Source organism: Rhinolophus ferrumequinum, chromosome 2, assembly GCF_004115265.2.
Source record: "Rhinolophus ferrumequinum isolate MPI-CBG mRhiFer1 chromosome 2, mRhiFer1_v1.p, whole genome shotgun sequence".
NCBI lineage: Eukaryota > Metazoa > Chordata > Mammalia > Chiroptera > Rhinolophidae > Rhinolophus > Rhinolophus ferrumequinum.
In genome coordinates, this window is record NC_046285.1 from 36,136,593 (window position 1) to 36,385,358 (window position 248,766).

Sequence of the window (248,766 nt, forward strand, 5' to 3'; positions counted from 1 at the left end):
TGGAAAAGATCACATTCGTCCAAATCTAGCTGCCCTTGACAGGAAATAAATAAACACCGGTCATGTGAGAAGGGACTTCAGCGGGGGTGGCTGGGGACTGAAACATTTCCCAGGATTAGGACTGTTGGTCCTCAAACCAATGAAGTCCCAGGCAGTCTGGGACAAGTTGGTCACCTTGCTTTTAGTCTAGAGCATTGAGTTATTTTAAGAATAAAGTTTCTAGTTTGAAAATTAGCTATTTTTATGCTGATTATATTTTGTGGTTCTCTCTCTGCCAGGTATGTTGTAAACAGCTTTTTGAAAATGTCCGTTTATTTTCTTATTAGACATATATTTATTGCCTATCTATAATTACCCACATTAGGCTCAAGGGGTAGAACGATAGGCAGGTTAAAGACACTCTTTGCCCTTTTAGAGTAATAGACTTGCACCGGGTTGGGTGTGGTGGGAGAGGGAATTCTTTCTATCTTGAAATATGACTATATTTTAGGGAAATTTGTAGAGAAAAATCTTTGCACCTTGGGGAGGGGTGGTGTTGGTCATGTAGCAGATATCCGATTGATGGTCCCAGGGGGAACTAAGGAAGCCAGGGACTAGGTGAGCTTGTGCAGCTCATCATTCAGCTAAAACCTTAGACAGGGTTATGTTCTTCTTGACACAGAAGCCTTTTCCTCCCAGTTCTTTCACAGGCTCCTTCATTCCCCTATCATCCTCCGCTTGCCACTTCAGTGGAAGGGCTCCCATCTTTGACTCTTGATCACCCCTAACATAGAACCCTTGGAGTCTTCTCCAATTTCTCCTTCTCTCTCATGCCCACGTTCAATTGATCACCAAGTTCTACTGATTCTATAATTATCAGGCCCTTATCCACTTTTAGCAGACACAGTTTGGAGTGCCCACTAAGCCCACACACTTCTCTGAGAAGTACCTGGCATCATCCACAGGCATGAATCAGGAGTTGTCATGTCTGTAAGGTGCCACTGGTGTCCTGGCCCAGCTGATTACGCCAGGTGTGAGGACATGATCCAATCAGGGACAATCAGGGTATCTTTCCCTGGAATACAGATTTGGGACTTAGGTGGCATTCTCAGTCTGGGCTTTTTGTTTTTTATGGAATGACATGAACTTAGGGATTGAGGTTGGCATTGTGCTGTGGCCACATGGTGTCTATGCATGGTGATTACTAGAAGCTCAATAAAGAGGGAGTCACAAGAATGAGGAGAAGCAGCAAGGAGGGAAAGAGAGAAAGAGAGTTTGCTTGCTTGTATTTCAAAAAGCTTTCCTGGTTATAGTACCTCTTGAGACCTAGATTCAACTCCTGCTTTTGGTTTCCATAAGATCTTTCAGTAAACCTCCAATCAATCCCCATTTTCCTCTCAACTTTAAATTATCTTAAGTGAGGTTCCGTTTTTGCCATCAAAATATCCTTAACTAAGACATTATGTCCCAATCTTTGTGCTAATACCAGTTCTTATTTTCTCTGCTAGGATGATGTGAAGACTGTATGTAAATAAAAGTCAGCACAGTGTCTGGTGCACAGCAAAATTTCAACCAATATTAACTACTCATTGCTATTCAACAAGCATTTGTTCAGTCTTTGAACACTGTGCTAAATATGCAGTAGGGTAGCTTTGCTTTCTAAATGAATCTGAGAAGTGCAAAACCGTGATAGAGGGCAGTACCTTTGGGAAGTAGGGAGGGAAATTTGCAAATTGATAACTGTAATTGGGTAACTGGAGGTTAGATGACAGTGTCGTTTACTTAGGCGGTTCTATCCTGCGAGGTCACATTGACTCGTCTTCTCACTGCTAGTCACAGTGAGTGCACCATTAGGCAATCTTATCTCTTTCTCTCAGGACCAGAAAATAAATTTCTAGATGGAGGGGACTGCCTCCTTTGAAATCCATACCACCTTGGCATTTTAGTGCTTTAACTGTAAGCAGAAACTCAACCAAGGCCTGTTAAGTAAATTGTCAAAAGAGTTAAATGATTTTCATCTTAGCAACCCGAACTGTTTTTCAAGTTGGTTTTATCATAATTGATTAGATTCACTTGAGTTCTTCATCAAGTTGGGTTATTATGCGTGTTTACTTTCAAATGCTTCCACTGCTGGGAAACCACGATGCAAATAATAAAAGGAAATATTAATATTCCTCTGAGTAAACAAACATTAAGAATCTCTTGACAGAGCCTCTTCCATTATTAAAATTGGAGACAAAGAATGCCTGAAAATGAGAATGGATTTATCCAGATGTCAACAGTGGAAGGGGAGAATTATCAAGCACTTAAATGATTCCCAACATGCTACAACATGTATCGCAAGGCAGTAAGTGAAATACATCTAGTTACAAGGCCCAGTGAACACCACTGATCTGGGGAAATACTACAAGATACTCTTAATTAGGGGCGCCACTGGGTAGACAAATGATGGTGATGGCTCCTAATATTTACGCTGCGGGGATAATCTGCTACATGCCTCAACTCAGCAAGGTTTAATCAGAAGAAAATTGCTAATAGCTTAGTCTTTATGCATAAATCTACCACCTCTTAACCAGCTGCAATATCTGCATTTTATTTATTTATATGCTCTTCAGCTTTCTATAGGAGCAAGGCCTTTAAGCAGGTTTATCTCCTTACAAGAGAAATGTTCAAATGTCGAATTGAATTGAACAGCAAATCAAGAGTGTTGCACAAATTATTGATTATTTGAAGCACTCACTTCAAAGGGTGATTTGGTGATGACTACAGTTCTTAAGGCAATCCAGTTCACACTCCTGGAATCTGCTCCCTCCTCCACGTCTCTCCCTAGGCCACTTTGATATGGCTTTTCCTTCCATCACTCCACAGAAACTGTTCCTCTAATGATTTCCTAAAGACAAACCCTAATGGTACTTCTCAGTCTCTAATGGAACAGGACTTTATTGGGGAACAGTGTATACTTCCAGGACCTTTTTCCAAGTCAAGTTGTTGTCCTTTCAATTTTAGTTGTGGAGGGCACAGCTCAGCTCCAGGTCTAGTTGCCGTTGTTAGTTGCAGGGGCGCAGCCCACCATCCCTTGCGGGACTGCAGCCTTCGGAGTTAGGAGCATGGAGCTCTAACCGCCTGAGCCACCGGGCCGGCCCCTGGGATACCATCTTGTTTTTCCTCTTTCTCTTCACGTTCATGAACTTATCAAAGGTCCACCCATCAATCAACATAGTGGGTATCAGTGACACTTCTCTTCAACGACCTCCTTCCACTGGTTCCTCTCTCCTAGTTTCCACTGGCCTTTCTAGCCTGTCCAGGACTATCTTTCCTATTCCTTCCCCTCTTCCAGTCTCTGATCAAAACTCCAGTTCTCTGCACTCAGCTACTTGCTATTTACCCAGAGGAAAACTTCTAAATAAATTCTGTCATGATTCACTTTTGAGTATGCCCTTTTAGGCTCTGTGGGTTAAAAAAGTAATAAGACTTCAAGAAGTTCCCGCTCTAATGGGGTGTGGGTTATAGGGATGTGTTTCAACTCTTATAATTGATATGGGAAATGCTGGGATAGAGCCATGTATAGGATGACACAGGCCATGGAGGCATGACCTGCTCACCTATAATTGCATTTTTTAAAAATAACCATTTGCAACTCAAAGGAAGGAATCCCAAATGCCCCTGAGATGACACCTGTAGAGTCAGTACCAACACTATTTTATAAGCGCAAATAGTTGCCATTTCTGAGGGTTTATTGTATACCAGGCACTGGGTTAAGTCTTTTACATATAATAACTCTTTTAAACTCCCAGTAGCTCTATGAGGGACATATATAGTAACCCACATTGTATAAACACTCTGAGACTTGGAGAAGTAGCAACTGATGACTCTGGTTTGGAAACCAGATACAAGAAAGTCATCCTTGATTCCTATTTCTCCCTTCACCTTCATAGCCAATCATGTGCCAAGCTCTGCTGACTCTATCGAAATATCTCTCAGAACTATCCACATCTTTCCATTCTACTGTCAGAACCCTGTTCAAAGATATTACCATGTCTCTCCTGGCTTATTGCTTTACTCTCTTAATTGGTCTCTTGACAGCAGCCAACCCAGAGTGAGGCTGCATATATAGGAACACAGTCATATTACCATTTTATTTAAAACCTTTCCACATTTTACTTAAGTTCAACATGTTACCAGAGCCTACAGAGCTCTTCACCCTACGGCCTATCTGATGTCCCCACCGTCTCCCTTATTCTCTCATTCCCAGACATGACCTGGCTGGTACACTACTAGTAGGTGCAAAGGGCACTCTGCTCTCTGGGTGTTCACACATAATGTGACCTCAGCCTGGAACATTCAGCCCTGTGCCTCCCCCTGGCTAATTCCTAATCATCCTTTGGGTCGCCATTCAGCAATATTTCTGTAATAAGGTGTTCTCTAGGTGCTGTGTCTCTTACATGCATTCTTAGATCCCTTTATTACTTGTATCATGGTAGTCTTCATTCTATATTATTATTATTTAATTGTCACTCTTCCTAACTAAACATAAGCAATCTTAGGGTAGGGACTAGGTCTGCTACATTCAGAGCGGACTCCAGTCCTTTGCATGGAGTAGGGAATGAACCGACAAATTAGCTCCACCTTTCTGCCTCCTGAGTCCGTGCTCCCAAACATGATGCTAGACTGCCTCCTGGCTCAGCACCAGGTTAGAAGGGATCATGTTGTTCGTTAGAAAATCTTCTAACCAAGATGCAACATGTCCTTACAGATAACATGTCCTTGGTTAAGAAAGCATCACCACCTCATTCTCCAAACTGGATGAGAAATGAAAGTTAAGGTCTATGGTTCAAAAGGAGTATGATGACAAAAATCAACTTGTTGATTATATTAAGAAAACTGAACTAGCAGGGAAATTTTTAAATAAGTAGTTTGTTTTTTAATAGAAGTAGTTGTCAAGAAATCTGAATTGCATTATCCCATGATTTTTGATTCCATGGGATTGAAGAACTAAAAGTTCTTTAACTCAGCTATCTTAGTGCTCCATAATTTAGAGGTGAGCATAAAAAGGACCAGGAAAATAAATGACTGGCCCAAGTTCACCAGCCAATGACAGTGGAGCCAGGATGAAAGTATGGACAGTTTCTAGCAGAATATAGAAAAAAATACTCATGATAGATCTATGAAGAGAACTGAAGATAACTAAGAGTTGGATCTTTATGCTTCAGAGTTGAAGGCAAATCAGTTCTCCCTAACATACAAGTTAACAGCACAGAGAATAAATATTAGATGGACTGGAACATTGTCATAAAATATGCCTTGGGGTCAGTGACCCATGATATGCATAAGACTTGTCAACAAATCGTTTTCAGTAAAAATGCAATAATGGACATACATTCTCCAAGAGATTATAAAATAAAATAAATTGTTAAAATTCTTACCTCAGAATGATTCCATTGTACAAATACATTGGGTTTTAAAAAATATTTCATTTCATATAATGGAAAACCCCCAAGGAAAAAAATTAGTAAAAATAGCAAATTGTCTTTTGTACCTATCATTTAACAAATTGGTGTAAAAGGGAGAGATTAAAAAACGTACCTTGGAGGGTGACTGAATGGCTCAGTTGGTTAGAGCACGAGCTCTCAACAACAAGGTTGCCAGTTCAATTCCCACATGGGATGGTGGACTGCGCCCCTTGCAACTAAAGATCAAAAATGGCAACTGGACTTGGAGCTGAGCTCCGCCCTCCACAAACAACTTGGAGCTGATGGGCCCTGGAGAAACACAAATGTTCCCCAATATTCCCCAATAAAAAAAAATTAAAAAACAAAACCTACTTTGGAAAGAGCAAAAGAAATGAGTAGAGCGGTGCTGAATCAAGTTTTTATACACTTTTGTCAAGGTCAATGGTGACAACCTCAGTCAATTTTGCCATTGTTTCTAAATGTATCTGCTGGTTTTTGAGAAACTGAACCCATGGATCTGGATTTGGCACCCAAAATGTCTCTGAGGCAAGGGTGTGAGATGCCAGAAAATTATTCCATTTCTATAACCCAAATCCACAGACTAATTTAACTAATTCTCTAAATATTTGCTGCACAATAGGATTAGACAATATTAATAAGAGAAGCAGCAACACCACCTCTGGTGGCATCAATTTTGGAGTCTTGGGCCCTAGAGCTATCTCTCCCAGTGATTTTGAACAATTATTGTCAAGAAAATACATAATAATTATTATCTACTATTTATTTAGGCCATTCTGAGACTACTAAGAAAGAACACAAATTAAGGGTTTACTATGTTCTAAGCAGTGTTCTAAGCATTTTGTATATGTGAGTTCATTTAAGTCTCATAACAACCTTATAAGCCAGGACTTTTATTATTCCCATTTTATAAATGAGGAAACAAAGGCAGAGATGATAAGCCAGGAATTTTTGGAGACAAGATTTGAGCTTAGAATGTTCGGTCTCGAAACCTATTCTTCTGTGTTTCCCCGAAAATAAGACCTGGCCGGACAATCAACTCTAATGCATCTTTTGGAGCAAAAATTAATATAAGACCCAGTCTTATTTTACTTATTTTACTATAAGACTGGGTCTTATATTAATTTTTGTAGTAAAAATCTTACAGTAAAATAAGACGGGGTCTTATATAAGACCGGGTCTTATATTAACTTTTGCTCCAAAAGATGCATTAGAGCTGATTGTCCGGCCAGATCTTATTTTCAGGGAAACACGATTGTTAACCATTATGCTGTACAATTATTAGCTCATAATTCTGATAACATTCTTTAATTTCTTCCCTCAAAAGTGTAACTTTAAAAAGTGTTCTTCCTATCCAAGGAGATTCATTGCTATTTGTTTCTTCCACCAGCCAGGAAATTTTCTTTCATTGCAGTCTAGGTGAAGCAAACAGCTAACCAATTACTAGGAAAGGGGAAATATACAGTCAAAGGCCTTGGCTTTGAATCACTTTTCCAGGACTTGAAAGCCTTTTGCAAAACCTGAAAATGTCTCCCTGAAGAAAAAGACTCTCTGAACTATTTTTAAAGTAACTTGGGAAGTGATATAAAAAGTCGAACTCTTTTGGGTGGTAGGAAACATCTCATGCAATCAGTTTTCAGGACTGATGGGCCAGTTCTGCATAACTCTTCCCTCAAACCAATTAATTCACCACTTCCCATTGGGGAGAAAGAGAAGAGAGTAGAGAGACACCTATACTGAAGCCTGTTACAGAAGTGTTGTGGGCAGAAATGGGCTAGTAATGAATGCTGAAGCAAAGTGCCGCATAATTATAACTAATCAGTTATGTTAAAATGAGCCAATATGGCAGCCTAATTGAGATGAACCTTGTTGCTTCTTACAGGAATGCACTTTAATTAGAATGGGTAAACTGACAGTCAGCAGTAACCTCACAGAATCCTAAGCAACAGGAGATGAAGCAAGAGAAATATCACCCTGGCTGGCTTTCAGTTTGTTGGAAACAGATATTAAAGCTGTCCATTTGGCCTTTGGGAGACTGGAGGCCGTTTTTCATGTGTGCTTAGGGCTTGGGTAAAAGAATGTATTTTTGTGTTTGGACTTTTAAAAAAGAATCAATCCAGATAAAGCAGACACAATTGTTTAATTTGCATTTCAAGGAGCTCTGAGGATTCAAATGTCCAGATGCAGAGGAAACTAATCAGATTGGGTTTTTAGAGAGGTCTAATTTGGAATAATAAGAGACTGCTGTGAAAAGTAATAAACTTTCCATTTTGAATGGTCAGGAGGAGAGGTATGTGTGTACCGGTAGACTCTAAAGGCAGGTGGAGGAAGCATGAGGTGGGGAGGGGTGCATGTTGTGGCTCTATTAACGAAACAAAACAAAACAACAAAACACAAGACACAGCAGGATCAGGGAATTAGGGAATTGCTGATGTGGCTTAGTTGACAAAGCTACAGGGTAGATAGGTATATCAGCCCTGGAGATTCAAATTTGGCCTATGATATCTTATTATAAAGCTAATATAGTGATTCCTCACTTAACATCATGTGAATTTTAGCAAAACCAATTTTACCATAGGCTAACTGATACAGAGTTAACTTCCTACGGTACCTCATCAACATTATGGCAAAATGACTGTTTAACGAAAGGACGTTCTTCAAGGACCTGCTGTACTGTGAAGCAGGGTTACCTGTTCTCTGGGTTGAATAGAGAATGGGGATCAAAATCCGGACTTTAATGTAAAGTAAGTTGTTTCTTAAGAAAAATAAAGCAGTTAAGAGCTAAACTCTGTCAACAGCTGCTATATTCGAATGATTAAATCCCTTAGATAATTGACTAGACAATAAAATTAAACATTCCCAACATAGAAACTCTTTTGAAGATGTGCTGTATATGATGATCATAAATTGTTCTACCTAAAATATAGTTCATCAAGTACTCTAACACACAGAACCAAAAGTTAAATCTTAAGTTTCACAATAATTACTGAAGATGAAATGTTTTACAGCAATGACTACACAGTTGTTGTAAACCATTTGAGAGCCAAACAATTCGCATGATGTTGCTTTGAAACACAATTTATAACAAGTTATTCTTTTCTGTTCCAACCTAGATAAAAGGGTCGAGATCATCAAAGATGTTAAGATATGTTAGAGGATGGAGGGAAGGAAAGAGAGTCTTCCGCATGGGTTTGCTGCAGATGTACAAAAAAGGAAGAAACTTTCAAATCCTCTCAGTTCCAGGGTGCCCATCTTCTTCCTTTCCCAATTCTAACTTTGTGATTTGAGGATGAGACCATGTGTGAAAGAACTTGATGTGTGGATATAAAGTGATTGTTTCATGTTTGTTAGAAAATAAGATTATACACTTATGATGAAAATAATTAATTATTAAAGAAGTTATTGTGGTATTTAAATGAGAGTGAATTATAAAACAATATCTCGATATATTTTAAAATATATGCGGTTTAAAAATAGTCCCAAAGTGGATATCTCTGGGTAGTGGGATTATGGATTCTTTAAAAATTATTTTGCATCTCTATATTTTCTAATCTTCCTATAATAAACACACATTTTTGAGTAATAAAAAATAAAATAAGATGTATTTCTGGGTGTAAATTAGGATCAGAATTGGGTGTATGACATGTATTATAAAACTATACATATATACATACACATATAATTAATTTAACCTATAAATAAGTCAAACATAAAACTTTTTTGGGGGGGTTTCCTTTGTCCTTTTGTGTAACCCATATCAGATCTTGCATTTTCTTATCCTTCTACTCACATCATCCCTCTTACTTTCACCCACCCCATACATGATGAGGTTAACAATTTAGAATTAATCTTTTGTATGACTTATGGATGATGTGATACAGAATTGCACACCTGAAATCTATGTAATTATACTAACAATTGTCACCCCAATAAATTAAAAATAAATTAAAAATAAATAAATAAAAAAAATAAAAAAAAAAAAACAAAAAAAAAGAATTAATCTTTTGATATTTTCCTCTATACTTATGTGCTCATGTAAACACGCAAATACATCACACATTGGTTATTTAACAAAATGGGATCAATATATATAGGTCTCCATCTCTTGCTTTTCTCACTTAATAATACATCATTGAACACCTGCCAAAACAACTGCTAGCACTCTAATTTATCATTTTAATGACTGTATGATATTCCATAGTGTAGACATACCATAATTTATTCAGCAATCCCTCTATTAAAGTTTCAATTTATGTTTTTATCATTATGAAAAATGTAATTGGCATCCTTGTACGTGTGTCATTACTCAGTTTTATTTCTTCGGGAAAGTGTCCCAGGAGCAGTAATATTAAGTCAGAGAAAATGCATTTAAAATTTTCATAGATATTCCTAGATTGCTTTCCAAAAAGGCAGTAATACTTAACAATTTTACCAGCCATGTATAAAAGTATTCTTTTGTATGTATTACTGAAAGTAATTGACATTCTCATCCTTTTTAATTTTTAACAATCAAATAGGTATAAAGTAATATTTCATTGTCACTTTGTTTTCCCTACTAAAAAAATTTGAGCATCTTTTCAAATGTTTATCAGTCATTTGAACTAATTCTTGCTGAGTTGTTTATTTTGCTTGTTTAGTTGCTTGTTTAGTTGCTTGTTTATTTTGCCTGTTTTGGGGGGGGGTATTTGCATTTACTTTTCAGCTTGCAATTTGAATTTTTTTAAAGCTAACATGAGGATTTTATTTTTTTAGAAAAGCAACATCCAAAGAATACCACAGACAGCCTTAGTATGTCTGAAGTACAATATATAAAAATGATAATTGCTCATAATGACAACACTGAAGCACTGAAAGATACTAAGGTACAGTCTGAATCCAAAAAATCAAATTATACTCAGTATAACTTTAATGTTCTTATATATCTCAAAGTTCTAATACACTGACATTCACTAAACCAGATAACCAGATAATCATATAACTTCTGGTGATATAGTGATATGTAACTTGGCAATGTCCACGTCTTTTGGCAATATATAAACTTAGTCATACACAGATGGTGTATCTTCACGCAAATATTTTCAAATTCCAGTTTCTTGGTCAAGAGATATATTGCTTGAATTCATGAAATATAGTTAGACTTCTCTATTACACAAAATTAAATGTACAACTAAATTAGTAAAAACAATTTGAACTAGGATGTGTAAACTAATCCTTTGTCTGTCATCCGTATTATTAATTAAAATTCACTGTATCATTTTTTCCCTAAATTTGTTTATAGTAACATTTGTCTCATATTTTAATATAGTTAAATATATCTATGCTTTAGTTTTATAACTACTAATTTACTGTCTAGCTTTTGGGGATTATAAATGGTTATATTTAGTCAGTATTTCTTGGTAGTCCCAGTATTAGCTACCAAGGGGAACAACAACAAAACTATCCTTTGCAAATGAACAAGTTAGGAACAGAAAACTCCAAAACAACAATGACTTATGTAAGATAGGAGTTTATTTCTGTCATGAAGTCTGGAAGGAGTCCATCCAGGGCTTGTGTGTATGCCCCAGTGTAAGGGAGCAGGATTGCTGTTTCTTGATGATTCACTGTGCAAGGCTTTCATTCCCCAGGTCAACGCATGATTCAAAATTCTATTAAAGATCCAGCTATTTGTCCATTTCCAATTGAGAAGAGGAAGGAAAAAAGATGAGCCATGTCCTTTAAGGATTTTTCTCCGGAAATTGTCCACCATTTCCATTTATATCGCATTAACATCACATTAACAAGAACTTAATTATACTTAGTTGCAGAGGATGCTTAGATTTCGCTGGTGACTAGCGACAAAAGACTACGAAATGCTCTTTAATTCAGGTGGCCTTGTGCTCAGCTAAAAATTGGGGGTTCCGATACATAAGAAGATGGGGAAAAGCTCACAAGAGTTTCAAAAGAAGAATGATATATTATAGGATTGTACACTTGAAGCCTACATAATATTATTAACCAATGCCACCCCAACAAATTTAATAATAAATAAAATAACTTAAAAGAATTACCTGAGATACTTTGAGACTAATGATTTTGGAAAAATATATACCTTTTATGAAGACTTTATATTATTCTAAGTAAATAGACAAATAAACAATGAATGAATAAATGAATTCGTGAACTCATTTCTAATAATTTTCCAGAGCTTATTTACTATCCCTGACCTTGCTCTTCCAACATGGCCACTCTCTGATCATCCTTTACTTCTGTAGCCAGGTGGGCACAGATGTTTTGGCAGATGATGCCTACTTATTTGGAAAATTACTATCAACCAGAAGTGACCAAGCACCACTGCATAAAGAAGAGACTTCATTTTCCTATCCATTGATCGGGTTCATCAATTGCTCATCCTCTATGCCCGATGCTCTTAACAATCTGGAAACTTCCTTTGTGAGTTTGGTAAAAGGATCAAAGAAAGAATCCCCCGGGGGAAAAAACATTTTTCAGTTAGTGAGTTAATGCTGCTGGGTGTTTTTTAATGAGTGGCTAGATTCAAAGGAGTAACTTCTGTTTAGATGCTGTCGTTCTAGCCTATTTTTAATAAGAATGCACGTTGCAGGAGAATGTAATGAATTTTATCTTTAAGAAGGAAAGATAGGTGCAAAGCAGACGCTATGATTCACAATGTGGGTTTGTTATCTGGCTGCCTTTTGAACTTAAGAGATAAATCTCAAAACACATTTCATCAGTGCTTGCTATATATTAAAAATAATGCGAACTTCCTGAGAAAATCAGATGTCTAGTTTTGAAATAAAATGTCTGTCTTATTAAAGAAATGATCAGAAATTAGAATTAGGGATACATGAAAGGCAGATATGTGTCTTTTGATTTTATTCTTTGATCGTGTCCAATAGTAATAAAAAGGAAGAGGAGGAAGAAAAGGAGAAGGAGGAGGAAAGGAAGAAGAAAGAAATCTGAGCTGAGCTGCTCATTTACAATTCCACTATTTCTGAAAACTCAGGGGCCTGTCATTCAGCAGGATGACTTCTTTCCTCATGATTGACACTGAACTCAAATGCATAAAATGGGCCAATAAAGCTAGACTCTTACGCAGTGATGCTTTGATAAACAAACTCTCCAGGCAGCACCTTATTAATCAATTCATGCCACCAACCAGCACGTTAAAATGATAAATCATGCAAATCAGGGCAACATGATTCTGCAGCTGTGAGGCACAGACTTCCATGTGGAACTCCTATTCGTCCTCACTAAACTGAAGATGTTAAAATTGTCAGGTCTGAAATGTATTTTCCCTGTTCTGCTTGCTTTCCCTATCTCTGTTCTCGCACTTGTGAGGTTAATGCTCTCTGATCTTTTCCAGTCAGCTCAGCTCATGATCTGTTTATTGGGCAGCTGGGCATCCGGCTCTGTGCCAGGCACGGGGTGAACGCCAATGAATGAGGCAGGTGTCTGCCCTCCAGGAGCTCATGCTCTAGAGCAGAACTTCTCCGCCCTGTGTTGAAACCCACTACTAATTATTAGAAACAGAACGACAATCACTGGAATGATTGTTTCCCAGTGATTTTTTTTCCATTTTTTTTTTTTTTTAATTTATTGGGGTGACAATTGTTAGTAAAATTACATAGATTTCAGGTGTGCAATTCTGTATCACATCATCCATAAATCACACTGTGTGTTCACCACCCAGAGTCAGCTCCCCTTCCATCACCATACATTTGATCCCCCTCACCCTCATCCCCCACCCCCCAACCCCTTTACCCTCTGGTAACCACCAAATTACGTTCCCCAGATTAATTTTCAAACCCGTGATTTTTATTTAAGACTCTCTTTCCCTCCCTCTATCCTCTCACATCTTCTAACATCTATTTAGAATTAGAACAGATTTTTAAATATCCACACATTAACACATATTATTTGCACTCACATACGTTTGCACTAGTAAAAGGGTCTAGCTGACACCTGGTCATAAACTGCAGCCCACCTAATTCATGCCACAAGCCCTAAACCTTGATTTTATGAACATTAGTGATGTATGTAACCGAGGAAAGAGGTGAGGACTGGACTTATCTGGTGCACTTAGTCAAAAGGAATTTGAAAACAGATCACATGCAGTGGGTCAAAATTCATTTACATTTACCTGTCACAAATTCATCTTCAAGAGCTCTCAACTATGTTCTCACATTTTAATACTCTTATTTCTAATAGTGGAATTCAAAAAGTGTCCTGCTAGCGGTGGCTCTTAAAATTTAGTGTCTATCAGAATGATCTAGAGGGTTTATTAATACACGGACCGCTGTGTGCCACCACCAGAGTGTCTCATTCAGTGGGTCTGGGATGGGGCCTGAGAATTTGCATGTCTAACAAGCTCCCAGTGGCTATTGACGCTGCTGGTCTGGGGACCTCACTTTGAGAACCACTGTGTTAGACTGAAGGAATTCCCTATACTCAGTAACCAAAGTGGGAGGTTCTGTTAAGCCACTAGGGGCTACTGTATTCCCCTTAGACCTGTCGACCTCCTGAAGAGGAGCCTCAATTACCCTTTCTCTGGTGACTCAGACACTGGTACACGATAGTACTTCTCAACACTCCAGGGGAGGCAAAGCTTCGTCCCTAAGTGTGCCTGCCCCAGTACAGGTCTACCTGGAAACATCCTTCACCACCTCTCACTACAAAGGACTTTCAGTTGTAGGGTCTATGTTTTATGAGACAATTTATGTTATTCTAGATAGCTTTTAATTATTATTTTTTAAAAATCATCACCCATCCCATCCTCAGGTAATATCTGGAATGCATGTCCATAGCGCCTATTTTGTGTTGACCATGTCGCAGAACTTCTCAATATCTACACTAGTCAGACCAATTTGGGGTCAGACAAATATGTCACCATAGATGAAATCTTATCTTGGCTTATCAGAAGGGCACTGAGGGTAAGTGGTGAGCTCTGAAGTCAGGCTGCCTGAATGTGAACTCTGACTCTGTTCTTACCTAACCAGGAGACACTGAGCTAGTTCTTAATTTTTTCTACATTTTCGTTTTCTCATCCATGTTATGCCTACAGCATAAGGTTTTAATTTCAAATAAAATAATACCTGTATACAGTACCTGGAAAAGAGAAGGTATTCAATGGATGGCAATGCTTTTTATTATGATGAAAGAACTATAATTATTTTAGGGCATATATGAGTAGAATTCAGTTTCTCACTAATTAAGAATGGCCATATCTTGGCAAGACTAATAGGCAAGCATAAAGAATAATGAATTTCATTGGATCTTAAACTTCTTACGATACTTCTTGCTGAAACAGGTTGAGTGCATGGACATATGAAAACCAGGGACAATGGCTGTATCTTTGTCTTTCTGCACATAGTCACTGACATTGGTTTCGAACAATACGGTAAGGAATTTTGTCCCCAAAAAACAATGACCCAATTTACGAGTATGAGCTATACCTCAATTCAGTTCACAAGCATCAGTCTTCTACTGAGTGTGGCAAGAAGATCTAAGCTCCTCCAGGGCTCTGCACTGGATACTGTCACCGTCTCTCATTTATAGGTGAGGAGTTAAAGTTTGGGGAGGAGAAATGACTGCACAAGGTCACAGCGCTAATACATTGCAGAGCAAGTACTCAAAGTCAGGCAGTTTGACACCCGAGGCCACGCTCTTAGCCATTCTGGCTCTTCTTTCTGGGTTGTTCCCACAGACAACTACTCTCAGGAAATAATTAGGCTTCATGCAGGTTTGGTGTCAGTGAAAACAGAGAAGGACATACTCTGTCCCAGATACAGAGAAGAAACCTCATATTGGAGACAATTTTAGCACCCTGACCCATGCTGTCTGAGAAAAGAAAGGGCAATGAGAGGTTGGTGTTGTTAGATCGGACACAGAGCACATGGAATAAATCGCACGGAACATTTTATCATCTGTCTAGACTTTTTAAAGGTAGGCTGATGACATTTATAATGCCCTATTATGATTACTCAGAAATTACATCATAGCCTGTTTTTATTCCGTCATATAGTAATTTGTGTGTTGCTGATTAAGACTAGCAAGAATAAAACTCTAGGCTCCTACTGTCAGGCTATTCAGCATTCCATTAGACAAATTACAAACGTATGTCCAGTGCCCACTAACTGCCCAGTCTTTGTGCTAAGATTTTGGGGAAAAAAAAAAATCAGACATTGTTACCATCCTAAAAAAGCCTATGATCTTGTTGGTAAGACGAAGTAAACACAATTTAAATGATTACATGAAGTAGGAATGACCAAAAATAGAGGATCAGACAAGAGGACAGTAGCCAGGAAGACATTGTTATGTTGACAGCATGGGAAACCTGTAAACAAAGAGGGGGAAACACGCAAACTTTTTGTAGTCATTCTACTTGCAGCAGGGCAATAAATTTGAAATTTATACTGAGGGCATATTGTGGAAGGCTTTGGGTGTCTAACTCAGGAATCAGATGTTTAAAATATTCTTTAGGACAGCAAATACATTTTTCAAACAAACTGCAATGTCAGTCTCTTGACTGAAATTCTGCTTTCCCCATGATGGAGAAACAGGGAGTAGATTTACCCCCTCACCTAAAACCTAACAACAAAAAATTCACAGATTATGTGATATAATAGTTTTCTAGTCATCAGTCAATAAGCAATGAAGGGCAATAATCCTTTAGAGTGGAAACAAACGGTGAGTCTCATGATGGCCCCAGCCTGCTGCTTGGAGGATCTCCAGCCTGGGGCACAGGGAGTTTACAGACCGTGCTTCGCAACCTCCTAGAGTTGAAGAGAAGGAGTTGGGAATCCCAGGTAGAGCAGAGTACTGGAAAGGAGAGAGCTGCTCAGAAGGAGAGCTCTGGAGGTTTACAGAGATTTCTCCCTCAAATCTTCACCTGAGTAGTAACTGGTGAATGTGTGTGAGGAAAGTACCATCCAGAAGGACTGCAGGAAAAATCCTCAGAGTTCATCAGAAATAGTTCCTGTTTCCCTAAGCCAGAGTGGAAAACCTCAAACATAGTTGATGGGAAATCAGGAAGAATACTCACAAGGATTTTACCCCAATAATGGAGAAAATTAGCCCTAGACTAAACACTGAACTGGTTCTTCCTAACAAAGCTTAAAAATCGGAATCAAAAGAATGAGTTTGCAAGTTACTTAATTGCATTCCAGAACAAAGCTCAAAATTATTTATAGGAATACAAGTAGGTCCAGCACCCCACAAGCCAAAATTCACAATGTCTGCATCGACTTAAAAAATGGCCAGAAATTCAAAGAAGCAAGAAAATATAGCTTAAAATGAGAAGAAAATCAATCAATCAAAACTGATCTAAAAATGACATGGATGATAGAATTAGTAGATAAGAATATTATGACAATTATTATAACCGTATTCCATATGTTCAAGAAACCAGAAAAAAAGATTGAACATAATAAGGAGAGCATGGAATTGCTGCTCTGGTTCAAGAAATGTTAACCTGAAGATGAGCAAAATCATGTGGTTCAGTGAAGCACAGTTTGAGAATTATTACTCTAGGCTATTTGGAGCTACTGAAGACTCTTCAGCAAAATGTGGTATGAAAATACTAGAATTTTAGGAAGACTGAGTGGGGTGTGGGATTCAGGATGGAATTGATGGGAAGGTCAAGAGCAAAGATTTCAGGCAGCAGGTAACTCATAACAGAACAGGGAAAAGAGAGTTTGGCCCAAAAGAATGGTAGTGGAAAGAGGGAAGGCATTTTTTTTTCTTTTTAATTTACATTTTGTTACCAAGAGCACCTAGTGGACCTGGCAGTGTGTCCATTTGACCGGAAGGATTAGTGGGGCTGTGTCTTAGGCTGATAACTTTATAAGTCTGCAGGATAACATTCAAGTCTATTTTAATAAACACTTACAGCTATACTGGGTGTCCTAAAACAACGTAAAAGAAGGCATTATCTTTGAAATTTCATGAAGAGTAGGGCTTCTTTTTAGAGATAAGACACAGAATAATTCATATTTTGTGTGAAAGTATTGTAATGGTGCTCAGTTTTAAGTATAAGTTGATTAATTGAATGGGGTCAGACTTTGTGAAAAACGAAGTTATGAATGAAGAGACTTGGATTTAAGTACCAGAAATTATATGACCAAAGACACCAAGAAGGAAACAAGCAACGGAGAAATGGAAGATGGTGAACCAACATCTAAGAACAGTGTTGTCCAACAGAAATAGAATGCAAGCCACAAATGTAGTTTTAAATTTTCTAGTAGCCACGTTAAAAAAGGAAAAGAGAAACAGGTAAACTTAATTTGCTTAATTAAATAAACAGGTAATATATTTTATTTAAACCAATGTATCTGAAATATCTAATCAATCTAAAAGTTATTGAGAAATTAAAATTTTTTTAATACAAAGACACACACATCTGGTGTGTATTTTACCCTTACAACCCATCTCAGTTTGGACTAGTCACATTTCAAGTGCTCAGTAGCCACACGTGGCTAGTGGCTATTGTATTCAGCAGAGGCGCCAATGAGCACTAGGCAACCAGGTTTTCTCTCTTCTCTGACTTTTTTCCCCATCTCTAATCCTTTTGAACATCTATGAAGTGCAAGGTACTTCCCCTACCCAAAGCACCACGCACAGTTAGACACACTGAATAGGAGAACAGAGCTCTCTTCCCTCCATCACAAGCATTTTTGTGGAAGGGGTCTGTAGCTATTCCTGGTCAAAATAAAGGAGGAAATGGGTGGAGCCAGGCTCCAGCTGACTGTAATCCAGGGTCAAGATTATAATAAACGTGTATAGAGGAAAAGAGCAAGAAAAAGAATGCAGGCAATTTGGTTCCAGTTTCTACTCTAATTTTGTAGCCTTGGGATAATTACTTAAGTTCTTTAAATATCAAATTTCTAAGTGTAACGTAACATGCAAAAACACTTGTAAATGTAAAATGCAAAAAGAAAGTAATAATATTAATACTCTCAATTGCAGGGCATTTTATTTACAAAAAGTTAAGTATGTTTCATTCGGAAGGAATGTGAGGGAAACAGCTATTATCTCCCCTTTATTGAAAAGAAGGTGCGATGTTTGAATCTGCTTCAGGGGAATCCCAGCATGCTATCCAGCTGCCTGTACCCTTGGCCGTTCCCACCTGCCCAGAGATGTTAGGTAATTTCCCTAACTTAACAAGCTGGAGCCAGAATTTGTACTTAATACTCTGTTTCCTAGTGTCCACCCCTCTTCTTGCGAGTCTTCCACACTCCTTCCCCAAGGATGTGAACTTCAGATATGGCCAAGGAAACAAGGACTGCGTCACAGAGAAGGAATTCAGGATACCATAGAGGCAAAGCGATGAAAACTGAAAAATAACTGAGATTTGATAGGGGAGTTCCTCCCTCACCATAGAATAAATAATTATAGGGAAGCGGTAAAAAAGAACACAATCTTATTTTTGAGATAAATTTATGTTTTGGGTGAATTGTTCTTCCTAGTGTCAAATTATGTATCCTTTGTGACTGCAATTCAATTCAGATATAGTGAGACTGTTGTGCAAGGGACCCTGCTCGCTGCACCATGTGTCATGCAGGGGATGCTGCCGACTTTGCCATGTGTCATGCAAGGGGTCACGCGGGGTCTCTGCTCCCGCTCCCCACACAAGAACGCAGGACATGGCGAGGCCATAAAGGAACACCCACGGGGGCCATAGGTAGGGGAGTCACACCATTATATTCTCACTGGGTTGGAGCAGCTGGGTTGGAGACACAGGAACCAGGAGCAACACAATTCTCAACCCTCACTGTGCCGCTTGCAGACTCAGCCACCATCTTCTTGCTAGCTCCCCCCTTTCCTGCTAGCATAGCCACGGCAGTTATATTAGTGGCCAATGGCTCACTGGTTACAGGTGACGGCCAGCTAGCCACAGCTGATGGCCATCCAAACACAGTTGATGGCCATTTACTAGCTGAGTCAGCACCTTTCTTTGTGAGGCCGAGAGCCTGGAAACTGCTCTCTGGGGCTCTGTCCCCACATCCACTTACTAGGACCTGGTTTTAAGTTAGGATTGAATTAAAAGGTAAATGCCTAGTGTAATGCAGGGACTCAGCTCCCGCTCCCCACATAAGAACGCAGGACATGGTGAGGCCAAAAAGGAACAACAACGGAGCCATAGATAGGGGAGTCATAGCACTATATTCTCGATGGCGGTTGGTCGAGACACAAAAGCAAATATCTGCCAGTACCCCAACGAGGGGTCTTCCTGCACTCCAGTCTTGCTGGCGGCTGGGCGAGACACAGGAAGTAGCATCAACATGATCCGCAATCCACAATCCACTTGCTAACCACACTTGCTAGCCGCAATCCGCCGACCGCTTCTCTGCCAACCAACCAACCAACCCCCATAGCATAGCCACGGCAGCTGTATTCGTGGCTGATGGCTAACTGGTAACAGCTGATGGCCGTCCAGCCACAGTGGATGGCCATCTGATCACAGCTGATGACCATCTACTACCCGAGCCAGCACTTTTCCACGTGAGGTCGAGACCCTGGAAATTGCTCCCTGGGACTCCGTCCCTACACCTAAGTAGTGGAATCGGAACATCTGATTAGATCTGTAGGGGTTTTTTAACGATGCCTGATCAAAAGTAGGGCTGAACTCTGATTGTTGGGAGAGGCTGAATGTGCAGATAGAGACCATGCTTTCCTAGATTTGGTGGTAAAGAACCATACCAGATAGAGAGCCATGTAGATCTTTACTATGAGCATTAAAAAAAGAAAAGAAACGAAAGAAAAAGAAAACTTACTCCAAAAAACTAGGCTTGTCAATGTGAAGAGCTTTTTGAAAGATTCCTGCTTTTTATTCAACAAACTACCAGAGCATTTGTTGTCATTAATCCAAGGAGTCCTGTGAAATATATGATCCTTCTCCAGTTGCTGCACAAATGATCCCGTTGCTCAGTAACAGAATACTAATGAGATGCCTAGCCCTTTAAGGAAGCTGAAAGATAGTAATCATCAAAGCGCACATCAGAAAATCCAATTGCATATGATGACAAAACATCTCAGCCATATTCATTTAACTTGCAAACAGAAGATTAGACCAGTCTATTTGATAATACCTTATTTTCCAATAGGTTCATCCTTGGAAGGATGCCTGATAAAAGCTCTATCAAACCAATGACATCCCAAACCAAATTGAAATGACTTGGTCTCCCAGCAATTAAAAAAAAAAAAAAAAAGTGAAGTGTTCAATTAATATTAAATTGTAAACTGGGTAAATTTTCTCTCTTAATTTTTATCAAAAAGTCCTGTGGTAAGAAATACCGATTATTAATTATTCTCGTTACAAAGTGCTCCCAAAGATTAAAGAGATTGATACAAGAAGTCATTAAATCAAGGTGAGAAGAAAAGTTCACCATTTTCTTTTTGAGAAGGCAAACTCTGATGATGTGCTTCTGGCATTTGAGTTTCAGGCATTCCTACATTATGAAAATTTAACATAATATGGCTCCTCACCTTCACATCAACTGGGGTCTATTTTCTCAAGTGGAAGAAAACAATATAGTATTGATATTGTCAATCTGAACGTTTCAAAGCCTGGTCCCCAAATGAGTGCTATTAGCATCCCCTGGGAACATGTTAGAAATGCAAATTCTTAGACCCATCACAGACCTATTGAAGCTGAAACTGGGGATGGGTCCCCTAGGTTCCAGCAATCTGTGTTTTAACAAGCCCTCCAGGTGATTTTTGATGCACTCAAATTTGAAAACCACTCTGGAATGTACTAACAATGTGAGAGCCTAGTAAAAAGGTGCTGAATGTTGTTTTTTTGTAACTAAGGTAAGCATGTTGAGGAAAAATATTAATGATTCAGAATTGTTAGACACTTTTATAGTTAGTAAGTCAGGCAGAAAGCATCCAAACGTGACATAAGTATCCGCTAGCCAAGACCCTCCCCCTCCTGATTCAAAATAGTTGGTAAGCGTTTTTTATATGCATGATGACATTCCCTTTGTTGTTTTTGTTGCCTCAACAAATTGCATTAGAGACAGTGTATGTGAAAGGCAGGAGAGGGAAGGAAAGTGTTGGTGACACTTGTCTATCCCTTTTTATTAGAAAAATGGAAGCTTTTCAAGAACAACACTGCACTTAGCAGATTTCTATGATTCACTGGCCGGAATCATGGCTCAGAATAACCTTGAGCGTCAAGGAGTGACAAGAAAGCAAGTATAAAATTTTGTTTTCCCACAATGTAGAATGTATAGTTCTTTAAGAAAGAACTCATACAGGCAAGGAGGGGTTGACATGGGTGACAGGTCAGTCAGTCTCTAGAATTATAAACAGGAGATGTCAGTTTAGGTAGCCATAACTAAAAGTAAGTATTTACAAGAAAGATCTTTCAGTCTCAGTGACAGAAGGTGTCATGCGGGGTCTCTGGTCCCACTCCCTGCATTGGAACGCAGGATATGGTGATACCAGAAAGGAACACCAACAGAGCCATAGGTAGGGGAGTCATACCACTATATTCTCGCTGGCGCCTGGGTTGGAGACACAGGAAGCAGGAGCCGCAATCTGCCGTCTGCTTCTCTGCCTGCCAACCAACCGACCCCCTAACGCAGCCACAGGAGTAATATTAGCGGCTAATGGCTAACCGGTAACAGCTGATGGCCACCCAGCCACAGCAGATGGCCATGTAATAACCAAGCCAGCACCTTTCCACGTGAGGCCGAGAGCCTGGAAACTGCTCTCTGGGACCCTGTCCCCACAGAAGGGCAAATGAAGTGTGTTAAGGTGGCACCCTGAGTCCTATGCCCCAAGTTTCCAATGAGGGGCCTCCCCCGACACCCAAAGAAGGGACCACAAGAATGTGCCCTTCTGGTACCTTAGTGATTGTCCCTTGTCCCTCCTGGGAGTAGCTTACCTGCCTGGTGGAATTTGGGAGAGCCTGACACTCATGACTACATCATCCTGAAGGCAGGTTACTGTTTAAAAACATGGACAGCACAGGTCCGTCTCTCTTTCTCTTGGACCCGTCTGTCCTACCTGAAGCATATTCGCCTCCTCAGTTACTTCTTCCTTGTGATAAGTACATTGGACAGCCCTCCTCAGACTGGAGATTGACAGCTTTCTCTCTGATGATTGAAAGGGAAAATTTAAACTGGAATAGGAGGGAGGCTGGCCTGTCATTTCTGAAGTTCAGTTTTTCCAGTACTAAGCTAAATCTGTATTTTGACTCCTGCTTGGTGTTTTCTTTTGTTCTTAATTGAATATAACCCAGAGAAAAGGGAGGGCACATAACACTTCTAAACCTCTAACAAAAAGAGTAAAACCACCGAGAGACCTTTCTCTGCAACCTGTAATCTATTGGGAATATATGAATAATACCTAATAAAATAAAACAAAAGTGTTGGAGAAACCAGAAAAAATAATTTTGGAGGTAGAAAGGAGTATGAGCGGAATAGTGGAGGTTCCCTCAGGAAAGCAGAGCCACTGTGAGTATCAGGGAAGGAGGGATTGATTGTAGGAATAAGCGGAACAATTGTGGAAGATGGGGAAACTGAAGGACCAGAGACAACCTCCTAGCGAATCTCCTGAAGCCCTGAAGCAAGTTGGGAGATTGAAAGAGAAAATGGGCAGCCGCCCGAGGGAGAGCGAAGGAAAGCTGGGGATGACTATAAGAAGCTGCTGCCTCCAGGTGAGCCTGGATTGCAGTGGGTCAGCAGAACCGGCAGGTGGGAAGAAGAGCTGCACCCAGAGCAGGAGAGAGTGAAGATAACCTGGAATCCCCTCGTCTCTTTGCATCTTTGTCTCACCACACCTAACCACAGAAACCTTCAGAAAGTGATGACAGATGCTTTGCCTCTGAGAAATCTTATGCAGTTTCTCCTTTGACTAGCTTTAATCCTAAGCCTTAAAAAGGGGTCCTGGGAAATATAGTTTCAGCTATACTCAACTTCTAAATAAATAGACGAGAGCAAAATTATGCTTGCACTTAAAATGATTTATCTATTTCTGTTCAACCAACATACACTCACCCTCTTCCCACACAGGACGAACAGTTCCATATGTCACCTCAGTCACAGGTGATGTCCATTCCTCTTTGGGCTGAATCACACAAGCCCTTTGATACCCTGTAACCTAACTATCAGACTATAAGTTTAATCACTATTATCACATCTTATGTTAGATGACAAAGGAATGGAAGATGGGAGAAAAACAAAGAAAAAGAACTGAAAGTGAAAGAAAAAAGAATACACGCAATTCATTTCAAATTTTAGATGAAATACTCATCACTATTACAGTCTCTGCTTTTGTAACTGGATATGTGGTCATTGCTGAGTTTTCATTTTTTTATTTTTTAGTTTCAAGTGTACAAAGCAACATAATAGACATTTACACCCCTCACACAGTGAAAGCTCCCCTCCCTCAAACTACTACCCCTCTGATATCTTATATAACTGTTACAATACCATTGACTATCTTCCTTATGCTATACTCCACATCCTGTGACTATATATATATATATATATATATATTTTTTTTTTCTACTTCAGCTTCAGTTGTACAGCACATTGGTCATGCATCTGCACAGTCTATGAAGTGATCCCCTTGATAAGTCCAGTGCCCATCTGGCACCTTCCATAATCTTTACAACATTGATTATATTCCCCATTCTGCCTTCACATTGCTGGTATTTCTATCTTCCTTCTGGCACTATCCATTTTGGTAAACACTTCAGTTGATCGCAGTTTGTTGCCTACTAGGGTGACGCAGGTTGTCCTTCCTGAAAGATCTGGGTTGTTAGCAGTTAATGTAGTCTTCTATTAACTTTTATCACAGGCATAGAAGTACTAAGAGGCATCCAAGAGGCTCTCCTGTATTCTAGACATTCTCCTCCCTGCCTCCATTGTGTATTGTGCAGGACCACTCATCTCAGCCAGTATAGCCACCTCTCTTTTCCTGATGATTCATGACGCATTCAAAGCTCAAAGCAGCTAGATGCCATCTCAACTTCCATTTTAATAGAACATTTGTTATATCCCTTGGTGAAAGAATCTTACTCTGGGAACCAGAAACTCAAATCCAGCAGAGCCTAGGATTGCAGGAACGGGAAGCTCAAGTTCTCCTGGATCCATGGAAATAGAAGAACTAATGCTACTTATATCCTTGAAGAGAAAACACTTCATAAAAAAATTTAAATACTTCTAAACTAAAAACAGAAACTTATTTTAATCTCATTAAGCATTTCTAAAAAAAAAACACATGCATCGCTCATACTCATGAGGTGGACTTTCAGCTTGGCTATTTGTTCACTAGTATTTTGCTTTACTACATATTATGGAATAACGTGCACTTTTCTACATGTATACATGTATACATGTATACATCTCACAATAAAAATTTTGTTTTAAATAAAGTGAGAAATTATATGTAAATAAACAGAAAAATGAAAAAGTAATAAACGCCTCCAAGAGCTGATTCTTTAAAATACATTAATAAACTTCTGGTTGATCTAAAGCAGAATAAAAAATGAAAAGATCAAATACATAAAATCAGAAAAGATAACTGGGTGATGATTACAGATGTAGAGGAAATTAAAAGCATATCAGGACACTTCTTGTTCAAATATATGCAAAACAATGAAAGACCTGGAATTAAAGTAAATGATACTTTTAAGGAAAATATAAATTACTATAAAAAACTCAGCATAGAGAGAAAAAAATCTGAACAAACCAATTAACATAGAAAAAATACAGAAAATCATTATGCTATTAACGCTTTCCCCTCCAAAAAAGCGCACCACACCTGGAGGGTTTCACAAGTCAATTCTATTAAAACTTTGAGGAACATTAAACTCTTATTCTGCTTAAATTATATGAGCATAAAAAAATAGGTAAAACATTCTTAATTCTTTTATTCAGCTAGAATAATGATACCAAACCCTGACAAAGAATGCATGTATGAGCACACATGAACTAACACAAATCACACTTATAATTGTTGTTGCAAAAATTCTAAATAAAATATTACCAGACAGAAACCATTGATACATTTAAAAATTTCATGCCTAACTACTTTTTAGTTGAGAAATTTAAGGATTATTAAAATTAAGGAATATAGTAATCTATTAATATATTTTATCATACATTGACCAAACATTTTCAGTTCTTTTCCAGGGCACATGGTAGGATTTCTCTTTCCCATCTCCTCGGAGTTCCATATGGTCATGTGATTTGCATTGGTCAATAAAGTGAGAGCCAAGAGATGTGTGTCACTTCAGGTAGGAGGTTTAAAAGTCAGTGGCTGCCTTGTCATGCTCCCTGTCCCTCCACAGTAGCAACTTTCAATGTTCCAGACGATGGCTCTCGATGAGCCTGAGTCTGTGAAGACATGCAGCATGAGCAAGAAATAACCCATGTTGTTTTAAGCTACTGAGAATTTCAGGTTATTGATTACTGCAGAATAAACTAGCGTATACTGACTGAGATATAGTAATAAATAAAAAGTCATATTATCTTTCATAGATGCCAAACATATAAAATTTTACATCCATTTTGATACCATCCATTTCCAGTTTTAATAAAATTCTTAGTAGAAATGCTTAACTAATATATTAAAACATATATATCTCAATTCATGCATGACAGGAAAACACTAGAAGTATTTCCATTAAAGCCAGAAATGAACAAGCAATTCCTTTATTATATTTTTAAAAATTGACCTGAATAAGAGAAAGAAACACATGATTTAAAACTTGGAAATGAAGACATAGAATGTTTCTTGTTTAAAGATGATACAAATGATTTATTATTATTTATAATAGTTTTTAGGTGCTTTTCTTGGATTCTTTCAGGTAAATTCAGTAATAATTTGGGTATAAAATATAAAACTGTTTATAGAAATAAATAGCTTTTCTCTCTCTATATAAATATATATACATATACACATATATGTATATATATATATATATGTCATTTTTAAGTCAGAAAATATAACAAGATAATAAAAAGTTAAAATTTAACAATATACAAAAACCATATGTGAATAAAAAATCATCAAAGGTCATAAAAGACGAACCTATAAAAAGGCGTATTATGTTTTAGAAAAGATGATTTAACATTATAGAGATGTCAATTATCTCTAAAATAATCTAAACTCTAACATCCAAGCAAAAGTGTCAAACACTTTTCTTTTAAACTAGGTAAGATAATTTTAAAACTCTACAGAAAAAATAAATAAGTATATTCAGGAAAATTCTCAAAAAAATGAGATCAGTTGTATAAAATATTAAACCATTAACAAGCTGCAATAGCAAAAATTAGGAAAAATAAATTTAAAATGAAAAAAACTCTGCATAGAAAAAGATAACAACGTCAAAATTCAGTCAACTAAATGGGAAAAATATTTGCAACTGTTATCATAGGTAATTGGGAAATTTACTTACTAAAGACAGCCTATGTCCCAATAACATGAATAACCCAAGACATATTGGAAAGGGATTAAACAGTTCACAGAAAAGAGAAATATGTAATTTTTACATGTGTGGCAGCCATGAAACTTTTAAAACCATAGTGGTGGGTTAAGTCTGATTATAACAAAATGCTGAGGATGTGGGGAAACCAACATTGCTGGTGGGATACTTTAAAATGCACATACATTTGGATCAAGTAATTTTACTTCAAATGACATCTGCATAAGGATATTATTTTCAGTTTTCATTATAGCAAAAGAAGAAAAAGAATGTGTTCAGTAACATGAGTTGAAGAAATGATGGCATATCTATACCAGTGAAATATTATGAAACTATCAAAAATATCAAGACGCTCTGTGTATACTGATACCCTGGAATATTTTCTTAGATATTGTGTGGTAATAAAGGGAAGGAATAGAACCATATGTATAGAGTCCTTTCATTTCCGTAACCCACCATAAACGGATGTACGATGATTTGACAATTAAGTTCGCAAACTCATCCTAGCTACCTAACTCAACTGTGTACCTCATTGCTGAATATCATTACACTCACCTTCGAAGTCCTCCCCTTGGGATGCTATGCACAGACGCCAGTGCCTACTCTACCCTTCAAAGCAATTTTGGAACTCTTTTTCTGGAACAGACATCAGAGCTGTCGTCATATTACACTTCATGTCCTGAATGTCATCAAAATGTCTTCCTTTCAATATTTCCTTTATCTTTGGGTAAAGAAAGAAGTTATTGGAGGCCAGATCAAGTGAGTAGGGAGGGTGTTCCAATACAATTATTTGTTTACTGGCTAAAAACTCCCTCACAGACAGTGCCGTGTGAGCTGGTACATTGTTATGATGCAAGAGCCATGAATTATTGGCCAAAAGTTCAGGTCATCTAACTTTTTCACGCAGCCTTTTCAGCGCTTCCAAATAGTAAACCAAATAAATAATAGATTTATTTTTTAAAGCATAGTTTTATATTTAGAGCATAATGAAGCAGTTTCATATACCCACCCCAACCCCCGGCACCTCTGTCCTTTACATATTGCATTTGTGTGGTATATTTATTACAGTTAATGCATCAATATTGATATGTTAACCGTAGCCCACAATTTACACTAAGGTTTATTCTTTATGTTGCATAGTTCCATGGATTTTAACAAATGAATGTTATGTGCCCACCATTACAGTGTTATACAAAATAGTTTCACTGCCCTAAAAATCCCGTGCTCCATCTATTTATCTGTCCTCCCTACTATCCCCTCCCTACCATCCAGCAAACAGTTTTTACTGTTGCTATAGTTTTGACTTTTCCAGAATATCATGTAATTGGAATCATACAGTATGTAGGCTTTTCAGACTGGCTTCTTTCACTTAGCAATATGCACTTACATTTCCCAATGTCTTTTGATGGCTTGATAGCTCATTTCTTTTTATTGCTGAACAATATTCCATTGTCTGTAAGTAACAGTTTATCTATTAAATCACACTTGGTTGTAGTTTATAATTTTTATACATTGTTGGATTTAATTTGCTAATTTTTGTTGAGGATTTTCATATCTATGTTCATGAGATAATTGTCTGTAGCTTTCCTTTCTTGTAATGACTGTCTGGTTTTGGTATTAAGGGAATGGTGGCCTCATAGAATGAGTGATAAACCGCTTCCATTTACTGGAAGAGATTGTGGAGAATTTACATAATTTCTCTTAAATATTTGATAAAATTCACCAATGAAACCATTTTGGCCTGATGCTTTGTTTTGGAAAGTTAGTGGTTATTGATTTACTTTCTTTGATATAGTCCTCTTCAGATTACCCATTTTTCCTTATGTGAATTTTAGTAGCTTGTGTCTTTCAAGAAATTGGTCCATTTCATCTAAATTATCAAATTCATGGGCATAGAGATGTTTATATTCCTTTATTATCCTTTTCTATTCATGGGATCAGTAGTGATAACCACTCTTATTTAATGGGCTGGTGATCTGTTTGTTTTTCCCTTTCTTAGGTGAGACGTGAATGCTAGAAGGCTAAAAGGGATTGGAGTTAGGAAATTTCCCTTCTAAGTCTGATAAGGCTCCAGAGTTTTTCCCTCGTTGGTAGGCCTTTGTTATGGAGAATGTTCTGGACTTATTTCAAAAGGGTGACTTTCCTTCCCCCCTCACAAATGTGAACGGTTTTTTCCTGATCTTCACTAGGGGATCCCAGGAGTAAAATTCAAAGTGTGAAAGTATGAGGGCTCTCAGGAGTTCATAACTCTCAAGCCAGTTCACAGAGTTAATAGCCTTTAGCAATTTGTCAACATGTCTATTTTAAGTGTCCCTACCATGCTTGTGCTTCAGGTTAAGTTCATCTATATTCTTTTCTTTCTTTTTTCTTTTCTCTGAAGAAATCTTTACTTTTTATTAACTTAAGGGGGAAAATATGACATTAGGAAAGTTTTGAGGGAATACCTACTAGATTTTAATACAATTGAAACATATATTAACCTTTATACATTTTATAATAAACTTAGAATAGTTTTTATAAAATTCACTATACTGTTTCAACGTTAATATCAATCTTAAAAGCTTCTGTTAGTGGTAAATTGAATAAGGTATTGAAATATTACAGGTGCATAAACTTAGTATTATGTGGTTATACGCTTATGGTTATATACCTATGAATACCTATGATTATTAAAGATTTATGAAAATATTCATGTGTATGGTTACATAGCCATATTTATGTACACATATTCTATAACTTCCAGATAAAGTATATGAAAAATGAAATTTTAAGTGTATTTCATACTCATATAATTGCTTGCTCAAGTATTTACTAACAAAACTAAGTTTTGGATGATAAAATATCATGCAGTCTTTTTCATAATAATATTGGACCTAGTAGAGATTATTTTAATGATGGCTTCTGTTGTTAAGACCTGGCCATGGTTAATGTTAGAAGAAAGTTTTGAGCAATAAAATGACAAGGATAAAGAATTTCGATAGGGATGAGATGAATGGTTCTTCTTTTCTTATAATAGTTGAAATTCCAGAAAATTTTAAACTTTACTTGTACTGTTTCATTTGATTTTAAAAGTAACACAAACTCATGATTTTGTTTTGTTCACTGCTATATCCCTGGCACCTAGAAAATTACTTGGCACACGGTAGGTACTTAGTAAATATTGGTTGAATGCATGAACTATAAATATTCAAACAATATGGAGAACTCCTTATTTAATCCCATAATCACTGTTGACAATTTGCTGTATATTCCTTTTAATTTTTAACACATGACATTTACTTAAATACTGATTTTTTAAAGAGTAAACTTCATCTACTTTGTGCAGCTTTATCTTCCACTTAACAATATATTCGTGCCAGTAAATAGGCACACACCTTATTCTTTTTAATGGATATACAGTATTTAATTACATGAATAAGTCCATTATTCACTTAGTATTCTACTGGGACCTTTGGTTTGTTACCAATGGCTTTTGTTTGCAAATATAGAATATGGTATAACAAACATTTGTGTATATGTATATATATGTATACAAACATCTGTGTGGGTGTGCGCGCACATATGTATGCAGCTTTTCAACTAAAGGATATATTCACGGAATTGCTGAGTCAAAAGGAAAGACCACTAAAATGACCAATATTGCTAAGCTTCCCTCCATAATTAGTTAACAATATTGGAATTCCTTCCCCCCAACACTTTTGCCAAAATGAGTAGAAATTTAACTGAAATAAAAATAAATAATTATTACTTAATCTGATGAATGACATCTCCATTGTGATTAGTCCATGTTAAGAAAAAAAATTCTGATGGCAAGATGCTTGGTCTCCTTTATAAGAGTTTATGAAATTATTGATAGTCTCATAGTGGACTAACTCTTAAATTTATATTGTAATTAAAGTTCCACCTTATCAAATAGTTTTTGGTTGTTCAAGGTTTAACTAATGGAAGTTTGAAAGCTCCAAAATATAAACTAATAATTCACAGAGCTCACATTGTTTCAAAGAATAAAGTAATTAATTTTGTAAATCAATTTTGCAAACTCAAACCTCTCAGCATTATTATTTTGCAAATTACATTTACTTAATCCTTAAACAGACTGTAATTTCTTAGAGGAAAAATTTGCATTTTGTAAAAAGATTAATTTTTGAGAAGACATCAGTCCTACTTTGCAATCTTACTAAAAATCAGTAATAACATTAGCAACATCTGTACTTATTATTCCTATTGCCTGTTTTCTAAAACATTGGACAAATGATACTCAACTGTAAGAAAGTACAGACAAAACAAGACATTTTGGGTGCGTTTATTTTTTTGGTCTTCCAGTTTGGTGAGAAAGGCGACTGGAACATTTACATCTTGTATTGCATAATGAGACCAATGCAAAATGATTGCAGCTCATATCAAAGACAGGGTGGCATGTTCTGTTTTAATGGGGACACTCAGAAAAGTTCCAATTCTTCTTGACATTTCTTACAGCCAAATAAACGTGGTCTAGTTTGGAGTGTAGAGGATCTCAACTTAGCTTCACAGTGGAATCCCTTGGGCTCCCGCAGAGGAATGGTGAATTGAGAGGCACCAGAGACATCCAGGAGTTCAGGGAAAGACTGAGTTGTGTGGCTTCAGAGCGAAGGCTAGACAGACAGCTGCCATTATCCCTGTGTGGAGCCCGCCTCAGGCGTAATCTATAGGAAGGCACAAACTTTCTATATTCTCCTTATTCATTTGTCTCTGAAATTTTTGAGGTGGTGGTTAGTTAGCCCTGTGACCTTAGTTCTTTGATGGAGCTAAGAAAAGTCACTGATTTTGTTCAACTTTTCTCGTTGTGAGGGTGGGAGACAATTCCATGCTTTTATCATGTCAGAGTGGAGACTGGAAGTCCAGTATTTTCTTTAGTTTTGAATCTTGCACCATGTGCTTACATAACCTATCCCTTACTACCACCCCTTCCCCAAATAGACTCTCACTCATAGTTGTTAAAATTAAGGTGATGCTATTGCTCACGGAATGGGACAGATCCAAGAAACATAAATACATTTGATTAGTATATAATCATCACTGAACTAACCTTACAAAGAAACACAGCCCCCAGAAAAATTAGCAGAATGACCAAAAGTTAAATTCTCATCCAAGCATTATGGCAAATGAGACATTTTATTACTTGGATCAATCCACAACATCAGTAACTTGAGTCTCTTATTCAGATTAGTAGCTCAAAGATAGCAGCAAATTGAGTCATGGCTTCAATTAGTCTAATCTCAAGGGTATTTGCACGAAATGCCACTCTGCCTAAATGGTTCCGGGTGACCTTGCTTGTTCTCCTAAAGTGTTTTTACACAGCCAGCCTCTAACAGCTATTACCTTGTTCTCTCTCCGCTTGATTCTATATAAATTTCCAATACTTTGTAATCCTTCCTTGATATTACAACTAAAAGCTTTTATTTTCATATCTCTGTAAACACAATGCTTAAATCTTTACCATGGGATACATGGTCCTACACATTTTTGAACTTTTAAAAAGAGGTTAATATGAAAATGACATTTCTAATTAGAAATATAAACATAGGTTAGGAAAACTCTAATTTATATTAAAATCAGTATGGATAATGGAAAATCAGTAAGGCTATTACAAATATGTGGCTTTAGTAGCCAAGTATCTTTTTAAAGCTGTTTGTTCTTAGTGTCCATAAATCTATCAAAAGAGCTAGGAATATAACAGGATTAATTTGTTATTAAAATTTGGCAAACTTTTCTCAACAATGCCTGTTCCTCAGGAAATTAAGGAAATAACAATGTACAACTTCATAATGAATTTTGTAGGTATATTCATCAGCTGGAAAAGGCTACAACAATCAAGAGAAGGATGATTTAAAGTATGAAAAATGTTTCTTTCAAAGAGAAAAAATTTTTACTTAACACTGCTTAGAAGAGCTACTTAATAGAAGTAAATTAAGTAGAGCATCCTAGACTAGCTTTGTTCAATAAAATTGTTACCCTAGGTGTAGACACAAATACTGTCAAGATTTAACTCTTAGTACCAACCCCAGCACCATACACTACTCTTGAAAATGCAGAAACTTACTGTTAATTTTACTTTTTACAATTGGCCACGGGTTTGATGAGTAGAAATAAGAAACCTAGGACAAAAGAATAAAGATTTCTATTCCATTCCCCACTTCCAAAAGAGATAAACACTTACTGAGAAACTACTAAAAGCCGTGAGCTTTATTTTATCTTAAAAAATATATTAACTACGATGAAGTATGTATTAAGCTCATTTTACAGGTGACACTTTCCTTAGATAGAACCAGAATTTAGATGTTGTTATAAAACTCACATTTTAAAACATGGTTTTAAAAAGTTAAAGTAACATTTACTTTAAAATTTTAGAATGCAAACAAACAACAAAATCAAACATACCATGTTTTCCTGAAAAATAAGACCTAACCAGAAAATAAGCCCTAGCATGATTTCTCAGGATGACATCCCCTGAACATACGCCCTAATGTGTCTTTTGGAGCAAAAATTAATATAAGACCTGGTCTTATTTTCGGGGAAACATGGTAACTTCATTACTCAGAGGCAACTACTTGTGGACTAAAAAAAGGGTTCCAAATTGACCTAATCATAAATTCCTAACTGGGGGGTCCTGGTGGGTAGTCATGCCTTAAGCAAGCCCTGTAAAAGGTTTGTCTTTGTCTTAAGCAAGCCCTGTCCATTGTTTTTGTGCATCTAGGTTAATACTTCTTTTAAATGTCTCTTTTACAAACCCCTCAGAAGCCTAACCACTCTCAAGACAGCACTCTTAACTATCCTGTGATCCAATCCCTACCTTGCTTCCTCTCACCTTCATGTAATCTTTATGTTCCCTCCTTAATTTCAAATGTATAAAAGAAATTGCAGAACTGTCATTCTCCAGAGTATTTGAGATCTAGCTTCCTGGCAATTGCATTTGGGCTCAAAAAATTTCTCTACAGCTTTGGACGTTTCTTACATTGACATACAGATTATTATATATGTATGCATACGTATTTATACAAACCTATGTATCTTAAAATATACAGATATATGAATCACTGATTACAAATAGGTTGGTTTCCTACTATTTCCACTTAACATCGGGAATCTCTCCATGTAATTACACATTTCACTGTCTTTTTTAGAAAAGCTGCATGCTATTCTGTTAAATGACTATACTTGACACCGATTACGCAATCTTCTCTTACTGTACACATTGTGTCCAATTTTGTGCCACAGTAAACAGAGATGTAGTGAATATCACTACACCTAAATCTTAGTGCAGGTCCTTATTTCCTAAAGATAAACTCCTAGAAGTGATATTGCCTATATCACATTTATTTTTAAATTACCTACCAGTTTGTATTTGAATCATGGGGCCTCTTTTCTGAAAATGCAGTATAAAGTTTAAATATCTTTTCGAAACAAAGGGCCTGAGTCGCTGTTTGTTAAAGACTACTTTCAGCTCTAACATGCTCTGATTAACTGTGGGTTTTATACAAATATAGTAGTTAATGCTAGTCTATTTTGTGGGTACATGAAAACCCTGCCTAATTGAGCATGAACAGTGTTGTCTTTTCCTAGGGCTAATCATAAGCCTTTTTATTTGAAGTTTGAGAAAAGCATAGGTTACTGTAATACATTGTATCTTTTGGCTCTCTGAGATAAATGAGATGAAATATAACTTAGAATAACAGTGTAGATGATGTAGCAGAGAGACAGAGTCATGTTCACTACTAAATCCCTGCCAAATGCTCAGCTACTTAGTGGAAAATTGTTTTTTAATAACATAATGAAACTGTAACCCAACCTACTTCATTGACTTTGAAAATGTCATTCTCTTAGGCAGCACTCTGGACCTTACATAAAAAGCCCTTTGCTATGCATCCTAGGATTATACACCTTTTTCTGAGATACCCGGAGCATATAAATACTGGGTCCTTAGGGACTTGGATAACTAAAAAAGTGCATTTACTTGGCAGGAAAGATTACTTCTCACATTTAATGACCTTTATGAAGGTCTATATTGTAGCTCAATTGTGCAAAACAAAACAAAAAACCTAAAAACAAAATAAAAACAACTGGGTTCTGAAAATTATGGCACCTCTTCTTTATAGTGATAATTAAGTTTTCTCTAGGGTATTTTTGAAACGTTTAGATGAACATAAGCATAAACAAAACAGACCTTACAGAGTCTTTGGATGACAGGAATAAAGTCAATTAGCTACAAAATACTGAATAGAGTATGTACGATTGTGTAAGATTTCAAGGTAATTTGCAGATTCAAAGGAACCCATGATTTTGTTTCCTCTCAATTTATGGATTATAGAAGCATACAATTTCAAATACTTATCAGGCTCATTATGCACATTATAAAAGTTAAATAAATCATCTACTTTAAAAAGGTATAGGTCATATTTTTATTTTGTTTTTATTTTTTAAACTAATTATCTTGAAACTGTAAGTTCAGTGAATGCTGAAAATATACAATTAGTTTCTTAATTCAAAAGACTTATTTATCATTATGGATAATATGCATTTAATATTTATTGATGATCACTGAGAGACCAAGGCAAGTGACTGAAACAAACAGAATCTCATGATCTAAATGAGCAATTCTCAAATTAGGTGGTCTGGAAAGGAAAATAATATCCAAAGGGCCCTGCGGCTTGAAAAAAAATATTCACTATGGTTAACATACCTATTACTTTTCTTACCTACTACAGAAAGCAAATCTCAAATTCTTGGCTTATGAAAATATACACATAAAAAAGTACATATTCTATTAATTATAAAACTATAAGTACTATATTTTAATTTGGTCAATGATGTAATAAATGCTACAATTTAGAATGCTATTCACAGGGTATCATAATATTACCAAAATGTTTAATTTTCTCCCATTAAGAAGAAAACAACCATTTGGCAACCATGAGAGTAATAACTGATTCAAGCAAGAATTAGCAATGAATGCTAAAACTAGTGGGTGAGAGTTAAAACAGGTTATTTGCAGTATCTCCCCACAAGTTACTTATTTCCAAAGGGGAAAATAGTAATGTTACATTGAATTTGTATTGTTGGTGTGTATTGTTTCCTGCAAATAGGTAAATATATTATGATGTTGTGAACCAGGGTATTTGCATATAATTATTTAAGCAAAAATTATAACATTGTCTTGGAGGTTAGCAATGTATATAGATACATGTGGCAACTATAGCATAAAGGATAAGGATAGATAAATGGACAGACATAATTGCAAGGTTTCCACATTTTATATTAAGTAGTACATTATTAACTCCAAATGGACTGTGAAAGTTAAGGACTTGCCAAAATAGATACAAAAAACAAGACCCAACTATATATTTTCTACAAATTCATGCAATTTATATATAAAAACACAAGTTAAAAGTAAATTGACAGAAAAAGATATACCAGGCCAACAGAAAACATAAAGGCTGGAGTGGCTATAATAATATCAAGACAAAGATTATCAAAGATAGAGACATACTTCTTAATGATAAAAGGGTCAATTAGACAGAAAGAGATAAAGTCCAATAGCAAAGTTCCAACTATTTTTATAAATAAAGCTTGTATTGGAAAGGCTATGATACTGGACAGCCATGCCCATTTATGTACGAACTGTCTATGGCTGCTTACATGCTACAATGGCAGAGCTGAGTAACTTTGTAAAAAACTGAACATCTCACAAAGCCTAAAATATTTATTACCCAGACCTTTACAGAAAATGCTTATGACTCTCGCAAAGGAATTAAGTTACAAACATGACATGTGTTTGGTTCAATAGTAGGTAAGTCAAAAATAAAAGTTTTACACATAATGCATAGCTATTTAAAAAGAGAAAAATAATCAAATTAAAATACGGTTATGAATTTTAGGGAATATACCTTGATTAGAGGTACCTGTAACATATGTGAATGAGCTTTAAGTAGAAGTTGAAATTCAAACATATTTTCATTTAATTAACAGTCCCAACTCAAGACAGAATCTCATTGTATCCTTAACATAACATACCCTTTTCAACATATAATAAAAGGGCACTAATCTCACAATTTCCCTCAAAAACGGCATTAAGTTTTAATGATTTTTTTTTAAATGGGCAGTTTAGAATAATTTCCAATTAGCCACATTTTAAGAGAAGTCTATATTTTATATTTATATTTATTAAAAGGAATTGTGTTGATTAATGTACACTTTACTATGAATTTTTCACAGCAAAATTTTTAGAGAATTTAAACAATTCTAATATAATGATGCATTTATTTCATTTTGTTTTACCCTTGGGAGGCATACACACACACACACAGAAATCATTTTTAAACTCCTGACTATGGTGGTGCCTCAAGTTTGCTTAAAATAATTTTTTTTTTTTTTAAAGGATACACGCTTTGTTTTTTTTAAATCTGGGGTTCACAGAACCAAAATGCAAAAAAAAAAAAAAAAGTACCCAACACACTAAGGTTAAGAAAAACAGTAGGAATAAAATGAAAGATACTATTAAAAAAAAAACAAAACAGCAATAGTGAAGGATGATGATTGGTACTTACCTTTAAAACTGAAGTACAGCTTTCCTCATTAGAACAGATAAGGAACAACAGGTTAAAACTGTTGTATCAATAAAAAGCTGTGAAAAAAATATATGCAGTCTCTGCCCATATAGGTTTTTAAGAATAGGCAAATCGAGTGATTTAAATAAATGCACATTTGTAAGAATGGTCTAGATCTGCACTGTCCAGTGGGATGGCAATTAAAATTAATTAAAAATTCAATTCTTCGGTTGCAGTAGCCACATTTTATGTGCTCAGTAGCCACATGCGGCTAAAGGCTATGATATTAAACAATGTAAAGAACATTTCCATCATCACAAAAAGCTCTGTTAGGCAGCCTTGGCCTAGGCTCAGTATCTTGAGAGTGTCTAAATTTATAAAGGTATTTTGATTTTCTCTAGAGCTTTTGGTGAATTTATTTATTTGTTTTACAGAACTTTTTAAATTTACAGAGCCTTTTGTTCTTCAGTGTTATATAACCATTTAAAGTTTTTTCATATTAAATCGAAAAATGCTTGCAGTTTTACAAAATAAATAGAATGTACTCCTTGTAGAACAAATAGCAATTTAAAATGTGCTACTTTGCACAATGCTCTTTTTAAAAATCTACATAACTGAACAAAATGCATATATATATAACTATTATAGTTGGTATTACTTAATGTAATCAGTGAATTACAAAAATACATTTATGTTTAATTTCTAAACATAAATTCAGATATACTATAGTTGAGAGATAGAAGAAAATCCTTAGTTCAACTAAGTCAAATGGAAATATAAATACCAAAGAAAACACCAAGTAAAATTAATGTGTAATAGTATAGCAATAAATCAACCAAAATATTGATATAAAAACTCTTCTTAAACACTACTTAGAAGATTTGATTCAAATGAAGAGTACTGAAAAATTCCCTTGTAATAAAGAGATACATGAAGAATATTTCACCTATACTTTAAAATTAAATGGCCCAATTAAAAATTATTTAAATGAAAGACAATACATTAAATGAAATTCACATCAGAATTAACAACAGATAATGTCTGAATATGTAGCAAGGGTAGAACCCAAGTTATCCTTATGGAAATAAGAAATTCTCAATTGACGGAAATGATATGGGCAGGCCAATGTGTACCATTTTAAAAACAGTAAAACTGAAGCTAGTTTTTTATGTGACAAATAATAGTCATTTAACACATTAGCTATATTCTAATTTTTATACATTATTTCTTTTATATTCATTGAATTTTTATCAAATTTAGAACTTACACCATATATCTTACTGCATTATAAATTCAGTAATAAAATTATTTTAAATTCACTGATATTTTCTTTTGTGGTCCTGTAGAGAAAAACTTCTCTGGCAATATCATGACTTGCCTCTCTTTACTAATTGCATTTTCAATTTATTAATCTTTAGGATTGATTGTTACCAAAAAGAGTTTGATTTTTAAAATCTAAAAGACAATAAACAATCAGAAGAGAGTGGAAAGCAACTAAGGAAAAGCAAAAACTTTAGAAAAAACAAAAATGGAGGTTAAAAATATTCTAATATAAGAAAAAAAAATCTTTAAGCAATAAAAGCCAGAAACAGGAAGTAAAACTTTACGACCAAATACAAACATGTATCAAATCAGGTTCTTTACTAAATTAATAATTAGATAATAATTTGCTATTCTTTTGGAGTAACAAATTACCTTCCCTACACCACCTCCCCCAAAAGATAAATACATAATGTCTATATACTGAGATTCACAGTTTCTGGATTTATTTTTCCACCACTTAAACTGTGGATCATTGCTATCATATGAGAGTGTTTGTTCAACTCCTCTTGCTGAAGTTTCACCAGGGACTCTTTCTCTTCCAATCGACCTTCTAATTGAGCCTTCTGAACCTCTAGGGAGGAAGCCTAAGAAATTTGGGGGTGGGGGGGGAGAAGAAGAAAACAAACAACTCAGCATGTTTTTTCTTCACAGATATTTTAAGATGTCCTTAGATTTTATTTGTAAGAACCATTTCAAAAGACATTACAAATACGTATTATATTTTAGTTAGCTAAATTATACGGTAAGTTTAAGATAAGTAATCATTAAACAATACAATATAAATTGGGAAGACATGTTCGATTTGTCTTTTTAAGTCAATGCTAGCAAGCTGAAGTTTTGCAGAAAATACAAGTACTACATATTGCCATTTAGAATTACTATTAAGATAACCACATTAAAGCAGAAACCAGGAAACCTGTAAATGTGGCAAGAAATTTGATGCCTCTACCATCACGTATGCTCTATAGTTGTTCACAGTCTTTTAATCTTGGTCTGTTCTCATCTTCCTGGTAGTATATGGGCCAGAAAGCACTATTCACAGCTACCACACTCAAGCAACCACGATAATGTAAAAAGAGCAATGGACTTAGATTCAGTATATGCTAAATCTACTGTTCCACTTAGCTATGTGACTGTCCTTGATCAAGCAACACAACCCAGTTTCATTTGTAGGTTGAAAATAATACTTATATATTAATATATTTGTTAAAGTGAGAAGAATTAAGAAAAATCTTTTGAAGAGCCTTTTGCAAATTATAAAGTTCTAAATAAATGTGAATTACTACTACTACTACCAACCCTGTAAGTAGAGAGAGGCAGCTATATACCTAGTACATACAGCTACTTGTATGTGACATCAAGAACTGGAAACCTTTTCTGTATCTTTCACTCACTTAAAAGCAGTAAGTGCGGGCACACAGTATATATATTAATTAAATGTTTCTTGATTTTAGTAAATACAGATTTTCACATTGTGAGAGACTCCTCATAACAAACAATCGTCAAACCACTTTGAGATCCCAGTATCTTCTGAACAAAATTACTAAACAAACAGAACACTAATTTACCCAAATTCACCTTCTTCACAAAATAAGACTTTTTCATTTAACTGCAAATGAGAACTCAACAGAATCTTACCTTAATACTCAGTTCTTTTCTTATCTGTTCTGTTCTGGTTAATTCTTTTCTAAGGATATCAATGGTTTCTTCCTTATCTTCCCTTTCTTTCTGTAAGACTTTTATCTTTTCTTCTTGTACTTTTGTTTTCTGCTGCAAGTCTTAAAACAAACAAACCAGTAGTCAGCTGTATGCTTAGAGATCCTGAAAAGCATTAGTAGCTCTTTATGTCAGAAGAGCAAAAGAAAGGCAACAAGGAATACAAACAAATATCTTGCTGAAAATAAAAGTTTTACAGTATTTGATGAGTAAAAAACACCATGAAACTCTTCCCCGATACTAGTATTCTATAGAAACAGCCAAATCTCCATGTCTTTCCCTCTTCCTCTGTTCCAAATATAATATATAGTAATGAGGTGAAGGACAAGCCTCAGAGTTTAAGGGTTAGAAGAAAAGGAGAGAAAAAGCGATTAACAATGACATAGGTAGATGATGTCTGTGCTCTAAGGCAAGTTGAGTTAGAACAACAATGTTTTTGTGGATCATTTCGGAGCTACTATCATAAAGAAGTTAGTAACTAAAAGTTACCTAGCACTGCCACCTGCTGTTATGTTCCTTGAAAATGTTTCATTTGCAAAAGGGCAATACATAGATAAATAAAAAGGCAATCATTTCCTGTAACTCCCAGTGTTTAAGATCAGTCTAACTACACTGCAATGTGAAATGCTACGGCAAGAAAAGGAGAGCTGTTTACGATGTGATTTAAGGTTTTAAACTAATGAAAAAACAAAATAAAAACCACTCATGCTTTGATTTTCTTACAACATAAGGTATGTTAAAATATAAATAACTTAATAAATAAGAAGCTACTTACTTGCTAGTTTACATTCTCTGTCTACTAGTTGGTTGTGTATTTCTTTTCTCTGTTCTTCTCGCTCTATTAATTGGGCAACAGTTCTGCAGTTAAAAAAAATAGAAAGAAACATCAGTGAATCATATCATTTCTTTTTCTCTTTAGCAAGTTTAAGAGAAAATTCCTAAGACCAGTAATTACTCTTAAATTCTGCCAAAATGTTTTATGTCTAAAATACGTAAAAATTCTATTAATTTTATCTGTAAAAATACAATGTTCTTATAAAGGGAATTGCTTTGTTTTAGAAAATGCCAAAATAATTAGAACAAAGAACTAGAGATTTTACTTTTCATTTTGTTGCTTGAGTGACTCATTCAACTTTTTCACTGTCTCAATTTGTTTATTCAAAGAATCACATGTGATCTGTAAATCTTTATTCTTCTTTTCAGCAGTTTCATTCCTGAAAAGACAAGGAGATGAGTTGATATATTTATGGAGGAAAACAAATGAGGGAGAAAAGAAACACAGTTTCTTTACTCTGTCTTCTAATCAAATTGCATCCCCTGCAGGTAAGAGAAGGAATGTTATGAACAAGCAGAACATAAATATATTAACTCTAAAAGACAGTAAGCACATGTTTTGGCTGACTGGGGTGATAACAACTGCTACAAAATGGAAATCTGTGGGGCACTAACCTCCTATTAACAGATATAGAGCTTTATTTTACAGATTACACTGCATTACATACATAATTTGCTATAAAATACATACAGCTATCTTTATAGTTAGGTCTAGAAACTGAAACAACTTCTGTAAAAGTCTGTCATTATTAGCCTCTTGGGCATAATACATGTCTAATTAAAAATATCAAATTAATGAATAAAGTAGTTGAGGATTCTAAATTTCTCTTGCCTCTTTAAAGCGCTGCATCTAATAGTCATACTTATTTTACCTGCAAAGAGAACAAAGAAAGAATCCTTTCTAAAGCGATCCTTTGACATCCAACTATCTTAAGTGTGAAAAGTTTTTTTTAAATAGAGCTAGGACAGCCATTCCAGAGGAACTGCCTTGCATTTCTTACTCCTCAAACCTCTGGAATGCGTGAATTGGGCAAAATAACATTTGGACTGGAAACAGCAACACTGTGTTTCAAACAACTGTTTGCAAAGCTAACAAGAAAGTCGGCAGCCTGACTACTAAACTGAAAATTAAAGACATTCTTTAGAATGTGCACCACCATGTATATAGCTAAACAATAACGTAGCTTATTTGCATCTATAGAAATTCCTTCCTTCTATTCATGTAATTATTTCCCTTCCCCTTCTCATAAATACCCTTTGCCTTACTCCCTAATTGGAACACCATTTGGGTTTCTGCCTGCATCAGTGCTTCCCAAAGAGCTAATCTTTGTGATCTCAAAGCTTGTTGCCTTTCAATTCTTTCTGTTGTTGTGCTTGCCTTTCACTTTGGCATTGTATTTTCAGGTCAAGGTAAGCATAATGTGTCCTTTTCACTTCACTAACTTCTAAGATAAACAAACTAGCAGCTCTAGCCAAATGTGGCCAGAAGTGTTTTCTCTGTTCCATACAGAGATTTTGAAATATAAAACTTGAACTCCTTCAGACAGTCCCCAACATTACTGATGAGCTTTCCCAGTCAGCTTCATTTACTAGTTACCCACCTGGTCCCTCAAGGCAGGAGTTTTACTTCTTGGCTCCTCAATGACTACCTGGAACATCAGTAGGTCTTAGAAACTACAGATTTCTCTTCTAGTTAATTACTTTCTCTTACACCTTCACTTAACACTAATAGTTCATTTTACCAGGGCTGCCTCAAACAATCAGACTTTGGAAAAGGTTGTTGGTGGACAGGAGAAAATATCCAGTTTAGAAATCACCTTGATTAACACATTTTCTAGATGTTATTATCCATTTTCCACCATTCATTTTTGTTAATGGGCAAATAAGCACATGGACCTCACAAAGTTAAGATTTTCTATATCTCTATATTAACAGCATAGAACAGCAGAAATTTTTTCAAATCTTAACTAATCTTAAAATACAAATTAAAACAAGGAACTATTTCACCAGAGTGCTTTTGTTGTTTGGTAGAAAACACATAATTGTTCCTGATCTTTATAATTCACAGGTTTTAAGACTGGCCTAAAAGATAAAAAAAGTTTGACAAGGGAGGAAAAACAATCAATCTCATATTAGGTATAAATTGCCTTTTTGGAGGGAAACTGGGCAATCTACCAAAAATTTAAAAGCACATGCCTTTTAACCCAGCAATTCACCTATAAGAATTTATCCTACAGATACAGTCACACATATAAGTAAACTATATTCAGTGACACTAAGGAGAACTACTGATTACAAATTTAGAGATAAGTTAAATACTAATACCCAAATTTCCATGTTATTAGGCTGACTGATACGAAATTGTGACTATTCAACCATGTTTGAGCTGCAGAAATTGCCAATTCATATGGTTAAACTTCAAACAAATTGTGACAACTAAGGTCATTCAACAATTATTTACAGAGTGCCTATATGTACTAAGCACTGCTCCAGGCCCTAGGAATCTGTCAGTGAACAAAGCAGACGAAACTTGCCCCTGTGGCGCTACCATCCCAGATGACTGTTGACTACATGATAAATGAAAGCAGCAGAGTCAACTGGAAGGAGATAGAGACTTGTATTCTGTTTCCAACGTTGATACTGAGTTTTAGTAAGTAACACTTCATTTCACTATGACTTAAGTTTCTTGCTAACTACTTATCTTATGGCATTATCAGAATTTACGGAGGTGCCAAAAACGTAACACATTTTAAGAAATGAAAACTGTATTAAAATTGTAATACTCAATATATACCGATAAAAAAAGATGAATACAAGTCACGTTTGACTTCTGCAATTACAAGAGGTGCTCAAAGTGGTTACCATCAGGGTCCAGACACTTCTGATTACGGCAAACTACTGCTTGAGCAACGTTGACCAAAGTGTCCACTTGTATACATTTTTTTGGTGCCCTCAGTATGTATACATACAAAAGGATTTTAGGGTCACAGAAAAGCAGTGCTGTATGTTCACTCTAGATTCTAACCTTACAGAGAAACTTTTATGTTATTAATTTACCTTTGAAGAAGTTCCATGTAGGATTTTGTTAGTATTTCATGTTCTTCAGCCACAGACTCTAACTTCCTATTATGTTGAAAGAGATGCTCAATATCACTCTGGGCTCTTTCTGATTCAGTCTGCTGTGACTTTAGTAACACACTAAGCTCTTCATTTTTTCTCTCAACTTCTCTCAACATACCAGCAAGTGTCCGTGCCTAAAAGAAAATGGAATAGAGAACTTTTCCACTATCATTTATACAATAAGCTCTGTTTCTAGAATTTAAAAGATTTACCAAGTATCTAATAGGCTAGTATGTATTCGGTTATATAAAGATTTATTAGTCATAATATACTTATTACGTAACTACTCCTAATAAATCTGACAATATATTTTTATTGATTGTTCTGAAGAAACAATCTTGGTCAGACCAGATTCATGGAAATGAACACAATTATAATAACATGAAGATGGCTCTACATATAATAAATTAAAAAGATATGATCCTTGGGGCTAGCCATCGATACTAAACCACAAAATTTGCACGTATCAGTTTTCCCATTTCAGGTAAGAATTAAGAGTAAGATCTTAACTATATCACAGATGCTTAAGTAACACTTAAAATTAAGTTAGCACAATCAGTAAACCTAGATTCAATATGAAAGTATCTCCGACATGAAATATTACAGAAGGAAGAAAGTAACTAGGATAAAAAGTGGACTTCCCTGACTTCTTTTGTCCCCCAAAATACTACTTATTTCGAAATGTCAGATGAAATCTAAGCCCTTCTCTGTTTTTATGACAGAGTCTGTAAAGCAGTAATATCCAATTATTTATAAAAAGTCTTTTCAATAATATGGATAAAACTAAATTCTCCAATAAAATGTAAGACATACCCAATTGACATAGACTATAAGAATGTGCTATGAGAAGGGAGAGAAAAATGATTTTAATATCACTAATTTTGTTTATTGGAATTTATGATAAATTTAATATACCATCAGTTAAGACAAATGAATTCATGTTAAAATATGAAAAAAAGGAAAAAAATATGGTTATATTTGTATCTTTTTAGAATACCTTTACTCTGAAGATTGAAAAGGTATTTTACTTGTCACTGATTTTAAAGCCTCTTTCAAAAGTCAAACTTTATTATAATTCATTACAAAGTTCTCACTCATGTGTACATTATGTACATATACATACATAGCACAGCACCACACTTTCTGAGCACCTACCATGTGAAAAGTCAAATACTGTGCTGGGGTGTGGAGATTCAGAAACAGACTCTGACTTCAAGGGTGGGGCTGGGGTCATACAAATTTTACACAGTGTGAAAAGTGCTATGTGGATGAAAAAGGGGTTGTGCAATAAATCTGACAAGTTCAGTGACAGAAAGTTACCTCACAGGGTGACCTGATTATAAATTCTTAACTGGGCAAGTCCTGGTGGGTGGTTGGTTATACCCCAAGCATATAACTTCTTTAGTAAAAGGTTTATCTTTGCCTTAAGCAAGCTCTGTCCATTGTTCCTGTGCATGGAGGTTAACACATCTTTGAAATGCCAGATTAATGTTCTTTTTCAGACCTGTCTAGGCATAACCACCCAGTAACATAATGTTACTGACTATCCTGTACTTTGTTTTCTACCATCTTCATATAATCTCCCTTATGTTAAAGTTATAAAAGAAACTGCAAACCTGTCATTCTCCAGAGCATTTGAGATCTTGCTTCCTTGGCATTGTTGCCAGTTTGGCTCAGATAAACTCTTCTAAAAATTACCTCCAGATTAGGTGTTTCTTATGTCGACAGTTATAAAGAGGTAAGCACAGGGAAGATACACAGAGGAAGAATCAACAAACAAACGTGTGGGAAGAAGAAGGCCAGAGAACGCTTACTGGGAAATGAAAGTATTTAAATTAAAATCTGAAGGATTATTAAGAGTTACAGAGGAAAAGGTGTTCCGGACATGGAAGAACAAGTGCAAGGACAGGGAAACATAAGAGTATGTCAAGTTTCAGAAACTGCAAAGTAATCTAATATGGTTGACTTTAGAGAATGTACAGAAATGCAGAGATGTGGCATGAAAAGTAGTTAGAATCCTCGTGTGCCAAGGAATTTAAATTATCTTCTGAGACACTGAAGAATGCTCTGCACAGGAGTGATAGGATCAGATTTCGGCCTCAGGGATCACTGTGGGAGTGGAAGGGAAGGTATCACTAAATACAAAAGAAAGATGACTTTGGCAGTATATAGTTGATGGCTGAGAAGAGAGCACCAGACTGAAGGTAGGAAGACTAATAAGAGGCTCTGCTGTGATTCATACAGAAAATGGAAAGGATCTGACCTGTAGCAAATAGTGGCAAGAACAGAGACAAGGCAGAAAAAAAGTAACGTTTAGGTAAAATCAATTGGACTTGGTGAATGACTAATTGTAACCGTGTGATTTCCATGTTTGGAAAACTCTAAGAACAGTAGAGGAAATATACAACAAAGAATAAATTTTTAAAAAGGGAGGGAGATGAGTTCAGCATTGGTTGAGTTTGAAGTATTTGCCATATATATTTAAATGAAGCTATACAGGAAGCATTTAATGCTTAGAAAAAACGACATGGGCTCAACATATAAAACTGAGGGCATTAACATTCTGGTAATGATGGCAACCATGGACCACCTAAAAAACAGAAAAGGATAACTACCCAGAAGTGGAATTGCTGGATCATAAGGTAGTTCTATTTTCAGTTTTTTGAGGAACCTCCATACTGTTTTCCATAGTGTCTGCACCAATTTACATTCCCACCAACAGTGAATAACAGTTCCCTTTTCTCCACATCCTTGCCAACACTTATTATTTGTTAACTTTCTGATAATAGCCATGCTGACAGGTGAGTTGGTATCTCATTGTGGTTTTGATTTGCATAACTTTGCAAGGTGACAGATGGTTACCAGACTTAGTGCAATTATATCGATTATATCGTAAGGTATATAAATGTTGATTCACTATATTGTATACCTGAAACTAATACTGTATGCCAACTATACTTAAGTGAAAAAAAAAGGGGTGGGGGAATTTCGAACATAATGCTGGGAAAACCCAACACTTAAAAGTTGAATGGAGACAAAAGAAGCCCATAAAGGATATAGGAAAAAAATCAAAACAAAATAAACAAACGAAACAACAAAAAAAACACAAACTCATAGATACAGAAACTAATGGTTGCTAGATGGGAGCGGGGTTAGAGGGATAGGTGAAAAGATGAAAGCGATTAAGAAGTACAAATTGCCAGTGACAGAAAAAGGTCACAGGGATGTAAAGTACAACACAGGGAATATAGTCAATAATATTGTAATAACTATTTATGGTATCAGATGGGAATTAGACTTAGCAGGGCGATCACTTCGTAGGCATATAAATATCTTATCATTATGCTGTATACTTGAAACTATAATACAGCATGTCAATGGTAATTGAAAAATAAATTTATAAAAATCTATCAGGGTAGAAAGAAAACCAGAAGATTATGGTGTAACCAAAATTAAAGGCAAGAGGCTTTCAAGACGGAAGGAGTCGTATTAAGTGCTGAGGATAATTTACTTCAATCAGAGCAAGAAAGATATAACTAATATTTTGTACATGTTTTACTTCATTTATTTTTTTACTAATCAGATGTAGTCTATATTGTACACACCTCGGTCTCAGCTTGAGTTCTTTGACAGCGATATTGAGCAATCAGTCTATCGGCCTGCGCAAGGGCTAGAGCTTTTGCTTCCAAGAGATCTTGTAGCCTGCTTTCTTTGGACTAGTGAAAAAAAAAAAATACCATTAAGCTTCTTCACTTACCTGAAAACATCTATGAAAGCTTAATTGTTACATACAGTTAAAAAAGCCTGTACTCACAGCTAATGTAGACAGTTTCAGCTCATATACATCCATTATGTCAGATATTCTCACATCATTAATCTGATCCTTTACCTAGGTTTTAATACAACAAAGTCAAAAATCAAAAAATTTTAACACATGACAAAATTAAAAAAAAATGCCTATTATAAAACTAAATGGTCAAAACTTGATGAGTAGCCAAGTAAAAATAACTGAACGCCATAGCAGGCTGTTCACAAACATTTCACTAACCTGGCTACTGCAGAAGAATATCTGGGTAAAATTTGGAATACTTGTGGGAATTTAAAATATATTTCTTAAGCTGAAGGTGTGGGGGAGGGTGGCCTGGCTGGAAGACTAGGGAAAGAATGATAGCTGTGTTAAAATATAGGAATTTTACGGCTGATGTTTTCTTACTTTATTTCCAACCTTTCCAGAATAGTGTTACTTTTTATATTAAAAGGCTTCAACGATCAAATTTGCATCTAAAGTTGTTGAAATAAATGTGATAATCAGGGCTGATATTATATTTATTAGTATGTACTGAGCAGAATCCCATTTATAATGGCTCTTTATCACTCACCACCACTCCAGACTGAAGTTTCTCTATTAATTCCTCAATATTCAATCCAGGAACTCTATCTTTCAAAAGTGGAGGAGTTAAACATTTTACTGATGTTGGAAAACTGTGACTTAATGATTGCAAAGGCATTCTTCTGGGCATATGTTCTGTTTCCTGCTGTCTATAGGCATTGTTGGCTGCTATACTTTCTCCAAGTCTAGATGAGAATCAGAAAGAAATAAGTACATAAAAATAGAACAAAAGGCACAGTTAGTACAGAATTAGGGAATCTTTTAGAATGGGTCTTTTGGGAAAAAGCCTTCAAATATTTTTGAAATAATCTTGGACTCTATGAAGTAGGATTTTGGGAAATACCCTCAATTTGCTAGAGAAAACTCTTTCCCACTGACAACCCTTTATAAAGACAACTCCACTTCTGGTTTGGAGGTACTAGAACTAATTTGTGAGTGTGGATTATTTGCAAAAATTAAGGAAAATGTTACTGGTAGCAATAAGAACATCCTTCTTACCATGTGCAACATCAGCTGGCCTTTACCTATGACCCTCACCCATTCCCTCTCTCACTCAGTATGTTTTCACCAACCGGACTTCCATTCTGCTCCTTACATTTATCCTGTCTTATTCTTGTCTCAGGGCTTGTGTACAAGCTGTTCCTGAAGGCTATTCCCACTAATCTGCATAGTGTTGGCTCTTTTTCATCACCAGGTCTCAGTTCAAACTCATTTCCTCAGAGAGGTCCCTCCACCCATAATAACGTACGTATTATAACACGTATTTCTTTGAACTTGTCTCTCAACTAGAATGTAAACCTTATGACAGAAGGCACCCTGTCTAATTAACTGCAATATCCAAAATGCCTAGATGACAGCCTAGCACATAGGTAGGTGGCCCTCACCAGATGTTTGTTAAATGTTTAAATGAAACAAACACAAAATCTACTTAAGCATCCATCCACCCATCCATCCATCCAGTATATTTCACCTTATTAAATTGTCTTAAGATAATGTAAATGAAGGCATACATAGGTACAAATGGACACCTGAGATAGTGCCCAAAGAGAAAATTATACAACACAAGACAGGGACCACCAAGACACAGTGAAATGATGGGAAGGCCTCACATACAATGGCAGAGGTAAGATTTCCACTTTCAGTGAAGCTGAAGCTTTCCACTCTGAAGTGTGGAGGTTTTGCTTCATGTCAGATTACCACAGCAGAAGCAAACAGGCCATTACAAAATGAAGCAGCTTTACAGACCATTTCTATCTTGTGAGTTGAGACACTCCCTATTTGTCCATTTATTTCTTTAAAAATATGTATTATAAACTGAAGGGAATTTTGATTATGTGGTCTCTAGGTCTTGTTTTCAATAGTTCTTCATCTCTTAATTTATGACTACTTAAAATATTAATTCTGGAAAATGTGTTTCCTAAGTCAGTTAAATAGAAATGGCAGAGGTTACCAAACTTTCTTAAAGGACAAAGCAGTAAGTATTTTAGGCTTGAGCGTTATGTAGTCTCTGTTACAACTTCTTAACCCTGATGTCATAGCCTGAATGTAGACACAGACAATACAGACAATATGAGGATGAATGGATGTGGCCTTAGCCTAATAAAACTTGATTTTTATCAAAACAGGCTCCTTTCTGCTGGCTATAGTTTGCTGACCCCTGGAATGTAGAAAAGTCTGATCTATTTACCACTGCTTCAGTTTACTCAAACTACTTTTGCAAACACATTTATGTAAACCACTTAAAGTAAAAAATTAAAGTAGAACCCTACTAGGCATTTTGTCAACCATTTAGTTTACAGACAACTATGAATATCTGTTTTTTCAAACATAACTATAAATATCCTCTTAATGTTTAAAACTAATGAGTATAGTGGATAGGTCTGCTTGGCCATTATCTATTTCACTTCCTAATAAAAACACAGAGTTTTTCTTTAGGAACCCTCCCACCCCCCACCCACCTGCCCCCACCTCCCCACTCCCAAACTCCAGCCCATGTAGTTCTCACAGCTAAATCCCTGGCATTTGCTAAGGCCCACTCCTTGACAAATGACCCAGATCTGGTCAATGCCAGTGATGCTTAGACTTACCACTTAGACAACTGGGAAGGAAAAGCTCTTTCTAAGGAGAAACTAAATTGGTAGGCCATACACTTAGCCCAGAAGTTACTACATGGAAAAGAGGCGGTGAGAGACAGAGGGACGCAGTACCTGGATAACATATCTAACCATCTGGATCTAGCATTTCTTTTCAGCTGGAATCAATTTTATTTTTAATCACTTGAAAAATTACTACCGTGTTTCCCCGAAAATAAGACCTAGCCAGACAATCAGCTCTAACACGTCTTTTGGAGCAAAAATTAACATAAAACCCGGTCTTATTTTACTATAATATAAGACGGGTCTTACATAATATAACACCTGGTCTTATTTTAATTTTTGCTCCAAAAGACGCATTAGAGCTGATTGTCCAGCTAAGTCTTATTTTTGGGGAAACGGTATTACGATGAAGTCTTCGATTCAGTAATTTTCTAATCTATCCATAACTGAGGCCTACGAAAGCAGGATATTCCAGCACTAGAAGAGATACACTCACTGCAAATGATTATAACTCACACTAAAGCAGGAAAATCTGGCAGTGGAGCAGCTTCCAGTAATATTCCCAATCCAGACTGTACTTGCTCTCTGTTATCTGATGTTAAAGCAAAAGCCAAGGGAGTAATCAGGCGTGGATCCTAAGTAAATCAGAAACCAGAAAACAAGAGGCAGCTCTTTCAGAATAAGGTGAATAAAGACAGCTAAATCATAAAATAATTCTAGTCAAATTCTAAAGTGTTTCTATCTGATGTTTGAACGTATTTATTAGTCTTTACCTTGTTATAACTGTCTTAGCAATCAGTATGGGCACCAGCTTTAAAAATCTGGCTAAGTTTTTGAATGCTTTTGACTGTACTTATGAAAATCCTGTCTTAAGTATTTTGATGAATTTAAAATATCATCCACAACTGATGTTTTTAATTATTGTTTTATTTTGCTAGCTACCATTTAAAAGAAAAACTGGCTAAAAGAAAAACTGGCTAATCATTTCCAAATTAAAGTAAAATATAGAAGTAAAATTCAAATTAATGCAATAAAAATTTTAATTTAGTGACTGAAACAATTATACTTAAAGTATCATAAGCCCTTTACGTCAGTAAATATTTTACATTAGTACTATACGCCCAAATCACGTATTTTGAAAAACACCTCCTAAGAATTGACATAAAATCAATTTGACTCAATTTTTAAGTTGAGTAAGTTAACAGAGAAAAACATTAAAACATGAATCCTTTATAACTATCCACATTTTACAATGGTGAGTGTCTTGGGTACTCAAATATAATCTAATGCCACAGGACCGTGATAAGAGCTGGCCTTCTTCATCACCTCCATGGTAACCCTCCATCACTCCTCCCATGGAGGGAGATCCTTATTTCCACTTCGTAGTCAGGAACCTGGAGCTCAGAGAGGTAAAAACAACTTGCTCAAGTCTGCACTGACTAGTAAGTGGTGGAGTCGACATCAGAACCCCGTCTCTTAAGCATTATGCTCTCAAAGCGTACAAGTGGCCCCCGCCCAAGGTTTCAGTTTTGGCTTCTACCCTGTCTATAGAGGAATCAGTCATCTTTGTTATTACAGTAACTTAATTCACATGTTTGTTAAATATCTACTATAAATCAGGTTTTGTGGATATCGAGATAAACATCTAGAGCTATTATTCAGCTACTATCATCAAAATTTTTGAGTTATTTTCTACACACACTCCTTAATCTGAAGTAGGACACACACACAAAAATGCTGAGGAGGCGCCGCTATCATGAACATTCTGTCCATTAGCACCAGGAACACTTAGGTTCAGATCCTGCAAAACTATGTAAAATAACTGTAGTGAGAATACTGTAGCTACATAAGACAGTTGACAACTTTAAACGTTCTCCTGAATGCCAAGTCTAAGAAAATCATCTTCTAAAAATTAGGACTATTAAAACAGAAACATATTGGGGAGCATTTACATATGAATAAACTAAATATTTGAAGAGTTTAAACTCACCTGAAGGATTTTGTAGAAGCTTACTTCCATACCAGGAACAAATTGTTTAACTTTATTCATCAAATCAAGAGTTTTCAAAATTACATCAGCAGCAAGTTTGCTTTAAAAAGAAATCACATTTAAATTAATGTCAAAAATTGCTTAGAGCTTTTGAATGTCCATAATGCTAAAGAAAATGAAAAAATAACACTATTGTTTTTAAACCAAGAAGATAAAGTATTGTTTCTTTTGAGAAGTAAAAATATCATAGTAGAGACCAACCTTTTAACCCAACACCCAATGAGAACTGGCAAAACAAAGTTTAGACAGTGTTTCCTTCTCTGCTCTCAAATACCACCATGCTTCTAGTTTCTGCTTCAAATTACTAGCAGCATTGACAACATGACCTATTTAATTCTTAGCTTTGTCACTGAAATATCAACAACAGAGGGCAACCTCAGGCAATAAAAAATACCTAATATTTACTGAATTAATTATATGAAGCCATGTTGTCAGCCATATACCTGAAAGGGAGTACAAAAGAGTAAACAGAGCTAATCCTTGTTATTAAGGAGCACAATCACTGATAATTATGATATTTATGAGAAATGGAACAAATGGTAGTGTCTAGCATTTAGCAAGTTCTCAATAAAGGATTCTTAGATGGACTTAATTCATGTAGGAGGAAGAGGATAAAATAATGCTACTATCAGTGAAAATCCACCTTTAACCATAAGTCTTGACATACTAAGGTAGAAGAGTTGTCTGTTATTAGGAAACCTTCTGCAGTGACTAATTTCTTTGTAATAAAAATTATCCCTGTTTTTTCATGCTTTTTTGCTTAAAAATATAAAATTAAATGAACATAAAAGTAATTACTGAGTCAATGAAATGTTTAGGAGTATAAAAGATCCTTACACAATCGCAATAAATAAAAACAAAACAACCCAAACAATGAAAAACAAATCACATGTTAATATTTGTTCAGAAACGTGATCTATGAATTGAATAATTTTTCTAAAAATCATTATGAAAATATTTTTAATTCTCTGCTACACTTTGAGTTAATAGAACATACCCAAAGATGAGCCTCCAAAAAGGATCAGAATAACTACATCTTTTGATTTTTGTTAAGTTTGGTCCTACCATTTTGCAATTTGGATTTCATATACTTACCACAGTTCTGAATCTGCTACCTTTGTTCCAAACCCCAGATCAATCTTGCCATATTTAAACTGTTGTTCTATTAGAGTGGCACATTTGATAGTAGTCAGAATTTTTGCAATGTGTATTTTCAGAGTATCATCTCCACACAGAGGTAAGTTTTGTTAAGGGACACAAACAAAAGATTCTCAAAAACCTTTATATTTGCATAGCACTTTACAGCATTTAGGATGAGTTCATACAAATTATCTCATCACTGCAATTCAGTGTAACTTTTGTTACATTAGCTCAATGACATGAAGAAGTTAGAGTTCGGAGCATTTATATGACTGGTAAGTGGCAAGAAATGGACTGACACCAAAAGTACAACAGAGAGAATCTTTTAGCAGGTATCACAACGGTACAATAAATATTTGTTGAACTAAAGGAAGTTATTTTTTCATACTTTGTATATTGTAAGTTATTTTGAATATCTGTCATTAAAAAAAGTCAAATCTGGTACCATTCAATAAGAGAACACCCAGATATCTTATAGATATTTCTAAGGTCAAGCAAAGTAATCATGGTCTCCACAGCAATGGTGTTCAACTTTGGCTGGATGTTAGAATCACTGGGAACTCCTCCCTGTTAGGGTTTCATATTACTTCAATTGTTCAGGTGTATTTTTTAAAATGTTCTCCAGGTGATTTTAATTCATATCCAGGGTTAAGAATCACCGCTCTAAAAAAGAGGAAAATTAAGAAGCACCAACTTAGGAGATTAAACAGATACGGAGTTTGCTCTAAGGCAGGACAAAGTTGAGCAAATTCTTGTGCTCTGAAACACAAAGAAACCTGGCCAGGTAAATATGAGAGATCTGGCTGAAATATAGTGGCTCCTTACTGATAATAAAAAAAAGCATTAATGAAATATAAAATTGGGATCTGGACTTCCTAGCAACTTATAATCAGCTAATCTAAAAAAAAAAAAAGGTAACACAAGGAAAGACCTGAGAAAATCATACGGAAGTTAAGCAGTGACACTGCTTGTACTCAATGTATTCCTTTTTGAAATGAATTAATTTTTCTTGATAATATTTGTCCTTTTTATAACCAAGTGTAAATTCATCTTTATTAAAACATTTATGGAGACTTTAATTTTTAAAACACAAGCTAAAAGACTGAGCTAAAATAATGATACCTCTACTAGTATTTCTTTATTCTCTGATACACTCAACCAAAGATGGCACCACAAATCATTCAGGGGCAGCAATTAGCAGCAGAAGAGAGTAACAGGGCAGTTATTGCAGAACACATCTCCTAATCTCAAATTGTGATAAAAATATCCAAGTCAAGTTTAAAAAGCATTTCTGAAAATGTTCCTTAGGTTAAAAGTTCTGCACAGAAAAACAAGGAAAAAAAGTCTGAATAACTTTTATAGAACTCTTCAATGAGAATCGGCTCTATAGTTTAATAATTAGATCTTCAGTTCAATAATTCTGAATAGATACCAGCATGAGAAATGACAAAATTACAAATAAAGACAAAAATGCAGTAAATACGTTAGGAAAAAAAAGAGTGGTTATTTAGTTTCCATGTTTATACAGTAAAGGATATTTAACAAAACTTCAATGGCCTTGACCATCCTTTCACATTTTTTTCTTATTAAGGCCTCATCTAAATTTTGCTCTGTGAACTGAAGCTGATCAAGGACGGTAGGCAGCAGAAGGGTCACAAAATGGTCAGCGGAGGAACTGCTAGTCGTATCTATGACATCCTGGAGTATTAACCACCACCAGTGATCAAAAACAAAAATAAAGATGAAATACAGAATGCAGAAATAGTCATCACTGAGCTGCACTGTTCTTTCAGTTTTTTATAATTACCTTAATCATTTATTGATCTGTGTGTCCTATTTAAAATCTACCCTTTTATGCAGTTTTGAGGGCTATGATGACTTTTCTTTTTCTCAAATGGAACAATAAGGTTTTCGGTTAATCAACTACAAACAATGCTTTTTAAAATGGACTACATTTGTGATTTAAAAATTACCAACATAAAACAGAAAAAATACCTTCTGCATAATACTTAACAAATAGTATATTTAATCAGCCATACACATTTTTGTTTGTGCATTGGATCCATTCAGGAGAAGGGTAACATTCTAGGAAGATACTGGAGTAGGCAGAATGGGTACAAAAAAAAAGAGGGAATAGTAGAGAAGCCTAAATGACCCTGATAATAAAATCAACTAGAATGTAATGACCTCAATGGGAAGAAGTTTTGTCTGTATCCTAAGTGCCTAGAAGTGTCTGGCATGCTCCACTCCCTTTTACTGATTGAACCCAAGGTTCCTGTATTAATCCACTTAACAGGCTGATAAAGCCAGCAGTATCTACTGAGGTGGAGAAACATGTGATTATTTCAAGAAATACAGTCATATAACAACAAAACGTACAAATCATAAACCTTTACTTATTACACTGAAAGGAGCATATATTAGCTAGTCAGTGAAAAAAAAAGGAAAAAACTAACATTTGTGACTTTGTCAGAAAAAAGAAATTCAGTAGCTGAATGGTAGGGAGTCTAGTAATGGAGTTTTCCTAAAATGTATGAATGACTGGAAGTTTATTATGAACATTTTTGAAAACAAACTCTTCATTGAGAATCATAAAAATAAAAAAGTCAAATTGTCAAATATTACCTCAAATATTTCCTTGAACAACTCCAATGCTAAAATGGAACAGTTGTCTGATGCATCCAAAGGTTGGTTTGCCCAACGAAGTAGAGCCACAGTAGGTTCTAAACGTTTAGAACGGCTTTCCAGCGTGGTGTTGCCAGATGGAGACTGTTCAAATAGCATCTTAGTGAGCACGTGGCGCAGCTGAGTCACTGAACAGAGGGCAAGAAGCAATTCTAAAACCTGTGCAATACAAAGTCTTCGTTAAATGTCAATTTAACGCCCAAAGCAATCGAATAATGAAGCAGAAAATGACACACATTTTTAAAGAAAATACTCTAAAACAAAAATAAATGCAGCTTCCAATTTTTCTTTTGGGATTATTTTTCAAAATGTGTGAACAGGTTCCAGAAAGTTTCAAAGAAATTTGTTAATGATGGTTACCCCTGATAAACAGAACTGTGAGAGCCAAAAAAGGAAGGGCAATTTCAACTAATATTATATGCCTTCTACAGTACTTAATTTTTTTTAAAGCACTAATGTGTTTGTTTTCAAAATTAATAAAATCAGTAATTAACACTTGCTGTCATGCTAAGATGCAAGAATTGCTATAAAGCACATTTTAGGGTAATAGTTACAAGTGGCATCCCAAAGCGTTAAAACCTTAAGAATGGCTACTTCTACATGATGTTTGCAGTCAGCATTATGGCCCTTAGCTCCACTAGCCTATCTCATTTCTTCTTTACTTTGAAAACTGGGCCTTATACCAATATGTAACATAACATCATATTATCAACCTGTTTATTAGCTGTTAATTTAAATTCTACCTTATTTCATATACTGCCAACCTATCATAAAATATTTTTTTGTCATCTCTTAGCCTACTCATTTATTTTCAACCTTTATCTGTTTCTTGTGACATATATAATTGGGATTTGTGTTTTAATCGACTTCATAGCATCTGATTTTAATAAATTCAGTCTGTTAACATTTATCATGTAAAAACTGATAAACAATATTTGATTTATTCTCTTTTAAATATATTGTAGTACTTGTTTTTAAATAGGTAGTACATTCACTTGATTCCAAATTCAAAGGTACCGGTCTGACCTCTAGCTACACTCCCTGGTGGCAAGCAATGCAAGTAGTTCCTTCTTTGTCTTACCAGTGATACCTTATGCACATACAAGAAAATACTTTCTCAAGTACACTTTATAAGTATAACATACAGAGAAGTAAACAAATCAAGCACTAGTGCAAAGCTAGATGGTTTGCCCAAAGTGAACACACCTGTGCAACTAGGAACCAGATCAAGAGAATTCTACCAAACTCCAGAACCCACTTGCATCCCTTCCTAGATAATGCCCCAAACACTCCTCCATGTACCGGCCAGATATCTGACACCACAGATTAATTTTATCTGAGCTATTTTTGGATCTTTGCATTTCCACATAAATTCTTCAATCAGCTTACCAGTTTATATTAAACAATCACATAGAACTTTATATACTCTTATAAACAGAATCTTGTAGTGTATACTTTTCTGTCTGGCTTCTTTAGCTTAGCCTTGTATTAGTGAGATTCATCCATACTGTTGCATGCAGCTGCATTTCACTCATTTTCAGTGCTGTACAGTCATGCTCCACATAACGACATTTTAGTTAACAACAGACTGCCTATACAATGGGGATTCTGTAAGATTATAATGGAGCTAAAAGATTCCTATCACTAAGTGTCGTCTTAATGTCAGAGTGCAATGTACTCCTCATGTGTTTGTGGTGATGCTGGTGTAAACAAACCTACTGTGCTGCCAGTTGTATAAAAGCATAGCACACACAATTATGTACAGTGCAAAGTTGATAACGATAATAAAGGACTGTTACTGCTTTATGTATTTACTATACTATACTTTTAAATCATTATTTTGGAGTGTACTCTTTCTATTTAGGAATAAAAGTTTGCTGTCAAAGAGCTTGCTGTTACACCAGCAGCAGATTCACGCTTCATGCTTAGAGCATCTCTTGATTGCATCATTTTCTCTTGTGGTTGATATAGACTCGTGTTGTTTTATATTTTAGTGCAGCCTAAGTGTAGTATTTATAAAGTCTACAGTAGTGCACAGCAAGTCCTTGACCTGCACATTCACTCACCACTCACTCAATGACTCGCCAAAAGCAATTCCAGTCCGCAAGTTCCTTTCATGGTAAGTGCCCTCTACAGGTGTACCATTTTTTATCTTTTATACCACATATTTACTGTACCTTTTCTGTTTAGATATTTTGAGATGCAGAAATACCACTGTATTACAATTACCTACAGTATTCAGTACAGTAACATGCTGTATGGGTTTGCAGCCTACATCCAACAAGCTATACCATATAGCCTACGAGTGTAGGGTATACCATTTAGGTTTGTGTAAGTACTTATGATGTTCGTACAATGATGCACTTCTCAGAAAATGCTCTCATCAACAAGCGGTGCATGACTGCATTCCAATGGATAAATATACCACAGTTTATTTGCCCATTCCATTGCTGATGGCATTTGGGTTGTTTCTAATACTTGGCTATTAGGAACAGTACTGCTGTTTTGCATGTCTTCTGGTGAACATATGTATTTCAGTTCTTTGGGGAAAATACTTAAGAGTGGAATTGTTGGGTCCTGGTTTATGCATGTGTCCCATGTTAGTAGATAATACCAGTTTTCATTAAGTTATCTGTACCAATTTTCCAGCCCATGCGTATGGGGACACATACATTTTTTACATTCTCATCTATGCTTAAAATTATTCCTATTTTTCAATTTGAATTATCTGGTGGTTTTGTAGTGGTATTGCATTACCATTTAAATTTTCATTTCCCTGAATATTAATAAAGTTAAGCAACCATTTCATATTTATTGAACAATTCAAGTTTTCTCTGTTTAGGTTAGCTACTGAGTTCAGTGTTTCTTTCAGATTTCTATGTACAAGTTTTTAAATAATATATTTTAGATAAGAGTACTTTGTTGGATATATGTATTCTAGATAACTTTACCACTCTGTGAATTGCCTTTTTAATCTCTTATTGGTGGTCTTTTCATGAACAGAAACTCTTAATTTTAATGTAGTCTTATCAACTTCTTTCCTTTATAGTTGGTGCTGTTTCCTGTTTAAGAAAATCTTCGTCTATCCCAAAGCTGAAAAGATATTCTGCTACATGTTTCTTCTAAAAGTTCAGTTTTACCTTTCACATTTAGATCTACCATCTTTCTGGAATTGATTTTCGCATTTGGTTTGAGATATGGGTCAAAATTCAGCTTTTGCCAATACGGCTATTAAATTGACCTAGTGTCATTTATGATCACACTTTTAAAACTGCACTGTTATCAATCAGAAGACCATAAACTATGGGTTTGATTTTGGACTGCACTCTGTTCCATGGGGCTAACTGTCTATTCTTATGAAAATACAGCACTGTTTTATTGCTGTAGCTTTATATTAAGTCTTGATATCTGGTAGTATCATAAGTCCTCCAATTCTGTTCATTTTTTTCAGAACAGCCATGGTTATTTTTGGACCTTTGCGTAACCATACGGATTTTATAATCAGCTTCCCAATTTCCACATACACCAAAATAAAACAAATACGGAAACAAAAACCAATAAAACCTGCTGTGATTTTGACTGACCTAATACTATAAATTCTTGCAATCTATGAACTTGGTATATCTGTATTTATTGAGGTCTTTTATTTTCCTCAATATTTTGTAATTTCAGAGTAGAGGCCTTATACATGTTTTGTTGGATTTATCCCCTAAGCATTTGACATTTTTAAAACTCAGTAAATGGTTATCATTTAAAAAATTTCATTTTCTATTTGTTTAACATTTTCTACATGTCTTTTGGTGAGTTCATGGACATGTCTGTCTTGGCTATGTACCTAGAAGTGGAAATGCTGTGTCATATAGTATACATATATTTAGCAGACACCGTAAAACAGTTTTCCAAAGGGACTGTACCAGTGTACAAAGAGTCAAGATTCGAAGAGGGTTTTAGAATATTGGCAATGTTCTGTTTCCTGATCTAGACACTGGTTATATGGCTGTGTTCAGTTTGTAAAAATTCATAGATTTCTGTGCACTTAAGATTTTTCTTCACATGATAGTTTTTAAAAAGTGTAAAACAAAAAGTCATGTTTTATATACCTTTGAAGAAGAATCAGCATCCTTTCCATTAAAAAGACCTAATACTTGATTAAGACATGAAGAAAAGTGCTCATACCTAGGTTTGAAATAAAAATATATATCAAATGAGAAGGAATTGAAATATCAAAACAGATTTATGTACAAAATTAACATAAAATTTAAGTGTTTTGTCTATTTTGAGCTTCTAATACAAATCTTTACAGTTAAAATTTGAAACATATTCTATTATTATGATATTCTTTATGATATTGGCTCTGTCATTTACTAAACAGTGAAAAAACAATGACTTACGGCAATAAATAAAATCACTGAAACTTTCTGTACCTCAATTCCCTTCTTTTAAAGGTTGTAAAAATTGAAAGAACATGAATATTCTAATAAATTAAAAAAGCTACTTATTTATAAAGCATCTACAATTGGCAGACATTAAATTTGGCTCTGCAGATATAGAAATATGGAGTAGGGCCCTGTGCTACACAACTCTAAGAGATACTAGAGGTACCACTCACATTATATTCTATGTGATTGGTACATCCTGGATTTGGAAGAATAAGCCCTGAAGGAGAACTCACAGTCTAAGGATGGAGGCAGAAAGACATAAAATAATAAACTAATGTAATGTAAAATACAATGCTATAATGAATAAATAGAATGCTATAAACAGGATGGGTATCAAAACCAGACTCAGTGGGACAGGCCTGATCAGGTGAGGCTTCCCAGACTTGAGTCTTAAAGAATAAACAGGAGTCAGACATATGAAGAAGAAAGTATTCCAGCCTACCAGAGGAAGCTCTTCAGAAAAAACAGTACATGTATACATGAAATGGCACTTGTACCAAGTTGGTGGTTCTATATATTGTCTGAAATGATTATACAAAAGTACGTAAGAAAGAAAATGTGAAGTAGTAAGGCTGAGGTTGCCAGGTACCAGATTTTGGATTGCTATACTGAGAATATGGATATTCACCTTGAATGCAATAGCAGATCACAAATTTTAAAAGGGACATATTGTTGGAAAAGTTGAAAGTTGAGCTTACATATAAGCCAAAGGACTCAACTGAATGGAAGGAGATAGAAGAAACTGATGAAGACAGGACAGAATGAGACAATGCATAGAATATTAGGATATGTTTATGAGTGAAACAGGAGGGCACTAAGTAAGAATTGGTATAAACACAGGTAACTGTTCAGGAGACCAGATTTGAAGGAACTCCAATTAGATGGGATTCCGTTTTGTGTGTTTTTTCTGTGAAACCAAGATAAGATCATCTCCTGATTGAAAAGTGGCAAGAGGAAAGTAGTAAATATTTGAAAGAGCCACTGTTGAAAATGTGAAAGAAAGCTTACCGGGAATAAATATAAGAGGTGTTGCCCAGATAAAGTTAGAAATCATGAGTATGTAGTATACAAATTCATAATGTGCGATTTTTCTCAAGCTTTGAGTAGGTACCCAGGCATTAAGGTAGACTTTAGAACAGATTCAGTAATGTTTTGCTAAATGATAGAGCAGATAAATAAGAGGAAAACACAAACATAATTTTCTTTCCAGAGGTGACTGGGGATCTAGGCTAGAGAGAAAACAGATGATGGAACAGAGATATAAGTGATTAAGCGACCTCCTACTAATAATGTTAAATCAGATTATCTTTCTGTCCTCTTGGAGAGGAATATCCAGAATAATTTTTCTGTTTACTCCAAAGCTGTTAAATAAGCACTATTTGGTGGCCAGAATGAGTATTAGATGAGAACACATTTGGAGGATTCTTGGAACAGATAAAGAGAGGGCAGGTAAAGGGAGGGCATTCTGGAAGACAGTTCTCTTATCGATTGATGCTTAAAAGAAAAAATGATATGCCAATGTGAGTGCTTCCTGGTTTTGCAAAGTATCAGTTAACCATGAGTAGTGGATAACCTTGCCCTAGTGCTTAGCTTTTGTGTTTTTAATTTCCAGATTCTATGTTCCTTAAAGATTAGGGACTATGTCTTTCATATCCCTGCCTCTCCTAACACCCCTTCTCATCCCCCAATATATGTTTTCCTTTTTCTGAATGATTCATTAACTCTTTGAAGCAATTACAACAATTTTCCAGCTTAGGACCACAAAGCAGCTTTAGGCACTGGGAAAATTTACCTTGAGATGCAGTAAGGCCATGAGGTCTTTGGAAAACAGTTACTAACCAATCTCAAAACATAAATGATCACATGAAATGCCACTGAGATAGAATAGACACATAAACACATGTTCTCATTTTTACCTTATAACACAACAGTCACCCAAAGAAGAAAACATCTATTTTTCATACACAAAAGAAAAAAACACACAAACACATACTGATATGAATGTTCTTATAATAAAAATATTCTTTCAAAAAATCATAATGTTCAAGATTTAACTGGTTTTGAAACAGATTCATCAAGATGTGTACATTTTGGAGAACGACACAGCTTTATTCATCTAAAAAGAGACTGACACACACACACACCCTTGTTATACTTTTACATTTCAGGCCAGGAAAGAAAAAAGAATAGGAATAAAGCATATCAAAATATTTTGATTTAGTGTATCATAAATCAGCATTCAAGTTTACTAAAAATAAAAAGGCAGTTTTATTTATCACAAACACATTTTGGTTAAAAAAAAAGAGGGAAGGTCTTAAAATTTGTCAAAGAGAATCATACCTGGTAAGATAATCAGCAATTTTAGGATTCTTAAGGAGATCCATCAGTAGATCAACTGAATATTTTCTGGTTAGTGTGCCATCACCGTTTATGAGAATATTAAATATTAGCTGAAAAGTCTGATGAATGTTTCGAGCATGGAATAGCTTGAAAACAAATTAGGGAAGTATATTATACAAAAAAAGTTTAAGTTGACACCATCCTAAAACTTAATAAAGATCCTCAATGACATTTAAAATATCAGAGAATATAAATTCCAGAATTTTATTAATAACAAAAAGTCATATTTACCTTTTCCCCAACCTCTTCATTTAATGTCAAACTGGATAATATTGAAAGTGCAAACACAACCACAGTTAAACTACTATGGGCCAAGAAGCTTATAAGAGTTCGATAAAAAGATTTCACATTATTCTGAGGAAGAAAAAAATTTTAAAATAAATTAGAATGAAAAATTATAAGTTTTTTATATTTTGGTTCAGAAAGTATATCTTGCACAGAGTAGGTAAACTTTTATTAAATATCATTATCAACTCAAGAGATCGTTGAAGGAGTAAGATGGTACTTTCACATATTGCTTACAGCAGTATATGAGTAGATATATACAATTTTAGTGAAGAGCAGTATTTAGATATGGGGTTACGAGTGAATGTTTACCTTTCTCAAACACTTCCATGGCTCAAAATAACCTCTACCTCCAAAGTAAGACCAGGTCAGAAAAATCCAGCACATGAACAAATGAGATATTGTTTAATTTACAATTAAACAGGTAATACTGAAAATTGCATAGCAGGGGTACTGTTTTCAAAGTACCTTAAACAATCAATAAACTTTCTTGATTTACTGTATTTCCGATGTTGGGTCAGTTAACTTAGTGTGCCTTCACTTATCACAAGTACTGGTAGTTGATGCTAGGCATTTACTCACGGATCTTTCTAATGGAGTTGCCATTGATTTTGCAGAAATACAGACTGAGGTAAATAGGATTGCTAATGATCTGTCCCCCTTCTATCAGCACAAAATAAATGACCTTTTCTTATATTATTCAATACAACAAATAATGGATGCTATGGAGAAGGAAAACTTTTAGTATTCAACATTTGTATTAACCCTTAACTTATCTTCTAAAATATAATATAGTATTTGAAGGCTGGAATACTTCAAGTTATTTATATGTCAATCTGTTTTTTTGTTAACTTTGATGGGTCAGCTAGAGGAGACATAAGAATTCTTGTTAAAATTATTTAAAAGAAAAAGAATATTTTCTTTAAGCACAGAACCCATCACTAAACAAGAAACATTTTATAAACAAACTTCTTACCAAAGTCTTTATGTATGTTTGAACAGAAAGATTGTGTCGACAAAGATTTGCCAATAATCCTAGACAAGGCATTGTTAACTCATCTTCAGAAGATTGACTGTTGTTTTAAGAAAAATAAAAAAAGACAAAAGCATTAAATTCATTCTAAATTACTCAAAATTATATAGTAATTCACACATTTAAATTCCTTTTTGAATGCAAAATGAAAAATCTGATTAACATGTGAAGATAAAGCTTTGAATAGTATTGCCCATTTAGTTTATGTTTTGACACTAAATGATCCTATTCAACTGCAGCATAGAAAGAAACATGGAAATAATTGTCAGTGACCATGTGCTATCTCATCAGTATATTCTCCTATCAGGATCAAATATAAACATACAACTTTCAGTGTCAATTTTTTCTGTTCAAGTGAATTTGATAAAGTTTTGCATGAAAATTAAAGCTGTTTTACACCATTTGATCCTTAAAATTATCTAAATGTAAATAAGAATCAGACACTCAGTTTAAAAAGTTGGAAAAAACTAAAAAAATTGAACTATTACATGGTTTTATTTTAAAAATAAACCAATAGATTATTTGGTTACATGTTTGGTTGCATACTCACATACGATCTATCAGGAATGTGATTAGTTCATCTATATTGGCACCAGAATGAAAAATTTTCACATTATATGTTAACCTCTGCAGAAGTTGAATGCACTGAGAATAAGAAAACAATAATGAATACAAACACATAAAAACGTTGCAGGCTCACAAAAATGGACTCCTGTGCATATTCTGAGCATGCTACAATTTTATGAGGCAGAGTTTAGAGCAAGAACTTTTCCATTTCTTAAAATGGTTCTCTTTCTCTCTTTTTTTTTAACACAAAGTAATGAGACTACTAAAAACACACATTCCTATACATTCTGTCTTAAACAGAGCATCTTGTCATCAACCTGGTTCACTCAATCGTCTTAAACATATATGCAAGTTGAAATTTATATATACATGTGTGCATATATATATATATATATGTATATATACACACACATACATATATATTCCATCAATTCTAAAACATATATATTTTTTCACATTTTACAGCTTTTAAGATTGCATGTCAGTTTAATTGGCAATACTTTTCTATCTTACAATTGCATATTAGGCTCAATAAAATATTATGAGTATAAGAGCTTTGAGTCTATGCTAAATAAGACCAAATCGATAGCTTCAATTTTTTGTAGAATGTTTCCTCAACAGATTGAGACAAGGTGTCAACTCCAATTGTAATTTAATGTGAAAGCTTATATCTCAAAATGCTGACATCTGTGTTTGTAAGTCTGTCAAAGCAGTTATAACGTAGATTTGTTTTTTTTACAGTAATAGTGCTCAATGTGGATAAGCTTCCCTTCTCTAGAACTTTGAAACAGTAGTACATGTGTGATCAACCAGTTCTTAAATTTATCAACAGCAAGAACTGTACCTAATCATGCAGTATTATGCCAGCATATACACTGTAAGTTAGAAGTTTGTGATAGATACTATCAGTTTTGATCTGAAAATAAGGAAGGGAGAACAAGTATTAAGTGAAAAGTACTGTGTGGGTGTATATACCTGCAAAAACACTGAATCATTATAGCAACTGTTGCTCCGACAAATCACGCCTGCCAGCACATTATTCAGGTTATATGTACTCTGAAGACAGTCTTTGGTTTCATTGTCTAAAGCTGTAAATTAAAATAAAATGGCACAAAATATATCATTTTTATATATGGTCTTCATGGATGAATGACAAATAATTTAAAATTTATTTCCATATTAAATTTGCCGTTGTATAAAAATATCAAACATAACATGGCTATTTTATTTACAAATACCTTTCAATCAGAAGTTTAAGCACAGAAATTATGAGCTGCTAAAGGGAAGGGAGTATGAGCTTTTCCTTTTTTGCCAATAAACAAATGATTTCTCTATGTGGACTAAATTAATCTCAAGGAAAAAAACCTTGCTTTACGTATTTGTAGAAATTTTGCTGTCAAAAGATTATCATTTCAATTTTTTTGTAGTCTAAAAACTGCTCCAAAAATAAAATCTATTAATTAAAAAATAAAAATTTAAAAAGCAAATATAAAGACCATCACTTAAAAAACTTCTAATATATTTAAATGTTGAAAGTTTTCATACAAATAGTTGGTGGATGTTAGAATTAGCATGGCCTTTTTGGAAAGCAATTAAGCAATGATTATCAAATTGAACAATGATCTGAAAATTCTACTGGAAATTTATTCAACAGAAATACACAAATATTTGAGCAAAAATACATAAAAATGTTCACTGCACTATTGATTCTAATAGCAAAAACTCAATAAAGAACATACATGAGTACCCATCGTTAGTAAAGTGACTGAATAAATTATAACACTCTACAATGTGGTATAAGGCGACGATGAAAAAGATACCAATATGGAAAGATACCTGAGAAACACCAAGTGAAAAAAGAAAAATGGTGCTCTGCAATACCATTTTGTTAAAAATAACCAAAATTGTTAATTTATTTGATCTAAAATTATTTGTTATAACATAGAAAAAGATCTGGAAACACACGTATCAAACCACTAAGAAATATTCCCAATATCACCGCAAAAGTGAAAATGATGAGGGTTCGTGACGATGAGTAAAGAGTCACTGTAAAGTAATTAAATGAAATTTTAAAAACTAAAGACAAAGTAGGAAAGAAATAAAAAAGCAACACCTGCATTTTAACCCTTAGCTCTAAGTTCAGTGTAGTCTATCAAAAAAGGACGATTTTTTTTTTGATCACTAGTAATCAGTTTTCTGAGTAGTGTTTTTAATATTGGAATTATGTACATGTTCTCTTTTTAAAATTCAAAAGTAGGTCAGCATTTCCCAAGGAGCACACATTCTTTTGTGTAGACCACAATGAAGCTTTGATACGCTTCAGATTCTTTGTTCCAATAATTTTAAGAAAGAATGCATACAAGATTCCCTTTTCAAGAGATCCACAAAGAAAAATAGTTCTGAAAGGACCTGCAAAGAAGAAATCTTCTGAATGTGAATCATTCGCTGAAAGATTCTATGCCTAAATTTTGCCTCTTAAAAATATTAAATTCATACATTTTCTAAAAACTGAAAAAGAGAAACTAAATACATTACCTAGTTGAGACAACAAACTGATAATACTTAAGATCAATGGTGCACTTATGTTTGGGTCTTCAAGTAGCTCTACAAGGCAACTCAGGCATTCACTTGGTAATATCTGATTTGATGTAAATAATCGTGTGAGCTTCTGTCCAGAAATTACCTACAAAATAGTAATTAAAATGCGTTAGTTAAAAATTGGCAGTTTTCTTCCCTTTACCATTTCTAATAAAAACTTAGTTCTTCCAAAGTGCCACGGCCATTCTTTCCTAATTTAGAAAATTCATACATTCTGTTTCCTCTGCCTGAATATTACCAATCCCTTTCTCACTAATTAATGTAATCACTCAGGTTTCAGTTTTAATTTGTTTCCTCCAAGAAGCTTCCTCTAACCCTCTTCTACCAGCTAGGTTAGATTTGCCTATTACATTATCCTATAGTACGTTTCATAAACTGGCAAACTTTTGGCGACCTAATAGTATTTATCCTCCCTACTATACTGAACACTCCATAAAGGCATAGACTACAAATCAACACTCTACTATTAATATATTTATTGAATAAATGAATTCCAGTACATTCATTCCACCTACTTTGAGGGAGGCAATAGAAAGTAAAAAGTAGCTAAATCCAAAGGCTTAGCTATGGGATTAAATTCCAGATTACTTCTGCTCCCTCCCAAAGATAGTAGCTGAGTCCAGAAGCTAGAAATTACAAAAAAGGCAGTAAAAAAAAATTTTTTTAAGTGGCCAAGTCAGGCACAAACTTTACCTTTGGTTATTCCACTTTTTACTCCTCTCTTACAACCGTACAAACCACTCTCCCCCTTACCCCTTGAAAAGGTAAAGCTGGGATTGAAGGACAAAAACAGTTGTCAGACACCTATTTTCAAAATGCTTTTTGAATGTTATTTATTATTAAGCACGTCTTTTCTATAAAAATGGAAGAACAATTAGTTACTTCAGAATTATATTAAATCTGTTCTAAATGTTTTCATTTTTAAAAGATCAAGTCTAAGCAGGCTATTTTAGATTCCCTCTAATCTTTCCTTTCTATGTCCTTTCATTCCCTCACCTAGATGAGTTTTTCTTCTAAAGCTTTGCTGATAAGAGAACTTCAGAGTATCTTTTTCCCAAGGACTATGTGTTTTAACATTAAAGACAAAGTCTGTGAGACTGAAAAATAGGTCCAAAAGTTAAATTAGATACTGATAGTAGATATTTTGCGGTAAGGAATCTTCTGAACATTGCTCTTTTGCCTACTTATAAAGCTAGTCCTCTAGAAGATTAAGACATTTTCTGCTTTAAATACAATTTCCCTCAGAACTGGATTTGTAATTCAATAACATAAGTACTCTAACATGTAATAATTATTACAAGGTACATTTTAAAACTGCTTTACAAATTTTCTTCTTTACTCATTCATACCCATTGAATGCTTTAGGCAAATATAATTTATTTCAGTAATAACTAATACTTTAGCACTTACTTTGGCCTAGGCATTGTTTTAGGTACATTATGTTAATTCTTTTCATCTTCATAACCTGCAAGATAGGGGCTAGTTATAGTGCAGATGAGTAAACACAATGAGATAGTAGCAAAATTGGGATTCATTGTTCCTGAATCCATGCTCATAAACATTATGTAAGATTAGTGCTATGAAAAATCATCAAGATTGAGACCAGTTCAGCTCTGCCTTCACAAAACAATTCAAAGCTGGGATTCTGCATGGGACTATAAAGAAAAAATATAGCAGAAGACATGCAGCAAAATAGCAGAATGAATAATCTTCTTTCACAGGATAACTGTCTCTCTTTGTATCCTCATGTTGCTCTCATGAGGTCTGCGCAAAGATATTCACCATTAATATCATCACCAAAATGGTGGAAATTTAAAAATCTGAAAACACCAAAGATCGGTGTGGATGAATGACAGCAAATTTCATATATTGGTTGTGGGAAGGTAAATGGTATTTACTTGTGAAAAATTCATTGGCAATTTCAACTAAAACTGAACATAAACTGTTTAAGACTTATAATTTCACTCCTATATAAAAGAAATTAGTGCACATATAGCCGCAAAAAGAGTATGAAAATATTTATAAGAGATTTATTCAAATTCTACCCCAAACTGGAAACAACCCAAATTCCCATCAACCAGAGAATATAAACTGTGGTGCATTTATACAATGGAATTCTACACAGCAATAAAAAAAGAACAAAGTATAGCCGATGTGCAACACAAATGAATTTCAGATTATACTGACTGAAAGAAGCCAGGCACAAAAGTACATATTGTATAAGTCCACTTCTCTGAACTTTATGAGAAGGGACATTGAAGAAAACCTCATAGGGGGCTGGAAATGTTCTATATATGATATGGGTGGTAGCTACTTGGGTGTATAGATATGTTAAAAAACAAAACAAAAACAACCTATCAAGATCTTTACTGAAGATTAATGCACGTTATGCATTGTATGTATGTTCTCTCTAAATGGTAGATTATTTTTCAGTTTGGAACCCCCTGAAAGTTTGGAACACTATCAAGAAGCCACTCTCTAAGCCTCAAATTTCTTTGAAGTCTCCTTCAATTCACAATAACATAGTAGTTAGATTCACAACATATCTGTTTATTCTCAGAGAGGTAATGTTTCAAATTAATATCGGAAATACTTAACTTCTGTATCTTACAACAAAACTGACAGCCCAGCTTACTCTGTGGCTTCTGGATCCACTAGTACAGTGTTTTATCTTAATTAAGAAGCAAAGCATTAGCATTTAACAGCTAACACCTTCATCTTTATTAGGTTTGCAGAAATTTGTTGAGGTAATGAATGAAAAAGAAAATGTACTTAGGAGATGGGCACCTGAAGTAGAAAGAACACCAAGTGAAGCTCGAGAGAACAAAGACACATTTAAAGCACTCCACTTTCACCGAAGACTGATTCACAATGGCCTTCTCTTTGTAGAATTTTGCTAATCTTTGGTAATTTAATCTTTTATTTAGGGTTCATGTAACAAATAGAATATACTTTATGTAAATAGAAGCTGCCACAGAGAATTAAAATAAGCCTTGATTGAGCTTAATTATTTATTATTCAACTGAGAGCATTGTTAGGCGGAATTCCATCAATGCTTAACAAATGACAGCATATGAAGAGCAAAAAAAGTTATAACACTGAATAACTACTCTAGACACAAATCAGTGGGAACTAATAAAAAAATGAAAGCAATTCAGTATTTTAGGACTGAAAAGCTGTGAGCAATGTATTTTGGTAAAGAAAAATTATTATGATTACTAGTGAGATTGCCTTTTAATCCAGAGAAAGTTTAAATAGTATTGTTCAAGTTCGAGGTCAACATGAATTTAAAATAAAAGCAGGAAGGAACAGGTTCAGACTGTAAACAGCCTAAGGGACCAGGAATAAAACAAATTTTAATCATCATTCCCATCACCTTCACCCCTGAGAATCGCTGTGTCTTCTGTCAGGGCTCTGTGACGACGGAAAAGAAAAAAAAAAAAAAGAAGCAAAAGAAAAGATATGGCTTTGAGCTTTCTCCTCTACCACCCCCAAACACAGCCTAAATTCCCCAATCTTGTGTCCCAACCTTCCTCTTCCTAGGACTTTCAGCAGTCACTCGACCCTCCCGCAGCAGCCAGCTGAACAAGGAGGGACTAGGGGCGGGGAGAAGAGGGTGGGAACGCAAGGGTGATACTCACTCGCCTTCTTTACCAAGACAAAAAGACAGCTGAGGAAGACAGCTGTCCTTTCTATTCTAGCCTGGGGCCGCTACACTCCGGCAGAACGGTAAACTAAATATTACTACAGCGAAGCCCCTCACCTCCAAGTGCCGCAAAAGCTGGCTAGCGTTCGCCTCCGACTTAACGGCTTTATACTGACTGATGGTCAGGAGCAAGGACTTCAAGCAATGGGTGGAGTCCATTGAGACCCGCCACCGCCACGCCAAACGTCTACCACCTGGACCCAGCCAGGTCGAGTTTCCAGCTTTCGCCGCGCTTTTTTTGATTTGAGACCCCACCCCCTCGCTCCCAGAAGCTTCCGGTTCCGGTCACGCTCCGGAAACCCCAGGGCACCCTGGGGTACTGACTACTGTCAATGACGGAAGGGGAGTGGGGGAGTCGAGGAGATGGAGGGAAGGGGAGTACGGGCAGAGAGATCGAGGAGCTTGATGATTCCGTGAAGTGGGTTGGGAGCTGTCCTTTCAGATCTGAAAAGCCGCGAGGTTTCAGCTTTGAGATCCCGGGAAGACGAGAATCTCGCGAGAAATGCGATTGCTGCTCAAGCTGTGAAGGGGCAGTTAGACGCAAGGGGTCCTTGTTCATCAGTGCGCTCTGTTTTCGTTTGATTCCTCGGCCTTCACGCTGGATAGCCAGTTTTTCCTTTGCGCATCATCCTCTACCTGAGAAATGGTCGCTTCCCCCTAGTCTAGACACGGTGAGGAGCTCTGAGGAGGAGAATCTTGGGCTCTAGGTTTTGAGGCGGCCTGGGAGGGGTCCCTTTTTAACAGCTCATGTGTCCACCCCTTGTACGCAGAAATGCTTGTTTCTCAGAGTAAACCTATGGCCATTGGGATTCTGTGGCAAGTTAGTCATACCCTTAACGTAGTCGTTGTCAAACTTATTTGAGAAAGCTACCTGCGGGTGACTCCTGGGCCGGGTATTGCTCCGAGGGTGATTTCATTAGCGTCAGTTTTTGTAAGTGAAGGTGTCTGTTTTTATTTGGCGTGATTGATTGTTTTATAAATCTCGGTGTCCATGGAAATGGCGCTGTCATTTACGGCTTTTGATCACAGATAATTAATATGCATGTGTATGTCATTAAATGAGTCGAGTAGCTGGTTCTGGAGCTTTTTGCTTAATGTATGCTACTGTTGAATAAAGCTTTAAAAAGCAGTTTGGAGAAAATTGTAAGAATACGGTATATATCCTTTTATTAAACCATTTGTCAGAAATCATGTTTTGTCAATTCAAAGGAAGTATTCCTTACATCACTATTTTTAAAGGCAGGGTGTATTTTTATATTAAAAATCAATTTTAAAATTAAATCTGAAAGCTTAAAATAATCTAACCAATTAGACATACCTGTAAAAATCATTGGGTAATGTATATATGCATTCATTCATTCTGTAAACAATTACTGAGTGTGTAAAGTGGGCTAGACGTCTAGACATCGCCAGTAAGGGAACAAAGATAATGAAGTATCTCCTGCTGGGAAGGAACTGTCTACTAAGGGAAATATGCTAAACAGTACCTATGGAATTCACCACATAAATTAGGGGCACCATGCAGTTATGGTAAAGTTATGGTAAAGGCTGTCTGCTTACAATTCCTACCTCTACCTTTTCCTGTGTGATCTAAGGCAGATTCTCACTGCTTCAATCTCTTCGTAAGGTAAAATCTGGCTAACAGTAATACCTGTTGCATAAGATTGTTCAGTCAGTAAATAATTAATTAGAGCCTACAATGTGCTAGGCACTGGTCTAGGTAATAGATTCAGTGAATAAAATAAAAATCATACTGTCAATAAAACAAAACGTTACCATTACATTCTCTTAGGAAAAAAAACGCTAAATAATAAACACAGTCAGTTAAGGAAAGTGAGATGGAGAAAAAAAATAACAGCAGAATTATTTCTCTAATGTAATGGTGGCTGAGAAGAAGAGAAATGGGAGGTCAGGAAGGAGAAAGCAACATTTGAGGAAATACTGCAAGGAATACTCTCTAGGGGAAAAGATTTCTATATAGAATGGCAAGGGCAGAGGCCCTGAAACGCAAGCCTGACAATGTGTCAGGAACAGTAAGGATACCACTGCCACTGGAGTTGAGAGAATAGTAGAGGTGAGGTCATGTCAGGTCGTGCAGACAGTGACCTGGCATAATTATGTTCTCAGCATGTGTTAGTTACATCTTAATTCCTTGGCAAATGAAGTGATAACAGTTTGGTAATGTGAGACTTTCATTAGTAATGACAAATGTGTCATCATCGTCCCCATTTTGAGCCCAGGGAAAGGGTCAAAGCTTCTTGTAAGTGCCATCTTTCTTTGAGCTTGCATTTTAACTTAAGCAGTCACACATTTTTTTGTATATCTTCCATAAAATATCCATTTTAATACAAAATAATGTTTCTGAAAAATCACCAAAAATTGATATTGTAACTTTAGTAGGGTATACCCTACCATGATGATAGCTGTGAGAAGCATCTTTTTAGTCAGAGATGCTTGCATATCTTAATATGGGAAACACAGAGCCATATTTTAAGCCTCAAAAAGGAGGAAGAGGAGGAGATGAAGCTGGGTCCAGATGACTAAAAGCCTTATTAGTTTTGAGCTTGGACTCTATTCAGAATTCAGTGGTGACCTTTTTTATTTTGAACTGGGGCCTGATCTAGTTAGGTTTGTGTTTTAAATTGATTCCTGTGGCAGCTGGATGGGCTGTGATTTTGAGAAACATAAAACTAGAAGTATGGAGTATATCACATTTGCTGGAGTTTTTCCAAAGGATAACTAGGATAACTGAAGTGGAGGTAGCAAAGAGGTGACAAATTTCAGAAATGTATATGAGGTGAAATAGGCAAGATTTAGTGACTAATTTCAGATATAAAGAGTGAGAGGGATGAAACGAAGGGTTTCCAAATTTTTAGTTTGAGTGGTTGAGAAGATAACAGATACTGCTAACTAGTTAATAAAAAGTATTCCGGTTGTATTTTATATCCAGTGAAATTTTAGAAAGTTTTTCCTACAGTCTTGTACCATTCTCATTAAGTTTATTCCTGGGTGTTACATAATTTTTGTTACTGTGAGTGGGCTCTCTTTTTCTCCTATACATTTTTAATTTGTTGCTGCTTCTGGAAAAAAGATCCTGATTTTTGATATATCTTTTATATAACCTACTAAAATCTCTTACTCTAATAGAATTTTACTTACCTCCCTAGACTTTCTAGCTATATTATCATCTGCAAATAATAATTTCATCTCTCCTAGTGTAGTCTCCAAAACATGGAATAATCATGGTGATACTGAACATCTTTATCTTAATACTTAATTGAATGGAAATGACCAGTATTTTAACACTTAGTATAACTTGTACTATTGGTGTGTGATAAATGTTTTTTAAAGTGTTTAGGAGATTGCCCTTTATACCTGTTTTACTTGAAGATTTGCCAAAATGTCTGCAAAAAAATTGTCAAATGTTTACATTTATATATATTACTTTCTCTTTAAAATGGTAATGCAATGGATTATGTTGTTTTTGTTCTTGGGATAATAATAGCTAACATTTACTGAGCACTTGCCATATGCCAAGCACTTTTCTAAGAACTTTATACTTACTGCTTAATCTTCCTTACACATCATGCTTTTAAGTATTGTTATGTTCTCCATTTTACAGATGAAAAAAATAAGAGAGAAGTGTAATAATTTGTCATCACACCGGTAGTAGTAACAAACTATTTGCTATGCTGCAAATGTTTTATTCAGGATTTTATATCTATGTTCATGAAGATTTAAAATAATTTTTTCTTTATTCTCTCTTTTGGAATTTTGGTTATATATTACTTTTGAAAAATAAATGGGAAGTTTTTCATCTTTCTTCTGTGCTATAGAATAATTAGATCACCTAGGAATCATCTGATCTCCTGGGTTGTATACAATGCCTACAAAATTAAGCTTGATAGTTTATTTAGTGGTTAGAGCGTTAGAAAATATTTATATTTGTAATAGGGTTATAGATCTGATAATTTTTTTCTATCTTTTCTCGAGTTGATTTTGGAAATACTAGAAATACTTTGTCATTTCTCTAGATTTAAGAACCAACTATTTCTCTAGATTTAAGAAATTGATAGAGAATTGCATTAGTATTCCAATAATTCTCTTAATCTTTTACTTGTTTGTAATTTTAGATTTGCTTTTTCATTCTAACGTTATCTTTTTTCTTAGTTGGGCTTTCCAGCTGTTAGTCTATTTTATTCATCTTTTCAATAACCAACATTGGTTTTCTTCTTTTTTTTTTTTCAAAATCACTAATTTTACTTTTATCTTTATCATTTCCATCCGTATACAAACATTTTTCCTTTATTTGTTCTTTTTATAGTTTTTTAAAAGTTGAAGTCTTAGTATATTTACATACTATTTTTTTTAATGAAGAACTTTTATTTTATGCTCCCACCCCCCAAAAAATTGAAAAGACAGTAGCTAAAATGAGCGTCTGCATTTTGCCAGTTAGGTAGTATATAGTTTTTAAATACTAATATCCATTCATCAAATATTTGCTGAGTACTAGTCCTTTTTTAAAGAGCTTAAAGTCTGTGGGGGGAAATAGAGAAACCAGAATAAGTGCTATTAAAAAAAATAGTATATGCTATATAGGAACACATGGTATGTTTTAGAGCAAAATACTAAGTATCCAATTCCTTCATTCTTCAAGGATTGGCATAAAATTCCTATTCTCTGTACATTTTTATTGCTGTCCGTTATTTATATGTGGCATAGGTATTTTATTTATAGTTGGGGAAACACATTTAAGGGAGTTAAACAAAAGATGTTCAATATCTTACAACTTAAGTTTAGGGCTATCTACCTCCTTTAGTTCTTCTGGGAAAACGTTAAAAAAAACACACCATATCTTAAATACTGAATAGTAAATTGGAGATTTTTAATGTCTCATGACCAGGTTTAAGACATATTAGATGAATCAGACTGAATGAAGATATGAATTATATTTTTGAGAGAATTGCAAAGTTTGTAAAATACTGAATGTTGTAATATAGGAATTACACCAGAGTTGTGAACAGAGGGCTACTTGTTCATTTGTTCATCCACTATTTGTTTAATGAATGCTTGAGTGGTAGGTACATTGTTAGGTTCTGGGGATATAGCAGTGACTCAGACAAAAAAATTTCTATCCAAGTAGAGCTTTTATTTTAATCGGGGATATAGTCAGTAAACAAGACCTATAAATAAAATGTATGAATGTTAATAATAAGTGTTATGGAGGAAAAGAAGGGAGATGGAGGATGGGAAGTATCAGAGTTATTGTGGGTTGTTACAATTTTAGATAGTTGGGGAAACACATTTAGGGTAGAGTATTGATTAGTATTTGCTGTATAACAAATCACCTCAAAACTCGGTGGTTAAAACCATGAGCATTTATTCCTTGCTCACAGGTTTGAGGGGTAACTGCAATTAGTCTGATCTTGGCCTGACTTGGCTGCGTGGCTTTGCTCAGCTGTGTTTTGTGGGGAAGGGGAGATATCTAGAGCTTGGTTTCAGTTATGTTGAGATGTCTACTAGATATCCAGGAGATGATGAATGGGCTGTTGAATATATTATTTGTAGTTAAGGGAGAGATCAAGGCTGGAGATAAAAATTTAAAGCCTCGAGACTAAATGATTTAGGGTGAGTATGGATAGAAAAGACTATAGCCCAAAGTAGTTAAGTATTTAAAGTTTGCAGAAATGGGGAGGACCAACAAAGCACACTTTGTTGAGAAGTAGTTGCCAGAGGAAAGGGCACTATTATCCCATGGTTGTCTACAGGGATCAGTCTTACTTGTAGCATCTCGGCTACTCTTCTAAAGAAGGACTTCAGGTTGGCAGAGAAGGCAGTCTTAATCTATTAATACATACAGGCTCACTCTTCACTTCTGCCTTCAGAGGCCTTAAGGTGTGCAGAAGGATGGATAGCTTCATTCTTTAAATCAATATTGGCTAGTTAAAATGTGTCAGGTGCTGTTCTAGGCACTGGGGATGTAACAGAAGGATAAAAAAAAAAAAATTTTTTTCCGAACTTTGTGGGGCTTGCATTTGAGTGGGGACATAGGCAAAATCCAAAACTAGATCATTTGATAGGCATAAATATCAGGAAGAACAAAAGTTCCATTGGCCCAGATTCCAAAGATTCAGGGCAAAGAAATCCAGTGGTAGAACTGGCAGAGGTCTATTTGGATACCATGTCCCGACTATGGCTAAAACAATTCAAATACTACTAATATTAAATAGATTTTACTTTTTATGCAGGACCAGAAAACAAAATCTGTACAATTAATGTAACCTCTCACTTTTCAGAAATGTTACCTTCATCACAAAGCCAAAAAACCTATATAAACCAAAATTATTCTCCCTTTACAATTATTCTTCTCCTGTTTCTTTTCCCAACTATCAGGTATTAAAATTCAGCTAATCTCTAAATGATTTGCCAAACCATAAAGTTAAGTTTCACACTTTTCAAACAATTCCTGATTTTCTTTTCTATACATTTCATAGAAGTCAACTCTAGGTTAAGAGTACAAGGTTTGTCTATTTTCGGTTAAATGTTTTCCCCCACATTTTCACATATAATTTCATATCCCAGAATCAAAAGGTTGCCTTTTTTTTTAACACAAGTACTATCCACTGTTTCTGAATCCATTTTTGTATATAGTAAATATGAAAGTGATACACTTTTATTTTAAGTGAAGATACAGTAATCATTTTTAATTATAACTAATTTATTGAAGGTCTACTTTGTGCAGGGCAATGTCTCATTTTTAAATTTCTGGTCTTTCAGAAAGTAAATATTATCAAGTTCATGAAATGGGTAGATACAGGTTTCCTGAATTAAGATGTGAAGCTCTTTTCTAAGACAGTGGAGTATGCACAGCTTACCATATGTGAAACTGTCTATCGGGGTATGGAAACAAATGATAGAACTTTTTATTTTAATCTCATTCTTTTAAATATTATAGTAGTACCTGCATATAATTCATAAATGAATTACTATTCATATATTTTCAGTATATTCTCAGGTTTACTTCTTTAGAGATACGTGATCAAAAAAATTGGAAAATTCCCCAAAATCTTTAACCTTGAGAGAATAATTAGACAATATTATAATTATTTTTCATTTCAATACCACATACAATATTTAGCATTGTCCTGAATTGTTTTGTTGAACAAATGAATTTTCTTAGGAAAAACTAATGTGAATGGTATACTTGTATAAAATATTAAGACGACATGATTAATTGTCTTTACAGTATCATTTACTGAGCAGTGCAATCATGTAGATAGTGTTATTTCTGAGTGTCTGTGTGCATATTATCTACTTCAGTTCTTATGTACACTAAACTTACATAAAGTATCGCACTTAATGGGACATAGTGGAACAAGTATTGAATTCACAGTTGGTGAAACTTGGGCATGAATTCCTGCACTTATCGATTTATTAGCTATGTGTACTTTCTCAGCCTCAGTTTCTTAATTTTTAAAATGGGACACAGTAATGTTTCAGAGTTGTGTGATGATCAGTATTCAGTGTACATAGGTACATAGCCCGGAGCCTGGCACATAAGAATTGATGAAAATTAATCTTACTTTCAGTGAAACCAAAGTTGATATACCCAGTTAATTTTATATGAATGGAAACTCTTCATAACTAAAAGCTTGATCTACCTTTTCACCTAAATCCTTCTTACAAACATATGCCTTTCTGAGATGACGGGCAGCCACTTTTTCACATGGGTGGATCAACTTGGATTCAGGCTTTGTTATTGGTGGTGCCAGAGTCAAGTACATATTATGTCCTCCATTCCCTGCTTGATTATCATCTCTGCATGCATCATGTCTCAGCATCCTGTCTTATTTCCCTTTTTCATTGTTGTCTAACAACTGTGTAATGACAACATAATATTTTTAACTTGCTGAAAAGATTTCGCTTTTGGAGAATTTGCTTAGGGATAACATATGCTCCATCCAACAGTCCCTAGCTACATTTCTGACCAGAGTGGTTTTGGCAGTGCTGCCTATAAATAACTGGAAACTGATGGGTAGTTTAATATCTGAATGATTTTTTATTTTTCAGGTAAATCCTAACCTGTCCATATTCATTGCAGGTACACTCCAAATATTCAAAACACATTAACATATATTCTGTAGGTTTGCCTGTGTGAGTTCAGAAATAACTGACTGGATGGATTTGAAGAGAATTAAAAACCTGCTTCTGACCAGATGCTAATTTTGATAAGGATGTTTCGTATTTTGGCAAGTTTATAAGGAAGTGGGTATACATTGAGAGGTGCTTGCTTCCTGGTATGAGCTGCCAAATAGTGCTGACAATGACCTTTGCTAAATGGCAAGAGCTGAGATGGATAGTGAATACCCTGATCTTTTGAGGTAGAAAATATCTTCAGTTTCTGACAATTTTTGCAAAGATTTTCCAATCATTATCCACCTGTCCTGGAGTTTCCTTAAGCAAACTATGTATTTTTTTATTTTGGGGAAAATAATGTTTTGCCACCTGTGTCAGGCATATTAATTTTGTGGCCATGTCAAGATGTTAAACAAATACAGAAATGGAAGAAACGAATGGAAAATTAGAAAACCAAATAATCACTATATTTTATTCATTCTTAACACAGTTAATATCAAACTATAATGGTACAACCTGTTATTCTTTGAGTCTAACCTGATGGCCTTAGCCATTCTTGTTTACCTGGAGCTATCTAACATCCGAGAAAGAAAGACTTTCAGACTGCTTTACGACTTTAAAAACCACCTAGAATGGCTGTTGCTGCTTGTCCACCAGACATAATCTGATCAATAATAGTTATAATTTTGGTTCTAAGGAACTCCCATCACGAATATCTTGACTTATTCCTAGAAAGTGTCCTCTGCATATGTTTTAAAGTAGTTTCTGTACTTCTAATATGTGGCCAAAACATCTCACATCAACTTTAAGGAGGATTTTGGAATTCTTTGGGTAAAATCTAGCAGAAGTGATAACTGTCACTATTAGAGTTTGTGTTATTAGCAGACCCACGAACTTCTTGAGTACATTTAATGCTGAGGTAGTAAATCCAGCTCTTTAAAACAGCTATAAAATTGTATCAAGTTGCAGGTTCCGAGGTTGTTAATTGCAGCGTTGTTTGTAATATCTAAACAAAAAACGATAAAACTGGAGACAGTTGAAGTATTTATCAACAGTAGTCAGGAAAAGATGATAACATTTATACAGTGGCATATTGTGCAGTTTAAAGAATATGGCTGATGTATATGCGTTGATGTGAAAATGCAAGGTACCAAATGTGGTAGCTAAGCTGCCATTTGTGCCATATGGTATGTATATTTGAAAAATGATGATTTTGTGTCCCTGTTCTTAAGTGACATTATTACCATTCCTTTCTGTACAATAGCATTTCTCCATCAAGGTAGAGAATTAGAAGAAAAGCGAACTTATTTTGCTGCAAACTGAAACAAAATATAATGATGGTGATGATAGGAACATTTATATAGTAGTACTAACTATGTGCCAGTTACTATTCTATTGCATGTTTTAAACACTTATCTTCATGACAACCCTATGAAGCAAGTACCATCCTTATCCCCATTTTTCAGATGAGGAAACAGGCACAGAGACGTTAATTAATTTACAACAAGTTGCACAGCTAATGTATGTCAAAGCAGGCCTAAAAACCCTTCCAGACTGATTCCAATGTTTCTGTGCTCTTAATTACCAATGCTATGCAACCTCTTAACTTACTTTTGACATTGATGGAAATCTAAATGTCATTTCTCTTTCTTGTAGATCAGCTATTTGTGTTTGTACATGCTACATACTATGATGTTTCCCTGAAAATAAGCTGGCATTGTTATTAAATGCATAAAATACTCAAAATATCAACTTTTTGTTATTTGTGGATTTCTGACACATTTTGAAAAACAAACTTGAACTCAATTAACACAGTGAAAAAATTAAGATGAGTATCTAAGTGGATTTAAAAACAGTGTGCCTATATGTAATATAGGGAGGTGATGGGAGTGCTGCAAGGTAAATGTTTAAATGAATGATTAAAAAATGAAACAAGAACTGTGCCTGCTTTGATGTGAATAAACACAGCTTTTTAAAATGGGGGGAAAACCTGTACAATTAAAAACATGTTTGTCATAATTTCAATAGATAAGAGGGAAAGTGGGAGCTGAGAACTCTGAGGAAGCAGTAAGAAAAGCGTTTTACTATTATCAAGACTCGGGTGGTAATGCCTTATTTTTCAAACAGCTTGCAAATAAAATCATTTTGGTTGGTGAATAAAGGTATGCTGTAAATGACACTGAACTTCAGCTTGCCCTCTGACTGGTCCACCAGCCCGAATAGGTTCCAGGGGAAGAGCAGTTCCTCAGTTCCAGGAAGGAAGTCAGTTTTCAGTTTCCTGCTGATAGGGGAAGTCTATTGAAATGAATACACCAGGGGCAACCAGATTCACCCTTTCTCCCATGTTAAGCCTGATTTTAAAGGTTTCCTTCAGCATCTAGAATAGTAAGAACCTTTGCATTAGTTTAGAAGCACAGAGGTACTACTTCCTGTTGCTAGGCACTTACGCCTTCCTTCCCAACGGAGGCTGTAAAGTGCTACTGCTGCCGCTGGTTGGGTTTGCCACACATCTGCTCAGCTCCAGGGAAATGATGAGATTGATGATCCTCTCTCCTGGAAAACCTTTTCATCACAGCGATTCATCTCAGGTTGTATTTTTAAGGAGGCTGAAAAAGAAAGCCATTAGCTTTTAAAAAAACTCTGAATTCACTATCTAACTATCTTCTGATTGATTGATTTTATACCCTTTTCTTTTTCAAGCTGAAGACTAAATAGCTTACCAGAGGCCTTCCATCCACTCTACCTTGTTGCCAGAGGATTTGTCTTCCTTCTTTTTAGCCTCGCTGTTATTTGTACAAACAGCTACTGACTGAAGGGAAGCTTATCAGAATGGGGGAGGTATCCATGTCTGAGCTTTTAAATTCCGGAGACTAGGGGATTGTTTTGTCTAGAAAAGGCTTAAATTCGTGTGTTCTGGCTATGAAGTAATGCCTGTTGCTTTTTATTGAAATAACCAGGGAGGTTATAGAAACCATAAAAGACAGTTTGATCACAATCCTAAAATTGTCAAAAATCATCTCCTTTTCTATACAGCTTTATTAAAGAGATGAAGCAGACCTGATTTATTGTGAAAGAATAACAACGTTTATCCAACCTCTCTCTGCTTCATTATTAGCTTTAGGTGATATCTTTCATTGGTAATTTAACAATGCAATTTTAAGCAAGCATATGACTTTGCTTACTGAGTTTTAAAAATAAGAATAAAGCTAAAATAAAATAATTTACCTAGGAAAACTAGATTCTGCATAGGTAAGTTATACTGACAGCAAGAAGTGTTTTGTTAGGGATGGGCAAGAAACTAAGAAGTGTTGGTTAGAAAGCTATGTCTTATAATTTAGATGGATGTCAACCTGTGTGTAAACCTTTGCATTTGTGTTTTAATTAAGAAGTATTAGCTAGCGTTGAATTGTTGGAAATTACCTTTGTCTCTCAAGATTTTCTCTGTAACTTAGAGCTGGTGTGAGTCAAATACAGAATATAGGTAGTATAATTAGGAATAATTGTTTTGCAGATAGGTGATCTTTCAGGACTTGGACTTCTTTTAGCCTTTAGACCAGGAACTGACTTGTCCCCTCCTGGGTAAGCTAATCAAAGACAGTATACTCAGACCTAAAGGCTTAGGAGGGTTCAGGTCCTGCAGTTCCTTCTTTCTATTTGTTGTCTTTTTTCCTTTTTCTTTTTTTTTCTTTTTTTTTTTTTTTTGCTTTTGGGGAAACTTGGCATCATATAAAACGATGTTTCTTTGAATAAATACAATCTGAATTCTTAATAGGCGATTTACAAATGACCATGTGTAACATGTTTTCTTGATTTGGGAATAACCCATGCTGAATTGCGTTTTTTTGTAATGGGCCTCCAAAAGCTCTACCGATCTAATCTATGGGTGTATATCAAATATACTATGAGAGAAACTGGCTACCCAGTTACTGAGTTAAATAAGCAGTCCAGAGGCAACAAATGAGACGCTACCAGTCTTAGGCTTGGCACAAGCCCAAGGAACTCTAGGTCTGTTTTATTTATGTTATTGCTAATTCATTCTTTTCTTTTTCCTTATTTCTTTCTTTGCCCCAAAGCACTGAGCAGTAGTTTTACATATGTTTGCTCTAACAATTTCTGGGCTTATATACCGGGGGATCAGATAGGGAAGTAAGCCTAGCAGAGGGCATTGGAGTCTGGAGGCTTGAACTCTCAGTAAAAGAGAAAGCATATAGGACTGAATTGAAAAGAGTTGGTCTTGGGATAGTTAGAGAGCTATACTATAAATAAATAGATATACTAATGATAGTCTAGTTCCCTTTTTGTTTTCATTTGTGTTGCCTCAGTATTTTTTTTTCTTTCTGGAAACATCCATACCATGTATTAGTATTTGAACCAGAGAACATGCGATAGTTCTTTACACCCCACCACCTCCTATTTTATGGAGCAATATGATCATACGACTTTGGAAAAAAGTGGCTAAATGTTATTTTTAGACTAAAAGAAAATAAAACAATGCTATCAAGATTGTGTTAAACAGGACTCATACTTCTACGGGAAATAAATTAGTACAAACCTTTTGGGAAGCTGTTTGGCAATATACACCAAAGGGCTTAAAATATTTGTGTCTTTTAATCTAGGAATTCTCCTTCTGAGAATTTATAAGGAAATAATCATAAATATAGAGAAAGGCTTATAGACAATGGAGTTTATTAAAATACCAATTTTTTTTTATAATAAAACAATGAGAATCTAAATGTCTAATTATAAGGAAATGGTCAAGGAAATCCCAATCAACCAATTGTTGTGCAGCCATTGAGAGTGATTCCTAGAAGTATAAAATAACATGAAAGATGCTTTTGATATAGTGTCCAGTTGCAAAAAAGGTAGAGTATTGTCTATTCAATGTGATTACAAATTGGTAAAATACACCTATGCTTGTTAAAATTAAGTATATTAAAAGGTAATTAGTGATTTGTGTTTGGGTGATGAAACTATCTGATTTTCATTTTCTTTTGTAGCAGTTTCAAAATTTTCTTTAATTATCAAGTACTATTTATATGGCAGGGAGAAAGAATGTAATCCTCCTATATTCCCACTAAAAATATCACTTTCCTTACAGCTTTAAACAGCAGTAGTAAAAGTCAGTCTGCAAGTATTGGAATACGACTTTTGCAAAAGAGCACTGTGCATCATGGATTCTCTATCAGAAGAATTTTTTGTGAGGTAAGGGATGGATTGACAAAAGCCAATTGCATTTATTGCATTCTGAAGACACATTTGTCTCTCTTATATAACTTTGGGGAGCTAGTATGAATGAGATACCCTATATTTCAAGACAATTTACCAACTTTGGTTAGTGGGGGATGTAGCCTGTGTGAACTCTAATTTTAGAAAATTTCTTTATGGACTGCACCCTGACTAAAGAGCTAGGAATTGAAAAATGTACTACAGCTTGCCATACGTGGGACATTCTCAACAAAATGATGTTTTGTTTATCATTTAACAAGCACTTACATAGACTTACTGTTTGTGAGGCATTGTTTTAAATGCTTTTACAAGTTTTTATTTATATAAACCTCATAACAACTCTATGAGGTAGATGCTATCATTAGTCTCATTTTACCAAAGGTAACCTAAGCATAACACAGAAGACTCTACTAAGTGGTTCAACTGGGCCCAGGCCAAATGTTAATCTCTCCCCTCTAATCAGGGCAAGTTCAGCCTGTCTGTACCCCTCTCATATAATACTAAACAATAGGTTAGTACTGGAGATCTCCCTCCCACCTTCAGCTATCTCACATTGTAATAAGCAATGTGATCTATTAGTTTATTTTACAAGCAGGTACTGACCTCCTTGGTACTTAGGGAATAAAGATTAAGACAAAATTTGTGTACTTAGAATTGTCATGTAGTAGGAAGATATATAAAAAGTTGCATTTAGGCAAAATGCATACATACGTGTTATATTAGAGATGCTGTGACTATATTAAAAAAGCAATAACTATTGACTGGGGTTGAGTGCGTTTCTACAAGGTGATGTTTAAACTGAACTTTAACTAATAAAAAGCATTTTGATGGGTGTAGAAGCAGAGCGGATGGGAAGTCATTTGGCTGAGGGAACGGCACAAGAAAGTACTTAAGACAAATTCTTGGGGACGATTTTGACTGTCCTGCTAAGGAATATAGCTTTATTTTGTTCAGAGCCATTGACATTTTAAGAAAACGAAAATTTTCACTGTATTTTGGAAAAACTACCTCTATTGATAGTGAGAATAGATGGGATGACAAGATATGATACTTGTAATAGCTTAAAAAGAAGCTGATGAAGGCTTCTACCGGTAGGAATAGAAAATAATAAGAAAGGGGGGATTTATAAAACAAGAATCAACAGAATTCTATGACTGCTGAAATATGAGGAAAGGGGCAAAAAAGAAGTAGAAATGGCTCAAAGGTTTCTAATGACCAGAAGGAAATATGTACCATTAGCTCATATGGGGATCTCAAAAGGAGACAGGTTTAATGTGTGTGGGAGAAAGAAAGAGAGGATAGATAATGAGTTCAGTTTTGCACACGAGGAGATTGAGGTGCTGCCGAGATATCATTGTGGTGGTTGTCGAGCAGGTGGTTGGAAATGTATATCTGTAGCATCAAAGAGCTGTTAAGGCTGGAGATACAGATTTGGGGATCTTTAGAATGGGGTGCTATTTGAGTTCATGGAAGTTTGCTCACGTATTTATTCGTTTTTATATTTATTGATTACTCAATAAATATTTGAGTGCCTACTTTATGTCAGATGTTGGACTAGATTCTTGAAGATGAGGTAATGAATAAGTAGGACCTGATCCTTACCAGAGAGTGTTTATACATGAGCATAAATGAGATTGCTTTAAGTAGAAAATATAGTGAGAAAAATAAGAGGGCTAAAAGTAGAACATTACTAGTATACTATGTATATCTCAGGATATATTGTTATAGCAAAACTTCAGCTTCTTCAAGCAGCAGAACAAAGTATACAGGTGATAAAAGTAGTAGACTAGCAAAAGAAAACTACTAGTCTGGTATTTAATTTTAACTTTACTACTTTTTAGGTATTAACTTAAAACAAGTTATGTAGTCTCTGGATGTCGATGTACCCATCTATAGAATAAAATGTCTGCCATATATGACTGCTGATATATCTTCCTGTTCTTATGTATCAGGAACATGGTTTGATAGTGTTAATGTATACAGTTCTACATTAAATGTTATTAAAATAATAAATGAATAAAATGAATGAGAGGGAGAAGGATAGCCAGTGGTACAAAATGAGAAGTAGACAGCTGGGAAGGCTAGGAGAAGAACCAGCAGCCGCAAAATGGAGAGGTTTCCAAGGAGGGTTGGAGGGTATGATGGACAATGTTAAATGATACAGAAAGGCCAGGTAGAATAAGATCTAAGACAAAGCTGTTGGAATAGCAAATTAGGATTTCATTAGTAACCTTTCGTAACCAACATTAATAGAGCAATTTTAATGTTGGGGGGAGAGTGAGGATTATGCATCAAAATTTGTCATGGAACCTATGGAAAATATAGCAGCTCACATCCCACATGTTTGATTAAGAAACTCTGAAGTGGGGTTTGTGCATCTGCATGTTTCAAAAGCTTCAGAGGTGATTTTAATACATATCCGAGGCTGAGAACTATTGGATTAAGAAGTGAATGATCATGAAATAGAGTAAGCAAGTAAAATATACATTTGAGACCATTTTGTGCTCTGTTTCTTCAGAATACTGCTACAATATTTTTCTTTGATTGAGAACATCCTTGTGTTCCCCTTTGGAGTGGGGCTTAGAAGTAGAGGGAAAGGTACTAAACGGGTTTTTCTTTTCCACGATATTTTAAAGAGCACTGAGAATTGTATTGTGAAATATCGTTTATGTGTATAAATCATCTTTTGTTGACACTTTCACTGTGTGGATAATACTATATACTGTTTATCTGGCCCAGTTTCCCCTCAACTGGCACATAGTAGATGATGAGTGTATTGTCTGACAAATGAGTACATAAATGTGAAGTAAAATGGGATCATATTTATAAAATATAATTCTAAGTAAATCAATCGGTATAAGTTTCTCACCTCAGTTTTGCCTCCGCAAGTATATAAAATTAAGATCATGAAATCATATATGATCCTATGTTATGGTTCTTATATTTTGAGTCCTGTGTCATGGTTCTGTATGTAGGCAAAAGCACTTTTATAAATAAAAATTTCAGTTTTGTATATAACACTGCATATGTTCACATTTCAAGCCAATGTCAAAAACAAAACGTTAAATTATTCCTTTTTATAAAAATAGTTGATAATTCCTACTATCATATTCTGCCTCAATTGAAAAAAATTATTTTGGAAAACTGGTCAATAGTGAGGTCAGGAACCTGAAACAAAAAATAAAATACATAAGATAGATCCTTTCCAAACCTTTGTCTTCATAAACGCACACCCTACACACACAAAACAAAGCATTAACCTTTTCAAGAACCTTTTTTCTTTACATTGAAATAGTGCTAGAAAGATAATTTTTCCTCATTGTTTTGGTCTATTTGTGAATGTTTAAAGATGAAGTTTTTTACATCAGCTTTCTGTTCTCTCTACCACCATACAATAAGGGCATGGAATAATTTCTTTGTACCCGTAAAGAGATATGTCACCTGTCTCTGATACACAGTGTTTGTAGTTCTGAAACTTTCAGACAAAAATTCACTTGTTAGATTCTTTACTACTACAATTGAATTATGTTCTTTGTAAGGAGATGCTCTGAATACACCTTTCTTTTTCATTTAAAATAGTGATCCTCCTGTAGAGGAGCAGACTAAGGAGGAAGTCAAGAATAAGGTAGAAAAATCAACTGATCAACTGGTAAGAGAAGATTTAATTGTTATTAAATGTCAGTTAATAATGACTAACTATGTAGAGAATATAGTGCTAAATCTAATCAGTTTAATTATTTGTTAAAAATTTGGGGGTGAGTTCACTTTCAATCTTAATAAATAAAATTGTGGTCATAATTAAATCTTTTTAAAAAGATTTTTATTAAAATATAACTAACATACCATATTATATTTGTTTCAGGTGTCCATCATAGTTATTCAACATTTATATACCAAAGAAGTAAACACAGCAGTTACCTACTGAACCATCTTGACCAGAATATAATTAAATCTTTCTTTGACAATTGGTACCTGTGTCTCAAAGTTATCATTCTATGTACCAATCCTCACTATAAGTTAATAGATACTATAACTTAATAGATACTTGAATTGACTTTCCCAGAAACACCCAACAGTTGGTTTTAAGAAATTTCTTATTTGTCTTTTAAAAGGAAAATGAAAACAATATACATACAAAGAAAATACACAGAATTTTATTTAGTAAGAAATTCCACTGAGTTGCTTCTGATGTCAATTCTCTTCCCTTTGTTTATCATCTTTACTGTTAGAACTTCCAGTTTTCAATGTATGAAAATAACTAAATTATACATGAATATAAGTTTTATTACCAATGATAATATACTTTATTGTAGATTTAAGGTGTTTATATTTAATGAAGGCTGGTTGAACAGGTATTTGTTTGGTCCTTGTTCATGCAATTTTTTTTACCTTCTACGTAGTTTTATATAATGATTGATGTCCACTTGTTAACAAAGCTTATAAAGGTTATCCAGTAACTTAGGAAGACAAAACATATAAACATACATTAGCCATAATATTCAGTTGCATGTGATTATTACCATAAAAAATGTTGCAGAGGTAACACAATCTGTGTAAATGTACATAGGGGTGTACAGGTGAACCAGGGGTATTAGATTCAGAAAAGATGTTTCTATATAAAGATTTGGGAATACAAAACGCAAGGGAGATGGAAACTTTGACCTGAATTTGATTTAGATGCTAAATAAATTTTGCAAAAATGGATTGAGCATCAAGTATTTTGATAACCTAACTTTACAAAATTAAAATTCTATTTATAATAAGATATATTTAACAAGCATGAGAGTTATAGTATTTCTTGTTGGAATAAAATTCATAAATGCCATAATCTTGCCTGTGTTCAATTTGGTAATTAGTGTTAGATGATTCTGCGGTAAATTTTGACTGCAGAAGTGACCTTTAGTTTGAAATATAAGGGCTTGTCTAGTTACTTTATGGAATTTTTTTTTAACTTTTTGAGAAATTTCAAACCTACAGAAAAGTTTCAAGTATAGTACAACGAAAACTTACATACTCTTCCCTGAGATTTAGCAAATTTTTAACATTTTCCTGTATTTTTGGATGTAATTTTCACATAATGAAGTACTATGCAGTTTAAAGTTTATTTGTATAAACTTCAAATAAACTGTTGGGGCTGGAGGAATTTTAGTTTAAGACTCAAATCCAGAAGGGGATAGTAGGCAGATAGTTCTGCAATGGACTTTATTGGTTCCTAGTAGGCAGATAGTTCTGCAATGGACTTTATTGGTTCCTAGTTATAGTCCAAATCACCCCACACCAGGGTATTTTTCAGTGACTCAAGTTCTACGTGGCCTCTGCTGTAAGCTGTTCTGATATTCAGAGGTCCGCAGCAACATACTCATATTCCCAAAGTTTCAACAGGGTATAGGAACTATAGTATCTTGCTAAACTTTGAAGGAAGGCCATCATCCATTTGTTCCAGAACTTTTATCCATTTTTACTGCCACCCATTCCTCACAACTAATGTAAAAACACTCTTCAAAATAGTTTTCATATTACTATGTAGAATAGTCTATGCACTATTTTAAACTTAACATATTTTATGCCTTAAATGGACCACCAATTTAATACATGCTGTGTATTTTCTAAGAGCAATCGTTTTTTTAAGGTCTAACTCACATTAAAGCCTAAAATTGTTCATGTTTCCCATCCCAGCATCCTACAAAAAAAAAAAAAAAGGTATTATTCCCATCTTTGAATCTCTACTTTGTAATTTTCAAATGAATTTATAATGGCATTCCCCATATTACAGCTTCTTGAGTTTTGGTCTTAAACTTCCTGCTTCTATTGTAAGTTCCTTGACAGCAGAGAGAATGTCTTATTTTCATTTGGGTTTTCTGTAGTCTCTCACAGTGATCTACGTAGTATGTAAAGGCACTTTGGTTTTTCTTTTTTTAAGTAAATAATATTTTATTCAAGTATAAAATGGCTAGTTTTAATATTATCCAAATATAACCGTGTTTAAGTTTTCAATAACGTCTTCTAGGACGAAGAGGAAAGGAACGCACCTACTGATCTTGTTCCTGTCAACCTACTATTAGAGGTGAAGAAGTTATTGAATGCAATTAATACTCTACCAAAAGGTGTGGTCCCTCATGTTAAGAAGTTCTTACAAGAAGATTTTTCCTTCCAAACTATGCAGGTAAGATCATAGTTTGTTTTTCGGGAGCATATGTGTAACTCTCTGTATGTAACTATCTAGGAAAGCACATTATATTCCTTTATTCTCACCCCACTACATTCTCGCAACACTGCTGACACTAGATGGGTGGGTTTATTCCTACGCTGATCAGCACTCTGAGACTAGCTGGGTGTCCAACAAGTCAATTCAATTCTAACACCATCTACCTGGAGTTAGCATCATAGCCTACAAGTTAAGGGCACGGTGCCACAAGACTACCACCACTTGAGATGTCAATCACCAATCTTCGGTTGTCCCTAGTATTCTGACCAAATGGCTATAAATTGGGGTTCCCACGACCTCCTCTTGGGTGCAGTGATTTGCAAGAACAGCTCAAGGAACTCACAGAAACACCTATGTTTACCATTTTATTACATAATAAAGTATATGTATAAAGAATGTAAATTAGTCTAATATCTTGATACTAAACATAGTTATTGCAATATTATTGACTATATTCCCTATACTGTACTTTACATCCCCATAACTGATTTGTAACTACCGGTTTGATCCCTTCACCTTTTTCACTGAGCCATGTCAAGGTTTGGAAGGGTCCTGAGTGCAGGAGCTTCTGTGCCAGTGGAGTTGGGGTATACCACCCTCCTGGAACACGGATGTGTTCACTAAACTGGAAGTTTTCTGAACTCTTTACTTTTAGGAATTTTATGGAGGCTTCATTAGGTAGGCATGATCAATTATGTATTCAATTTCTAGCCCTCTCTCCTCTCCGGGAATGCGGGAGGCTGAACGTTCTAAGCTTCTAATCATGGCTTGATCTTGATTAGCCCCCATCCAAGAGCCATCAAGAGTCACCTGATTAGAACAAAGGACATTCCTATTACAGGAAATTCCAAGGGTTTTAGGAGCTCGGTGTCAGGCACCAGAGTCAAAGACCAAATATTAGCAGGAACTAGGGGCAGAGATCAATACATATGTCTCATTGTTTCACAATAACTCTTTCTTTTTTATCTTTTTCCACCACAACAATGCAACTAAGGTCTTAAAATTTCCATCTTATTTCTTGTGAAGGGGTTGCTGTCAGCCTTGACTATCGATTTTTATTAATTAAATAAATAGAGTTAGTTCATGCTAAACTATCACGAATAATGGTAGGAATGTGGGTTAGTTTGTAAGCTGTTGACTACAAGGTCCAGTATTAATTCTAATTATACTGATAACCCATAATAAGCCACTCTGGGACTGGGAACTGCTTTCAGTTTTCCTAATTTGTAAAATGTTTACAGATTATTCAAAAATGTAAGATAAAGAAAAATAGTGTCCAAAACTTTTGGATTTACACGTGAAATAAATATTCTAGAGAATATATTATAGCTTTCCATCTTGGAAATAGTTTTTCTAGATAATTTGTGAAATGCTCAGCACAAGATGCATATCAGTTTCCAAATTAATAGAATTTTCCATACTTAAAGAAAATGATCTACTCTTTTCTTTGTGGCAATTGGGGGGCAGGGGGGCAAAACACTGTAGCTGTCTTGATACGGCTACATTTGACTTTTCTGTGAAAGAATATATCATTAATTATCTCTGTGAAACAGATTAATACTATTAGATTAAAAATTCAGAAGAACTCTGAAAATATCCAAAGACTTTATACATAATTATAACCTTAACTGAGATGATTTATTACAGTATGACTTCTGGTTTGAAATTGATGATATAATGCCACTGTTTCCCTCTTATCTTTTTCAATTACAGTTGACATTCAATATTATTTTATATTAGTTTCAGGTGTACAGCATAGTGATTAAGACATTTATATAATTTATGAAGTGATTCCCCTGATTAGTCTAGTACCCACCTCGCACTACACAGTTATTACAATATTATTGACTATAATTTCTATACTGTACTTTACATTCCCATAACTTTTTTTTAACTACCAATTTGTACTTCTTAATTCCTTCCCCTTTTTCACCCACCTTTTCTAAGCCCCCTTCCATCTGGCAACTATCAGTTTGTTCTCTGTATCTATGAGTCTGTTTCTGTTTTATAGTTCATTTATTTTGTTCTTGAGATTCCACATATAAGTGAGATCATATGGTATTTATCTCTCTCTGTCTGATTTACTTCACTTAACATAATACCCTCTAGATCCATCCATGTTGTCTCAAGTGGTAAGATTGTTTCTTTTTTATGGCTGAGTAACATTGCATTGTATATATGTACACCTCTTTATCCAGTTGTCTATTGATGGGTACTTAGGTTGCTTCCATAGCTTGGCTATTGTAAATAGTGCTGCAGTGAACATACAGTGCATATATCTTTTTGAATTAGTGTTTTGGATTTCTTTGGATGAATACCCAGAAGTGTACTTCCTGAGTCATATGGAATTCTATTTTTAATTTTTGAGGGACCTCCAAATCATTTTCCACAGTGACTGTACCAATTTGCAATCCTACCAACAGTGCAAGGGGGTTCCCCTTTCTCCATCCACATCCTCATCAGTACTTGTTTGTTGATTTACTGATGATAGCCATTCGATCAGGTGTAAGGTGATATCTCATTATGGTTTTAATTTGCATTTCTCTGATAATTAGTGACATTGAGCATCTTTTCATGTCTATCGGCCATCTATATGTCTTCTTTGGAGAAATGTCTATTCAAGTCCTCTACCCATTTTTAAATTGGAGTGTTTGATTTTACTGAGGTTGATTATATGAGTTCTTTATAAATTTTGGATATTCACTCTTTATCAGATGTGTCATTGGTGAATATCAACTCCTATTTAGTAGATTGTCTTTTCATTTTGTTGGTTTCCTTTCCTGTGTAAAAACTTTGCAGTTTCACGTAGTCCCATTTATTTATTTTTTTTCTTTTGTTTTCCGTCCCTGAGGAGATATATAAGAAAAAACACTACTAAGAGCAATGTTAGAAAGTTTACTGCCTATGTTTTCTTCTAGGAGTTTTATGGTCTTGGGTCTTACATTTAAATCTTTAATCAATTTTGAGTTTATTCTTGTATATGGTGTAAGAAGGTGGTCCAGTTTCATTTTTTTTTTTTTTTTTTTTTTTGCAAATAGCTGTCGCGTTTTTCCAAACAATTATTGAGTAGACTTTTTTTTACCCTATTGTATAATCTTGCCTCCTTTGTCTAGATTAAATGATCATATCATACAGGAGTAGGTTTATTTCTGGGTTCTCTATTCTGTTCCATTGATCTGTGTGTCTGTGCTTATGTGAGTACAATGCTGTTTTGATTAATATACCCTTATAGTATAGTTTGATATCAGGTAGCATTTTTTACCTACAACTTTGCTCTTTCTTTTCAAGATTATTGTGACTATTCGGTGACTTTGGTGGTTTCATATACATTTTAGGATTATTTGTTTTAATTCTGTGAAAAATGCCATTGATATTTTGATAGGGATTGCATTGAATCTATATATTGCTTTGGGTAGTATGGACATTTTAACGATGTTAATTGTTCCTGTCCTGGAGCATCGTTTAGTCTTTCATTTATTTGTATCTTCTTGAATTTCTTTCTTCAATGTCTTAAAATTTTCCTAAACAGGTATTTAACTTCCTTGCTTAAAATATTCCTAGCTATTTTTTGTTTTTTGATGCAGTTGTAAATGGGATTGTTTTCTTAATTTTTCTCTTACTGATAGTTCATTATTGGTGTATAAAAATGCAACCTATTTCTGAATATTGATTTTTTTTATCCTACTACTTTACTAAATTCATTTATCAGTTCTAATAGATTTTTGGTGGAATCTTTAGTGTTCTCTCTATATAATATCACATCAACTGCAAATAATGACAGTTTTAGTTTTTGCTTTCTAATCGGGATGCCTATTATTTATTTTTTCTTGTCTCAGTGGTGTACCTAAGACTGCCAATATTGTGTTGAATAAAAATGGTGAAAGTAGACATCCTTGTCTTGTTCCTGATATTAAGGAAAACGCTTTTTTAGCTTTTCATTGATGAATATGATGTTAGCTGTGGGTTTGAAATATATGGACTTTATTATGTTGAGATATGATCCCTCTATTCCTAATTTCCTGAAAGTTTTTATCATAAATGGATGATGCATTTTATCAAACACTTTTTCTGCACCTATTAATATCATATGATTTTTAGTTTTCATTTTGTTTACGTGGTGTATCACATTAATAATGATTTGCAGATATTGAATCAATCTTGTATCCAGGAATAAATCCCACTTGATCATGATGTATGATCTTTTTAATACATTGCTGAATTCAGTTTGCTAATATTTTGTTGAGGATTTTTATATCTACGTTCATCAAGGATATTGGCCTATGGTTTTCTTTTTTTGTAATATCTGTGTCTGGTTTTGGAATCAGGGTAATGATGGCCTCGTAGAATGAGCTTGGTAGCCTTCCCTCCTCTTGGGTTTTTAGAATAGTTTGAGAAAAATAGGTGTTAATTTTTCTTTGAATGGTAAAATTCATCTGTGAAGCCATCGGATCCAGGATTTTTGTTTGTTGGGTGTTTTTTGATTACTAATTCAATTTCGTTTTTAATAATTGGTCTGTTTAGATTTTCTGTTTCCTTGATTCAGTCTTGGATGATTGTATGTTTCTAGGAATATCCATTTCTTCCAGATTGTCCAATTTGTTGATCTATATGAAGTCTGACAATTAAGTTCACAAACTCATCCTAGAAAAAGTGCTACATATCTCATTGCTGAATATCACTATGGTCACTTTCAAAGTACTCTCCTTAGGAAGCTATGCACCAAATGCCAGTGCCTAGTCCACCCTTCAAAGCAAGTTTGGAATTTTTTCTGGAATGGTCATCAAAGCTGTCGTCGTATTACCCTTGATGTCCTGAATGTCATCAAAATGTCTTCCTTTTAATATTTCCTTTATCTTTGGGTAAAGAAAGAAGTCACTGGGGACCAGATCAGGTGAATAGGGAGGGCTTTCCAATACAGTTATTTATTTACTGGCTGAAAACTCCCTCACAGACAGTGCCATATGAGCTGGTGCATTGTCGTGATGTAAGAACCATGAAGTGTTGGCAAAAAGTTCAGGTCATCTGACTTTTTCACACAGCTTTTTCAGCACTTCCAAATAGTAAACTTGGTTAACTATTTGTCCAGTTGGTATAAATTCATAATGAATAATCCCTCTGATATCAGAAAAAGTTAGCAACATTGTTGCAACAAGTTCGTGAACTTAATTGCCTGACCTTCTTAATTGTAGTATTATAACCCTTTGTATTTCTATGGTGGCAGTTGCTACTTCTCATTCATCTCTGATTGTATTTATTTGGGTTCTTTTTTTCTTGATGACTCTAGTTAAAAGTTTATTGATTGTATTTATTTTTTCAAAGAAACCCTTGTTTCATTTATTTTATTTTTTTAGACTTTATTTTGTTTATTACCACTTTTATATTTATTATTTCTTTCCGTCTACTCACTTTGGGCTTCTACTCACTTCGCTGTTCTTTTTTCTAGTTCATTTGTATGTAATATTAGGTTGTTTGTTTTAGATTTTTCTTGCTTTTTGAGGCAGGCCTATATTGCTATGAATTTCCCTCTTAGAACTGCTTTCACTGTGTCTCATAGATTTGGGGTCATTGTATTTTCATTAGTCTTATGGCATCGTTTGATTTCTTTCTTCATCTCATTGTTAACATATTCATTGTTTAGTAGCATATTATTTAGCCTCTATGTGTTTGTGTGTTTTTCAGGTTTTTTTTTTTTAATGGAATTCTAATTCCATTGTGGTCAGAGAAGACACTTCATATGATTTCAATCTTTTTAAATCTATTGAGACTTGATCTGTGACTTAACATGTGTTCTGTCTTGGAAAATGTCCCAAATGCGCTTTCTGAAAGGAATTGCTTTGGGGTGAAATGCTCTAAAAGTATCAATTAAATCTATCTGATCTAGTGTCTCACTTAATGTTGCTGCTTCCTTGTTAATTTTCTGTCCGGAAGATGTATCCATTAGCATTAAGGAAGTGTTAAATTTCTCTACTATGATTGTGTTATTGTCAATCTTTCTCTTTATATAGGTCAATATTTGCTTAATATTTTTATGTGCTTCTGTGTTGGATGCATAAATGTTTACAAGGGTTATATCCTCTTCTTGGATGGATCCCTTTATTAATATGCATTGTCCTTCTTTGTTATTATAGCCATTCTTTAACATCTGTTTTGTCTGATACAAGTATTGCTACCCCAGCATTTTAAAATTTTCATTTGCATGTAATATCTTTTTCTATCTCTTTACTTTCAGTCTGTCTGTGCCTTTCAATCTAAAGTGGGTCTCTTGTATACAGCATATGTTTAGGTCTTGTTTTCTTATTCATTCTGCTACCCTGTGTCTTTTGATTGAAGCGTTTAATCCCTTTACAGATTTGGCTGTGTGGGGAGGAGGGCGCAACACTGGGAAAATGGTGGCTGTTCCTCCAGCCCTCACCGAGGCTCTTGCCATAGCCCAGTTTGAGTACCTGCAAGTGAGTGTGTCTATGCACAGGCCCTTTAAGAGGGTGCCTGGGCTTCTAGTCTCATCCCGGTGAATGGGCTTCTAGTCTCATCCCGGTCTCATCCCGGTGAATCTAGTCTGAGCCCTTTGTCTCATCCCGGTGAATGGAATCCCTGCTGATTTTCACAGCCAGATGTTGTGCAGCCTCCTCTTCCTGGCTCTTGTGATCATGAGCCTGGTGTGGGACTGGAACCCCTTACTCCTCAGAGGTGATCTCCTCAGCCAACTGATGCCTCCTCAGTTTTCAGCCATCACACCTGAGTTTGGGGCCAGCCCGTTTGTCAAAACCAGCCCAGTTTTGACATGGCTTATTTATATTTTTAGTTATAGCACTTATGTTTAGCTAATCTTCAGATGGTTCTCCATGTGTATTGTTCTGTAATTTAGTTATAATTTTAATGTCATGGGAGGAGACCAGCACAGTGTTTTCTACTTCACAATCTTTTCTACTCTTATCTTTTGACAGTCACCCAGAAGCAATAAGAAATTGAAACCACTAGGCTTTATATATGTCATCGGTAGCCAATTAGAAGGTAAAAACGAAAGAAAAGTACTTATAATAGAAACAAAAAGATAAAATACTCAGGAAAATACCTAAGAAATATATAAGACATAAAGTAGTATTTCTCAAACTTTTTCCTAAGCCACCTACATTAGACTATCGAATCTCATACTAGTCCTAAGGAATAAAAATCTCTGAGGGAATGTGCCTTTTATAGCAAGTACCCCCACACACTGATTTTCTTCACATTAAGTTTAGTAATCAATATTCGATATTAAAACAATAAGTAAAAATCTCAAAAACTCTGTTAAAGGTAAGAAAAGAAGACCTGAATTAAAAGCAATATATGTAGGAAGATAAAATGTGATAAAGCTGTCAATTTTCCCAAAATTAAAATGTATGAATATCACATAATTCAATAAAAATTACAAAAGGATTTTTTGTTGTTACTAAAATCTAATTCTAAAGTTCAAGTGGGAAATAAAAAGAACAAATAACCAAGAAAATTATGAAAGAGAAGTGTATGGGAAAAAGTCTTTGAATTTTCTCACTTAGATATTAAAACTTTCTATGGAGCTCTAATAACTAAAAGATTGTGTCACTTGCTCTTGAATCTACAGGAAAGTTTAGAAAATAGAAGAGAAATTCCGAAAGTAGATCTAAATACATACAGGACTTTTATATATGATGACAAAAATTGATAATACTAAAGGGGAAATGGATAAATCAGCAATGCCAGTGGGAGAATTTAATACAACTCTCCGAATGACTGAGAGAATATGGACACAAAATTAGTAGCTCTGTAGCAAACTCGATCTAATTGACATATATAAGAAAAACACCGCACCAATGGTGGCACATTCTTTTTAAGTACACACAGAACATTTACAAAATTGACCATATGCTAGGTCAAAGCAAGTCTCATCAAATTTCAAAGAATGAAAACATATAGCATATATTCTCTAACTTGTACAATTAATTTAGAAATCAGTAATAGACAGATAAACTAGAAAGTCATTGTTCCTAAGTTAAAATATATACTACTAATCTAGGTAACCAATGGGTGAAAGGTGAAATCACAATGGAAATTAGATGAATTTGTGAACTGAAGAAAAAATGTACTGTATTTTGCCATGTGTAATGTGCTCCTGAGTATAATGTGCACCCACGTTTTTGGCCCAAACTTTCAGGGTAAAAAATCTTTCGTTTTAATTTTTTAATTCAAATTTTTTATTTGTTCATATTTCAATACTTGTTTTGTATATTATAAAAGAATTTTAACATTTATTTATTTATCACACTTTTAACTCATAAGCATAAATAAAATAATTTAAAACATTTATATAGATATGGAATTAGTACTGCCCATGTATAATACACATCCTTATTTTTCCCTCACAAATTTGGGCAAAAATGTGCACATTATACCTGGCAAAATACAGTATATCAAAACTTCTGTTAGTAGGTAGAAGCTGTGCTTCAAGGAATTTATAGCTTACAATGTGTATATTCAGCAAGGCTGAATACCAATCATCTAAACATAAAGTTTAAGAGGTTAATGGAAGAGCAGCAAATTAAAAACAAAGTCTAAAGAAAGAAGTAATAAACATAGCTAAAATGAATGAAATAGAGTAAAATATAAAATAGAAGTCAGTAAAGCCCACACTTGATTTTTTGAAAAACAGATAAACAAAAAATAATAAAATGATAAATGTCTGGTAAGAATGTTTAAAGAAAAAGAAAGAAGGCAAAAATAACCAAATCATGAACATGAAAATATTAATACAAATTTCAGAGTAATCTAAAGTGTAATAGAGAATTCTGTGACAAGCAGTCACTGCCTGGATTGGTTTAGAACATCCTTCTTTGAGAAGAACTAGAAAAACTGGTCAAAATTTTTCTTGGTAATGCTTATTGGTGCTTTTCTGAGAGATCATTTAATTCAACTATGGATTGTGCTGATTTCAAGCTTTACTTCTATTCTGTGAAGAAGGTTCTATTTAGGTTTACCCTTTGTAGCATTTAAATGTGATCAAACAACATGGTGAATGTTTAAATAAAAAAAATTAATGTAATAAAAGACATATTACCATTAATTCCCCTCAAAATACTCTCCTTCACTTCAAACACACTTATCCCATTGTTCTTGCCACTTTCTGAAGCAGTTCTAGAAGTCCTCTTTTATGAGTGTCTTTAGTTCTGCTGTCATGGCTGCCTCCATGTCCTGAATCGATTCAAAACGTTTACCTTTCATGGTCATTTTGATTTTGGGGAAGAGCCAGATGTCGCACGGTGCCAGATTTGGTGAAGAATGTGGATGAGGACACACCATAATGCTTTTATTTGATAGAAATTGCTGTATACCAGAAGCGATATGTGACACAGAGTTGTCTTGATGGAGGATGATTTATGACACACTTTAAAACACACCTTCTCTCAACTGTAGCTCACATCCTACTGACTGCACCGAACAAGTTGAAACTTGTCACACACTGTTGTTAAGATTCGAGGTGCTGCTTCCCGTTTTGAAGATCCCTGCCTTTCTGTTGGATGGCACTCGGCAGCAGCATTCACTGTATTTTTTTTAATCACAATGGAAAGGCTCTGTGTCACACTTCGTTTTTGGTATACGGCAATTTCTGTCAAATAAAAACATTACGGTGTGTCCTCATCCACCTTATTCACCGGATATGTTACCGTGTGACTTCTGGATTCTTCGCCGAAGTCAAAATGACCATGAAAGGTAAACGTTTTGAATCGATTCAGGACATCCAGGCAGCCATGATAGCGCAACTAAAGACACTCACAAAAGAAGACTTCCAGAACTGCTTCAGAAAGTGGCAAGAAAGATGAGATAAGTGTGTTCGAAGTGAGAGGGAATATTTTGTGGGGGAGTAATAGTAATGTGTCTTTTACTGTAATAATTTTTTTTTAATTTAAACATTTACTATATATTTTGATTACACTTCATATACTGTCAGTGCCCTGCTCATACCCTTTGGCCTCTATTGTTTCAGTATTAATTTCCACTTTTCAATATCTGTATCTCTATGCCTCAGGCCTTTTTTTTTTTCTGGCATTGCTAAAGGCTGTACTTGTTATGGAAGTTCAGAAGTCCCAAGGAATTAATACTCAGTCCTCACCCCAGAAAACACTCAATATGAGTCTGGGATTCAGGTGATAGTTATGAGCTGGAAATGTGAACTTGGAAATTGTCAGTGTGTAGGCACTGCTTAAAAACATGACAGTTATCTAAGGAATGTGTGTTGATGGTGTTGATGGAGAAGAGGTTCATTAAATTGAAGTGGTAGGGAGTGCTGAAATAAAGCTTCTAGTTAGCTGGGAGAAAAACAGTGAAGTATTGTATACTAGAAACTAAGCCAAGAAGGTGTAGATTAAACTTTCCATACAGATAATGCATCATTAAACAGATAATGTAATTTGTGCCAAACACTTGTGCGCACAAGGCATTGAGGAATGGACAGAAATATAAGACATAGTCCTTCCTTTCCTTTCATCTATGTAAATAACACACTATGGTACATAGTAAATCATATATGAGCTTGGTTCCCCTGGTGTTGGTGTCAAAGCCAGCATTCTTGCTAACCACAGATTGATAGCTGGAAGGAAGACTTTAGTTTTGTTAGAGAATAGAAGGTATGAGAATGCAGTGGGATTACCACTTTCCTCTGAAGAGGACATCTTCTGAGTGGACACTGCCAAACCCATGTCAGGCATAGGAATACTTTTTAGTGTTTTGAGGAATGAGTTACAAAGATTTGTCAGACTACTTAAAAACAAATATGAGAATGGTTGTATCTGGGTCGTGTGGATTTTTTTAAAAAACATCTTTATCTCTATTCTCCAAATTTTCAACACTGAACATGTATAATAAAAATATGTAGATATTTGTTCTAATTTAAGGACATTTTCAACTGAATAATTTTCTGCAGAGAGAAGTTGCAGCAAACAGCCAGAATGGGGAGGAAATTGTTCCTGTTTTGACTTTACGTTTCTTGATAACACAACTGGAAGCAGCACTTAGAAACATTCAAGCTACTAATTATACTGTAAGTATTTTCTTTTTGAAAGTTTGAAATAATGGATTTGAACAACAATTTTTCAGTGAGAGAACAGCTAATCATGCATGCTTACTTTAATGTGTAGGCCAATTTGTATTTTCCTTTTACTTCTAGAGAAAGGTACACATAAATTGATTTCCTTCATTTGTCTTGGACTATCTTATGATTCTGCATCTCTTTAATGAGCCTATTCTAGTCCCCCTTTCCTACCATAAAATTATTCGTCTTAAATAAAAAGAAACTTGAACTAATAAAAATGGGCTTTCCCAATTAGAAATGGAGAGTCATGAACTTCAAAAACTACTTCCTTCCCCCTAATTATTAATCAGCTCCTCTTTCTCTTGATATTTCTATATTTGTAAAAATTGGTACTGCTTTATCTGTTATTGAGTAATCATGCAAGATAAAATTCACAAGATATAATTACATGTTCAAGGTCAAATGATACTTTAGAAATAAATAGGAAAATCTGAGAAAAAAAATAAAGCTTGCATCAAAAATTAGAACCAAAAATACAAAAGAGTGAAAGGAAAAATCAGCTCTTCGAATAATTTGGATCAGTAAACTAAGTTTTGCACCCACGTAGATGATTGATTAAGAAAGGACTACCTAGTCACCAAACAAGGTAGCATAAGACAGTAAATCCCACATTATAATGATGTACAAGCAGGTGGAAAAATCATCCTTATTTTGGACTCTTAGGGCTAGTGTTCTAAGATGTGATATACCCTACCCTGAAGGAGTTCTAGATGGAGTTAAAAGAGGGGCAACAAAATGCAGCAACATCTGTATGTGTATGATGGTTCTGCCTAGGGAAGCCTATAAGAGACTCAGTGCCCAAGGCTGTTATTGTGGATAGGTCATGTGGGCACCCTCTGCCTAGCATGTGTCAAAATTCCATATGTCCAGAAGAAAATCCCAAGTGTTCAGCATAAATCACATGGTTTACACAAACAATTTAGGAATAGTGAACCACTCTTGTCAGTCAAAGAACAGTGGGGACACTCCTGAAATCCAGGTTCACAGACACCAGTAGATGGTCAGCCTTGCAAGCAGGTCTTGCTAATGGTAACCGTCTCAGGCCAGCTATGCTAACTTTTTATGCACAGGTCTGTATAGTTCTATGGGATTTTATCACAAGTGTTTGTGTAACCACTACTGCAATCAAGATAAAAGAACTATCCCATTACCATAAAAATCTCTCTTATGATACCGCTTTGTAGACAAGCACCCCTTGTGCTCCTCACTGTCCCTAGTCCCTAGTCATTGCTCCATCTCTGTAATTTGGCATAGTACAGTTTTAAGTTAAGGAAATATCCATGTGTTTTAATTTTTCATTGAAGAAGTGATAAGCTTTATGTTGATACTGTTATAACAAAACCCACACATAAAACAATAAAACACTTTGATTTAAGAAATCATTGTATTTTTTTAAGCTGGATGGTAGATACTTGGTTGTTCATTATATTATTACCTGAAGTGTTTTAATACCTGAAATATTATAAAATGAGAGACAGAATTTTTTGAAAGGTTTAACATAATAAGTCTTGATTACATTTGCTTTTATTTTTTTTACTCAAACTCTAATGTTTTATTTCAGGATTATTGCCTATCTTCTTTGGGGTCATATTATGAAATACATCTAAACGCATTCTCTATAGTTATTATTCGATGATTGATAATATGATAATTTTTACTATTTTTAATAATTATTAAATAAGCCTAAGATATTTAAGCTTGCTAAGCTGAAAAGTATAATAGCTTAGTCTAAATAACCAATTAAAATATATTTTATCTTTTTAGGCACATCAGATTAATATTGGTTATTATTTGACATTACTGTTTTTGTATGGTGTAGCACTCACTGAAAGAGGAAAGAAAGAGGTATGTAGCATATGTTATTTGCCCATTATAAATCTTTTCACATATACTGACCTCATTTTAACAAATTAAAATGTTGATTTTTTAAATTCTCTAAAAATTGAAACTATTTAGTGACTTTTCTGTCCCATATTACAATATAGAGTAATTTGTAATACAGAGTATATAATGTAGAGTATTTTGCCAGCAACTAGATTGTGAAACTAAAATTACTGATAGGGGAAATATAATTTTAGCTTATAACTTTAGTTATTTTGTTTATCTTTTAAATGCTTGCCATTTTTGTAAAACAGAAAATTGTTTAGCGTATACAATACATTTTAACCTACTTTCAAGTGTAGCTTAATCTCTCTGGGTTAATCTTAACCCTTTTGTAAAATATGCGTTTTACCTTAAATTCTTTTTGAATAAAGTGAAGTGCAGAAAGTAAAAATCTGTGAGTTAACTAGGTGGTTTCTAAGAGTCCTTTTGAAGTTAACATTCTCTTTTTTAATGAGAATTTTCATTTTGTTTTTTTGCAACCTTGATATTTCTTTTATTTTTTTATCTTCCCAAATCTATACTGTTTACTTGATTTTGTAAATTAAATATATAAATATGACTTGTTTATTAGGTGAAGTAGAATTTGTAAGCACCAAACTGAAAACATTTTCATTTTAAATAATTTCATGTAATGCTAATTATTTTTTAGTGTGATGTAGTAGAGAATATTTTTAAACAAGGCCATGCAACATTCCTGCCCCCCCCCCCCAGGGTGACCAAGCTATTATGCCTGTTTTACTAATGATAACTAAAGAATTTATTAGAAGTGATCTTTACTTCCAGATCTATGTTGCTTATAGTCAGATGATGCTTCCATAAAAGAGATTATAAGTGCAGTCAAGAAATCACTTATTACCTATTTGAAAAATTAGGAAGATTTGTGCTCTAATTAGAAAGAAAAATTAGGAAGAATTATAAAGACATGCTCCCTTAGTCATCAGAAAAGCCCTTATTTTGGCTAATACTTTGTCAGTTTTAGAAAAATAAAATTGTTGTTGTTTTAATGTTTACTTTGAAACATGGGGCAAAGAATATCTTAATATTTTAAGCACTGAGTACATTATTTATGTATTTACATACAGAGCTGCTAGGATTAGAGATGTGAATAAATGACTGGATCAGTATCAAAGTGGCCCCAAGTTCTGTAGTTTGGAAAATAATTGTAAAAGAAAAAAAAATGTCTTGTACATCAGCCAAACCTAGTTTTATGTTACTACAGGATTATACAGAAGCTGAGAATAAATTTCTGGTGATGAAAATGGTAATCCAAGAAAATGAAATTTGTGAAAACTTTATGTCTTTAGTTTATTTTGGACGTGGTTTGCTTCGATGTGCTCAGAAGAGGTAAGGATTTTAATTAATGTCCACTTTCCACATTGTGAAATGGAAATAAAGTTTGTAAAGTATACCAGGGATAATGACACTTGTGGTGGACTGAATTTTTCCTTCTTCACCTATTTTTAGAGACAATAATTTCTTTACTGTACTTGAGAACATTAAGTATCAGACTTGACAGGCCATGACAGTCAGAAGCAGTAGAGCATAGACATAGGAACAGAGGCTTTGGCATCTGATTTCCTTGGTTGAAATACATTTTCTACCCCGGAACTAATCTATGAACGAAGGAAACTTAATGTTGCTAAGCTTAATCTCATTTTTTTTGTTATTTATAAAATGGAACTGATAGTGCCCACCTTGTAAGGATGTTGCAGGTGATTAACGCAGTGCCCAGGACACAAAACTGCTATTCTTAGTAAATAAATGATGGTTGTAGTTATTAATATTATAACCACCACTTGGAATAGGTGTTTAAAGTATAAATGAACTTATAAAGCATCAAAAGAGTCCAAATGCTGAGTTTTGGAAGTGTTGGGTATTATATAGTTAGTGAAATTGTACGGGGAACCTATATGGACTAGCTATCCTGTTCACTCCCTAAATGGAGATGATTAGTCATTTGTAACATTCATTCATTTTATTTGCTAAGCATTTATCATATTCTAGAGACTCTGCTAGATTTGGGGACACAATTGTTTACAAAATAGACAGCTCCTGTTCTCATGTAATGGACAGTATTATAGACCTTAATCAAATAATTAGTTATACAAAATAATCAATTATGAAATGTGATAAAGAGTTACGAAGGAAAATACAATGAATAATAAAAGTCTTTACTGGAGCCCCAGCCTGGTTTGGGAATCAGAAATCTTTCTAAGGAAATAATGTTTGGCTGAGGTCTGAAGGATGAATTAGGCAAAGATTACTTGTGGAAATTTTTATGAAGCTTACTGCATTTTTATGAGGAAATTTTTGTGAGGCCCTACTGTTGGATCCCTAAAAGCATCATTGTATGATAATTCCCTGATTCTTTGGTTTATCTCCTTTGTCATGCTTGTTCTTTACTAGGGTACCAGAAGACTTCTCACTACTTCTTCAGTAGCATGATGTCATCAATATAATGGGTCAGTGTGATGTCTTACAGAATGTCAGGGTGATCAACATCCCTTTAGTCTATATTGTGGAGAGAATTTACATAGCTCTGAGACAAAATAAAGAGTGTGCACTGCTTCCATATCTTCCCTCAGATATGTGAACTACTTTTTTTTGTCTTATGGGCATTGTAGAGAAACCATTTTCCAGATCGTTGTCAATAGAAAGCTCAGTCGTAAGGCATTTTACTTTCGTCCCTCACCTAAAGAGAACAACCACCACTGAGCTGATCAGGCTCCAATGCCCTTTTCACTCTGTATTTCTTACTGCATTAATGGGTGGGTCTTTCCAGGGAACATTGTCTAGCGATGGGTTCTGTGGTCTTATGTACTAAGTCCCTTCTAACATCCTTACCTCCCTGAGCTTTCTTTTAATACTCTGCCAAGAAATTTCCACTTCACTTACTATAGGCCATTGTTGTGTCCCAGTAGCCTTCTTAGTAGCATGTTAGCACTGGCTTCACGTGTCCTTTGTAGGAAATTAAATCTTGAGTTATGGAAGAGTTGTCCCCTGTCAGTATACATTTCTCTACCCAGCTGTATATTTGTCCACTGGTTCAGCAGTCTTAAGATCCACTCCCATACATACTAGGGTTGCTTGTTGCCTTATTTGTAAACTATCTAGTTACAGAGTCACATTCCTGCCAGTACATACTAGTCAAGTTCTGTAATTCTTATGGTGAATAAGCTTTTTCATCCTGGGCAGGGGCTCTGTGTTCCCATTTGGGTTTTGCTTTTAGCTAATCCTAGATTTATTGGTCTGTAGGCAATGAGTGGAGAGGGGACGATCTTGAGAAGGAAGGGCATCATCTTTTGACACAGACACCTCAGGTGATATTTTTGCATGATCCTTAAGTAAAGGGGGGGTCTGCCCTCCTCTAGCGAGGAAGAGGTTTTTGCCAGCCAGAGGGTTCAGGGAAATTTGGGGATTTATTGTTTCTAAGCATATTCACCTAAATGTCCCCATGCCAGATCTCAGAGTCTACTTGTTTCTTACAGAGCCCTGATTTTTGCATAATGGTCCTGTTGAGACTGTGCTTTTGGTCTTTGCTGCTGTTCTACTCTTATGATTAAGTACTGGGCCTCATTTTCAGCAGTTTGTCCTTATGTTTAGAGTTGGTGAGGATTCTTTATATGTTACCATAGAGGCCTTTTAGCTTTTGTGGAATATCCTGAGCTGACAGTAGTGATTCTGTCCGGGCTGTGCATTCGATCTCTTTTATGGTTTGTTGTACCTTGTGATTAAATCTGGGCCTGATTTTTTTAACACAGATTATCTTTATGGCTACAGAAGATGATGGTCTCTATAAATGCTGCCATACAGGCCTCTGTCTTTCACAGTGTGTCCTGAGTCAATAGTTGGTTAACCTGTGCCTGTCATTCTCTTCAAGGCTTCCAAGACAGTAAAAAAAAGCCAACCAACTCTACAGTCCCTTTAATTACCATGGCCCCCATATTGTTCAAGCTTGAGCTACTACATAATCTAGTGTCTCCCCTTCCACCTGTATTCCATCCCAACCTACCACAGGTGAGAGTCCTAGTATTTGTATTTCTATAGCATGCCAGAGGTTATCACCACTCCACCTGTCACAAAAAAATGGGTTACTTGTTGCCTTATTTGTAAACCACCTAGTTACAGAGTCACGTTCAAACTAACCTTATTTAATTAAAATGCCTTACAGATATAATGGAGGACTACTAGAATTTCATAAAAGCATACAAGAAATAGGAGACACAAATGACCATTGGTTTGACATAGATCCTACAGAAGATGAAGATTTACCTACAACTTTTAAAGTAAGGAATTATTTAAGAATAACGTTTCATCTGTGACTAATCAGAATCATCTCTGATAAAGTGCAATTTATGTTAACGATGTCGTATTTTATAGCAAGCACATTCTTTAATTGGAAATTAGTGTTTTAGATAAGAAACAACCTTGATTCCATTACCTAGTGCAGAATAGCAGTATGACTCAACAAGTAGAGAGGTGTGAGGTGGCTGTGTTGGCATTTCCAAATAACAAGATTACTAGTCCAGTACTTCACATGGATAAAACTAAATGTAATAGTTAACTTCTTTTTTTCCAATTATATTTACCATTATTTTGTTGTTGATATAAATTTTAGAAGTACTAAATGCTTACTTCATAAAACTTGAAAATATAAAAATTCCCAAAGATAAAATTAAAATTTGTCCATACCATTGTTAGTATTTTAATTTATGCCTGTCCAGACACACACCCTGCTGTTGACATTTAATTTACCTTAAACATTCCAATTTTTCACTATTATGTAAAATGATCTCTGTGTATTTCTTACATCATTCCCTTAGGATAAATTTCTAAAGGTAGAATTGTAAAGCAAGTATTCACACACTTGTAAAGTTGTTGCTATATATCTCCATATTTCCTCTCAGAAAGTTTGTACCGGTTTAGATTCTTAAGAAAGAGTATGAGCATTTCCATTTTTTCACACCCTCTGGATACTCTTTACATTTCGGATAATTTTTACCTATTTGATAAGTCATTTTGGTCACTTTAAAGTTTTTTTAATATGAAAATTAGCTACACTAGGTTTTTATTGGTTAGTGATTGGTTTTATTGGTTAGCTTTTACTTTAAACCTTTCTAGATCCTTATATTTTAGCTGACTTTAAGGCCAAATACATTCCTCAAAATAAAGATACATAAAAATACAAAATTCAATTTTCTAGGAAGCTATAGCAACTCAAAATTTGTATATACCTAATAATATAGGCTCCAAATCGATGGTACAAACATGATAGAACTAAAAGGAGAAATAGAAAACTCCCAATCACAGTGGATTATTTTAATATGCCTATCTCAGCAATCAATAAAATAAGCAGACAATTTTTGGCATTTGTCAGGATAACCATATGACTTTAACTTTGACTTAATAAAATAATAATTTTATACTTTTTTTTAAAAAAAATACTGAATTTCTGTGCTTATTTAAAGCAGTCCTTCCTCGGTCTTGGTTGTTTTTCTCTTTTTCCTCCTCCTTTCAAATTATTTTTCTTCATTATCCAAACTTTTTCAGTGAATTTATATTTCATGCAAAGTAATACATGTATGCAGTTTGTCAAATAATATTAAAAAGCTTAAAAATTAACAATCTGTATTCCATCATCTCTAATTGTAGTTCCTAAATAGAGGCAACTTCTCCCTATTCTGTAGGCATTTTTCTTTGATATTTACCTATATTTTTTGAGAAAATGGACTGCTATTTTTAAAATCTCACCATTTTGGATATTATCTTTTGACTTCCCGTTGTGGAAATGAGGGTTTAGTAGCTGCCTTATATATCCCCTTCACACACACATTTCCCTTCCCCTGTCTTACTAATTAATAGCTGTAAGCTTTTATGGATCTTAGGGTTTCCCGTTATTCCTGGAAATATCTTTCCTCTGTAGAATTCTCTGTTTCTTGGATCTCAGGCTTTCCTCTTTCTGCCTTACTTCCTTGTTTTGATGGTGAAACCCCTCCAGCAGCTTCCTAGAGAAGGGTGCTTGCTTGGGAGGTAAATTTTTTGAGATGTTGCAAATCTCAAAATAATTTATCCTTTGTGTATTTATATCTTACCTGGGTGTAGAATTGTAAGTTAAAAATCATTTCCCTTCATTTTAAAAACTGTTTCCGCTGTCTTCTAGCTATCAGTTATACTTCTGAGAAGTCTGATGTCATTCTGATTCTCAGTCATTTGCTGGTAACCTGTTTTATCTTTTTTCTTTCTGGGAGTTTTTAGGATATTTTGTGTATCCCTGGTATTCTGGACTTATTTATTTATTTATTTATTTATTTATTTATTTATTTATTTATTTATTTTGGGTTCTGGAACATTTTCTTGATTTATTTATTTGATGATTTCATTTTCTGTTTTCTTTCTCAAATGTTTATTATTAGGATGCTTGACATCATGGATGGAATCTCTGATTTTCTTTTTTTCCCTATTTTTTAAATTTTTGTCTTTGTGTTCTACTTTGTAGGAGATTTTCTCCGCTTTATCTTTCTGCATAGGGCTGATGTTCAGCCAGTACACACTAGTGCTATTATAATGTTAAAATATTTCTATTTTGTTTCTAACATAGTTGCTTCCACGAGCGGTTTCTTGAGTATGCAGCCAGCATTTCAGCTGCCCTGGACTGTCTGCCAGCCCTCTTTACCCCATATGTCCCTAAAGTCCAATAAATCCCTGATGTCCGATAGAGCACACTTCTTCTATGATCCTACTTTGGCTCTAGGCCAGTATGTTCTCAGTCTGTTACAATTGGTGCCTGTGCCTGTCAGCCTTCCAAAAGTCTTACTTCCCAGACATTGCGATTACTGTTTTTTAGGGAACCTAAAGGGCTATCCTGTACCCCTTTATCCGACACTGAGGAATTCCAGGTGAATATCACCAGCAGCTTGCTCTGCCCAAAATACTTCTATCCTCATGTGTCTCCTTAAATGAACTACCTTGATCGGGGAAAATAGTACCCCTAGAGATGCTGGCACACTGGTAGAACAATGTCCTTTCATATAGTTGTTATTTTTAACATTATCCTTGTTCCTATCTTTCTTTTGAATTTTGAATTTTAATGATTATTTTAGCTATTATCTACCAATAGTTTTTTGTTGTTGTTGTTATGAATGTTTCTTTATTTTTTAAGAAAACATCCTGTTCTTTTTTCAAGGATGGATAGTATTTAGAGGTAAATGTTAGCCAGATCATGGAAGGCCTTATAAGCCACATAAAGGACTCAGGTTCATTCTTGAGGTTAATGTGTAATCCCTGAAGATTTTTAAACAATGGGATGATATAATCAAACTATAATAAAACATGCATTATAGAATTTAGGACTTCGAATAGTTTTTGTATTTAGGGTAAGGAAGGAGTTAAGAAAATTAGAAAACTAATAAAATAGTTACCAGTTGGAGTTAGCGTTCTAAAGAAAAACAAGGGGCTAGGATAGAGAAAATAGAGAACCACACAGATACACTCATAAACCTACATATATCCATATTTCTCTATTTGTATATATGCCTAAATGTGTATGTGTCTGTGTGTGTAGTGGTTAGGAAAATCCTCTCTGGGACTTGATATTTAAGTTGGAATCAGAAAGTTGAGAATAGAACTAGCTCTGTAAAGAATAGGAGGAAGAGCATTCTAGGTAAATGGAATAGAGTGTGAAAAGGCCCTTTTATGTCTTGAAGAGCAAGTCTGAAGAACTGGAAAAATGAAACAATGTGAATTTTATAGTGAGTGAGGCTAGAGATGAATTTGAAGAGATGGATCAGAAATAGCTAGATATACTAGTGGATTCAGACTCTGCAGGGTCTGCAGACCTTGCAGTCCGTCCTTAGTAAGGGTTCTGGATTTTGTATTAGGTACAGTGGAAGCCTTTGAAAGGTTTTAAGCAAGGACATGATAATTGCTTCTGTGTAGTGCTTTGGAGCAGAGTAGTCAAGGAACAGAGCGGACCAATTAGGTCGCTGTGAAAGTCAGTAAACTAGGGAAGGCCTAGGGTAGCAATGGAGATAGAAATGGAAAATTTTGCAATGTATGTTGGAAGAACACTCAGTAGTTGCTGTTTTATTATATGTGAAGAGTTACAGAATCCATTATGCAATGGATGACTTCAAGATTTTTGGCTTAAAGCTGAATAGATAGTGGCAGATGAGATTGATGTAACTCCCATGAGGGCTAAGTATTAGCCTGTGAAGTTCGCTGCCATAGCCTTAATATCCCTTAACATTTATAAAACCCTGGCCCACAGTCACTCAGTAAATATTTGTTGAATGAATGAATGCTAAAGATTGGGAACAGGAGATAAGGAATAAGGAACAAGGAACAGGTTTGGTAGGAGACTCAATAGATCAGTAGTGAACTACTAAGTCTGAGATCTGTGAAACTGCGGTAGCAAAATACACACTACGAGTCCTACTCTTTTGGCTGTTGACTATCCTGACAGGATATACTACCTTCATACTGATAGGTCCTTGAATGCTTCTCCTTTCTTTATCATCTTGATATTGAATCAATTTAAAATTCTGAGTGCCATTGAAAGAATGTTATGGTGACTAGATTCATGAAATATTCTATAGAAGTTTATCTATCATGTATACCATCAGTATATTAGAAGTAATACTATTAATATTTGAAATCTTATAAACTACCTCTCTGAGGGATAAGTATTAAGAACCTGGTCTGAGGACCTATTTGACTTAATTAAACTCGCTAATGTGTTTCACCTGTTTAATCAGCATTTTAAAATTCAGGAAATTGCATTCCAAATTGTAACTCTAAGCATTGGAAGCCTACTTCTGTACCCTACTTCTTCTCATTGTGACAGTGAGTGGCATATCACCCCAGTGCAGTAGTTCCACTGCCAACATGGGGTCTTGGGAGCCGTTTCTAGCAAAGACTCTCCTGGGCTCCTAGTGATTTCTTATCTCTTTATATATAGGTATCAATGCCAGTAATTCTTGATAGGAATGTGCCAGGTGCTCTGCATTAAGTTAGGATTGGGAAGTGAGGTATAGCTTCAAATATAAGGCTTTTTCCCTTTCTCCATGTTTATATTCAATAAGAAATCCAGTATTTCTGTTTTAGGGCCTTCCTATATATTGTTTACTTTGAACGACAGAAATACAGTCTTTTACTATTTAAAAAAACACACACATACAATGCCTTCAAAAAGTAGTATGATATACGAGTATTGATGTACGAGTATTGATGTACAACTATTACTTAAAATTACATGAGATAAAATATTGGAAGTGTTGGAGTCTTATTACTAATTTATGAGATTTATTTTTATTTTTAAAATCTAGGATCTTCTTAATAATTTTATCAAGACAACTGAAAGTAATATAATGAAGCAGAGCATTTGCAGTTATCTGGATTGTGAGCGATCTTGTGAAGCTGACATTTTAAAGAACACCAATTATAAGGTACTAGAATTATCAATTAACTGAGTATTTTTTAAAACTTACTTATAAAATTAAACTTAGATAAAAATCATGTTGTCATGTATTAACATAGTGTTTAAAAAGAATTCTTAGTTTAATTATAGTGGTAATGCTGTTGAGAAATTGAGTATCTCTGAGAACTTAGAATTATAGTGAGCTGAAATTATTTATATCCTGTGAGTCAATAAAAGATTGAATTTGTTTTGCTAAGGTTTTTGTAATATTCACAGGTCTCTGAAGTTATACTTCATATCCCTGCCATCATACAGTGCAAATTATCTAAAATATTCTTTATAGTTAGAAATGTTATTTTATATTTGTTTATTTAAAATGCACTTTACTAAGGGGAAAAGTTGTCACTCCTCAAGAATTATGTTACTAAGTAAGTGATCATTGTCTCTTCTACGGGCCTTGGGGAGGAAAAATATAACTAGCCTTGATTTGAGGAAATTCAACAGAGTACTTCAAATCTGGTTTTCACTGGGTCTATCAGAGTAAGACTGTGGGAAATCACACGATGGGATGAGATGTGTCTATTAGTGCAAATCTGACACCACCTCTTGAAGATAATGGAAATCTCAATTGAAAGGAATGGACATCCTGGAACAAAGCATGTAGCTATATGGGGGAGAGGGCTGCCTGAAAACCATCCACCTGTGGGAATGACAGTGAGGAAGGTTTTTATGTGACTTTTTGTTTTTGTAAAAAGGAAAACTCGGAAAGACTGAAAGAATACATTGTATATCTGGATTACAAATAAAAATGGCTGTTATAATGGGAAAATAAAAAAAGAAAGGCATGATGTGTACAGAAAATGGGGTAGGTAGGGAGGAGAAGAAAGCCAACATATATTCATTAGGGTAAATCAGGATTTGGGAAGTGCGTCTGGTGAAGTACAGTGCTTAGGGTGGGGCAAGTTCAGTCTCGGTTTAGGTGACATGGTGATAATGGTTATGGTTTCCCAGGGAGGCATCAGGGTTCGAATCGCACACACAGTATGTGGCAGCACAAAGTCCTGGCCACAAAATATCGATTTTTGCCATCTAAGCAGTCTACGTATTTAAAGGAGTCAAAGCTGTAGTTTCCAGGGAGGGCACACTGGGAAGGACAAGAAACGTGAAAAGTTATAAGTGACTTAAGGTGGTGTTCTCTCTATTGACAGGAATTCCTATTTCCATGTCAACAGCTTACTTTCACTCTTTTCCAGGGATTTTTTCAGTTAATGTGCAGTAAAAGCTGCTGTGTTTATTTCCATAAAATTTGTTGGAAAAAGTTCAAGAATTTAAAATACCCAGGTGAAAATGATCAGGTATTTTATTTGTTTTTCCTTCAAAACTTTACTACAGCATTTCTTCCTCTATCCTTTTCTCTCTTTTCCTCTTTCCCCTTCATTTCTTCTGCCCACATCCTTCCTCTTCTGTTTTTCTCCTTCCATTTTTCTTTCCCTATTCTCTTTGATGCTTTCCCCCTCAGTATGCTTGTTCATCATCACCAGTTATTAAACAAATCTGTGTAGGGGATACTCTACTAGTTACCTTGCTTAGTGATTTCTGTCAACTTGTTCCTTTCCTTACAGAAGTTTATACTCTTAAAAATAGAAACAGTGGCCTTCATTTCAAATGCATAAAAGAAGCTGCAAAACTGTTATTCTCTGGGAGCATTTGAAAACTTGCTTCCTGGTATATGTTGTCAGTTTGTCTCTAAAAAACTCTTATAAAAATTAAAAAAAAAAAGAATAGAATTATTGTTGCATATATTCACACCAAGATTAGAATTGCTAAATAAACTAATGGAAATGACAATTATCAGTTTCTATTTTTAGGGTAGAGAACAAGGACAAATTTCATAGTCTTCAAAAATCTATCTGTAATTATTTATATTTTCCTAATGTCATACTGCTAAATTGAATTCTTTGCCACTAAAATTAAATTAAAAATCCAAAACCCAATTCTATATTAATTACTCTTTGGTGAGCTAATGACCATAAGTTGGGTCTAGAGTGTTTGGCTCTTGAGTGTTTACATTGCACAAACCGAAAACCCTAATAAAGCAATTGTGGTGTATCCGAGCATTGTATATGGAATTGAGAAATCTGGGTTCAGGTCCACATTAAGCCACTTAGTAGTTTTTTTTACATTAGGCTGGTAATTTAACTGCTCTGAGGCTTATTTTTTTAAGTGAGGATAGTAATATCTACTTCATAAGGTTGTTATGAGGATTAACAGATAAAACAGATGAACTTGCATTGTTTTACACTGTGAAAATTATTGTATAAAGATTATTATTCACTTGTTTAAGCAGTGTGTACTTTTTACTTTCTTTGATTGTAATCAATATTGCTCAACTTTAGAAAGAGAAGTAAAAGAAAACTAAGGAATTTAACAAGAGGAAATAAGGTCAGAACCAGAGAAAGGACTTAACATTTTTATTCTTTCCTTTTCCCTGGAATCCTCATATATCTGACAGAAATTCAGTATTCCTTTTTATGCTTACTTAAGTAGAACATTTTACTTGAAGCGTCTTTCCCTGTGGACAACGACCACATGTTAGTTTGTAATATAACTACGTGGAGATTTTGAAATAGAAATGAGAGAGAAAAGTGCGATCATGCATTTTAAATAGGAAATTCATTGATGCATCAGATGGACTGTCTTTGAACAGCTAACTCTCTAGTGTTTATTTACATCTTTTATTTTGCCATCTAGTAATGTCTGCCTCTAACGTTATTTAAATATAATCAGATTTACACATCAGTAATTTTTTTCTATTTTTGGTTTGTATTATTTTTTCTTATGATTTTTGTTGTTTTTTTATTGATAACTTTAGAGTTTCAGTGGGAAAAAATGTTTGAAGGAAGGATGTACAGGTGACATGGTAAGGATGCTACAGTGTGATGTACCTGGGATTGTTAAAATCTTGGTGAGTATCTTTTTCTTATTTTTCTTGCTTTCTTTCACTGGAATGGTATTTTCAACTTCAAACACATTTAGGAATCATAATAGTATTCTAGCCTAATTCTCCTTGATGGTGACTAAACTCTCTCACCTTTCTATTGCTTTGATTTCTCCAAAATAGTATTTAAGTAGTCCTTAAAAATAGGAAAATTAAAAAAAAAATAAAGACACTTTAGCGAGTGCTTGCAGGTACGTGTGCGCATACGCACACGCACATGCAGAGAGAGAGAGAGAGAGAGAGACACAAAGCAGTCCATAGCTCTACCAAGGAGAAAAATCTGTCATGAACCAAGGATGATAATCTAATTCTATGCCAGTGAAGGTTAAAAATACTTTTGGAATTTCTGAACCTTTTTTAGTCTGTAAGTATTTTCCTATGAAAGTATCTGTGGAAATCACATGTAGTGCTTGTTACATAAAATGCACTCAAATGGTATCCATTTTTTCAATTAATGAATAGCTTGTTGAATTTCCATTTTATAAGGAAATAGACCAAAATTATAAATAGAAATATATATTATTTCTTTCTTTATCTTTAGTTACACTCTTTGTATTTCAAACTTGGCATTTAAATCCTACAGTGATATAAAGTAGAACTGCTTTTTAAGATCAATTCTAGTTTGTTGCTTGATTAGGATTGTTTATGGCTCTCCTTGTTACTTCTGTTTTATTCATTTTATATTCGATATAGCTTCATTCTCATTGTGTTTTTACAAACATTAAGGCTAAGAAGTAACATTAAAGAATTTTGAAAATTGAACTGCTTTAGGGCTATTTTTTTCCATCACTTGCAGTTTGAAGTTGTGAGAAAGGATGAATATATAACCATTGAAAATTTAGGAGCAAGGTAAGCTTGAAATAAAATATTCTCCTTTTTTACTGAGCATGTATATATTTTTCAGTTGCTTCTTCTGTGTTTTGTCATTTGTTGGAGCACCATTAAATTTAAAGGTAGTATTTTGTGAAAAAAAATTGTATTTAATCGACATTTATCTCTCTTTCCATTTTATAACATTTAAATTCTAAAGCGGGAAAGGAGAAATTTTGTTAATACTTTTCCTCTAAGTGTGAAAATAATCTTTTCCTGAAAACCAAACATATTTTTGTTAAAGTTATTCAAATTAAGTTACGATATAAAAACTTTTTCCTAACTTTTAAAACTCATTCAGGCCTCTAAGCTTATCTGAATCATCCTGTTGCTTAGATGACAAAACTTTATTGCAAAGGAATATATAGTATAAGCTGGGAATTCATAGAGGTGTAGAGTGTTGCTATTGAAATTAGAAATTTCATTATAAAAATTTCTCCTAACCCATCAATTCTCTTTTCTTCTGTTTAAAGTATGAATGTCTTACCATTTTTCAATCTACCAGGGACATTGCACCGATATCTAAGGCATTAGGTTTCCCTTAGGAGTTAATGAAAGGCAAATCTTTAACTCTAGCATCGATCTCACTACTAAAATCTACATGTATCTACCTGCATGCTGAATATCTCCACTTTTATTTTTCAAAAAGATCTATAGTTCAGCATGTCTGCAACTGGATTTACAATCTTTCTTCCCAGCACTGCTCTGTAACATTTTTTAAGCCCACTCAATTCGACTTTTTAAATACACTGTAAATGCCTCTTTACTTTTGCCTCTGCACCTCCACTAAAGTAAATGACGTTATTATTTCTCACTTGGAATTCTGAAACAGCTCAAAAACTGGTCTTTCTGTCCCTAGCCTTACCTTTCTCCAGTCTGTTGTTTACATAGCGATCAAGAGCACTTTTCTAAAATGAAAATTGAAATCTATCACTTTCTGCTTGAAAATCTTTCAGAGGCTTCTTATTACTCTTAAGTTCAGACTCCTAACTTGGCTCTGAAGTCATTTCTGGCCCTGCTAACTTCACTAGTGTCATCTCTTGTCACTCTTTTCTTACTATATATGTACCAACTATGTTAGGCTTCTTTTAGTTCTTAATTGTGCTGTCCATTTTACCTCCAGGTCATTTTACCCCCTAGACTATTCTACTCCTTTGGCTTTGCCTGGTTAAAGCTTCGCAAAGCCTTCCTTACATTAGATTAGGTGTTTCTATCATGTATTCCCTCTACTTCTTCTCTTTAAAACATTTACTTTACTAACAATTGTCACCCCAATAAACTTTAATTAAAAAAACAAAAACAAAAATATTTACTAAGTTTTATTATATTTTTTGGCTATCATCATTTAACTATAACCACTCTGAGAGCAAGAACTTTATTTTGTTTCCTACTATAATACCAGTACATAGCATAATACCTGGTATATAGTAGGTACTGAATAAATACAGGACAGATGTAGAGGTTATGAATTCCATTGTTTGCAATGGGTATGTTACTTTTGTTTTGATAGGCAGTTAACTTGGTTAGATATGAACTGTGAGCTCTTTTTTTGGGTGGTGGTTCCTGTCTCAATTCAGATCTTTTGCCTTAGCTGGGCTGCTTTGAGTCTATTCTACATATGTGTGGCAGCCAGAGATTGGGCTAGAAAGAATTTGGGCATCTCTTCTGACTCTTTCCCTTCTGGAATTCCGCACCTCTCTTCAGCAACCATGGTTACCTGGCATCAATTTTCTAGTTCCTTCAGCCACAGAGACCTTTGTTTTCTACCAGGCTATATTTAGCCCCAGGCTAAAAGCTCTAATATTGATGAATTTGCAACCTTATTTTATATAGTGCTTTCCTCTGAGTGCATAACCACCCCCATCAGAGTGGATTTGTTCCTTCCACACTCCAGTCCCTTCAGGGAATTGCTTTTTCTAAGTTTCCTAAGTTGTATAATTGTTTTCTGTGGGAGATTCCTCTGGTAACTGGATATTATTACCAAAAGTGGAAGAGCTACTTCGTGGGGTTTTATGAATGAATGACAAAATGTTTGGTTATCTTTTTATATTTTAAAATGCTTTATTATTTTAAAAACATACATAAACAAAAGCTCACAATATATAAATGCAGAATTTAATAAATAATTATAGAGAAAACTCTTGTGGCCCCACCCAAGTCAACAAAGAGAAGTTTGCCGCCACTCTCCCCCAGCTTCTCTTCTCCCTAGGTAACTGTTATCCTGACCTTCGCAGGAACCATTTCCTTACTATTCTTTATAAATGTACTAATTATAAATGCATTTTTAGACGCTGAAGTTTTTTAGAGGTCAAGTTTTTCAAGCTGTAGTTTATATACACTAAAATTTACTCTTTAAAAATATACATTTAAATGAATTTCTTTGTGTAACAGTTGGGTAACTACTACTATGATCAAGATGCAGAATATTTCCATTATCCCAAAAGGTTCCTCCAAAACAATTTTTATAGTCATTCCCCTCCCCCAGCCTCCAAACCCTGGTAACCACTGATAGGATTTTTGTCCTGATAATCCTGAAAAAACCTTGATGCTTTCCCTTGATTGTGCTGTATATAATAATAGGATAGCCTTTTGTATCTGGATTTTTTTTGCTTAGTATAATGCCTTTGAGATCCATCCATGTTACAGTAGTTCATTTTTGTTTGTTGCTGAGTAGTCTTCCATTATATAGATGTACCATAACTTATTTATTCATTCAACAGCTGATGACACTTGAGTTGTTTCTGGTTTTTTGGCCATTATAAATAAAGCTGCTATAAATAGTGATGTATTACTCTTTGTGAAGCATATGCTTTTATTTCTTTTGGGTAAATTCCTAGAAGCAGGATTGCTGAATTATATGGTATGTATTTAATAAGAGACTGCCAAACGGTTCGCAAAATCGCTGTACATTTTATCATTCTCGCCAGTAGTATAGGAGAATTCTAGTTTCTCTGCATCCTCTCCAGCACTTGGTATTGTCAATTTTAAAAATTTAATTCGTGTTAATAGATTTGTAATGGTATCTTATTATGGTTTTAATTTGCACTTGCTATATGACTAACGTAGTTGAATATCTTTTCATGTTTTTATGTGCTACCTGTATATCTTCTTTGGTGAATTATCTGTTTAAATATTTTTCATTGTTTTAATTGGATTGTTTGTCTTATATTTGAGTTGAAAAGTATCTTTATATATTCTGGATACAAATTCTTTATCTAATACATATTTTAAAAATATTTTATTCCAGTCTGTGTCTTGTCTTTTTATTTTGTAAAACGTATCTTTCAAAAAGCAGAAATTATTAATTTTAAGTCTAATTTATCAGTTATTTGTTTTATGTTTTATCCTTTTTTTATTCTATTTAAGAAAATTTACCTAAGTCAAAAATCACAAAGATTTTTCTCCTGTATTGTCTCTAGCAATTTTTATAGTTTCAGGTTTTACATTTAGATTTATAATCCATTTTCGGTTATTTTGCATATGGTGTATCATTAGTTTGCTGTAGTCCTACTTGTTTATTTTTGCTTTTGTTGCTTGTGCTTTTGGTGTGAAATCCAAAAAACTGGTGCCAAGTCCAATGTAAAGGTAATGCTGCTTTTCTCATGCTGTTTTCAAAGTTTTGTCTTTTGTCAATTTAATTATAATGTGTCTCGATGTAGTCTTTTTTGCAGTCCTTTGAGCTTCATGAATCTGGATGTTCATTTCTCTCCCCTAGTTTTGTAAAAGGACTTTATTTTTTTAAATAGCCGTTCTATCACTTTCTCTTTTTCTTCTCTTTCTGGGATTCCCATATGCATATATTGTTTCTTTTGTTGTTGTCCCATAAGTCTGTGAGTTTTCCTCACTCTTTTTCATTCTTTGTTCTTTTTGCTCCTCTGACTAGGTAATTTCAAATGATCTGCCTTTGAGTTCTGGTTGAGTTTATTATTGAAACTTTCTGTTGAATTCTTCATTTTAGTCAGTGATTCTTCAGCACTAGGATTTCTGGGGTTTTTTTAATTTCGTTTTTAATGATTTCTATTTCTTTGTTGAACTTCTTATTTTGTTCATGCATTGTTTTCCCAATTTCATTTAGTTGTCTGTGTGTTCTTGTAGTTCACTAAACTTCTTTAAGAAGGTTGTTCTAAATTCTTTGTTAGATAGTTCATATCTCCATTTCTTTAGGGTAACTTATTGGAGGTCTTTTAGTTTCTTTTGGTGGTGTCGTGCTACTTGGTTCTTCATGACTTTTGTATCTATTCATTGGTATCTGCACATTTGAGTGTATGGTCTCTTCTTGCAAACTTTACAGGTTTGTTTGGGCAGGGAAAGACCTTCACCAGTCAGCTCAGCTTGGGGTACTGGATGAGTTAGCTGGTACTGTCTATAGACAGGTGGAACTTCCTATTGCATTCTTTAGTTATGTGAAGCCACAGCCTGTGCTCTGTGGGGTCCTACTGGCTGGACTTTATGGTTGGATGAGGGTGGGGTCCTACTGGCTGGGCTTTATGGTTGGATGGGGCATTGGCTGGGCTCCATGTTCAAGGGGCTGCTGGGTGGGCACCATGGTCAGGTGGGGCTGGTGGCTATGTTCCACAGTTAGGTAGGGCCACCAGTTATGCTCTGCAATCACCTCTGGTGAGGAAGGTTTACAGACTTTGATCCTTGACAGAGCATTGGCACTGGTTGGATTCTGTGATTGGGCAGGGCTGCAGGCCATAGTCCGCAATTGCTTCTGGTCAAATGGGCTTCAGGCTGTACTCCCTGACCGATGGTACCACCGTTAGCTTTCATGTTCAGGTGGGGCACAAGCCAGGCTTCCTGGTCAAATGGGGTCTCAGGCTGTGATCTGAGATCAGGTAGGGCTACAGGCTGCACTTCGCAATCGGATAGACTGTTGGCTGTTCTCTGCTATTAGATGAGGTTGCTGGCTTGGGTGATTCTTGCTAAATTTGAGCTCTTGAGGGCGTGAACAAGGGTGGGGCCTAGCTGAAAAAGAGCTCAGAGGAGCCTGACTAGAGTTTGGTCAAGAAGAGAATCTTTATAACTGGATTCAATTTTCTAATAAAGATTTCTGCCCTATGTTCCTAAGGGAAATTGATTCGCGGTTTTCTTTTTGTACTGTCTTTCTCTGGGTTTGCTGGTTTATCAGGGTAATGCTGGCCTCCTAAAATGAGTTTGAAAATGTTTCTACTTCTGTTTGGTCAAAGAGTTGCTGAGAATTGGTCCTGTCTCTTTTATAAATGTTTTAAACATTCATCAGAGAAGCCATTTGGAACTAGAATTTTTGTTGTGGGTTTAAGTACTAATTAAAAAGTACTAATTAAATTTCTTTAAAATGAAGAAGGCGCCATAAAGAATATATACACATTTTAAGAAAGGAAAACACTGCATTAAAATTGTAATACTCAATATATACCGATAACAAACGATGAATACAAGTCACGTTTGACTTCTGCAATTACAAGAGGTGCTCAAAGTGGTTACGTGGTTACCATCAGCGTCATTTTCATACAGTTTTTTCCATTCTTAAAATGTGTTACATTTTTTTGGCACCCTCTGTATATATGGCTATTAAGATTATTTTGTCTTGAGCTTTAGTGGTTTGTATTTTTCAAGAAATTTGTCAGTTTCATCCAAGTTATATTTATTGGCATAAAGTTATTCATAATATTCCATATGATCCCTTTAATGTCTGTAGATTCTGTAGTGATGTCACTTTTTTCATTCCTGATGTTGGCAATTTATGTCTTTTTTCTTTTTTTCTTGATCATTTAGAGGTTTAATAATTTTGTTGCCTTTTTTAAAGAATTAGTTTTTTATTTCATTGATTTTCTCTATTATTTTTCAGTTTTTACTTTATTGATTTCTGTTCTTACCTTTGTTATATGTTTGTTTCTGCTTGCTTTGGGTTCAGTTTGCTCTTCTTATTTCTATTTTTTTAAGATTAAAGTTTCATGATTGATTTGACACCTTCCTTCTTTACCAGCTGATTTCCCTTTAAGGACTGCTTTTGCTGTGTTCCTTCATACATTTTGATATGTACATTGTTTTAAAATTTTTCAATTCGAATTGTTTTCTGATGTGTGTGTGTGTGTGTGTGTGTGTATGTGTGTGTGTGTGCGTGTGTGTATTGTTTAATTGTGAAATATTACGGATATTTCAACTATCTTTCTAGATATAAATCCTGGTTTAATTGCCTTGTGGTCACATAACATATTTTCTAGCATTACAGTCTTAAAATTTGTGGAGATTTGTTTTATGACCCATAATAATGTTTATTTTGATGTGCGTCTCATGTGCATTTGAAAAGAATCTGTGTTCTACTTTTGTTTAGTGGAGTATTCTATACATTCAACATGTTGGTTTATTAGTATTTTCAGTATTCTATATCAACACTGATTATCTGTTTACTCTGTCAGTCGCTAAGAGGGAGATGTTGAAGTCTGATATCAATGTTTTATCTTTTTTGTCTATTTGTATATTTTGAAGCTTGTTTACTAGTTTCTACATAGATATGTAGGATTACTATCTTTTTTTCTTGATGATTTGACTCATTTATCCTTATGTAACGTCCCTTATTATCCTTGATAGTATCCCTGTTTTAATCCTTTTTTGTCTGATGTTCATATAGCTATTATATATCATATAGCTATTATTTTCTTTTGATTAGCATTTGTAGTATATATGTTTCTGCATCCATTTACTTCAATCAATATGTTTTTGTATATAGAGAGTTTATTATAGACAGCATAGATCTTGCTTTTTTTATATTCAACTTAACAATGTCTGTCTTTAAATTGGGGTATTTATTCCATTTAAATGTGTAGTAGTAATTCTTGATATGGTTGGATTTCAATTTACCATCTTCCTGGTTGCTGTCTGTTTTCCCAATCAGTTCTGGGTTTTTTGTTTTGTTTTGTTTTGTTTTGTGTGTGTTTGCCCTAGGACTTATGATATATCTAATTTTAACTTGTAGAAATCTATTTTCAAATAATATACTACATCACATATAGTATACAGTAATATATTTCCATTTCTTCCCATCTTTTGTACTATTATTGTAATGTTTTACTTCTATGTTTTATAAATCCCATAATATATTGTTACTTGTAAGTATAGTTTCATTTTTTTTGTTTTGAACTTTATATACATTTAAAAAGTTACATTTACTATTGTTTTTCATTTCATTGCTATAATTTTATTGTATGACAGTATTACTTTAATTATATTCTACTTTTGGTAGATATATGGGTTAAGTCCAAATTTAGGCTGTGACAACAGTACTATGATGAACATCCTTGTGCACATCTGCAGGGGTTTATGTACAGAAAATTTTCCAGAATATATACCTAGGAGTAGAATGACTAGGCCACCTATGCATACCTTCAGCTTTATTAGATTTTGTTGAATTGTTTTTCACAGTGGTTTTACCAGTTTACACTCCCACCAACAGTATAGAAGAATTCCTTTTATTCAGTATCCTCTCTAATACTTCATATTGTTAAAGTTTAAAATGTTTCCTATGGGGTTGACAGTGTTATGGTGGCACTGGAGATTAAATCAGTTAAATAACAATCACCAAAAAATCTGTCCTCATTAAACTTACATTCTAGTGTTCTTGTCCAAGTTTTTGTTTTATTTTGTTTTGTTTTCTGTGGGAGAGTTCATTTCAAATCCAAGAAGCAAGTTTTTTCAACTAGCAAGTTTATGGCAACATTTACCTATTGTTTAGTGTATTTAACAAATTTTGCTACTTATTCCCTGAATAGTTTTCTAATTACTTGTACTGATGTTATGCCAGTTTCTTCTTTGTCTCTTTTTTTAAAATCACTTGTCATTACATTAGTTGCATTTTTTTGGAATAGCTATAGCAAGAAGTTTCTGTGGTGGGGGAATGCCCTGGGAGAAGTTCCGATTTTGCTGTTTTTTTTTTGTTGGTTTTTTTTTTTTACCATACAGAGATTTCTTTTTTGCTGCTTGCAAATAAGCTAGTTATGTGTGGCATTTTTTGTTTTGTTTTGTGTTTTTTTGTATGAATTCTAACAATTCTACTTGCCTCTGAATTCCAATGAAAATGACAGTGTGTTAATTCCAATGAAAATGACAGTGTGGAATTGTCATCATTGCTGTGTTTTGTTTGTTCATACATTTTTCTCGTTTGCTTTTAAATTATTTCCAGAGGGAGGAGGAAAAGAAAATGCACACTTATTTAGCCATGCTGATACCAGAAATTTTGACTGACTTTGGTATTGACTGTAACAATTTTTTTCCACTTGCAGTTATAAAAAATTGATGTCTCTGAAAATAACTGATACTGATATAAGACCGAAGATCAGTTTAAAATTTAGTACAAAAGGTATTATTTTATATTTATGTCTGCTATTGAAACGTGTGTTAAAATGTTTGACTTACACTGTAAAGGGTCATGCCATTAACAACCATGTGTTTATTTGTGTTTTTCATTCACTGGGCTTAGGGTTACACTAGCAATCATGACTTGGTATAGGCTGGAACTCATGGACAGAAAGATCAGAAGAGAATAGGTCTCACATTACCTTGGCATCATGTAGAGAGAGGTTTGCTAGGTCTATTGCATAGCTGTGACTTCACAATGAGGTTGGGCTAAAGTGGATATTCCCTGCTAATCCCACCTCCCTTTCTTGCATTCCCTGTTAATAGAGCAAAATGGGAGGAATGAACATTTAGGGCTCAAGGCAAAGTAGTCTAAACATAGGTGCCAGCTGTTTAGGAGTCTGCTAGTGCTAGTAAATGCCAGCTGCTCAGCATTTGGAAACCCTAAGGGCTTCTGGTCCTATGGAAGAATACGTTGGTGGCAGTCCTTATTGCTGGGGTGAATGGATGTCCCTGATCCCAGCCAGCTCCTTATTTGGCAACCCAGGAAAAACTCCCTGTGTCATTTGCTTTGTAATCTTGCTTGCCTCCACAGTGTATGTCAAGTATATCAAGCAAGACTATTAATTTAAAATTATCTTGAAACACGGAATCATGAAAGATAAAATAATAAAGCTGCATTTTATGATTAACACATATTTTTATATTCATACAACAAATATGCCATCATATACCACGCTCTTACTACTTTCTAATATATCTCAATCTACTTCCCTCCTTTGGAAGTGCTACTAAACCAGAAAAATACCAACAGTTCAGTCTCATGCCAGTTCCATTTCATGATGAAATAGCCACTTAAATCATTAATTTATTTTTTGAGAGGGTAAGATATGAGGTTCATTAGATAAGAGTGTCTCAAACTTTAATATGTATTTAAATCATCTGGTGATTTTGTTAAAATGTAGACACTAATTCAGTAGCTCCGGGGTAGGGTCTGGGATTCTTCTTTTCTTACAGGCTCCCATGTGGGTGCTCATGCTGCTGGTCCATGGCCTACACTTTGTGTAGCAAGGCATTATTAGATCCCTTTATGTTCCTCGATATAGCTCTGTGTTGTCTATTATGGTAGCCACTAGTAATATGTGGCTATTTAAATTTAAATCAAAATTAGATAAAATTTCAAACTCAGTTCCTTTGTCAGACACACAGCATTTCCATTGTTCAATGGCTAGCGAACAGTGCAAATCTAAAACATTTTCATCACAGAAAGTTCTGTTGGGTAGTGGTGATTAAGATAAAATATAATTGCCTAAGTACAGTGTAATTAAACACTGGTAGTTACCATTCTTAACAATCTTCAGAATTGAAGGCCTAAAACGTTTGTGCCATTTGGTTGCCAAAGCTCATTTACTTGAACAAAACCCTGGGTTGAAAGGCTTTTGTGGTGATTAGTCTTTGTGATTACTTTTGCTTGTGAACATATTGTTTTTGTTTGGATTTTTTGACAGCTAGTCAAATAGCAGCATGCTTATTTAGCACTGGTAGTGACAAAGCACTTTACTGTACTTTATTCTTTTGGGGCAGTCCCTATAGGAACTTAGGATGTAATATGGGAGACCATATAGAAGAAGGGCATTAATGTGGAATGTTTTGACTTCTCAAAATTCATTTTCAGATGAAATGCCTGTCTTCAAACTTGATTATAATTATTTCTATCATCTGCTTCATATAATTATTATTTCTGGTACTGACATTGTCCGGCAAATATTTGATGAGGCTCTGCCACCCCCTCTTTTGAAAAAAGAGCTTCTTATTCACAAGAATGTTCTGGAACCCTACTACAACCATCTTTGGACTAATCACCCTTTGGGTGGAGCATGGCATCTGCTTTATCCCCCAAACAAGGAGCTACCACAGTCCAAACAGTTTGACTTATACCTCCTATTAGCTCTCATAAAACATTTGAATGTATTCCCTGCACCCAAAAAAGGCTGGAATATGGAACCACCATCTTCTGATCTCTCTAAATCTGCTGACATCCTGAGGCTGTGCAAATACAGGGATATCCTCCTTAGTGAGATTTTGATGAATGGTCTCACTGAATCACAATTCAATTCAATTTGGAAAAAAGTTTCAGATACTCTTCTGCGCCTTGGTATGAAGCAAGAGGATATTGACAAAGTGAAGGAGAATCCCATTGAGAATATCTCCCTTGATTACCATCAGCTGTCTATCTACCTAGGCATACCAGTACCAGAAATCATCCAGAGGATGTTATCCTGCTATCAACAAGGTACAAAATAATTATTTACTTAAGCCAGGAAACCTTCACTGAGTGTCTGCTATGTGCCAGACACAGTGCTAAGGGCAGGAAACTCGAAGAGCTCACATTCTTAGAAAAATAGGCTCATCAATAAGCTAATAGAAATTATACCGTGTTTCCCTGAAAATAAGACCTAGTGGGACCATCATCTCTAATGTATCTTTTGGAGCAAACATTAATATAAGACCTGGTCTTATTTTACCTCTAATATAAGACCGGGTCTTTAATATAATATAATATAATATAACATAATATAATATAATTAATATAATAAAATAAATATTGGTCTTATATTAATGTTTGCTCCAAAAGACGCATTAGAGCTGATTGTTCAGCTAGGTCTTATAACACGGCAGTACTAGAGATGTTCCAGAATACCGTGGCCAATTCTAGCCTAAGAGAATTCAAAACAAACTTTCTGGAGTATATAATATTTAAGGAATTCCTAAATCACGTGTAAAAGTTAGCCAAGTGAAGAAGATGGAGAAGAATATTTCAGAAGGAAACAAGAACAAAGGTATAGAAACAAAAATACAATGCAGGGAACTAAAAAGTTTGGCCTTAAAGTAGATTAAGTAGTAGACCTTAAAGAGATTAAAATAGGGGAACATTCATAGAATACATTCAAGAAGATTTCTCTTACCATGTTGAGTTTGTATTTTCAGAAAAGAATTGTTGAAGATTTTTAAGTAGAGGAGTTTATCACTTCTGTAAAATTAAGGATACCTAAAACCATGAAATGCTGGTACTGTGTTTCAAGGATACCCCTTTAGATACCATGAGTGTATGTTTCTCTTCCTTGTCGCAGAATCTTGATGTTTAAATGTTCGGCAGCTATCCAGCAGCCGTGGGTGATTTTAAAAATTAGAAAGCATTTATACAAGTATTTAAAGTGAGCAGTAGCCGTTCCCAGACACTGGATTGATGATATGGAAAAGACTTCAGACCTCCTCTCCCACATTCCAGGATAGTTTCTCAGCTGTCATTGTGGAAAGTGGAGATGAAGGAATGTCAGCATCACTGAAACCCTTGTTGTGCTGTTCTAGTTGACTTTTCCTGATCCCAAGTTACTACAGTAGTTGTCCTAGTGAGCAACTGATGACCACACTGATGCTCTTTAAACGTACAACGTCCCAAGTTTCTAGTAATAGTTGAACTGGTCCATATTTTCTTCAGAGATGATTGCTAGGCCCATAGCCCATTCATTTTACTAAGGCTCTGGATACCACTGTGTTTTCCTGCTTAACGTTTAAGAGTTTTCTTTGAGCATAAAAGAAGAGAATGCCGAGTTTGATAAAATAAGAAAGTCAGGCATGAACCCTTGACTTATAAATTACAGGCTTTTTTTCACATTCACTCTTAAGATTTTAAATAACAAAAACTCGCTAGAATAAATGTAGTATTTGGGAAAGTGCTTTGAGCACTAAATAAATTCAAGGCATTTCAAGCAGTTCTCACTCAGGTAGTCTGAAGAGCTCACTGGTCAAGTCCCTAAATAGAAGCTTTTCTAGCATTTTGTATCTCTTTCCAAGTAGTTATTACAGTTGCAGTTTTCATTTGTGTATCTGATTATTTGATTAATACCCATTGCCCCACTAAATCTCTATAAAGGTTATCTTTTTTCCTTCACCATTGAATCTCTAGAGCCTGATATAATATTCCTGGGCAAGGAGAAGGGAGTGCTGATCAGGATAATTCATATTTCTAAAAAAGGTTCAAACTTTCAATGGAAGTTCATAATTGGCTGTTAAATACTTCAGGACCTTAGATTTTATAAATCATAGGAATTCACTGCTTGGTTTAAAGTGCTTATATTCCAGGCATTATCTGTTAAGAATAATCAAAAATAGGTTTACTTTTTTTTGTCTAATCATGGGTGTATAACCTTTATGTTAAAATCTAAAGACCATGCTTATTTATACTGGATTCATGAGTGAAGCTGATTATTTCTACAGTTAGTTATAAAATTACATGGTGCAGTGTAAAAATCTGGCTTTTCTTGGCTAGTCCCAGTCAGATATTTGTTGGTTGCATTTGCAATTACACATCTAAATGTTTTCTTTATGTATCATAGGAATTGCTCTACAGTCAATAACCGGCAGTCAACGTAAGTATGTTAGAAACAAAATGCCTAAGTGACATTTCAGTTTGGGGTAGCTAAGGGATTCCTATAAGAGTCTTACTTGGTCAGATAAACTATATGATAAAGTGCAATTGTTATGAGCTTGGAAAATCATATGGTCAAATTACTGCTGGTCAGCTGAACCTAGTATGAGACTTTTTACTCTGCCTTGGTCTCAATGCGTGTGCCCCAGGGTTTACCTAAGCGTGGTGTTTTAACTTTTTAGCACACAGGGTACTTTAACAGGCAAAAAGGCCTACCTGCTTGCTCCACCTGCTCATATGTATGCTACTATTTAGCTTATGCCCTTTTATCTGGTTAGCTATCAATTGTTAAAGCTATATACTTATTTGCCAGGTGGCGAGTTGCTAATTTAAATTTCCATTTTGGTGCTTTTGTTTTAAATGTAATTCATATTGTGCAGTTAAAATTTGTTTAAGCAAACAACACCATGGGTTTTGTTTGGAGTAAAATGATACTTAATAAGACTGTGCATTTTATTTGGACCATCTGTGACCAGTCAGATGAAATTCATAAGTTTTGAGATTGAATTTCTAGGGCTATATCAAGGAGTGTGGTGTCCCAGAAGTGTGGTGTCATATAATAAGGGATTGATACCCTTTCAAAACCTTTGGTTATGAAAAAGAAGGAAAAAGGGAAAAAATAGACCTTCTAAGTTTCTCTTAGATATGTTTAGTTTTATGCCTTAAAATAATTCTAGATGCAGTATATTAATAGGGTCAATGTCAGGATACTCAAAAACTTAGTATTTGAGTCAACTCAAGTTCTAGAATATTAATATGTAGAGTTTACTTAAGATAACAGTAAAGTATCTTAGCATTTGGGTTCATACTGATTGGTTCCAGGTTAATATATATATACCTATTATTTGGTCATTGATAAATGCGCATTTCATTTTTATCTAGTAATTGAACATAGTAAGATGTCTCTATTCCTATTTCTGGAATAGTGTTTTGGGAGGTAAACATATTTATAATAGTGATAAGAGGCTAAAATTACACGCACCAGAGTTTGAGTGTTTTGTTTTCAATATTTAGGTATTGAAATAGAAGAATTGCAGAATGAGGAAGAAGAACTAAGTCCACCTCTCATGGAGTACAATATAAATGTGAAATCAAACACTGAACTACAGTTAGCAGACATGAATAAAGATGGGACATCAATACCCAGTGAATCTTCAACAGAATCTACTAAAGATCTCCAGGAAGTATAAGCTCTTATTAATATTTGAATTAGAAGAACATAATCAGGGCCTTTAGTCTGTTGCATGTGCTATACTTAAAGGATCCCAGAACACTATTTATCATAGTGTTCACACAAAGCTTGAATTGGAGTGGTTTTTCCCCAGTACTTCCTTCCATAAATTTTCCTGCCTTAACCATATCTTTTGCCAACATTTATTATGTGCCAGGCACTATGCTAGACTTTTTAACATGTTTGTTTATTCTGATTGATGGAAATGGATGTGGGAGGTTAATAGAAAGTAGAAGAAAGCATAGCGGGGAATAGAAGGAGAGAGAAGGGAGGTAAAAACAGGGATATTTTAATACCATTTGTGCAAAGGTAGAATTAAAATCATCCAGAATGGAATCTCTGTATATCTTTACAGATAAGTGGTACAGTTATTATATAGTCACTAAATTCTTCTTAGGCTTAATTTTTCATCTTATGGATTTGAACTTATTGATTTTTTAAAAGTGCCTTCCTCCTTTGTTACTCATGCATACATGTGTGCAAGTGAGGATTTATGAGCTTTTTTTTCAGTGGCCAACTCATTAATGTTATATGTTGTACCTTTATATATCAGTGATTTTTTTTTTAAGAGCAGAAGACTGGGATTAAAATAAAAATAAAATGGAAAATTTCCATAGAGTCTAGAAAGAAAATATTATCTGTAATATTAGAAGATAAAAGGTTTCAGTGTTTAGAGGAAATGTATTTTGCATAATAATCCATTGTGCAGTTTGAATTGCATATTAAATAAATGACTTATTTCTTACCTATCAGGTTAAGAGTAAACCAAAGAAAAAGAAAAAGACTAAGAATAAAAAGGTAAGAGACTATATTAGCATTATAATAAAGGGTGTCTGATCATGAAAACTTAGGTATAATATGTGAGTTCACTGTTAGAACTTAAAATTGGTCCAAGTAGACAGTACAAATAACTTAAAAAAATGTCAATAGCTTATTGAATATATGATTATAGAGAAGTCTATGTGTGTTATATCCTGAATGATTTAAACTTACACTGTGCCTACTTTACTTCCCTAAATGATAATTTATACATTTAAATATACAGATAAACAGAATTGGTCACTTGGAAATTCCATTAATTTCTACATACCACTCTCATTTTAAAAATGCCTACTCAGTGTTTTATAAACAGTTTTTCATCATATTTCTACTGATATGTTCAAAAACATTTTTTAAAACCTTAAAACATCTTGATTTTCTTTGTGTCTAAGACTTTGCCAGCAATGCAGTAATGTACAAAAATTGTGCAAATGCAAAAAAATTTCTTTCATGATTCTTCCTTGTTGTTTGCCAGTTGAAAAATGAACAAGTTACTATCTGTAGCACAGTTTTAGCAAGAAGTTTTTTAATTGCTTGGAAACATCGCAAGGGAAAGTGGAATTTTTTTTTTTGGCTTAATAGTTTATTTTTTTAATTCAGACTTTATTTTCTAATTGAAATTAAATGGAATAAACACAACTGGAAATAAATGTAAACACCATTTAAAAATTCATACTTTAGTAATATTAAGAATTTCTTTTTAAATGTTGGCAACTGTCTAGGAATTTTTTAACATCCTAAATTTTTTCCAATTTATTGTATTAAAAGAAGTTTAATATAAGAAGATACTTTGATATAAGATAATTTTATCTAGATAAAATTTGGACATTAGAAGACAGATATTATATCTTACCTCTTTTATCTAAATTTTAAAGTGTAGGACCTGAAAAATGCTGAAATTTTTGCATACGACTATTTCACATAGAATAATCCTATTCATGTACTCAATTACTGTTATTTTAAGTGCAAAGAATTGTCTACCTTGGAGTGTAAACAACCAGTCATAGAAATCTAAGTCTATCCAATTCTCTAATCAGGAGTTCTCCTCATGAAAAATTATAGCATTTAGAAATTTGCTTGTGTGATGACAAAGCCCCTATGCATGAAATTGTGTCCTCTGTTAATCTTTTGTTTTGCAATATCTCTACCTAAAGATAGTTGAAGTCCTAAAAACGCCTATCAGGGACTCTAAGGAATGTGATAGAAAAATAAAATTTGGGCAGCAAGTGGAGGGAACAATATAGACAACTTCTAACTAGTACGTAAAAGACTCTGTAGCTACTATTATCTGCTCCCCTTCTTCTGTTAGGAATTTAGTACTTCTAGTTATTCAGTTTGTAAGTAACTCTTCGGGGTTAATTAGAGTATTGATTACTCATATATTACCCTCCCATTAAGAGTATTAATTACTCTACATGATTACTCTTATTCTTGCTCCTGTTCCCACCTCCCACCCAGAGGAACTGAGGGTTAGGAATAGAAAAGGGAGGTTAAGAAGATGGCAGAAGAATAGAAGGCTTTGTGATGAAACATGTCAGGAAATAAATCGAGCCCTTCAAATTGGATGTCCTCTCTAAAGGGAAGTTGCTGAGGTGCGTATAAGAAGACAGACTGATACATACATTGGCATAAAGTTGTCATGGGAACAGCTAAAAAGGAGATTCAGAAATTTAATTAGCTCTACTAGATATGTTCATTATGAACAACCAAAGGTTCAGCTCAGTTATTCAAATACACTGGAACGAAGGCAGGAGTTCAATATTCTAAATTGTAGACTCAAACTGGCCCTGGACGTTATCAGACACTGAAACGCAAAAATCCTCTCAGTATACAGACAATAAAGCAGAACAGATTTGTAACTACCTAATGGAATCTGTGGGGAAGGAGACCCTGAAGATTTTTATAAACAAGAGGCAGTAGGAGGAATACTATAACTTATGTAAGAGTAGTATTCTTAATGGAAAGGTAATACATGAGTAATTAATATCCTTAATTTCATATGTGTTGTGTCCGTGATATTCCCTCTATTTAGTATGTTGCCTTTATAGTTGTATTTTAATGAACATAAAATCTAATGCTTTTAACATTTTCTACCAATTATGATTTCCCTAACATTTCTTTTTTGTAAGAGTCTTGATATATAAATCTGCTTTCTCCTTACATGTAGATTTTTGAGAATTCTTGTACTTAGTATAGAATTCCATCGATGAGAATTCCATGTACCCTGTCCCAGGATATACTAATAGGTACAAACTCAACCCCAATACTGACTTCCAATATGTGAATCAGTGATTTTCAAGTCATGCTTCATTACTCAGTAGTAGATTACAAAATCAGTGTAATGGGTCTCAACTACCAATTTAAAAAAGGTAATAGAATTAGTTGGAATAAAAAAAATTTCCAGAGTTCCTCACCTACTGTCTTAATCAGTTCGGATTGCTATAACAAACTACAATAGACTGGGTGACTTAAACTACGAACATTTATTTTTCACAGCTCTGGAGGCTGGGAAGTCCAAGGTCAAGATGCCAGCAGATTCGGTGTCTGGTGAGGGCCCTCTTCTTAGTTTGCAGACGGCTACCTTCTTGCATGGTCATCACATGGCGGAGAGAGAGAGAGAGAGACAGATAACGTTCTGATCTCTTTGCATAAGGGCGCTAATTCCATCATGAGGACTCCACAACATCATCTAAACCTAATTACCTCCCAGTGACCCTATCTCCAATGAACATCACATTGAGTGTTCTGGTTTTAATGTACAAATTTGGAGGCAGGGGTTGGGGGTGGGGTCACGAACATGCAGTCCATAACCCATGTGATATGGTTAAGGTGTATTTCATGGAACTTATATTTCAGTTTTATACTTATGTATAAAGATATATGTAAGTGCATTTGTATCATGATATAAAATGTATTTCTTATTATGCTTGTGGTCAAAAAAGTTTGAGAAACACTGACCTAGATGCAGTCAGATCACTACACTGTATTGACATAGTTGATATAGATTACTAATTCTTGATGCTGTTTTTCAGAATAAGGAATCAAAAGAAGACCAAGTGTAAGTATTAGTTTATTTAATTTTTAAATTTTCTTTAGTACTTTCAAAGTGTGCTTTGCCAGTATAACACAGCCTTACCTTGGGGTGTGTTTTCATTAAGAGAAGAAAGGACAGTGACTTATCTTAATAAGTTGTCACCTTTTTACAGAAAATGATGAACAGTTAAATTATCATTTACTTTGGTAGACTAAATCTCTCACCATTTTTCTGTATGGCTGCTCAAGAATCATCCAATGCTAACTGCTTTATTTGAGGACTAATTTAGGTCCAGCATAAAATCTTCTAAGATATGGTCTAGATTGTGGGTAGCCAAATCTAGACTAAATAAAACTTAACCTTAAAGGACAGATCATTGTTTGTCCCAATTATGCCTTTTGCAAAAGAGTTTTTGTTTTGATTTGTTTTGGTTTGGTTTCTTTAATTAACTTGAGGGGTTTGTTTGTATATTTGTTCATTTTTTAATCCCTGATTTTAATAGTGAATTTTGAGTCTTTACTGGAAATTTTTAATATCTAACAATCACTGAGACTATTTCGTAGAAACATTAGACTGATGACAGCATAATAGAACAAGGAAGTAGGAGAGACAGTTTAATGAAGAGATTATAACCACCAAAAAGTTTATTAACTGAAATCAGTACATTTACAGAACTCACTGGAAGACATAAATTAAGATATCTTTAAAATGGTAACAACAACATATTTTGTTAATTTTAAAGCCATTGCTTTTAGTTGATATTTTCTTACTGATAATAGGTATGATTGATACACTTGGTAAATAATGAGTTCGTCATCCAAGATGGGTTTCCATTTTCTCTGTCAACAAATTGAGTCACTAGAGTAATTGTTTTTGTTTGTTTTGTTATTTTGTTTTATTTTCAGGCTGTGTCTAAATGCTATAAAAATAACTTACTAAAGAATGAAACAGTATCATCAGTTATTTTGCTCATTTTGCCTACAGTGTAGATGCAAACTTATATGATCATAAAATCACCTGGGGAGCTTTGTTTTTAAATAGGAATTTTTAAATCTACACAGAAGTAAAAAGAATAATATATCTACATTAGTATATATACCTATCATGCTGATTCTACAATTACCACTATTTTTCCACATTTGTTTCATTCTTACCTTAATATTTTGTTCTTTATTGACATGTTTTCAATATCAAATATTATGTAATTTTACTTCTACATGTTTCAGTTTGTATTTCTTAGTAATATGAACATTTTCCTATATTATCACAATGCTATTATCATAGTTTTAACATTTAGGAATAATCTGCAGCTTTTCAAAAATACAAATTCATCTATATTTTTACAATTATTAGAGTCCCTGGAAAAATATGATTTTTAAAAAGCTCTTAAAGTAATTTGGGAAATTAATTTTGTTTGTGAACCAGTGGTATATACAAGCAGTTGATTTTATTGAACTTTCCAAAATGTTTGAGTCATTCTAGAATACTTCAGTGATACCTAATAACTGTTTTATAGTGTTTCACAAGTTATTCTATAAGCATTAGATACTAATTTTTCTAGGTCTTACTGGCCTAAATAAGTAATAATGCACCCTCGAGTTACCTTTTTTCTTTCTATTCACTAATAAAATCATTTATATCATACTATAAGTATTATTTTTTGTTACCATTCAATGAGATTAGGAAGGAAATTTATAGATACTAAATAGTAGACCAACTGAAAGAATAGTAACATGCATTTACATTTTATATATAGGTATAAAAATGGGTTAATTGCCATTGCACATGTAGTATTTTCATTCTTTTTGCAGTAGTTTGTAGTTTCTGAAATTCATGTTATCACTACAGTTTTTCAAAGGTCCTGTTACCAAAGAAACCCATTTCTGAATCTACTGTGTTGCTATTTGCAACCCTGTATTTAAATGTACATTAAACCTAAGTGCTAAAGTTGATTAAGTCCACCTACCTGTCAAGAATGTTGTGATAAAGTAATATAGCAAATATGGAAATGCTTGTCAATATTTCCCAAAGTAATTGATATTAATAGTTACAATTTGAAAAGTGGACTTCATGGTCTCCTAATTCTTGAAAACACTGGGATGAACAGAATAAGTACTTGGACTGAATGCCATCTCAAATATGCTAAAATTCATTGTGAATCTTCAGGAGATGTTCACAGTGTGAGCACTATCTAAACGTTCTTTAACCATGAAAGCTTCTGCTGCTAAGCATCTCATGGGACCAGTACAATATTAATTTGGGAAACAATGGCTTGGATGAAAAGCTTTATGTAATTATAAAAGATCACATTGATTATGTCACCACTATAGCCCAAACATGGGAGAAAAGGAAGAGCAGTTGAAGAAAAAGCAAGCAAGTCTGCACCCAGTCAGTAAATTTGTGAAAGGTGATGCAAGTGATGGTCAAGAAGATTCTGCAACTGAAGACAAGTTCTATAGCCTGGATGAGTTGCACATTCTGGACATGATTGAGCAGGTAAGACCGCTTGGAGAGGACACAGCCCTACTTCCTACTTCCAGGAGGAACTGTTAACCTTTGTTTTCCTCATGACTCTTTGAACACTATGTTTGCCTAGTGGCTTATGCTGTGTTTGTGAGGAGAAAGAAAAAACAGGAAGGGAGGGACAGAGGGCTGGATGAGGAAAAAAGAACTTTAGGAGTTAGAAACATTTCGCTTTAGCCTACAAACCGTTTCCTGACTTTAATTATTGGGCAGAGTTGATTACAAATGTATTCTTTGCAAAGAGTTTTCCAGTACCTTGGGCGGGGGTGGGGGTGGGGGGACTGGCATAATCCCATTGGATTAAATTTCATGAGAAAAATAGTTTTGTAAAACAAAGCTACTTTCATTGTTTTGTGTTTTTTTTTTTTTAATGAAACCTGGTTGTTACTATGAAGCAGCTATAAATAATGTCAATGTACAACAATTTTTCCTTTGGTTCCTTTCCTGGTAGTAGTCACTGCTGGGAAGGACGTACCTTATTGTGAAGGTGCATATGAACATGATTTAAGTACCTTACAGAGCACTCAATCAGACAAAGCACGTGAAATACTTTTTCTTTTTTTTTGGAAAAACCACTTGATTTTCTTACCCATGAGAATTCTATACTGAGGGAGTCTTATGATAACCTGTTCCATAGTATAAATATAACGATATATAGTATGTAGGAATATTGATTGTCTCAGGGTACAGTCAGCTCAAGTGATTCCCTGGCTGACAGTACAACATGCATATAATTGCATACCCTCTTTTTCTCCTTTCCAATTATAATACTAGAATATGTATATTTTAACTGAAGTGACATATTCCAAACTTTGTATGTAACACTGAAGTCTAAATGTGGGGCCTTTGGTTTTCATTCAGTAGCCATGAGAACTATGAGAACTTGAAAACAGAATCAAAATGTCATACACCTTTCAAAAAATGCTTATTCATTTATTCAAAAAACATTTGGCAAACACTGGTTTTGTCTCAACAGCAATGTATGCTATTTAGTCCCTATGATCATAGTGTTTATAATAAGGTGGAGAAGTTGAACATTAAACTAAGGTGATGCCATGTAATAATATAAAGTTCTTGGGCAATTAAGACTACCTGAGTTAGAATTCAGGCTCCTCCACTCACTGTTTGTGTGACCTTGGGCAAGTTACTCATTTTAATCATCTCTGAAATGGGAATAAGAGTATCTACCTCATATGGTCCTTTTAACAGTAAAAGCATTACAAAAAAAAAATACTTAAAAATTGTAAGCTTGCAGGTAATGTTATCCAATAGTAACATCAATAGATAAGTAACTGTGGCATTATTTAGTGAATGCTGTAACTAGGGAAGGTTGGGTTTATCTAAACTAATCAGAAGTGATGTTTGTATTGAGACCGTTAAAGAATAAATAGGACATAGATGGTAACTTTAAATCCCATATAAACAACTAAAATATTAGTGTTTTTTCTAAAGAGGAAAATAAAGCATGCATATTCCATTTGCTCAATAGGGCTCAACCAACAAGGTAACTGCAGAATATGGAGAAACTGAGAAGGAAAAGCTTGCTCGACAACAGCAGCTTTATAAATTGCACTACCAGTGTGAAGTAAGTATTTTTGCAACTAGATCTGAGGCAATTCAGAAGTAGTTCAAATGTTAAACTTAATCATATTTTCTATTTTTAAAAACCCAATTTTTTTTCTTTCAATTTCTGGTGACTTGAACAGAATTAACTGAAATAGTATTTTTCATTGAGCAGGATTTCAAACGACAGTTGAAAACAGTGACTTTTCGGTGGCAAGAAAACCAAATGCAGATTAAAAAGAGAGACAAAATCATTGCATCTCTTAACCAACAAGTGGCTTTTGGAATCAATAAGGTTTCCAAGTAAGTACAAATCTTGATAACAGGAAAATCTGGGTTTGTGCCGTAATGAACACTATCTTTAAAAGAGAAGCCATGGTTAGCCACTAGGTGGCACTGTGGCTGCACATTAGGAACTGCCGTGCACAGGACTGTATTTGTTTAAAAGACAACTCTACACTTGCCTTGCCAGCTGAAATGAGAAATACGCAACTGCTCACTCTATATATAAAGCTCTTCATGTATTAGCTGAACAAGTGTGAAGATAATAGAATTACATGAGAAAGATAATTAACTTTCAGATCATGACTAATTCGTAAAAATGTGACAAATGATTGACTGTTTCTTTAAAACATATGATGAATATGTTCTTCAAAGACACCATGGAACCACTTGCATGCTTGTTTATGTTTATCTCTCAGAGTATTTGTGTTCTAAGCCCAAGAGATTAAAATTAAACCAAATTCCTGGAGACTCTTCTCACCCCTACCAATTTCATTTCTCTTACAACCTTAAGAATTAAACGCCTAAAACTAAAATTTCTGACTTAATAGGGAAAAACAAGTGTCCTGCTTTATTATTTTCTATTAATCACTGTCTCCAGTGAGTGTCAGTTGAAATAGTAAGATATAATTTGTAAAACATTATTTTAATGAACAGTGATACCGCAAGATACCAGTTGTCCATGAAGTCTAATTTGAAATCTTTTGCAGTTCCTACACTGCTAATAGGGAGAATAGATGAGTTATAGGAAATACCTCAGAGTATGGAGTCGAATATACTAATTATAAAATTGGAGAAATATTTGGTAGAGATTTAGGACTTAAATTTTCTCCCACATACCGTATCATCCAACCTGAGGGGTTTTTAAAAAGAACTGACTGCCATAGCTCTGGCACCACAACGTCAGTTGCAAATACTTTCAGGCTTGTCCTTGCTGGACTTAGACCCTTCAAGTTCAGAAGGAGGTGAGGACCTAAGGTAGCTTGGGTAAACTAAGCTGCCGCAATCACTTAAGAAGGATTCAAAACTTTGCCTTTTAGCCTGGAGAGTAATGACCAACCCAGAAATATGTTACATAATATCAGAGATCAGAACAGTAATGCCACCTGCAGAGGAAGGCAAGCAGTTGAGCTTCCTCTCTCCTTCACTGTCTGAGGATATCCCTCCTCCACTCTGATAGCTGATCCAGGCACCCTTGTGTGCTTGAGACTACAAACAGAGCACTTCAGGGGGTGCATATGCCTTCAGACTATGAGCACTCAGTGTTGAACATTTACCAAACATTTATTAAGTACTCACCGTGTGAGAAGAGTTCTGTAAGGCACATGTAGAAGTTACTGAGATGTGATAGACATTGACTGTAAGCTAATGGAGAGTATAGGTTAACACGAGGGGATTAAAATTACATGTAACAGGGGGACTTCCAGTTCCACCAAGATATAGTGGCTCCATTACTTGCAAGTTCCCCTTATTATAACAAAAAGACCGTGGACCTACAGTCCCCCTTATTATAACAAACAAACATTGGAAGACTCTGAAAGGTAGAAGAAAGCAGACTGTCTGAAGACCTTGGGACTTGAGGAATGATATGGCAGTGATTTTCCTTATTGCCTCCCATATATCCTAGACAGGGCACTGCAGAAACTTTCAACCTAGAACTGCCAATAGGTAGAGGGGGTAAAAACTCCAAGAAAAGCCTTTTCTCTTTAGCCAAAGGAAGATAAACAACAGAAAACCATTTTAGCACTACCCACCTACTCCAGCCAAACACCAATAGCCCCACACCACCTTTTGGAAGCAGGCAATATGCTCTGACAAAAGCAGATGGCAGAAATCAGATTCTTTTGCTGGGGTAGCAGTACTGAGCAAGCAGCTGATCTTCCATTCTCCACCAGGAGAAAGCAGATAATGCTCCAGTTCCTCTGCCAGGATAGCATCAGTGTTGTCCAGCTGCAAGCTAAGCCTCTACTTCTACCCAGCATCAATGAGACTTAATAAACTGATCTGAGGTAGGACTAGTCAATGCTAGGTTTCATCCCTGCTGTCCTCATGGGGAACTAAGTCTCCCCATGGGGGTTAGTTGGCACTCCGTTTTTTTCCCTCTCCCCCTTTGGTGCTAGAGGGGCCCAACAGGGAGTTCCTGCCTCTTTCTACCCTACAGCAACAAAGCAGTGTGAATCAGCCCTTCTACACTTCACTGGAAATAGGACAAGATCAATAACAGTAGGCTATGTGTGCATATGATAATACCTACTGCAACAATTAAAAGAACTGCACAAAGAGAGATACTCAAAAACACTGTAAGTCGAGAATGAATCCTAAAATATGTACAGATAGCCCACAAAAAGGTAAGAAAAGAAAAGCAGACAACAATAAAATGGAAAACAATAAAAACAGAAAACAATAAAATCACTAACATGTCAATAATTACCTTAAATGTAAATGGTCTAAATACACGAATTAAAAGAGAATAGCAGAGTGTATTTTAAAAACAAAACAAAACAAAAAAATGTGATCCAATAATATGTTGTTTGCAAGAAACTCACTTCAGTTTTAATAACATAAGTAGGTTGAAAGTAAAAGAATGGTAAGAAGTATGCCATGCAAACATTAATCAACAAAAGCAGGAGTTTGTTTATTAATATCAGATAAAATAGACTTCAGAGCAAAGAAAACGACTGGAGACAAAGAGGGACATTACTAATGATCAAAGGCTCAATCCACCATGAAGATGTAAGAATCTGTGTGCGTATTAAAACAAAGGTGTATGTACCAAATGATAGAAATTCAAAATACATAAAATAAAACTTGATAGAACTGAAAGAAATAGAAAAATCTACAATTTCAGTTGGTGACTTCAACACCCCACTCTAAGGAATTTGTAGAACTACTAAACAAAATCAGCAAGGGTATAGAAGACCTGTATAATACCGTCAATCAACAGGATCTGATCAATATTTATGGAACACTGCACCAGATAACAGCAGAATCCATATACTTTCAAGTACCACAAGAAATATACCAAAATAGACCATATCCTGAGCCATAAAACAAACCTCAACAAATTTAAAAGAATTGAAGTGATGCTAATTATATGCTCTCATCACAGTGGAATCAAACTAGAAAATAATAATGCTAAGACAAGAGGAAAATTTCCAAACCCTTGAAAACTACACACCATACTTCCAATTAATCTGTAAGTTCAAAGAGGAGGTGTCAAGGGAAATAAAAATACATTGAACTGAATTAACAATATATCAAAATTTGTGGAGCACAGCTAAAGCAGTTCTGAGAAGAACTAACGTACACATTGGAAAAGGGGAAAAGTTTCAAATAAATAATATAAACTCCCACCTCAAGAACACAGAAAAAGAAAAGCAAAATAACCCAAAACAAGCAGAAAGAAATAACAAAGATGAGAAGTAATGAAATCGGTAACAGAGAAACAATAGAGAAAAATCCATGAAACAAGCCTGTTTTTGAAAAGATCAATAAAATTGACAAACTTCTAGCAAAACTGGCAAAAAAAAAAGAGAGAGAGAGAAAGAGAGAGAAGACACAAATACCACCCTCAGGAATAGAAACAGTGATATCTCTACATACCCTGCAGATATTAGAGAATTATGCTGAGTGAAAAAAACCTAGTCCCCAAAGCTTATATAGTGTATGATTCCATTTGTATAACATTCTTGAAATGACAAAATTTCAAAAATGACAAAATGGTAAAAATGGGAAATAGGTTAGTGGTTTCAAGGTTATAAGGAAGAAATGGAAGTAGGAGGGAAGTGGGTGTGGGTATAAAAAGGCAAAATGATGGATCTTGTGGTGATAAAACTGTATAGTATCTTGAACTGTATCACTGTCAACATCCTGGTTGATATACTGTCGTTTTGTAGGATGTTACAATTGGGGGAAGGTGGGTAAAGGGTACATGGGATCTGTCTGTATCATTTTTATACCTGCATGTGAATCTGATTACCTCAAAATGTTTAACTTTTTAAAAAGGACGTATCTGTCAAATGGAACTATACTTAATAGGGATTTTATAGGGCAAACAGAGTACTATTGATGGTTGTGATAAGGAAGAACTTCACTGAAGACAGTACCCTGTGTTGAACCTAGGCTAGGAAGGATGAGCTGGGAGAAGAGACAAAGGGCATCTAGGCAGAGAAAACAGCACAAGCACTGTGTATTCTCATATAACCTTTTAGCCTTTCTTCGTTTAACTCACTTGAGCATGTCTGAAGAGTATGTTCTTTAATTGTAAAATGTTGACTTCTTTCATCTTAGAATATAGTGTTTAGTAGGAAGCAAAAGAAACAAAAAACTCAGCTTTTTTCTCCTAATTCAATACTAATCCTTCAGGAAATGTTTGGTAAATATCTGTCAGTGATGATTGCAGTTTTAACAAAGAAGATTTATTTAAAAGTGACACATTTTGTACAAATTACAGTAAGCATATTCTTCATAAATATTAAGAATCTGCTATCAATAAAATCCATTTAATAACCTTAATAGACAGCCAGAGTAAGCTTGGAAACTTTAGATCTTTTTAGAAAAGAAAATCTAATCCTACCCTATCATGTTATTTGTGAGAAAAATAGGACTGAGAAATTATGACTACCTGAACATATACAGCTGGTTCATATCCAAGCTGGATGGCAGGAACTGTGCCTACTTTATCCTCTTTCCTTTAAGAATCCAGGTCTTCTGAATTCCTCACCAGCTCTGTCAACTCTGATCACCCACTCTGGAGCTGGGTGAAATAGTGAAGTAATTAATGTAAGTATACAAAGGAAAGGACAATATCAGTGTTAGAAATATTACCACTTTTCAGCTCTCTTTACATACTCCTGTGTACTACTATAACAAAGCTTGTATTTCTTACTATTTACTTGAGAACATGACTTCTTTTGTATAAAAAGAGACCCGGTTTCTTTCATTGCATTTTCTATCCAACAGAACATTGATAGTAAGTCTCTACAGCTTCCGAAAGCTCAGGGTAAAGGTGAGTGGATAGTCTCTGTAATCTAGTGAGCAATCCAGCCAACAAGTCATTGTTTTAAGTAAGCCTTACTATTCCATCATTTATATTAACCAAAACTCCTATGTATCTCAAGTGTCTGAACATATTAGAAACTTTTTCATAATAGCTTTTTGCATATTAATTTTTAAGCTAATCACAGGTTATGTTTTCTGATTTATACAAAATTTTTAACCCCATCTTCCCATGATTAGGTCATATGAGTGACACCCCAGTTTTAATTTATAGTTTTCATTATAATTTTTATTTGCACATAGTGTCATTACCTCTAAATTTAAAGTCTGATTTTTTTCAGGCCCCAAGTCTTTAATAGTTTGCATGACTTGATATAGTATCTCTTTAAGGAACTTAAAGTGCTCTGTCCCAACATAGGCCTAGAACATTAGAAGTTACCATCTGTTTTCTGGTGGGTAAACTGAAGTACAGAGCTGAAGATGTCTTTCCGAGTCATCAAACTGGGAATACAAGATAACTCTTCCCTTTGTTTTTCTAATTTACAACTTAGTTAAAACTAAGGGGTTAGAATTTAGTTCTTTCTTTGGGAAATCAGTACATCAGACATCAGAAATAAGATACATTTCAGAATGACTCGGTATTGGAGTGCAGATATTTTCAGGCTCAAGATCTGTGGCCCAAAATGGACACACTTAATCCTTCCTCATCTGTAAGTAGAGCTGTTCTGACTGTATTAATGACAAATCGTTTCTGACATTTTTATGACTTTCTTTCTTCTTTGCTTAGATTACAGCGTCAGAGCCAAGCTAAAGATAATGAAATCAAGAACCTGAAAGAGCAGCTTTCCATGAAAAGGTACAAACAGCTGTTGCTTTGGTTGAGGGTACCATCTCTGAAACTATGCATTCCACTCAGCACATTCTGGCTAGGGTAGCAATATCGTATATCATCCAAACTGGGGCATGTTGAGCCTGAAATTGAGCAGTATTAATAATTACACTGGGACAACAAGTGTAAACTAGAACTGTCCTAGGGAAATGGGAGGTTTGTTCACCTTAGCTCTGGCCCTAGAAGTCTGCTGAGAGAACTTCAATGAGCCAAGTTATGGTCCCACGGCAGACTGCTGTCAGAGACTAGGGTTTCATGAGATCTCATCTCTTTACCCTAACCAACACTACTAGTTGTGACTGCTTTGTGAAACTGCCTGTTTTGTTATCATTTTAGATTTGCCTGTAGGAAATTTTTTATAACAGTTTTTTTGAGATCTAATTCATATTGCATAACATTTACTCGGTTAAAGTGTACAATTCATTGCTTTTTGGTATATTCACAGAGGTGTACAACCATATCTAATTCCAGAACATTTTTCTTACCTGAGAAAGAAAGCCTGGAACCTTCAGAAAGTACTCCTTATTCTCCCTTCCCTAAGCTTCTGGCAACCACTAATCTATTTCTTGTCTCTCTGGATTTGCCTATTGTGGACATTTCATATAAGTAGAATCATATAATGTGTGGCCTCTTGTGATTAACTTCTTTGACATAATGTTTTCAGGGGTCATCCATGTTGTAGCATGTGTCTGTATTCATTCTGTTTTGTGGAGAAATAACATTCCATTGTGTGGATATATCATATTTTGTTTATCTTTTTATCAGTTTATGGACATTTGGTTTGTTTCCATTTTTGACTATTATGAATAATGCTGTTAGAACATTTGTATATATATTTGTGTGTGGACATATGGTTTCAATTCTCTTGGGTACATATCTAAGAATGCAATTGCTGAGACATGGAATAAACTCTATGTTTAACTTGTGAGGAATTGCCAAACTGTTTTCCAAGTCACTGCACCATTTTACAATCCCACCAACAATGGATGAAAGTTCCAATTTCTCCACATCCTCACAATACTTATTAGGTTATCTGTCTTTATTTCACTCGTTGTAGTGAATGTGAAGTGATATATCCTTGTGATTTTCATTTGCTTTTTCTCTAATTATGTAGAGCATCTTTTCATGTGCTTATTGGCCGGTTTTGTATCTACTTGGAAAAATGTCTATTCACCACCTTGGCCATTTTTTAAATTAGATTGTTTGTCTTTTTACTGTTGAGTTTTAATTATTCTTAGTATGTTCTGGTTGCAGGTCCCTTATCAGATATTTGCAAATACTTTATCCCATTTTGTGGGTTGTCTTTTCCCCTTCTTAATGATATCCTTTGCAGCACAAAAAGTTTTTAATTTAATGAAATTCAGTTATTTATTTTCTTCTCTTGTTCTTATAGGCAAATTTTGTACCATATTCAATGGCATAATAATTCTTGGTTGAGTTAATATATCTCCTTGAATATTTTATGATTTTTTTCCATCAAAACACTCTCAACTTAATAGTGTTCACAATATATTGTTTTGTCAAGCTTTTTATCAATGTTTGTCAGGTACTCAAGTATCCAGATGTTTCTAAAAATAAAACATTGAGGACAGCTTCTGTGAAAGTTCCCTATCACAATGTTATATTTCCAATTAATTGTTTCCATTAAAGACATTAATTTGGTTTGTATGCTCTAGAGTTCTGGGGCTCAAGCCAATGTGAGATAAGAATAAAAGAAACCTCACAGGTAGCCATACTGTTATCCTTCATAAATAATGTCCTATTATCATCTCCCTCCCTCTCAAGCTATAGAATTTTTTTTTCATTCTAAGGTTTTGAATGTAAGCACTGAGATAATCAATAAAATATTTTAATGCAGTGACTTAGCTTTATGACAGGGATAATAAAAACCTTTGTAGTTGCCTTTGTTAGAATACAAAAAGGTGATAGAAACTTTATTTTATGTAAAGTTTATTAATAACAATAATAACTAACATTTATTTAGTACTTAATATGTGCCAAACACAAAGTGCTTCATGTATATTATTTGAATTAATTTATACAACGCTCTTTGAGGTAATACAATTTTCTCCATTTTTACATGTGAGGAAACTGAGGTACAGAGAAGTTCAGTAACTTGACCAAAGTTTCACATTTACTAAGTTGTGGAACTCAGATTCATCCTCAGACAACTTGATTTCAGAGCCAAGTTTTAATCATTACCCCTATATGACAACTCTAAAACTTCTACATAACAGGTAGTCTTAAGTAATGTCTTCTTTAGCTTTTATGTGCTGTATACTTTTCAAGAAATCATTAACTTCATTGAATAGTTTGTATTTTTCTTCTTCCTGAATAAGGTAGAAAAATCTGTCCTTGCTACAATGTTATTGACTCTTTAATGATCATATATTTCAGATCTCAGTGGGAAATGGAGAAGCATAATCTGGAAAGCACAATTAAAACATATTTAACCAAAATGAATGCAGAAACTAACAGAGCTTTAACAGCTGAGGTAAAATGAGAGAGAGAGAGAGAGAGAGAGAGAGAGGGAGAGAGAGAGAGAGAGAGAGAAAGATGGGGTTGATGAGGGAGGTTTTAACTGTGCAATTGTATACTAAACTATTGATGAAAGACTGTTTCTTCAATAAAGAGAAATAAGACATCTTAGGACCAGCCAGGAAAATTCAGCTCCAACCCTTGTACTTATTTGACTTACTGGAATTTTGTACAGGATTACTTCAGTATTGATGATCTTACGTTGTTTTTCCCTGAATGACGCCAAGAAATTGGTCTGTTTCAGTATGTATAGCAGATGCAGACATCTTGGGGAAATTCTCATGAAGCCAGGCCACTAAGCCAAACTTTGACGAGTTAACATTTCACTGCTGCCATATCTCCCTTCTTTGCTACTCCCTACGTAGGTTTTCCAAAAGCACATATACATAATACACTCCATTGTCAAAAACCAACATGCACTCTGGATCCAGAAAGTCACCCAGTTATTTCTAAGTTAGCTTAGAAACCCACAGCTAGGGTCTCTCAAACAAAATAGGATTATATATGTGTATGTCATTTTTGTTTATAGATAACCAAACTTGATATACAATAAGATTCAAGTTTTTGGAGACCTCACTGACATTAAAACCATTACAGACCTTCCCACCTCTATCATAGTAAGTGCTGTTCTTTAGAAGAGTACTCAGAAATCTGGAGGTCAACCATCAATAAGTGATATCTGAACCAAAAATCCCTGGAGAGTAAAGTTTTGGAGTGCTAGATTTCATTAAAAAACAAACAAACAAAAAAAAAAAACTCATTATCTGAAGCCCTCAAGTTTGTATTTTTGTTTTCACTGCTTTTAGTCAGGGAGTTTCTTTTCTACTTTCATTATTAATTTTAGAAACACTTAATGCTGACCAAGAATATAATAAACTATTTTCAATAATGGTGCAGAAGGGATCCCGGCTGTAGGATTTACATTGAACCAGATGCCCGCCAAGGCCCATTTGGACTGTATGGTGCTGTATGGTCTGTTATTCCCTTTATCAGTTAGAAAACAAACAAATAGCAGGGCTTCTTTTGAGTGTCCTTCACTCAATACCGAGGGTCTCTCTAGTATCAATTAAATTAGAATGTCTGGGACCAAGCATCATTTTTTTAAAGTTTCTGAGATGGTTCCAGTATATGTGGCAGTTTGAAAACTAATCTAGAATGTTTACCAACCCAGTAACCATTAAACAAAATAACATTTAGCTTGTTCTCACTCAAATGTTCTTTCATGGAAGGTATTCATGAACTTCTCTAGGCCAGACAAGGGTGGCTTGGGCCAGGTAGATGACTGTGTCAGAAAGCTTTTATAATGCATTGTGGATGGTCAAGAAGCCCAGGTGTTGTTGGAAGAGATTGAAAAATAGCTTTAAATGTACTTGATGATTGAGAAAAGAATGTGTTCATTTATAAGGATACCGTAAACATCTTTCTCTTTCTCTTTCAAAAATCTGTAGGTGTATTTCTTACAGTGTCGTCGCGATTTTGGTTTGCTTCATCTAGAGCAGACTGAAAAGGAATGCCTCAGTCAGCTTGCCAGGGCGACTCAGATGGCGGCAAGGTAACCTTTCCCTTTGAATGTATCTTGATCTCAGAGAGACTCGCAAGTGGCTCCAAGGTTGAACATAATCTACAATGTGATTTCCACATATGACATCAGAGACTTCCAAGTGAAGAAGCCCTTGTGTTTTAAATTTCAAAAGTCATCTAGTCACTTCGATATTTTTATTATGTTGCTTCTGCTGAAGCATTGAGAAGTCTACTGAATGCAGTGATAGCTGCTGACAGATTTTTCCCCCCCTTCCTCCACAGTGAAATAGATTAAAACAAAATCTCAGAGACATGTATGAAGACTAGATATTTACAAACCAAGGTGGATTCTAAGTGGAAAATTCTTTTCTAATTGTTTTCTAATACTTGATTTTAAATGCTTTTGGAGTACTTGGGGTGGGGGTAGTATTAACACCTAAAATCATGTTACAGGTAATTTCCTGCTGTGCTATAAATGAGTGATTTTCAAATATTGGGCAGGTTGCATGAGTTCTCCTTAAATTTATAATTTTATGGTGTATTCCTTCAAACTTAAAGAATTAATTAAATTAGTATCTCTGGGCCAAGGCATCATTTTTTTTTTAATAATTATCATTGTAATGATCGTGATTCTTCATTTCTAAAGAATCAGAATCTCTCAGGTTTAGCAAGATTCCCAGGATACACTGATGTGCGTTCAGGTTGATGAAGCACTATTGTAAGTGATCAGTCTCTCTTTGCTTGCCAGAGGGAGAAAGCTCTGTAAATCAGAATGTTATCAAGCCCCTTTGTACCAGATTATCTCAGTGATAACTTGTGCTGCTCTTTTAAAGCTATTGTACTGGGTGGTACTGGGATGGGGACTTTATAATAGATAGAGCCTTTTAAAAGCCTTTGAAATCTCTCTTGTAGAGAGGACAGACCCTAAACACCTCAAGGCTCTTCCTACCTAAGTCATTTGGTGGGTATGTTTGGCAGAGCTGCTGTGTTTGTGCAGTTTATGCACTTCATAGAGGCAACAATCTAATTCTTGTTTCTGATTTGCCCTCCCGTTGGGAATATCTTTTTCTAATTTGCAAAAAAGCCTGATAGGGCAGCTGTGACCTTGTGTTATCAGGATTAATGTGAAGGTAGTCCAGAACCCGCTTCTGAGATGAGTGGGTGGCATCTTTGCGAAGGGATGGCTAGGGCAGTTTCCCTGTTTGTCTTTCTCTGCCTTCCTACTTCCACTGAAGTAGGAAGGCAGAGAAAGACAAAGGTTTTATATGTCCTAAAAAATATCACCAAGATAGAAAAAAACTTGCTCTTCTGAAGCAGAAGTTATATTTGCTTTTGAAAAAAGAAATCTTACATGTTCCTAGTCCTTGTTTCTATTTTTAATAACAAACAATCCGATACAACTTTGTGCCCATTTGAAGTAATTGTTGGTGATAGGGGTAATTTTGTTGTTTGACATTATTTTCACGTATGCTAGATAACATAATGGAAATTTTTGGAAACCTAAGTGGTATATAAAAAGAAAGAACTTTCTCGTGTCTCCTTGTCTGCACCAGCAATCTAGAATCGCTTCAATTGAAGGCCGCAGTAGACAGTTGGAATGCCATTGTGACAGATGTCAGAAACAAGATTGCGTTCCTCAGGGTAAGTTGTGAAGTATATTTAGAATCAATTAATTGAATGTTATATACTTGTATATAACATATACAAGTTATATATACAAGGTGTCATATACTTAAAGAAAACAGCATTAAAAACAATTGTTAGAGAAATTTAAGGAAGAACATGTTTTTTTCATTTGAGTTATTAAAGTTTATGCCTTTTTTAGGTTTGATATTGATTACTTCCGTGTACTTGGTTGTAAGTAGCATCCTGTACTCATACACGTGGTCTTTTAGGTCCTCATTGTAGTGAATGGTAAACTCAAAAGTTGTGCATCACACCTAATTTCCCTAGAATTCCGAAGCTACCTGCTCCAATCAGAAATAAATGTCTACCTTAGTTTGACTGTGTGTTTACAGAATTAATAGGGTGATCAAGCAGACTTGTATTAATTTTCAGTCTTTTTATGTAATTAATCCATAATACAAAATAATAAATTCTTAATTGTTGGTTTAATAGACGTAGGACTATGCTAAAGGTAAAGAGCTAAGCCATGGAATATTTATTTTCCATTTGGTTTTAGGATATTTTTATATGTATATGTTAAAGCTGACATATAATGTTTATTTTATGATTTCACAACACAGTCACATGCAGTTGTGAAAAGCTGCCTCAAAACATTTTCTACTTGTCTGGCTTTTTCATTGGTGGTCTTGACTGTTTTCTGGACTCTTTCTTCCTCAGTCTTTGGTGATGCTTAGCATTTCTGTTGGGTTTATTCAAAGTTCTGGCATTGAAGGAGCTGCTCCTTGTTCTGTATCCTTGTTTTCTTTCAAGCACATGTCCTCTGTGTGGAAGTTTCTAAGTGTTTTACTTTTTAAGACTTTCTTTTCCAGCTCTTGTGGGTCATTTACAAAATAGGATGGTAAAGCAAAATGGGGACAAACAAATGCCAAAAAAATGTTAAAAGCATGTTATTAGGTTCTAGGACTGGAGTCTTACTTTTGGCAGAATCTAAGAGAATAAAACAGAGGTATATATGGAACTGGAGAAAGCTAGAGGTATAACTTTTGAGACAAACAAAATGTAAACATTTAATAAATATTTCTTAAAAACTTCCCCTCTACTTTTTAAAATGAACATTTGCAAGTAGTCCGACTCTGTTATAAATACTTTCCCCCCTGTATTTATCAGCCAGTACTTTATTTATAGCTTCTTGAATCTTTAGAATCTATTCATTTTATATTAGTGGTTCCCATTTTGGGACTGAAAATTATGGAAACACTAAGGAATTATTACAAGGATCTGTCAATTATGTGTCTCTGTGTCTTGTCAATCAACAGATACTTCTAAAAATATAACTATTTACATTCAGGGATATTGTTCCATAGAATTGTTTTTACGTCAAAAATTGTTTTTATATTATTTCTGACATAGCTTGGGAATCACTATTCTATGCTTATTATTCAAAATGGCAGCAAATATTTTTATATGCTATTTCTTTGAAGTTGATTTTGCTTTAAAATATTGTTTGTATTTTGCTTCTAGACACAGTACAATGAACAAATTAACAAGGTGAAGCAAGGATTTGCCTTGAGTACCTTGCCTCCAATCCAGCTTCCTCCACCACCACCTAATCCTGAGATACTGGTGAGAAATACATTTTGAAAAATTGCCATCTTCATCTTGATAAAATATGGGCTCTAAAACAGTGACTATGTGGTTTGTTTAATGTGTATTCAAAATGGAATAGGCACGTAGTATGTATATCATTTTTAATCATGTCCATTCCTGCTATATCATCTCCAGATGATTCTATCAAATGAGGCCACTTACATACCATAGTTTGCTGTGTATAATGTGCACCCACATTTTTGGCTCAAACATTCAGGGGAAAAAAATCTTTCATTTTAATTTTTCAATTCAAATTTTTATTTGTTTGCATTTAGGTACTTGATTCTGTATTATAAAGGAAGTTTAGCATTTATTTTTTAACATGTTATGGTACAAGAAATTTGATGTAACAAATAATTACCAAACACAAGAACAGATACAAGGTATAAGAAATTTATGTACCGGTTAAGAAATTTACGATATTTATGCATCATAGAAGGCCAAGAACTCTTCGTCGTTGTAAGTTCATCATAAGTTCAACAAACACTGATTATCGTATTCCAGGGTATTATTTTGCATACGGATATCATGATTGATTTCTAGAGTTACACTTGTAACTCATAAGCATAAATAAATTAATTAAAAACATTTATATAAATATGGAATTAGTATTACCCATGTATAATGTGCATCCTTATTTTTGCCTCATAAATTTGGGCAAAAATGTGCACATTAGACACAGCAAAATGTGGTAGTAGTTGTATCACTGGATTTTAGTGGTGCATTTGATATCTAAAGAGGTAGTATATATTCTTATTCATCCTGTCACTCTTATAGACATCGTGGGAGAAAACTAATGAACACTCAGAATTCCCAACTCCAAGTTACCCCTAGATGACTGAAACCCTTCAGCATAATACCCTCGCAGGCTGAACTTCACCCCTCTTCATTAACTTCACTAACATTCTACTTTAGATGTTCTTTTCCTTAAATTGTATCTTCTATTCTATCTTTAACAGCAAGAGAGCTTCCAGCTTCCATTTATGCCCCTTTCCTGCTCGGTAGGGATCAATGAGTGTAATCAGACAAACTAATATCTGTGCTTTCTTGTTTAAGTTATCCTTTTGGGAAACCTTAAACCAATAAACTCATAAAGCTTCTCAAAATGCCTTTTAGGACAGAACCATTAGGTGATCATTTTTATTATAACAGAGCTGGGGGTGGGAAAAAAAGAAAGGTGTGAGATATTCAGGGGCAGATTACTTTTGACATCAGCACTTCTGCTTGTAGGATAACATTGAAAATGTTGTTCTACAAATAGATGAATATATCAAAGAACTTAAAATTTCAGTAAATTATATGGAGTTTCACTGTGTTCCCAAAGCAGAATCCAGAGCTGAAAGCATTATATGCCATACACTCTGTGCTTTAGTTCAGAATGTCAGCATTGCCTTTTATATTTTTGGTCAGTACACTTTTTGCAGGAGTACTGTACTGTGCACATTGTCATTCTTGGCTTGGAATACCATCATACCCAACTACCCTGATAAGGATGGCGTCACATACGTGACAGGGAAATCCCAAAGATTCTCTGTGGTTCTGCAGTAAGTAACACATGTTCTTGGTAGGATTTCTACAAAACCCCGGGCCTTCTTCCCATATTCAAATTACTGTCTATACGTTGTAGTTAAACCCGCCCATGACTAAATATAAAATGGCTCCCGAGACTCAGGAGCTAGATACAGAGTTATTCTTTGGAGTTTCCTGGAACCAGACTGGCATAAGCTGACTGATACCAGTGAGACTGTAACGGACAAACGTAGGCAAAGCTTGACTCCTATTCCTCATTTCTTCAGAGACTATTTTAGTTCTCATGTAGCTATTCAGGTTTGGTCAAGGCAAAGACCCACTAGCAGTTAGGCCCTGTGGAATTTATACACATCCTTCTGCTAACATCTGTGTCTTTTGTGCTTCCTAACAGAGTCAAGCTGTGCTTGATCAAAGCTGACAGTTGTGTTAAGAGTGCAGGTATCAGTGACCACTGAGCATTAGTGGAACAGTCTGAGAGCACAAATGCTAGAAATGTGAATATGCTGTGTACTATAAACTGAGGTGATATTATACATTGGAAGCACACGAGAGACCTGGGTTCAAGTCCCAACTCTGGAGAACTATGTTAGTGTTTGGAAAATGAGGTGTTCTGGACTTTGCTTTTCTCATTTATAAATCAGGAAGTTGTACTAGATGATCTAATTCTAAACTCTGTCTGTCTGTTAAGAATGGTAACCAGGTTTTAAATATATACTAGTCTAACCTAAGAAGTCTGGAATAATGAGTACTATTTCGAATTTAATCAGTATTTTTATGTTTCATTATATTTTGAGTTTTGTACCCTGCCTATCTAATCCTCAAAGTAATGTTCGGTAATAGTTGTCCTCAAAGAGAGCAGGACTGTTAACTTAGTACCCACCATTCATTCATTCTTGAAAAAGTTTACATTATGAAAATTTTGAAACATATAAAAAAATAAAATAATATAACGAACTTCTGCAAACCCCACAGCCAACTTCAGCATTATCAACATTTTGTCAATCTTGTTTCCTATCATCCCTTTCTTTCTCCCCACTGGAATATTTTAAAATAAACCCGCCATACCGTATAATACCATCAATGTATACTTCAATATGTATTTCTAAAAGATGAGGACTCTTATTAGTTGATATAATCACAACCCCATTTTTCTAAGAGAATTAAAAATAATGTTTAATATTTAATATCCAGTTAAAATTTATATTTCCACAGTTGTCTCAAAAATGTCGTTTGTTACCTAGCTAAACAATATTCCCAATTTGGTTATAATTACCTTAACTTTAAAAACCCTTATTTTTAAAAACAATCCAAGCAAGGTTCATACTTTTCATTTGGCTGATTGCTCTCTTTTAAGTCTGTAACAGCTACCCAACCCTTTCCCCTTTATTCATGTAATTTATTTGTTAAAAAACTAAGTCACTTATCCTGTTCAATTTTCCATATTATTGATTTAACTGATTGCATCCTTCTGATGTCATTGTACATGTTCTACTATTTTCTATAAACTGATCATTAGATCTAGAGGGTTGATTAGAATCAGGTTCAGTATTTTTGGGAAGAGTTTCTTTTTTATAGATGATGATATATATACACATCAGAAGAGACACAATATATCTCCTTTAACAATGGTAAGAATGGAATGTCAACCTCATCTATCCATTATGAAGTTCCTCATTAACCTTTCACCTATTGGTTTTTGGATCATTACTTAAGAGCCATATTGATGTTCTTTTTTTTTTTTAATTCCATAAATTGTTTAACTGCTTTATGCCTGTGCTAGACCTGGCACACGATAGATACTCTATGAATCTGGCGTCTTCTGTAGTCCAGCCAATAAGGTATCCCTACTATTGGTAGATGCTAAGAAGGGGTAGCTTTCCACAGCCCCCTGGGAAGTCAGTAACACACACCAGCATGTCTACAGTCACTATAGAAGAATTTATCTTCCAGGCCCATTTTAGTTTCCTATTGCCCTTGGAGCTAAACATAAAATCAGAATTCCATCAGGTAGTACAAGGTTCCTCCAATGTATAATAGCGAAAGTAATATTTATAAACAACTGTGGTTCTTTAGCGGAATTTCTGAGTGTCAGTATTGTTCATCAACATGGATAGTACTCACTGAGGAGCCCCTTTGCATAGTTCGATATTATGTATTTTAGTTGGGAATGAACTTTAAAGGTCACCTAACCCAACCTCTTATTTAATAGATCAGTAACTTGGCATCCAAGGTTACCCAGCCAGGTGGAGAGAAAGTGGGACGAGAACCTTGTTCTCCCTCTCTCTCTCTCTCTCTCTCTCTCGCTTTCAATGGTCTTTAGTATATTTCACTGCCCTTTGCTTTTCAAATATTCATATATTTAACTAATTTTATGACAATATTGTTTCTGTTGTGCTTTGGAACTAGATTTCACATCACTCCTTTCCCCAAACATTGCTGTATGAGTTTAGATCATTGCCCATATATGGTATGTGTACAGATTTTTTGTTTTTAATTTTTACGTTTTCTATTTTAGATGCAGCAGTTCTTGGGAAGACCCCTTGTGAAAGACTCTTTCTTTAGACCTGTACTTACTGTTCCTCAGATGCCTGCTGTTTGTCCTGGGGTCATTTCTGCACCCGGCCAACCTAGAGCCCCACTGGTACAGAGCCCCTCTTGGTGCAGTAGATATTACCTAGTTCTTTATCACTACAGTGGACTACAGAATGAATGTCTGTCTTCTCTTTGTTCATTTATTTGATACATGATGATGATAGCTGCATAATAATTTAATAAATAGTTCCATGTGAGGCAATGTGTTAAGGCCTTTACATATATTATTTAATTATTCATTAACTGATAGTAGCTTAGTTTTTGGATGCAAAGATAAATGTATTTTTATAGTAGAGAATCCATACAATTACAGTTTACTTCCATAACAGGCAACAATGACCTGTAGATTGATATTTGAATAGATAATTTATGGTTAGGCTTGATTGTTGGGTAGGTTGAAAGCAGAGCAGCCAACTCAACAAACTAAATTATGGAACAAAGATAAAGAAAAAAATTATTTGCGTGCACATACATGCACACACACACATGTATGTATAGTAGGACAGTACTTATCTATAAACAGACAATATAAATAACATCATGTTGGAACATACTATACTATAAAATTATAAATCTTCCTGGATATAAATAGCTAGATAAGCCTTATCCAAACCTGAAGAAGCAATAGAGAAACTTAAAATGAATAGGACTGTCACTTATAAACTTGATTAAGGTAAACTTTATTTAAAGGAAAACATTTTTCCAGAAGATTATGTTAAATATAATTAATGCAAAGTTGTCTAATCTTGACATTCCCATAAGTACATTTCAGTCAGTTTTTTTTGTTTTTTTTTGGGTGTTTTTTTTGGTACGTAAACATTGCTAATAGTCTCCCTTTGAAATATGTAGTTAGATGGATTCTGCTTATTTTTGTAGAGGCTGCCTCTCTGCAAACAAATATGTATACAGGCCTTAACATGTTAACTAAGTACCACATCTTTTTATTTCCATGATTTCACAGTATTGTTCACATGATTTGCTTCTGCACCATTCTATAAGGAACTATGGTAAATTTTTATTGAAACATTGAAATACCTCAACCTTCTGATGCCTGGGAAAAAGCTTGGTACTGATGCAATCCCAGGTTTCAGGGCAGCATTCTGTGCTTCTGACTTACCAGGCTTTGTATGAGTTATTCCAGTGGCCATTAATAGTTACTAGTTTTCATGAGTAATAAACCTTATAGTTGAAGATAACTTATAGAGCCTTAGGTCCAAGATGCCATGTTTATAATTATCCTAGTAATCAGATTAGCACTCAAAAATATTCATTTATTGATATTAATTAATTAGAATCTTAATGGTTCTAATACGGAACTACCATAAAACATGGGGAAAACTTTGCTAGTTTCGCTCAGAGGTGTCACTACAACCTCTACACCACCTTGTAACATTCACAAGATACCAGACAGACATTTTAGTAGTATTTTCATATTACTATAGTTGTTTGAAAATTCAACTTGGTTATTCTAATTATAAAAGTAGTATGTGCTAATCATAAAAAAGCAAATAATGTAGAAATATACAAAATATATATAAAGTATATAAAAAAGAAGTATACAAAGCAGAAACGGAAATTACCCTGTAATTGAATCCTAGGAAATAATCACCAGTTACAGGTTGTTTTATAACTTACAGTCCTTTTTTGTAAATACAACTCAAAAAAAATTTTTTAATGTAAAATGAGTCATGTCAGGGTGGCCGGTTAGCTCAGGTGGTAGAGCATGGTGCTAATAACACCAAGGTTGCTGGTTCAATACCCGCATGGGCCACTATGAGCAGTGCCCTTTTTTTAAAAAAAATAAAAATAAAAAGTATTAGTGTCTACTCTCTTGGGTTAGCTCAGTTGGTTTAAGCGTGTTGCTACCCACCAAGGTTGACGGTTCGATCCCTGCATGGGCCATTTTGAGCTGCGCCCTCCTTAAAAAAAAACAAAAAAAAAACAAACAAAAAAAAACGAGTTATACCATAATATGCCACAGACTTTTTAAAAATGAAACATGTTTCATGCATATCTCTCATGCACAGACATATTGATCTATTTTTAAGGACTTGATTAGTACACCATATTTACTCATAACCCTATTAACAAACTTGAGGTTGTTTTCAGGTTTTCACTGTTATAAAATACAGAAATAAGCACTCTACATGTTTTTCTGCACATGTTTGCAATTACTGACACTAGAATGTCCCATTTTTAAAATAAAGGTAATGTAAACAATTAGAAATATTGTTGTGATAGTTAGGAAAAACTCTGAAAAGAGAACGTGGATGTCAATCTCTCTCTTTTCCATTCTACCCACTGTCTGAGGTATGGAAATGGCGTGTTGGTTGGGACTTTACTGTCTAATAATTGAAGCTGATGTGCTCCTTACAGGTGACGGGCATAGCCTGGACTGTGCCGGCGCCTATGGGAGAGCCTGTGCCTCCCAGTGCAGCCCTGGGAAGCGATCCCCCCATGATGAATTGGGAGAAGATTACTGACAGGCTGAAAACTGCCTTTCCACAACAGACCAGGTACCTTAGTTTATATTTAGTGGTGAGTACAGATCAGACTCTAGTCCGTAGCCATAATTACAGCAATGCAACATTTCAGAGAAAGAGAACACACACATACACACACACAAGTAGGTATTTTTTTTATCATGGCCTTGGTAAGAAAATGAAATTTTTCAAGAAGGGATAGTGTTTAATATAAATGCTAAACCTCTTCACTGACGTTATTAGTCTTAAGTCATGAGAGAATACCTTTTTAAATTTAGGTTTGCTCATTTACTCAAAGTGCACGTAGTTATAACGTATCCAATTTTAATGCCACCAGCTGCAATAATTATCTTAATAACCTATTTCCAAAGTGAATTTTAAGTTGATTGTATGCCATATAAGCCCAAAGAAATGATCAGGTTTTACTTGCCTATCTTCTTAATTTTATTGAGGGGCCTTACAGTTTTTTTATTGGGGAACACAGTTAAATGCAAGAAATCATGTTTTACTGTGTTTTTCACAGTTCTGACTTTAGTAGAAAGATATTTAATTTTACTCCTCCAGAAATGAAGTTTCTTTTAGTCTTTACTCTTGTATCCAAAGAATAATTCTAGTTACCAAAGAAATGATTCTAGTTTTCATCAGTATTTTCATTTGAAGATCAATTCTTTTATTTAATGTACATACTGCTATGCTTCAGAATAGATTATGATTTTATAAATATTATTATCAATAGAAAATGAAAATAGAACTTTAATACAGTTTTTATAAATATGTATGTGTAAAATGAATAAATACTAAATCAAAGATTGTTCCATAAGGCTGATGATGACATGATATTTCATTTGGGAACAAAAATACTTTATTACCTTACCCTATTGTACCAAGAATGTATGTGTAGACTTTGGGCCGATGGACTATGAGAACTGAAAAGGAACATATCAATTAAAATATTCCTAGGTTTGTTTATCACATAATTAATGTGTCTTTTAATCTTTGCTTTCTTGTTCTGTTTAATCATTGTTTTCTGTTTCTAAGTTTTTCAAAAGTAAAAGTTAAAGATAGAGGAGAGAGTGATAGTGACGTAGTTAGAAAGGAATATTTAGTCCTAGTAAGAGAGCATTGAGACATGTGATATAAAGAGCTCAGTGCATAAATAAGTAGGTAACAAACTTAAATTTCACACAGTGAGAATTCAAAAACAGTTAAAATGTCTCTTTTAAAAGAAAATAAATACTAAATTTTATCACTCATGAACACATCGTTAATAAAACGTTAGGACTTTTCATTTTGGTTTAAGATAAATGCAGATGGACCTGTGATCACTTTTATAGATCAAAGATCTAAAGGGTCACATCTATATGATACATATAAATTATACAATATTATTTCATATCTTGTTTGGAGAGCACATCCTCAAGGCAGTAGGAAAAATCACCACTGCTTTCCTTGATCTCTTCCAGAAAGGAGCTTACAGATTTCTTACGGAAATTGAAGGACGCTCATGGGAAGTCCTTATCTGGACTGTCATTTGATGAAATTGTTTACAAGATTTCTCAATTTATTGACCCCAAGAGATCTCAGGTAAAAAACAAAACAAAACAAAAAACTATATCTCTCTGCCCCTGTCTATAATATTATAGTTAGCTGTTTTTTTACTATATATATATGTATGTCTTTACAAAGTATAATTGAAACATGACAAACTGACAAACTGCACATATTTAAAGTGTAGAGTATGATAAATTTTGACATGTATACACCCATAAAATCATCACTTCAGCCAAAATAATGAATATATCTATCTATCCCCCACAATAATATCTAGCCCCTTCTGGTGCTCAGTAGAAGCACATTTTAAGTCTCTGAGTATCATTGAGGTCGTTTTTTGGGAGATACTTGACTGTCATGTAATTTAAGGTGACTTTAGTATATAGTTAAAAGCATAAAGGTGAGAGTCTTGAATTCAAAGTTGTTTTTTCTCTGCTCTACATCTTAAACAAAAAGCCTTTTATTTTTATTTTTTTATGAAGTATAGTTGACGTATAATATTATATTGTTCCGTTGTACAACGTTTAAATACCTTATGAAATGATCACGTTAAATCTAGTAACCATCTGTCACCACACAAAGTTATTAAAATGTCTGTTGGCCTTCTGTATGTCTTCTTTGGAAAAATGTCTGTTCAGGTACTCTGCCTATGTTTTTAATCAGATTGATTTTTTGTTATATTGATTTATATGGGTTCATTATAAATTTTGAATATTAACCCCTTATTGGATATATCATTTGCAAATTATCTTCTCCCATTCAGTGGTTGTCTTTTTGTTTTGTTGATGGTTTCCTTCACTGTGTAAAAAGCTCTTTAGTTTGATGTAGTCCCATTTTATTATTTTTTTTGTTGTTGACCTTCCCTGAGAAGACAGATCCAAAAAAAAATATTGCTAAGAGCAATGTCAAAGAGTTTATTGCCTGTGCTTTCTTCTAGGAGTTTTATGGTTTCAGGTTACACATTTAAGTCTTTAATCCTTTTTAAGTTTATTCTTGTATATGATGTAAGAAGGTGGTCCACTATCACTTTGTTTTTTGCATGTATCTGTCCAGTTTTCCCAACATCATTTATTGAAGAAACTATGTTTTTCCCATTGTATATTCTTGCTTTCTTTGTCATAGATTAATTGATCATATAAGCATGGATTTATTTCTATTTCTAGGCTCTCTCTTCTGTTCCATTCATCTATGTTTCTGTGTTGTGCCAGTACCATAGTTTAAAATAAACAAGTGTGATACTTCCAGCTTTGTTCTTCATTCTCAAGATTCCTTTGAATACTTAGGGTCATCTGCGGTTTCATATAAATTTTTGGATTATTTGTTCTAGTTCTGTGACAAGTCCCATTGGTATTTTGACAGGGATTGCATTTAATCTGTAGATTGCGTTGGGCAGTATGAGAACTTGAATAATACTAATTCTTCAAATCCATGAGCATGATATATCTTCCCATTTATTTGTGTTGTGTTCAGTTTCTTTCATCAGTATCATAGTTTTTAGAGTTCAGGTCTTTCACTCCTTGGTTAAATTTATTCCTAGGTATTTCATTTTTTTTATGCAATTGTAAATGGGATTTCATAATATCTCTTTCTGATAGTTTATTATTAGTGTATAGGAATGCAACAGATTTCTCTATGTTACTTTGGTATTCTGCAAATTTACTGAATTCATTTATTAGTTACAATGGTTTTTGGTTACATATTTAGTGTTTTTTTTTATATATAGTATCACGTCAGCTACAAATAGTAACAGTTTTACTTCTTCCTTTCCAAATTGGATGCCTTTTATTTATTTTTCTTGTCTGATAGCTGTAGCTAGGACTTCCAATTCTATGTTGAATAAAAGTGGCAAGAGTGGGCATGCTTTCCTTGTTCCTGATTTTAGAGGAAAAGCTTTCAGATTTTCACAATAGAGTATGATGTTAGCTGTGTGTTTGTCATATATGGCCTTTATTATGATGAGGCATATTCCCTCTACACACACTTTGTTGAGAATGTTTATCATAAATGGATGTTGAATTTTGTCAAATGCTTTTTCTGCATCTATTGAGATGATCATCCGATTTTTATCCTTTGTTTTGGTAATGTGGTGTATCACATTAATTGATTTGTGGATATTAAACCATCCTTGCAACCCTGGAATATCCCACTTGATTGTAGTTTATGATCCTCTTAATGTATTTTTAAATTAGGTTTGCTAACATTTTGTTGAGGATTTTTGCATCTATGTTCATAAGGGATATTGGCCTGTAATTGTTCTTTTAAGTATCTTTGTCTTATTTTGGTATCAGGTTAACGTTGGCCTTATAAAATGTTCTTAGAAGTGTTCCTTTCTCTTCAGTTTTTTGGAATGGTTTGACAAGGCTAGGTATTAACTCTCTTTAAATGTTTGGTAGAATTCACTTGTGATGCCATCTAGTCCTGGACTTTTGTTTGTTGGGAGTTTTTGTGATTACTGATTCAATTTCATTACTAGCAACTTGTCTGTTCAGATTTTCTATCTCCTCCTGATTCAGTCTTGGAAGATAGTGTTTTTAGAAATTTATGCACTGCTTCTAGGTTGTTCAATTTGTTGGCATATAATGTTTGTAGTTATCTCTTATGATCTTTTATATTTCTGTGGTGTCAACTGTAACTTTAATTTCTGATTTTATTTATTTGAACCCTGTCTTTTTCCTTGATGACTCTGACTAAAGGTTTATCAATTTTGTTAAGCTGTTCAAAGAACCAGTTCTTGGTTTCGTTAAACTTTTTTATTGTTTTTTATTGGTCTCTATCTCTACTCTGATTTTTATTATTTCCTTCCTTCTAACCTTGGGTTTCATTTGTTGTTCTTTGTCTAGTTCCTTTAGGTATAGTTGATCTGTTCTTTTATATCACTGAATCTACTGTTGATTCCCTTGTGTATTTTTTTCATTTCAGTTTATTGTATTCTTCTGTTTGGTAACCTTCTTATATTTTGTCTCTTTGTTGAAGTTCTCACTGTGTGTGTTCATTTTTCTCTCAAGCTCAGTGAGCATCTTTATGACCATTACTTTGAACTCTTTATCAGGTGGATTACTTATCTCCATTTCATTTAGTTCTTTTCTGAAGTTTTATCACATTCTCTGGTTTAGAACCAGAGAATTCCTTTATCTCCCTGTTTTACCTAATTCTCTGTGTTTGTTTCTATGTATTAAGTAGATATGTCTTTCAGTCTTGCAGAGATGGCCTTATGTAGGTCACGTCCTATGGGACCCAGCGGCACAATCCCCTCTGGCCACCAGAGCCAGGTGCTCCAGGGTGTCCCTTGTGTGGGCTGCATGCATCCCTCTGTTGTGGCAGGTAGAGATTGCTGCTTGTGTGCTGGGTGGGCAATGCTGTGTTTACCCCCACCACATGACTGGCTGTGTAGCCCATTTCTGGTGTCAGGATGTGTGGGGCTTTCATCAGAGTGTGTACACTGGCTTTAAGAGGTTAGAGGGGGAATTCTAAAATGGTATCTACTAATGCAGTCATCAACACAACAGAACTAGATCACAGAAATGGCTGCCACCAGTGTTTCAGACTCTGGGGAGAGTCCCTGCTACCTCCTGCCTCTCTGGAGGTCATTGCAAGATTAGTAAGTGGGTCCCCTTCACCTGTGGTTGATATACTTTCCATCTGGTGTTTTCTTGCTGGTTTTCAATTTGAGAGAGTCCATGCATGAGCCCTTTAGGAACAGAATTTCCTTTCACTGTAGTTGTATAGTTTTCCTGGATATAGTCCCCGTTGGTTTTCAAAGTCAGGTGTTTTGGGGTCTCATCTCTTCCTGTGCCGGATATAAAGGTTAAGATGCCTAATGTGGAACTGGAATGCTTCACTCCTCAAGGAAAGGTTCTGTATCTTTGAGATCCCTCCCACTGTGGAACATAGTGGTTGGGGTGTGATTTTCTTTTTTTTCCGTTAGGGGGACCATATCTCTCCTACCTTTCTCAGTGTTGTGTCTTGTTGTGGAGGCTGTGTTCATCCAGTTTCTGTCTTGAACCCCCTCAGGACTTCAAGTCTAGTAGTTAGCTATCTCAATTATCTCTATAACATGTTCAGAAAAATCAACAGCCTGTAATTGTATTAAATCATCTGTTAACAATAAGCAATTCAACCTCAACTGGGCAAATGGCCTGGGAAGCCTTTAAAATATTACCTCCCGATCATTCTGGAATAGAACCGGCCCTCTGGAAATTTACTCTAGCTTACTTTGAGTGATTCTAAAGAAAACATTTTTAGAAATTTTCTGCAAACATTTGTTTTAATTAAGAGTATATAGTTATTGTTGTCTTTACCTGGCTTTAACTATATCAGCAGTATTGCCAACATTTTGTTTGAAGCATTATCATGAATCTGATTGACCTTTACCCTTTTGCTAATTTTCATTGTATCACATTCTGTGCTATTCCACCCGTTCTTCCTGTTTTTGGACAATTCTAAAAAAAAATCAGTATGATATTCTTATTTTCAGAGTCAAGGAAAATCAGCGCCAAACGGGGGTCGTGTCTCCCCCAGCCGCAGTCCACCACCGTCCAGCGCTGCCCCGCCCCCAAAGCCAGCCTGGAGGCCCCTCAGTTCACAAGGTTCTGCCACATGGGAAGGAGCCACTAATTTGGTGAGAGTGAGACTGTTAATTATAAATACATTTACATTTGGGAGAACGAAATGAACTGAATACACCTTGTGTGTATTTTCCTAGGATGAGGAGGAGGACGAGGAGGAGCCTTGTGTGATCTGTCATGAGAATCTCTCTCCAGAAAACCTCTCAGTTTTGCCTTGTGCTCACAAATTCCATTCTCAGGTAAACTTATTTTTTTAAATATTTGATCATGAATCCACTAAGCGAGATTCATACTGCCTTGCTTGAAATTATATGTGTGTATCATTTTCCATTGCTGTGTCACGCGTTCCTTATAATGCTGGGCTTTTGGGTAGGCCACAGAAATATTTATACCTGTTTCCCCACTCCTAGCCATGGATTGCGTTGTGCTTTCTCAGATCTCCGTACACGTTACAGGAGAAGAGGACAACAGTGGCATTGAAATGGTAGAGAGTGGGCAGTTCCCTTGAGTAGACCTGGGAGAAATGGTGATTGCTGTGGCAGTTCATTGTCAAGTTAGCACCAGTGCCACTGCACCTCGAAGTGCTATAAATAACACAGCGTCCTCTCTCCACACCTACCATTAATGAATAGGACTAACCCTAGTAGTCTGTCCAGGCTTCTGTATTTGCTTTTGAAGATGCTCAGGCTTGAGTTTTGATGTTAGGAAAATGTGAGACTGGCATACCTTTGTTGATTCTTGGCATTTGTATAGATTAACTCCTGGTGTTGCTGCTATGCAAGTGCTTTTGATATATAATTTATGATCCAAGTTTTCTTTTGCAGAGATGTAATCTGACACAGGAAAAGATAATCTTACACAAGAAAAGCTTCTCAGGGCAGTGAACAATAGCCAGCTCATTCAAGCCATATCTGTAAAACATTGTTTCAAATATATGTGATACAGGCTACAGAATTATATTTTGTATCTGCTCTGATATGGAGAGGTATACACAGAATGGCCAATCCCAAAAGATCTGCAGGATAGGTACTTACTTAGCCATCTTACGTTCCCATTTGAAGTTTTAAAAGTCCAATTCATTTAGAAAATAAGTATTTCACAAAATCTATTTTATTCTTTGCCATTACACATTGAATAGAAAGCAGGTAACTAATTCAGTTTACTTTTTAGGGTTAGAATTAATAGGATTATATATAGTGCCTTTTCTTAATCCTGTCTCACCTAACCTAGCTCTCCACTATTCATACAGATAAAAATGGTTTGTTTTTGGAGAGTCAATATTCAAGAAAATGACTTAACAAATAGTTCATATCCAAAGAGTACTACCATTGTCACCAAAGAAGAAGGAATACGAAAAGAATATGCATCATCTAGGGGTTTTAACTTCAAAGCACCATAGTGCTTGATACAAAGTCTTGGTGACTTTTGTATGTTTAGTTATGACTTTCTGGATTATACATGAGAGCAATATATAATAAAATGAACTAGAGGAAAAATATAGCAGGTTTCTTCAGCCTCTTTGGTAGGAAGAACTGCTAGTCATCTTGAAAATTGGGGCTAGGGGAAGGCTCCTAGTAGAGCAAACTGGCAGAAAGGTGCTGTGCTGTTACCAGCTGTGACTCTCAGTAAGCCAGAGTGAAGGTGCCGTGACCGCAGCAGCTGGCTTGGCAATCCACCAGGTTGGGCTCTGGGACTCACCGGTAGACATGTCGGTTGGCAACTCTGATATGCAGCTCAACGGCTGCTTGTGTGAGGCTAACTCTGAGAGGTTGACATGACTCTTTTTGCTCCTTAGTGCATTAGACCTTGGTTAATGCAGCAGGGGACATGTCCAACCTGCAGGCTCCATGTTTTGCTACCAGAAGAATTTCCTGGTCACCCCAGCCGGCACTTACCCAAGATCTGATACAGGGTGTGACTGCGCAAAGGAAGTTTTTGGACTCTATAATTTAGTTCTGCCTTTTGTTATGAGCTTATTGTGTGAGTGGTGTGAAGCAGTACTTCTTCAGTGTTGTGTGGAAGAAGCGAGCTAATCTCATCAAAGCTGCAGCCAAAGAGGACAGGATCGAGAGGGTTTAAAGAAGAGAGGATGTTAAACATTACATCATATTTGCCCTCATCTTCGTCGGTATTTTCTTCCAGCATACGCATGATAGTTGTAAGTATGTATGTTAGGATGTCTTTTCTTGTGTTTTTTCCTTCTTATTCCAATCATTCTTTGCTTGCCTTGCCACCACTATACTGCATTTCAACTTCCCGAAATAAATTTAAGCAAGAGAAAAAAGTGGAATAATAAACAAGTAGGAAAATTTCACTGATTATAATGTTTCTTTTAGCTTTTGAAACTGCTTACAAAAAATATAATTATTTAAATTTTATCTACCTTCCCCATTCTTTTCTATTCTCTAACATATGTGCCCATGAAGACATTCTGAGCTGCTTGAGGGTGAGGAGCACACTGGTATGTTGGGTTGTGAGAGATGATTGTTAACATTTCAGGAATTTTGTGAGCCTGTTATCAAATTGTTGGTAGCTTGAAATCTGCCGTAGCAGGAGTGTTTTACCCCGTAGAAATTGGTAAATGCTCTAATTAAGTGCTTCGCTTCCCTTGAAGAGCCAGTTGTTAAACATTTGCCAGCACACCACTGGGGCCACATCTGATCCTTCTGTGTACTCCCAGTGTCGTGCCCAGTAGGTGCAGCATAAATAGTCCCAGAATCAGAAATAAGGAAGTGCAAGAAAAAAAGTTAATGTGCAAAGGAAGTCACTTGCTCTGTTGAATAATTGAGATCTTATGTTAATTTGTAAACATGCTCTTTGGACCTTAACATTTATACTTTGGAGGGATTTTTTTTTTCTGCCTTAAGTTTCTAATTTCATTTTTTGATGCTGGGGGTTGTGGGGGACTGTGTGTAGTTGCTTTTTGTGACAAAGTTGATACCCACTGGGCTAAGTTGCATATCTAAAGTTTGTCATTGAGAGCTGTCCTTACAAGTCAAAAACCTATTTTGAAAATAGTGTTGTGTAAATGCTATAAGTGTTGTCCATGTCTCTGTTCACAAAACCAGAAGAATTCAGTTACCTTGTAAGACAAATGTCACTTGGTTCTATTGTTTTCCATAATTCATGGAATTGAGACTGTGAATAAGTGTTTCCTGACTTAACAACTATTGATACGTATATTTCAGTGTAAATGTATCTTGAAGTTACTTTAAATTTCTATTTAAAACTGCTATTTCTGTAATTGTGTGCTAAATGTTTTCTTCTGTAATGAGAATAGACTGGAAAATGTGAAGAAAATAACCAAAATTGAAGGCAGTCATCTAGACACATAAAATGCCAAGAATGTATCGGAATTGCAAAATTCAGAACTTACAGGGCCTTTAATATAATTTTCTTGTCTAGCACCTCAAGGTCATTGTCATATAGCAAATTACCTCGTAAAACAAATGTTTCTCAGTTTATGTTTAAACCGAAATTTCACTTTCATGTGGGAAAGAATAAATGTTTCTTAATTGAACACCTATTTTATCTGTGTATACCAGTTTAAATGTATCTTGAAACTACTTTAAATCTCTATTTCAAAGTCTATTTCTGTTTAATCATGCTTAAACTTTTTCTTCTGTTATGAGAAAGGATACGAACATATCTAAGAAGAAGGCAGTTCGCGGGACATCTAGACTGGGGAAATGCCAAGGGTGTCTTGGGATCACAGAATGTCAGAGCCTGTAGAGTTCTTAATGCTCCCCTAGGCTGTGCTCGCGTTTCACAGGTACATTTTACCCATGGTCATGTGGCTAAGTAGTGCCGGAGGCAGTCCTAACCCCTGAGCGTCCTGACACTCAGGCACATGCTTTCTCCACACACTCGTGCTGCAGGATTGTATCGGTGCTGACCTGCTATTCTTGACTTCAAGGATGGCGCCAGAAGACTTAACACAATAGCTGATATATGTAGTATATATGTAGTGAGAATGGAGTAGTACCGTGCGCTTGAAACTCATGTTCAATTCTGTCGAAGCTGAAGATAATGTTTTTTTTTTCTTTTTGAGGTTTAATTTAATAATAAAGACAACTGTAGATTGTTTCTACTGTAAACCATCATCACTGTTCATTCCTCTGAGTATGGGGATCCAGAATACCATCCTGCCCAGAAGTGGCAATATTTACATCAAAAACACCTGTGAGCACCTAGCAATGTCACTGTAGCTGCTGTTAGAAGGTCCACCTTGTGATGTTTTCCATCATAACGTCCATGTGTGTAACATTTTTCAGCTTTTATGGGACACCTTCAAATGTGTTTGTTACTTCATTCCTCCACTAATAACTTGGACGTGGGTATTATCCTTATTTTACAGATGATAAAACTGAGGCTCAGGTAAGAGGGAAATACTTTGAGGTCACAGCTACAGAGTAGAATTCTGGGAAGTGAATGCAGATCTTCAGTCCCTTAGCGGGTGTTCTTTTCCAGTACTTCACAGCTGCATCCACGTTTTAGATTGACTTTGTGCACACACAAAAAAGTAGGGTTTTTTTCCCCTTTTAAATAAGATTCTTCAAAATAAGAAAATGAAACAGCTGGTAAACCTACCGATTGTTTTGGACTACAGACATGGCGTTAAGTGCATAAAGATATGTAATAGTGGTAGGACGTGGAAGAGAAGGTTGACTGACTTTTCTCATATATCTTGATTTGCTTGGGATGGTTCCAGTTCATGCTGTTGTCTTAACATAATTATTAATAGTGCCGCTTTCATTCTCAACAGTGTCCTGGTCTGGATGATGAATTTTATCTTATCATTAATTCAGGGAAGGCAGGCTTATTTTTTTTTTTGTATTATTATTTATTTTTTTTTACCAGATTCAAATTTAGCAAGAATCCTCTGCATTTATAAAATGCTCCTGGAATATCTGATTACATAGCTTCTCGGGTAAGAATCCTAGGACTACAGTAGCTGAGGCCTACTCTGACTTGTAACGAGATAAAAATAAGTGAATATAATTTGTTGTAAAGATAACATGATTTCTGATTTTCTCGAGTAGGCAATTCTCAGAGATAACGGGCTCCTTTTCTTATGTGTGGATCCTGAGCCATATCACATTTACATGGTGTATTTATTAAAACATTTGTTCCAAAATGCTAGCCTGGAAACTGCGTTTGCACGCTAAAGTTTGAAAACCATTGGCCTAGTAGAAAGTGGCTTTTCTCAGGCAGATCTAGGTTTGAATTTTTGAATTCCATGTCTGGCATGTTGCGTGATCATAAATTGCTTAACTTTTCTCAACCAAATCCTTTTCTGTAAAATGAGGAAAAGGCTACTTGCCTGACAGAGTTATTTTTCTTTCCCAAAATAGCAAACCTTCCATTAGTCATTCAACCTGTTTCAATTTACTCTTGGATGAGAAAATTCCTAAAAAGTTTTTAATCTGTAACTATTCTTATTATTTTTAACTATTCTTATTATATAACAATGAAGGGAGGAGAGAGTATAATCATTAGTCCTACTTCTTTTTACAAGACCCCAGCATCTTGAGCAATAAATTTATTGCATAAAATATCACACCACCATAACATTTGATTGATGCATTTGAACTGCATGAACTTGAATAATCCTTAATACTACCTAGCAAGGTTGAATAACTGATCTAAGAGACTGAAAGTTTTGAAGGTATGTACGAAAAGTGTCATCTCTTTTTGGGAGACAGGAATACTGAGGAAATTATTTGCCCAAGGTCACACTACTATTGAGTAGGGAAATGATTCTAGATTCCTGACATCAAATTAATGTTCTCTCTCCATAACACCATACTGCTTTAAAGAAACAAACACACACCAAAAACGAAACTACTTGAAAATTACCAGTTTATTTCTTCAGGTAAAAACAAGTTTAGAATAGTCTTATAAGGAAACATTATTCTAACTCACAATAAAGTCAAAATTACAGTGTTCGTACTTCAAGGTTGATGGTACTTGATCAGTATTTTAAAAAGGCATAATGCAGATGTTTTAACTTTTCAATTTCAAACATCATATTGGTGTTCATTTAGAACATGTCTCCAGGGTTGTATCATTTTCTTAAACTTTGAAATTTTACCACCACTATTAGGATTCCAATATCACATAACACAGTCCCGCGTGTAAATAATCTCAGTCAGTGTGATAGCTCAGGAAAAATACTAGTGTAGAAAACTAGTATCATGGGCCCTTGACTTCTATCTTGAAATATTACATGACAAAAGGAAAGGCTAATTACAAACTGTAGCTATGAAGTCCGCATTATTTTAGTCCAAGAAAGACTTTTAATTCTAACGGCCTAAGACAAAAGCCATTCCTCAGCAATTAAAGGGAAAGCACTTTATTTATAATTTCAGTTAAGAACAGTGGCTTGTTTTAATAAATTATGAACACATTTACAACATTATCAGCCTATTACAAAATAAACCTAATAAGAAATTCAAAACCAACATATATTTATTGGATATATTTTTTAAATAGCCAGGACCTCTCACTACCCTCTGCCCAACTCATCTTCAGGCAAGACTTGATATGCTCCTTGAAGACATGACAACAGCACAGATTGTATCAGAGAATGATCACTGTGAATGTCTGTTGAATGCTTGTTACAGGAGAGTACCATTTTGGGTTTTGGGTATATCAAGTGGCAGAGAACAAGGTCCCTGGCCTGAAGAAACTCTGTCTTAAGTGGAGAGCAAGCAACTCAACCTCTCAAGACAGCTAGTGTTAAAATACAGCATACATTCAGTGCCAAATGAATCACACAGACAAGCACTACTGTAGTTTGGTCATTGCAAGCTGGGGGAAGCAGAGCTTCTGACTGAAAATGGAAGAATGGAACTGGATCTTGCAGATAATCACACCAAGATATTATCTTAGGCATTCTCTACCTGGAACATTCTTGTGGGATTACATGTGTCATTTTTTTTCTTTCAGTTCTCTGTTCAAATATGACCTCAGCGTAGCTTTCCTTCACTGATGAAATAGACATCTTCCCTACCGCATATACCATTTTCCTTTTGTTATCTGAAATTCAGTTGTTTCCCTGTTTATTATCTTTCTTACAATGTGAGATTCATAAGAGCGGGAATCTTGTCCGTCTTGTTTACCATTGTCTATCCACTGCCTAAAACATTATCTGGCACAAAGTAGATAGTCAAAAAATACATGTTGAGTAAATGGGCCTTGTGAACCAAGTAGAATTTACATAAGAGGACAAAGTAGCCATTCTAGGTAAGGACAATGGCTCAAAAAACAAGTGCTCCTTAGAGAGATCTTTCTAATCATGGTCTGTCTATATATGGCTTTCCCCTCTCTATATGGAGATTTCAGTAATACCTAGGATAAATATAATATCACTGTGGACAGTGCAAATGATTGAGCTTGCCTCTATTATCATAATCCCAAGTCAGCTTGTAGCCAGTGAGCCTTTTCCTGGGCCTGCCAATATTCCCTGAACACATAGAATAAAAGTTGTCAAAAAGGACTTGGTTAGGTCCCTAGAAACATAATGTTACAAATCATATAACAAAAGTGTGAAGACTTTCAAAACAATCGACTGTTTTTCAGGATTTTCATGAAAAAAAAGAGAAAGACTAAAAATTATGCTGAAGGATGCAAATGAAACCAAGGTATAATTTATTAAGGTTTATGAAAACTTTCTTTCAAAACTGTTTTGGCAGTTTACTCAGATTTCTTCCCAACTACTGCTTGACAGGTAGCTATCTGCCAATCTTCTCTTATTTACCAGGCCTTAGTAGACAAGATCCCACAAAATTGCCAAAAAGCCACTGAAGAAAGTACACACATGCGTGCTTTTTATTCACCATCAGCACCAATACTGCCCAGTCTATACCATGAGATCATCTGTGGCCTAGTCTATTTGGGTTAGCATAAGTCTGCATTTCTTCCTTTGAGATAGGACTCAGAATCTTTTCACTTAGTGTTCTAAATAGTTAAAGCTCATCAAAGGCTCTATGATAGTAAGTAAGGGGCAGCCACCACAGAGTGAGACTACACACCAATATATTACAGCTTTGACAGAAATTCACTAAAATCTATTTTGAAAAATAGTTCATTTATTTTAATAATGTATGTTTTTTTCATTATCAAAGTAATGCCCAGAAAATTTCAAACTACAGAAACATAACAAAACTTAGCAAAAGGCCCAGGGGCCCCCTGGACCTGTTGCTACCTACCAGCTACCTGTAAGGCTCAACCACTGAAAGATCCTCCTTAGGTGGGAGGCCAGGCTGGTTGACCTGGTGTTGACAGTGCCCCAGTGATACCACCCTAGTTGGGCAGAGCAAGGTTCCAGGGAGTCATGGGCTGTGGCCAGTGATCTGCACAAAATTAATTCAGATTCAGTTCTTGTGCCAGTGCTGAGCCACCTGCCACCAGTATTTCCAAGATAGACCACATGTTAGTCCACAAAACTGTTCAATAAAAGAAGACTGTAATCATATCAAGTATCTTCTCTGATGTGAAACTAGAAATCAATTACGAGCAAAAAACTGGAAAACACACAAACACATGCAGGCTAAATAACATGCTGCTAAATAATGAATGGGTCAACAATGAGATCAAGGAAGAAATCAAAGATACCTTGAGACAAACAGAAATGAAAACACAACAACCTAAAATCTATGGGATACAGCAAAAGCAGTCCTGAAAGGAAAATTCATGGCAATGCAGGCCTACATAAAGAAAGAAGAAAAATTGCAAATAAACAATCTAACTTTGCATCTAAAGGAACTGGAAAAAGAACAGCAAACAAAGCCCAAAGTGAGTAGAGGGAGGGGAAATAACAAAGATGAGAGCAGAAATAAATGAAATAGAATCTAAAAAAATAATACAAAAGACCAATGAACCAAGAGCTGGTTTTTTTGAAAAGATAAAGAAAATTGATAAACCTTTAACCAGACTCATCAAGAAAGAAAGAGAGGACCCAAATAAAATCAGAAGTGAAAGAAAATTTGACAATGGACTCCACAAAACCACAAAAAAATTTAAGAAAATACTACGCGCAACAATATACCAACAAATTGGACAATCTGGGAGAAATGGATAAATTCCTAGAAGCATACAATCGTCCAAGGCTGAAGCAGTACATGATAACTCACATTACAGACACACACACACACACACACACACACACACACACACACAATAAATAAATAAATAATTACCAAGGATGCTATCTATGAAACAGGACTAAATGACAGAACCAAGAAAAACAACAGACAACAAAAACATATTCTAGATATTGGAGTTATGAAACAAAAACTCTAAAATACCTATGTCTAATATATTCAAGAAGATAGATGATAAGATGGTAAATTAGAATTTAAGGATTGCCAGCTCAGATTATAAAAATAAACAAAAACCACTACCATTATTTTTTATTTTGAAAGGAAACACCTTAAATATAAGAACATAGAAATATTGAAATTAAAATATGTAAGAAGTTATATGCAAACACCTAAATAAACTTAACATAGCTACATTAACATCAGATAATATAGACTTTAAGGCAAAAATTATAACTAAGGTTAGAGATATAATGATGAAAACCTAATTTCAAGGGAGGTAGAACAATACTCAATTTGGGCACGCCTAATAACAAAGCCTTTGTAAAATTGACATAAGTTAAAGGAGAAATGGATGACTCCATAATCACAGTGGGGTATTTTATCTACCTGTTTATGTATGTAGACTACTGCTGTCAACAGCTGCAGAAACCTAAAACCAGCTCTTGTTTTCATTAATGTTTTGTATTATTTTTTTAGATTCTATTTCATTTATTTCTGCTCTCATCTTTATTATTTCCTTCCCTCTACTCACTTTGGGCTTTGTTTGTTGTTCTTTTTCCAGTTCCTTTAGATGTAAAGTTAGTTCTCTTCAGCTACACTTGGAAGGCTGACCAAAGCAGACCATGTGCTATGCCACCGTGTTCTCAGAGCGAAGATATGAAAAAAATCCTTTTGTGCTTCTTAAATAAGACACAAAAAAGTCTAACCATAAAGAAATAGATTAATAAATGGATATCATTACAATTAAGATTTTATGTTTATTATAAGACCATTGACCTGTGGGACTTCTGGCTACAGTGACATGAATCTTCTGTGTGAAATGAATCCTCTCTACAAAAGCAGAATATGAAATATACTAAACTGTACCCCCAAAATTTTGGGCTCTTGAAATCAAACAAATCTAAAAGTAGGTTGTACTTGTTGTCTAATTGAATAAATTTACTAAAGATCTTCAAACCATATACTTATAATGGATGAATTTAATGCCATGTAAATCATACCTTAAGAAAACTTTTTTTTTTTTAAGACATAAGACAGCAAAAAAGGAAGACATGGTCTGGGAGAAGATATTTGAAATACACATATAAGACAAAGACTCAACTTCAATAAATAAATTTTTAAAAATGAACTTAGTACAGTTGACCCTTGAAAAATATGGGTTTAAACTGTGTGGATCCACTTAAATTCAGACTTTTTTTTCAATAAATACTGTAAATGTATTTTCTCATGATTTTCTCAATAACTTTCTTTTCTCTAGCTTCCTTTATCGTAAGAGTACAGTGCATAATATACATAACATACAAAATAAGTATTAATTGGCTGTTTATGTTATTGGTGATGTTTCTGGTCAATAGTAGGCTATTAGTAATTAAATTTAGGGGGATCAAAACTTAATCCAGATTTTCAACTATCCAGGGTTGGGGGGTGTCACCCTTAACCCCCATGTTGTTCAAGGGTCAACTGCATAAGCAAAAAATAGGAACAGGTACCTCACAAATAAGAATATACAAATAGCCAAAAACACATGCGAAATGGTCAACATCATTAACTGTAAGAAAGCTGCAAATCAGACCCACAATGAGATACCACTACACACACAGAAGAATGGCTAAAATGAAAACAAACAAACAATCAAAAACCTAAACCACCAGATTTTGGCAAGAATGTGGAGCACCTGAAACTCTTAACTGAGTTTGCTTGTAAGAGTGTAAATTGGCATAACCACTTTGGAAAACTGATTAACAAGGTCTACCAAAGCTAAGAATAGACTTACTCTACAGTCCAGTTCTATTTTAGAATAAATACAGTATAAATGTGCACATATGTACATCAGAATACATGTACAAGAATGTTTATAAAAATATTATTCATAATAGCTCTTAACTAGAAATAGCCTTATCAACAAGAAAATGGGTAAATTGTTGTATATTCTTAAAATGGAATAGTATAAAGCAATGAAAAAAGAGGACTACTTCTCCCCACAACAATATGGATAAATGAGGTAATTTTGAATGAATTAATAACAGGTAAAAGTGAGTCCATATTATGTGTTTCCATTTATATAAAGTTCAAAAATGATAAACTAGTATCTGATGGAAAGGTCATGTCTGGAGATGGGCCTGATGAAAGAGTCTGGGATTTATGTAATGTTCTATATATCTTGAACTGTACACTTAAGGTACATGTACTTTGCAGTGTTATGTCATATTTTAATAAAAACTAAGGCAAAAATATACAATGAGAATGGAAAAAAGATACAACACAGAAACTCACAAAGAGAAAATGAACCATCCAAAATCCACCCAACACTCACTGTTAACATTTTTATTTATAGGCATTCATGCTTAAAAATTATTTTAAACTGAAGAGTATGATATATCTGATGTAGTCTCTGAATGGTATCTGCCACTTCCAAGGTGTTATTGATCCCATCTCATGCACCTATTGTTCACAATTAGGATTCTTGCATTAAAGACTCTGATAAAGCTGACACCAGGTTATCTAGCCTCTACTCAAGCACTTCTAGTAATAGGGGACTTTCCACCTCACAGGACTACACACTCTATTGTTATATAACCCTAACTGTTAAAGAAGTTTTCTGTTATCTCCACCCCAAGACTGCCATATAACTTTCACATATTGGTGGTACTATCCTATTTCTGATTTATGAGACTATATAAGAGATCTTCAACCCTTCCAAAAGACAGCTTTCTTCTGTTGTTATCAACTATGGGAAGAAAACTATTATGACCCCTTTGGCTACATCCTCTCTTTTACATTATAAAGATCCCCCGTTCTATTACTCATCTGTGTATGACATGATTTCAAGTCTCTTAACCATCCTGGTTCTTCAGTTGGTCAATAAACCCATTTTATGGGTTTATGGGTTTATGATACTTTGTCACTTGCCTTCTACCTGCTCCCATTCATAACCAAATGAGAGAGATCCCCTCTCATTCAGCTCACCAATAACTTCTTCCATTGAGCTCTTTGGAACTCCTATTATTTTGGATTTCTGAGGTTATTTAATCCTGAACTTTCAATTCCTAGTGGATGTTTAACTTGCTCCTTCAATTGTCTTCTCACACCCAAAGAGGTGTACGAGGTCTGACAATTACATTCGCGAACTTGTTGCTAACCTTTTTTGATATCAGAGGGATTATTCATTATGAATTTGGACCAACTGGACAAACAGTTAAACAAATTTACTATTTGGAAGTGCTGAAAAGGCTGCATGAATAAGTTAGACAACCTGAACCTTTTGGCAACAATTCATGGCTTTTGCATCATGACAATGCACCAGCTCACAGGGCACTGTCTGTGAGGGAGTTTTTAGCCAGTAAACAAAAAACTATATTGGCACACCCTCCCTATTCACCTGATCAGGCCCCCAATGACTTCTCTCTTTACCCGAAGATAAAGGAAATATTGAAAGGAAGACACTCTGATGACATTCAGGACATCAAAGGTAATACAACAACAGCTCTGATGGCAATTCCAGAAAAAGAGTTCCAAAATTGCTTTGAAAGGTGGACTAGGCACTGGTGTTGGTGCATAGCTTCCCAACGGGAGTACTTCGAAGGTGACTGTAGTGATATTCAGCAATGAGGTATATGGCACTTTTTCTAGGATGAGTTCTCGAACTTAATTGTCCGACCTTGTATTTAGTTGTTGGGATCATGAGAGAAGAGTGAATAATCACCTATGACCACTGCCTCATAAACATATAAAATACTCTGTATGTTAGGACATAGCGTGCAATAATGGGATGGGCTAATTCTCAAAGCAGTCTAAGTTTGTGCCAAAATGGACCAATCAAGAAGATGAAGAAAGATAGGACTGGAGTTGAAGAGCAAAAGTTTTAATTTTGATAAAACCTACTTTATCAATTTTTTTCTTTTATAATTCCTGCTTTTTGTATCCCACGTATATAAAAATCTTTGCTTGCCCCAAGATCACAGGGATGCTTTCATATATTTTTTTTTCTTATTTTTCAATTACAGTTGACATACAATATTATATTTGTTTCAGGTATACAACATAGTGATTAAACATTTACATACCTTACAAAGTTATCATCCTAATAAGTGTAGTACCCATCTGACACCATAAACTCATTAAATAATCTATGAAAAATTAGGTAAAAATATACAATGGAGTAAAGACAGTCTCAATGATGTTGGGAAAACTGGACAGACACATGCAAAAAGATGAAACTAGACCACTTTCTTGTACCACATACAAGAATAAACTCAAAATGAACTTCAATGTAGGGCCTGAAACCATAAAACTCCTAAGAAAAAAAAATAGGCAGCAAACTCTATGACATCACTCTGAGCAATGGTTTTATGAATATGTTTCCTTGGGCAAGGAAAACAAAAAAAATAAACAAATGGGAGGTCATCAAACTGAAAAGCTTTTGCACAACAAAAGAAACCATTGACAAAATGAAAAGAAAACCCACTGAATGGGAGAAGATACTCACCAATAATACATCTGATAAGGAGTTCATATCCAAAGTATTCAGGAATTCATACAACTTAACACCAAAAAGACAAACAATCTGATAAAAAAAGAAATGGGCAGAGGATCTGAATAGTCATTTCTCCAAAGAGGACGTACACATGGCCAATAGACATAAGAAAAGATGTACAACATCACTAATCATCACAGAAATACAAATAAAAATCACAATGAAATACCGCCTTACACCTGTCAGAATGGCTATCCTCAATACATCAACAAACAACAAGTGCTGGCCAGGAGGTGGAGAAAAGGAAACCCTTTGTGCACTGTTGGTGGGATTGCAAATTGGTGCAGCCACTATGGAAAACAGTATGGAGGTTCCTCAAAAAATTAAAAATGGAACAACCATATGGTCCAGCAGCTCCTCTTCTGGATATTTATCCAAAGAAATCCAAAACACTAGTTTAAAAAAGATATATGCACCCCTATGTTCACTGCAGCTCTATTTACAATAGCCAAGATATGGAAGCCACCTAAGTGCCCATCAATAGATGATTGGATAAAGATGTGATACACACACACACACACACACACACACACACACACACACACATATATAAAATGAAATATTACTCGGCCACAAAAAAATGAATAAAATCTTACCTTTTGCAACAACATGGATATTATGCTAAGTGAAAAAAGTCAGACAGAGAAAGACAAATTCTATATAATTTCACTTATATTCAGAAATAAAACAGAAACCAATAAACCAGAAACCAACTCATAGATACAGAGAACAAACTGAGCTTTCCCAGATGGGAGAGTTTTGGGGGGATGGAAGAAAACGGTGAAGGAATTAAGAAATACAAATTGCCATTTATAAAACCAGTCACCGGGATGTAAAATACACATAGGTAATAAAGTCAATAATACTGTACTCCTAGAGGTTCTGATTTGAGCCTGTGACTGGGCCGTGGGATTTTTAAAAGCTTCCCAAGAGATTTTAATAAGGAGCCAAGGCTGTGAAACACCGTTCTAATGCTGCTCAAGTTTTAATGGGCACGGAATCACTGGGGATCTTGTTAAAATTCAGGTTTGGATTCTGTAGCTCTGAGATTCTGCATTTCTAATAAGCTCCAAGCAGATGCTGATTCTGTTAGTCCTGGAATGACAATTTGAATAAAAAGACTCAACCCCGGTGAGCTTCAGAATCTCCTAGGGATATTCCCAAGGTGAGGGTTCCCGAGTCCTGTCCTGGGATGGGGCGTCAGCCCCTGCACTTTTATAGGTGAGTCAGGTAAGCCTGATACACTTCTTATTGAGAATCATGGATCTAGTCTGACCTTTTACACTGAGGACGCTGTACCCCCAAGAAGCTGTGTGACCTCTGTCCTGATGTAATTTTCTCTCAGGACAGTTCATTCGTGAATGAAACATTTTCACCAGGCACATTTTCTGGTATGCAGGTCCCCAGGTGCTGACTGGAGACTGCAATCTGCAGTGTGAGTAGAGCATTGCCGGTTCCATTAACATACAGCTCAGAACCCGGGCACGGAGCAGTCTGTGTGATGAATGGGGTCCTGGGTTCTACTTGAAACAGTATCACATAATACATCAGTTTTATGTCAAATGAACTGATGGTTTTATGGCCTTTCCATTTGCTTTGATAGACCTCTAGTCAAGGGCTCTTTTTAATCTGGCGAGAGGGCATTTTTTGGTAGTGATGACATAATGATTTATAAAACCTACTTCATGTATCGGCCACACATACGTAAATCAGAAACATTTCTCTCTGGGACAAATTGTCATTGCCATGATGTGACAAATAGGTGCATATTCAATGAGAAGGCATTCATCAAGGCACAGATTTGAATTCACTTTTCTATGTACTGTATGACCAAGCAATTAGCACCATGTAGAAGAAACAGTCTTGCACAGCAAAATCCTTCTAAATGGAGGACATGCAGCAACTGAGCTCGGTGCCAAGTCGACCCTCACTGCTGGAGCAAGGTGGCTGGGGACTCAGCTAGAGGTACCAGAGCATCAGCCTGGAGGTAGAGGAGGAATTTAATCTCTAAGTTCCAGGATTGTTACATAATTTTTTCTTCACCTTATTTAGTCTCCAAACATACTGCAAGATAGGAATTATTATCTACACCTTAAAGACAAGAAAACTAAAGTGAGAAGACTCATCTAAAACTTGAAGTCAGGTCAATCTGACTTGAAAGCCCGTGGTTGTTCTGCTCTACAATGTTGTCACAGCGCAGGAGCAACACCTGCAGGTCAGGGGAAGTGAATAATGTCACTGTGATACCAGCTTTGCTGAGACCAGACTTCAACTCTCAGCAGTCGTACCTGCCATCGGCTTCCTGTGCACAGCTTTGAATCTGTAAAGCGCTGCATCAAAACTTCTAATGCTATAACATGAAAGGTTGAAAGAAAATGAAACACACAAAAACTCTCTTTTTATTGATGGATGAAATCAAATCTGTTAAATATTCTTAAGTGCTAGTGTGAAATAAAATTATAACTAAATTGAAAACTTCCTCGAAATCACTAGTAATCGAAGTACAAATAAAAGGAATTTGAAAGAAATATATTTTACCTCCTAAACATTTGTGAAATTTGTTGGAGGGAGACTTACAACATTTGTCCATGGACATTTCTCCAAAATATTATACCTAAGGAAGGAAGAGCCAGCTCATTGTAAAAAGTAAATAGTTAACTTTTGTAAAACTTTCAAAGTTTGTAAGTCACTTTCACAAATATTGTGTGAGTCTCATGATATTTCTGTGATGTTGGCAGGTTATGGTTTGATCCATTTTTAGGAGAGGACCTCAAGGTTCTGAGACCCATAAATTGGGATCCCACCCACAGAAATGGTCACACCGTCAGTAATCAGGGGACAGATCTGCACACTCTAAATTCCATATGCATTGCTTCTCGGCCTTTTGGCTAAGATCAAGTGTAAATTCCATATGCTTCCCACTCTTCAAGAAAATATCTTCTTTAAAAATTGCTCTTCTGCTTTTCCAAATATCCATATTGAAGCAGGAAAACATTTAGTCCAATAATTACAGTTACAAAATATAGTCGTTTCCTCTTAGATAGAAAGAGATTTGTTGACTCAAATATTTCATGGTGGGGGGTGGGGGGTGGGGGGGTTGGCCGAATGGCTCAGTTGGTTAGAGCACAAGCTCTGAACAACAGGGTTTGAAAATGGTGACTGGACTTGGAGCTGAGCTGTGCCCTCCACAACTAGATTGAAGGACAACGACTTGGAGCTGATGGGCCCTGGAGAAACACACTGTTCCCCGATATTCCCCGATAAAATTTATTAAAAAATTTTTTTTATTTGATTTGGAACTTCCAATATCATTTGGTGTCCAGAATGTTATGCTGAACTGGATATTTCAGATCTCTTTTTCCCTCATTTCATCCTATCTCTAAATATAAAATCAAAGGTGGATATTCAGTAGACAGAAAGCCATGGGCTTCTGAATTCCAGATTTAGTCACAGAAAATCTATAAACAGGATGCCCCACAAAACAAATCAGAAATGGAGAAGAGAGATCATAGCAGTTCTCTTCATGCTGCCGGAAGTGGGAGGGAACAAACAGGATGTACAGCTGAATGGTCTGGTTTTGGAAAAGGATTCTGTGCCTTCCTTGATATGGACATTTATTTGGTGCTTTTATCCTAAGGTCACTGAGTGCAGTGCAGTGGAATGAAAGTGTTTCTACTCACAGTATTTCTTAACTGGAGTGAGTTCAAGCTGTGTAGAGAGGAGGGGCGATAATCTGAAGCAGCAGTTATCCAGAGCCCACTTCAGGTAGCGGAATGGCCTGGAATTTGGCGGACGTGACAATGTGGTTTCTCTAGGTTGGGTTGGGAGTGGTACCCACATTCCAGAGGTGCTAGGAGCAATCTGGAAACCATTTGGTGACTGGAAACCACTAATCACTAGGAATATGGAGAAGTTGTATGAGACTCTAGGCTTCCAGCCCTCTCTTTTCCTTCCATTTTCAGCCAAATAGATGCATAATGATAATAATAATAATAATGACAACAATAATAATACTAATGATAAATTTAAGCCAGCTACCACATGAATTTTCTAACTTGATCTCCATGACATATTTATGAAGTAGAATAATTGCCCCATTTTACAGATGAGGAAAGAAGCTAAGAGAGGTAAAGGTGCTTTCCCCAAGGTCTCTTGTAGAGCCCCCGGCAGTGTGCCTGCAGTTCTGAAGTTGAGGCCAGATTGGAGAAATATGCAGTTACTGTTTTTCCTGTGTAACCTTTCTTATCATAGGCTGTTAGATAGGCAAATATTCTCTTAATTGGCAAAAGCAAAGAAGCAAGCCTATTTATATGCAGATGGCTAATAGGAGTTACAGAGCATAATATTTAAGTAAATGTGAATACGTGGTAGAGCTGGCTAGGTGAGCAGGCCTCAGTAATGAGCTGGTAATGTCTCCAGGTGCAGCTATACACTGGAATACCTGCATTCTCGTTATGAGGTAAAGTCACTTCCTCAGAGCCCTTTCCCAAGCTCCTACCAAGCTTTAATCTCCTGGATATTTAATTCTGTAACACTCTTTCCACCCACATCCTAACACTTCCTGACTTATGCTTATTTTGTGTTTGCAAGCAGAACTATCTTTGTCTGGTTTCCCTCTGTTCACTATCAGGTAACATAGGGTTGTCTGTATAATAGCTCTAAAGAAATGTTAGTTAAAATGAAGTGGAAAAAAAATGTTATAGATTTTTGATGTCATAGAAAAATTTGTGTAATAATTTAAGTGAAAAAGCAATAGGTTAGAAAACTGTCCGATATTATGATCTAATTTTTGTAAAAGAAATGTATTTTACATGCAAAGCAAAACACTAGAAAGATGTATTCTAAAATATGACAATGTTTTTCTGGATAGTAGATTATAGATGCTTTTCATTTTTTTATTTTTTTTGCTTGACTGTAGGTCTTTTTTTTTAAATGATTAACATGTTTTACTTATGCAGAAAGAAAATATAAATAATAAACTACTTTTAAACTCTATAGAGTAGGACTGAGACTGCTTCAAATATGAAGAATGACAGATGAGTAACCCACACAGCTTATCCAACCCCTGTTCTTGTGGACATCAGAGAAAGAAATGGGCTCAAATGTAGGGCAAATTAGGAGTAGCTAGAAAAGGGCTAAGAGAAAGAAAGGGAGGTGATAGAACAAAAGAAGGAAAAGAGCATCAGGAAAGTAGGGAGGAATCCAATTCTTTGAAAACTTAAATAATCAAGGGACAGAGTCAACCATTCTTAATTCTTAATGGCCACAGAGATAATATTCCTGTTGAATTTGTCTTTAGATCATTGAATAAGTTCAGCTCAAGACAAGGTGATGGTGTCCTGTGACCCACTGGCCTTGTTAAAATATCACTGGTGTCAACTTTTTATCAAAAGATTATGTATGTCTAGAATGTGGTTCATACATCACGGAGAAACTTGCGGTTTCTTAGTTTTCTTAATTAAAATTCTAATACTAGGGAAAATAACTTTCAAATACCACTCTTTTTCCTAACATTTAGGTATTTGCTTTTTACCCTTCACATTGGCTATAGAGGACTTTTTGGTACTGATTTGGAGCAAAGAAACATAAAAAACAAACCAACAAGCAGGGAAATGGTTCTATGTCACTAAGGCAAATGATTGATGGTTTCTTCTCATTCGCTTGCTTATAACCGCATAGTAAAACAAACAAACAAACAAGAAAGTCCAAGAATAGGCATAAGCGCTCATTTCTTTGAAGTAAGAGTTACAGGGGCCATTTAAGTTTTCATCAGTAAATGGAAACTCTTCTGCAAATATTTTGAAAAATGCTCTAAAAGAGAAATAGAGGCACTGAAAGTAGAAGAGTAAATCCCATCTTCAGTCATCACATGACACCTGGGCTCGGGTGCCCACCAGCCACCGACTTGATGAGCAAATAATAAGACCTCTTGCTAATTGAGGGCCTACTATGAGAAGGGCTTTATGCTCTTCACTTTACTTAAATTGTTTCTCATCCTCACAACAGGTCTTTCATGTGGTTAAGTCAATGATTTACCATAGGCAGTCACTGTAAACATTTCAAAAACAGGTAAAGAAAAATAAATAAATCTATACTCACTCAAAATGTTATCACCCAGAGCTACCCAGGTTGGTGTATAAACAATTTAATGTTGATCTTTATTTTTAATGGCTGTGTGGTATTCCATTTTGTATGCTTTTAATTTATTTAATTAATCTATTAATGGATATTTAAGTTTATATATTTCACTCTTTTAAATTGTGTTACAGTAAAAATCTCACATATATATGTGTATATGTGTGTGTGTGTGTGTATGTGTGTATATATATATATATATATTCTCTTGTCCGATTGTTTCCTCAGGAGAAATTTCTAGAAATGAGGTTGTTGTTGGTTTAAAGGACATACCCTTTATAAAGAACTTTTGAAAATTGTTAAAATGTCAGTCTAGAAAAAACAGAATCAGTTTCACTGATGTGAAAGTGCCCATTTCCTTACACATCCACATTAATACTGGATCATACTATTCTTTTAATTTTCACCTATCTGATAAATGAAAACGTTGTCTTATTTTGATTTGCATGTAATTACCTGTAAGGCTGAAAGCCTATTGTCAAGGTAGGTATTTTTCCATTTTATAGTCACTCCTGTAGCATCTTTACACGTCCCTCAATGATGAACTGGCATGAATCACAGCATAATGTTCAATTCAACATTTATTATGCACTTGATGTATGTTTAAGTGCTACAAGTTTTTGTTTCTTTGTTTGTTTTTCCATAAGATCGTGAACTTCTAGTTAGGAGAGGTTTTACTTCGTTCATCAACTCAAGAATGTCCCATTTTCTTTGGAACTCTAACACATATGGAGTCACCTGTGGATGTCTTACAATGTGTCACAAAAGAAGAGAGAACTGCCTGGCACCTGGCAAGACAACTGCATTCTCTTCCCTAATGCAAGCTCATGCCTTATCCTCACATTTTACCCATCTCCTACAGGACCAGAAGCCCAGGGTGTTTAAGCAACTTGTTCAAAGCCAGTGGCAGAGCCAAGACTGGAACTCAGGTCTTCTCTCTTCTTGACACTCTATCATTATCTCTTGTAATCAATGTTGCCTCAGATCTGAACCCAAATAATGGCTTTTATTTCTGAACTTGCTCTTGATTCTCCACTTCAGTTACTGCAGTTGGGTAGATTGTAGCTCTCCAAGCAGATTTGCAGCACTCCCAGTAAAGAACTCACGCTATACTCTGTTGATCCTTCCCGCTGTTGCTCCTGATATGGCATTGCGAGGGCTAGCAACCTGCAGTAAGTGCATGTGTGGAGGCGGCCATGCCAAGCCAACTGCTCTGCTGCCATTCTTACCCTTTCCAGACTGCAACCCATCACAAATCTCCTAGCCGGTTCCTTTCTAAAATATAAAAAATCAGGCACATTTCCAGTTTTCTTGTTTCAGAATTTTTGGACCTTGTTTTTAATCAGAATGTTAGGAGATTATTTGTTCTATGCTGTTAATGTATCTTGAATTTTAAGGGAAATGGGTTTTCACCTTCTTTCTGCTGAGACATTTCTTTAAAAATTAGTCACTGGGTGATTTGGAATGCACTCAATTTAGTCTGTGCTTCATTTGGTGATTTAAAAAAAATTAACATTATTAAAATCTATAGTATTTCTCCTTAGAGAGCAATTGATTTTTTTAAAAACTCTCATTCCTTTCCAGTCACTAACTAGACAGATTAATTTAAAATGAAAAAATAATTTTCTTCTATCATAACCAACCTTAAAAAGTAATTCCAGTTTCCTTCTAACACTGTGGACCTACATTTAAACCATCATGGGTTGTTAAATTCCCAAAGGAGGAAAGAGAAAGCAAAACATCACCAATGAGGGGTTAAAAAAATCCTGCTAACCACAGTTGTTTTTCCTGAGGGGAGAAAAAAAAATACCACCCCTTAAAACCACCCAAAGCCAACCAAACAAACCATGACCAGAGAATTTCCTGTTGGTGGCACTCTCGTTTCCTGTCTGAATTACACGCCAGAGTTTGTCACCAGATAAAATACCTGGAACTGATTTAGAGTGATCAGTGCTTCTTCAACAGTGTTGATTATTAGTGTTAATTCTGGGATATCTGCCATCCACTGGGTCCTAGCAGATAAATAACACCATTATTCTTCAGCTCTCAAAGCTCAGGTATAAGTCTCACTCCAGGGGAGCTTGAATTTATAGGTGATGTAATTTAGAATTCTAGGCCCATAAGTTAATGCTTCAGAAATGTCTTCTTTATCTTTTCTGCAGTGATAAATGGGCAGATCCCGGGCATAACTCCTCGTCTCCTTGCCTGATCTCCTTGCTTCTGATGAAGGCCTTATTCTGCCAGATCCACTACTGTCTGCAGTAGAAAAAGCGATGATTTGGTGTAGACAAGAAAGAGAAGATTAATGTCAATGACAGGGCAGAGTAATATTTTTGAAGTGGTACCTTTAGTGAGATAAATAATACTCTAGAGACTACTATATATTAGTAATATTATTTTGGAAAATAATATTTTAAATGTATTTTAATGATATAAACAATTAAAGCTAATATTTATGTAATATTTTACATATATTATCTATTCAATACTTTCAACATCCTTATGAGGTATGAATTATTACTATCCCCATTTTGTAGTTCTCCCTTTTATGAGGGGAGAATAAGGCATAGAGTCATCATACAAATAGCTCAAGTTTATGCTTTTTCATATTTTTTTGTCAATCTTGTTTGCAATACCCCAACTAGTTTACAATTTTATTTGTTTTATTTCAGAGTACTCAATGAGAAATGATTCCTTAGTCATTCTACAGGAAAACCTCAGTTACGATTCTACAGCAGTAAAATTATTTCAACAAGGCCTGAGGCCAAAGACTTGTAGCATCACAAAAAATTAAATCATATGATAAAGCATTCATAACAAAAACGAATAAAAGCCAGGGTGCTATAGGGCATTTACCAAAGCTTCGCCCTTGTCCAGTGCTTTTTGTTCATTGACATTCTTTTTTATTATCAGATATTTCTCATTATGTCTGACGGTCATTCTGGTTGTTCTGCTCTAAACCATGGCCTGGCCACTTAACTGAGAGTTACCTGGGGGAGAGGTTTAATATCCAGTTTGACAGTGGTAATGTGCCTATCTGTCACAGACATTTCTAGCTGTGCGGTGTATCCCCAAATGACAAATTTTTGCATCAGAGCTCATTTTCATTTGAAGGGCTAGACATGGTTATGATTTACAACCAGGTGGTGATTTCAGCTGCCCAAGTACCTGGGAGCATCGTATTATAGAAGTTGATGCCACTCAGGTACGTCACATCCAACCATTCTTCTTAGGCAATTAGGCTGGAATCCAGTCAATAATTCGCCTGTCACAAATAAGTTCATAGTTGAGAAAGAGAGCTAAACACTGTTATTCCACCTAAACACTCTTATTGATAGAGTTGGAATTGTTTTATGTTCTGTGGCACTTATTATTCCCATGCAGAAAAGGATCGTTATATTAATGCTATTATACCCTTAAAGATACCAGGTGCTTATTTAAGTTTTGCCCCAGTTTTCCAAGTGTCGTGGCAACCTATTCAGTCCAATTCCTGATTGGTCAGGGCATTTAAGACACTAGGTCAGTACCTAAGAAGTAGAAACATTTTTAAGCTTAAGAATATAGTTTAATTATATTTGAGGCTAGGTGACCTTTCAAGTTCACTTGTTCAGAAATGTTTTCCTTTGCTGTGTCCAGAAGATGGTGCTATCCCAGCTCTGCTCAGAGGTCAGTCACCACTCCTCTGAGATGGAAGGGCTAATGGATATGATTAGCAGTGGTGCAGATCATAAAGAAATCCTTCAGTGGATGTGCTAGGTGTAATATACATTAGGTCCCGATAAGTCCTGTCGTTTTTAGGTCTGGGTAATGGCTCATGATCATTCTAATACGGCCCAGTCCACAATACACTCTACCAGTCTGTACTTATTTCAGTCAAGATTAGTTGATGCTTGTTGGGACCCAGATCAAACATTTATTTAGAGGCCACTTGTAATGGTGGTAGCAGTCCTTGGTGTACATCAGCCCACTTTTGGTTGTTGGTGAAGAATAACACAGCAAGGTAAGGGTTTCCAAATCGGCTGATTCTAAATGACTCTCTTGTCACATGGTCATCTTTCAATTGTGTCCGGTAAATATAAACGGAATAGGTTTTAAATGATCTCAAAGATCTACCTTACCAAATAATCAGCCTACTTATTTGAGACCAGGATAAAGGACGTCCCTCAAAGCGCCCAGGCAGTTAAGGGTAAGGGCCTTCCAAAAAGATCCCATCCGTATATGGTGATAGAAGGAGACCTGACTCAGGGAGGTGAACACACAATGTGATTGATATGTAGATGATGTTTGAAGAATTGTACCCCTGAAACCTATGTAACTTTACTAACCATTGTCACCCCAATAAACTTTAATTAAAGAAAAAAAGAATCCCATCCCACCTTAGATGTGATCTAATGTCCTTGGTCTTTTGAGTTACCAAAAGAGAAAAGTTTTGGTCAGATTTTTATGCCCCTCATATTAGCTGAATAATAGGTGCTATTCTACAGTTGGATTCCATGAATTCCCTATTAAGCTGACCATAGTTTAAAATTCAGTTTATTTCTTTCTCCATCCCGGGTGTCTGTGTGAATAGGTGTTTTGTACTACCAGTCAGACTCAACCAGTTGTGGAACCCTACGCTGAGAGATGATCACTTTGTTCTAAGACTCCATTATCCCTACACCAGTAAGGAGTTTATCAGGCATAAACACTGTTTATAAGTTTAGATGAGTTTAAAATATATATATTTATGATGAGTTTAAAATATATATATTTGCTACTGCAGTGTTGAATTTCTCACAACTCCCAGTTTGATGTAAACTGATATAGATGTCTTTAGATGTCTGTTTGAGGTGAGCAGAAAGGTGAGTCCCTCTCCTTTCTGTGAATCCTATTTCTAGCCCATCCCACTGCTAATTAGGGACGGCATAGTCTTCTTTGATCATTTTCCATGCTTTGTATTTCCTCATTAAGCATCGGTCATTCAAGCATTTCCCACAGATAATTTCCCTCAGCCTGTATATAGAGGAAACCTATCTTTTTCATCTAGGCACTTTCATTTAAGCACACTCAATCTCAAACTGTCCTCAGAGCACTAAACACACCTTGACTACCCCAGTATTTTTATCCCAAAGGCATCTTACTTTCTTACATTTTTTATTACCTACCCCTCAGAGTACCTTCGCTCAGGAAGCTCATGCTAGCAGACACAGTCTTCTTCCCTTCTCCCCTTCAGGGCTTGGCTCCACATTTGACAGAGTAAATGACGACATAAATAAAATTTACCTTTGTGATTTTTTTTACCTTAGATTCCATTGCCCTTCCCATTATACACACAACACTGTTTGATAAAGCTCAAAGTAGATACGTGCATTGAATGACAGAGTTCAGAAGTTTCCCCAGGCTGAGCCATTTGATTCCTTGAAGCATGGGAGAGTGCTTCCTGGACTGGGATCCTTGTGGGTAGGATCCCTGTTGCTAAAGTTGTTTGGCCTCCTGGTGTCTCTCATTGGAATGGGACATCTCAGAACCAGTGAAGAAAAAGAGTTCATCCTTTGTCACTTGTTGTCAGTGGGGGTCTCTAATGATATTCCTTGTTGGTGCTGCTGGGCTTGCTTAGGATTTCATAGGAGCTCCCATTCATTCTGACGGAAGAATAAGCCTACCTGGGCCACCTTCTATTATTAGGTTGAGGTCAGGAAGTGCTGGATTTCGATGACCTTCTGTTGGGAAGTGCTATGTGAGACTCACTGTCACTGTGTTGTTCCTCTAACTCTGGGGTTTGGCTTCTTCTTTCCACTATTCAGACTTCTCCTTTGATTGCTTGTTGCAGTATTACCAGGGTTGATAGTTGTACTTAGCAGGGAAAAAATTAGTCTGTACCATATTACCTGGACCAGAAATGCCTCCTACTTTTTTTATTCCTTTCCTGAATTTCCTTTTGTTCTCACTTTCACTTTCTCTTGTTTAATCTTCCTCTTTTATCTTCACTCCATGATTCCGTATCCAAGGTCAGTATATTATGTATGGATTCAGACTGTACTTCTTTAACTTGTGTTTATAATTATTAATATGTATAGGTAAACTTTGAAGAAAAAGTAAGTCAGATGTCACCTAATTTACTGAGAATTTTTTGTGGAGAAATTCCTAATAATTTTTTCCTATAAAAAAGAAGCAAATGTTTAAGTTTCCAAAGATGTGTATGTTTTTCCCCAAAAAATGTATCATGAATCCAAGGTGACTTTGCATTCGTCAGCATGTCCCAGCCAGAAGAACATTTTGATTTATTACATGGCAGGGAATATTTAAGCAACAGCAATTAGACCCCTACTCTTCTGTTTGAGTCTTTAGAGGAAATGAGCCAATGATGGTTAAACTCTATTTCTAATATAACAGCTTGGAAGAAAGGAATCTATAAGGGAGTTGACATTGGACGATGCCAAGAATACACATGATGAGAGAGAGGAGGAGAGACAAGCACTATAAAAGATCTGAGAAGAGATCTAAGAAGAGGATTGACACACAACTTCCCTCCCTTATTGACAACCCTCAGGATGATGTCCTCAGACCCAAACCTATCTAGTTCTTCCCAGAAAGACAGGTACTGGAGCGTGAAAACATTGTCTAAGAGGTGACAACACTGATGCCTCAAGCACACCATTTGAAGAACGATGTCCTACACTGTAAGAATAATATTTGTGTTTTTTTCCATGGTTGAATAGAGACATGGAACATCAACTTTTGGTAAAACTCTAAGACCAGACCTTGGCTTGCTTTATAAAGGAAAAAAATTTAATTCAGTTCAAATTTTCTCTTTCAGAAAATTTTTATCTTTAACATTATTTTCTCCCAGGGATTCACAGAAGTCAGATTTCAGACTCAAATCTAAGAAATGATTCCATTGATTCAATGGATGGGGAAACTATGGGAAAACTAGAAACTAGCTATTACTGAGAGCAAGAATGTATTGATTAAATAACTCAAAAAATGTGTTACATCAGTAAATCCTTTTCTTCATAAATTATATGAATCTGTTTTATATAGTTAAAACAGCTATTATTATGAATATTAGGACTGATGGGCTCTACCTTACTCTTTTTTTAAAATTAAAGTTTATTGGGGTGACAATTGTTAGTAAAGTTACATAAGGTTTCAGGTGTACAATTCTGTAACACATCATCTATATATCACATTGTGTGTTCACCACCCAGAGTCAGTTCTCCTTCCATCACCATATATTTGATCCCCTTTACCCTCATCGCCCACCCCCATCCCCCCTTACCCTCTGGTAACCATTAAACTGCTGTCTATATCAAACTAAAAAGCTTCTACACAGCAAAAGAAACCATCGACAAAATAAAGAGGCAACCAACTGAATAGGAGAAGATTTTTGCAAACAGTGCCGGCTAATATCCAAAATATATGAGGAACTCATACAACTCAATAACAACAAACAAAAATCCAAGCAATCCAATTAAAAAAAATGGGCAGAGGATCTGAATAGACATTTCTCCAAAGAGGACATGCAAATGGCCAGTAGACATGAAAAAATGCTCAACATCACTAATTATCAGAGAAATGAAAATGAAAACCACAATGAGATATCATCTCACACCAGTTAGAATGGCTATCATCAACAAGACAGATAGTAACAAGTGTTGGAGAGGCTGTGGCTCTATCTTATTCTTAAAGGTAAAGATTCTATTTAGAGGAGACCACACCTAATGTAGTTCACACATATGTATTTTTCTCTGGAAGTGTGAAATTTTACACTATCCATAACAATTAATGGGTAACTCGCCACTAGATGTGGCAATTTATTCATGCACACTGTGCTTATCTTATCTACCATAAACCTCCAGTACCAGTTGCTTACATAAGGCAAGCATGTAATTAAGTGGTACGCTGTGTCTCTCCTTTGTGAAACTTGCTGCTTGTCTGTCCTCATCCTGCTAATCATATGCCAATGAGGGCTATACAAATCTCTTCTCTCAGAGTTTTCCATTAATTAGTGAAACCCTTAAGCTTCACTCATAATGTTTTCTTTTGAAAACCAACTCTCAGTCCATGATGGGAGGAAACCTACCTTTTTCATATAAGCATATTCAGTCTCAGGCAATCTTGAGCCTCTCATCCCTTTTCAGCCTTTCTCTCCTGACACCCCCACAAACACATTATGATATCCCCACCTTTTCTACCTCTTACTCCTCAGCTATGGTATCGTCTTCCAGATAGATCTGACTAGTAGATGAAACTTTTTCTTTCTTCATTCCTCTCTAAGGCTGAGCTCCAGGACTGACTCCAGAGTAAATAGTGTCAACCTTGCCTTGGTAATTTTTCTACCTTAGTTTCTATTGTCCCTCCCATTATACACAAAACAATGTTGGGTAAGGCTCAAAGTGGGACTACTCTTGTGGTTGTGTGTTTTTAAACAGAAGGCTCAGATGTTTCTGGTTACTTTTACTCTCTCAATTAATCTAGGAAGAGTATTTGAAGCAGGAAGGACAAGGACATTTTAAGAAAAGGAACTTTCTTAGAACCTCTCAAATTATGTCATGTCAATCAGATACATGTCAATCAATACTCATAGTGATCATTGCTCAGACCAGTACTGTCACTGTAGAGTCAGAGAATTGTTTACTTGTTGTCTTTTCAATCTATTTAGGGCCTGAATGGAGTTTCTATTTATAATCAGGACCGCTCTATTTTGTCTTCACTCCATACACTAAGGGCTTAGGTCCAAGTCTTAGTACTAACATATTCTTTTCCTTATAGATCACGTAGTGACATTTCTTCTATATGGGATTGCCAAAAACAAAAATAACAATTCCTCTCACTTAAGAGATGATTTATTTAATACAATAACACTTAATACCTCAAAAATAGTGTATGTGATTCTAAGATAAGGGCCCATTAATGGCTTACTAGATAACCAATATTTCCTCAAATGTTCCACACTATGTTTCTGAGGCACAAGTGTGCAGAAGCTCTGACTTCTGTAATTTAGAGAGCACACAAATAAATAAAAGCAGTTGGCATATAGATCTATAACACATGATACACTGGTCGCTCCAATCTCTTTCTCTCTTAAGGTCAGTTTTGTGGTTTCTGCAGAACTAGAAACCTGTCATTCAAAATATCTTCCAGATACTTATTCATTGGTCAGTTTGTAGATGTGTAAGAAATGTGCTTCTAATTGCTAGTATGTGAGGAAGAAGTGTTAACATAAGCTATTGAGAAAGCTGAAATTCTTTCTTGCCTTTGTGACTTGACTTAGGTTACAAGCATCCCTCTTGGGAATTAGGGAGTGGAGATACATGTATTTTGCCTGAAAATAGAGATATCTAGAAGAACAGTATTTTTACTTTTGCTCAGACACATCTCCAGTGTTCCCTTTGAATGAGAAATTAGGCCATTTACTAACAATAGAAGCATACATTCTAGCACATTCTTATTCTCGGCATGACATTCTTTGTGGAATAATTGTTGTGGAGACCTCTCCTGTGCACTGCAGGATGTTTCCCAGCATCTGTGACCTATACCCACTAGATGTCAATATCATCATCTCCCCACTACTTGTGACAACCAAAAGTGTTTCCAGACATTTTTAAATTCTCTGGTTAAGAATCACTATTCTAGTGTAAAAAGTGGGGCAAAAATCTTCAACAAAATATTGGTAAATTGAGTCCAATAATGCATAAAAAAGAATTACACCAAGAAAATAACCATATCAACTGGGATTTATCTCAGGTATGCAAGGTAGTTCGACAATCAAAAATCCACTGATGTAATCCATCACATCAAGAAGAAAGAAAAATCACATGATCATCTCATTAAGATGTAGAAAAACCATTTGACAAAATCCAGCACCCTTCCATGATAAAGACTCTTAGAATAGAGGGGAACTTCCTTAACTTAATAAATAACATCTACAAAAAATGTACAGGTAACATCACACTTAATGTTGGAAAACTCAAAGCATTCCTTCAAAGATCAGGAAGAAGGCAAGGATGTCCTCTGCTTTTCAACATTATGTTGGAAATCTCAGGTAATGCAACAAGACAGAAAAAGGAAATGAAAGATATATAGATTGGGAAAGAAGAAATAAAAAGTTTTATTTGTCGATGACATGATCTTCTATATAGGATATCTGACAGAATTGAGAAAAACATTTCTGAAACTTAGAAATGATTAGAGAAAGATTTCAGGGTTCAAGGTTATATACAAAAGTCACATTTCCATATAACAGCAATAAAATTTAGGAAGACAATACTATTTACATTCGCATCCAAAAAATTAAATACTTAGGTATAAATCCAACAAAATACACACAGGAGTGTCTTAGTCTGTTCAGGCTACTGTAAGACTGGGTAGCTTATAAAGAAAAGATATTTAGTACTTACAGTTCTGGAGGCTAAAAGTCTGAGATCAGGGTGCCAGCCTGGCTGGATTCTGATGAGGACAGTCTTCTAGGTTACAGAGTGTCAACTTCTTCTTGTATCTTCACATGATAAAAAGCAAAGACCAGAAGCATCTTCTCTTATGACGCTTAAAAGAGCACTAATCCCATTCATGAGGGTTTCATCCTCATGACCTCATCTAATTTTCTTTACCTCTCAAAGGTTCCACCTAATACCATTACACTGAGAGGTTAGGTTTCAACATGAATTTTGGGGAAACACAAACATTCGGTCCATCACAAAAATCTATAAAAGAACTACAAAGCTCTGATGAAAAACTATCAAAGTAGAACTGAATAAATGAAGAAATATTCCATGTTTATTAATAGGAAGACTCAATATTGTCAAGATGACAGTTCTTCCCAACTTGATCTATAGATTCAACAAAATTCCAACAAAAATCTCAGCAAGTTATTTTGTGGATATCAACAAATTTATTCTAAAGTTTTATATTGAAAGGCCAAAGATCCAGAATAGCCAGCTCAATAGTGAAGAAGAACAAAGTTGGAGGATTGCCACTATTAGACATCAAGACTTCCTATAAAGCTACAGTAGCCTTTTCCTATGGGCGCCACTGAGTTGAAAGGAGCACGGCCGTCTCCTCTCCCCGCCATGGCGTGTGCTCCTCCACTGATATTGGGGCACTCCAGAAATGGGGAATCATGTGGCAAAAATCTCACGCTGCCTGCTGTGTTCAAGGCTCCCATTCGACCAGATATTGTGAACTTCATTCACACCAACTTGGGCGAAAACAAAAGACAGCCCTGCGCTCTCAGTGAATTAGCAGGTCATCAAACCAGTGCTGAGTCGTGGGGTTCTGTCAGAGCTGTGGCTCAATTCCCAGGCTTCAGGTGGTGGGACTCATTGCTCTGGCTAGGGTGTTTTGGCACTACGTGTGGTGGGGCTGCATGTTTGCACCAACCAAAACCTGATGCCATTAGCACCACAGAGTGAACACAACACAGAAGCGATATGACATCTACTCACTGCCCTGGCTGCCTGGGCCTTACCAGGGCTGGTCATGTCTAAAGGTCATTGTATTGAGGAAGTTCCTGGACTTCCTTTCGTAGCTGGAGATAAAGCTGAAGGCTATAAGAAGACCAAGGAGACTGTTTTGCTCCTTAAGAAACTTAAAGCCTCGAATGATATAAAAAAGGTCGATACCTCTCAGTGAATGAGAGTTGGCAAGGGCAAAATGAGAAACCATTGTCATATCTAGCACAGGAGACCTTGAATCATCTATAATAAGAACAACGGCATCATCCAAGCCTTCAGAAACATCCCTGGAATTACTCTACTTAATGTAAGCAAACTGAACATTTAGAAACTTGCTCTTGGTGGGCATGTGGGTTATTTCTGCATTTGGTTAATTGTTCTGTATGGCACTTGGCATAAAGCTGCCTCCCTCCAGAGTAACTACAACCTTTCCATGCACAAGATGCTCAATACAGACCTTAACAGAATCTTGAAAAGCCCAGAGATCCAAAGAGCCCTCCGAGCACCCACAAGAAGATTCATCACAGAGTCCTGAAGAAGAATCCACTGCAAAACCTGAGAATCATATTGAAGCTAGACCCACGTGCAAAGGTCATGCACCGGAACAGCGTTCTTCGCCAGGCCAAGAACCACCAGCTCCGGGGGGATAAAGCAGCAGCAGCGCTAGAAGCCAAATCTGATGAGAAGGGGGTTCCCGGCAAGAAGCCAGTGGCGGGAAGAAAGGAAAGAACGCTGTTGGAGCTACAAAGCAGAAGAAGCCTTGGGGATGGGGGAGAAAGCCTGCAGCTACTAAGAAAGAAGCTCCTGAGAAGAAGCCTGCAGGAAAGAACCCCACCACAGAAGAAAAAAGTGTGTGGCATAACGGCATAAACTGACATTTGTTGATTCTGTAAAGGTCAAATAACTTTAGACAGCTAATTTTAAATAAAAACCTGATCAAAGAGGCAGTGAGAAACATGGAAAAAAAAAAACCACCAAAAAACAAAAAACCGTAAGCAAGGTAGTGTGATATTCATGAAATAATTTTTAAGATCAATAGAACAAGATAGAGAGCCCAGAAATAAATCCACATAAATTTAGTCAAATGATCTTTGGCAAAGAAGCAAAGGCAATAATACAATGGAGAAAAGATAGTTTTTTCAACAAATGGTGCTGGAGCAACTGGACATCCATGTGCAAAATAGTGAATGTAAACACTGTCCTTACACTATTCCCAAAGATTAACTCAGAAGGGATCACAGACTTAAAATTCCTAGTAGATAACATAGGAGAAAACCAAGTTGACCTTGGGTATGGTGGTGACTTTTTAGATACAACACAAAAAGATACAATCCATGAAAGAAATAATTGTTAAGGTGTATTTCATTAAAATAAAAAAAAGCTCTGTTCTGCAAAAGACAATGTCTAGAGAATGAAAAGACAAACCACAAACGGGGAGAAAATATTTGCAAAAGATGTATTTGATAAAGGACTGTTATCCAAAATATATAAAAAAGTCTTAAAACTCAAGGTACTAGATATATTAGGGGAATTACTGTGTAAATTATATAAATGTCTAATCACTATGTTATGCACCTGAAACTAATATAAAATAATATTGAATGTCAACTGAATTGGAAATTTTTAAAAATTAAAAAAGTCAACAATAAAAAAATGAACAACCTGGTTAAAAAATAAGCCAAAGACATGAAACAGACACTTCACCATAGAAGATATACAGAGGGCAAGTAAGCACATGTCATTAGGGAATTTCCAATTAAAAGAACCATGAGATATGACTATATATTTATTAGAAAGCCCAAAATCCAGAACACTGACAACACCAAATGCTGGCAAGGATGTGGAACATCTCTGGTGGAAATGCAAAATGGTATAGCTGTTTTGGAAGACAGTTTGGCAGCTGCTTACAAAACTAAACATACTTTTACCATATGATCCAGAAATTATGCCTTTTGGTACTTATACACAGGCATTGAAAAGTATATCCACATAAAATCCAGCATGCAGATGTTTATAGCAGCTTTATTCATAATTACCAATACTTAGAAGCAAACAAGAGGTCCTTCAGTAGGTGAATGGATAAATAAGCTATGGTGCATCCAGACAATGAAATACTCATCAATGCTAAAATGAAAGGATCTATGAAGCCATGAAAAGACATAGAGGAACCTTAAATATATATTACTAAATGAAACAAGTCAATCTGAAAATTCTACATATTGTATGACTCAACTATATAACATTCTGGAAAAGGCAAAACTGTGGAGACAGTGAAAAGATCAGTGGTTGCCAAGGGTTCAGGGAGGGACGAATGAATAGGCAGAGCACAGAGGATTTTCTAGCATGAAACTCTTCTGTATACTATTATGTTGGAAACATGTCATTATACATCTGTTATAACTCAGAATGCACAACACTAAAAGTGAACCCTAATGTAAACTATGAACTTTGAATGATAATGATACATCAGTGTAGGTTCACTGATTACAACAAATGTACCAGTGTGGTGCAAGGACGTCGATAAAGGGGGATTGTGGTTGTATGAGGACAAGAGGTATATGGGAACGCTGGAATTTCTGCTTGATTTTGCTAGGAACCTAAAACTGCTCTAAAAAATAAATTTCATTGATGAAATAAAAAAGAATGGAGCTATGTTATTCTAGGTATCCAAAGGCAACATGTGAAGCTTATGTGGGTGTATTGAACATCTGAATAAAAACTGTGTAGAAATAAATGCACACACATTTTTGGCTTTAATTTTCTTTTTCTGGTTCCTGTCTTGAGCGTTCCATTTCTCCAATCTCATCTCATGAATAATAAATGATCAACGATCACTGAATAATGTCTAGGTTTCTGAAAAATTTCCTGTTCTCTTTGTGATCATAGTGTTTTAGGTATTTGAGCAGTAAAAATGAAGCAGTTGTCAGACTCATTTGGGGCAGTTTTTCCCTGTGGAATATTGCTACCATTTTTTTTTCTCCCAAAGGCAAAAGTTCAGAAAGGAAATAATATGTTTTGGCTAAGTATTATGAATAAAACGAATTTTGTGTTGGGCTACATGATAAAGCCAGCAGTATACACCATTTAAGATATTTGTCATTAAGTATACATTTTTCAATGGAGTTCTCGACATAAATAAGCTAACTCTTGTCTTAAAGAGTAATACACTTCGGAGGAAAATGTCACAGGGAGCAAGAGCTTTGCTGTGATGGTTAGAGTGGAAGGAGAGGGAAGGAGGAGAGGAAGGAGCAGCAGCTACAAAATCCCACTCCTGGTCCCATAGCAGTTCTGCCACCTTGAGGTCAATACCTTCCCATTAGAATGAAGGTCTAAACACCAATCTTACTTCTCCGGTTCTTCCAAGGACAGAAAAGCTGGCGGCCTGGTCGGTGGAACCAGGATCTGAAACATTGCACAGTACATGGTGTGAGCCAAGGCCGTCTGGAGGGAAAGCATACCCGGCACTGTAAGAGTATCCCATACTGGACCCGTGTGGAAGAGAATGGGAACATTGGACATTGGTCCCATTTTTGTCTTTTTCTTTTGGTCCAATCATCCAGGAACTAGGAGTGTTTTATTTTACTAAATGCCTGGTGCAGAACTGAAGGGAACTGTTTAAAAGTCATGAGTGCTGGGTTATATAATTCTATAACAATGGATGATTTATCTTCCTTGCCAGAGGCATTGAGAACCGGTTGGCCAGGGACAAATGATTGCAGATTTAAAGGAGTAGGGGCTGAGTGATCACTCATGTGGAGTCAGAACCAGGTTCATTTATGCTGCATCCCAGAGGCAGTGGGATGAAGATCTTTCCCTATGGTTTGGGAAGCTGTAAACATTGTCAATTGATGTTCCCCTCCTGGCTCATGGTTCTCTAGAGAGGCCCTGCACTCGGGGACCAGCCCTAGAGACACCAGAAAGCTACAGGAAGACTTACCACCTGCCTTTGGCACCTGCTACTTTCTCTTTGATTTGGCTTCTCCAAAGACAAATGACTCTTCTGTTGTTTTCTGCATGCTTCATGGCACCAATCATAGGCTAATACAATTCAGAGTTTCTCTTTTGATATCAGCAGAGGGTCCAGTACCAGGTACATAACTAACTCGTAGGAACATCACTCAAATCCCACGGAAGGGGCACTGCACTGAGTGAAGTCAGACAGTCTGACCCTGACACGGAGTCAGACTTCAGCACTGAGCTTTGCTGAAACCATCTGGCATTTGCCTGCTGCCTACATTTTGCCCAGCTTCCTACTACTTGTACCACAAAAATTCCACACAATATGACAATTGTCTCCCTGAGCTTGTGGCATAGCGATTCTAGCACACTAGGAAGGATCGAAGGCATCATATAGGAATTCCCAGGCTGGAGCATCATAGTATTCTGAAGAAGAATTACGTGTCAGACTCCTAGAGGAAGGGTCAGGAAAACCGACTACCTATAAAAAGTATGTGTATTAACCACGCCTTTGATTTTCTGATGCTTTGACAACTTGGGGCTTTGCTGACCCTGGAGCGTCTGCCCTTCCCCAGGTTAGCTAATTTCTAAAGTTAGCCAACAACTACCCTGTGAGGATGCATTTCATATGCAAAGCAGCCAACGCAGAGTCCATAAACTTGCCTAGGTCCTTTACTGTGGTTTCACACTCTGGGCCACTATCCACCTGCCCTCATCACAAGTCCAGGTACCAGACATCTAGGACAGCCCCTATGCCTTAGATATTGCTGAAGTTATTCAAATTAGTTGATCCTAAACCTGCTTACCCTGCCTCACCCATTTCTTCTCACGGAAACCACAATAAAAGGCTCTTGCCTGTTTCCCCCCTCCTCGAGCTTCTACCCCCAACTCCTGGCTGATACCAGGGCCTCCCTGTGTGACCCGTCATGGTGTAGCATGGCATGTCCTTTCTTCTTTGATCTATCTTTTCAATGGCAGCCATCTCCTGATCTGTTTGCTTTGCCATACCTAAATAATAATAAAAGGCATATTTTAAAACACTGTGGGGTGGTCGGGGGAGTGATCATTAGACCACTCAGGTTGCTCAGAGCAGAGGCAAAGCATATGTGCCTTGATGCGTAAGGAATGTTCCAGCTGGTGAGCCCTCCTGGGGATGGGTGTGTGTTGGGTTGCAGCCTCCTCAGGAGCCTCCTGGGTGTAATCTGAAATCAGCCCTTATGCGGTGGGCAGAGAGAGACCCAAGAAGAGGCAGACCACTCCAGGTTGGGAGGCCACAGGCTTCATAAACAAGCAAACTTACATATTAGGCTTGTCTTAGGCAGCCACAGGACTAGTAGATTTCCACGTCCACCCGCCAAATCTTAAAAGTTTATATAAAGGCTTTAACTGGGACAGTCATGTACACAGGAGACTTGTACCTAGTCTCACCATATTACCATTTCAAGGCTGTGCCCTCAGGCAGCTTCTAGCATGGGGAAGACAAGCGGATTGCACATTCCAAGGACAGGGGAGGGAGTAGGGGGCCTCCAGTTGCCCGCGTCCAGCTACCAGGTCAAACTGTGGTCATGTCTTCTTGACGACCTTCCCCAACATTATCGTTTTACTTCTCTATACCTCTGGTGCCAAGAACAGTCTGGAACTGTGTGACTCAATGTTTGTTGAAGAATCAGATGATGGTGGTGAAGATGGGATTTTGATTTGAATTCTTCTGATCCTCTTCTTAGCACACATTGGAGCACTTGGGGTAGGGAGACATCCTGTGGAGAGAGAAGACCCAATCAGAGGCTAGTAACACCACAGACATAAGCAAAGACTATCTTTATTATGTGGGAAGACAGGGTGTCACAGGCAGAAGGACTTGAGCTCAGAAGTCATGAATTTCCTGGTTGTGGTCATGGTTTTATTGCCTTCAGAGTTCCCAGGCTGAGATGTCGGTCTCCTTTAGGTGAGGTGGCAGCAGCAGGTGTGGTGTACGCTGCACGATTGTACTGGCAGTAGCACATGGCTTCCCCTGCATGTCCCAGGAGTCACAGGTGTAGACACATGAGTATCCAGTGATGATGTACCCTGCACAGCATGGGGTGGGGAGAGACATCCACAGCCCTTAGATATTGAGAGAAGCCTTCTGTTGACTACCCTTTCTTCCCCCTTCTGGTGGGGCAGAAACAGTGTGGGATTAGATTGGAAGGGGGAGATAAAAGACATGGAGGAGGAGGTAGGTGACATGGCAGGGCTTTGGAGGAAAAAAAAAATTGGGGGGGTAGGAGAGATTAAGGAAGAGGGGAAAGAGTGGAACGAAACCTGACCCCTAAGCAACACCTTGGGAGGAAAGGATGGAAAGGAAATTGTGGGTATGGGAGTTGTGACTCAACCCAACGACATTATAATCCTGAAGCTGGGGCCAACCTGCTGTACAGTGATGGAGTGGCCGCCTGAGACCAGGAGCATAAGAATGGGTGTGGGGTGAGGAAGTGCCTTCATCCTCTAACCTGATGGACAGGAGGACTGATTACTTTCTTTAGTGATGCTTCTACAGGAGAGCTGTTTTGTACCGCCTGAGGGCTTATACCCTGTGGGAGAGACAAAGAGCTAAGACAGGGCCCAAACTGGCCAGCCCCTGACCCCAAATCCCATGTCACCTTTCTGCTCACGGGACTCACTGTGTTCAGGATCCAGTCACTTAATAGCTGTGTGCTGTTGGCAAAATTACATAACTTTTCTAAGCCTCAGTTTCTTCTTTTGTAAAATGGAAATAACCGTGCTTACCTCATAGAGTTGCACCGAAGAGTTAATAAAATAATAATAGAATATCTAACAGTACTTAGCACGTAGGAAGTGCTCAGGCATGTTAGGTATAGCCTTCATTCCTGCATCACTAGCAACTTTAAGAGCCCATAAGGCATGGAGAGGGCAGAGGTTTTGAGATGAATCTTTCAGTTAGAAGTTGCCATCTGGAGATGGACTGGGAAATGGGTGAGGTCTAGTAGCAAGACTGAGTGTTAGGGAGATAACGTCCCCTCCTTCTGTCGCCCCCTCCAACATCAGCCACCCAGTTCCCTGAGAAATGCTCTTACCTTTTCATCCACAGTGAAATCTAAGGAGCCTTGAGCATCCCCTGAGCTCAACAGTTGGAGCGGAGGAAAGGAGGTGAGAAGAAGCGTTCATCCTATAGGAAGGCAGCGTCCTGAGATGAAGGGGAAAATGGACAGAAGGTGAAAAACAACTCCTGGGTCCAGAGGAGAGGGGAGTGAAAGGAGAAGAGAAAGTACAAATAGGTGCCCTTGGGAGTAGGGGAAGAGTAGCAGCAGGGCGAGGGTGGCCTGGATTCCTTTGCAGCATTCCTAAGAAGCAGGGTTGTCACGGAAAAGAGGTGTGCATCAGACTCACCCTGCCAGGTTTAGGAAAGGGCTGCCTGCCAAGGTTGGGAGGGCAGGGACATTTTATACTCTGGTAGCATGTCGTGGGGGCATTCCCTCTTCTCCACTAACAAACACGGGCAGTACTTGGGACCTAAGGCAGCTGGGGAGGGTCAAGCCTCCAGAGAGAGCCTGGAACAATCTCCAGCATGTGCCTGGAGAGGTATCAGCTTCCTTTGCTCTTGTTCTCTGCCTAGGGAAGTCTTTCTGCCTTTCTCCTTTATCCCTCTCCTCTCTTCTTGGCAGTCCCCGGAACTACCTAGTTTCTGGCAGTTCCAGGAACTGTCTGGTTTTCTGACATCACTCACTATAGATCGTTTGTTTACTCCTTCAACAGGAAGAGGTAGAAAAGGTGTAGTATAAGAGCCTTGCTTGTCATCTGACCAGATACCATTACATTGCCATGGAGTAATTCTGTCCATGGCAAAGTAACAAAAATCCCAGCTGGTAGAGGCTTAAAATTAGACTAGAGGCTTTATGAAGGTAGTAATCCTTGTCCATTTTAATCTCTATTATATCCCAATGCCTGTCATGCAGCAGAACTCAATAAATACTTGTAAAATGAATTAACACAAATGTTTATTATTTACTTATGAAGAAATGAGGTTCAATAACTCTAAACTTTGTTCGGTCTCTGAATAATGTTATTACAGCCTCAGATTCTTTCTCTCTTTCCACTTCACAATCCTTATAGTTTTTATTCAGGCTCGCAAGATGGTTGACTTACTCCATGGCGACAACTCCAGACCTAACGTCCTCACAGCAACATCCAAAGCAACAAGGGTTACAGATAATTTTGAGTCTCTGGTTTTTATTCAGGAAACAAACACTTTCTCAGGAGTCCCGAGCAGAGTTCTCCTCTGTCTGCTTGGCCTGATTTGGGTCACATGCCACAACTCCACCCCATGCAAAGGGGTCCAGGAAAGAGAATATCTGGCCAAGAGGAGCAGGAGCTTCATTATTGGCTTAAAAAATAATTTATCCTTCAGGACAGGGCACATGACCACCCTGCATGAAATCAGGATGCTCTTAACACAGAGAAAGGGGAAATTGGCCAGTAAGTGGGCAATGAATTTTGTCAGCCAGAGCTACAAAATCCAACTTCTGCTTCTGGTGTTGCAGACCTTTCTAGCCTCCATCTACATTTTTTGGCTTTTTCTTTCAAAGAGGTGCCCTCTGATATACAGCTATTTCTTCTAGAAGCACCTTGTGAATGGAACCCAGAGACAGTTAAAATAATGACTGCCCCTCAGTGACCCAGTCTGAGCATAGGAAGAGGGTTAGAAAGCAAGAGAGAAAGCTGAGTTGACTCAGAGTTGGATTTGATAGGAGACTAATTGATTGCTCATTGTAACTTCTGCATGGTCCAGGCACTATTCTAAGCACTGGGGATTCAGTGCAAGCAAATTAAATAACGTTTCGTCTTTCATGGATCACATGTTCCAAAGGGGGGAGATAATTAATACACTGACAGATAAATACATAGTATGATGTCAGGACTGAGAAGCATTTTAAAAAGAGGGTGGGGGACAAGAGATAGAGCATGATGGGAAGGCTTCTCCGAAAAATATTAAGAATTGACCTCGTGTGTGGAGAACCGTGTAACTGTCTGGGGACACACAGTGGAAAGGACCTGAGGTAGGAGGGTGGGTATGACTTATAGGAACATTGAGAATGCAGGCGTGGCCAGAATGAAGTGAGCAAGGATCAGAAATGAAGTCGGATATAATCAGGGGTTAGATGCAGGGTTTTTTTGGCCATGATAAATACTTGAGATTTTATTTTGTAAAATCTCTGTAAGGAGAAGTCACTAGAAGTGTACTTTGGATAGGAAAGTGACATCATTTGATTTACATTTTAAAAGACTCACTCTAGCTGCCATAAATAGAAGTACATACTGAGTTATTATTACAATGATTAACAGTATACAATTGAACAAAACATTTATAACAAATTTTGATTAGTCAATAACCACAAATGATATCTTTTGGAAACATATTTCTTAAATGAGAGAGATGGAGCTGCTTTTCCCCCCAAGTGGCTTATATACCCACGAATGAATAATCCTACAGAGAAATAAAGTTTAGAAACAATTTTATTCCTACATTTTCTTTTCATAGTTATAAGCCTCGAGACCACTTCATAATTAAGTATGTAGGAAGAGAAAATTTTATTATAACAATGTCATTCAATTTGTTTGAATTCCTTTTGAGCTGTTTGTTAAATATAACACTGCAAATTGATATTAAAAATTATTTTGATGGTCTATCGATTGATAACTGCATTAAGTCCTCCTTCAATACTGAGTTAAAAACCGGGAGCTTCCCAACTTGTAAAGGACTTGTTACTCAATCACTGGATCGTTCAACGTTGGCACCAATATTTTGAATAATTTTTTTTTTAGCATTATGCAGATTTTTATACCCCATGGCAATGAACCACGGGAAGGTTCAATGACAGGTAAGGGCTGTATTTTTCTTTTTATGGGGGGAGAAAGACAATGGCCAGTTTATCACCATAATCAAAGCACGTATCTGGCAGAAAAGTTTAGGAAACAGTACATATACAAACCGAAAATCTAGAAATTGAATTCTTTTAAAACTGCTTTTGTCTGCCTGCACCTTGCAAAAATCGACTTTATTACCCAAGAAGCAGGGTTGTAACAAATGAAAGGGAGCTCTGCGTCAGGTTTCCTGTTTGGGGTCGTGATTTCATTACAGTCATGGTCACACAGTTGGGTTCTTACCTTCCTCCTTCTCAGGTGGCAGCGGCAGGCAGTGGTCCAGTCTACCAAGCCCCACTGGCAGTGACACGTGGTTTCCCACAGGTATCCCAGGAACCCCAGGGTTAGCCACAAGCACAGCTTGTGACAACGGTCCCCATATGGGCTCTTGAGACATAAACGTCAGAGCCCTGAGATTTTGAGAGGAGGGAGGTCCACCCATAACCACCTTTCATGCCTGCACAGCCCAGGGGTAGATCTAGGTTTTGTAGGATCAGTTATGAAGGTACTCCTTAAGAAAAAAAAATACTAAAACAAACTTAGGTATATGGGAGTAGAGAAAATCCATGAGAGTGAGGGGACTGGGTGTTTCTGTTCCTTCCGATTTGTGCTAAACTCACTTCTGTGCTGGCCCCTAGACACCAAAACAGGGAAATAGGTTGAGAAAGGGAGATGAATGACAGGAGGAATGGTAAGTGGTAGGACCATGATAGGAAAGTTGAAGAGAGAAAGGTCATGAAAGGAGGGTGGGAAGGGAAGAGGCAGAAACCCAAGATCCCTCAGTAACATCCTTAAGGGAAATGAGGATGGGTAAGCGATCTCTGGGAGCCAGGAGTTAGGACTCAGCCCCAGGCTGATACAAACATGAGATGGTGAGAAGTTGTAGATGCCAGGGATGGACAGGGCATCTTACCTGCTATCCCTCTTCATGGAATTACTTGCCTGCAGGGCAGGAGGACAGTTTGCCTGAGCTGCTGATACTAGTACATGAGATCTTTGTTGGGGCAAAAGGATTGACCTCTGAGTAGGAGAGAAGAAGGCTTATTGCCCGTGATCTCTGTCTCCATACTCCCCCTTCCAAATAGCCTTCTACCACAGAGGTGTCCCTGTGTCCATAGTCAGGCTACTCACTAGTTTTAAGGTTTAGTTTCCTCATTTGTAAAATGAAACTAATAGTTGTACTTACCTCATAAAGCAAAAATTAAATGAAGAAATCTATGTAAAGCTTTTCGTTATACCTCATTCATAGTGAGTGTTCATAAATCATTGCTATCCTCTTCTCTCTTCTCATTATCATCATCAAGGAAACCTGAACATTTAGCCAAGAGTCCAAAAAGAGGGGAGTAGGGAAGCCCTGGGCAGGAAGATTGGGCTTGAGTGGACTGATTAGAGGTTTGGTTGTAGGAATGGGATAGGGGACAAGCTAGGGTTAAGGAACAGGAGGCATGATCAGGAGTCACCCTCCTGCTTCCCCCAATTCCTGTCAGTTATCTAGACCAACGAGAGCTTCTTTTATCATTTTATCCACAATGGAGTCTAAGGAACCCTGAGTGCTCCCTGGGATCATAGTGATAAACTGGAGGAGGATGAAGATGAGAAGGTAGCAAAAGGTAGATTTCATCCTGTGGAAAGGTAATGTCCTGGGACTGGGAGGAAAGATTGGAAAGGAGCTGAGATCTCTGAGCTCCAGTGTGTTTGGGAAGGAAGGGAGAAGAGAACATGAAGAGTCCCGAGAGAGCACAGATGGAGAAATGGCAGTGTCTGTATGGAATTTGGAGCTCTCTAAGCAGTTTGGAGAAGCAGGGAGGGTGGCTGCGAAGAGGACTCACTCACCAAAAAGTTCAGAAGTCTGCAGAGACTGTTCAGGCAAGGATGTTTTATACCCTGTGGTATTAACCTGGTCACCCTTTAACACACAAGCGTGCACATATATAAAAACACACTCCCTAGTACATTTTCAAAGAACTGTGCCAGCTGGAGTGTGACACACAACAGTGATAAACTTTACTGTATCCATCATAAACACCAGCTGCCTTTGTTCTGGTTCTTTGCCAGGGGCTATCGTCTTGCCTTTCTCTTTCGTTCTTTCTTTTCTTCTTAGAAACCTGACAAGGCCAGCACCTGAGCCTTCTGTTGACTGCCCCATATCATAGGCCTCTTGGTCTGATTCTTCATCAGGAAGAGGTTACTTTGTGGTCTGCTGAGTGAAGGCCCTACTTGTCCCCTGTTAAGACAGGATTTTATTGTCCCTGGCTAATCCCATCTGTGGGAAAGTAGCAGAAAATCTGCTGACCACTGATTTGCAAACAAGGAAATTTAGTGCTTGATTCCAGAATTATCTTGTAGATTCAGAAGGGTCATTACCAACCTGATCTTTGTTCTTTTTTCTCCACCATTCTAGGTTCACTAGCTTTTCGTCTTTGACCTTGTGTCTTCATGGTCACAAGGTGACAGACATCACTTCCTCAGTGGAGACCCTGAGCAGACAGGAAGGATTTGGGTAAGGCCGTTCACTTTGGAGGCTTTGCCTTTTCATTTTGGAACCATGATTTTTCTCTAGAAACTCAAGCAGATTTTCCCCTTACATTTCACTGTTCAGAGTGTGTCATAGGACCTCCTTTTCTATTATGTGTGGCTGAGAAATCAAGTAGGGCTCCGCAATGCCTCATTTAAGACCACTGGTCCCAGATGTGCTTCAGAACTCAGAATTGTTCAGATTTTAGAAGGTAAGTGAGTGCAAATTATGTGTATTATGGTATACTACCAACAAGGTTTAGGGCAACATTCTGTAATCAAACACGTTAATAAGTCTCCTGCAAAAATGTTTGAATATTCATGAAATATGTGATAAAGACCATAAATAGCTGGATACCAGGCCATGTCAGGTTTTGCTGCCAAGTGAGTTAGCCTCAAACTTAGGGAAGATGTTTTAGGCTTTCAGAGCCTTTTTAATTTTGGAATCATGAATAAAGGATTAAGGACTGGTATATGGTCAAGAGGAGCAGGAGTGCTATGATTCATCCTCCAGAAAAGGGCACGGGATCACCATGATTGACTCCCACGATTCAAGAGCAAGATGAGGAAGCAGAGACCACTTACTGGAGGCAGTCAGAGGTGGGAGGACTGGCTCTGCTTCTTCTGTGGTCAGCCTCACCTCCCCCTCCCGAGAGATGCCCTCTGCTGCAGTTATTTCTTCTTGGGCAAGTTTGAGAATGGGGCTTAGTGATGGGAGCGAAAAGACAAAGATGATTTTTGAGGAAAGCAATGACAAAGGAGATCAAAAAAGAGCACAGACTTGGATTTGGTATAGAAGTTCGGTAGATTACTTTATTTGTTAATTCAATGACTATATAGCTTCTCAGTACCACTTCTAGCTCTGGTGACTCAGCAATAGGCAACACAGGCAAAGTCTTTGCTTTCTTGAGACTACGTTGTAATGTGGGAGATAAACATGTTATATGTCAGATATTGAAAAATTCCCCGAAGAAATAGAAATCAAGGCAAGACGATTGAGTATGCCTCTATGCTGTTATCCTAGTGCAGTGTGTTCAAGGAAGGCATCTTAGAAAAGGTAACTTGTGAGCAATAACCTGGAGAGGTGTGGGGCTGAGCCAGAGGAAAAGCTGGGCCAAATGTTCCAGGCTATGCGATAAGCAGGAGCCCAACATGGGGAGATGGTTGGTGTGTTGAAGGAATAGCTACAAAGGCAGTGTTACCGGAGTAAGTGAAGGGAATAAGAGACAGTTTAAAAAAATGTTCAAAAATACAACTGGGACCAGATTATATAATGCTTGTAAGCCAACATAAGGGCTTTGGGTTTTAGTGTAAAGCTGACAGAAAATTGCTGGAGTGTTTTACTCAAGAGAGTAACATGAGATGATTCATGTTCTATAAAGCTTAGTAAGGCCACTGTTTTGGAAAAGAGACTGGAAGGAACACAGGTAGGCAAGGAAACCAGGCAGTAGGTTTTGCAGAGTTCCAGGTCTCAGCTGGAAGGGAAGGAGTGAGACCTGGATGGATTTGGGATAGATATAGAAGGTTGAGCCTCTTTGGGGTTTATTATGGACTGGGATAGGAGAAGCAGAGTAGTGAAAGATCAAGGTTATGTTCTGAATGACTTGATGAAGAGTGATGCCATTTACTGAAATGGGGACTCCTGGGAAAAGGGCAGATATTGCAAGAACATTAAAATACATTTGATCATGATCAACTTATTTATTTATTTTTAATTGCATGCTTTCTTTTTAAATTTTTTTAATTTTTCAATTACAGTTGACATACAATATTACATCAGTTTCAGGTGTACAGCACAGTGATTAGAATTTATATAACCTACAAAGTGATCACCCCGATAAATCCAGTACCCATGGGACACCACACATAATTATCACAATGTCACTGACTATATTCCCATGCTATACTCTACATCTCCACGAGTATTTGATCGCGACCAATTAAATATGCTTGTTAGACATCCAGGTGGAGCTGTAGCATAAGGAGTTGGGTATAGAAGTCTAGGGTTCAGGTGAAAAGTGGAAGCTAGAGTTATAAATTTGAGAGTAATCAGTATACAGATGGATATAATAACATAGATAATCTAATAAAAGAAGAGAAATCAAAAAAAAAATTTTGGGGGATCAGATATAAAGAAAGTGATAGACTGGAAAGTGAATGACCAGAAGGACATTGGTTTAAAGATACAAAGTGAATTGTATTGACTAGTGAGTTTGTTGGGAATGGCAGGGAAAGAGAACAGGACTACAGGAGAGTATTCTTGGGTTACAATAAACCTGGACAACAGGTATAGTGACCAGCAGTCCTCCTTGAGCAACACCGGCAGTCAGTAGCATGCCTATTATATTTGACACCTAGAGGGGACAACTTTTCATAGCCCTGTTCTTTACATAACAAAATTATTTCCAATAATTATTATATAGTGATCAGTAAAAAGCATTATTTCTTTTGGTTCATTTCTCTGGTTTTAAAACAAAACAAAACTATTAAAAGAATAACTGTCAATTTTAAAGAGATTGTTAAATTCAGTATAATATTTTTGTGTGTACTAAAATTTGCAGTTACAAAACAAAAATATTATATCTTTCAGTTTGCACACTCTGTGAATTTAAATTTTAAACACAGCTAAATTCCACATAATCATATAGAATGACCAAATGGATGTAATTCAAGTTCTATTAATTTGTCTTTACAATCACTGGGCTACCATCGCTTATTTAGAGTCTACTGTTTAGCTGCAGGAATATGTAGTAGCATAGGGATTGGTGACACAAATCCAAACTTGAATGTTTCTGAACTGTTAAGAACTAACTTACTGGGATGTATAGATGATGTGATATAGAATTGTACACCTGAAATCTATGTAATTTTACTAACAATTGTCACCCCAATAAATTAAAAAAAAAAAGAACTAACTTACTTTAAAAATGAAGGCATATAGCTGAGACCGAGTATGTAGGTCCTCACTATATAACTAAAAGTTCTCTGAATTAACTTCCATGTAGAATATAATACTTATTAAAAGATAAATAATAAAAATTGCTAAGTAGAAGTTCACATATTATTGTTGAAACTCAACAGGAATCACAGCAATTGTTTAGACTATCAATGCTTTTGGAGAAGAGTATTTTACCATTAATATTATTTAGAATTGATAGTGTGTGGTGATAATAAAAATCAAATTGCCGCTATGGAATGCAGTGTGGAGGTTCCTGAAAAAATTAAGAATAGAACTACTATACGACCCAGCAATCCCTCTCCTGGGTATATACCCCCAAAAATATGAAAACATTTATCCCTAAAGATATATATGCTCCTATGTTCATTGCAGCTTTATTTATGATGGCTAAGACATGGAAACAACCAAAGTGTCCTTCCATAGATGAATGAATAAAGAAGATGTGGTATATATACACAATGGAATACTATTCTGTCATAAGAAAGATGAAATAGTGCCATTTGCAACAACATGGATGGATCTCGAGATTATTATGCTAAGCGAAATAAGTTAGACAGAAAAAGTCGAGAACCATAAGACTTCACTGATATGTGGTATGTGTCTATAAAACTGAAAACAACAAAGGAACAAGACAAACAAATGAAGAAACGAAAACTCATAGACACAGACAATAGATTAGTGGTTACCAGAGGATAAGGGGGGAGAGGGTGGTAAATGAGGGTAGATGGAGAACTGACTGGGTGTTGAACACACAATGTGATATATAGATGATGTATTACAGAATCGTACACCTGAAAACTATGCAACTTTACTAACCATTGTCACCCCAATAAACTTTAATTAAAAAAAAATCAAATTGACTTCTACTAGGGTATATTATTGCTTTTAAATTCTCTATATACAATGCACCATGCCTTGTGCCTGCACCCCTACCCTTGGTAGTCTCCACTTCTGGTAGAGAGACATTGCCTAGGATCAGCTACCTCAGGGTAGCGCATCCGTCGCAGGATTCCTGGAAATGTTCAGGAAGTCCTACACAGAGAAGATGGTAGAAAGGTTTTTGTTCCTCCAAAATTTGTAAACTTAGTGGAGTCTTTTAACATTTCTTTTTTCTCTCTAGAGCTACCTTCTTCCTAAGAGTGCACTCCTTTCCTAATGACCCAAATGTCGAGGTACGTTTTTAATCTTTCTTACCTCCTCTCCCCATCCAATTTTCACTGATTACTTTGTATTTTATTTTATTTTAAATAAATAAAGTTTGAAAAGTTACAAAAGGCAGAGGCTGCAAACAGGGAGACCATAAATCTGGGTAAAAGTAACTGAGCAATTGAAAAAGTAAAGGTAGGAAATATGGAGCTGGGGCCGACATGGTCATCTGTTCCTGGTTAACGGAAGGCACAGCACTATTTTCCACTGACCTCCGTCGCATGTGGAAGCAGGGATCTTCAATGTGGAACCCTACTACTGGTACACAAAATAATCCATTGGGAAATAAGAAGGAAATAGTAGAGCTTCTATTTTTATTTATTTTTTCCTCATTCTTTAATATTTTCTGTTTTGTATATGCTTCACAGTAAACATGATATATTAATTAGCACATGTTTATAGTTTATACATTACTTTTGAATGTATGCGAAATTTTTCACAGCCCATGGTGCATCTGAAAAAATAATAGGAGACCAAGAAAAGCAAATGCCACAGAAAGCTTGTAGGTCTCTCAAACAGAAGATTTTAGCTGTTTTTGGCTAGAGTTGGCGAGCTCTCTCATTAAAGTGCAGTAATTTCATCTTGTGGATTCATATACTTTAGATAGTACATGAGAAAGCAGTCAAGTTGATATTAGATATAAAAAGTGAAATGCAGATAAAAATTGAGAGGCTCACCTGGTCAGAATAGAGATTAGTAACGGGTTTGCTTAGAGATAGGGCAAAATGTCCCTCAAAAATAATCTTGGAATCTGCTCAAGGGTTACATAGGTACCTGGTTAGGATTGCAGAGTTCTACATCACTGAGCAGGGAAAAAATTGGTTCTGTAAAACTTGATGAGTTGATGCTTTCATTTAGCTGTGAAACCATAAAGTCTCCTTACTCATCAAGGTTTCAGTCAGGTACAAGGCAGCTATAAGAAGAAATTTGCATTCCAGGGACTGAAGGAGTATCCCCAAATGGCTTAGTGAACTGATTTGACCAAAGCTGTTGTCCCTTTGGATGCTGGAAATGTCTAATAAAGACAACAGTAGGTTCTTGGCATTACTTATTGTAAAGTTACTTATGGTAATACTTGGCTAATAGATTCAACTCTTGAGTGTGGACAAAAGCAGAGGCAAGAGACAGAGATACTGGGTGAAGAATAATTACAGAGTGGGACACTGGAGAGGAGATAATGAAGCAAAGTGTGTGGAGAAAGAGGAAATAGAGAAGAGGAAGTGAAAAGAACAAGGGTAAGCATGGTAGAGGCTAGAAGAGGCACAGGCATGTGGATTTTCCTAGAAGTATACAGTGTTTCAGCAGAATGATTTAAAGGTGACATAGGTCAAGTCTGTATTATTAGATTCACCCTGGGATCACCTGCCGTGATAGCCCTCCTAGCTCAGTGCTCTCTTCCCCACCTGTTATTCTGTCTCTTGTCTGTGTACTGATTAAAGAGAAGCAATGGGGGATTGCAGGGTTCTGATTCAGGAACAGGATAAGTCTAGGGGGAGATTGATAGAAAGCCCTGTAAAAGAAGACAAACCAATGGAAATTGCCCCATGCCCAAGAGGAGGTGGTAAAAGGTAGTGGGCTACTAAAAGGTCTTTTGGAAATATTACACCTGCCATATTCTTAGGAGTGGATGCCCAGCCATTTGACTCTCCAATCAATGCTGTTTTTGAAAGAGCCTCCGATTGTTTGTGGTTAAATGGGGCGGGTAAGGAGAGGGGAGATACACAATAACTCAGGCAGCTTAGGATCCATGTACCCTTTAGTGCTTCAAAGTTGTAAAAAGAGAGATGAGCTAATCAGAGATGAACTAGGAGTCCTGAGCATATCTGTATATCTCTTCCTCTCTATCTCTATATGCATATATAGTCAGATAAACTCTACAACGAAATTTATGTAGATACATTTTAATGGCATAATTATTATTGTGCTACATGGTAATTGGTCATATATGGTAAGCAGCTGACATACATGATTAATAAATATGGCTTTCCAGAATCTAATCAGATTTTTGGTTTTTTGCTTTCTATGTATTTGGCCACCTATAATAAGCATCTATGTTGATAACATTTCCTGATACCACGTTCTATCTAATTCACATCATAATCACTGAATTAAATGTAACTGGTAAATCATCTTCATGGACCCAGAAATAGAACATAATTGGGAACATCTGGCTACTTTTCAATTCACTCTTGAGATTACCAAAATTCAGAACTGATCACTGGGAGAGGGGAGACAAATTTATAAAGTGGCCAAAGAGGTTTTTGGGAGGAAAGGGGTAGAGAATCCAACACATTCACTTTGAAGTTCAAACACTTTGGAATCTTATGTTTAGAATCAGATTTTAGGACTGAGATGACCCTTTAGACTCAAAATTAGAGGATTCAGATCGTCCTCATTGAGTTCTGCTAACACAAAAGGACCAAGATCCCAAACGAGAACCCATTATGAAGGAGGAGGGAGTCTGGACTGGGTGACCTACTTCACACCAGGAATTAGAGACTCACAGTTAAAGATGGGTTCTGGAAAAGTCTGTGGCTGAGCCTGGAATCCTCTTTGGTATTGTCCGTGATTTGAAAACAAACATAACTTGGAAGATTCTGGATCGGGATGACAGCTTAAATTATGCATGGAAAAAAGTCATGTTTCTGACTTGCTTATTCTTAGTAGTAAGACAAGCTTAATGCCACAAACAACTTAAAGTGCAAGAGTCTCACTATGGACACATCATAGACCCATTACTTGAATAATTAGACACCAGCAGATGTCTCTTCCCTGCCTACTTGTTTCTTTTCCCCCAAGTCTGATGCTATACTAGATTTTAAGTTGCTTGGGAGTGAGAATCGTTTCTTAATTCTTCTCTATACCTACAGCTCCCACACAGTGTTTGGCATATGGCAGGTATCGATGGTTGTTGTTTGGTTGGTTGAATAAATGAATGGATGAATGCTGGCCAAATAATTTATTTTACCTTTCTATCTGGTTCTATCTTGCCTCAATTTGAGGGCCAAGCTAGAGTTTCTCATGCTGTTGAAATATACCATGAAGATTCTGGACATTTTGTCATTTTTAAAAAGACAATCACTGAGCTTAGGTTGAACAGAATCAACTCTGGTGTACTCTAGACGCAGTAATGCAATTCCCAGTCTCCCTGATTCTCATACTCCATGTTCCCGCATCTAGCTCTACATAGACATCCAGCCAGGATTAGTTTCCTAAACCTCCTTTGTCCATCTCTGCTAATAAAATTACTTCTAGCTTTCTTTCCGAACCTCTCTCTGCCTTTCCTCTTAACCACATAACTTTTTCCTTTCTTTCTTTTTTCCTCCCTCTCCTTCCTTTCTCCCTTCCTTCCTTCCTTCCTTCCTTCCTTCCTTCCTTCCTTCCTTCCTTCCTTCCTTCCTTCCTTCCTTTCTCTCTCTCTCTCTTCTCTGCCTCCCTTCCTTTCTTCTTTTTCTCTACCCTACCAGACCTGGTCTTGTTGACTAGTGAGACATAGTCGTAATTCTTATTACCACTTTTAAACACTTACATTTGTTAACCACTTGTCTATAGAAAAAGAGACTAATGTAATGACAATTAAGAAAAGGGCTTTCATTAAGGCTCCTTCCTTTCCATTTTCTCTCCTTGATATTTCCAGATGGAGGGATGAACAGTAGATTGGTGAGAGAATACAAATAGCTGCTGAAAATGGAGAAAATGTTCAACATTACTAATTGACAATGATATGCAAATTGAAATAGCTATGAATGTCAGTTTTCACCTCTCAGATTCACCAGGGTTGAGGAAAAGAGGAAAACAGGGATTTGTTATATTCTCTAGCTGGAAACATAAAATTATTTTCAATTTTTTTATAGGAGGTCATTTGGCAAAATATCTCAAAGTTTTCAAATGTATCTTTCTTTGGACCAGGCAGTTCAACTTTATGGAATCAATCTTACAGAAATAATCAGAGATATGCACAAAGATTTATATAAAGAAGCTAGTGACATTATTTATTATAGTAAAAATATTCAAAATATTTAAATAAATTATGGCACATTAAATACATGAGATATAAGATATATCATGAGAAAATGTTTAGGACATACTGTCAGGTTATAAAAATCAGGGCACAAAACAGTATGCATTTTTTGACCTGATCTAAAGATGTATAGAAAAATGCTGGGAGTACAAATAGTGATCATATTATCAGTCATTCTGGGGCATGGGATGAAGGGTGATTTTTATTTCCTTATTTATAATTATGGATACACTCTACTTTTTCTGTGGTTAAAGGGTTTTACTTTCTTATTGTTTTAAAAGGGTATTTATGGTAGACAGAGGTGAAAAGTTCTCCAACCAGCCCTCCTCTTCTTGCACACATGCCTCTGTGACTCTGCTGCGACTCCCATCGAGTGGTGAAGTCTGTTTCCCTGCCCCCTGAGTCTGATCTGGCCTCTGACTTTCTTTGACCAATGAATGTAGCAGAAATGATGTATAACTTTTGAGGTTAGGCCATCCATAACAAGCCTTGCGGCTTCCACTTTTCCCTCAAAGTGCTGCCCTGACCACCGTTTAAGAAAAGCAGTCTGGACTACTGGAGGACAAGAGGCCTCACAGAGAAGAACCAAGGTCCGCCAATGCCAGATATCAGTGAAGGCATCAGGGACCTTCCGGGCCAGCCGACTCTCCCGATGAATATAGCAATATGGGTGAGCCTGGGTGAGCTCAGCAGAGAAACCTTTCCATCAACCCACAGAATCAGGAGAAATAATAAATTGTTGTTGTTTTAAGCACTAAGTTTGGGGGTGAATTGTTACTCAGAAATAGATAATTGAAACAGCAACATAAACATCATTTTAAAAAAATGGAAGTCATAGGTTGACTACGGTTGCTAATCTAGCTTCCAAAGAGCTTGAAAATAGTACCTCAGAAGTTTAAATGGAAGCTTTATATTTTGGAAGAATGACTGCTGAGAAGAGACTGGGGTGGTTCGCAATGGGTCGATAAATAGGTAGTGAGTATGTTTTTGTATGTGCATGTCTTTTCCTCATTGAAAGAGCATGATTTAAGCAAAGTATCTGCAGATGGCTCAAAATGCACCCCTTGCCAGCTGTCAGCAGAGATCTTGGATCTTCCTTCCTCATGGTGCCGTGGAAGGGAGTGCTTGGCTGCACTCCCACGTCTCTTTCAGAGTTCCCCAGTGGGACCTCCAGGAGTAGAAGAGAGGTAGGGCTCCACACCGTTTTTGAAGATATTCTCAAAACTTTCATTTCTCGTCCAGAGAAATGAGAAATTCCTCAGGAATATTAGGCAGAAATGGCACAAAGATCTCTGTTAACTTTTTTCTCTGAGGGCTGTATCTTCCCAACACTCCATTATTTAGTGACCTATATATCATTATAGGAATAAAAAAACTTGAAGGTGAGTCCCATAAATCTGTTTCAGCGATCAGCTCTCAAGTTCAGCACCAGAATCTTAGCTCCCTTGGGTCTGATCTAATTCTACCACATCATTCAGAGTACATCTCAATCTAAGACTGAGACCATTGTCATGGCTTACCTCAGGTCACAAACGAGTGAACTTGTAGGCAAAGAGCTGGCAGTAAACCCAGGTCTCTCTGCTTCTTTGCATCGTACTTTGAACAATGTTGTCCCACTTCTTCAAGCCCACATGAAATCTGAGAGGTGGCATGAGACTTGGCCTTTACTAATTTTAGGTACATTTCACATTTCAGTGGGATCATCGGTTGTAAAAGAGGGAAGTCCAAAAAGTTATGCAGCCAAAAAGTTTTATGCAATACTGTGAATGTAACCATAAAATAAAATAACAAACTTATTCCTTTCTCTGGATGAAACCACCTGCCTGAGACCACCAGAGAATGGAGGCTGCACAGATTCAGTTTCACACGTTGTATTCAACTCAGCAAAGCTCTTTCCAAAGCCAGATGTCTGGTGATGGATGTTGACTCTCTCCTCTCCTACTGGGTAATTGATATTTATTATAAAACTAAACAGGCGCATGTGGGGTTTGGGGAAAAGAATTCTGACAACTGCTAGTTTTAATATGCTATTTTTCACAGTTCATCTCCCCCAAGCACAATCCTCACGGATGTCACACTCGCTGACATATTCCTCTGCAATCGGTCTCCATTATTATTATTTTGTCTCTTCCATGCCGAGCCCTAAGCTGAGTGTGAGGCTTCAAAGCTGTGTTAGCAAATATATGAATAATGATTTATTGTCAACATGCCCAAACTTGGCAGTTGTACCCATAGATCAGAATCTAGGGGTTAGTCCTGCTCTGAGAACGCCTTCTCCCTGCTACACTTCCTCCCTAGAATTTAGAATTTCTGGCCCCGAGTTAAGGTAAGAATTTAAGCCATTGGCTCTTTCTGAAGCTTTCTGATGCCAACCAAGACATCTGGGGTGGGACCTCAGCATTCCCTATTGACATCAAGTTTGGCACAAGTCTCCATGATGTCTGAGCTTTCTTTAGTCCTGACAGCCTCCTATTTTTGTTGGTCCTCTGAGTTCTCATTCATCTTATTCTTCTGCCAGCAAGATGATAGGTTATGCTTGCACAAATGTGGCAAGGGCCCAGGATATTTTGGGGTCTATCACTCTTTGTTGGCATGGAGCCCTGTCCCCTTGCTCTTTTTTTTTGGGGGGGGTCTGGCCTGGATGTCTAGTGTTAGAATTGGAGGTCTGGGCAAGAGCTGGAAAACGTGTTAGCCTCACCTAATATAACACTTGATTTTGGAGAGATTTTTCATTAAGGTCAAGGGCATGTGTGACATTTACAGCAGGAGTCAGAGCCTAAGAAGTCAGGTGTTGAGCAGACCCTGGGACAGAGTAAGTGGCAAAAGTAAGATGGGAGCAAAGGAAGGTCTAATAATGCAAAGGATGCAAATTTTGGCTAAAGAGCTTGGCTTGCACAATATTTTGAAAAAAGTAGTAGTTTGAGTTCTCTGAGCTGCAGCTGCCAAGATGGGATTAAACACGCCAGGATTTTTATTCAGGGAAAGACCTAAAGAAAGGAAATAAGGAGGGGTTGGGAAGCCTGGGGGAACTGTGACTCAAATGCAAGTCTGACCAGGAGTGAAGTAGAGAGGGAGAGAAGGCTGAGTGGCAGAGTCCTCCAACACAGTGGAGGTGTTGAGCAGTCCTTGAACTGAAGTTTGCCCACAGAGGAGGCTGAGTCTCCCAAGAATGGCTCTGCCTTAGTAGCCCCACTGCACACAGCCTTGTGGGAGGGGCCCGAGGAAAGCTCAGCTTTAGCCCCACACACCAATGAATTTCTTTTTTTTTTAATTAAAATTTATTGAAGTGACAATGATCAATAAAAACTACATAGGTTTCAAGTGTACATTTTTGTAATACATCATCTATATTTGTGTGTTCAACACCCAGAGTCAGTTCTCCTTCCACGATCATATATTTGACCCCCTTTACCCTCTTTTACCACTCCCCTACCCCCTTACACTCTGGTAACCACTAAACTGTTTACTTTGTCTATGTCTTTTTTTTTTTTTTTTTTTTTTGTTTCTCTTGTTCCTTTGTTGCTTTCAGTTTTATATCCCACACATGAGTGAAGTCATATGGTTCTCGACTTTTTCTGTCTGACTTATTTTGCTTAGCACAATAATCTCAAGATCCATCCATACTGTCACAAATGGCAGTATTTCATCTTTTCTTATGCCAGGATAGTATTCCACTGTGCATATATATACCACAGCTTCTTTTTCCAATCATCTATCGAAGGACACTTCGGATGTTTTCATGTCTTGGCCACAGTAAATAATGCAGCAATGAACATCGAAGTACGTATATCTTTACAGATAAATATTTTCAGATTTTTTGGGTAGAAGGATTGCTGGGTCATATAGTAATTCTATTTTTAATTTTTTGAAGAACCTCCACACGGTTTTCCATAGCAGATGTACCAATTTACGTTCCCACCAACAGTGGATGAATTTCCAAGTCTAGCAAAAGAGTGCTTGGAGGAGGAGGGCGGTGAGGGCATTCTCATGGCTGCCACATACTTAATATGTATGTTTTATTTATTCAGGATGCACCTTGAGATTCGTGGTGAATGGTGGGTCTCTTTGGTAATGCTGAGGTCTCCTAATTGCAGTTAACTCAGAGACTCAGAGTTGGGTGACACTGAAGCAGAGTAGATATATCTCATTGTGAATGTCTCCAGCTTTCTATTCATCTAATATCTCTACTTATTCTCCTGTCCTCCTATAAATCCCTCTCACTTCCAGAATATCAAATTCACAAAAACTTATTTTTTGTGTGAAAATTTTTCCCCCTGATTTACCATTCTCTGACATGCTTTCTCACCATTCTCCTTCCACCCTTTTTGCCTTGCCAGTTTCCAGGCTTGCATTTCTCAATCTCTCTCTCTCTCTCTCTCTCTCTCTCTCTCTGTCTCTCTCTCTCTGTCATTCTATCTCTCTCCTGAAATTGTTAGGTAACATTTTTTTTAAAAATGCTGCCCTGTTCTACATGGTTTTCCATGTAGAACATTGAAGTTATTTATAAACATTGAAGCTGAATAACTTCTGTTGACCATCTTTTTGTCATTCCTTACGACATGCCCCTCAAAACTGCCCTAAATTCCCCACACTGTCTTTAAATCAAAAGTACCTTTTGATTCTATCTCAGAAGATGACACCACTTCCTACTCTCCTGACTATGAGACACGAAGTTACTTATCATCTCAAGATCTTAGTTTCCTCAACACTAGCATGGGGAAATAATTGTTCAGAGGCTGTGATAAGATTTAATGAGGTATGTGTGCAAAATTATCATGAAAGTTTATTAGTTAATATTACGTTGTGGGGACAGAGCCAGGAATGCAGTTTCCAGGCTCTCGGCCTCATGTGGAAAGGTGCTGGCTCAGGTAGTAAATGGCCATCAACTGTGATCAAATGGCCATCAGCTGTGGCTAGTTGGCCGTCAGCTGTAACCAGTGAGCCATTGGCCACTAATATAACTGCTGGGGCTACGCTATCAGAAAATGGGGGCTAGCAAGGAGATGGTGGCTGAGCTAGGAAGAGCGGATTGCCGTTAGCACGGTGGATTGCAACTAGTAAGTTAGGTTGGTTGGCAGAGAGAAGCAGATGGCAGGTTGCGGATAGTGTGGCTCCTGCTTCCTGTGTCTCTAACCCAGCCGCCAGTGAGACTATAGTGGCATGACTCCCCTATCTATGGCTCTGTGAGTGTTCCTTTTTGGCCTCACCATATCCTGCGTTCTTGTGTGGGGAGCGGGACCAGAGACCCCGCATGACATATGTCTATTAGTGAATTATATTATTTCATTATTATCCTCTTCCAAATCACATTTCAATAAGCCAAGCATTTGGTTAACAGGTTGTTGGGGCTGAAAGGGCTTATTTTGAAGATAGAGAAACAAACTCTTTGCATTCAAGATAGTGAGTTTGATTTGAAAAATGAAGCCTTAAAATATCTAATTTTATTACGTATCCAAGGCTCAGATAATTAATAAATTACACCCAAATTCATACCCAGATAATAACCTCATACCCAACACACACTTTTTCCCAGAAATTATTGCTAAAATGAAATGTTCCTGGTCTTTACATTTTTGTGGTGTGAATAGCAGGAGAATTTAGTCACATATTTAGCTTTCAGCTCTTTCCTCTATGCTGGCATATTGTTTACTTTGGGTTTACAAAAACAAACTTCATTATTCATTGTTAGAAATGATAATCATTGAGCTGATTCTGACTTCAGTTGTTCAGCTGCTATTCTAGTCACTGTAAAAATTAGCTTTTTGTCTTATGTATAAGATCCCTTAATTAAAACCAGACTTTCCTCATTTGGTCTTATTCATTTGGCTTTTCTCTGACAAGTTTTTCTTACATTTAGAGACGTCTCATTGTTATAAGGAAAGGATAGCAAACACGTACAGGGAAAAGAAAAATACTGATAAGGCCATTTACTATCCTCAGTTTACTTCCTGGCTTTGAATTTGAGTTTTTAATTTGGTCACACATGTTTAAATTTGGTCACACATCTCATTTTAGGTCTAGACTCTACAGTTAGAAATAATATGTTTCTGTTTATTGATACCTTTATTAGTTTCTCAGACTGCCATAACAAGGTAGCACAGACTGGGTTGCTTACACAACAGATATTATTTTCTCACCGTTTTGGAGGCTGGAAATCTATGATGAAGGAGTCAGATGGGCTGTTTCTTCTGAGACTTCTCTCCTTGGCTTGTATTAGGTTGGTGGTGCAAAAGTAATTGTGCTTTTGCAATTATTTTTAACCTTTTAAACTGCAATTACTTTTGCACCAACCTAGATGGCTGTCTCTTCCCTCTGTCTTTACATGGTGCTGTCTCTGTATGTGTCTGTTCCCTAATCGCTTGTTCTTATAAGAACATGAGTCATATTGGATTAGGGCCCACTTATATGACCAAATTTTACCTTAATTGCCTCTTTAAAGGGCCTGTCTTCAAATACAACCACATTCTGAGGTCCTGAGGATTATGGCTTCAACATAGGAATTTGAGCGGGATGCAATTTAGCCCATAACACTGTTATTGGGGAAAATAGGGAGAAATGGCTTTTATTAAAAATGAATTGTTGCTTTTGATCAGATGGGGCATCCAGGCAAGCAACTCAGTGTGCAACTTTTAGAAGAAGCATCTTTTTTCATAATGCATTGTGATAAAAGTTTAATGAGATACTTTAATAAAAATATGTAAAGGTTTGTTTTGAATACAGAAGCAGAACAACAAAAATAGCAGACAAGTTGGATGTCAAAAGGGGAATGACACTGCTTGGGATGGGAAAATAAATTAGAAGAATGTTTTATTTTGTGATATAAACATTTTTTTCACTGATAGTTCACATCTTAGAAGATAAAATAATGTACTATTTATGCTGAGTAAGTACTGTCCTCTAAATTTCAACCAGTGTAGGGCTTGTGCTGATATACAGGTACTGACAAAAAGGGGTGGGAAAGTTCTCTGCTGCAAGCATTATCTTCAGAGACTGAAAAAGATTCCACATTAGTTTCAAATGACCTCACATCCTTTCATCTATAGGAGAGGCTCTTCTGGTTGCTTAAATGGAATCAACATTAGCCAGACATCTGAATATCAAGTTCAATGTCTGTCTCCTCTCCTAGAAAGTTATTTTGGTATCTCTTCCTGACTGGAGTATCACCATTTCCGCATCTCTCACTTAGCTGAATATCACCCAGTCTTCCTGAGGATTGTTATTAAAATATTTAATTCATAAAATCACAGAATCTTAAAAAAGGAAGGAGGTCAAAGCTTTAGTCCAACCTTCACCTTGATTTAAAATTATTCACAAGTAGAGTTTTTAGAAGATTAGCTGGAGCTCTCTTAGCACTCACATTTGCATTGTGTTTGCACTGCACTTCAACTTGTTCTAGAAGATCTTGATCTGGTCACAATATCCTTTATAAATCTAAAAAAACCTCTCTAACACTCACTGTAAAGATGATTTATTGTTACTTATGGCAAACAGGTGGGATTTACGTATTGCACAATTGTATTTAAATAAGTCACATTAAGATGGGTACGCAGCATTCTCAGAAGATAATTGTCACATATTTAAAGAAATAGAACATGTAATTCTTGCACTGTTCTGCAAAAATTCTTTCTTCATCCAAAACTATATCTGGTTATTGTTTCCTATTACATCTAGTGCAACACTGTCCAATAGAACTTTTTGTGATGATGGACATTTTCTATAATATCTATACTATCTAATATATAAAACACAAATGCAAAGAAGTGAGCCAGACTTGAATGTCTTATTCATTCATTCATTCATTCATTCATTCATTCATTCATTCATCAAACATTTGTTGAGAGCCTAGTTTAGCCCAGGTAATGTAGAGAGGCACTGGGCATGCAATGGCAAACAAGACACAATCCCTGCCTTTAAGGAACATGTGAGCTGATAACTCACCAGATAATTGGAATATGAGACAATTAGTTGGTTACAAGTGGCTAAAGAAGGCCATAGAGAGACTTCCTACCCACCTGGGTGAGAGCGATTGGGGATTTACAATTTGAAGCATGCTGTATACTTCAATTAATTTTCCACAGTAGACAAGTCCTCGTCCCGATTTTTTAAATGAGGAGGTTTAGTCTCAAAAGGCTCTGTGATTTACCCAAGCCTATATGAAATCTAACCAACCAGATACCTTTAGTTGCAAAATTCATCTGCTTTCTACTGTTGTCCAAAAATACCAATCAACATTTTTTAAAGAAGCTTTTCAAAACTATCCAGCTTCTTGTTGTTATAAAAATAAAGAAGGGATTTTCAAGTAAGATAAGAATAGTGAGGAAACTACTACAGTACTCTATGTTAAATTAAATACACAATTAGTTAATGGTATATGCATAGGCATTTTATTTATGGTTGATTAAATTTTATGTTTGTGTCTATTTGTCTAAAAATAGTGGATAATATGAACTTGATTAAAAAGCAGTACTTCAACTTAAGTAAATTCTACTCACAGGATTAGAACACTTACTTCAGTACCAAGTTTTTCTATATTTCCTCTTGAGAACACTTACTCTGACCTTACATTTTAGTCTCTGGTGACATTCTGTAAATCAGTTTTTTGGGTTTTTTTCTATCTATTTTCTAAACCTCATCCTACATTTAAGGAAACTATACACAACTTCCCGATCATTTAACTCACTAAGTTAAACTGAACACTTTGTGAAGATTTTTTTTTAAGAAGTGAAGAAATGTTCAATTTATCAATTTATCAATACATTTCAGTTTTGCCAGGAGAGCATCCTTTCTCAGCAAACTAGGCATGTGTGTTATTCATCACAACATGTTATAAAAAATTTATGTGAATGAACTGAATCCTTACCGAACACCCATAATTGATTGTGGGTTAACAGAAATCTAAAGCAGAACGGAAAATATCCCTTATAAATATTTGCCAAATGAAAAACTTTAATCTCCATCCCACTTTTCTCATTATTTTTTTTAAAGTAAAAGCCATGCTGATATCCAGCAGTTGCTTATATGTATAAAAGAATTTGAATTTTCTTTCCTTCATTGTACTGGTTGTGTAAGTTCCACATAACATGTGAGGACAAATTCACTGGGATTCCGCTAACTGCTCTCCCTTCATACTTGTACCCCTGAGCAATAGTGAGTTCACGTGGGGCTCAGTTCTTGAGTTTTGCAAAGATCAGGAAATAATTTATTAAAACAGATATCTTTCTTCAATGATTTCTTAGAAACAGAAAAATTAAGCAAGAATATCAAGATAAATAGAAACTGCAGATAGCAAAAACAATCTTTGAATGGCAGAAATCAAGTTTCTAAGAAAGGAAGGTGTGAGGAAAGGGATGGAAGAAAAATAAATATTTTTATTCTTTGCACTTGTCATATTCAGAAAGGGAAAAGAAAAGGCAGGTTTTTTCGTCAGCTATGGAGCTACCAACTCAGTATTTTGGCTAAGGATACGAGCCATGTTTCTTATTATCTCTCATGTTGAGCTAGGTGGTTCTTATTTGGGGTTGCTCATGCAGTTGCAGCCAGACGTTGGCATCTGAAGGCTCAGCTGGGCTTCCTTCAGCATGTTGGTGGATTTACAAAAAGCGTTTCACAAGTCCATGTATTCTAAGAGACCCGGGGGGGGAAGCTGCAAGACTTCTTATGACCTGGACTTGAAAATGCATATTACTTCCACCAACTTCTGTATGTCAGATAAGTCGCTAAAGTGAAATCAGATTCAAGCAGAGGGAAACTGATGGGAAGTGACAAGGTCATATTACAGAATAGCATGCTGATTGGATGGGGCCAGCAAAAGGTGGCTAATAGGAAGGTAAATCTTATTACATCCATCTTTGAAAAATACAATTTGTCACAGCCTTCTATCTGGACACAATTCACATCTTTCTCACATGCAAAATACAATTACTTCCGAAGTCTCATCAGCCCCAAATCCAGTCATTGATATCAAGTCCAAGGGAGGGTAAGGCTCCTCAGCTCACGGTGTAGTTCTTCAAGCATAGCTCTTTGGGAACAGTTCTTCTTTTCTAGCTTCTTTATCTTCTTCTCCAACCCACTTCTGCCCTCCAGTTGCTGGTTACCTAAGCAGGGAGTACAGTAGGGCAGAATATTTACGTCTACTACTGTCTTAAGAATGTTTTGTTCTCTCTGGGCATGGCAGATGTCTAATGCTTTGCATGCACTGGTGGAGTCCTCAGTCCCCCATACTGGGCTCCACTGCAGCTCTTGTGTCTGCACTGTCCACTTCTCACAAATTCACTCTGTTGGTATCTTATTGCCCTCCTAGCCAGTCCTCTTGGGCAGGAGTAATGAGGAGGGGCTTCTAGTCCAATTGAATTAAATAACAATTATTCTCAGCCCACCCAATGCAACCAAAGTGTTAAAGAGGCTTATTTATTTGTGAACAAAAAGGAAGTATAAGGAACTACATTCCCTTCTATTTTCCGACCTCTGGTCCCAAGGTACAATAACTTCACTGAAGGAACATTCTTTTTCTTGGGAGGACATGTAACTTACTGAGCATCCAGGAAATGTTAACGTTTATCTTGGACAACAGCTCGACTCTATAGGGCATTACATCTCATACTTTTGAAGAAGTAATTAAGTAAGTTTGGGTTTCAAAGAAGCATCAAAAAAGAAATGATTGTCACACTTAACGGTATTGTCTCTGGTTATGTGTCCAGGACTCATAACTTTTATAGATTTTCCCTCTTATACTATTTCCCTAGTGTCTATACACCAAAACCATGTCTTCATTGATCACTACCCTCTGTGGGTTGAAAGGCTGAAATATCAGAGATTGGACTCATCTTTCATTGCCTTATTCCTTCTCAAGACCCAGGCAGAAGACTGGGGTTCCCTTATTATAGACTCAACTACTTTATTTAATGTAAGTAATTTACAAATTAGACAAAGTGGAAAGTTAAGCCAAAAACACTAGACCAGACAAAGACGAATAATTTCACTTATATTCATAAAAAATGCAATCCATCAAGAAGATAAACTAGTGATGAAAGTTTAGATACTAATTAACATAGCCTAAAAATACCTAAAATTGTAAAAAAAAATTAAGAGACAAATGGGGGAAAAGAGATGCTTTGAGTAGGAGACACTCCTCTATTAGAGGTTGACATATCAAATAATAAAATAATAATGATAATGATAAGAATGTTAAGGATTTGAAAAGTAGTTAATCTAATTGATTTAACAGCCACGTGTATGGAATTTAGATGCCATGCTCTTTGATGCCTCTTTGCTTTAAATTATACAGTTTTATTAGTTTAGAAAGTCCTTTCCTGTCTTCTCCATCTATTCATTTTTAAGTCTTTTCTCAAATGCCAATTTCTCAGCGATATCTTCTTGTTGCCAGGATTAAGCCTGGCATCTTACATATGCCTTTCCCTAGAGATTTTTTTCATTGTAATTTCTAATATGACTGGTTATTTCAAAGTCTGGTTTTGGTAGATTATAAAGGCAGCAGCAATCTTCTCATCTTTGTCGCCCTAGTATTTAGCACAGTAGATGCTGGCTATGGGCACTCAGAAAATAATTGTTGAAAGAAGGGATGATATGGCAATGAAGTTATAGCCCACTTTATCAGTATAAAGCGGGGACAAGAGTAAGACCATTTACTCTCATGTGTTAAAGCTCATTAACAGAGGTGAGGCACGCCTGGGGAAAAGCCACAGTCTGTGCACGCACTGGTGAGCCCTTTGAATCCACAGCAGGGCCATTACACTGAGATGATTTAATTCCTTCTCAAAATAGTACATTTACCTGAAGTGCTCTTTCCCATCTGTCAAGGAAATGGCATCAGAGAGTAAAGTTAAAAGCACCCGAGTGGAGAATGTGGTGGGTTTGAGATATTTCAAGATTGGGTTGACAAGAGAAAGGTAAATATAGACTCAACCACAAAGCAAAATGTTATCCTACTCCTGACTAAAACGCAGCATCCAGACAAGCCACTCAAGCACGTAGGCAGAGACAGCCTCTGCTTCACGTGCCAGTGTGGTTTGAGGTGCATCCCCCCATGCCCACTTCCCGGGAGCTATCCCACGCAGCTGATAACCAGCTGTCCCAATAGCACTGCTGCCCCTGAGGAAATGGAGGAGAGTGGCCTGTTTCCGCATATGTTAGACTGAGATCCTGCCCTTCCCCCAGAGCACCATGAAGCTGGAAAGGGGTTGGGAAGTAGCTCCTGAAGCCTTGTTCGTCACAATTCATTTATGGGCTTCTGAGAAGCAACTTGTCACGATGAGCAGGAGGGGAGACATTTCTCTGTTTAAGATGCCCGTGGCTAATTCAGCCCGCAGGTATGGGCATCCCATGTACCTTCTGATTTCCCTATTCTATCATGGTGGTGACACATGGGAATATTTTACCAAGAAACTGATATAAAACAAAAGAAAAACAAACAGGGAGCACAATGGCAGAAAGCAGATGCATGTAAATTTAAATTAAATGATTAATTTAAGAAGTATTTATGGAGGGCCTACTTGTGATGAACTCTTCCTAAGGTTCTCTGGTAAGGCTTTCCAGAAAAAGCCTGGTGGAACCACCAAAGGGAATGGTAAGGAGTTTGGTGGTTTGGTATAGTCGAAAGGAAACCAGCTGGTGAAGAATCAGGCCATTGCCAAATCGTATCCTTGGGAAGAGTTTGTTCTTTGTCCTTTTCCATTCTTCTTTGTTGTGATTCTTACGTGAAAAAGCCCTGAGCAATAATTGCATGAAGCAATCCCTTCCGAGGTGACATTTAAAAATCAATCTGGTATAAATCAATCCAATCTTAGAGCCCACATTGTCTGGTTCTGACAGCTAAAAGTTAATTTAAAAGATTTAATAATTTAATCAGTCTCTCAATGGACCATGTAAGAGGAAAGTCTATTTTAAAGCAAAGCAAGCATCTTTAAAAACCTTTCATCATCACTCTCCCCTTTATAGCCTCCATCCAAAAAATGTTTAGTCCTTTCAGTCTTCTCTTTCCCATGCTCAGCTCTTTCAAACTCCTCCCCCTCCTCAACTCTTGGAGCTTCCCCCAAACACACACAATCTTAGTTCTACTTCAGCTCCCTGGTAGATACACCAGTGGTGAATTCTCTAACTTCTTCAGTACTCCCTCCCATCAGCCATTTCTTTAGAACCACGAAGTACCCAAGAGGTGACTCAAAATGTAAAAAATCGTTGGAATCTCTGAGAAAAAGTGAAAATTGAGAATGTTCATAAATTATTTGTTCATTAGTAAAACATTTTTTGAAACAAACAAACAAAAAATCTTGATGATACCGTGAAATGCTCAATCGATCAAGAGAAGAAAATTGTCTGTTATTTTCCCTTAAGCCCGATTTTGGGGTTACTTTCGGAAGTAAACCTCATAGAAGAGAAGGAAATCTGATGAGGCATTGTGCTGTAGATAAGGCTGGATTTGAAAAGTACCAGAGAGATAAAGTTGAATTTGATTCTTTACCATGCAGCTGGATGACAATACAGACATTAGTGATTTGTTTGCTTTATTATTTTTATTTACTACATTTATTCCAGTAACATTGGAAATCAGGTTAATTTATAATGTATTTGATAATAAAATAACTGATAAAATTTTCAGCAGGAGTTTTATGAACCTGTTATTGAATAGAAGGTATGTACAGATATGGGGAAAGTTGAAGCCAAATCTACAAGGAACAAAACTCCAAAATGGAGACTTTCATGGACACTAAGCCTCCTGAATGTAGCAGTAAGACACTTTGCTTCAAAGTCAGCTTTTTTATGTTCCATAGAGGGGTAAAAATTATCAATTTAAAAGACTTACATATGACTTTTTCAAACAATGTGTACTGCACAAAGATATATATTTTCTTAGCCAGGGAAAGTTGCTAGTCAGAGTTTTCAAACTCAGGCTGGAACTGCTATTTTTTCCTTCATTAATAAAAAGAAAGAGCCACCATGGCATAGGGTAAAACTAGGAAAGGTGTATGGATTTATTTCTCATTTTAAGGATGAATAGTTACTTATAAATTTACCTTATTTAGCAGGTAAATTTCAAGGCAGAATCTTCAATACATAACTTGTATATGTAACAGCTCCATGGCTCAAGACAAAACACATGCCAGCAAGAAAACATTTAAGAGTTGGGTAAGAATTTTGATAATAGAAAAAAAATGGATTATTTGGGACTCATTTCATTTACAGGGATAGATAAGAAAATAGATACTACCATTAGTCACCTTTCTTGGCTGAATAAAATCTGTTGAGAAATACTTCTTTGAAGAATTAAAAGAGAATGATCAGTGGATCAACAGTGACCAATGCTTAACCCACCATGACTCAGGCAAACAGAATTCTCAGTAAAAATGTACACATCCAAATTTCTGTTAACAGTTGCCTGAAATCTTTGTTCTTCAGAATCCTGTGTATCACACACACCGTAATGATTTTCCTGACTTGTTTATAAGCACTGAAATAAATACTGTCATGTATTGTATTAGTTGCTAAGGCTGCCATAACAAAGTATAACAGATGGGGTGGCTTATACAGCAGAAATTAATTTTCTCATAGGTTTGGAGCACAAGTTAAGATGTTGGCACAGTTGATTTTTTCTAAGGCCTCTCTTTAGCTTGTAAATGGCTGTCTTCTCCCGTGTTTTCTTTCTGTATATATCTGTGTCCTACTCTCCTCTTCTTATAAAGTCACTAGTCATTATTGGATTAAGACTCAGTTATATGACCTCATTTTACCTTAATTACCTCTTTAAAAGATACAATTAATTGGATTCATCAGCACATTACAAAAAAGACATAATGAACTTATATGATTTATCCCTCAAATACAAGAATCATTTAATATTAAGGAATTTGTTATTTTAGTTCACCATATTAACAGATCAAAGGGAAAAATTATTTGAGCATCTTCATATGCATTGAAAGATCTTGAAAAAAACAACAACAGATATCCATTCCTGATAAAAACACTCAATAAAAAAATAATTGAGATACTTCCTTAACAGGATAAAAAGTATATACTTTGGTACTTGAAGTAATCACTTTATTGAATGGAGAAACTCTATAGGCTTTCCCAATAAGGTTAAGAACAGGCAAGGATACCCACTATTTCTGTTACTATTTAGTAATATATTGGAGGTTTTTTTAACTAGAAATATTGTATTTCTTAATGCAGGTGGCTATAAGGGTAATGATTTTATACTTTCTCTAAATTGTACATTGTGTTTTTGTAAACTGCTTTATATATGAATTTAACAATAAAAAGGTAAAACGTGTAACATAAGATAACCATCATACATACATTTAAAAGGGTTATTTAATGTGATTTATGATTTGTGGCTGGAGGATATCAACCCAGGCATTTTCAGTGAAACAAAAGGAAGCACCATAGAGGCAAACCATGCAGCATGAGATATAAAATGGCTCTGTTGCTTTTTCATTACTGGTGATAAAAATCTAGATCAATGGCAGTTGATATATTGCCAAGAAGAAAAGCACAAATATTTTTATAATTTAAGTATGAAATTTCATCTGCAAAAGATAGCCAATGAAAGTTAAATGCAGGCTTCAGTCCAACATTTAAAGAGCTCGGAGATAATTACACTAAGTTTACAAGAAAAACTTGGACAAACTAAAAAATCAACACCTTTTCTTAGACCCGTTAAAGAACTGAGTTTGCAGTGCAAAAAACTGCCCTAAAATCTGGAGAGACAGGCAGATACAGCATCACAGTGGATTTGCTTACCTAGAGCAGAGACCGATGAAGGCATAAACTGATAGAAATATTTAAATGGTAATTTTGAAGAATTGCTGAAGGCTGACTGTAGACTAGTGTGAGAGTAAGTAACCCCTGGGGGTGGCCTAAGTTTTAGGAGACACACCACACTTTATGGATTTTACCCCCAAGAAGCCCAAGTTCTCATGGTGAAGATCTAAGAAAGTCCTTTTGGTTCTGGCAGATGAAGAGGAATAATTATTGTGAAATGCATGTCTGGAGCTTTGCTCATAATAAAGGCCCACTTCTCATGGGAAAAACTTTATCAGAACCTTGTTTCAGAGCCATGGCAGAAAGGCATTCCTCTCACTCCAGCCCCACCTAGCCCTCCTGCCTCACCTAAGGGGAGGTGGAGGGAAGCTATATGAGAAGAATCATTTGTGAAAGTCACAGGTCAAAACCACAAACCCACTAAAAGTCTGAGATTTAATTGAAAAATTATAGAATGCCTCAATCACCCACCCCTACTTTACCACCACATCCTCAGGGGGCCAGTATAATAGTAGCGGATTACAGCTGAAAAATAAGCAAGAAACAGATTCTGTCTGAAGAGGAGTCCTTAGGGAAGCCCAGAGTCAAGATGGGAGACAAAAACTAAGGACACTAGAGAATTTTAAAGCCTCTGTCACTTGTAGCAACAGCAAACATTAAGCAAAGTCCAACTCATAGATAGATTAACATAAATCCTCATACTTGTGGCCTATTTAGTTGAATTCCTAGTTCCCCAAACAAAACATCTGGCTTTCAATAAGGCATGACAAAAGGCAAGAAAAAATAGTCTGAAAAGATATATCATCACAACCACACTTATATATGACACAGATGTTAGAGTTATCAGGTAGAAAATTATAAAATAACTACCGTGTTTCCCTGAAAATCAGACCTAGCCGGACAATCAGCTCTAATGTGTCTTTTGGAGCAAAAATTAATATAAGAACCAGTCTTATTTTACTATAATATAAGACTAGGTCTATAATATAAGATAAGATAAGATTAGTTATATTATATTATAAGACAAGGTATATAATATAATATAATATAATATAATATAATATAATATAATATAATATAATATACCAGGTCTTTATAATATAATGTAACATAATATAATATAATACCGGGTCTTATATTAATTTTTGCTCAAAAGACACATTAGAGATGATTGTCTGGCTAGGTCTTATTTTCGGGGAAACACGGTATGACGAATATGTTAAGGGATCTAATAGGAAATGTAGACAACATGCTAGAACAGATGAATAATATAAGCAGAGAGATAGAATTCTAAGAATCAACAGGAAATGCTAAAAAAAAATTTGATGTGGCTGAAGAAAGAATCAGTGTGCCTGAAAATAAGTTAATAGAAAATCCCCAAAGTGAAATGCAAAGAGAATAAAAAATGAAGAAAGTGGAACAGAATGTTGAAGAACTGTAAGACAATTTCAAATGATGTGACATATATACAGAGGGTGCCAAAAACTCGATACATGTTTTAAGAAAGGAAAACTGTATTAAAATTGTAATAATCAATATATACTAATAACACAAGATGAATACAAGTAATGTTTGACTTCTGCAATTATAAGAGGTGCTCAAAGTGTTTACCATCAGTGTCCAGATACTTCTGATTACGGTGAACTACTGCTTGAGCAACAATGACCAAAGTGTCCACTTGTATACATTTTTTGGGCACCCTTGGTATAATTGGAAGGAGAAGGAAGAGAATAAAGAATAAAAGAAATATTTGGAATAATGTCACTGAGAACTTTCCAAAATTAATGACAGACATCAAGCCACAAATCCAGAAAGCCCAGAGAACACAAAGCATAATAAATATTTAAAAGAAAAGAAAGAAAGAAAGAAATACACCTAACTATGTCATAGTCAAACTGCAGAGAGCCAGACAATGAGAGATTCTTAAAAGAAACCAAGGGAGAAAAAACACTTCGTTATAGAACACGAATGAGAATTAGAGCAAACTTCTCAGAAAAAAGGCAAACCAGAAGAAAGCGTAATGAAATATTTAGTGTTGAAAGAAAAAAACCCATCAACCTAAAATTCTACATGTGGTGAAATTGTCCTTCAAAAGTGAAGGAAAAATGAAGACTCTCAGACAAATAAAAATTGGGTGAATTCATCACCAGCAGACCTGCTGTGAAAAAAATATTTAAAAACATTTTTCAGGCAGAAGGAAAATGATATAGGTTAGAAACTTGGATCTACAAAGAGAAAGGAAAAGTTTTAGAGAAGGAATAAATGTAGGTAAAATAAAATATTCTTTCTTATTTGATCTAAAAATAACTATTTAGAACTATAATAGTAATAATGTATTGGGTAGTTATAACATTGTGGATAAATGAATGAAGATAAGAGGGAAGAATTTGGAATACTCTGTTATGAAGTTCCTGTACTGGAGAAAGGTCCAAAATGGCAGATTAGGTAAACACTATGCCTACTGCCTTTCCAGGATCACACCAAAATTATAAAGAAATTATAGAACAATCAACCTCAAGAATATTATCTGAAGACTAGCTGAACAGAACCCCTATAACTAAGGATACAAAGAAGAGGCCACATCAAGACTGGTAGGAGGAAAGATGAGAAATGGATTAGCCCCAAACCCACAGAAAGTGGTTGAACACTGGGAGGGACAGCTGAAGTCCCCCCAGAAGAGGGAGGTGTCCCAGCCCACACTGGGCTCCTCAGCCCAGGGATCTTGCTGGGAAAAGGAATTACCCCAACATCTGGCAGTTAAAATCAGCAAGGACTCTGTCTGTCCATCCTGGTGAGACAGAAGACAGCTGGAAACCCAGACGACCTCTTCAAAGGCCCACACACAGATTCACTTGCTTGCAAACACTCACCTGGTCTCCAGTGGAAGGGCGGCAACTTGAGAGGGGCCAGAGACATATGGGGAAAGACTGAGTTGTGTGGCATCAGGGTGAAGGCTAAACAGCAGCCATTTTCCCTGTGTGGAGCCTGCCTCACAGGTAGCCTACAAAGGATGCCATCTTTTCTATATTGACTTCTCCCCCAAAGGGCCAAATCTGAGACAACATTGGTCTGGTAAAATTCATGTGTATGTACTACCTTGGTGATGCCCTGGGTCCCTGCCCTACACAGCTAGTACTGCATCACCAGGGACATTTTGGGCTCTAGGGCTGTAGCCTTATCCCAGAAGGTATGGAAGCCATTTACAGCAGCAGATGGCCTGTGGTGGCCTGGGAAACTTTTGAGGGTAGACAGTGAGCTACAATCTGTGCTGCAGCTTGTCTTGGGTGGCCCTCAGGGACCTGTGGGCTGAAGGCAAGTAGTGGCTGGCTGTGGTGTTCTCAGGGCATATTTGTGAAGTGTTCACAGGCCCGGCACTGGCACAAGAACTTAATCTGCATTAATCTTGTAAAAACCACCAGCCATGCCTTGTGACTCCCTGGGACCCTGCCCATCCAAGTAGTGCTATATTGCAAAAGACACTCTCAACACCAGGTCAACCAGTACAGCCCATGCAGCTAAGGAGGTTTTTATAATGACTGAGCTTTATGGGCAAGTGACAATAGGTATAGGAGGCACTGGACCTTTTGCTAACCTGTCCCAATCCCCATACTTGTGGCAGCTGGCCTCAGTTCACAGCGAGGCTACCTTATATGCCTCCAGGTCCAGCACAGGCAGCAACCAACCACATATAGCTTTGTAGCTCCTACCAGGTAGCCCTGAGCTGGTCACAGGAAAGGGTGAAGTTGGCTTGTACAGGAGCCCCAGAAATAACAAACCCAGAGGCCAGCTTCAGACAATACCAGAGCACTACCCAATTAGTCCCACAAGTGGCACACCCAAAGGTTTCAAAAGGCACAAGAGCCCGCTGGGGCAAATCCCCCTCTGAGGGGTCAGCCCCCACACAGTAGTTCATATATTGTGGGTGTACACAGTCTTCACAGTCAGTCAGCCTAGGAGTCAATCCCACCCACTAATGCACCAAAAGCAATCAAGGATCAACTACAACAGGAGAACACACACAAGGAACACTCCTGGAACACATGCACAGGAGTTCTGGGAGACTGCACCATTGAGATGTACAGAACACATACTACATAAGGCCACCCAGCAAAAACTGAGAGACATAGGAGATCTATTTACACAAAAGCAAACCCAGAGAGGCAGCCAGAATGAAGAAACAAAGAAACATGTTCCAATAGAAGAACAGAAGAAAACTCCAGAAATAGAACTAAATAAAATGGAGGCAATTTATTTTGAGAGAGAGTTTATAACATTGCTTATAAGAATGCTGAAGGAACTTCGTGAGAATTCCAAAGAAGAGATAGTAAGCATCAAGAAGGACATAGAAACCATAAAAAAGAACTAGTCAGAAATAAAGAATACAGTAACTGAAAAGAAGGATACACTAAAAGGAATCAACAGCAGATTATATGAAGCAGAGGATTTAGAAGAACAAGGTAGCAGAAAACACAAAAAGAAAAGAAAAAAGAAAAACAAAAACAACAATCAGGACAACAAAAAGAAAAAAGAATAAACAAAAAATAAAGATAATTTAAGGGACATTTGAGACAACATCAAGTGTAACAACATTTGCCTCATTGAAGTACCAGAAGGAGGAGAAAGGATGAAGGAATCGAGAACCTATTTGAAGAAATAATGACTGAAAATTTCCTTAACCTGGCAAAGGAAATAGACATACAAGCCCAGGAAGTACAGAGAGTCCCAAACAAGATGAACCCAAAGAGGCCCATGCCAAGACACACTGTAATTAAAATGGCAAAGGTTAAAGACAAAGAAAGAATCCTAAAACCAGCAAGAGAAAGACAGTTAGTTACTTATGAGGGAGCTTCCATAAGACTATCAGCTGATTTCTCAGCAGAAAATTTGCAGGCCAGAAGGAAGTAGATAGAAGGAAATATTCATGGTGATGAAAAACAAGGGCTTTACAACCAAGATGAGTCTACCCAGAAAGGCTATCATTTAAAATTGAAGGAGAGTTTCCCAGACAAGAAATTGAAGGAGAGTTTCCCAGAAAAGATAAAGCTAAAAGAATTCATTACCATCAAGGCAGTATTATAAAAAATGTTAAAAAGGACTTCTTTAAGCAGAAAAAAGGGGAAAACAAACAAGCAAAAATAAAAAATATGAATAATAAAATGGCAATAACTATGTATCAATAATCACTTTAAATGTAAATGGATTAAATTCTCCAATCAAAAGACATAGGAGGGTTGAATGGATAAGAAAATAAAACCCTTATGTATGCTGCCTATAAGAGACTCACTTCAGATTGAAAGACACACAATAGACTGAAAGTAAAGGGATAGAAAAAGATATTTTATGTAAATGGAAAGGAGAAAAAAGCTAAAGTAAAAATACTTGGACAAAATAGACTAAAATGAAGACCATAATAAGAGGCAAAGAAAGACATTATATGATAATAAAGGGCTCAATCCAAAAAGAGGACATAACCTTAATAAACATCTATGCACCCAACATAGGTGCACATAACTATATAAAACAAATATTAACTGACATAAAGGGAAAGATCAACAGCAAAGCAATTATAATAGGGGACTTAAACACTCCACTGAAACCAATGGACAGATCTTCCAGACGGTAAATCAACATATTAACAGCAGCCTTGAATGACACACTAGAGCAGATGGATTTAATTGATATTTTTAGAGCATTTCATCCCAAAGCAGCAGAATATACATTCTTTTCAAGTACACAGGGAACATTTTCTAAGATAGACCACATGTTAGTCCACAAAACAAGTCTCAATAAATTTAAGAAGATTAAAATCATGTGAAGCACCTTCCCTGATGTGAAACTAGAAATGAATTACATGCAAAAAACTGGAAAACACACGAACATATGGAGACTGAATAACATGCTACTAAATGATGAATGGGTCAACAATGAGATCAAGGAAGAAATCAAAAGACACTTTGAGAGAAATGAAAATGAAAACACAATATCCCAAATCTATGGGACACAGCAGAAATAGCTCTATGAGGGAAATTCATAGCAATGCAAGCCTACCAAAAGAAAGAAGAAAATCTCAAATAAACAGTCTAACTTTACACCTAAGGGAACTGGAAAAAAAAAAAAAAGGCAAATATAGCCCAAAGTAAGCACAAGAAAGGAAATAATGAAGATCAGAGTGGAAATACATGAAAAAGAGGCTAAACATACAAAAGGTCAATGAAACCAAGAGCTGGTCTTGTTAAAAGATAAACAAAATTGACAAACCTTAAAGCAGACTCATCAAGAGAAAAAGAGAGAATCCAAATAAATACAATCAGAAATGAAAGAGACGTGACAACGAACACCACAGAAATACAAAAAAAAAAAAAAAAAAATTAAGAAAACACTAGGAGTAACTAAGGAGTAACTATATGCCAACAAACTGAGCAATCTGGAAGAAAAGGACAAATTCCTACGAGCATACAGTCTTCCAAGGCTGAATTAAGGTTCCAGTACTACACATCAAGTAGAATAGTTTTATTGAAGGCAGACTGAGTTAAATATGTATGTTGTAAACTCTTGAACAAACAGTAAATTTTGTTTTTAAAAAGTATAATAGACATGGTAAGAGAAGACAGAAAATGAAATCTTATAAAATGCTCAATTTGAAGCAGAGAAGGCAGAAATAGAAGCCTCTGGCCATGAACAGAAAACAATTTCAAAACTGGTTGATATTAATTCAAATATATCAATGATCAGTTTAAATGTGAATAGTTTAAATGTAGTAATTAAAAGACAGAGACTGCAGGGTGGATTAAAGAATAATACCCAACTATATGTGTGGTCTACAAAAAAAAAATCATTTTAACTATAAAGACACTGATAAGCTAAAAAAGTAAAGGGACGGAGAATTATAGGACTCATTCATTGTGACCAGTGTAATGTAGGATGTTAATAGGGGAAAATGGGTGTGTGGCATATGGGAATTCTCATATCTTTGTCATATCTTTGCTATCTTTTCATAATTCTGTAAATCTAAAAGTGTTCTAAATCAAAAGTTTATAAAAATGGTTGGGTAGTAAATTATTTGAGTGAGAAACAAGGCCAAACAGTTAAATGTAAAATTAAAGTTAAAAATAAAATACCTTTGATTTTAAAAACAAGGAGCTGCTCTGAAATGTGCATGTTAAAGATCACAGCATCTTTTGTTTGCCATGATGCTCTAAATGATAAATGCTAACCATATATTAGGCTGATAGAATAAATAATTCAAAAACCAGTCTCCTATAAAATCTGCTTATTGTTCATCAAGAACTGAAACGAACTTATCCATTTTTATACAATTGAATTTCAGGAGAGAAAGAAATTTAAGAGTATGTGACAGAATAAAATTCTTCATAATATTTAAGTGTAAATTGTGGATAAGTCACTGAATAATTTAGAACTATCTGGGTTTACCAGTTTGATTTTACATTAATTCCATTCTGTTTTTAAATTAACATAGAGCACCTCCTATGTTTGTGGAACCACTTTACGTGTTATGGAGAATCACAAAAATTCGTAAGAAATAATCTCTGCCCTAACAAGGTTATATAGCGCAGTCTAAAGGCCTTTATACACAACTTCTAGAGCATTTACCCTTTTCTACAAATCCCGATTTTCTTTTTATTCCAATAATTTCAGTAAATCAGTCGGACCTTTGCCTTGCAGAGTTTTGCTGGATAGTGAGTTTATGTTATACCTATAAGGGAGAAACTGTCAATTTTTTCTCAACCACATGGCTCAGTTGACATTGAGCTAATTGCACTATTTTATAATTTTTAAAAATTTATCTGCATTGCGTTACCTGACTAAAATTATTTTCCCATTTTTCTTTTGGACATAATTAATTCAGTGTTGTTCAAATACATGACAGTTCCCGAAACAGCTGTGAAATTTGAATATTTATCATTAGCCATGATTCTCAAAATGATTTATTAGCCTTTTATTTTGCCTGGCTGATTTTAAGTGCTTCAATCTGGCAGTTTTTTGGTACCAAATGAAGACCTGGATTTCTTAGCCAAGTGACATTCCTATGCTGTGACCTCTTCTATGCAAACGGTTTTGCTTTTACTAATAACAGGGCAATATTGCGCTTTTTGTGTAAATCATTCATTTTTATTAATTTGTTTTGATATTTTAAATGCAAAATCTGTTTCACTGACATAAGAAGAATGCAGGCAAACAGAAACAATATTTATGAGTACTAACTAGAATAATTTATAGTAGCAAGGGGATGCTCTCAAATATGAAAATGAAAATAAGCAAAAGAGCCTTTTTTCTTCTCTCCATAGTGAGAACAGGTCAAAGTTAAAGGGTTTATTCCAGTGTATGCAAAGTACCTCAATAAGACTCAATAAATGCCAACTGTATCCATAACACTTATATGCTCCTCCTCTTTTCTCCCCTTCTTGTCTAGAAATATATATGCTTAAAAATAATCACTTTCAGTATTTGCTAATCATTATTCGCTAACTCTGCAGAGCTCCTTTGGAAATGATGCCAGTTAAGACTTCATGGTGGGCGCCAGAGGGTTGGGACAAAGTGGTGGTTTTCCACAGGAAACCCATCTTGCAGCTTGCAGTAAAACTGTCTCCAAGGAGTTTATGGGAGGATGGCTTGCTAATCATCCTGAAACCCATCATTTTCTGTTTTTAAACAAGATGTCAATTATCAAGCACCTTTAGCTTGTAACACCAAAAGCTTTTAGGTCAATCTTTCAATACTGCCATTGACAATTTAGCTAAACATACAGTGAACAAAAAGTTTCAAAAACTGATTATATTATCCAGTAGTGGGTTTAGTAGCATGGAACTACAACTTTATTCTAGTAAAACAAAACAAAAAAACATGCAAGTGTTTTTGGTGCATTTATTGCAGATGAAATTACAGGGAAAACCCCTTCTCTGAAAGTAGATTTACTATTCAATTCAGCAAGTATTTAAGAGAATGGTATGTGAAAGTCTCTGAGTTGGGCAGTTTAAGAGCTACAAAGATAAATAAGGTAAGATACTGTAAGCTATGGCCGTGGCCAAAGAGGAGAGGTTAAATGATTTGTAGTGGTAATGGAGAAATTGTCATATGCATGTATGCAAGGTAGGAAAATTGTGTTTTTGCTTTTTTTCTCCCCTATCCATAGCTGTCAGATGATATTTTGTCTAACTCCACAAATACCCAGGGACCACATTGTCCAAAGCTCTCTCCTGGAGAGCCACATTCAATCCCAATATCACTGAGCTCCCAAAAAAGTCCTCCATCCCTAGCTTCTCCTCCCTCTCCATAGCTGACCTGACTCACAATCACTAGAAGAAAACCCAGTTACTTTATCCCTGCTTATACAGTTTATACAGTGCGTCAGCCACATCTATCTAAACATGCTTAGTGCCACGGGACAGTTTCCACTGGGGCTTGTAAGACCATTGCTGACTATTCTGGTCCTGGGGTTAACAGTAAAATTCTTGCTAAATATTTGAGGCAGTGGTTCTGGATGAGTAGGATGAGTAGTGTCATGCCGGGTGTCATGCAGGGTCTCTGGTCCCGCTCCCCACATAAGAACGCAGGATATGGTGAAGCCAAAAAGGAACACCAACAGAGCCACAGATAGTGGAGTCATACCACTATAGACTCGCTGGCAGCTGGGTTGGAGACACAGGAAGCAGGAGCCACACTATCTGCAACCTGCCATCCACTTCTCTCTGGCATCCAACCTCACTTGCTAGCTGCAATCCTCCGTGCTAACTGCAATCCGCTATTGCTAGCTCAGCCACCATCTTCTTGCTAGCCCCCCATTTGCTGCTAGCGTAGCCACAGCAGTCATATTAGTGGCCAATGGCTCACTGGTTACAGATGATGGCCATCCAATCACAGTTGTTGGCCATTTAATATCTGAGCCAGCACTTTTCCACGTGAGGCTGAGAGCCTGGAAACTGCACTCCTGGCTCTGTCCCCACACTCTCACCTCACAATCTGCGACAAGCATCTTCCGCGAGGGGCCCTGTGCGAGGAGTCTAGAGGTGAATGCAATATCCTGGACCCAGTCAGGCTCCCTGGGCACAGCCAGGGCTTCTCAGGGCACAACCAGTCTTTCTGGGCTTCTTAGGGTACCACCAGTCTCCCCGGGCACAGCCAGGCCCTCTCAGGGCACTGCCACTCTCTCTGGGCACAGCCAGACTTCCTGGACACAGCCAGGGTTTCTCAGGGCACTGCCACTCTCTCTGGGCCTCTCAGGGTACCGTGCTGGAACAACAGCGGCTCACAGTCGTGCTTACATATTCTCTATGGTGTTGGTCAAGACACAAGCAGCAAACATCCACCATTTGGGGACAGAGCCAGGAGTGCAGTTTCCAGGCTCTCACCCTCACATGGAAAGGTGCTCACTCGGGTAGTAAATGGCCATCAACTGTGATTGGATGGCCATCAGCTGTGGCTAGTTGGCCGTCAGCTGTAACCAGTGAGCCATTAGCCACTAATATAACTGCTGTGGCTCGGCTAGCAGAAAATGGGGGCTAGCAAGAAGATGGTGGCTGAGCTAGCAAGCAGATTGCAGAGCAGCGGAGTGTGGATTGTGGATTCTGTGGCTCCTGCTTCCTGTGTCTCCAACCCAGCCGCCAGCGAGAGGGTAGTGGTATGACTCCCCTATCTATGGCTCCGTGGGTGTTCCGTTTTGGCCTCAACATGTCCTGCGTTCTTATGTAGGGAGTGGGACCAGAGACCCCGTGTGACTCCCTGCATGACACACCATTTCCACTACATGGTGGTACGTTCCCAAGCAGTCAAGCGGTCCATCAATTTAGGGATGGAGCCATTCGCGGTTGTTGTGCAGGGCGGCCTGCGGGGTCTCAGCTCCTGCTCCCCACATAAGAATGCAGGATATGGTGAGGCCAAAAAGGAACACCCACGGAGCCATAGATAGGGAGTCATACCACTACATTCTCGCTGGTGGCTGGGTTGGAGACACAGGAAGCAGGAGCCACACTATCTGCAACCTGCTGTCCACTTCTCTGGCATCCAACCTCACTTGGTAACTGCAATCCTCCGTGCTAACTGCAATATGCTATTGCTAGCTCAGCCACCATCTTCTTGCTAGCCCCCATTTTCTACTAGCGTAGCCACGGCAGTTTTGTTAGTGGCCAATGGCTCACTGGTTACAGCTGACAGCCAACTAGCCACAGCTGATGGCCATCCAATCACAGTTGATGGCCATTTACTACCTGAGCCAGCACTTTTCCACGTGAGGCTGAGAGCCTGGAAACTGCACTCCTGGCTCTGTCCCCACAAGTAGGCTAGTGGGTTGGGAAAATCTCATCAAAATCTTAGACTTTTGTAATCTCTTAGTCATATTAAAATAATGATAGTCACAGTTCTTCCCAATGAACAAGCTTATCATATCTTGTCTTGCCCCATGCTTCTCTCACAGATGGCTGTCATTAAATATTTGTTGAATGAATAAATGCACAAATGAATTAATAAAAAGAACAACTTGACTCCCTGTGCAATTACAATGTTTATTGTTATCCCCTCATGCACTCTAGGATGTTTTGAAAGGAGAGAAAGAGTACTGGTTTTCTTTCCTGTGGGAAATTTATGTTGGATGTGAAACTAAATGATTGAATGTCATTTAGGAAAATTAGTCACAGTAGTTATTTTATTAAACCAACAAATATTTGCTGAACACGTACTATGTGCAGTCACTTTCTAGGTATTGGGGAAGCAGTACTGAAAGAGGGCCTGACTTCCTGCTTAGAGACTTGTAGAGGAAAGTAGACCATGAAGCAAAATGTAAGCAAAATAATTTCTGCTTCAATGTGTTATACAGGAAACAGGATATGATAGAGTGGAATGTACATGGGGAGATGGGTGCCCCACTTTAGTTAGAGTTATAAAGGCAGGCTGTTCTGGATACTTAACTCTGAGCTGAGTCATTGAGGACAAGATGGAAGAAGCTTTGTAAAGAACCATTTTACCTTTTTCAAGAAGGGGGAAGGGCAAATGCAAAGGCTGGGTAATAAGGAGTTTATGGCGATCCAGGGAGAAAGGAGACTAGTGAGACACTAAAGGAGTGGTCAGCACCTTTTTTCTTTACAGGATCTGAGAGTGAATATTTTAGGCTTTTGGGGCCACATGATCTTTGACGAAACAATCGGTACAAAAGCAGCCATAGATGTACAGAAACAAATGATTATGGCTGTGTTCCAATAAAGCTTTATTTGCAAAAGCATGCGATGGGGTGGATTTGGTCTATGGACTGTAGTTTGCCCTGCGCTAGACTGTAGAGCAAAAGGAAAAGTATTACATGTTGAAGTTGGAAAATGTGTGGTGACCAGACCTTGCGGGGCCTGAGGGCATAGTAAGTAGTTGGGATTTTATTCTTAGTGTAATGTTAAGCCATTCAGAGTGCCCATTAAGCAAAGGAGTAACTTGGTCTAATTTAGTTTTTAAAATATTATTCTGGATGCTATATGGGGAAGAGATCATAAAAGCCAACAGAATAGTAGGGAAGGTGCTTGGCCTACAGGGGGCAGCACAGAGATAGTTTGAATGAATTAATATATCTTCTGATGTCAGGGCATGAAAACGGATTGGATGTGAGGGTGACGGACATGCCAATGCAACAATAAATGAGTTCTAGGTTTCTGACTTGGATTAGGTTTCTGGGTAATGACAGCACTGTTATCAAAATGTAGAAGATAGAGAAGGAACCAGAAGATCAATATCAGAAAGTTTTAGTTTGACATGTCTGCAAGGCATTCTGAGTCATCCTTCAGAAGAAGACAAATTGAATAAATAACTACAAGGAAAGATGGACCATTTTTGAAGCGGGTCAAAGAGAGAAACAAGGCTAGTATCCAGTCATTCACATTAGAATGACCTTGGAGGGAGGGTACCAGAGTCTCTCATGATATAGATGGATGATGGGCTGTGAAGCTCCACGAGCGAATGCAACTTAGCACTCTGTTAAAGTGCCATGACAATTATTTCCTGAGTCAAAATAGAGGAAGAACTTCTTCAGCATAGAAAGCTGCATGCCTCCACCTCAGGTCTCTCTTTCTGCACCGTCAGTAAGCAAGCCCATGCAATAGTATAAAGGGGCTGATTGCAGGCAGATAAAAATAACTAGTGTGGAAAGACACAGGATGTTAATTGTGACCAGCAAACAGTTTGCAGGTTAGTTGTAATCTGAAAATATGCTGCTACACATGTTTCTCTGTTGAGCTTTTGACCACATCCTAAAACACAGTTCAACATGTCAACATTTCACAGCTTAATTATCTCACGTAACCAGGTCTCACTGTTTTTAATTCAACTTAAACTGGATGCTCCTACGAATACTGCTGCAGAAAATAATCAAAGAAATGGGGAACAAGTTAATGAATCATGGATCAGAACACATGATAAATAATGTTTCCCAGTCTCTTCCAGATTAGTGAGTGAAGTGTTAATAGGTATTTTTGGTCAAATATGTTTAACAAGCATAAACTTTGTTCAAATAGGTTTATTTATGGCAGAACATCTTAATGCTAATCACCAATATCATTCATGCTAATATGCAGTATGAAATCACAGAAGGAAGATATTGTATTTGTTGTTTTCAAATTTATTGAAAACACATCACAATTTGGTAAACATACTAATACATATACATACATTACATGTATCAATTATATATTTTCAATAGAGTCATCATCCTATATCATAACTCTTGGCTCAGTTTGGATTATGCTTTGCTGCCCATGACATTTCCAATTTTAGCTACTTAAACAATTAGGGAGTATTTTTCTTAAAGAGCGAGAAACCCAGAAGTAGGTTTGTGAGTTTAGTCAGCAGCTCACGAATGCTGGAACAAACGTAATTCTCTTGACCTTTTCCTCTTAGTTGCAAAATAACTTCTGCAGCTACAAGTACCACAGCTGTATATAAGAAAAGGAAGAGGGAATTAGGAGGAGGTCAGAGCGTATCAGCTTCATCTGTTCCTTTTAACACGGAAAACAAAATATTTTTCAGAATTCCTGTAGCAGACATTTCCTTGGGTCTCGTCATCTTATCATCAAGCTACTTGACCACATCTAACTGCTGCAGAGGGTGTGAGAGTAGGTAGAGGGTCTACGAAGCAGAGCACAGTATTCTCATAATTGGTTTAGATACTCATGTTACTTCATCTGGCCTGGGCACATCACTGCTTCAGACAAATTAGACCCCCAGGAGAAGTTGGATCTTGGGTAGGCAGCTAACAGTGTTTGCTACACAGACTGTGTTACAGAACAAACTTAGTATAATGCATTTGTCATTTTCAAATTGTGATGAACACTGTAATGTAGTGCCTACATCTCCCTTCAGGAATAAAGGTCTGGTTACTCAGCTGCTGGGAAGGTAGCTCCAAGGCAGACAGGCCTCAAGCTATCAGCTCCCTTCAGGTATTGCTTCAACTGAAGAGAGTCACATTACCAAGGACATGTCCCCTTCCCATGGCCAACTTTCCCCGTTCTTTCCCGCACCCCCAAAGAGCTCTCAAAGGTCATCCCATCCTTAGAGATGGGGGTTGGCTGAAGCTTCTGTCGAGATTGCATTACAACTTGACTTTTCCCGTTGCCCAATCTTGGTTTCATCCCGTGTCTTTCACAGATGCATGTGATCCCAACTGCACTCCTAATAGACCTCCTGCATGCTCACGTCCATATCAGAGCCTTCTTCCTGGGGAATCCAACCTGCTACCAAAATAGAATAGGAAATTAAATGTATTCAAACATATTCCTTCCTCTATTTTAGTTTCAAAGTTTATTTGGAATTTCGAAGTAACATTTTTTTAAATTAGTTATTAAGGTTAAAATGTAACTTTTAAAACTGCCACATGTCAATAAATTCTTTGTCTTTTCAAAACTGACAAATATGAAACTATTTGCCATTTACACCAACTGTTCATTTCCCCAATTCAGCAAATATTTTATTTTGTTTATAAAAAATTATTATATTTGGAAATTGCTTTATTTTTCTGAATATAAAATTAATTAGTGCTCATTGCAAAATTACAAAACAGATGGAAGTTTAAATAAGAAAGAAAAAATATTACCTATGATCTTAACACGTA

The 248,766-nt window shown here is 36.0% G+C and overlaps 2 protein-coding genes and 1 pseudogene across 6 annotated transcripts; 2 read left to right on the forward strand and 1 right to left on the reverse strand.

The window, feature by feature from the left end:
• Positions 1–38,401: 38,401 nt before the first annotated feature.
• CIP2A (cellular inhibitor of PP2A) lies at positions 38,402–72,210 on the reverse strand. Its single transcript, XM_033131916.1, has 21 exons — positions 71,903–72,210; positions 68,077–68,224; positions 66,517–66,629; positions 65,525–65,619; positions 64,918–65,014; positions 63,888–64,010; positions 63,597–63,742; positions 60,918–60,993; positions 56,758–56,976; positions 55,671–55,830; positions 54,088–54,229; positions 52,933–53,032; positions 51,459–51,577; positions 48,836–49,031; positions 48,271–48,345; positions 48,062–48,172; positions 44,394–44,590; positions 41,603–41,716; positions 41,278–41,360; positions 40,425–40,564; positions 38,402–39,370 (listed from the first exon to the last, which is right to left on the reverse strand). Exons 1-21 carry the CDS (start codon positions 72,002–72,004, stop codon positions 39,200–39,202), a joined length of 2,727 nt encoding a protein of 908 aa, XP_032987807.1. The 5' UTR covers positions 72,005–72,210; the 3' UTR covers positions 38,402–39,199.
• Positions 72,211–72,249: 39 nt separating this feature from the next.
• DZIP3 (DAZ interacting zinc finger protein 3) lies at positions 72,250–169,937 on the forward strand. 5 transcript variants are annotated; one of them, XM_033089610.1, is made up of 33 exons: positions 72,250–72,516; positions 85,080–85,183; positions 88,787–88,856; positions 91,215–91,370; positions 102,346–102,462; positions 104,278–104,358; positions 105,617–105,741; positions 108,569–108,683; positions 113,721–113,840; positions 115,066–115,167; positions 116,685–116,777; positions 117,607–117,659; positions 125,942–126,018; positions 127,690–128,307; positions 130,412–130,444; positions 131,518–131,687; positions 132,488–132,532; positions 135,050–135,100; positions 135,586–135,611; positions 137,918–138,083; positions 139,600–139,695; positions 139,849–139,976; positions 145,741–145,809; positions 148,240–148,336; positions 149,829–149,932; positions 151,455–151,542; positions 153,049–153,150; positions 157,220–157,345; positions 159,673–159,812; positions 161,243–161,363; positions 165,805–165,948; positions 166,033–166,134; positions 167,691–169,936. In XM_033089610.1, the coding sequence occupies exons 2-33, from the start codon at positions 85,152–85,154 to the stop codon at positions 167,799–167,801; spliced, it is 3,678 nt and encodes a 1,225-aa protein (XP_032945501.1). In that variant the 5' UTR covers positions 72,250–72,516; positions 85,080–85,151; the 3' UTR covers positions 167,802–169,936. The 5 variants fall into 5 exon arrangements, with proteins under 5 accessions (XP_032945501.1, XP_032945516.1, XP_032945525.1 ...); XM_033089625.1 differs by having other exon boundaries at positions 72,251–72,516; positions 128,146–128,307; XM_033089620.1 differs by lacking the exon at positions 72,250–72,516 and adding an exon at positions 82,446–82,569 and having other exon boundaries at positions 167,691–169,937.
• Positions 169,938–196,902: 26,965 nt separating this feature from the next.
• LOC117032536 (60S ribosomal protein L4-like) lies at positions 196,903–198,197 on the forward strand (annotated as a pseudogene).
• Positions 198,198–248,766: the final 50,569 nt, after the last annotated feature.

Excerpts from the sequence above, each read along its gene's own strand:
- CIP2A (XM_033131916.1), bottom strand. The coding sequence starts at position 72,004 with ATGGACTCCACCCATTGCTTGAAGTCCTTGCTCCTGACCATCAGTCAG. Across the intron at positions 64,011-64,917 it reads AAACATACATAAAGACTTTG|AATAATGTGAAATCTTTTTA; the intron begins GTAAGAAGTTTG and ends TTTCTTCCTCAG. Across the intron at positions 40,565-41,277 it reads CAGAGAATGTAAACTAGCAA|ACTTGCAGCAGAAAACAAAA; the intron begins GTAAGTAGCTTC and ends GTTTGTTTTAAG.
- DZIP3 (XM_033089610.1), top strand. The coding sequence starts at position 85,152 with ATGGATTCTCTATCAGAAGAATTTTTTGTGAG. Across the intron at positions 108,684-113,720 it reads ATTTACCTACAACTTTTAAA|GATCTTCTTAATAATTTTAT; the intron begins GTAAGGAATTAT and ends TTTAAAATCTAG. Across the intron at positions 166,135-167,690 it reads CTCACAAATTCCATTCTCAG|TGCATTAGACCTTGGTTAAT; the intron begins GTAAACTTATTT and ends TTTGCTCCTTAG.